Source organism: Lynx rufus, unplaced genomic scaffold (genome assembly GCF_022079265.1).
Source record: "Lynx rufus isolate CCGP_SWC_20201006 ecotype Redwood Valley unplaced genomic scaffold, mLynRuf1.p SCAF_12, whole genome shotgun sequence".
In the NCBI taxonomy this organism is placed as follows: domain Eukaryota; kingdom Metazoa; phylum Chordata; class Mammalia; order Carnivora; family Felidae; genus Lynx; species Lynx rufus.
In genome coordinates, this window is record NW_025814826.1 from 11,893,298 (window position 1) to 12,181,655 (window position 288,358).

At 41.4% G+C, this 288,358-nt stretch overlaps 4 protein-coding genes, 3 long non-coding RNA genes and 1 other non-coding gene across 14 annotated transcripts; 2 read left to right on the forward strand and 6 right to left on the reverse strand.

The window, feature by feature from the left end:
* The first annotated feature begins 22,723 nt into the window (after window positions 1-22,723).
* Window positions 22,724-51,425, forward strand: UBXN2B (UBX domain protein 2B). 2 transcript variants are annotated; one of them, XM_047073958.1, is made up of 8 exons: window positions 22,725-22,831; window positions 27,204-27,307; window positions 33,429-33,579; window positions 36,609-36,692; window positions 37,482-37,591; window positions 40,904-41,041; window positions 45,935-46,096; window positions 47,056-51,425. In XM_047073958.1, the coding sequence occupies exons 1-8, from the start codon at window positions 22,751-22,753 to the stop codon at window positions 47,216-47,218; spliced, it is 993 nt and encodes a 330-aa protein (XP_046929914.1). In that variant the 5' UTR covers window positions 22,725-22,750; the 3' UTR covers window positions 47,219-51,425. The 2 variants fall into 2 exon arrangements, with proteins under 2 accessions (XP_046929915.1, XP_046929914.1); XM_047073959.1 differs by lacking the exons at window positions 45,935-46,096; window positions 47,056-51,425 and adding an exon at window positions 42,904-43,591 and having other exon boundaries at window positions 22,724-22,831.
* A 28,997-nt stretch (window positions 51,426-80,422) lies between these two features.
* On the reverse strand, window positions 80,423-88,278 carry LOC124507401 (cytochrome P450 7A1). Its single transcript, XM_047073731.1, has 6 exons — window positions 88,199-88,278; window positions 86,179-86,419; window positions 84,706-85,283; window positions 83,085-83,215; window positions 81,552-81,727; window positions 80,423-80,722 (listed from the first exon to the last, which is right to left on the reverse strand). Exons 1-6 carry the CDS (start codon window positions 88,276-88,278, stop codon window positions 80,423-80,425), a joined length of 1,506 nt encoding a protein of 501 aa, XP_046929687.1.
* A 9,344-nt stretch (window positions 88,279-97,622) lies between these two features.
* On the reverse strand, window positions 97,623-119,951 carry LOC124507667 (uncharacterized). Its single transcript, XR_006961084.1, has 5 exons — window positions 119,518-119,951; window positions 108,655-111,540; window positions 108,494-108,555; window positions 108,097-108,202; window positions 97,623-98,063 (listed from the first exon to the last, which is right to left on the reverse strand). It is a non-coding gene; the product is annotated as an uncharacterized LOC124507667 (long non-coding RNA).
* A 3,582-nt stretch (window positions 119,952-123,533) lies between these two features.
* SDCBP (syndecan binding protein) lies at window positions 123,534-157,907 on the forward strand. Of its 5 annotated transcripts, none has more exons than XM_047073962.1 (9): window positions 123,535-123,609; window positions 138,337-138,402; window positions 144,181-144,259; window positions 145,470-145,579; window positions 151,308-151,469; window positions 153,829-154,004; window positions 154,733-154,904; window positions 155,637-155,728; window positions 156,738-157,907. In XM_047073962.1, the coding sequence occupies exons 2-9, from the start codon at window positions 138,352-138,354 to the stop codon at window positions 156,790-156,792; spliced, it is 897 nt and encodes a 298-aa protein (XP_046929918.1). In that variant the 5' UTR covers window positions 123,535-123,609; window positions 138,337-138,351; the 3' UTR covers window positions 156,793-157,907. The 5 variants fall into 5 exon arrangements, with proteins under 5 accessions (XP_046929920.1, XP_046929918.1, XP_046929919.1 ...); XM_047073963.1 differs by having other exon boundaries at window positions 151,311-151,469; XM_047073966.1 differs by lacking the exon at window positions 123,535-123,609 and adding an exon at window positions 137,293-137,307.
* LOC124507672 (uncharacterized) lies at window positions 134,112-135,375 on the reverse strand. Its single transcript, XR_006961086.1, has 2 exons — window positions 135,268-135,375; window positions 134,112-134,181 (listed from the first exon to the last, which is right to left on the reverse strand). It is a non-coding gene; the product is annotated as an uncharacterized LOC124507672 (long non-coding RNA).
* Window positions 136,705-142,648, reverse strand: LOC124507671 (uncharacterized). Its single transcript, XR_006961085.1, has 2 exons — window positions 142,256-142,648; window positions 136,705-137,288 (listed from the first exon to the last, which is right to left on the reverse strand). It is a non-coding gene; the product is annotated as an uncharacterized LOC124507671 (long non-coding RNA).
* On the reverse strand, window positions 157,672-221,278 carry NSMAF (neutral sphingomyelinase activation associated factor). Of its 2 annotated transcripts, XM_047073960.1 has the most exons (31): window positions 221,135-221,275; window positions 203,333-203,422; window positions 199,239-199,317; window positions 199,074-199,141; window positions 198,957-198,993; window positions 194,934-194,984; window positions 192,155-192,226; window positions 191,790-191,837; window positions 191,641-191,693; window positions 183,086-183,215; window positions 180,614-180,685; window positions 180,159-180,267; window positions 177,333-177,509; window positions 175,437-175,516; window positions 174,791-174,881; window positions 174,632-174,695; window positions 173,372-173,423; window positions 173,133-173,253; window positions 172,362-172,493; window positions 171,555-171,597; window positions 170,850-171,013; window positions 169,254-169,362; window positions 167,872-167,930; window positions 165,288-165,355; window positions 164,406-164,473; window positions 163,864-163,987; window positions 162,288-162,371; window positions 160,978-161,128; window positions 160,461-160,563; window positions 160,203-160,312; window positions 157,672-159,211 (listed from the first exon to the last, which is right to left on the reverse strand). In XM_047073960.1, exons 1-31 carry the CDS (start codon window positions 221,191-221,193, stop codon window positions 159,117-159,119), a joined length of 2,763 nt encoding a protein of 920 aa, XP_046929916.1. In that variant the 5' UTR covers window positions 221,194-221,275; the 3' UTR covers window positions 157,672-159,116. The 2 variants fall into 2 exon arrangements, with proteins under 2 accessions (XP_046929916.1, XP_046929917.1); XM_047073961.1 differs by lacking the exons at window positions 192,155-192,226; window positions 194,934-194,984 and adding an exon at window positions 178,958-178,984 and having other exon boundaries at window positions 221,135-221,278.
* On the reverse strand, window positions 197,262-197,401 carry LOC124507954 (U4 spliceosomal RNA). Its single transcript, XR_006961174.1, has one exon. It is a non-coding gene; the product is annotated as a U4 spliceosomal RNA (small nuclear RNA).
* Window positions 221,279-288,358: the final 67,080 nt, after the last annotated feature.

Here is a 288,358-nt window from a genome sequence, read left to right on the forward strand (position 1 = left end):
TAAGGGCACACAATTCTAAAAACAAAACAAGGCCAATGAGGAAAAAAAAAAAATAACTGGCAATGAAATGGCTAGAGTATTAGATGCAAATGTAACATCGTACATAATTTCTAAATGAGTTAAAGTGTAGAACACACACTAAAAACTACATATAAGTCAGTAAAAAAATTTAAAAACACGTTTGGTGGTTTTTTTTTAATTTTTAATGTTTACTTATTTTTGAGAGAGACAGAGCGTGAGCAGGGGAGGGAGAAAGAGAGGGAGACACAGAATCCGGAGCTGACTCCAGGCTCTGAGCTGTCAGCACAGAGCCTGACTCGGGGCTCAAACCCATGAACGGCGAGATCATGACCTGAGCGGAAGCTGGACGCCTAAACGGCTGAGCCACCGAGGTGCCCCTTAAAAACCCACTTGTAAAATGGCATGAATAAATGTCTTAAAAAGAAAGCAATGAAATTCCCAACTGACAGCAACATAACTCCTAAAATTTCATATTCTGACTTATAAAAACTGATCCAAATAACGTCCATGCTCACATTTCACTGGAGAGACGGAAAAAATGTAAAGCAAAAAAATTTCAGTTACCACTACACGTCTGTGAAACCAGCCGTAATAAGTACAAATGGTAGTCAACGTGAAGGACCAAAGCTGCAGGAAACGAAAGGTATTCCCAGTAAACTATCTGACACTGTCAAACAATATTTACAAAAATCTGTAACAACATGGAGTGTCTACCCACATAGCCATGGGAGAAGGTGGGGGGCAGGTGGGAGGCGGGTCCGAAGCGAAGTGGATCCCATGGTTCATTTCTGAAATTTACAACTGAAGAAATAGCAATTTACAGGTTGTTGTTGTTGTTGTTGTTGTTTAATAATATGGACCTAATTACCTTAAGAAACAGACAAGACAAGCTGTGGCCGGAATCGTGAGGAAACGGTGAGGCAGAAGACTGCTGTTTGTAATAAGCCTTGGGATATTAATCAGTGTTGTGATCATGCTTTGTTTTGAAATTTTTTTCTAGCATAATTAATTAATTGATTTGAGAACCGTGTGGGCATCATGCAAATTTTCCACTTCCTTATGTGCAAATTTGGCTGCAAGAAACACGAGCAATATTGCACCCAGCTGACCTGGTGGGAATACACAACACACACACACACACACACACACACACACACACACCCCTCAGATATCTACCAGCTGTCTCCATGCACCGTGTGTATGAACCACACCCCTCCACAGCCCCTATTATGCATCAGTATCACTCTTGAAGATGAATAGCGATAAGTGTGGCTGTTTCTTCCTAGTCACGCCAGCATTGACAATTTTAGCTATTTTTTTTTATTTTGCTCTTAACGAAAGTATTTTTAAAATGTTATGTCCATTCTGATCACTGTGTGTCAAGTCAATTTATGTCACTGACGACGTTTTTGTCATGCCCCTAACTCCATTTTTTGCCCCGCGGTCTTTGTTTGTTTGTTGTCGGGTTTGTTTGGCATGCGTAATTAATAGACTAGATTTTTTAGAGCAGTTTTAGGCTTACAGAAAAATTGAATGGGAAGCATAGAATTCCCCCAAACAGTTTCCTCTGTTACTAACATCTTGTACCAGTGTGGTACCTTTGTTACAAGTGAGGAGCCAATATTGATGAATTATTATTAACTAAAGCCCGCAGTTCAGTCTTTGTGTTGTACATTGTACGGGTTCTGACAGATGTGTAGCATGTATTACCGCATCTTACACAATAGTTTCACTGCTCTAAACATCCCCTGTGCTCCCCCTACTCACTCCCCCCACCCCACTAACACTTGGTAGCTGCTAATCTTTTTACTCCCCATAATCTTTTTACTGTCCTACGGGGAGTAAAATATCATGTAATTGGAACCGTACAGTATTTAGCTTTTTCAGACTGACTTCTGTCCCTTAGTAATAGGTATTTAAGATTCTACCACGTGTTTTTGTGAGTTGGTAGCTCATTTCATTTTATTGCTGAGTAATACTCCATTGTATGGATGTGCCATAGTTTATTTTCCCATTCATCTACCGAAAGGACATTTTGGTGACTTCCAAGTTTGGGCAATGACGAATAAAGCTGCTATAAATATTTGTGTGCAGGCTTTTGTGTGGACATAAGCTTTCAACTCATTTAAGGGCAATTAAGTTTTGTTTTATTTGTTTTAGAGAGAGAGAGAGAAAGCACCAGCTGGGGAAAGAGACAGAGGGACAGAGAGAGAGAGAGAGAATCACAATGAGGCTCCATGTCGAGCACGGAGCCCAATGTGGGGTTCGGTCCCCCAGGACTGCGAGATCATGACCTGAGCTGAAATCCCGAGTCCAACACTCAACCCACTGACTCAACCCACCCAGACGCTGGGAGGGGCAGTTAAGCTTTTTAACTCAAGGAACGCAATTGTACGGTAAAAGTAGGTTTAATTTTGCAAAAAAAAAAACAGCAACAACTATGAAACTGTCTTCCAAAGTGGCTGTAACATTTTGCATTCTCACCAGCAATACAGGAGAGCTCCGTTTACTCCAGATCCTTGCCATCACTGGATGTTGTCAACGTTTTGGATCCTGGGCATTGTAACAGGGTGTGTAGGTGTACCTCATTTTTTTTATTGCAACTCCTTAATGACTTGATATTGAGCATCTTTTCACATGCTTATTTTCCATTTGCGTATCTTCTTTGGTAAGGTGTCTTTTCAGACTTTCGCCCATTTTTTAACTGGGTCGTTTCTTTCCTCGCTGTTGAGTTTTAAGAATTCCTTGTGTATTTTGGATACCGCTTCTTTATCAAATATGTATTTTGCAAAGATTTTCTCAAAAACCTGGCTTGTCGTTTCCTTTTCTAAACAGTGTCTGTCACAGAGCAGAAGTTTTTAATTTCAGTGAAGTCCAGCTTGCCATTTTTTCTTTTGTGGGTCATGTTTTTTATTGCACAATTTTGCACAAGTCAACGATTTTTAGGAATTCATAGACTGTGATAGCCACTGACCACATTGAACCTTTTCAACCATTCATTTATTTGACCAGATAATTCCATTTTGATTAAAGTCCCTAAAACAATTGGTGCCGATGTACTGAGCAGCACAATTTACAGTGAAAAATAGGAAACCTACCGCCAAACAGAGGAGAATGGAGACATAATAATAGAGAATATTAACGTTATAAAATACACTGTTGAAGATTGTTAACACGTCAACATACTTGGCACACAAACAGAAGTTCATGGAAATGTTAAGTGCAGAAAGTGGCACAGAAAGTATTATTTATCCATTAATTTCAACTGAGAAAAAATACGACCTGACAAATAGAAATGAAAATCCAGAAACATGTTTTCGTTAGAATAAGTAGCACTAGTTGCTGTAAAACACATTCCAAAGTTTCGTAGTAAAAGTTGAATTTTTCATTCATGCAAAGCCTTATTTCAGGTTAAGTAACCGCTAAGGGACCCAGGATCCTTCTATCTGGGGCTGTACCCCACCCCCCACCCCCACCCCGGGCTGTGGCGCTCTTGGCCCTTCCTTCCTCTGCGTTTGGCTGGCGGATGAAAGAAGAATTTGGGGGATCACACAGCAGGTTTTCACGTCCAGGTTTAGAAGGCTGAACTTGACCTGCACACACCTGGCCACATCTACCTTGAAGACAGGCTGGGAGAAGTGACCTAGCTGTGTGCCCTAGACATGAAGGGATGCTTCTGTGCCTACATAACGCTGCACTTGACAAAATTAGACTGGTGTTCTTAGGTTTCTTTCCTTTTCAATTTTGCTGGACTCCGTAGTAATACATAAATATTCTTTATTGTCTTAATCTATTTAGTTCCAGAGTCCAGATTATGAGAGTTTAGACACCACTTATGCCACTTATCCAAGTCTATCAGGTTCCTGTGTTCAGATAGGAAGAGTTTTGATAGCTATGATTTACTCCTTCTTTCCTTAAAAAAAGAAAATTGAAATTTGCAGCCTCTCTGGATTCATCCCCTATCCTTCGTGTCAGACAATACCTCCTAAACCGACTTGGAGTATTGCTGGTCCTATTTAAAAATTTTACAGCAAGATGACATGCCTTGCCAAAGAACAAGGCCGAAAAATCATTTCTGTGATTCTTTATTCATTTCTGTGATTCTTTATTCCTAACCTAAATTTGTGTGTGTGTGTGTGTGTGTGTGTGTGTGTGTGTGTGTTATGGTCGTTGCTTTGTTTTTTAGAGAGAGAGAGAGAGAACACGAAGAGGAGAGAGGGGCAGAGGGGGAGAGAGGGAAGATTAAGCAGGCTCCACACTCAGCACGGAGCCCAACCCAGGGCTCGAGCCCACGACTCTGGGATCATGAGCTGAGCCGAAATCAAGAGGTGGACGCTCCACGGACTGAGCCACTCAAGCGCCCCTAAATTTGTTTGTTTGTCTGTTTTCTAAGAGAAAGCAAAATTCCTAAGATTTTCTTCCCTGCGTATTAACAACTAGCGTTTGGTTATGCATCGAGAACATTCATCAGGGTCAATTCTTGTAGAAATGTTTCATATTAACACAGATTGTTTATATAAGGGCCTGTAAACATGTATTTGAAGCGTAGAACATCTTTATATGATAATCCATTTCTAAAAATGTTTTTTTTTTCCTGTGGCAGCTCTTCCTGCCCATGGGTTCTCTCCCCGTGTTTTAATAAAGTGCTTTAGAAAAAAAAAAAAATCCGTTTCCATGATCACCTTAACATTGTTCTCCAGTCACCTTTTTTTCTTTTAAGATTTTATTTTTAAGTAACCTCTACACCCAATGTGGGGCTCAAACTTAGAACCCCAAGATCAAGAGTCACAGGCTTTATCCACTGAGCCAGCCAGGTGTCCTTCCAGGTACCTTTTAAATTTAACAAAAGTTTTGGGGCGCCTGGGTGGCGCAGTCGGTTAAGCGTCCGACTTCAGCCAGGTCACGATCTCGCGGTCCGTGAGTTCGAGCCCCGCGTCAGGCTCTGGGCTGATGGCTCGGAGCCTGGAGCCTGTTTCCGATTCTGTGTCTCCCTCTCTCTCTGCCCCTCCCCCGTTCATGCTCTGTCTCTCTCTGTCCCAAAAATAAATAAACGTTGAATAAATTTAACAAAAGTTTTGAAAAACGTTTGAAGGTTTTCTAAAGTAAGTTGATTGTTAGTATCCTTGTGGTTTTTCCAGATTTTTTACTATTAATTTGCCAATTTGTATAAAATGTCTCCTACAGGCTCTTAATATATATTTACACTTTATCTATGTTTACCTTAAATAATATTTGCATGTTTAATGTATTTAATTCTGTAATTATGAGTGTCTGACTTTATTTTTCCTACGAAGGTTTTATTATATTCTGTTAATATATATTATATGTTCCAAGATAAATCACTATCCATCTATGCAAGGCTTTGTTGCTAAGTTATTACATTTATTTTTTTATTTTATCTTCTAACTACATGCCATTAATGTAAGTGTGCAATTGATTTTTTGAAGACCACATTAAAATCTTGCCATTTTGTGAACTTCTAATTTTTTGGTTGATATCCTTGATTTTCTGTATGATTATACAATTAGTAGAGGTTGACTTCCTAACAAACTATCCAGGAAACTTATTTGAGACTTTCCTTTAACTAGCTTCTTATACAGTAGTTTTAAGGTTTCATTAAGATATACAAAGTTCAATCTGTGTGCACTCTTAGTTTTGTGATTAAGTAAACCTATTAAAACCAAAATATTTATAAAATTAACTGAATTAAGGAAACTGTGACAGATTGGAAATTATATCATCTGACCTAATTGGATTTGGAATTCTATTTCTATAGACGTTAAAAGAACAAATTACCAATCCATTGCTATCCTAAGTGAATAAGTGTAACGTAAAAAATTTTACAAATGCACTTTTTGTATAACAATAAGTATACTATAACACATTTTGTAAATGCATTTTTTTGTGAAAAATAAAATTTTACTACAATGGCAAAGGCTATTTCTGAAATGAATTCTGAGAATTACAGTCAGTTATCAGATCAGGAACTGTTTGGAGTGTTACAGTATCACCACCTACTGGAGAATTAGAATTGCAACATTTTCATTGTGGAAATCCTCATCAAATGGCAATATTTACTGAATTTAGACATCCCTAGATGCATAACATTTCTTAAGATGTTGGGGTCCTAACCCCTTACTTTACACACATGTAAAAATAGACACAGAAGGGTTAAACAGTTCAATGATTTGCCTAAAATCACTAATTATGCATAAGATGAGTATATATGCTAAATTGTAGATAAGACTATACGACATTTCTACTAGTCCTCAGTCCCATGATCTGTGGTCTCTATCCTGTGTCTTCTACTGCAACACTCATCATGCTCATTGTCAGTGACCTTTATGATAAAGGCGAAAAACACTCGTGTTTTCCTACCAAATTATTTAGCATAATTTCCCATTTTTCCTTTACTGCCTCAGAATAATGAAGAGCTAAGTGTTCACTGCATCCTTAGGTTTTCTCCTACAAATGAATGCTGATCAAATTATTTATATTAGCAGCCAGTTTCTCAATATCTCTCTTGCATTTTCCCACCCACAATCTAAAAAGGAAGACAGCACTTTACAACCCTCTGCCTACAAATTAAAAGGCTGCTGGAAACTGTATGAGAAAGCAGGCTCCCTCTCAAACTGGGAGAGAATAAATTAGTGTTAAAGTTTGTTAGTAATTTCACAGCACTGTATCTACCAGAAGCTTACCTAATGTCACTTTGACACAATTCTACTTCTGGGTATTCATTCTCCTGATAGTTTTTCCCAAATATTCATTTCAGTATTATTGGTGATAGCAAAAACAAAACAAATCTGGAAACAACCTAAATGTTATATAAAAAGATACTGATAAATTATGGAACATTGACACAGCCAATACTGTATGGAGTACTGTTCAGCTATTTTTTTTTAATCACATGGTTCTGTGCACACTTATAAGAAACAAAGCCTAACCTTTATGCTTAAAAAAAAAAAGAGCCAGTTTTTATTTTATTTATTTTTGAGAGAGACAGAGACAGAGACAGAGTGTGAGCAGGGGAAGGGCAGAGAGAGAGAGAGAGAGAGAGAGAGAGAGAGAATCTGATGCAAGCTCCAGGCTCTGAGCTGTCAGCACAGAGCCTCACGCAGGGCTCAAACTTACAAAACCACGAGATCATGACCTGAGCTGAAGTTGGATGCTTAACCGACTGAGCCACCCAGGAGCCCCTGTACTTGTTTTTTTTTTTCTTTTTTTTTTTCCCTTTTTTTTAATATTCAACACGTGAGATTGAGAGTTTATAGGAGTATAAGTATCCATGTGGGTTTAGTTCTTTGTTGACTAAACTTGAGTTTTCTGTATTTATTTTGTAGTGGATTCTTTATAAAAACTAGAGTGTATTGAATGTACCTACCTTTTAGGCTGTTAAAGAAACCCTAATCTTAATATTTAATTATCTGTAATTTAGCAAATGGGTTAAGGAGTTCTTCAGCTCTAAAAGAGAGTTATGACCTTACGCTGTCATTTAAAAAAATTTTTTTTAATGTTTATTTTTGAGAGGGGCAGAGAGAGAGAGACAGAGAGACAGAATCTGAAGCAGTCTCCAGGCTCCGAACCGTCAGCACAGAGCCCACTGCGGGACTTGAACTCACGAACCACAAGGTCATGAACTGAGCTAAGTCAGATGTTTAACCCACTGAGCCACCCAGGCACTCTTAGTCTAACTCTGGATGGCCACCTTTGATGAAAATCTTTATTTGCACAAGAATACAATTTGAAAAAATTGTAATTACTTTACAACCATGCAAAAACTTTAATATACCTGAGAGTCTTTGTCTTTTCAGTTAATGTCTTATCTTTTTCCTTCATCAATAAATGTAATGTTAAAACTTCTTTGGTGAGGTGACTGGATTTCCAAGTTAACCAAACGCTTTCCTACCAAGTATTTCTCAATCTAAATAATCTCTAATTTGCAAAAAGACATGGGCCTTGTTAGAGCAGTCATCCTCAAAGTGGTTTGGATGGCCCTAAAAGGGCACGTCTGCCCCCAAGTAGGCAGAATTAGACAATATCTGTGGTGCACAGGGTTGAATAATGTCCTCCACAAAATTCATGTCCATCCAGAACCTCGGAATATGACTTGATTTGAAACAGGGGCCTTTGCAGATGTGATCAAGGTCATGTTTAAGATAAGATCATCTTGGATCAGGGTGGGCCCAAAATCCAGTGGGACTTTTCTTAAAAGAGACAGAAAAGGAAAAGACCCAGGGATACTGAGAAGAATGTGATGTGAATATACAGGCAGGAGTTGAAGTGATGCATCCTCAAACCAAGGGAGGCCAAGGATTGAGGGCCACCAGCAGAAGCTGGGAGAGTGGAAGGGACTGGGTTCTCCCTCAGAGCCTCCAGAAGAAACCAACCCCGGTGACGCATTGACTTCAGACTGGTGGCCTCCGGAACTGGGAGAGAAGGTATTTGTGTTATTTTAAAGCCTAGTTTGTTTATGATGTCCAGTCAACTTTGCCATGGCATCCCCAGGATACTAGTATACATGGGACGCCTTCTCGAGGATGGGATGCCTGGGGTCGGGTGGGGAGTCCAGTAGAGCTCTCTTTCCAGGAGGTAAACCAAGATTTCAGTTTCAAGATAGAAAACCCATGAGGCTCAGCTGTGACTTTACTCAGCACTCCACAGCCTGGGCCAATCCACCTCCCCCATGCCCCCCATACAAACGCTTCAAGGAAACAACCTGTGAGGGCAACACTGAGAGAACAGCTCAGGAAAACAAGATCTTTATTTAATTCCCGTTACAGTGCAGTAAAATGTCGTAGAGAATGAAGAAAATGATCAGGCTTTTTCAGAGAAAGCAGCATCTGTTGGAGGGGCGCCTGGGTGGCTCAGTCGGTTAAGTGTCCGACTCTCGATTTCGGCTCAGGTCATGATCTCAAGGTTTGTGAGATCAAGCCCTGTGTCAGGTTCTAGGCCGAGTGGGGAGTCTGCTTGGGATTCTCTCTCCCCCTTGCTGTCTGTCCCTCCCCCGCTCACTCGTGCATTTTCTCTCTCTCTCTCAAAATAAATAAATAAAACCTTAAAAAACTGTCAGAATGTCAAGAAAATTTTAAGCACATAGGCAGTGAGTTTGATGAAAGGCCATATTTGAAAAACATCTTCGAAAATATCAACACATGTGAACCTCAGCCACCTGATACTAGGTCATGCCGTGGTCTCCAAAATGATTCTGGGAAAGAGAATCTTCTCAGACAAGGGTTAAATGAAGTCTTCCTCTGAGACCACCAAACTGAAGGACATTTGGTTAATGATCCTAAGTATCTTGGACATAGAATGTGGGCAGAGAGATATTCTCCAGGTTTTCAGTGTATTAATGGCTGGGGCTTAGTGTCAATCACCCTAATATCCATGCAGGCTTAGAACAGAGCAAGACATAGGCTGGTTCAAAAGAAATACAGTATTTATAATATAAAATATTTATGGGGCGCCCGGTGGCTCAGTTGGTTAGGCATCCAACTCTTGATTCCTGCTCAGGTCATGATCTCGTAGTTTGTGAGTTCAAGCCCCACCTCGGGCTCTGTGCTGATGACAGGTCCCGGTTGGGATTCTGCTTCTCCTTCTCTCTGCCCCTCCCCTGCTCATGTTTGCTCTCTCTCTCTCTCTCAAAATAAATAAACTTAAAAATATAAAAATATTTACACAGTATCACTGTTTTCACAGCATTTAAATCCGTGAAAAGAGTGCACAAATCAAATTTTACAAATATAATCATATCTAAACATTCTATAGAATGTTTTTATTTGTAAGAACCACAGAAAATACCCTTTTGGACACCGAAAGAAACCTCCTGTGGCAAAAATATTTATTTTGTTATTAATCTCTTTTGTTTATAAGGTACTTAAGTATCTTTAAAGTGAAGAGTCCTCAGAATTTGTTTTCTGACATGAATTTTTGTTTGTTTTTAGAGCTTTAGTGCAACATAATTGCCAAAAAAAATTGTGAGATATTTCAAGTGTATGTGATTTTGTATATATAGTATATATTTAAATATATTAAATATGATAATCATATTAATATGTGATAAAGTTAAATATGTAAATATTTAATACATTACATATTGCAATATATACTATTGTATATTTAAGTATATTAAATATGATGATCATATTAATATGTGATATATAGTTAAATATCATTTAACATTAAATGATATACATTTAAATATTGTATATATATACATATATAGTGAAAAGATTCCCCACAATCAAGTGAACCCACCCATCTCCTCCCATATTTACCTTTTTTGGGAACCAGGGGGACACTTGAGATCTATTCTCTTAGCAGATTTCAGTTATGCAATGTAGTACTATCAACCATAGTCACCATGCAATTCGTTAGCGCCTCAGACCTTATTCACCTTGCACCTCAAGGTTTGTACCCTTCCACAGCCTCTCCCTGCCATTTCCTTACCCCAACACTTGGCAACCACAATCTCCTCTCTGTTTTATAAGTTTGGCTTTTTATTTTTTTTAAGCTTCCATGTATAAATGGTACCATGCGGTGTGTGTGTGTCCTTCTCTGAATGATTTCACTTAGCACAATGGCAGGACATAACCCTTGAGTTCCTACATGTCGAAGAATGCAGGACGACCTACAGGGGTTCTCTGAGACGCATACTTAGCCATCGGGCTTCCTTCTCTAGGCGGGGACGGTACCTGGTGTTGTCTAGGAATTTAGGGTGAAATTTCCTTCATTGCATTTTTGTCATTCACATTGCCTGCCCTAATTCTGGTCCTTTCTGCAGATACTGGGTGTGTTTGTCTTGTCGTGGTGTGTTTGCGTTGGGGCCCAGGAAGAGGGGTGAAGGTCAGGTGCTGGGAAGGACCTGGGGTAGTGAAGAAGAAAACCACTGGATCTGTGCTCTCCACAAAAAGCTGAGGGCTTAAGGAATAGCTTGGTAAAATGTGCGATCAAATCAATCAATACAATTTGATTACACTAGACTCTTTAAATGGCTTTTTAAATGTTTTTATGTGAGTATAATTGACACAGTAGTTTCGAATGTACAACATTGGGATTCAACCTCTCTACATTATGCTGTGCTCAAAAGTGTAGCTCCCATCTGTCACCATATAACACCATGACAACATCATTGACTATATTCCCTAAGCTCTGCCTTTTATTCCCATGGCTTTATTCATGACATAACTGGAAGCCTGTATCTCCCACTCCCCTTCACCCGTTTTGCCTTTCCCCCCACCCCCTCTGACAACCACCAGTTTGTTCTTTGTATTTATGGATCTTATTCTACTTTTTATGTGGTTATTCATTTGGTTTGTTTTTTAAATTCCACATATGAGTGAAATCGCACGGTATTTGTGTTTCTCTGTCTGACTAAATTCACTTAGGATAATACCCTCTAGGTCCATCCCTGTTTTCACAGGTGTCAAGATCTCATCCTTTTTTATTGGCTGTATCATACATATCTATATATCTATATCTATCTATCTTATCCCCATATGTTGGCTGTTGTAAACAAAGCTGCAGTAAACATAGAGGTACATATAGCTTTTAGAATTAGTGTTTTCATTTCCTTTGGGTAAACACCCAGTAGTGGAATTATAAATATTGGGTCATATGACATTTCTACATTTAATTTTTTGAAGAACCTGCTAAATATTTTTTCAACTTTCTTTCCTAGGTTATTTGGCAAAGAATGGGAACAACCCCTGCAAATTTCACCTCACCAATTCAACTCTCCCTCTCCCTCCCATTCTCTCTCTGTTTCCTAAATTCAGCTTTACAGGGGCACCTGGGTGGCTCAGTACGTTAAACATTTGACTACAGCTCAGGTCATGATCTCGTGGTTTATGAGTTCGAGCCCCACGTCAGGCTCCAGGCAGGGGAGTCTGCTTTGGATTCTGTGTCTCCCTCTCTCTCTCTCTCTCTCTCTCTCTCTGCCCCTTCCCTGCTCTCTGTCTCTCTCTCAGAAAACGAATAAAACTTTAAAAAAATTTTTTTTAATAAATTCAGCTTTACGTTTCTATATAATAGCTATCAAAGTAATATACTTAATCCGCTTTTAATGTATATTTTATACATTTATACATTTATAACACCGTATGGTTGAGAACTTCAGTCAAGATTAGAAGGAATCTGAAGCTCAAGTTGGGAATCTCAAATTACAGACAAGTCTGTGGGCTGGTGCCCCCTCTGGTGGACAGTTTTTACATTGCACATGCTTTTTTTTTTTTTTTAAGGGCTTTTTTTTTCTTTTTTTAATGTTTATGTATTTGAAAGAGAGCGCACACAGGAGTGAAGCGGGAGAGTCAGAGAGAGAGGCAAAGAGAATCCCAAGCAGGCCCCGCGCTGTCAGCACAGCCCAAGTCAGGGCTTGACCTCACGAACCGGGCGATCATGACCTGAGCCGACACCAAGTGTCAGACACTCAACCCACTGAGCCCCCCAGGCACCCCTGTCGCTTGGCTTTGTGTAGGTCCTACAGCAGAAAATGGTGCAGAAGCTGATTCTATGTGCCGGGTGATTTGGGGTTCTGGAGGTGGCTGCCTGAGACACAGCTCAGAGTCCGAAGGGGCTGCTGAATGTTGGAGGCCAACCTTAATTACCACTATGGTCCTTTGTTGGGAAGGTGCGTAAGCCCATGATGCTGCAGTGTCTCTGACTCAACACGACCGGAGCGCTTGTAAGAGTCAGAACCAACGCAGTAGGTCGGTGTTTCCCAGCGCGGGAAATGGTGGCCTGCGTGTAGCTTCCTGACTGAGGCGCCGGTCCAGAGCCCGTGCAGGGTAACCTCCCACCCGATGTTGCTTTCCAAGACCCAGGAGCATGAGTACCTCCGCACCACTGTAGCCCACTGAAAGCACCACTGTGGCAGGTCGACGGCACGTGGGTGGCTGAAATGGCAGGGACTTGGTCAACAGGACTGAGCGTCGCCCTCTGGACAGGGCTGAGGCCTTGGGCCTGCCCCGGGTCTTCCGCGGCTCTAGCTGCGTCGTCCTGTTCTGTGTCGTCTTGTCGTCGTGGAACGGCCTCTTTTGCTGAATGCTACCTGGCTGGCTTCAACCGGGTGTTTAGTTCCTCTGTGAATGTACTCAATGGCTCTATTTTCAGTCACAGGCAGATAGAAATGCAATACTACAAGTTTGGTGGCCGCCTTTCTTCCATTGTTTTTACCCTTCCTCTGAATGGTCATTTTGCTCCGGCTAAATACTTCACTAACAAAGATGGTAACACATTACACAACTGAGAATGGGGAAGTTGGGGGGTGGGGGGGAATGCCTCTGAACAGCCAAAACAGATATTGCAAAGCCCATGTGTGAGATTGATGTAATGTTTGCATAATCCTGAAACCACTATCTGAGGACAATGCTAACATCTTTTACTGCTATAAGGGAAGATCTCAGTGCTTTTAGAGGTAAAAGAGAGCAGCTTTCTGGGAAATTTGCAGTGATGATTGTCCCGATTTACTAAGTATCTTTTCCATAGCTACATTTCCTAGTCAGCTATTGTTGGGGAAGGTCATCAAAAGGACATGACCTCTAGAAGATACTTGCAAATGATACACCCCATAAAGGGTTAGTATCTAGAATATGTAACGAACTGATACAGCTCCACACACACACACACACACACACACACACACACACACACACAAATAATCCAATTACAAAATGAGTAGAAGTCATGACCAGACATTTCTGTTTTCTTCCTAAAGTCGTGACCAGACATTTCTGTTTCTTCCTAAAGAAGACATCCCGATGACCAACGGACACTTGAAAAGATGCTCAACACCACTCATCATTGGGAAAATGCAAATCAAAACTACAGTCAGATATCACCTCACACCTGTCAGAATGGCTAAAATCAAAAACAGAAGAAAAAATAAGCGTTGGCAAAAATGTGGAGAAGTAGGAACATTTGTGCCCTGTTGGTGGGAATGCAAACTGGTATAGCCACTGTGCAAAACAGTATGGAGGTCCTCAAAAAATAAAATAAAATAAAATAAAATAAAATAAAATAAAATAAAATAAAAATAGAACTATCCTATGATCCAGCAATTGCACTACTGAGTATTTATGCAAATAATATGAAAACACTTATTCCAAGGGATACATGCACCCCTATGTATACAATAGCCAAGATATGGAAGCAACCTAAGTATCAATTGATAGATGAATGGATACTGAAGATATAAATATGTGTGTGTATACACATATATAACAGAATATTATTCAGCCATTAAAGAATGAAATCTTGCCATTTGCAATGACATGGATGGAGCTAGAGGGTATAAAGCTAAATGAAATAAGTCAGTCAGAGAAAGACAAATACCATATAATTTCACTCATATGTAAAATTCAAGAAACAAAACAAATGAGCAAAGGGGCAAAAAAAGAGAGAAACCAAAAAACAGACTCTTAACTACGTGGAACAAACAGATTGTTGCCAGAGGGGGAGGTAGATAGGAGGATGGGTAAAATAGGTGAAGGGGATTAAGAGTACACTTATCTTGATGAGCACAATATATATATATATTTTATATATTATATATGTGTGCAATATATATTATATTTATACAATTTTTGAATCACTATATTGTACACCTGAAATGGATAAAACACTCTATGTTAATTACACTGGAATAAAAAAAAAAAAAAGACATGATCACCAATTGACCCAAGAGCTAGACTGGGCACTTGGAAGTTCCTCACCTCTTCCCTGTGCTGGGAAACTGAATAGACTTGCCTCTCCTACTTCCAGAGGCTGCTCCCAGGTCATGGCCTTGAGACAGTGATGTGGTGTTGGCAACACCTGCATGGTATATATGACTGAAACCAGTTAAGGCCTCTTTATAAACTTTCAAGATTTGGATGGTGGGTGCTGGGATCCATTCATTCTGTTGCCCAGTACAAGCGCCATATGTAAGTTGCTTTTGCTTAGTGAAACCACCACCTACCATACCAACCTGGAGTGGCCTGTCTCTTTGTCTGGTCTCTCCCTGCCCTCTGCATATGGGGGCCAGTTTCACATTTCACCTGGGAAGTTCCTGGGAGGGTTATGAACCAACGGCTGTATAGTATCTTTGTCACAATTTTAGCATTAGATGAAAGAGACTATTCACTCTTAGGACCAGTGCTTCAGAACCAGTGCAGGAAAACTCTTTAATACTCCCCTGTTCGTAATTTATGAATCACACTGAAATAGTCAGTGCTATTCTCTGAGATTTCCACTTCTTCAAAGCACACCATAGGATTGTACTTCCCCAATTCCTTGAGTTGGGGATGGCCATATGATTTTCTTTGGCCAACCAAATATGCTTATTCGAAGAAATAATGGTCCTTTGGGAGCCTACACAATGCATATATTGGTGAGCTGAATGGTGTCCCATAATTCCCTCAAGCTAGCTTCACTCCTTTTCATTCTTTTTAATTTTTACTCCCCTGATTGGATGAATTCCACTGCCTTGTCTTGGAGTTCTTCACTCTTAAGAAAGAAGGAAATCCTGCCATTTGCAACAACACGGATGGACCTTGGGGGCACTATGATAAGTAAAATAAGCTGGATATTACATGCTACCACTTATATGTGGAATCTGAAAACAAAAGTCAATCTTACAGAAACAGAGAGTAGAAAACTGGCTGCCATAGGGAAAATAGGAAGTTAAAAGGTACAAACTTTCAGCTACAAGATAAATAAGGTCTGAGGATCTAATGTATAACACAGTGACCACTGATAACACTCTATAATTAAAATTTGCTAAGAAAATAGCACTTAAATGTTCGTGCCGTGTGTGTGTGTGTGTGTGTGTGTGTGTAAATGTGAGGTAATGGGGGTGTTAATTAAGTCAGTGAGGGGAATGTGTTCATAATGTATACATAAATCATTACAGTGCACACTTTAAATATCTTACAATTTAATTTGTCAGTTATACCTCAGTTTTCAAAAGAAAAAGAATTTGTATCATGTCAGTGGAAGTAAGGGTAGAAAAGAGAAGACATGCTCAAGAGATATTTTGGGGGGAAACTTAAAAGATTTGGTAAACAATAAATGGTGTGGGAAAAGCAAAAAGGAATTAAAATGACTCTGATTTGTAGCTTTTGCTAAATGGTGATGTAATAAACGCAAAACTAATAAAGAAGGTTTGTAGGAGAAAAAAAAGAGTTTTTGGTTTAAGACACGTGTTTTTGAGACATCCAAATGAAAATTACGGTTGAAAAGACGATTGGAGATGCGGGTCTGGAGTAGAGGAAAGAGCTAGGTATTACAAAAATAGATTTGGAAATCCTAAATGCAGTCAATCCTCTATTCACATTTCCATATTTGCAAATTCACCTACTCGATAAAATTTATTTGTGACCCCAAGTCAATATACATGGGGCTTTCGTGGTCATTGGCAGACATGAACACAGAAGCAAAATACTCGAATTACTCAAGGAGCGTGTTCCCAGCTGAGGGCAAAGCCGGCAATCCTCTGCCTTCTTGTTTCAGATCTTCGCTGTATGCAAATATCCTTTGCAAGGTCTATTTAGTGTCACATTTTTTTACATTTTTGTGCATTTGGTTGATGATTTTGTCATCGAAAAGGGCCCCAAGTGGAATGCGGTACTGCTATTCCGAAATCCAAGTTCATAAGTACAAGGCTGTAATGCACCTTGTAGGAAATGGAGGAAATGTATGTGTTAGATAATCTTCGTTCAGGCGTGAGTTATGGTGCTATTGGCTGTGAGTTCAGTGTTAATGAATCGACGATGTATATTAAATAAGATGTCTTTTAACAGGAACAGAAAACAAGGCTATATATCAATTGGTTGATGAAAATATAATCGGAAGCTTGGAGAACCCTAACCTTGTATTTCCTCTGGGAGCAATGGTTCAGTACTCACTAGTTCAATGTTCTTGGCAACGTTATAGGACATAACCACGGCAAATAATGAGGATTTTCTGTGTAGAATAGTCAGTACGAGACTGGGAGACATTGAATAGCGAAAGCATATACAGCAAGATAGTAAGAAGGCTAAAGACAGAATTCTAGGGAATACCAGTATTTAGAGGGTGGACGGAAAGCAAAATGTTAGGGGAAGCTCAAAAGGAAAGGTCAGGTAGGTAAGCAGAGAGTGCCAAGAAGTATCCTGAGGAAATTTCATTAAGGGAGCAATCCCCAATGTCAAGAGCTGAAAAAAAAAGCTCCCGGGAGACCCACAGATGGCATAAAGGAAAAGCATGTTTTTAGACCTAATAGACCTGAATTTATTTATTTTTAAAAGATGTTGATTTATTTACTTTGAGAGAGAGACAGTGTGTGTGCATACACATGAGGAAGGGACTAGAGAAAAAGGAAAAGAGAGAATCCCAAGCAGGCCTGGCACTATCAATGCAGAGCCCGACAATAGGGCTCGATCTCACGAACCCTGAGGCCAAGACTTGAGCTGAAACCAAGAGTCAGATGCTTAACTGACTGAGTCACCCGGGGGCCTATAATAGACCTAAATTTAAAACTTGGTTCTGCTACCTAATACCTGGGTGATACAAAAAAAAAAAAAAAATTCAGCTTATTTCCCTGGTCTTTAATTAATTCTGTAGAATGAAGACAAATCCTAACCCAGTAGATTGTTGTCGTTTACGTGAAATAATGAGCAACTAAAAAGTCTCCATATTCTGTAAACACCAAAAAAGTCAAGATTAACGTGTTTTAAAGGGTCGTATACTACAATGACCGCAGATCTTGCTACATTCCAGCAGAAGTAAATTACACAAGTGTGCGTTTCACTTAGGTTGGGAAGTTCGCAGCGAGATGCAGTTTATTAGTCCGTGATGGATAGGACTGCATTTTATTGTCTTTCCTATCCATATATGATGATCTCTGTTGATATTTCTTGTTATTTCTTGCAGAGTTGCAGCTCTGTCTCTGGAGAGAGTCAAATCTCGGTTTGAGTTATGGATCCCTACCTCCGTCATTCACTAACTCACTCATCCACTTATTAAAGATTGATATTATGTTCCAAGCTCTACATCAAGGCACTGGAGATAAAGAAATGGCCTGTAGCCTCCAGGATCTTACCATCTAATGGAAGGAAAAACGAAGTATAACAAGGTATAAAATTACGTTTCTAGTTTAAGCACCCCAAGGAACAAGACATATTGTATGTTGAAGCAAGTGTGAGACAGAATCTCCTGGATTTTATATCATAGAATAAATGTCGTGATTCTTGAACCCCCCTCAACCACTTTGAGAATATAAAATAAAAGATGGAGGGCAGTGAGGTATTTGTAATCATATCTCTTTGGAGAAGAATGGAAAGAAATACTATAGTTTTCATCACAAGCTAAAAGAGAGGGGAGTTCCAAGTGAACATGTGAATGTCAGCTGATATTTTTTTGAAGTTAACAAGATTTGAGTGAAACAACACAAACGTATGGAGGAACTCAATGACATGACATGAGCAACTTCTTTTGTGAATCCTCTAATAAGCTAATAATTTACAAATACTGGAATAAAAGGTCTTTTCTTTTTTCCTTTTTTTTTTTTTTTTTTTTTTTTTTTTTTGCTTTTCATACTATTAACAACTATAGACACAGCATACTTTTAAATCTTAGCTTCATTGCAGGGGCACCTGCGTGGCTTAGTCAGTTAAGCATCAGACTTCGGCACACGTCATGATCTCACAGTTTGTGGGTTCGAGCCCCACGTCGGGCTCTGCGCTGATAGCTCAGAACCTGGAGCCTGCTTCGAATTCTGTCTCCCCCTCTCGCTACCCCTTCCCCCGCTTGTGCTATCTCTCTCTCAAAAATAAATAAATAAATAAACATTTAAAAAATTAAAAAAACAAAGTCATACCCTTAACTGAGCCACCCAGGTGCCTCTCTCCACCACATTTTTAAATCTAGAGTGGACTGCGAACAAAACAATAAATCAAACCCTTCCTTACGGTATTTGCCAATTTCTGAGGTGTGATACTCCCATCATGGTAAATTTCAAGCCACCGCATGCTGTTGCTGAATGCATAGAGTTAGGAAGAGGGGTTCAGTAGCGTGCCGTTACATAGTATCTCCACCATATGGATACAAGAGATATAAATAGCCTCAACGGCTTAGATAATAATAAAATGTATTCAGATAATTAGGCAACAATGATTTTTGAGTATTCATCACGTTGGTTTTTAATATGACTTCATTGTAAGCTTATGTAATTTACTTTTTAATAATGGTTATGTTCTACAACTGCTTGCGAAATTCCTGAAAAGTTAACAACAGGCTCTCGCAAGCCAGCCTAAGCCACTTCTTACACACCATTGACTTTAAGTACATTGAAAACATAGACCTCACTGTCCTGGCTGCCACTCTCAAAACTACTACAATATGGATTTTCCTCTGTATGAAATTAGTAGTGACCTTTGGTACGCCAATCTCCTCTTCCTTTAATCCAGCAGACACTTTCTGGTCCTAATCTTGCTTGATTTTCCGTAGGGGATGACACTGTTGGGTCTCTTCCTCGAAACCACCCTGTCACTAGTTTTTCCAGTCTCTCGCCTTCATTCTACCTGACTATTCCTTAGGTTTACTTTGAACGCTCTCCTTTCTCCACTGCGTCCTTCGGTGTTGGTGTTTCCGTGTATTGTCAGTCCTCATAGCTTCTCGTGTTTCACATTGCCACGGGAAGCCTCACCTACTCTGCTCTCACTAGTCTGCAATCAACACCAAATCTGTCTGTCTCCACACCAACGTTCTCTCCTGGTCTCCTAGAGTCCACATGCACAGTTGCGATTGTTCCGTGATGTATTTTCACTGTATCGTTTCTCATGAATTTCAAATTCAAAATGTCCTTAACGGAATGGCTTCTTTCTGTCGAAGTTTGTGTCTCCCTTTCTACTCAGGAATTTGCGGGTAGCACCATTTCTCAAACCACCTGACCAAAACCTGGAATGTCATTCTTTATTCTTCCTTCCATGTATTTCCCACGTAAACTCCAGCATCATTGGGTCTGACCCTAATATCTCTACCAACTGTTGCTTCTTTCTGTACTCACTGCCACTGAGGAAACTTCTAATTTCCTAACAATGCTTCATCCTACACACTGATGCCTCTGTGATCTTTCGAATCACAAATCCTTTCGTGGCCCCCAGTTGCCTCAGATCGGTGGTTCTCAACCATGGTCGCAGAACAGAATTATCTGCAGAGATTTTTTCAACCAAGTTTATAAATGTATAATTTACATATAATAAGGCATGCCTATTTTAGGTATGCAGTTCAGTGTGTTTTTAACAAATGTATATACCTGCGTAATTACCACAGCAGTCAAAATATAAAACATTTCCATCATCTCAGAAAGTTCCCATATGCCCTTTTCCAGACAACCTTCCCAGGGCTTATCTTCCCCAAAGGGACAACCCTAAGCAACCACCAGCTTTCTGCCCGTAAAGATTAGTTTCGCCTGTTCTAGAATTTCATATACATTAAATCACACAATATTTACTCTTTCGCATCTGGCTTCTTTTACTCAAGATGTCTTTGAGATTCATCCATGGCGTGTGAGTCCATACTTTCTCCCTTTTTACTGTTGAGTAGCATTCCACTGTATGAACTTATCAAAATGTTACCCATTCAGTTGCTGATGGGCATTTGGATTATTTCCAGTTCGGAGCTATTATGAATGCAGCTTCCATGGACATTTGGGTACAAATATTGTTGTAAACATGTTTTCATTCCTCTTGGGTCAATCTTAGGAGTGGAAATGCTAAGCCTTATGATAACTGAATATTCAGCTTTAGAAGAAATGATCTTCCAAAGGGGCTGTGCCATTCTCCATTCCTACCAGCACTGTGTGAGAGTTCCAGGCAGAAAGCCAGAGAAACACAGCTCATCTTGCTTGTTTCCCTTCTCTGGGATATCACAGACCTGTACTGCCTGTTATTCAATATCTGAAAACAGTTATTTCATGTACTTTGTCAAGTTTTTTAATTGTTGGGAGTGAGAGTGTAAGGGTAGGGCTAACCTGTAGCCTTAAGAGATAACAGCTTTGTTTTAACACTATAGGTTAAGAGATAACAGCCTTATCCTATCAATCAAGGGATGGATTAGTGCTTGATTGGATTGGGGCAAGGGCCTGTTTGAACTGTTTCCACCTGGGAACTATGCCTTTGCTCTGTTCCCAGGTGATAATAAGACGATGTGGTCAGCTCTAAAAACTCGGTACCCCGGTTGTTTGAGACGACACTCCGGTCAAGAGTGTCGGTCCCGATTGATTGGTTTGCCTTGCCTCTCATTGCAGTAAACTTTGTTGTGACTGTCACTGGTACCCATAGCATTCTGTTTCAGGAGTCGTGTGGATGCAACAAGAGCAAGTCTAGTGCCAGCTGCAAAGTCATGGCCAGAAGCAAAGTCCACTTGGGAAGCAACTTAAAAAAATATGAGCTTGAGTCCCACCCCATATGAATTAAATTCGAGTTTCTGGGGTTAAATGGGGAGGGAAGGGGGTTCTGATGTGAGCTCTAATGCGCAGCAACACTTGAGAATCACTGGCCGAGAGGTAAGGTTCAATCTCTTCACTAAGACAAGATCTTTCAGAACCTGTCTGTGCTAAGCCTACATCTTCAGTCTAGATCTGTACCCCACCCAACCCATTTCTATCCTTTGTCATTTCCCCTAAGCTTCAACCATGTAGTACTTTATCAACATGAACATGGCGTCTCAAACCAATCCCATTCCTTGTGATCCCTTTTGGTCCGTGGTCGATTGGAAGTACTTATCCTTTAAGATTCGGCCAAAATGTCCTTGGCTCTATGGAACATAACCAAGAGCCAGGGATTTCTAGAGCAGATGTTGTATGAAAAAAAGAATACCGGAACCGCCAATACCGGATTTGGTACCTGGACTGCCATTTACAACAGGGTGAATCCAGCCATTATTTACCGTCTGGTCTCCTTGGGTACAACACGATAGTAACAGTACGTAACGAACAGAGAGACAGACGGGATTACACACCGAGCGCACCTAGCAGGGTGCACAGGGCAGGTACCAGCAAAATACTCTCCTTCACACCCCACATCCCACTCATACCATTCAATGCAAAGCTCTATTGCAAATCGCATTTTATTATCTGTTTACATCTCTCTTTTCCCCACTAGATTGTGAGTTTTAGAATGACTGGGGCCTACTATTTTCTACCTTTGCACCTCGGGGGCATAAAAGTGTCTGGAATAAGACACGAGGAGTTTAAACCCATCTCATTTGAATGAGGAGGGTTTCGCAGTCTCCAGCTCTGCGTGCAAAGAACTTTCACTGTGTTCTTCATCCTCAGCACCGATTCACGCACTGGGGGCGAGCGTACCACCCAGTCTTTGCTGGGGAAGATGGGCTAATTTGACCAAGACCAGAAAAGCAAGGTTGCGATTTTTAACAGACAATGCGTCCAGAGGACGTTTCCATTGTTGAGTTAACAGAACCTACACGTCTACGCCGCCCTGTAGGACGGCCTACACCACCACCAGGCGCGTGGCGGAGACAGCGCGCGGCTTACGTAGATACGTCCCTGCGGAAAAAAGTCTCCGAGCCTACTTCCTTTAAGGAAAAGAGGATTAAGGCCCGGGAGGGACGGCGCCGGAAAAGGGCGACGCGCGCCCCACGCTCCGGGGAGGTGGGGGCGCGCAGGCACCGCCCCTCCCGCGGTTGCCGGGCAACCGGCCCGGAAGTCGCGGAACGCGCGTCGGCGCAGGCGCCTGTGAGCAGGTGCAAGATGGCGGAAGGCGGTGGCGCCGATCCGGGGGAACAGGAGAGGTCTTCTGGGCCGCGGCCCCCGAGCGCGCGGGATCTGCAGGTGCGGCGAGCGGCCGAGGGCGGGGCGCGGCGGCGGGAGCTGCGCGGCGCGGTGCGTTTCGGAGGCCGCCCCTGGCCGCGGCCGAGCCCTCGCCAGACCCCGCCTGGGGACCGAATTGTAACTCCCGCGATGCAGGTCTCCCCAGGGCGGTGCAGCGGACAGTGGTGTTCGTGGAAACAGGTGCCCGAGCCCAACGCTCTGGTGCCCGCGCCTCTTTCCCCTCCGCCCGATTTGCAATTTAAGAAGCAACCGTACATTTAAAATGGCATTGTGTGTGGGGTGGCTCACTGGTTGGTGCCGCCTTCGGGAGACTTCTTGTAGAAGAAAGCTTTCCGGTGGCCGCGGGCAGTCAGCGGTCACTTTATAAGTAATGATACGTGCCGGCTTGATCTTTCTTGTCTCGGAGGCTGTTTTCTGTCTGGATTACTTGTGTATAGAAATGATTGCTTTTAATCAGGGAGCCTTTCCCTTTTAGAAGGGGAGCTAAGGTATTTCATCCTAAGGCTGTGCATCCTCGTTGTAGAAACTGTAGTGCGTGAAACATTGCACGTAAGAAACGGCGGCTTAAAACTTCATGATGACATTAGTTAGCTAAATAAGAATGGGGCAAATCTCGCTTTCTCAGATACTTAACCCTACTGTCCTCATTTAGGCTTTTTTCCCCCTGTCTCATAAGACCGTTGATACAAATTCAACAAGTAAACAGTCATAATAAGCTGTGTGATTAGAAGTAAATGACACGGAATCTGCATGCGTTGGTAGAGAAGTTCTGATGCAGTTACACCTTCAGTTCTGCTTCTTTGAGCAAGTATTGAACCACCTGCCATGCATCGTTCCGCTAAACCCCACAAAATGGAGAGACGAGTAGGACATCAAATCCACAGTTGGTACTGGCCACTCTTGAAGGGGATAGAAGGGAAAAAGGCATTTCTATCTATTTGTTGCAGAAATAATATATGAATATGTTGAACATAGCATTTTAAGGCGGAGTATGATTGAATGCCAAGTTAAGCAGGACATAAAGTGAAGAATTTGGAGAATGGACAGCTCAGTGTCAGGTTAGAAGACAAACTGAATGGGGAATAGTCCCAGTGCTCGTAAATTAAGAAGTAGAAAAGAAGAAGTAAATATTTGGTTCCTTTTTCTTAAAAGGAAGAGAATACTATACCTTTAACTGGTTAGTCCATTCTAATACTATTAAAGTGAAAACCCTGTAACTTAATATCCTGTCTCTAACTTCAATCCATTTCTTCTTTTCATGTGAAAAATGAGAAAAGTTTGGTTAATGATTGCCTGATACTTGTCAGATTTACAGACCTAAGGCAGGGGATTTGATATGATTAATGGTTACAGATGTTTTGGTGAATGTCACTAATTGGAGAATGCCGACCTCTTCACCATCAGTTAGAGGATAGGGATTTTTTGTTCTTATCTACTTTCTGGTAGGTTGGTAGGTGGATAACTAATATCTTATGAACGTGATTTGGATATTAAATACATTAAGTATTGATAATGTTTCCTTTAGAATTTAATAAGCATCTGAAGAACTTGCAAATAAACCTGAAAACAACCAAAGTGATGATGTACGAAGAAATAGAGTAGGTTTAAAAGAATGATGTTCTTCTCCCCAATGAGTTTCTTTAATATCAATTATTGTTTTATTGTCTCGTTATTGTTTAATCTAGCTCTGCTTTCTTAAGTGTACTTTTCAGCAGATACTTCTTTCTGGAAAGCTCGTTCTAAGAGTCACAATATTGTAGAGGAAAAGAGTAATGTATTACTAATTGGAACACGCAAAAGATACCCCTAAGTATGCATATGTTAGCTGCCAGGCAGTGTAGGGTTTGTTGGCATCTAAATCAGAAGAGATTTCCTCATTTAGCACAGGAGGAAACATGGACGGCTGTCCCCCAGAAAGCCTCCCGGCACTGTGAGCCTCTGACTTACAAACCGCAAAAATCTCCTTTGTATAACAAACCAAGAGCAGATCTTAGCTCCCTTCCTGTACCCCCAAAGTGGGAAACATTCAGTGGGAAGGCTTAGGATGGGATTGTTAGTGACAATACTAACCCTAAAAACCTCAGTGTTCGTAAGTTTCTGAACATTTTCAGAGACTTTTCTCTCTTCTGGTTCCCCTCAATCAATCCACACGCACATGGGTTTAACACTTGGTTAACATATTTAATTGTATGCTTCTGTCCCAGTTTTCCTCCAGAATCGTATCAAAAGAAAAAGGTTTTTGTTCTCAGTGCTGTGTTTCCCTATAGATTGGAGTTGGAAGTGATTAGAGATGACTTCAGTACTTACGAGAGTCAGGACAGGTTGGGGGAAATAGTGGAGTTCTGTAAGTGGGCAAACGAGTAAGAATGTCTGATCCTGTGTTACAGTTGCCACAAGTATCCTAATCCTGATGGCTATCAGTATTCCATATCATTGGTTCTCAATTTAGTGCGTGTCCGAATCATCTAGAAGGCTTGATACAGCACAGATTGCAGGCTCCTCCCCCCACCCCAAGAGTTTCTCACTCACTGGGTCAGGGTGGGGCTGGAGTACGTGCATTTTCAAAGCTTCCCCGGTAATGGTGATGTTGTTCTTCTGTATAAAAACCATACCTTCTGGGGCGCCTGGGTGGCGCAGTCGGTTAAGCATCCGACTTCAGCCAGGTCACGATCTCGCGGTCCGTGGGTTCGAGCCCTGCGTCGGGCTCTGGGCTGATGGCTCAGAGCCTGGAGCCTGTTTCCGATTCTGTGTCTCCCTCTCTCTCTGCCCGTCCCCCGTTCATGCTCTGCCTCTCTCTGTCCCAAAAATAAATAAACGTTGAAAAAAAAGAAAATTAAAAAAAAAAACAAAAACCATACCTTCTGGCAGTTGTCACTCTAAGACTGAGAATTCCAGGAGTTTTCATCTTTTGCTGTCTGCTTGATTAATCTCATTCTCAGTTAGTTTTCCTACAGGTTTCGCTTCATGCTCTTCACATTTTAAATTCTAGAGAAAAGATGATCAGTGCTTATGTGCTTGATTCCCTCTGTGCAATTGAAAAAGCTTCATAATCTCATTGTTTAGCCCGTGGAACTTTCCGTCCTGATGATTCACATGCTTCATTACTTCATAATGCACACATTCTCATCTCTTTATTTGACAGATATTTTGTTGTTGTTCTGTTGGTTCTGACCAGTACTTTAGTTTCTTTTGATCCGTTTAAGTAATCATTTCCTTTTCTGGTGTGGTGTCTTTTGCCATGTCAACTAATATAAATTAAATTTCTTTGTAACATTTACGAATGAACTTACACCACATGATGCTGCACGGACATCATGAATCCCAGCATTCATTCCCTCTAAATATCATTTTTGGTTACTTTTTTCCCAAGAGATTTTCCAGAGATGATCATGCCTATTTGGGGGACATTAAGGGAAATTTTTGAATTGTTCAAGTTGTCAGAAGTGGCAACAAAATAACTTAATGCTGAAATTTTATGAATAACTTTTTAAAATTCCAATTTCAAGAACTATGTTGGATTTTTCTTTCCACTTTGAAGGTACCCAGCCATGTATCTCTAACGCATTATTTAGTAATACTGCTTTCTAAAAGTTATATAAACCATATGTACAATTTATTATCTTATATTTTTAAAAGTTCATTTGCGTAAACTTGATGAAATTCAGATGTCTGTTAAAGTTTTAAATAGAATAATGTTGAAATTGTTTTATGTGCTTGGATTTTGAAAACTTAAACAGCTAAATGAAATAATTTTTATCAGAGCAGACTGACATGAGTGTAAAACATCTTCAAGTATTTTTTTTTTAATTATAGGAAAATTATACACCCAACTTTGAAAATATTATCAAATGCAGTTTTTGAAACAGGTGAATAGTTAATTGAAAACAATTAAGCAGTTATTGTAACTTTAATTTATTCTAGTATGTGTGGCATTTTGATTAGTTTTATCAAGTGAGAGATACTTTGGTTTTATTTTGGAAGGAGGTCATCTGAAGCAGCAGCCTTTATTTTTCATTAAAACTTTTACAACTCAGGGGCAGCTGGGTGGCTCACTCAGTTAAGCGACCCACTCTTGATTTCAGCTCAGGTCATGATCTCACGGTTCCCGGGATCAAGCCCCAAATGGGGCTCTGCGCTGACAGTGCAAAGCCTGCTTGGGATTCCCTCTTTCTCTCTCTTTTTCTGTCCCTCCCTTGATCGCGCGCTCTCTCTTTCTCTCTCTCTCTCTGTCTCTGTCTCTGTCTCAAAAATAAATAAAACTTAAAAAAAATTTATGACTCAATCACAAGTTAATATTCTACTCTTCATTTCTACTTGTCTGTAAGAGTTCATTCCTAGGGTTATACTTCATAACAAATCTGTTGTTTTATAGTTGGCCTTGGCGGAATTATATGAAGATGAAGTGAAATACAAATCTTCCAAATCTGATAGACCTAACGCTGCAGTCTTTAAAAGCCCACGAACACCACCTCAGAGGTAAGTTTTGTTTCGTTTTTGTCTTGTTTTGGTTTTAAACATTGCATGTCTTTTTAGTTCACCAATCCTCTTATTTTAAATGGCCTTGGGAATTTTTTCTAAAACTATAATTTCTAAAATACATATTATTTAGGTCGTATTCCTAGAACAATAATAGAAGGCTAAAACATACTTAGGGAAAAATTGTCTTAAAGTCCTGATACTTTGGTAGACATCATAAAGAAATACACACTGAATAGTATTTTTGTTGGACACTGTGGTCCTTTTTGAGTCATAGGACACACTGAGGATATGACAAAAGCTATACCCCATCTCCCCACAAAATAGCATTTACGCACAATTTTATTAATTGTTTTTAAGGATTTGTGTTTCTGAAAACCCACTCATGGAGTCCCTGTATGCCTTCTATCCTCCATTTAAGAACCTAGAACTTCAGGAACCTGTCTGTGCTTTCACGGATGATGACCCATCAAATAAGTGATCTCTTAGACAGTATTTGCTATTGTTAAACCCCTGAACTAGAAGGAGAACCACTAGATTTAAGAGATGAGAGCCAGGTACACTTCATTACCATGAGTTTTCCTGTTTCTAGCAATGTTTTCATTAATGTCTTTTTAATACTGCGAATTTCATCACTATGGAGAAACTTGGAATTTTTCCATTATATGTCATTCACAGAAGGTCTGTCATTTTACCAGAAATTTAAGACTTCACTAGAAATTATCCTTTCTTTTTTGTTTGTCACTACTCCACATCCTTTTTTCTGTAGGGGAGATAAAAATGATGTACCTTTTTTGGACATGAATGAGAAGAAAGAAAATTTGTCCCCAAACTTTTTATTTTATGAATTTTCAAACCCATAGGTAATCACAAGATTAGTACAATGAATATATGCTGTATGTGCTTTCCCTATATTCCCCGGTTGTTAACATGTTACAGCATTACATCTGTAAAAACACTCTGTTACTCAACTACTTGGAAGCAAATTGCAGCCATCATAACGTTTCATTAGGTACTTCAATAGACTATCCACTAAGAAGAGGCACAAACACCTTTATCACCTGGTAACGTATCACAGCTGAGAACATGAACAGTAATTTCCTGAAATCCTGTAATGTCTAGTCCATAAATATCTCTTCAAGCCTTTTTTGGATTTAGGATCTAACCAATGGCCATGACATCCACTTGATTGTGCTGGTTTTGAATCTGAATCCAGAGCATTCTTCTCCTCATCTGTTCGTTGTTTGCTCTTAGCTCAGCTGTATAATCCAAAATTCATTACATTGACATTCAAGGTCATTGTTTCTTCACCATTAGATTCTTGTTAAACATATTTGTCAAGGATACTAGTAAGTGATACTGTCTGCCCTGTATTGTATCACATCAGGAGCCATATGTAATCTCACATTTTCTCACTATTGGTGATATGTTCACTTGACAAAGGGGCAGATCACCACATCATTCCATTGTAAGATACAGTTCTTCTTTTGTACATCGGCAGCTTGGTATCTTGGCACCGTTTGAATATCCTGTCCTTTCATTTTTGACACGTATGTGTGTACGTACATATATATGTAAAATATATATAGAACATATTTTAACTTCTTGACTTACACATTCTCCAAGGTTTTGAAAATACTTAAAATATTTATGTACCAAAGTTTTATTCATTAACCGTTTGACCATTGTTTCGCCAATTTGAGCGTATTTTGAACAACTTAATTTGTTTATGATATAACAAAATAGTTGACTACTTATAATAAGGTTAGTGTATTAATGTTTTCCTTGCTATTCAAATATAATCATTAAGATTTTTTTTTTTTATTTTTTTAACACTTATTTTTGAGAGACAGAGCATGAGCAGGGGAGGGGCAGAGAGAGAGGGAGACACAGAATCTGAAGCAGGCTTCAGGCTCTGAGCTGTCAGCACAGAGCCCGACTCCGGGCTCGAACTCACAAACCAGGAGATCGTGACCTGAGCAGAAGTCGGATGCTTAACCGACTAAGCCACCCGGGCGCCCCAAGATTTTTTTTTTAATGTTTATTTATTTTTGAGAGAGCACAAGCAGGGTAGGGGCTGAGAGTGGGAGGCAGTGGTTCCAAACAGGCGCCAGGCTGGACAGCAGCGAGCCTGATGTGGGGCTCGAACTGTGAGATCATGACCTGAGCGGAAGTCAGATGCAAAACCAATTGAGCCGCCCAGGCACCTGAATCGTTAAGATATTTTAATGAATGGTTTTTTTCTCTTTTATTTTGTCCTGTCTGAAACAGTGTTGCCATTAATAGCTGCAATTTGGTAATGCCATTTTGAAGAACTTTGTGCCTCAGATTTGATCTCTGGAAATATTTACATACCCAAAAGGAGGAGCTGCCCTAAAAGATATTGACTGAGGCTTAAGCTGTGTTTAATCTGCTTAGAATACAATGAAGCAAGTTATTGGCGATCTTTTTTTTTTTTTTTAACTCAGTATGCTATTTCCTAATACTAAGTATATAATTCTTTTGATTCCATCCTCCACATTGACATATACTCAGTTTCATTGCATTTCTGCTGCTTTATTTGGTACAGAAGACCTGCTTATTTTCATGGTTCACTTTCTTGGGCAGTATTGCATATCAAATTATTTCTCTGCTCATTGTCATTTTTAAATCCAGTATATTTTCACTGTCTGGAACTCTGCACATAATGCGGTCTATGTTTGTAATTTAGGAGAGGAGGGATAGAATCTACAGAACTCGGAAGATAGCCTGACACCAGCTTTAACATATTCATCTGCAAAAGTTGACATCTAACAGAACCTAAAAACAATGTGCCTCCTTGCTCACACTGAACGACTATGAAATTGGAGTTATTCAAAAATTTGAGAACTTAAAAACAAAAAAGTTCTTTTGAGTCATCAGGCAGTAGTTTTATTTTGAGAATTAAATGAGATAAGTGTTTAAGATGACTAGCACAGTGTTGGAACCTAGCTGGACCTTAAAAGATTATTAGGATACAGGTACCACAAGAGACAAGGGACAGGGTTCCTAAACAAATGGGCACAGAGGAGAAAATGGTAAGTGTGATGAGAGGGATCCGAATAGAAGCCAGCGGAACTTTAGTAGACCAGCTGCAGATAAGGTTGGCTAGATAGAGTGCTGGCAGGGTGTGCTTCCTGGCCGTGTGACCTGTGCATTCACACAGAGCCCCATGCTGCGAAAGGCCCCGTGCTGGGGTTAGTGTTGTGCCGTTACTATATTGAAATTCCGAACAAATTTTGAGCAGAGAGACTCCTTTTCGTTTGGCACTGAGCCCCGCAAATTACATAGCCAGTCCTGGATAGAGCCACATTATGGGCAGACAGCCTTGAATGCCAAAGGGGCTTGTACTTGTGTAGAAGGCAATGGAAAACCAGCATATGTTTTTTAATGTCAATTTTATGCTAAAAACTGCAACACAGTGAGAAAAGCTTTGTTTCTAGAGATAGAATCAGTTCTAATTTTTTTTCCTCTCTGTTTTAATAAGGTTTTGCCAATGGACAAGTTTTTGAAACTCCCTAAGCTTTAGTTTTCTCTTTAAATCAGATGGGGCGCCTGGGTGGCGCAGTCGGTTAAGCGTCCGACTTCAGCCAGGTCACGATCTCACGGTCTGTGAGTTCGAGCCCCGCGTCAGGCTCTGGGCTGATGGCTCGGAGCCTGGAGCCTGTTTCCGATTCTGTGTCTCCCTCTCTCTCTGCCCCTCCCCTGTTCATGCTCTGTCTCTCTCTGTCCCAAAAATAAATAAATAAACGTTGAAAAAAAAAAAAATCAGAGATAATACCACTGTTACGAGGATTAAATGAGCACATAGTTACTCCTTGATAAGTGGTAGCTATTGTTATATATTTTAGAAAAATAGGACTGGGGATACAGTGTAAAATTAGTAGTAATGGGGAGAACAAGATAAGGAGAGAAATTAAGAAGAAAACAATGACGGTAATCTAAGAAATGTGGCAATAAAAATTTGGACTCAAGTGGCGTCGGTGGAATGGAGGAGAAAGAGTACAATCAGTGTGGGATACTTCCAAAGGATTTACTGTAGAAACATGGTAACGTGGGATATAGGGAGCAACTGAGTAGGAAAGAGACCTACAGGCTGTACAGGGAAAAAATGTGACTGTTCATGAGAAGATTTGTGTGGGGAATACAGGTTTAGTTTTGGAGACGTGAATTCGATTCAGTAGGTGCTTTTTTTTTTTTTTAATTTTTTTTTTTTCAACGTTTATTTATTTTTGGGACAGAGAGAGACAGAGCATGAATGGGGGAGGGGCAGAGAGAGAGGGAGACACAGAATCAGAAACAGGCTCCAGGCTCTGAGCCATCAGCCCAGAGCCTGACGCGGGGCTCGAACTCCCGGACCGTGAGATCGTGACCTGGTTGAAGTCGGACGCTTAACCGACTGCGCCACCCAGGCGCCCCTCAGTAGGTGCTTTTAAGTTCAGCCCTGGACCCCGTAAGTCACAGGAGGCTAAAAACATATTTGAGAATCGCCTGTAGAAGAGGTCGTTACCTAGGGAAGTGCACAAATGTTTTGATGATCAGAGGAGTTCACGTTTGAGGACAAGAGTCAAGGATATAGGTGTACTTAATTATGAAAGAGGAGAGACGGATGGATTGTGATCTAAATATAAAAGGAAATATAAATAGGGAAATAACATATAATAAGAAAAATAAAATAAGACTTCTAAGAAAGTGGAATATCTCCACGACCTTCAGGTAGGCAAAGGTTTCTTAAACTGGAAAGAAAATCATTAACCATAAAGGAACTAGTAAATCCTTTCCCATGTCAAATTTTTCCCGTAAGGTCTTTGTAACCAGGACTGAGATAAAAAGGAAATAAATACATAGTTGTGCTTTCCAGAATAGAGACATGGGAAGGAGCTACAACAGGAAATAGCTGCGACAGGCAGCTTTTCTTTTCGTTTTCCTTTCCTCCCTCCTCTTCCTTTCCTTGCGCACAGCTGCCTTAAGTCCTCTGCTACCCCACCTTGTACCACCACTCGCCTTAAGAGCCAGCTATGGTATTGTTCGGCCTTGCCTGGTCTACCCGGCCCTCGGAGGATAAGCTTGGCCCCTGAGGCTTCCATTGTCTGCTGCTCCGGGCAGACTCACCTCTGTGCTTGCCTAGTGCCCTAGCAGGATGGGGTCCAGCCCACCGCACCCCTGTCCTCAGCAATCATGAGCTGGTTCTGATGGTGCCCACCTGTTCTCCAGGTGGATTTTTCCTTCGCTTACAGTGAATTAAGAGCCATTCTGCCATTCTGTCTTTTCTGTCCCGTTTTCCATATACTAATTTTGCAGAAAGTCTTATAGAAAGGCTATTCTTAGCCTCCAGTATTGATGTAATTTCCCCTCTTTGTTTTGTGAGTCAGTTCAGGACAGATTTAGAACTGAACATATGAGCTTTGTTATCTTATTCTGGTTGTCTCCATGTTGATATTTCGCTGGTTATATTTTCTGATACTCTTGACTGAAAAAAAAAATCTTGAAAGATAAAATAGATAAAATCTTATGTAAAACATGATGTGAATTTTATGTTCCCTAGGACCATTGTGAAGTTGGAGTCAGACTAGAAATTAGTCACTATGTAACTAATACACTGGAAAAATTGTGGTCTACATTATGCACCTTTGATACAGGGAATTATAATTTTTGAATCCAGAAGTCTCTGAGGAATAAATTCCCTGTGTGGGAGTAGGTCCCTTCACTAAGTAGGTCCCTACTGAATGTGGATTCGTCAGGGGAAGAGACTTAATTCTGATTGTCAGCGCTGCTTTGCCCACCACACCAAGAGTGCCCACGTTGTGCGAGAGAGGCGTTTGCTAAGCACTTACAGAAAGGGGATGGGAGAATTGACAAGCCAGTTCTCGTGTGGGATGTGAATTTGACTGCCATACTCTCCACAAACCCCATCAGGAGAAAGTGTATGAACCATTTACTATTTCATTCCTTAATCCCATTTTTAAAATTAAGAATTTCCACAGAAGTCATAGAAATGGTTCTTCTTAAACAAAGGTCACGTCGTAAGACTCTGTAGCTTTTTACTTCAAAGGAGTTTATGTTTGTATTCTGAGTTTTTCTTCATGAACTTTAATGTCGAAAGGTTCTATTCAAGTGAACGTGAATACAGTGGATTACATATAGTTCAACCTTCAACTGGGAAGATTGTGAGTGAACTTTTCAAAGAGGCAAGAGAACACGGGGCTGTCCCTCTGAATGAAGCCACAAGAGCTTCAGGTGATAACAAATCTAAGGTAAGTGCTAAATTTAAAACTGAAATACACTGTTTATATATTTGATCTCGTCTATAGGTTTTTATCTTATTTGGAAGTATTGTTTTCTGACTACATGATTCTGTTTTAAACATTTGCTCTATTTTTTTTTTTTTTTAATTTTTTTTTTCAACGTTTATTTATTTTTGGGACAGAGAGAGACAGAGCATGAACGGGGGAGGGGCAGAGAGAGAGGGAGACACAGAATCGGAAACAGGCTCCAGGCTCTGAGCCATCAGCCCAGAGCCCGACGCGGGGCTCGAACTCACGGACCGCGAGATCGTGACCTGGCTGAAGTCGGACGCTTAACCGACTGCGCCACCCAGGCGCCCCATATTTTTATAAGATTATAATCCATTAATGATTGAAAGTCGCAGCAAGTTTTTACGTTTCTGTGAAACTTGCCTGTTTACCCTTCCTTAAAAAATAATTATAGATTCACATGAATATGCAAAAAGAACACAGAGAGGTTCTATGTGCCTTTCACCCAGTTTCCTCCAGTGCTTATATCTTACATAATTGTCGTACAGAATCAAAGCCAAGATCTGACGCTGGTACCATGTACATGTATAGTTCTGTGTCGTTTTCTCACATGTGTAGATTTGTGTAATTGTCAGCCCAGTCAAGGTACCGCTCTGTCATCACGAGGATCTCCCTCATGGCGGACCCCGCTGTGGTCACACCCTCTTCCCATCCCTAACCTCTTGCCACCTAACCCTGTTCTCCATCTCCGTAACGTCATAACGTTGAGAACGTTATACAAGTGGGATAATACAGTAATAGTATGTGACCTTTCGGGATTAGCTTTTCTTCACTCCGCTCCATGCCCTGGAGATCATCGGAGTTACTGAGTGTCTCAGTACCTTGTTCTCCTTAGTCCAGAGTAGCACTTCATGGTATCGATGTGCCACATTTGGTCGAACCTTTTGTTTACCGAGGGACGTTTGAGGTGTTTCCAGTTTGGGACGATTACAGATAAAGCTGCTGTGAGCAGTCGTGTCCACATTCTCGTGTGGATGTCAGTTTTCCTTTCTGTGGGATAAATGCCCAGGAGTCCAGCTGCTGGGTCATAAGGTAAGCGTATGTTTAGTTTCTTAGAAACTTCCGAACTCTTCACAGTGAATGGCAGAGCCAGTTTCTCCATTCTCGCCAGCATTTGGTATTGTCGCGATTTCAAATTTTAGCCATTGTGATAAGTGTGTGGTTATAACTCATTGTCGTTTTCATTGGCACTTTCCTAACGGCCAGTGATGTCAGTTTGCGTTTTCCTGATGGCTAGTGATGTGGAACATCTTTTCATGTGTTTATTTGCCATTATCTTTACTCCCCCCCACTGCAAAATAACTTTGGCCTCTTTTCAAATTGGATTGTTTGTTACTGTTGAGTTTTGAAAGTTCTTTAGAGATTTTAATAGGTATGAGTCCTTTGTCAAATATATGCATTGCAAATATACATATATGTTTATATATTTACGTGCATATGTGTATGTATTTACGTATATATTTATACTTATACGTACTTATATACATTTATAAATCTATATGCATATATATATCCATACGTGTGTGTATATGTATATGTGTGTATATATACGTATTTGAAGAAAGACTAAGAGAGCGCAAGCTGGGCAGGGGCAGAAGAGAGAGGGAAGATCCCAAGCAGGCTCCTTGCTGCCAGCACAGAGCCCCATGCGGTGCTCAAACTCATGACACCCTGGGATCATGTCCTGAACTGAAAGCGAGTTGGACACCTGACTGAGCCACCCAGGTGCCCCTGGATCACAGATATTTTCTTCCAGATGGTAGTCGGGTCTTTTCATCCTCTTATCAGGGCTTGTCACAGAACAGAAGTTTTTAGTTTTGACAAAATCCAATGTATCTTTTTCTTTTTATGGACTATTTAGTCTATAGAAAAGAAAGGAATGTGATCATTAAAAGCGTATTTATGATATGGAAAGTGATTAAAAGGAATGGTATTTTTACTTCATAAGCCTTCCTCCCTGAAAAATAGAAGACCTTGTGATCAGTGTAATAAAACAAAAAGTACAATCATAGTTGACTGCAACAGTTAAATAAAAGCAGCTTATAAAATAAATATGCAGCCTTTCTTCAGAGTAATTTATACCCATTTATAAAATTCTTCCTTGACTCTGTGAAACTGTTATTTATTTTGTGAAATACGATTTAAACATAATTTTTATGATAAGACATAAAATATTAATGGTGGCTTTTTAAAATCTGTTTATACTTGAAATTAGATATTTCAGTATGTAAATACATTAACAAAATTTTTTTTTAATGCTTATTATTTGAGAAAGAGATAGAGAGCAAGCAGGGGAGGGGCAGAGAGAGAGGGAGACACAGAATCCAAAACAGGCTCCAGGCTCTGAGCTGCCGGCACAGAGCCCGACACGGGGCTGAACCCACAGACAGTGAGATCATGACCTGAGCCGAAGTCGGCCGCCAACCGACTGAGCCACCCAGGCGCCCCTGTAAATGCATTTTTAAATTTACAATTGGTCTAAATTATTTCAACTCAAGTCACTAATGTTTTTAGGGAAGAAACATAGTATCTTACTTGAGTATACTTCTCTGTAACATAAGAGCTTCATTTATTTTTTTTTTTATTTTTTTTTTTTTTTAAATTTTTTTTTTCAACGTTTATTTATTTTTGGGACAGAGAGAGACAGAGCATGAACAGGGGAGGGGCAGAGAGAGAGGGAGACACAGAATCGGAAACAGGCTCCAGGCTCTGAGCCATCAGCCCAGAGCCTGACGCGGGGCTCGAACTCACAGACCGCGAGATCGTGACCTGGCTGAAGTCGGACGCTTAACCGACTGCGCCACCCAGGCGCCCCAAGAGCTTCATTTAAATAAAAATTTTTCCTCGAAAGTGTAAACCAGTTGGGCTAATTATAACTGATCTAGTTTTAAAATCTATATCATACATTATCATAACGTTTTTCACTATAAACCTTAGTGAATTTTTCGCTCATTTGCAGTGTATTTTAGTCATTTACAGGTGGAGGATATAGATTGGGCAATTCCTTTTGTAAGCGGTCTGAATACATCTATGGAGAAAACCAACTGCAAGATGTAGGTACAGTAGCCAAAATGAAAAATTGTAGACATTTGCCTCTAGTTACTGCTGTTTTAAATTTAAAAATTGATAATCTCTTTTCTGTTATTTTTTGAAACATGGATTTTAAAAGGATCAGTGTGTAAGCTTTTAGTCTCAAATTTTATATTTTGTATCTCCATTATGCCTTGTACTTAGATTGTAAATATTTTCTATACGTTGAAAGAACGTGTGATTCACTATCAAAATGAGCTTTACGTACATACGATAATGATTACTCTTAGTGGTAGACTGTCAGAATATAGAAATAGCTGAGTTGTAAACAGTCATTCTTTGTTTTTGCCTTTTAACATTTGGAGTTACAATTTCATTTAAACATGTATAGTTTAGCCTTGGAGGGTCATTGGAAATTCTCTCTTGCCCCTTGACATAACTGCTTAAGCCCTGTAGCAGACAGGAGTGTGGGTACAGATGAATGAGAAGGGTGGGTGTGGAGTGACAGCTGTGTGCTCTCAGTCCTTTCATTTTCTCAGTGACCCAGAATAATTGTACTTCAAGGCCAGGGTCTAGCTGTGGGACCTTTGGTATTTCAGCCATTGTTGATTTGTTAAGCTACATACAAATCTGCCTGGCAAACACATGCTTTCATTTATGTCTTTATTTTAACTGTGAATAAAAAATAATAACTCCCATGTTTTAAATAAAGTGGGTGGCTTAATATGTTGTGAAATATCACATTGGAAGCTTAAGATGGTTCAGTAAGATGGATTCTTATATGCCTTTGTCTTTTTTCCTATGCTCAAAAGGTTCAGATTTTGCTTAAACTGTGGAGCAATGGTTTCAGTTTAGATGATGGAGAACTGAGACCTTATCACGACCCACCAAATGCTCAATTTCTGGAGTCTGTTAAAAAAGGGTAAGATGTGTTGTGTTCTGTTTGTCACTTAGGGTGGGACTTTTTCACGATACTGGGATGTGTTATGTAAGTGGTTGCTGAGGGAAGGGTATCTTTAAATATCTAAAGGGTATATTGCTATCTGTAAGTCTCTGGTTCTTAACTTGCTGGGGAGGGACAGTAGACATTGGCCCCTTCCAAAATCTGATTAAGCTGTGGTCCCAGTTCCAGGAAGAAACCTCTTAATGTAGTAAGTCAGTGCATTGATTAGCATGTAGCTGTCCATGCACTAAGCCACTCTCCTGCTTACTATTAACAGGATGACTCTCATTGTATGTGTACCTGAAATTCAGCAACTTATATTAACATTTTTAAGGTGGCTTTACTGCTGGCAGAAGATTTCAAAAGGTTAGTTGGAGTAGTGGTTCGTGAAAGTAAGCCATCTATACGATGCTCTGACCCATCTAACGAACACCATAGCTCACCAGCCCTTCTTGCTAAAGGATGAGGCATCAAGTGATTTTGCTATGATTATGAAAGCTTTTCTGCATCAATGTGATCGTTCCTAAGTAGAAACGCAACTAAACAGAGAAGGTTGGTGAGTAAGTGGGAGATTTAAGTAGCAGGGAAGGGGCTGGAGTAGGAGCTTATGCTCCATCCAGGAACTGAAGCTGGGGCTTTTCCAAGCGATGTAAATACGTCCAAGGAGAGTGGCTGAAGTGGAGTAGAGGTGAAACTCATTGGCGTTGAGGGAGTCGAGAACCTCTATTTTTAGAACACTCATCAGCATGAATTTTGAATTTGAATTCTACAAAGATAATGTTTGGATACCAAAAAGTGCTGTAGGCGATATGCTGACGTCCTTGAGAAAGGTAGGAAGCTGTCCTAGAAGGCAGTATGTGGCGAGGGTAAATACGAGGAAATAATAGTTTAAGACAGTGCTGTGGACCGGGAGACCTGCAGTCACTGGGAAGAGCTGGGAGCAGCTGGTTAGGGAAAGTGAAGATCTGCTAAGGGAAAATCAACATTGCTATTGAAATTGATGCTTGTTTCAAGATGGTGGAAGACAAGACCATGCTGATGTTGGATGTACTATAATGTAGACCAAAACTCATTTATTCTTAAATGAAAATAATCCACAAACTTTATGGACTAATATTCAAGCCGTCGTGGTATCCTAAAAGGAGTTTTAATTTGAAGTAAAATTATGATCAAGAACAGTTTTTAAAAAGACTCCTTGAAAACAATGATTTGATGTGGGATAGTAGTTGGCAACTGTAGAATCACCTTCCTCTTTTTATGACAAATATTTTGTGCCACCACCTTCACTGTCCTCAGAGAAGAACTCACAGATGATATAATCTGCCCCTGCATATTATTTCCCCAAAAAATGATCTAAAATTTACTTTAAATGTATTGAAATAAAAGAAAGTAATTTATCATAAAATTGTACATATTTTAATTTATAATTGCTTCATCTGACCACACCAGAAGACAAAATAATAGTAGTCAGATAATTCGCACCTATGTGCAGTCTTACACCTCAAAGAAAATGTGACCGACATAAATGCGGAATGATGAGGTGTGTGAGTTTGGCAACATAATTACCATCAGTGGCGTTGAAGTCAGGGGCTTGGTAAAGCTCCAAGCAAACCAAAGTGCAGTCTTCTCTGTTTATATGATACACATATTCCTGAAATTTTCGAAGTACATTAATACAATGCTCCCCGCCCCCCAAAAAGTGTCTTGCTTTTTTCTAAGACAGACCCGAAGTCTGAAGTTCTAGACTCGGACGTTACCGACAGTGTTGTCATCCATGTGAGTCTCAGGCAGGGCATTCAGTGATTCTGTGGAACCCAAGACAAGACTTGATTCGGCAAACAGAACCCCTGTGGCAGACCAGCTCATACCTGGGTCCCAACCCTGAACGGCAGCACTCGTGAATCACTCGACAATCAAAGACACCTATCGATTTTTAAACTTCAGCTTCTTCCAGAGAGTTTAGAAGTAAATATCTATATTAACTCTTATGTCCTCATAGGAATTTGCTAGTGTTTATTTAGGGATAAATTGCCATCTTACAGTTTGGCTTTCTAAATGTTAGAAGCACTCCAGGATCACTGATGACAAAAAGTCCCTGTATTGAGAACCACTAAGGAATAATGTGATACAACTTTTTTACAAATTCTGATTCCGGTATCGTTATCATACGGTGTTACATGCATTTCAGGTGTACGATATAACGATCCAACAATTCCCACATCACCCAGTGCTCAGCACAAGTACAGTCCTTAGCCTCCTCACCTGTTTCACCCATACCCCACCAGCTCCCCTCTGATAACCATCCGTGTGTTCTCTGTAGCTAACCGTCTGTTTCTTGGTTTATCTCTCACTTTTCCTTTGGTTGTTTGTCTTGTTTCTTAAATTCTACATATGAGTGAAGTCATATGGTATTTGTCTTTGAGTATTTCACTTAGCGTAATACTCTGGCTTCTTCCACATCATCGCAAACGGCAAGACGTCATTCTTTTTTTTTTTTGGCTGACTAATATTCCATTGGGTATATACAGCACATCTTTATCCATTCATCAGTCAGTGGACACTTGGGCTACTTCCGTGTTTTGGCTACTGTAAATAATGCTGCTATAAATATAGGGGTGGGTGTATCCTTTAGAATTGGTGTTCTTATATTCTTTGCATAAATACCCAGTAGTGCAGTTGCTGGATCACAGGGTAGTTCTATTTTTAATGTTTTGAGGAGCCTCCATACTGTTTTCCAGAGCGGGCGCACCAGTTTGCATTCCCACCAGCAGTGCGAGAGGGTTCCCTTTTTGCCACATCCTGGCCAACACCTGTTGTTTCTTGTGTTTTTTTATTTTAGCCATTCTGACAGGTGTGAGGTGAAATACCTCATTGTGAAAGAATTGGAAGATGACACAAAGAAATGGGAAGACCTTCCAGGCTCATGGATTGAAAGAGCAAATACTGTTAAAATGCCTGTCCTACCCAAAGCAAACCATACATTTAACACAATCCCTGTTAAAATACCAACAGTATTTTTCACAGAACCAGAACAAGCAATCCTGAAATGTAAATGGAACCACAAAAGACCCCGAGTAGCCAAAGCAATTTTAAAATAGAAAAGCAAAGCTGGAGGCATCATAATGTGAGGCAGCTTGAAGAAGGAAAGATCTACAGGGACTAATCCATCATCGTGGGAATTTCTATATTATAACTGTTTCCCAGAGTAGCTCACAACTTGGTTATAATCATGTCAACGGTGTAGATTAGGTTTTTTTTAAGTGAACTAAAACCTTTTTCCCTTTTTAAAAGAGAGATTCCCCTGGAGCTTCAGCGGCTGGTTCACGGTGGCCACGTGAATTTGGATATGGAGGACCGTCGGGATCAAGAATACATAAAACCTAGACTGAGGTTCAAGGCTTTCAGTGGAGAAGGACAAAAACTTGGAAGGTAAAATCCTAAAATGAGAAAAATACTTGTCTTTGTCCAGCATGAGTTTTCTTCGAGAATAACAAAAGCAAAACAACCTAGCAAGTAAAAACTAAACCGTGAGCTGCGAAGGCCTTGCCGGTAGAATTACATATGCAAATCTAGTGATAATGTTGGTAGCTCATACCTAGATAGCAGTCACCACATCCCTGGCCCAGGAAACACCTTAAAATACATGAAGTCACTTAATCGTCACGACTCTTGGATATAGATCCTGTGATGACTTCATCTGCTGCCGCGGCAGTCTGCCCAAGGCGACGGGTCCGGGAAGTGGTTGCTCTGTGGGACTCAGACCCCACACTCTGGCTCGAGCTGGTGCTTTTGACCCTGTGCGGTCCTGCCTCTTTCTGATTACACGGGCGCACAAGGGGAGATTGTAAAGGGTTGTTGATCGGATGAGACAGTCGGCATCTTAGGTCTCAGCTGTGAGCTTGCCTGTCCGCCATAAGGCACTGCTAAGCTCTCGCAGCAGGAGCTGTGTGCTGAGGTTGGTTTGTGTTCAGCACATTTAAAGCCACCAAACCCTTTCTTCAAGTTAGGGAAACCCAGCACGGAGAACATTTCACACGACCTGAGCTTGGATTGCAGAAGGAAGGCATTGCTCTGGAGATGTTTCTAAAGAGCCCCCAGGACTTTGGTGAATACAGTTCAGAAACCAATGTGCGTGGCATCATGTGTGTGTGAGCGGACTCCTTTATGATAGCCGTGGCTTAAGAGAATTTTCAGAAATCTTGCGAACTCTGTTGGTAAAAGTCACCCTGTCTTTGTCCACGTATTACGAGTGACACGTAAAATAGTAACACGGGCCTTGTTTCCATCACAGCCTTTTCAGTGCGTCCTTTGTTCCTTTCCACGTGATTCCTTCCCATCCAGGTTCTCTTCCCTTGCCTCGTGCACACTGGTTCGCTATTCCCCTCGCGTTTCTCAAAATAGGGAAGAAGTCACGTCGGTTCTTTATGCTCATCTCTCATACCTCGAGTCCCCCTTTCTGTATCCTTTTCTCCTGACAGACACTGACTTCTGAGACAGGTAGGGAACACAGGGACATGTGTGGCCCTGGCTTCTCTTAGGACCCAAAGCCTTCAGTGCCCACTCACAGATCTGTTTGGAAATTTTCTCCCTTATCTCTCCTTACCACTAACACGGGTCAGCTTTCTCCTGACGGTTTTCTTCCTCTCTTTTGTTTTTATAGCTGTGACCTTCAGATGTAGCACTCCTCATTTCTTAATGTTTAGTCAGATTATGATTTTTAATTTAGAACACAGGTAAAATGCCCAGCCATCTCTCTGCTTTGTACATAGTCTTTCTTTTTTATTTAAATTTATGACCAAGAATTAATGTTACAGTGCACACCTTGGTTAGTAGAACAGTAAATCTAGAACTGAAAATGAAGAAAGTAGCATAAAGGGAAGATAGCTGAGACGAGCCAGTGATTACAATCGACAGTTTCAACTCATAAAAATAAGGATGTTATCTCATTGTTGTATCTTACAAAGACCGGTCTTTCTTCTCATAAGGCAATTAGCTAGAGAACATGACCCCCCCAAAGAAAGGAGGTAATGATGACAAAATATATGACAAAAAATACCTGACAAAATGACAAAGATAAGTGGTGATAATGCTGCGTTGTTAATCATTAGCCATATTGGTCAGGGTTTTCGAGTGTAGAAAACAGAATCCACTTACTAGCTTAAAAAGGGGCTTCTGACAGAACCCTGGATAGTTTATAGAATTTCTGGAAATAGCAAATCAAGCTTTCTTTCCTGGAAGAAACAAACGCAACAGAGAACTTTCTAGAGTGAAGACTTCTGTGTCCCCCTCAGCTGCTCAGTGCCCATGGAAGCTAGGGACCAGACACTGGAACATTCTGTCATGGCTGCTGTAGAAGAATCAAATGCCTCCAAGACCTTGGGGACCAGAAGAGCTGCAAAACCTTGGCCTCGTAGTGCTTACGTTCACCATGCAAGTGTGTATCTGTCGCTCGGCAGAAGGGTGGGATTATATAAAATTCTCACTGCAAGGGCATCTGAGAAATGTAGTCTTCAGAATTTTCAGCTTCTACTGTGTGGGAAACGACACTAGGAGGTTAACGTGGTGGTGTGAGCCTCTCGGATGCACATGAATCGAAATGTAGAGTAGTAGAGTACATGTTACGTTCTCAGAAAGTGAAGAACTACATAGGACATTTCAGAAGGCTTTACGTTAAGAAGTCTGTTAAAATATAAAAGTTCTCTAACAGTTCACCTTTACAGATTCAGAAAGCAACTTTCTAAAATGGCTCATTTCCTAAGAATTCCAGATGACGACTGAACAGAAATCACAAAACAGAGGCAAACAAAACAGAAATGGAAATAAGTCCATTGTTTTCCATAGCCGTCAGTCGAATTGCAGACAGAACGTTACACAAGATAGGGATGCCTGGGAGCCTCGGTCGGTGGAGCTACCGATTCTTGATTTCAGCTCAGGTCGGGATCGCACGGTTGTGAGTTCAAGCCCCGTGTCGGGCTCCGTGCTGACAGCACGGATCCTGCTTTGGATGCTCTCTCCCTCTTTCTCTCTTAAAATAAGTAAACTTAAAAATACATATAAGAACATTACACAGATGGAAGCTAACTTAATTTTTTACTGGGATATGATAAATACAGGAAAACCTAAATGCAATAAAAATATTACCTAGTTCCTTCGTGTAATATCGTAGGAGCAAGCAGATCATAGGTTTGAAGCTACAAATGTACAGTGGCAGAATAAACTGTTTTCCTGCATAAAAATTAGTGAGCTGGAGTAGAACCCAACAAGACCCAGGAAATCACAGAATCGTTTCTGATAAGCAGGGCTAGTAAGTGACCGTCGCTGTAGGTTTGTGAGCTTGTGTGTATGATGATGCAAATCATGATTTGAAGCAAATCTCTCTGCTTAACAACAGTGGCTGCCTGTTCTCATACTGTGCAGTGCAAAAGAACCCACCTGCCACTCACCTGTTCTGAGTTTTGACTTCATCTCGACCCCTGGACCCTAAGGGCTCTCTCCTCTAAAATCTAACAATCCTTCCCTTCCTGCCTTTTCTCCCTTTTCTTATCTCAGCAATTCTGCAGCCCCTTGCCTTGCTCTGCAGCCTGTGGATTTGTCTGCCCCTGTGCAGCCCAGTACTGTCGGGGATGTTTGCACCCCCATGCCAGGCGCCCCCATGCCGGACGGGCAAGCTGCCCTCTCCCACTCTCAGAGGGCTCACCCCAAATGTTTCCTGCCCTCGGCCGACTTTTTTTGCTTCCAGCTTCCCTGAGAAAACGGAGCCTGACCGGAATTAAGTTTCTTAATATATTCCTCTTAGCCTCCAAGTTTAGGAAATCCATGCTTACTGCCCTCTCTTAAGTTAGAAGATGCTTCTCCACCTGACCAAGAGACTCACTCTCCTTCCAGACAACCTCCGTCCTTCCCTCCAGTTTGCCTGGAGAGTTTGTTTTATCAATTAACTTCCCTCTTTCTCTTCATTTTCTTTTTAACGTAATACTTGAAACATGCAAACAGTGTATCAAAAATGTCATTCTATTTTGATCAGTTGAATGATAAGGAGAATGTTTTAATAAGTAATAAAGAGGTATAACTTTGAAGGCTAAATATTAAAGTTGCCACAACTTTTTAAAATGTGTTTTTATACCTTACTAACCAGCATACTCAGCTAACTATCTTTCGTGGCTTTGAAAATGCCTTTCAATCTCTGTGACTCTGTTTTTTTCCTATAAAGTGATATGGTTGGCCTAAACCTTCTTGTAAATCCATTCCTGTTCTCAAATGTTATTATTCCACATAAATTCATTTTGACATACACACATCTTATAAAGAAATGCATTGAACAGCTTTCCTTACCTAGTTTCCCCACCTGGTACTTTCTTTTTATATTTTGAGAAGAAGCTTATCTGGTCAGAATCTGTTTTAAAAAAAAATTCTTTTAACCTGTTTTATTTTTGAGAAACAGAGAGACAGAGTGAGAGAGGCAGGGGCGGGGGAGGGAGGCAAGGGGAGGAAGGGCAGAGAGAGAAGGAGACACAGAATCAGAAATAGGCTCCGGGCTCTGAGCTGTCAGCACAGTGCTGGACGCTGGGCTCGAACCCATGAACCGCGAGATCATGACCTGAGCCGAAGTCGGATGCCCAACCGAGTGAGCCACCCAGGCACCCCGGTGAGAATCTGTTTTTTTGGTTTTTATGTATGTATGTATGTATGTATGTATTATTTTTGAATGTTTTAATTTATTTTTGAGGGAGAGAGAGACAGAGTACAAGCTGTGGAGGGGCAGAGAGAGAGGGAGACACAGAACCCGAAGCAGGCTCCAGGCTCCGAGCTGTCAGCACGGAGCCCGACGTGTGTCTTGAACCCACGAAGAAGTGTGACATCATGACCTGAGTCGAAGTCGGACGCTTAACTGACTGAGCCACCCAAGCGCCCCCAGAATCTATTTTAAACAGAAAGCATGAAAGTACAGAAACAGCATCCCAAGCCGACTCTGTGCTGACACAGGGCTCGATCCCACAAGCCGTGAGATCATGACCTGAGCTGAAACCAAGAGTTGGACGCTCAACCACCTGAGCCACCCAGGCGCCCCACAGAGTTAAGCTGTTGAAAGAGATTGGATAAACCATAAATTAGAATCCTAGGATACACGATAATTTTAGTATAATGAAAGAAGTTGGAGGAATTATGGGAGACCCAAAGGAAGCCGTGTTCTTACTGGTCCAGATCCCAGGCAGGAAAACTTGAGAGTCAGCTGTGGACGTCAGTCATTATTCCACTGTCTTCACTGTTTCACGTCTTACGTATTCAGACTTGTGTTCTAATTCTTCAATTCTTCCTTCTCAGCCTTACACCTGAAATAGTCAGTACCCCTTCGTCTCCTGAAGAGGAGGATAAGTCCATACTTAACGCCGTTGTTCTCATTGATGATTCAGTGCCAACGACAAAAATTCAGATCAGATTAGCAGATGGGAGTCGTTTGATACAAAGATTCAATAGTACACACAGGTGAGCTCGATCGCAGTTTTACACGTGGTTCCTCATCCAAATAAAACTATGCGACGTGAGCAGAGGAATAGGAAATTCGTTAGATACACTTTTTAAGTATGTTTTTGACAGAAGGAAAATAAAAGGATCAGAGCTGTGTGAAAGGTCAGTGTTAGAACATCCTCTGTGAACTGCTCACAGACTAATGCAAATTCAGGTATCTCTCCAAAATAAAATTGTTAAAAGTTGCAGTTTTGCACTGTTGCTAAAACCATGTAAGTGGGATCAAATTTGGTTTAGTATAGTATATATAGTTAAACTTTATTTGGACTTTACTCATTTCAAAATTATAATTCTGATTGGAGTTAACTTCCTACTTAGCAGATTCTTCGTAATATACATTTGTGGTGTAGATAAAGTATAATTGTGCTATTGACAAGCACTGTCAATAAACTTTTCAATGTCATTTTAACATTCATTTGTACTTTTGTTGTACTCATAAGGTACCATTTTTATTTGTTCATTGATTCCCTCTAAGGGATATATTTATAATCTTAGTTGAGTTACCAGGGATATGTGAAAGTCATTTTTTAAAATGATCCTTATGACTTACACCTTTGGTAGTTATAAACTCACCTTGACCCAGGCCACTCAAAGTACCTTTTTCTGGGCCGTCTGCTGCTAAGATATTTTATACTCTGAAAGAAGTGTTAATAGCATTGTTGACATTTATTTTATGTATAAAAGACCTAAAGATTATCTCTGTTTACAGTTAAAGGAAGTATTAGCTACACTCAGAGTGAATGCTTATGTTTTATCTATAGTCCAAGATAAATCCATCCATTGAAATAATGTACGTTTTTAAAAGCTACAACACATTTAAATAAGGGTTAGGACTTATCATCGTCTAATTTTAGCTAAAAGCTTACATTAAAATAAAACTTTTAATATCACAAATCATTTTTATCTTATTTCTTCAGGATCCTGGATGTCCGGGACTTTATTATACAGTCCCGTCCTGAATTTGCAACTCTTGACTTTATTCTTGTGACTTCATTTCCAAACAAAGAGCTAACAGATGAAAGCCTGACACTACAAGAAGCAGATATTCTTAACACCGTGATACTCCAGCAGCTAAAATAACATTGCTCCTACCCATGCAATAGCATGTAGGAAAGATAATGTGCCATAATAATAAGGAAAATGCGTATAGCATTAAGAAAACAAACTATTTTTATTATTTATACAGATAAATTTTGGGTTTATTCTCATTCTGTCTTCCAGCCTTAGAATAGATGAATTTGGACGAGGAATAGATTTTGAGAGAAATATGTTTGAGGTTTTAGTTGCAGGGCTGGCTTATGTTGATAGCCTGTAAATGTCCAGGCAAACCAATTTGTTACATGCTCTGTATTAATGTAACAACATTTGTTTGCAGAGAAAATGAACAAAATCCCATTTTGATAAATGCGTTTGGTAAAATTTGCACTAAAGTTGCTGCATTGAGCAACAGCCATCAAGAAATCTTGTGATCAAATAGTTTGAAATTTTTTCTGTGTCATGTACTGAAAAGTATCTGTGTTCTGATTTTGAAATACGTTGATCGTATAATTATTCCTCCTATTAAGATTGTACGCATCCTTTTTACTGATTTAGCTATATTACTGTGTCAAAAAATACAGTTTGGCCTTGTATTTTACAGAACTTTGACCATCATAAACCAGAAGCAAAGACATAAAGGCCAGCAGTTCTTGAGAAGATCTGTTAAACAGCACTTTAGAGTAATTACAATCCCTCCCAGAGCCTGTCTTGATCGCATTCATTTATTATTATTATTCAACACATTTTTCTAGGGGACCCACTATATATACTGAACACTGTTCTAAGTGTTCAACCCAGAATGTATTCTACTCCAGGGCACAACGAGTGTACAAATTCAGAAATGTAAATTCCGTCAGCCAGACTGGATCTAAAGAACTACCAGCATAAATATTTGCATTTCTGCCAAAGCCAGCTACTTCCCGAATGAGGTAGGCTACATCAGGAATGATAGAAAAGCTTTTTCTTCTTCCCAGATACCATTTCATCTTTGGTCACCACTCCTGGTTCGTTTTCTGTGGCTGCTGTAACAAATGACTACAGACTTAGTGGCTTCAAATAGCACAGATTTATGATCTTGTAATTCTGTAGGTTGGATGTCCACCATGGGTCTCACTGGCTAAAATAAGGCATTGACAAGGCTGTGTTCCTTTTGAGAGGCTCTAAAGGAGAACCTTCTCCTTATGTTTATCAGCTTCTAGAGGCCACCTGCCTTCCTTGGCCTATGGCCCCCTTTTTACATCTTCAGAGCCAGGAATACTGCCTCTCTGACCCTTCTCTGTCGTTAATTACACCTCGTTAACAACAACCGGGAAGGGTTCTCTGCTTTTAAGGACTCATGTGATTGGATTGGGCCCACCAGATAATTCCGGATTATCTCCCCCCTTACAAGGTCTGTGGTAACCTTAGCCGCATCTTTAAAAAGTCCCTTTTCCCACACGAAGTGGCACACCACAGCTTCCCTCTGGAGGCTCCAGGGGCGAGTCTGTTCTCTGCCTCTCCCGAGGCTGCTGGCATCCCTCACTCTGGCTGCGTCCCGCCAATGCCTGCTTCTGTCCTTCGTCCTTTACTACCGACTTTATTTCTCCTCTTTTCCTCTTACAAGGACCCTTGTGACTACCTTTGGCTTACCTAGCATAACTACCAGAAAAGTCTCATCTCGAGTTGCTTAACTTAACCACATCTGCAAAAATCCTTTTCCCACGTAAGGTAACACATTTATGGGTACGGTGATGGGAACAGGGACGTTTTGGGGGCCGTCCTGACTACCACAGCCCACTCCTGCTTCAAGGATCCATATGCATCCCACAGAAGGTCACCCCATCCAAAGATGCTCGAAAGTGTCAGCCCATTCCAGCATCGACTTAGACTGCAAAGTCTTACCTGGGTCCCACCGGTTCAGAAGTCCCACGCCTCCTTTAAAATCCTCTAAATCAAGTGTGAGTGAGGGTCTGGGCATGATTCCTGGGACACAGTCCTCTCCACCTATGCACCTGTGAACCTAGAAAAACAGTTATCTGCTCCCAAATAGAATGGTGGGACAGGCAGACAATAGGGTTTATAGGCATCATTCCTGTTCAGGCAAATGAGAAAAAGAGCCACCCATGCCAAGCAATTTAGAAATGAGCCATGCGCACGCCATTAGGTCTCAAATTCCGGGTACAGCCTTCTGTGGCCCGCAGTACCATCTAGGCTCGTGGTGTCCTCCCAGAGCCATCTTTCCTTTCTTGTGAAAGGTGACACCTGAGCAGGTTTATCGGCTTGTTTCTCACCTGTGGAATTGTGGGAAGTCTGACCGTCTTTCACTTCGTACCATCTCCATCCATTCCAACGTAAGTGAGCAGTAGCTGCCCGTATAACATCCGAAGAAACTTGGGGATCTTGCGTGCGTGTTACAAGGGTTCGGTCCAGTAGACCAGAGGCCCCTGCACAGAGCATTCCTAGCTGATCGCGTCTCCCTTTGTGGCTTTTTCTGAGAAGGCCAAGAGGACCGATGGGTCACACCCTTAATCTCTTCAAAGAACCTATAGTGTGAAAAAAAATTCAGGCCTTCCTCCAGTATTCGAAAAAGGTTCCATAGCTGCACCCTCCTCTCTTTCCCCTGAGCCGGCTTTCCCGACAGGGAATCTCCTAAGGCCCTTTGTCATTTCGGTAGACTGAGAATCTGCAAGTCATTTTTGAGTCCTGTTTTCTTTAACAGGTATGTCCTCAATTTATCCGGCTCCTCTCACCTCTTACTGTAACTGGCGAGAAGAAAGCAGGCTGCATCTGGCCTACTCTGCTTGGAAATCTCTTCAACCAAACAAATGTCTTCGGTGTATCCCTTACAACCAATGCTTTCCACACAGCTGCTGACCCCATGTTGCTAAGCTTTTTGCCACTCTGGAACCAGAACCTTTTCCTTCGGTTTCCAATAGCACGTTCCTCATCTCCTAGGAGCCCTCATTGGCAGCACCTTTAATGCCCTTATTTCCTCTAACAGTCTGTTTATGACGGTTTACGTAATCTCCATGGCAGTTTAGGTGTTCTCTACCCTGCCCTTTACCTCCTTCGTGCCCTCATGAGCGTTAACATGCGTAGATCCGCTCGCTAACGGCACTCGGGGCCATCTTGCCTCTTTCTGTCATGCTCCTGAAAGTTCTTCCAGCCTCTATCCACTGCCCGATTGCAAAGCTCCGTCCTCATTTCTAGGTATTTGTTCCAGCGGCGCCCCATTTCCAGGTGTCTGGGAAAGCACTATGCCTACTCACTGCCACGTGACGTGAATGCGCCAATAGGAGACCTGGGATCCACCTGCCTCGGGTGCTCTGGTCGTTTTCAAGGAGGTGAACTGACCCGTGGCAGAGGGCTTCCCCCTGGCAGGGCTGGCGGAAGTTCCATGGATGGAAGTGTTATCTCACCTCCACAGAGAAGCTTGTTCTCAGTGTCACGATGCAGAGTGACGTCGTTCCTGAGTCTTCTCAGAGCAAAGGAAGCCATGCTCCTCTCCACCGACTGATGACCGCTTTGGAGAATCTGTGAACAGACGGCAGGCTAAAACGCTTACCAGGAATGAGCTATGGTGTCACAGGAGCAAAATCATCTTCCTTCGGAAGTCATCTGTTGGAACAAATGGACATTTTATATTAAAGGGCATTGCCATATTTTGGATTCACAAAACCCTGTAAAATTGTTTGAAATGTTACTCCTGTAGTTCCTTTTTACCGTGTAGGTCGCGTGCCTGTAGACGCACATACAAAAGCCACTGCCATCTATATATATGATAGTCTTCGACAATGTAGAAGTTAGGAGGGAGAATTGGGCATTCAGAACAACACTTTCACACGTACCACATGGCGTTTTGCTTCCTTAGAGTCATTTCCCCGAATTCCTTTTACTACTGGAGTCACTGTAACCTGTAGGATTTATCATCACCCCCCAAAAAGATGACATTACATCGAGCTGTTAGACAACCACGTGTGAGGGCAGTTGGTTTGCATGACATATGTAATCAAAGAGTTTAAGTGTCTGCTTTACCAATAAAGAATGTTTTCACTGAAAGTCATTGAAAATCCTTTTCAAAATCTCCTTGATTTGCAGGTTTATTTGAGTGACGTAGATTAAAGCATGAATAGCCTTGCCTGTGCTTTAATTTCCTGTAGTGTATCTTCTTGATTGACAGAGAAGAACTGAATTGTAGCTACGGTATCTCAATTTCCCGTTACCGTTTTTGTTTTTATTCCATCAAAATAAAGGTGCGAAATTTTCTGTATGATTTTGTATAAGTCTGTATAATTCTCTGTATAATTTTAAGTATCTTTTAACTCCAAGGAAGTAATTTATAAAAGGAGCCCCAGTGCACATGTGTAACTGTGTGTGTGTGTGTGCACGTGCACAAGCGTAGCACCCAAAAATTAACGGTTGGTGTAGATAGCAACATAATCATGGTTAAGGCAACGCCTTTTCCTGCTTTGACCTTCGTGATGGAAGATTGTTTAAAATGAGCACGTGTCGTTTTATGCTTTCACAGTTGCTTTTTGGTTCATATTTCCCGTCTGCAGAGTGCACCTTTCCACGTACCTTTTAGAACATTGTTAATTATACAGCGTGTCAGGCCGGAGTTTCCACGTTTAACATCTTTCCCGTTATGTTCATTTTTGTCTGTGTGGGAAAGGCTTGTTTCTTCTAATGTTAGCAGATTTTGTCACTTTTGTCCGAGGATTGGGAATGGTAAACATGTAATTTTTAGTGTCCCATCAGAATCTGTGTTGATTAAAAAGTAGCAACTACAAATACTGGAACTATTCGGAACATCAGTAGGCTTGAATGTGAATGCATGAACATAGTTGAATCCGAGTGGAGGTCTTGCTCCCAGCAGCCTGGACATTTTAGCCAGGTCTGGGCTTCTGAGCGTAGAAGGTAGTAGGGTAGAGTAGCACCTTATAGGAAGAAATGTTCATTCTCAGCGTGGATTTAACAGTCCCTGAGGTGAGGTGATCATTTTTATTAACATAGTAAAATTACATGCAAATAAATGGTTTAGATACACATATCATAAAATATAACATGAAGGCTGGGTCTTTTTTCCCCCTTGAAAACACACTGTAAATGTCCATAATGTTAGTAGATGTCACTGAAACGTTGTGTACATAGGTATTCTATGGCAATTCAAACTAATCTGACTTTATATTCTTTTTTTTTAATATTGATTTATTTATTTATTCATTTATTTTAAGAGAAAGAGTGAGCAGGATAGGGGCAAAGAGAGAATCCCAAGCAGGCTCCACACTGGCAGCACAGAGCCTGATGGGGGGCTTGAACCCACGAGCTGCGAGATCGTGACCTGAGCCGAAATCAAGAGTCGGATGCCTAACCGACTAAGCCAGTCAGGCGCCCCTGACTTCATATTCTTTAATTAAGCTTGTGTGTGATTCATTTGCAATAAGGCCTATAGATAATAAGTACTTGGGTTGAACATTGGTTGAGAGCTTAGGAAGAGCAGGGTCCCATATTCGATAGGCAGATGGCACTCATGGTCAACATCCCTCTCAGTTTGTCACCCTGACTTCAGTGTAAATGTGACTTCAGAGAGACCTTTCGTGAGGCCTCAGTCTAAAATCACGCCCTTGTCTCTGTCACACTACCCTGTTTACTGTGGCATTAGCAATACCTGATATTTTCTCGTTAATTTGTTTGGCTTTTACCAACATCTAACATGGAGACGGTCTTTCCTGTACCCTGTCCCCCCTTTCATGTGACGAAAGTAAAACTATTTAGCAACAGCTTGATGTCCTTTACCTAAGGGAAAACAATCCGTGGGTTGGGTGGGGGGTGGGGGGGTGGGGCCGGGAATACACAGCCTCACAAGCCCTGGAGCACTGACCCCAAGGGATTTGGGGCAAGAGCGAGCCTTGTAGATGGTACAAGAGGCAACTGAGAGACAAGCATGATTGGCTGGGGGGGGGGGGGGTGTTCCTTACAAGACTGGCAGGGCCTGTTTTCTAGAGAAAGGTAAGCTACCTAAAGCTGAGACAGAGGATTATGATTGGTGTGTGCTAGGTTTCCTTGACGGGCATTTCCCATAAGAGCAAGCTTGGGTTTAAATTTGTGATGCGGGCCAGACGCTGGGGGCATCCTACATTTTGTGAATCCCAATATATGAACTCACTTTATCGCCCCAGATAGCCCGTGCTATCCACTGCTGGGGACATCGCTTGGAGCTTAGAACAGTACCTTAAATGTAAAAGTCCTAAGTGGTTAATAAGTCACCAACCAGTGAATTAAGAATGGGACCCTCCGAATGTTGGAAGAATGTGTATATACATATTTTGAAACAGAGATTCAGAGGTGCTAACAGAACTGACACCGGTGACAGAAAACATTTGTCCAGATGTTTGGGTTTTAAAGGAAGAGGAACAAAGTATTGTACAAGTGGGAGACTTGATTCATTTCCAGGAGCGGTGCCACCTATAACTCTAAGTGGATGGCCCCGGCATTTCCCGTGGTAGAACTGGGATAAAGAGAGCTGAAGAATAACGCCCTCCCGAGAAGCCAACAGTAAGAGAAACACCCGACATTGTCTGGATAGCAGTGGTAGGTGCTGTAATTCTACAAGTTCAAGAATAAGGAAGAACTTTGTTCTGTAGGTGTGGTTGAGACCCTCAACTCCTTATGTTCTACTTGATTATTCAGAAAGATATGCTGCCCACCTATCGTGTAATCTAATTGGTTCTAGTCTGATTTCTCTTATGGATTCTATCCTTACATCAGAGTTAAAATACCACTAGCCTCTCAGTAGCTATTACTTAACTTGCTCCCTTTCACATAAAATGTTAGCCGTTGATGTTTTATGGTAGAATGTGATGCCTCGTCATCGTTTATCTGTTAACTTTAATACTGATACCTCAAAAATGCGGAAGTTGATTTTAATGAAATTTACCTGAAATTTATTTAATTGGGAGTGAGCCGCAGTTTATGTCAACTCTCATCAACTAAAAAGCTGCAGAAAGTCAGATGATACTAGAAACTTTGCTTGCACATCACTTGTGCCTTTGACATGAAATTAGTGTGAGGAACTGTTTGTTGACTTTGGCTTGACTCTCACTTTGGCCGAACTGATAAAATTCTCACTAGTCACTTTATATCGTTCTTGTTCTCTAAATTAACTCCCATTGCCCAATCTTCCACGCAAGCAAAGAAAGCAGAAATGACCTGGAGTTACGGATTTCCAAATAACCTTTATAAACAGACAAGGATATCAGCAAACAGGTGTGAGTTTCAATGTTCTTGAAATTATTTTTCAGAGAGAAAATAATGCTTAAAATTCTCTTAATTTGGGGGCACCCGGGTGGCTCAGTCGGTCAAGCACCCGACTTCAGCCTAGGTCATGATCTCACAATTCGTGAGTTCGAGCCCTGTGTTGGGCTCCGTGCTGACAGCTCGGAGCTTGGAGCCTGCCTCGGATTCTGTCTCCCTCTCTCTCCACCCTTCCCCTGCTCATGTTCTGTCTCTCAAAAATAAATAAATGTTAAAAATTCTCTTAATTTTGATATTCTTTAAATGTTTATTTTTGAGAGAGAGAGAGAGTGTGTGAGTGGGGGAGAGGCAGAGAAAGAGGAGAGTCCCAAATAGGCTCTGCATGGTCAGTGTGGAAGCCGATGTGGGGCTCGAACGCATAAACTGTGAGATCATGACCTGAGCCAAAACCAAGAGTCAGATGCTTGACTGACTGAGCCACCTATGCGCCCCAATTTTGATATTCTTTAATAGCACCCTTTAGGTCTTTATGTATGTTAAAACACCTAGTACTTATTTAATTTGCATAGATTTTTAACATACCGTAAATAAATACAAATATTAAGTATATTTGACACTCAAAATGGCACTGAAGCTCATAGCTGTAAATGATCAGGGGTTCCCTATGTGCAGCCCATGAAATAAATGACTTTTAACATAGAATTATGTCCCAAGGCATCCTAATCATTTTGTTTGAGATGTAATGAAAATTTCAAGAGAGGCTACATTCGATTCCAAGGCACACACATGACTCATTGAGTGTGTGGCATATGCTCATTAGATCTTGTCTCCTCAGACAAGGACCACTGGGTGATTCACAAACTGTATTTATCTTTTCTTTCTCTAAATATATTTTTTTAGTAAGAGGATCTACCGTAACCTATCAGTGAAAACAATTATAAAAACTGTTCGCAGTTTTAGAAGTTTTCAATTTTATGACTTAAGCTTTTCGTTTCATACCTGCAAAGAAGTCCCCTAAATCCACTTCTGGACGGTTCTCCAATGAAGGCTAAGACTTTTACTCAAATAATTGCATTTAGGTATATGTAAACATATTTTTGGTTATTTCCCTCATTATTCTTCCTGTTATAAACAATAGTTAGTGCCTACTTTGACTCATAGGGTCTACCAAAATATCTAAAAATCTTCATCCGATAGGTATGTGGGGGGCTGGGAGCGGTGGTGGTGATGTGTTTTCCAACCAACACACAAACGTTCGTTTCCATTCTCATTTCTCCTGCCTTTCTCTTGTCAGGTTGTCTCTTCTCTCTTTTCTCCATATGCTGTTAAACATTACTTCCCAAACTTGTTGACTGGCTGGGGGCTTCCCATGGAAGAATCAGTTCTTCACCCTCAAATGTGTAGGGAGAAGGGCCGCGTGTAGGGAAGACAGGGTGAGGCGAGCCTTCACGAGAGCCCTGGGAGACCAGCAGCATTCAATGTTACCCCCATTGTCCTTATGGGAGAAAAAGTGAAATGACTGGGGAAGAATCACGTTGTGAGCAGAGATGAAGTCAGCGACTCCTACCTCTTGGTGTGCTTTGGTTTCCAGTAGGGTCCGGCAACAAACGTTGTCCTCATTTCTGATTAATCATCTATAGTGAACGTACAGAGATATCAGGACACTCATTTTACAGACTGCTGATAAAAGGTTAAATAACATGCTAAAACATACTCAGCAAATATGGCAACTCTTAACTTTACCACCAAGGCCATCCTCAAATACAATCTTACTCCATGATGATTTGGTCACTTTGGTGCTCTGTAACTTCTTGTGTGGAGTATTCAAATATAGTTCAAGGTTTTGTTCTATTTTTCCTCAGTGTTTGCAGTTTCCCTAGCAATTTTATTACATCAAGAATAATGAGGCAGAAAAAAAAAAAAACAGTATTGGAAGGAATCAGGCACTAGTCCTCTAAGTCTTTTTTTTTTTTAATCGGAGCAGTGAATGTCGAATTCTTTTTACATTGATCTAGTGCATGAATCTGGTATTCTTGCTCAACTTTAAACCGGAATATCTTAAAAGCCAAAAAGTTAATAAGCCTAGGAATCTGAAAAATTCTTCGTACAGCCTTTGAAAAATCCTGTGTGCTAAAACATGGCGGTGGATGGAGACTGGCAGGTGGTTATCTTCAATGTAAGAAAAGAATTGAGTTTACCGTAACAGTTGTCACTGCCTGGCAGCAATTAACAATATCAGACATGCTCTTGTTGATTACCGGTTAACTTCTTTCACAAAATGACTCCAATCTTATAAAACAACCCGGGTGGAAAGTGGAAGGACGGCATTTTCGCCCATCAATGCCTGTGTCTGCAGGAGGAGCCAGGGGAGGTAGGGCAGTGAGTGAAGAATTTCTTTTTTCATATGTCATCATCCGGTAGTAAACATCGAAGGCCACCGGCCCCGCTCATCTTCACAAGGATCGAGGTGCTGCTGTTAACAAGACGGAATCCTGTTAGTGCCTTTGACAAGTTAGTGCTGGGACATCAGTATGTGCCAGTTCGGCTCCTGAGTATTGTCTCCAGCGACAGTGCGGAGGCCCTGGGATAGAATTTGCATCGTTGTCTCTCTCCCTTAGCTGTTTGAATCAAGTGTAGGGAGAGGATGGAACCTACTGGTTAAATAAGAGCTGGGAGTGACCCAGACCTCGACATCATTCGCCCCGCATTTTCTGACCTGTGCGATGCCTAAGGAATACGAGGCTGAACACAACGTGCGTTGTCAGAAATGTGACAGTAAATTGTGAAACTGTTGACAGTGTCGTGTACTAGTCCTTAGGGGTTTTTCGGTGTGGTGTCATTGCCCAGATGTTTATCACTTGGGCACATTGTCCACGGGCCATTCTCTCCGGAGAGCATCCAACTCTTATGCTCCAAATGTCTCAACTCCCTCACTAATGCACTTGCCAGGGGGCGCCAGTCGGCTGAGCGTCCGACTTCGGCTCAGGTCATGAGCTCACGGCTTGTGAGTTCAAGCCCCGAGTCGGGCTCCGTGCTGACGGCTCAGAGCCTGGAACCTGTTTTGGATTCTGTCTCCCTCTCTCTCTGCCCCTCCCCTGCTCACGCTCTGTTCTGTCTCTCAAAACTGAATAAACGTTAAAAAAAATTTTTTTTTTTAAATAATGCATTTTCCATTTTAAGGCACTGCTATAAAGGCTCTGTCCTTTTTTTTTTTTTTTTCCTTTTACCCATATCATATTCCGTGCTGTTTTCTTTGGCTAGATTCTGATTACTCAGATTCGATTCTTGCAGTGGCCGGTTCTTCCAAATTGTGTGTGCAAACCGTATGCTCGCCGGGCCCGCTAATAAAGACAAAATTGGCAGAGTTGGCAGGTGGAAACGGAGAAGACTGGCTTAAAAGCTGGGTGTCCTAAACTGCTCAACATGCCTCTCCCACCAGCTCTGCCAGTCCCTGGTCTTCTTCTGTCCGGAACAGGGACATTCGAACACGGTCCTCCAGCTCTTAATTCTGATTCTTTCCACAAAACTGAGCACTGACCAACATAACGTGCCTAAAGGTGGTTGTGATGGAGGTAAAAATGGCCAATGAGTTAATCCACAGAAAATACACCTTGTGTTGTTTATTCTCTTCCTTGTAGGTGGGTTTTCTGGCGCTGTTCTACTGGTAAAAGAATTTGAGGAATCTTGTCAAAAGCGTTTTTAGTATAGTAATACCTGTGGAATAGCTGGTAAATTATAGCATTAACGAATAGGTTAAAGACAGTTTTACAGGTTGGGGCGCCTGCATGGCTCAGTTGGTTAAGCGTCTGGCTCCTGACTGCAGCCCAGGTCCTGATCTCTCGGTTTGTGAGTTCAAGCCCCGTGTCCAGCTCCACACTGACAGTGCAGAGCCTGCTTGGGATTCTGTCTCTCTCTCCCGCCCCCCTCTCTCTCTCCCTTTCCCTCTGTTCATGTTCTCTCTCTCTCTCTCAAAAATAAACACTTTTTAAAAAGACAATTTTAGGGGCGCCTGGGTGGCGCAGTCGGTTAAGCGTCCGACTTCAGCCAGGTCACGATCTCGCGGTCCTGGAGTTCGAGCCCCGCGTCAGGCTCTGGGCTGATGGCTCGGAGCCTGGAGTCTGTTTCCGATTCTGTGTCTCCCTCTCTCTCTGCCCCTCCCCCGTTCATGCTCTGTCTCTTTCTGTCCCAAAAATAAATAAACGTTGAAAAAAAAATTAAAAAAAAAAATAAAAAGACAATTACAGGTCAATACAATTTTTCTCATTGTTTGAGAACTTTAAAAAAAATTGTTAGTGTCTAACTGTGCAGATCTAATCAACAAAACGTATGGTGTCTGTATAAAATACTATTCAGTCATCTTTTAAATGCAGAATATTTAATAATATGAAAAAATTCATGCTAAAAACAAAGTCATGTTAGAAAAGGTTTACCATAGGGGCAGCCGGGTGGCTCAGTCGGTCAGGCGTCCGACTTCGGCTCAGGTCATGGTCTCACGGTTTGTGGGTTCAAGCCCCGCGTCGGGCTCTGTGCTGACAGCTTGGAGCCTGCTTCAGATTCTGTGTCTCCTTCTCTCTCTGCCTCTCCCCTGCTCATGCTCTGTCTCTTTCTGTCTCAAAAATAAGTATTAAAAAAAAATTTTTTTAAAGAAAAAGTAAAGGTTTACCGTAGGATGACAGTTTACTTAGGGGGAACAAAGCAAACAAACAAGCTTCTTACCATTTCTAGCCCAAGTTTCAGTCTCTAATATTATTCCTCACCGAAAGTAACTAGAGTCCCTTCAAAAAAAATGGCTGATTTCAGCAGCCCCCTAATTCAGCGACCGCACTTAGCATCCCCGGTGGTGAAACAGCCAGGCACTGCACATCTCCCAGTGGGTTGCCTGTGGCATACGCGTAGAACTTGCCAGATAACTCTCTACTAGAACTGTTACTTGAATCTGTCAGCCTTAGATGAAAGTTGTACTTCATAGGAAATATATAGAAGAATAAGTTAAAGGTCAACCAGAAGTGATCAGACAAATCCAGAAGGTGAAACATTTTACAGGACAGATCTATGTCAGGAAAAGAGGAGACTCTTCTAGATTCAGGGAGGGATAAGGAGCACAACTGGATTAGTGTGCATTGAACTAGATCCTGATCCGGAGAGACAAACTCTAAATGATATTTTGAGGGCAACTTGTGAAATACGGTCGGGGAATATTGAAAATTATGATTGATCTTGTGAAGCGTGGTTAATATTTTCAGCTATGTAGAAAAAAGTGGTCAACGCATATTAAAGTATTCCAAAAATGTTAATGCTCATTAATGACAAAAATGTTGATGGTGGTGGAGTGTATAGGCTTTGGAGACAGGTCTGACTTTGACCCCTGACTTCATCGTTGACCAGCGGGTCAAGGCATGTTAACTCTAGGCCTTAGTTACCTCGTTATGCTATGCCTACCTTATAGGTAATGGGAATTGTACAAGATAATGTATAGTTTAACAACTATCTACGGCACTTTCCCATTAACCTCCTGATGGTTGACCTATTTTCTATTACAATTTTTTTTTCTAAATCTCTCTGTTCCTGTTTTAAGCTTTCAGTAGATTTCATCCTTATTTCCACTCAATATTCTTCTATTCTCTCTGTGCTGTGAGGACTCGGGGTGAAATTATCCATTGTTATCTCCGTGCCGCTGAGTACTCTGATTATACATAATCATTCACTTCTCTTAGATCTTTTTGTCACTAAAGAATTCAACAATCCCTGCTGCTGTGTCACTTGGTGACAGTTCATTTAGGACAATACCTTTTTTCTTACGGACTTCCTAATCTCCTTCAGCCCTCTATTTCCTAAAATAGTCCTGCCTGCTTTATTTTGGTTCCCAATTCTTTTTTTTTTTTTAATTTTAGTTAACATAGAGTGTAATATTGGTTTCAGGAATAGAATTCAGTGACTCACCACTTACATACAACGCCCAGCGCTCAACACAAGTGTCCTGCGTACTTTACTCGCGACCGTTCAATCGCTCTTTTTTCCTCTCCCTCTCTCTCCCTCTCTCACTCTCTCTCATTCTGTCTCTTTCTGTGTCATTAAAGAGAGCCAGATTTTCTCTCATATAAGGGAGAATAGTTTTTCTGCTTGACAGTGTCTACTTCTCGTGTCTTTCTATTTCCTTCGTCTTGCTCCTCAGTGGAGTCCGAACCCGCTTGGCTTGTGTAAATGCTTGAACTGCCTCGCTGTCTACTCTCCAAATCTCTCCCCAGTTTGGACTCTGACTTTTGTTGCCCTCAATTATCAGAAACAGCCATGATAAGGTCTTCCTTAACCTCTTTTTCTTCTTTTTTTTTTTTTAACGTTTCTTTATTTATTTTGAGAGAGAGTGAGCAGGGGAGGGGCAGAGAGAGAGGGAGGGAGAGAGAGAATCCCAAGCAGCGTCCACGTTGTTGACGCAGAGCCTGAGGCAAGGCTAGATCTCACAAACCATGAGATGATGACCTGAGCCGAAATCAAGAGTCCGATGAGCCACCCAGGCACCCCAACCTCTTTCTTAACTAAATCCAAAATCTTCGTGGTGATCTTTAACTTTCGGACTTTTCAGCCACTGGTAATTGTGATCAGTCTGTCTTAATTTACCTAGAACTGGCTTTCTTACTTTTCCAGTAATGTCTTTAACGCTCTCATTTGATTACAGCTACTTGTCATCCTCTCCCACCTGTCCCTCATTTGCACATGGTTTCCCTATTTTGATCATGCTTACTTTGCAGTCCCTGCAATTTCTGTGCAAAGAACAGAAACAGTGTGTTTTCTGCAGCAAATTCCCCCAAGAAAACAGACTGCTGAAGAACCAGTGTTAAGAGATTAAATGAAAATGATGATATGGCAAATGTCATTCATTCCTTTAAAATCTCGTACTTTTTCCTTTAGGGATCTGAATATATACGTCAATATATCGTTAGTCTCACTAATATATGGCAAAGTGAGTTGGTTAGATCACAAGCCACCAGAGATCCTCTCTGCCCCCAGTGTAGGGAAGTATGCTTTTCAGTCACTCTGGGGGGGGGGGTCCACGTTGCGTCCATGTGCCCTAAACATCATCCTGGGGTCAGGTCTCAGCGTAATCCCTCACTCTCCCACTGTTCATTAGTGTCCCTGGAAAAGCAACCCAGAGCTCTAATATCTTCTTCTGTAAAATCAAAAAGAAGCTTATAGTACCTCCTAAAGGCAAGATAAAGAAAAGTTCTGTAAAGATACTTGTGTATTTGTTAACCACCCCCTTCCAGAGAGGGAAAAGGTGAGCAGGAGAAACATGGAATTACTTCTACCCAGAGCGGCTATGCTTTCTCATCCTTCTAATTTCTACATGAGACCGGCTCTGACTTCCCTTCCACGTCCTGCGGAAGTCAAAAGCCCTCCCCAGCATTGCTCCACATTCGTCTTGTTTTCACGAGCATCTTTATTCTGAGCTCCTTGTTTCTAACGAATTAGTGCAATTTGTGAACCGCCATGCCACTGCCCCATCCCACCGCCCCGTTCCTATGCTGCACGACATTGATGCAGATGTCGAACCTGGCCATCACCCATCCTGTCCTCCCCCAAAAGCCCAGCAAAAACAAACCTCTGCCTACAGGGTCTTTCTTTGGGCAGCCAACTTTAATAAAAGTTGCAGAGGGAGCGGAAAGAAATATTACAGCAAGACAAACAACTTCAGTAGAACATTCCAGCCCTACCACTGTCTATTCCTGGGGATTTTTCTTTGGCCACCTTGTTCTGTGCTGCACCTCCAGGCTTATGCCACCGTGCCGACTTTATGCTCTCTGCTAGGAAGTTAATGCTCCCTAAAACTCCAAATTTTCTAAGTAAAGCCAATTGCCTCTTTTCTGTCTATAATCATAAACTTAGCCTCTTCACCAGACCAGTTGAGGTCCTCGGCAGAAAAGGGTGGAGATGTCTTCCTTAGTAACTGTATATGGCATTTTCACCATCCATTACATAATGGCTTGGTTCTTAGTGAAAATGTGGCTGTGGTATCACAGTTGTTTTGTGTTGTTTTGTTTTAAATGCCGTTGACCTAGAGTTTATAGGCCTGAGAATAAAGAACTACCTCAGAGTAAACATAAGAAGTACAACACACACAGGATCAAGGCTACATGCAAATACAGTTTGGTTTCAGCGTTCCCAAATAGCTGTAGGGGGGGCCAAAAAAAAAAAAAAAGACCTTGATAAATACTGTTCAAGGTCTATTCTTATCAGTAAATGGCCTTGATCTTGGCTATTGGGTCCAGAGTTGAACAGGCCATGTATATAACCTACTGGCTTATGTTGACATTGGAAGCTTTATAGCTCTTCAGTGACAAAATGCTTGCTATTTCCAAACTTTCTAATATACACACAAATACACACTGTTACCTCTACTGATATTTCTTTGTCCTAAGAGATATAGTTATCCGTTTACCTTTTTGTGCAAGCCAATTGTTTATAAACTTTGAAAAGTATGCTATTTCAAGGTGAACAGGACAGGGAGAGGGAAATAATATCAAATATTCAAATAACACATCTCAATAGAACCAACTTTGGGTCCTCCTGCTTTATTAGAGGGAGATTTTTAAAACACTTATAGCACCTAATGTGTGGCCAATATCAGATGAACCCAACGTGAACTGGAGGCTGGAGTGCGGGCTAAGTTCTTGCTTTCTTTCTTTGAACTTCCGTTAAGCAACCAACAAAAACAGCATGTCCCATGACATCAGTGCTTGGACCAATTTTTCAATTAAGTTTAGGTAGATCAGCACCATGGCAATGAGCTCACTGGGTTACATGTTTAAAGTTTTGTATTTCTCGAATGTTCACGTCTCATGTGGATTTCTGCAGAAGCAATATGGTTTATGGACACATCATGGCTTGGCAGGAGGAAGAAAATGACTATATAAATTGAAGTCTTGTCTTTATTCCACCACTTACCATCAATGGGACATTAGGCAAATCATTTCACCTCTCTAAAGTGTTCCACAACATAAGAAGTCATTATGTATCTGTCATCTATTGATTTAAGGCCTTCCTTGCTTTGCTGACCACTGTCTGTGAAATAGAGATCGTCCTTTTTAGTTTTAGTTTTTCTAAAATTTGTTTACATCTTAAGGAGTCTAGTACTTTTGAAATAACTTGACATTTGATGAAAAATAAAGTTACTCTGTTGATAGCTGTCATGATCTTTCAGTCATCCCCCAAAACTTTTCTCAACATTTGGTCATAATAATAATAACATGCTGACTTAGAAGTCTATTTGCATGTATTTCTCCCCAAATAGGAAATCAACATAGATCACCGTTTCTGAAGATTCTTTCAACCTTGGAATGGTTGGAAGATTTCTTGAGGATTGTGACCAGACCAGAAGAGAAAACAAATATAGAGGCAACATATTAGTCAGTTATAGCCTTAGTTAGGTATTATTTGAATTTTTCTTTGGATGATTTACCTTAGAACTGTTTGGGCACATCCAAGCTCAAAGATAGACTTAACCCGTTGTACGCATAAAGCAGGATTTCTATGAGGGTAACGCTACTTCTAGCCTGGCATTTTATAAGGCAGCATCACTTCTGGTCAAACCAGCCACAGCCCACCCAGACTCAAGGGCAGAGGGAATTGACCCCGCCTCTCAAAGAGAGGACTATCATCCTTAGTCTGCCACAAGTTCATTTTCCAGAAACATCACTCTCAAACATTTTTTCCTAAAATGACATTTCAAAAAGCTATGATGGATTCTAAGAGTAACATAGGCAGAATTTGATCTAAGATACAGAGACGTTCCTCCTTTATTTTGGAGTTAAGTGTACCCTAATGTAATGTAATGTGTGGTGATATAGCACAATGCAGGTGCGCTATTTGGGGGATCCATTTTCCTTGTTACGTGACTTCAGAAAATACCCACTCTGGGTTAAGATAAGTTATTTCATTACAGTTGTGGGTGGTTGGCTAGGGAGAGGAAATAATTCTTTCAAAAGGAATGAATATTTATGTTTATATCCAAAAGTCATAGTGAATGTGAACACTAATGTCCCAGGGTCTGGTAGTTGTACTCTATCTACTTTAATAACAACTAATGCTTATTCTTATTGTCAATCTCATGTAGCATCTGAGGACCAGCTACTAGCAGCTAATCAATCAGCCGCTTTTAAGTACACATCGTCTTGATGGTCAAGGCTTTGCCGATAAAATCAGCAGGCTACAAAACAACATCCGGAGTAAAACCGCTCCATCTGTTCAGAGCTACAGGTTATACACATTTAATTTGTCGGCTTTGGAATCTAGCCACTGACAGAGGTAATCATCATGCGAAGCGGCCCTGCTGATGGGACTGAGCCATGAACAGGTGTGCCGTGAATAGGTGACTGAGTGCACTGACAGTCAGCACTTGGCAAGCTGGCTGGGTGCTGGGACGGCTACAGTCCCCCGACCGATGACCTCCGGCTTCAAGCAGACCTTTCCAGTTACCCCCATGTGCCTGAGGTAGAATAATGTCTCTACGTGTACCACGTTGAAGGAAAAAAATGAAAAGCCCCCCACCCGAGGAATAGTTGTCATCAAATTTTTAACTACCCAGGTTGGAAGGTCATCTAGCCTAAAACCCAGACTAATTTATCGACAAATATCTTTGTTTGCTCACAATGGCAAGATTCTAGAACACTGATCTCACCGGCTGATTTTTTTGGAACTGCGGTAAAATACACATAACATGAAATTTACCATTGTAACCATGTTTACGTGCACAACTCAGGAGTGTTAAGTACACTGTTAGGCAACCAATCTCCAGAACTCTTTTCCTGTTATAAAATTATAATTCTACCCCCTTAAACAACAACTCCCTATGGCCCCCTCCCTCTAGCCCCTGGAAATCACCATTCTCTTTTCTGCCTCTAATCATTTGACTCCTCTAAGCACCTCGTGTAAGGGGTATTGTGCTGTGTATGTCTTCTGGTGACTGGCTCGTTTCACTTAGCGTAATGTCCTCAAGGTTCATGTGTGTGGTAGCGTGTGTTAGAATTTCCTTCCTTTTAAAAGCTGAATAACATTCCGTTGTGTGCAACTGCCACGTTTTGTTTAACCCACTGATATTTTACGCATGTTTTTATTATTGATACAGACTTACTTCTGCAGCCTGATCAGGGCATCTAGAAGCCATTGCATTGTGATTCATTTTCATTTATTATCCCTCTTAAACAAATGCATCTGCCATAGGTCAACCACAATATTTGGGGGGGGGGGTGTTGGGGGGGGTTGTTTCTGTTTTTGCCTTGGTAATGTGTAACGGATGTTACGTAATATAAATAGAGCAGAAATTATTAGAACTCTAGTCCAGGTCAAAGCACTTGACTGCCTATGACATTGAATGAAATACCTTTGATGGCTGGATTCATGACAGGATTGTGTTAGTGAGGACTCCTGGTTGCCAAGGCCTCGAGGGCATCTCGCAAAATCTAAAGAGAATCTAAGGAGTAGAAAGGGAAGGACTGGGGCGCCTGGGTGGCTCAGTCGGTTAAGCATCCGACTCTTGATTTTGACTCAGGTCATGATCTCAGGATCATGAGATCCAGCTCTGCATCTGGCTCCACACGCCTGCTTAAGATTCTCCCTCTCCTCTCTCTCCCTCTACCCCTACCAACCTTCCCCCCATCCCCATCCCCCCACCCTGTACTCTCTCTCTGAAGAAAGAAAGGAGGGAAGGAAGGAAAAGGAAGGAAGGAAGGAAGGAAGGAAGGAAGGAAGGAAGGAAGGGGAAGGAAGGAAGGAAAGGAAGGAAGGAAGGAAGGAAGGAAGGAAGGAAGGAAGGAAGGAAGGAAGGAAGGAAGGAAGGAAAAGAAAGAAAGGAAGGAAGGAAAAGGAAGGAAGGAAGGAAGGAAAAGAAAAAGAAAGAAAGAAAGAAAGAAAGAAAGAAAGAAAGAAAGAAAGAAAAAGGAAGGAAGGAAGGAAGGAAGGAAGGAAGGAGAAGGAAGGAAGGAAGGAAGGAAGGAAGGAAGGAAGGAAGGAAAAGAAAGAAAGAAGAAAGAAAGAAAGAAAGAAAGAAAGAAAGAAAGAAAGAAAAAGGAAGGAAGGAAGGAAGGAAGGAAGGAAGGAAGGAAGGAAGGAAGGAGAAGGAAGGAAGGAAGGAAGGAAGGAAGGAAGGAAGGAAGGAAGGAAAAGAAAGAAAGAAGAAAGAAGGAAGGAAGGAAGGAAGGAAGGAAGGAAGGAAGGAAGGAAGGAAGGAAAAGAGAATGACTTATTTGAGGTACAAGAACAGCTGGACCAGGAACTCAAATGACATCAAGACCTTCTCCCTTGTATCTACTTCTCTCTTGTCTGTCAGCCTCATTCTTCTCTCTCTACGCATCCTGGCCTTCTCCACCTGGCAGAAAATATAACAACTTCAGGACCTAACTGAACCGTTAACGGTTGACTGGCTTTAGCAACTGACTGGCTTTAGCAGCCTTCGAGGAGCCCAGATTCCCGACAGCCCACTTCAGACGTGACCATGAGGCCAGTGAACACCCTGCCAGAGGGAGGATCCCAGGGCCTGGAGAACACAGACAAGGGAACATGATCAAGGTCTACTTAAGGCGCTACACACCCACTTCCAGGCACAGAGTCCTTATGGTCCCTGCCCTGGCGAGATTCTGTCTTCGCAGAGAAGCAGTGACTGCTGTGTTTCCTCTTTTTCCAAGTGGTGGTTTTTGTTGCAGTCACCAAGCTTTGCTTTACCACATTCCCATCTAGAACGTGACACGAGCAGGGCCACTCCGTGGTCTCATCTTCTCAAGGTGTCTCTGATGATACAGCTCTGTGTGTCTGACTCCTTTGTCCCCACCTCTATCCCCTGTCCTCCTTCCCCACTTTTGCTCATGGAGGGCTGGGACAGTAGCAAGAGTGATGTTCCGCCCTGTCAACCCTTACCTGTTTTGTCAAACCCAGCTGGCCTGCCTCAGATCTTTCTTTCCTCAGAAAGAGTTCCTTCACCCTCTAATCAGTGACTAGTGAGTGGAGATATAGCTTGAGGTTTCCCAACATTCTTACCGTGTTAGTGCGGGTCTGTAGTGATTTGGCCCTGCTGGGACGTCCAACATTCATAGCCCACCCCAGCATACTCCCATCCCACAACCAACGGTTTGTTACTAAACACCTTCTGCCTTTCCCTTCTTGCCGATAGGAGCGGAAGGTCTTTGCACTGGGGCCTTCGGGGTACAGATCATTCTTGGCCATGAGTCACTTAGCTTCCGTAGATCTCAGTTCCCTCATCCGGAAAAAGAGCCAATAATGGTATAAACCTCTTAGGGTGATTGAGCCAATCCATGAGAGCCCCCAGTGCAGTGTCTATCTCATGATAAGCATGTAGTACATTTACTATTATTAGTAGTTTCAGTCCAAAATATTGGATGGAATTAGATACTTGGGATTTCAAGCTGATTTAATAAATCAAGAAGTCTGATATGTGAAAACCTCAACAGAATGCCTATGTCACTTCCCATCGGTAAATTTCTTCTTCTAGGTGATTTATTTACCCATTCCCCTGGATATACACATCAGTTGGGGGTGGAGTTGAAGGGTCGGAAAATCTTTGGAATTCTTATTCTGAAGTTGGAGGTTGGCCTCTGACTTCCCTTGATCCTACACTTTGCAGCCTGACAGGTGAATCATGAGAGTGTTTTCTTTGCTGGCAATTGCAAGGCTTTTAGGTCTGGTGGGGAGGCATAGCTGTACTCTGAGGTCAATAAGATTTGCAAAGATATGTTTACTTTGACTTTAGCTCTATTGGAATTCTGTAACCTTGGGCAGTTCTCAAATATATTTTTTCTGAAGGGCAAAGTCAAGAGGTTCTCCATCCCCTATCCTCTTCTTACGAGTAAAATAGAGATAGGGAGCCATCAGAAACAGAAGAAGGTAGGGGCGCCTGGGTGGCTCAGTCGGTTGAGCGTCTGGCTTCAGCTCAGGTCATGATCTCATGGTCCATGAGTTCGAGCCCCGTGTCGGGCTCTGTGCTGACAGCTCAGGGCCTGGGGTCTGCCTTGGATTCCGTGTCTCCCTCTCTCTCTGCTCCTCCCCTGCTCAGGCTCTGTCTCTGTCTCAAAAATAAATAAAAACATTAAAAAAATGTTTTTAAAAGAAAGAAACAGAAGAAGGCTGCTGGTCCTCAGGTTCTGAGAATTTGGACTTCCCTGATGAGATTTTTGGTTCTTCCCATCAACATCTCCCTCTCCACCCAAGGCCCTCTTGCCGCGAGATGGGAACTCTGGCAGTGCTCCACTCGGGCGGCCATTTTTACTTTTGCCATTTTATTTTTCCTTCGGTACCACCTCCCTGTGGGTAATGCACGTAACAAATATATCACCTCCTATGTAACCCAATACAGAAAGTTCTCATTTTTAGCCCCACAACATTTTGAAACCCAGAGTACCAAGCAATCCCTTGTAATAATCACCAAAGCTTCTGGAAGGCTTACTTAGTGCTAGGCGGTGTTTTAAGGACTCACTGACTACTCATAACAGCTCTGTGAGGTGGGTGCTTTATTATCCCCTTTTTAAATGTAAGGAAATTCAAGCACCGAGAGATCAAGATCATGAGGCTAGTAAGTGGAAAATCTGAGACATGACCGCAGGTATTATGATTCCAGAATCAGACTCCTAGCCACTGTGCTGTACAGCCCCAAAGACGGCCCCAGTGATCCCTGCCTTCTGGGATTCACGCCTTGTTTGGGAGCTAAAAACTTTGACTTGCTTCTAACAATTAGAAGACAGCAGAAGTGATGGGATATTACTTCTGAGGTCAGGTCATAAAAAGACTGTAGGGTCCATTTGGGGCCTCTTGCTATCTCTTGGGTGACACTCCGTGGGGGACGCCAGCGGCCATGGCATGAAGCAGCCCACGTAAGTAAACCCACACAAGTAAACTGGATACAAATTTCTCAGGTCTGCCAACAGCTACATGAGTGAGCCTGGCACCGGATTCCTCAGCCCCGATCCGGCCTTGAATGACTACAGTCTCAGGAAAGACCTTGAGCATCGGGCACCCAGCTAAGAGGTCTGGATGTCTGGCCCGTAGAAACCGTGAGTTGATATTTATTGTTGTTTTAAGCTACTAAATCGGGGGGTATTTTGCTCTACAGCAATAATACAACCGCTAAACGATACTGCTCGGTTTTTTGTTTGTTTTAAACCGTACGAGATATCACAACGAGTTTCTTAACAAAGCCTATAGTTAGCGAGGGCACTTGGCTGTTTGTGGTGCCTGTGTTGATTGCTTACTCCGAGCAAGTTCTTTTATGCATATCTAATGAGAATTATTTCTATAACAATTTCATGATTGATTTTGCGAAACTTATTGAAGACTTTCTGAAATTCTAAATGGGTCCACTGCATCCTGTTAATCTGATGCCTCCCTCAAAGAAATCCATTTGCCATGCCTACCTTCCTGGAATTATGTGGTCAACTTTTGGTTAATGAGACGTGATCATGTCATATGATGGAGGCTCCATGAGCTTGGGCAGTGTGAAGAATCATCCCTAGGTGGTGACCCAACTTACCTTCCCCATCTGGTGCTTTCAGTGTCTTTCTTACACCCTCTTCTGTCTTTCTTTTTTTTTTTCTTCATCTCTGTGTGAGTATGAGTGCATCTGTGTGTGTGTGCAGGAAATCTGCTTGTGATCTCCTCTGGCACAAGTGAACATATTCTGGCCAGAAGCTTTTCCCTAGATTCTTACAAAATTATGAAATTATTTTCATTCAGGTGCATTATGTTGTTTAAATATTTATCAGTGTCGCTTAGAAACGATGAGGAACTGCAATGTGGTCTTGTGCATCTAATTTGTACGTTTTATTAATAAATTTGAGCTCAGAACCTCTTTAACATATTTATCAATAGAGGCCAAGGATGTACGTAATCGGTGAGTCATTAGCCTTTGTTCCTTTGGTCTTATCCCCGTAATCATGAGAGGGTCCCTTCCTTTGAAGATTTACCATCACAGTTTGGGACATTCAGGAGGGTCCCCCCACCATCCTTAGCGTTTAGTAATCTGTGATATTTGTGTACAGGAGTGAGTCACTTACCTGGTGAATAGACACTTGAACAGCAGTGGTGCTTGGGGGTTTGGGTGGTCTTAAAAATACATCTCTGACTACCAAGGGGCTACTTTATGTTTTCTTTGTTTGTTTGTGTTGTTCTCTTGTTTCTCCGCAAAGTCCTTTGGTTTGGATCGTGTTTAGCTCGCCGTCTAGTCTGGAGATGTTTTATTATTTGCAAATACTTTTTCCTTGCTCTTTTTGAATATAAGTTGCAAAAGGTTACTTAAAGTGTGTGTGTGTGTGTGTGCGTGTGTGTGTGCGTGTGTGTGTGTGTTTACCGGCCGTTTTTGGGCAGGCCTGCAGTTTTTTGCATTCTTACCCATCAGCCTTGCCGCTGCCCTTAAGTGACTTTAGATTCAAAAGCTGATTTACCGAAGATACAGCGATGGTTACATCATTTCACCCAAAGTAACCAAGCTGAATACTTTGCAAACAACTGTTGACCCTAGATCTCCTGCCAAAATTTCAAACACCATGAGACAGCATTGGAAGACATCCAATGAGGGTTATTAGTTCGGAGCACTGAGGCCAGGGTTGCTCTGCAAGACTCATACAGTGCACAAGGGTTGATAACGGCCAAGCAATTTTGATGAATAAAGCAAAAGGCTTGTTTTGTAAGTGAGCAGTCAGATAGAAGAGGCGACCACTGTGTCCCTAATACAGGGCCAGCCTCCAAAGAGCATTTGTCTCCAGGCCTGACTGCAGGACCTTGGGAAGACAGCTTCACCCGTCTGCCACTTGACATCCTCTGATATAGGATGGGGTCTGTTTGTTCTGAAGTTAGAAGTTACACTTTAAATACCTGCCCCCGCCCCAAAGGTATCATGTTATTTTAAATCCACCCTTAGGGATATGTGCTGTTGGAATTTCATCTGTCTGGGCTCCTGAAACAATTGAACTCAACTCTGAACTCTTGGAGGGCAGGATTGGGTCTTTTCGTCTCTATGAATTACCAATGCTGGCACCATGTCTGGGCATTCAGCAACTCCTAACTCTTTCGTGAATAAAAGATGGGCACTGGGAGATGAGGAAGGGACCGCCAGAGAGTAAGGCTCACTTCATAATTGCACCTTGCCTTGTTCTCAGGTCTCAGGCTAAAATCATGTTGGGTGAGTCACGGGGGTCATTCTCGCTACAGAAATGCTATAGGCTCTGGGCAGTTCAGTATTTGTTATCTCTAGCTGTGAAAGGACCCACTGCCTGCAGGTAAATACAAGGTCCCAAATGAGGCTGAGATTTGCTCTGTGGCCCTATGAGTCTTACAATTACCTGCTTACCCAGAGGAAAATAGGAGTGAGAAGGGGCCCCCCTATGTGTAGATACTTATGCTGCCCTTCTTACTGTTGGGTTGCAGTAAACATACGGACAAGTTGACCATAACGCAACAAGAGTCATCATCAGACCGAATCAAGCTGTTACGTACGTTCTCAGAGGAGGGCTGAGCACTGAGTGGGGCAAAGGGCTGAGGAAGGGCTGTTGGTAGTGGTTCTTAGTGTCTCCTTCCTCATCACGAGCAATCAGCTGGTCATAGGGGTGCACGTCAGTCTCTTTCCCTAGAAAGCGATTGAGCAGACGCCGGACATTACTGGAATGTGCCCCTTGCGGGGGTCTCCCTTCTGCCCCACTCCCCACAAACAGCTGATCAAAGGATTCTGAGAGGAATTCTGGCAAATACAATTCCGTTCGCTTTACTGCATTTCCATCGCCTCTCATGGGTTGGCTCTGAGGGCAGCTGCCCAGCTGACCCACCCCTTTGTTTGATTCCGATTCCGAGGGGGGCTAGAGTGCAGCACAGAGGAGCAGGCTGAGAGCTGAGAAACAAAACCTCAGAACAGCCTTTTGTGAGGTTGCTCTAAATTTTTGGAGAACAAGGTATGTGGGGGGACTATTTGGAATGAGTTAGCACATGGGACTGGCTGGAATTTGAGATAAGAAGTCTTTATGAAAGCAAGGGTCGAGGGAGATGGGAAAGGAGGAAAGCATACAACAGTGAGGCAATTTCAGTTTTAGAAAAGCCTGGGACATGCCTGTTTTTTGGTGGCATACACATAATAAGCAGATTTATTTCTCACTGATGCAACACCCAGCGTGTGAGTCAGGTGGCCCTTGTCCATCACGTGCTGCCCTCCAACATGTTATCTGCGGTCACCACGGTGAGGGAAAAGAGAAGTGGCTGATCTCAAAGAGGGTTCCTAAAGGCCAGGTTGGGAGCAACCAACAGCACTGGTGAACTCATCCTGTTCGCCAGAACCCAGACATCTGGCCCCAAACTCACCACAAGAGAAGCCAGGACAGGTAGTATCCCATGTACCTAGCAAGAGAATGAGGAGATAGAATCTGAAGACCCATAAGATTGTCTCTTTAGCAACCCACCCTCTGAGCACCTCTAACAATCCCACTGTTCTTCTCATTCATGGAACACACTGACCCCGACCCAAGGGGAGCTCCTTAGAGGGACTGTCAGCCCCATTCCAGCTAAAAGTCTAGGGTCTCCAGCAGAAGGCCCATCAAAGTCAGAGATGCCTCCTCTTGATCTGGGCATCTATGAACTAAAAAGGCACACCTTGGACTGATGAACCAGGGTTGAGTAGGGGTCGAATAAGTGCAAGAAAACACTCCCCTTTAGAATAGGAAAGAGTGGGAGACATACAGCGGTCAGTGTTCTACAGCCATTCTGAAATTCCCAGGCCAGACACTGTGAAGGCCTTCTAACGTGAAGGGAAGCTCCTTGATTAGTGTTGGATCACACTGTCCGAGAGGGAATCCCTTGGCCAATGTTACCTGACTGCCACGTCTGACGTGGGTACTGGGAAGGATGCCTTCATTGGAGGCACAGCCATCTCAGCCAGCTTCCTGTTGAAGGAGTTTAAGATGGGTTAAAAGTCTTCATGGAGACTGTGTGTGATGGCATCGCTCTTTAGGAAAAAGTCAGATTCATGGGGATGAGAATTGAGGTGCCTTAGTCCCCCCACCAACACACACACACATGCACACCGGCTGGTTCAGGGGCCCCGTACCCCACTCCCTGTCCTCATGCAGAAGCAACTAGCCGACCACTGGCTTCTTCCCAATCACCACTCTGTGTGCCCTGCCCCGTTCACTTGTCACGTTGGTAACGCATAACTCCTCAACTCATTTCTTGATCTCTCTCACCTTCCCTACTGGTGTGGACTGAATTGTGTCCCCCCACCCCAAATTTGCATGTTGAAGCTCTACCCCACAATGTTTCAGAATGTGACTGTCTGGAGACAGTGAGTTTACGGAGATAATTAAGGTTAAATGAGGTCACATGGGTGGGCCCTAATCCCATATGGCTGGTTCCTTGGAAAGCTATGCCAAGACACCAGGGATGTACATGCAAAGAAGAAAGCCTGTGTGAGGACACAGTAAGAAGATGGTCACCTACAAGCCAGGGAAAGAGGCCTGCGGAGAAACCAAACCTGCCAACACCTTGATCTTGAGTTTCTGGCCTCCAGAACTTGGAAGCCACCCAGTCCGTGGTATTTTGTGATGGCGGCTCTAGGAAACGAATGCACTGACCTGTCCCATTTCCCCCAATTCTCCTTTACGTGCTCTTAGCCTTCTCCCTAACACCCCCCCCCCCCACCACTGCTGACACAGCTGAATGAGAAGTAAATCGAATGGATACGCTTTGAGGTAAAATTAGAAATAGCTTTCTGCCTCTTGTTATCCTCAGCTATAAAATCAGGGAGTATCCTTCCCTTAGAGACTATGATTCTAAACCGCCTCCTGTAAAATTACCTCCTTCGAAGTACCCGGATGACTCTTCGGGCTTCATATTTCATCTCCCATCCTCCTCTAAGACATATTTTCGAGGTAAATCAACCTGTTCCTTAACTGACTTAAAATATCCCTATTTCAACAGCGTCCCCCCCCCCCTTTTCTTTTGCATTGCAAAATTACTCAAAACAGAATGACCCGCGTGACGTCAGGGATTCAATTAGCTTTTGTTGGTTTCTCTGAGAATTGAAACCCCATTTATAACATAGTTTCGTCCATACAATATGTTCTGAGTCCCCGATATTCTATTCACAAGTGCATCTTCGGAAATTACTATAGGAGTTGGGACTGTCTAATAAACACAGTTGAATTGAAAGAAGTCACGTATCTTGACGCTATTTCTTTGACGATAAGCCTTCGTTATTATGAGACGAGCAGCGTGAGCTAATTCTAACATGAGCGGAAATCCGAAAGGTGGCTGGCCTTACAGCTCCGTAGGAAACTACACAGTGAACGAGTTACCTCACTGTGCCACAAGCGAAGGCCTGATGATGACCATTTCCGAAACTTCAGTTAATGACAAAGTAGGGTATAAACGTGAGGTTTTGCGTAAATGAACGCACCCTGAAGGGTTCTGTTGGCTCTCCGCCCAGTCTCTGCTGCATGTTCTGCCTCTGTCACCGCTGACCAGGCCACCTGTCTGCCTCGGGGACCCGTGGGCCGACTGCTCGGCCGGGCGCGGGGCTGAGACCCTGTCCACCTCGGCTTTCCCTTCGCAAATAGTGAACCCACCTCATCACGCCATCGGGTGCTGAGCCGTGTTCTCAATTCTGTGTGCAACTCTTTCCCAATAGTTTAATAGAGTGAGAAATCAATAGAAGGAAAAAGGTCTGCCAACAAAGCAGCCAAATAAAGCATTTGCAACTTGTGGAGCCTGGACTAAGGCAAAACAGGGGACCCCCACCCCCCCACCCCAGAGCACGGAGCGCCTCCACACGCATCATTCGTTTCCTTTGGAGCTGTGTTCAAACATCATCGGAACCCCTGCTGTAGGTAGAACCCCAGTCCGGAGCACTGGCGAGCAGCGGAGGGGAATAAAACGCAGTTAGCCTCCTGTGGAACCGGCTTGCCCTGGAATCACTCCAAAGAAGTGATGAAGTAAAGGAACTAAGGTCCATATTTCTGAGAAACTAACTGCTGAGTCTGCCTGATTGCCCTGTGTTCACGCCAAAACACCCCCAGGACACCTGCCCTCGCTTCTCAAGGACAGCCCTTGACCGACACACGTTACTTGGAGCACCGAAGGCTTCCCTAAATCCCTGGACCTACCTTCTCCCTGGCCATAGGCTCACCAACACACTCAAAGAAAAATTCTGAAGGAAAATAGTTTCCTGGATGTATTTCCCTACATGTATGTGTGTGTATATATATATACACATGGTTTTTTTTTAAGTTTATTTATTTTGAGAGAAACAAAGCTCAAGCGTGGGGGAGGGGCAGAGAGAGAGAATAGAGAGAGAGAGAGTCCCAAGCAGGCTCCACGCCATCAGCACAGAGCCCGATGCAGGGCTCCATCTCATGAACCCTGAGATCATGACCTGAGCTGAAATCAAGAGTCGGATGCTTCACCGCCTGAGCCACCCAGGGGTCTCTCTGTTTGTTTAAAAAAAAGACACAAACAAAAACAGGGGCGCCTGGTGGCTCAGTCGGTGAAGCGTCCGACTTCGGCTCAGGTCATGATCTCAGGGTTCATGGGTTCAAGCCCCGAGTGGGGTTCTGTGCGGACAGTTCAGAGCCTGGAGCCTGTTTCGGATTCTGTGTCTCCCTCTCTCTCTGCCCCTCCCCCACTCAGGCTCTGTCCGTCTGTCTCTCTCTCTCTCAATAATATAACAAATAAGCGTTAAAAAAAATTAAACAAAACCAAAAACAATTTCTGTTTCCCAGGGAGTTGAAGTGAATCTCTCTTTTTTTCCTGCCAGAAAAGTAAAACACGATTACGTATTGATGGAACACGTATTGATGGACAGTGGGGAAGAGAATCCATACCTCACTTCCCTCCTGGTTCCCTCATCCCTTTTTCCTCCCAGAAGGTTCGGAGGAACCAGAGACAAAAACGCCAAATTGGAAACTTAAAAGGAAGATAACTACAAATGAAAACCCTAGCGAAAATCACTCGTCAAGCCATCTTTCTTGGTAAAAGCAGACGTGGCGAAGTGTGAACGTGGCCGATCTGGATGAGAGTGGAGGGCGTTTTCACTGTGTTCTTCTCAGCGTTTGAAGTTTTGCAAAACAGCACGTCAGGGAGATCGTCCTTTCTCCTGTAAGCTCTCCCTTGTGTCAAAGCCTGTCTCACACAAACTCTGAACATTCTCGAAATTATCGTTCATTTAGTCCCTGATAAATTGGCTCTAGAACTCCCGACGGGCCCATCTACATTCTGATTAACTTAACAGCAGATTTGGGGTCACTTGTGCTGACTGGGAAGTGGTTTTTAGCAAATGGGGTTAAGGATACCAGACACTGTTGGTGTATTGCTTTTTTTCAAATAAAGGCTGGAATTCTATAAAAATATCGCAGTAATAAAGTTTATGAATACTTGTAATTTTTCTATTTTTTTTCATGTATATCTTTTTTTTTTTTTTAATTTTTTTGTCAACGTTTATTTATTTTTGGGACAGAGAGAGACAGAGCATGAACGGGGGAGGGGCAGAGAGAGAGGGAGACACAGAATCGGAAACAGGCTCCAGGCTCTGAGCCATCAGCCCAGAGCCTGACGCGGGGCTCGAACTCACGGACCGCGAGATCGTGACCTGGCTGAAGTCGGACGCTTAACCGACTGCGCCACCCAGGCGCCCCTTTCATGTATATCTTTATAGATAAAGAAATGGACTTGGTGGCGTCTATGAAAAAAAAAAAACTAATGCCTCTGGTTTGGAGAGCAAGGTCCTTAATGTTAAATATATACCGACTCATTCAACGACTACCGTTGTCTGCTGGAGATTTCTAGATTCGGGCCTGTCCTGGACCTTGCTGTGCAACCTTTTTAGCAAAATCGCTTCTCTCTGAACAGATACCAGTTTCTAACTAAAAGGAGAGCTTAGACTAGAAGAATCTGAATAATCTGTGATGCTCTGCGAAACATTAATGCCTTGGGTGCCTTGGGTGTCCAAGCCTCTGAATTGGGATCAGTCGAGGTGATGTAGAGAAGGGGCTGGTGAGTATGACATTGGCATTCGGTTATCTATCAATGAGATGGAGGCTGGAGCCTGAAACCCAGCCGCCCCAAAAATGTCTAACACTGATCCTGAGAGGGACAGACGGAGACTCCACAAAGAACAAGTCCGAGCTATCGGTGAGGCAGAGGACTGCCTTCCCCGTGAAAGGGACCACAGTTGAACGTAGCGACATTGTATGTGATTACACAGCAGCTCCTCGCACACGCGTGGTTGGAGTCCCACCGCCAGCATCCTGGCAACCCTGGACCAGCTGAGCGTGGCCAGACGAGGCTCCCCCACGGTCGAGATTTTAGGATAGAAATGACATTACGGATTCTGTTAACTGTGGCCTACCTTCGACGACCTGAGTTCAGAGACACAGCCTGTCACTTTGACTTGCCACGAGGTGAAAAAAGTTGGCTCTCGAGAGGGAACAGCCTGGATTCCAATACGCTGCCACTGGCCAGCGCTGTAACCTTGGGTCCGTGACTTGACCTTTCTGGAGTTCCCTCTCTCTCCTCTCTCACACAGGGATAAAAGTAACGAGCACCTCCAAGGACTCTTAGGAGGATCAAATGAGATAAGTGAAGCAAGTGAAGTGAGTGTTCAAGCTTGGACCCCGACTGCATCACCCTGAATACATGTAGCCGTTAATAGGCTTTTAGGCTTTACAACCTAATAAATCTTTGAAGCTTTATAACCGTATGTTCTATGTGCCAACTACTCAGCCCCGCAGCGGCATTATAAGAGGAGCCGAGACACGAACACAAATGGATTTGCTTGTGTCCCTGAGTAAGACCTCACTTACGGACGCGGAGATCTGAAGTTCGTGTAATTTTCAGACGTCACGAAATAGTATTTCGACTTTCTTGCACCTGTTGAAAGCTGTACGCATCATTCTTAGCTTTCAACCTATGCAAAAACAGGTGGAGAGGTACCTTTGGCCCACAGTTGTATCCACGGCCAGACCTGACTCTACGAGAATCAAGACGTGGAAAGATGTATAGACACGTTTGTCAAGCTGTAAAATATATCAGGGAGCCACAATTTAGAAATTTAGCGTAAAACAGCTTGCCATAGGGGTGCCTGGGTGGCTTAGTCGGTTAAGTGTCTGACCCTTGATTTCAGCTCAAGTCCCAATATCAGGGTTCGTGGGTTCAAGCCCTGCATCGGGCCCTGTGCCGACAGCTCAGAGCCTGGAGCCTGCTTGGGATTCTGTGTCTCCCTCTCTCTGCCCCTCCCCTCCTCACGCTCTGTCTCTCTCTCTCTCTCTCAAAATAAGTAAATAAACATTATAAGTAAACAATAAGTAAATAGATAAAACAATTTGCTATAAAAACAGAATTTTGTCCATGTTGAACCATATAGAAATGAGTTTAATTTCCTTAATATGTAAAAAAACCCGCACAAGAGATAATTCCACAGTAATATTAAATAGCAAGATTAAAAATCTTCAATGACTTGTATGAAGTATGGAGGAGATTTTTGAGTGAAGGAATATTTTGTTTTTTCTAAGAGATGAATAATAAGCAAAATTGTCACAGCCTGTCACTAGGTGAATGTTTGAAGCATTCGGAATATTGAAGAATTTAACATACACACACGTTCACACGTTTATTTCTGAAAGGTGAATCATTTCAAAATTTTCAAATGTAACAGATTTTCTTAGAATTTGTAGTACAAGAAAAAAGTAAATTATATTTACATATATATACATACAGAAATATCAATAAAAATAGTACAGCTGATAACTCCAATGTTTCAAATAGTTTACCAAAGCACTGTTGTATACAGGAGTTAAACACTACCATATAGCCCACAATTACTTTTCCTTCAGCTACAAGTCACTTAAAGATAAAACGTATTTAAATAAAACCCAATGTCGAGCTATAGTTAACGAACTCTTTGCATGTTTTATATCCAAAGTTGTTTTAAGCAGTCATTTTCATGCAGTTTTTATTTTAAAAGATATCACATGAGAGCTACATTCTCTTCATTGATGGATGTTTAGTAATACCAGAAAAAACTGCCTTCTCTGAAAACAATCTTCTCATTCACATGAAATCTGATGAAGACATAGATAAAATAGTTGAAACCTGATGTAGACATTAGAGTTTCCAGCAAAAGTACATTCAACCCTAGAGAATATTGAAACCATCTCTAATGTGTTTAGGATCTCAAGGTCATCATTTTAAAAGCCCTGAATACTATAGGGAACACTGAAAAAAAAAAACATTTTGTTTTGATTAAGAAGCACGATAAAACCATTTGAAATATCTTTATAATATGCATCTACATTTGACTGTGGTGGGAGCATGTCAGGTGTGGGCTTGGTTGTACAAGCAGCACATTTACCATGTGTTAAGATATTTGCTTACTTCTGGGTGTGCCTACCCCCTCCTTTTCCTTTAAAAGGGCTAATAATGCTCTAAACTTCCTGTATCCTTTAGAATGACATGAATCTGTCACAGGTGCTGGACAATGAAAGGGTTATACTCTAAAAAAAAAAACCAAACAAAACAAAACAACCAGATATCCCATATCTACTCAAAACATCATGTTGTTTCACTAAAACGTGAATCTGTACCTTCTACATAATTGTTGGGTGGTTTTTATAAAAATGAAATCATTTCCTTAGGAAAAAAAAATAAAACCATTTGCCAATTGGAATATCTTCATTCTGGGGGTGGGGGAGAGGAAAGACTTTTTTTTTTTTTTTTTTTAAATAACGAACTTCAGTCCCTGGCTGTATGAACATTCACTGACTTATTCAAATGAAAACAAAGTATTGTGCTTCTAGAAGCTAGTTTTTTTCGCTAGCACAGTCTGAGATAGCATCTGGGAACTGTCACCAAAATGTTAAGATTTACAAGCACGTTGACCTGTGAATCAGTGCCACCACGGCCAAATGTGACTGTCCAGAGGGACTGATACGTGATGGTGTGATGCAGGCCAGTCACGTGATTTCTCGTCCTCTTTTGCCAACCGTATGTTCACAAATGTTTGAATTTATACTTAAACTCGATATCATTTAGTGGCGGCAAAACGCCCAAGCCTGCGCGGGACTGGTCCAGAGGGGGACATTTAACATGACTGTCCACAAGCTCTAGTTCAAAATAGGAAAGCATCAGAATCAAAAACTGTTTGATTTCCTGCACAGCAAATAGTCTTCCCGGACATATGGTCGCTCCTGACCCAAAGGGCATGTAGTAATACTTCAACTTGATTCCGTTGCTGTAGAAGGTGGTCTTCGTCTTCCCATTTTCATCAAGATATCGATCGTATTTAAAAGTCTGCAATAAAAATACAAAGAAAATAAATCTATCAGCTAGTTTTTTTTTTAATTTTTTTTTCAACGTTTATTTATTTTTTTGGGGACAGAGAGAGACAGAGCATGAACGGGGGAGGGGCAGAGAGAGAGGGAGACACAGAATCGGAAACAGGCTCCAGGCTCTGAGCCATCAGCCCAGAGCCTGATGCGGGGCTCGAACCCACGGACCGTGAGATCGTGACCTGGCTGAAGTCGGACGCTTAACCGACTGCGCCACCCAGGCGCCCCTCTATCAGCTACTTTTAAAGGAATCTGTCTCTTGCTTGACCTGGAGGCTCCAACGAGTCATTCTCGTTTTTAATCCAATCTGTGGGTAATTTAGCAAATTCCCCACCTTGACTCAGAAAGTAATAGGGAATAGGAGTTTAACAAGAACCGACGGGAACAGAAAAAGCTTTATAATACCTTCCATCCTGCCTGGGTGACTAGTTCCTCTATTAGCAGGACAAGAAGGACAAGTTCAGATTAGAAACTAGAAGAGCCAATATATATATCAGCTTCTAATTTCCTGGATTCGGGAGCAGTACTTAAGGAAAAAGGAAGCCAGCAACTCTCTTATCATGACTGCAAACAAAATCAGGCAAAGATGATGTGATGACAAATACCAGGAATTTTAAAATTCAGGCCAGCCTCCAGGTTTTCCAACATATATGAATACTGGACATAATTCAGGAGGCAATGCCCATCTATGGTTTCAATGGTTAAATCAATTCTGCAGTGATAAATTTCCTCTTTATTTCCATCTGGGTAGGCCTCCCCTGGGTATCGAACTGGGATTAACAGTCACTTACCAAAGGGTCTGGGTAGATTTCTGGATCTAAATGCATCAACTGCGGATAAAGAGCTATGATGTCATCTTTGCGGATGTTATAGGAACCGTCCTGGAGGTGCAAAGTGAAATCCTCTTTAGCCGTCCGGATGTTCAGGGAGGCACTGGAAAGCCTCAGAGACTCCTTGATGATACTATCTAAATATTGTTAAAGGAAGCAAGAAGGAGAAGGAGGGAAAGAAGGATGAATGGAAGAACAAGTCATGTATTCAAAGGCCTCATAATATGGAGTCTGAAATACTGATAGCAACCTCTTACACAAAGTTGAACAAACTCGGGACAGCCGGCCAGATAAAACCTTCCCAAACTTTATTCTGTTGCCTCTGTGCTATAACCAGTGATTCACTTGTGTCTGAATGTGCTTTTTAATCTGATAATCTGAGTTTGAAATAATCGTTTGATCAAGATATAATCTTCTTGGACACCAATGGGAACTAGACTTCCATAATTTTATAGCTAAAATCATCTTATTTCTATCTGACACTAGACATCCAATACAACAGAAAAATCAGTGAATCACTTTCATGTGAATCAGTCAAAGTTAATTACTTTTGAGATTGAATATACTGCTAACCTTTTTATATGGAAACATTTTCCTGGATGTTTAACGCAGCTACCGTTGAGTGTTTCCAAGAACCCATTTTCATCACTACACTCTGACGTTGTATGATGTAAAGGGGCAGAAGGAACCACCCCGAAAGTAGCTAAAATATGAAGATCTCATGCGAAGGTCTAGCCTGATCCTCTAGCCTCTGTCCTTTTAACTCTCGTGTTTTAGGTGCTCATCACATGATTGTATATAAAATCATAGCGTGTTAGCAGCTTTATTTTACAAATGAGAAAAGCAAGGCCCCCCAAAATGAAGCGACATGTCTGGGGGTCATCCATGGTGGGCACAACCCAACATAGGATCTATGCTTCTTGCCTCATGGTCACCTCCACTAAGGCCTGCTGCCCCTAATTGCATACACTGGTTTCTTTCCTCAAGAGAAAAGGAACAAAAACAAGAAGAAAACTCTTTATCACTACACACATAGAATACTTTCGTATTTCTGTAAAACACGGAGAAGCAAAGATAAGAAAAGTAAAACAACCTTCAATCCCATCAGTCCACCCATGCAGCTAATTGTGGTTTCTTGATGGTACTTTTTCCTCTTTGTTCCATGAAAATGAATAATATGCTCCCAGTAATCGTGACATGAGTGGTAAGAGTCGGGCAGGGCAGAGACACAGTTGAGAATGTAGGGTCAGGAGTCCCACATAAACACTGTCTCTGGGTCCACCATTCTATCCCAGCTCAGAACTTAACCTTTAAATATCAATTTCCTCTCTGGTTATATAGAAACTAGTCCCCAGTCATAGGATTGCTGTGAGGCTCAAACAGGACAACACACATGAAATACTTAGCTTCATGCTTACAAAGTAAGTACGTAATGCAAGTTGACGATTACCGTTTGTGGCGCACAGTCAATGAAATGTAACATAGTAAACGTACCGAGCACTGGTGTCTCATTCAGTTGCCTTTGATTCAGACAAATAGGACGGCCTTCAAAGTTGATTTTTTGGCCAGCATTCTCTAGGGTCCTTTTCACTTCTTCAGTGGCTGCTTTCAGTGCCTCGGGGCTCCTATCAAATGTTGAGAAAAGAAAAGATGTGCAGAAAATAAATGGTGTCTATACCAAAGGAGCTGCCAACAAATAGGAGTTTTCCCCTTCTTTTAAGGAGGCGGCCAAGACGCCAGAGAAGGTGGGGAAGGGGCATTCGCAGTTACTTGTTACTCCGTTTTGCACTTGTGTTTAAGTCCTTGGATATTCGCAAGAATCGTTGCCTTACAAGGCCTTGCGACATAGAAGTAAAACTTGGGGCATACTTCTATAAATAAATGATTCTAATAAGGAGTACCTGGCCAAATCAGTCACACACATAGCAATGGAGGAGGAAAATTGCCTCTAAGATAACAATTATAGAGTGCAAATGGAAATCTGAATTTACTCTTAAAAATCCATACCGCGATTTCAGGTAGAACAATAGCTCTTCCATGCATATTATAAGTTATTGTTCTAGCGTGTTGACTTGTAAAATGAATGGCACTTCATTTCAGTGCATGGACATTTAGTAGATGCCATGGGAAGGGATCTATAGAACACGATTGCAGTAAATTGAGTCTCATAAGTATATGTGTGGCTATCATAAAATGGCTACTATTACCTTGATGATATTACGTTGATGTTGTAACCTTACGGTAAATATATAAATTTATTCTGGTTAGAGCTTTCTCAAGTAAAAACTTTGGAAGCCATTTAACATCTGAGGCAGATTTGTAATGGGGTTTTATATCTGAACTTGTTTCTAGATATTTTTTATATTAAAGGCATAGCATAGTCAACCATCAGTGGAAATTTGGCTTTCCCAATGGTACAGAATAGTAGTTTTGTATCCGTGTGACACGAAACACTCAACTTAACTGGGATAATTCAGTAAACAATTTGAATGGCAAATTGCTAAAAACACTTGGGAAGAAAATCACGTTATGTAAAGTGTATATTACACACAGTGTTTTCGTTACATACATTTAAAAGGCAAAATCTAGCTAAATCCCATCAATAACGATTAATAATAATATGACTGATCCACAGCTATCATAGTTGGTGAGATAAACTCTAAGAAGTCATAAGGGAGCGAAAAAAACCAAACTATTGATGCACAAATGAATAAGGCATAGGTACTGCCCTCTTACTGTCCAGAAGTCAGAAGCGCTTAAATATATTTTTGTGATTATGAAGACAGAATTCATCAACTTAAGTAGGCGTCATGAGGAACAGCTTGAGGTTGAAAGCCAGGGCTCTGGGCCCAGGCGGCCTGAACTGACCCTACATAGTGTGTTCTTTTCCCCTAGGAAGGTCTCCGCTTCTACAAGATGCCAGTTACCAGTCACATTTGCTTATGTTTTTATGTGGATTGAATGAGCTGATACCTGTTAAGCACTTATAACGTAAATGTCACACTCTTGATTGACAGCATGACAAAGTACGATGACTCTTTTTTTTTTAAGTGAAAATAGTAGATTTTCTTCGCTCTATTCAAATAAAGAAACCAACGGATACGTGGCTCGTTACCTAATCATTTGAAATAAGCTCCAGAAAGTCGCCGGAATGGTGTTTGCTTGTGATGCCCAGAGGACAGCGAGGTGTGTCTTGGCCTTCTCCATGTCATCTAAGGTGTAAAGCATATCATTCAGAAACCTGACCAGTTCTGAGATGTGGTCTCTCTTTCCGAGGTTCTCGTGTCGCAAGCCCTCTGCCAGTTTTTCCCGAGCATGGTGAGCGGTCTTGAACACATGAATGGGGAGGCCTGCTACCAGAGCCGGAAAGATTTTGTCAAACTGCTTGAAGTGGTCAAGGTTATTTAGAATAAGTGCTTTTTGTGCATCTTGCCCTGTAAGATCTTTGCCAAAGAGGGTTAAATACCCAGCTTCAAACATCACTCGGTAGCAGAAGGAATACATCCCTTCTGTCACCCAGGCAGGCGTGTTTGATTTAGCTACCAGTGGACGTCTCATGACAAGTTGGAGGTTCTCCATCATGGCTTCTGTGAGGGAATTCAAGGCATCGCCCTGCAGGGTTTTGATGAAAGTTTTGTTTATGTTTTCAGTGGTATTTCCGTCACTTGGGTCAATGCTTCTGTGCCCAAATACCTGACGATAGATGAAATGTGTGAGAAAAGAGATTAAACCTGATGCAGTGCTAGAAAGTGGCTGAAAAACAGATGAGATGCTTTTATAATCTTCTACTTGTTAAAAAAAAAAAAAAAGGGAAGGAGGGAAATTGGCCTTTCCACATACAGAGAACTTTTCAAATACATGGCTTCCTGAAAAGCCAAGTTGAAATTCCAGTTCTTCGGTGGAATATCCCTCAACCCACACAAGTTGCCTATTTCTTACTTTTCTTATGCTACTGCATCTATTGGAAGGTTAATTTGGTACTAATCTATATTTGTCTTAGTCATCAGTTCTCTTCTATATTTTTTGTAGATGTACTTTACCAGACTTTAATCTGCTTAGAGCAGAGACTGTGTCTAATACTTCCTTGCAGAGACTCACTAAATATTGGCTAACTCCTTTCTCTATTAAGGAGCCTCTTAGATTATAGCTAAGCGATACCAAAATATCTGATCAGTTGCTTAACAAAAGTGAACAACCCGGTGTGGCATAGAGTGTGGCAAAACAGTTGTTCAGGGGTCAGTTCCCACCACATGTGCTCTGGGAGTCATGTAGACATCGTTGACAAGAGTGAGTTTGTACCTGTCTTACTGATACAGTGCCATGTGGCTCAGCAAAATATTCCATTTTTCTCTCAGTCTAGGTAGTTAAGAAATGACAAATCTATGCCTATTTTGACTTTGGAAATGACTAGTACCAAGAGGTTATATCTAATTGGATCTATTGTATTTCTAAGAATCTCCGTGTAAGGGTAACCCTCTTCGCCACCTCTATTTTTTAAGTCTAAGTGCATCAAAATGCTAAGTAAACTGACATGTTCAGAAGTAGAAGACAAATAAGCAGAATGCTATACACACGGGAAACGGGTTACCTTTGCAGAAGTAGTGAAGTGGAACTTTTTCCAATCCAAGTATTTTCCATGGCACAACACTTTCTGGTATGACAAGGGATTCGTGAGAAAGTGGACATAGTTTCCCATCAATCGGCAGGTGAAAACAGGACCATGTTTCTTTTGAATTGCTCTCAGGAACTCAAGAGGATTCGCCCCAAATTGCAGAGCACATCCCAGGTACGGAATCAACCCATTCTCCAGAGGTGGTTCACCCATCTGTCTGTCAGACACAAATACATGATAGATATGAGAAATTACACATTGTTTTTTTATTTACACCTGGTTTTTAAACTTTTACTACTGACTGTCAGCTTCAAAGCTCTCTACAGTTCTAGATAGTTTTTTTGTCCCTGGGGCCCTCATCTTTTACTAAAATAATGTGTTGTATTAACTTAGTAACATGAAAATGATTGCTATATACATCCATCCATCCATCCATCCATGCATTCCACAAAACTTATTGTCTACTAAATGATAGTCATTTTTCCCAGTGATGAGGATAAAAGAATCAACAAGGCCAACAAGATTCTTGCTCTCAGTACAGATGAAACTACCTACATTCTAGTGTTTATATTTTTTCTAAGCATCATTGGCCTGAGTATCTCAGAATGTTTTCTTTTATTGTTACCCTTAAAGATATAGAATACTGAATTGCAGAGAAGATGGCAAAATTGAAGTGCTCAGAATCTTCATAACTTAAAGATATCATTTTATAGTGATATTTGACAATAAGAATCTCGTTTAAAAAATAGGTTATTATAAGATGAAATTATGTAAGTGTTGACAGGATCATCAATTGTGATTCAACACTCATGCTATTTTTTTGCATCTTTTTTCAAGTATAGTTGACACACAGTCTTTTTTTTTTTTTTAATAGAGTGTAAGTGAGGGAGGGGCAGAGGGAGAGAGAGAAAGAATCCCAAGCAGGCCCCGTGCCCAGCACAGAGCCCAATGCAGGCCTCAATCTCACAACCATAAAATCATGACCTGAGCTGAAACCAAGAGTCAGATGCTTCACCAGCTGAGCCACCCAGGTGGCCCAACACAGTCTTTCATGCTATTTTAAATGTTTTTATTAAATAATATCAACATTAATTTTCCAACATAAACTCCTATCCCTCCTGACAGAATTACTTAGCATAAAATAATTATTTTCATTGTAGTTCAAAGATAAGTAAGGTTCACTAAAACTAGAAATTATCAGGCCTGAATTAAAATACCTTAAAGCACACACACCAAAAAACTTGTAAAAGACGGACAACACATAGCAATCTACATAGCCGAAGACATGTTTCGGGTAATTCCGTCTTTTGGAGACTGATATAACAGAATACTTACATACCCCTCCCCCAAATACTCTTTGAGCCAATCAGAAGGTAAAGAAATATGGCTATGTATGTGACTCTATTGGTACTTCTTATATGCTTGAACCAATTATAAACGACACACAAATAAAAGTGATAGTATATATATGTAGCAGTTTCCCAATGTCGCATGGTTGATTATCATTAATGAGAAGAAAGTGACAGAATAATCAATGCAGGCTCTGTGCTCTTGTCCAAACCTAGGCTGAGTCTATACGATGCCCAAGAACTAACAGAGCGTCTTTTTAATCCTCATGTTAGAAAGAAACCCTTCCCACTGCAGACCCCACTTACCATTTGTATCCTTACTAATCCAGACTTCATCTTTACAGACACACATAAACATGCAAAGAGACCTTATAAAGTTTGGCGGGTATGTTTAACAAGTTTGTACATTTTGGCATGACCATGGATATGTCAAAACTAAAAGGGAAACGCTGTCATTCTATCTTTTGTTAGATATAAGGTCTCACTTTAAAAATTTTAATTAATTTAAAATTTTTAAGTTTTTTAATTAAAGAAGAAAATGCTAATGAGTATAAGTGCAGAACACCAAATTTATTATATAACCATGAAGGTAAAAGACTATTAAATGAATGAACTAAAATGCAATTTAAAGATAAAACCTTCCTTACCTTCTCCTCATTCCAAGAATAAGCCACAAACAACAGCACACTGCTACCACAATCCCCCAGATCAAAGATACGGTCATCATTTTACAAATCTAGTGCAAACTCTAATCCGACTCTCTGATTAGAAAGGTAAGGATGTCACCGAACAGAGACTCTAGCTAGACTTTTATATAAGGTAGGATCCTACACTTGAGTGACCAAAGCAAACAATTAACCATTTGTTCATCTTATTAGAAAAAAAAAAAAAAACAACTGGCCTTGAACTAAGTCCACAGGTATCAGAAGAGTTTCCAAAACAATCAGAGACCTGGAATACTTGATAAGTTGAAGGTCTCTCAAACATACACTGACTTAACATTCAGACCTGGCAACAACAGCTAATATTGCGAGTTTAGTATGCTTATAAAGAGAACAAAACATAAACGTGTTCAGGATATCAAATAGCAATGTAAAATGTAATAATTTAAAGAAAAATAAACATACATTATCATCAAGCTAATGAGTAGATCTTGTTACCTTTTGAAGAAGAAATCAATTTAAATGATTTGCAAGAGATAATCGTGGTCAAGTTCAAAGGAAAGAGAACTGGGTGAAATGTTTCTGCTGCTTCACGTTTCAGCGCTTTCACAAAATCATAAATATTTTGCTATATATAGTAACACATTACTTACCTAACATTCTCAAGCAGGTGTCCCACATAAGTCCACCTGCCACTTCAACAGTTTATTTTAAGCACCAAAATTTTATCAACCATTTTTGCTCATTGAAAATACATTGTTACTTTTTCTAGTTGTTAAAGTAATGCAATTTCATTTCAAATAATTTAAGACTAACTGAAACCTATCTTGATAGAAAGTGAAAGTCAATTTATAACTAACCTTCCCTACTACTCCCCACTCAGAGCCAACAACCATTAACTTGTGTGGTATGTATCCTTCTAAATTTTATTTCAACACACATATATATTACTTGAGCACCTACTCTGTGCCAAGAATTCTTCAAAAGTATTCTGGTTATAGGTGTTAACAAGATGGACAGGTTTCCTAATCTAATGGAGACTCTCTTTCAGTAGAGAGACAGCAATTAAAATATAAGTGTTATGAATAAAATAAAACACGGTGTAGAGAGTATCGGGGATGAGAGCAACTTTAGACATGGTGTTCAGGGAAGGGCTGTCCGAGGAGGTGACATTTAAGATCTGAATGACAAGAAGTGATTAGTCAAGTGAGAATCAGAAGGAAGAGACTTTTAATTTTTTTTAATTTTTTTAATGTTTATTTTTGAGAGACAGAGAGAGACAGAGTACGAGTGGGGGAGGGGCAGAGTGAGAGGAAGACACAGAATTCCAAGCAGGCTCCAGGCTCCGAGCTGTCAGCACAGAGCCCGATGCGGGGCTCAAACCCACGAACTGTAAGATCATGACCTGAGCCAAAGTTGATGCTTAACCAACTGAGCCACCCGGGCGCACCACAAGGAAAAGAATTTCAGGAAGAGGGAACACCACATGAAAGGTCCTGAGTCAAGGATGAACTTGGTATGTCTAAGAACCAGAAACAAACAGAGGCAATAAGAGGAAACGTGGTTAAGATACAAAGAGCTTGACGTAGACACGAGCTAGTTCGTATACAGCGATGCTTTAGAGTAGAGAGAGACGGATTTTGGAGGGCAACGGGTCAAAATACAATCTTTAGTTCTGTAGATTGCTATGTGTTGCCAAGTTGACAACTGAACTTGAAAGAGTCTGCAGCTAGGAAGAAAAACCAAGTTGGGAATAGAAACCTCAAGCCTTCAGCATTTGGGTGGTACTTAAAGCCAAAAGACCTTACAAGATCACCAAGGGAGACCATAAAGGCCAGGAAAAGAACAGAGCCCAACATCAGGCCACAAAACACTCCACTTACTGAGGTCAAAGAGCAGGCGAAGAGAAGGGTAAGGAAGAACCAGGAAGAAAATCGAGAGAATGTGGTGTCACAGGAAGCAAAAGGAGAATGCATTTGAAGAGAGATCAGTGATTAACTATCACATACTACCTGGAGGTTGAAAAAAATGACCAACACTGGATTTGACAACATGGAAATGGTTGGTGAATCACATATAAACACACAGGGATGGGTTGTATGGAATGTCACGGCAGGCTATCACAGAGAAAACACCAACCTAATATCTGAACAATTAAGCCCTTTAGAATTGCCCCTCAAACAAATGAAAACAAGCAAAATACCTAAAGGAGAGGGGGCATGGGACCTCTTACTATCATCTTGCAACTTCCTGTCGATCTATGGTTATGTCAAAATTAAAGATTTTCAAATGGTGAAGGGGAAATACATTCACAACCCCAGGCAAACTTTCTGAAGTTTTGTCCTCCCTACCACCTCTTATAATCCTACCAACTCCTTTCAAATACAGCCTGGTTAGTATTTATCTCCGTTTTCCTTACCCTGATCTATTCTTTTTACTCCTTTACTTGCTATCCCTCTTCTCTACAACAACAGCCCCAGAAACAGACACACACACACACACACACACACACACACAGTTTCCTTCAGTTGGCTGAGGGAAAGCAATGGCTTGAATACAAATATTCATATTTTTTCATGTTATATCCGGCTTATGTGTTCCTTCTGAGGATATCACTTCCTGCTGCTGTCATATGTCCACAAATAACCTCCATCACACCCCTAACATCCTGCTTCTAATCCAATGAGTGGGAATTAGATGCTTGTTACAGTTGTCAAAACAATCCGTAAACTTCATGGAAATCCCTACAAGCTCTCCTGATGCCTAAGGGTGTAAAAATTTCATGCATGAATTTTAGGACATCTCAGTGTGTTCAGCATGGTGCTCAGAGCATCAGGCATTAAGTAAATGCTAGCTGAGTTGGAAAGCCCGTTGCTTGCTTTTTGATTCTCTGCTATGTTTCAAAATGTGAAACTTCTCTTTGTCGTCTTTGCCTCCCTGCTCTCTCTGGTTCCACACTCACACACTCATGCTCGTTCACACACACACACACACATACACACACACACACTCATACACACCACACTGAGCCCCTACTACTCGTGTCAGGCACTACATCAACACTGGGGACACAGTGCTTTGTTAGGCAGCTGTGAGCCCTGACCCTGTGGGGCTTCTGCTGCAGTGGGGGGACGACTAAGTGCCCTGATGCCCAAAGAAGGATACTCTAGTTGCCAGAAGGCCAGGCGTGATAAACCGAGTTTCTCTAAACTCTCTAATCCCTCCATTGCCTGTCAATTTCCTCTTTCTTTGTAGATAGTAGCAGAGAGCGTATGCTGCTGTGCAGAGGAAAAACCTTGTTCTGAGCCTCAAAGAATATAAGGCCTGAGTCGATACCCCATGGCCACGAACAGACGTATACAAAACAAGGAAACTCAGACGAGAGGAACAGCTATCAACTTATGTCAGCTAATGACACGTGTCAGTAGTTTCTATTAAGAAATGCAGAGCCTAAATGCCCATCAACTGTTGAGTGGATAAGGAAATTGTGGTTTATATACACAATGGAATACTACGTGGCAATGAGAAAGAATGAAATCTGGCCTTTTGTAGCAACGTGGATGGAACTGGAGAGTGTTATGCCAAGTGAAATAAGTCATACAGAGAAAGACAGACACCATATGTTTTCACTCTTATGTGGCTCCTGAGAAACTTACCAGAAGGCCATGGGGGAGGAGGGGGGGAAAGAGGTTAGAGAGCGAGGGAGCCAAAACATAAGACTCTTAAAAACTGAGAACAAACAGGGTTGATGGGAGGGGTGGGAGGGTGGGGGTGCGGTGGGTGATGGGTATTGAGGAGGACACCTGTTGGGATGGGCACTGGGTGTCGTATGGAAACCAATTTCACAATAAATTTCATATTAAAAAAAAAAGAAATGCAGGAAACATGGTTTATGAAGAACTTGCACATCAGTATGATTGCTTTAAATAAAATGAACTGTGAATGTGGCCAGACAATTGAGGCGAACAAGTGGTTTTCCAGAATTTACAAGTCAGACTAGCTCTCTATGGTGGAATATAGATTGCCTGAATTAATGCAATGCTTTGCATTTTTTCAAAAGCATCTCATTTCCCCCAGATCAAGACTGCACATCAGGTTCCTAATTCAGGGCAAGTCAGTGGGAGAGGAAAGTGGAATGAGCTGCTGAAATTCCATTATGAGTAATTAGGGCTCTTAAAGAAGTATTTAGGAAATGTGTCGATTCGCATTTGAGCCACATCATCCGTTTTTTTTTTTGTTTTTTTTCCAGAAAATAAAAAACCCCATTCTGTTATGGCAGATAGAGCGTGTCTGATTCTCAAACATAGTTTTGAATCTTAAACACAAGGTTCTGTGGTTGTAAATGCCTGGTATATCCAAATGTGTCCATTGGACAAATACAATTTCACAAGACTAGAGAATAAGAAGGGGTTGGTAAGTTCTGTTTCAGAGAATCACAATCATTTTTACACTTGTTTTGAAGTTTTCACTTTTTAAAAGCTTCCGCCGTATCTTTTCTCCTTGAATGGAATAATTAACTCAGGTGGGCAGGGTAGGTATTTTAGCTATTTTAAAGATGAGGAAATAGAGGCGTGAAGGTTCAGTGGCTGAATGTCACATGTCTTGAAACAGGTCAAATAGCTCAAAGCCGGCCTTAAATCTGGGTCTGTGTCTAGACTGCCACTGACTAAGTATATACCTGTGAACAAGGCGCTATCCTCTCCAAGGCTTTGCTTTCTTCTCTGTAAAATGGGAATGATTATACTGCATGACTCCTAATATAGATGTCAAGGTGAAGTCAGGCAACGTGTGTAAAATGTTTGGCCTGGGGTTTGGCACAACCTGTGCTCCAAATGTTTGTTGTCCTGGCAAATCCAGGCCACAACCCTCGATTTTTGTGTTGAAGCTCAGCATTCCTCCCTTACGGCTCAGAACCTCACAAGAAGTTCAGTGCAACCAAAGGGCACCTGACCACGCGTTTAGGAAAGCGTTTCCATGCCACCTACATACTCAGACATGAAGATGATTCATCAAAACATGTGTTGAACACTGAGTACGTAGAAGGCGCTGTTAAGTAACGAGGGCGAGATGGACAGATTCCTTAGCAAACACTTGTTTCGTGCATGCATTCATATTAATTTAGCACCTACTTTGTGCAAGGCACTTTTTAGGTGCGAGGGGATGGAGGTAGCTAAGACAGGCAAAGTCTCTGGCTTCGAGGGGACACTGCCAATCAGAGGAGCACAAATCCACTGTTTGATTTCTGATAAAGAAACATTGCGTCCATTACCAGAAAAGGTCAGGCAGCGCATTGGCGTTTTGTGCCAAGACCTTCACGGGCTTGCCTGATTTGGTCCGCACGGTAGCACCATGAGATGGACGCTGCTGTCTCCATTTGTAGATGACTCGACTCTGTGAAGCTCTGGCCCCAAGCCTTTTTTGATGGGTCTCACCTTAATCAGAACTTTCTGGAACTCAGTCCAGGAAGCTCAACTGGACAGTGCAAGAAGAGAAGCAATGGTTCACTGGACCCATTGGGCCCAACCAACCTTGCCAGGAGGTTAAGAGAGCTCAGGAAGAGGGAGAAAGGGGAGCGCAGCCAGAGGAGAGGCAGTCAGCTGAGCCCTCTTCCATTTTTTTTCCATTTTTCACTTGTTTCGAACAGTGCTACTGTGAACGCTCACATTCGAGTTTTTGTGTGACCATATGTTTGAAATTTCCTGGGTATATAATGAAGAGTGGATTTTCTGGGTCAGATGGTAACTTCATCTTTAACTTTATGACTGGCTTCCAAATGGCTGTATTATTTTCCATTCCCACCAGGAATGTATGAGAATTCCAATTTTTCCATGTGCTTGTCAACACTTATTATTGTCTTTTTTTTTATTATAGCCATGCCATTAAGTATGAAGTAATATCTCATGGTTTTGATTTGCATTTCTCTAGTAACTAATGATGTTGTGCATCTTTTTATGTGATTATTTGCCCTTGCAAATCTTTGCTCATTTTTTAAGTAGGTTATTTGTCTTTTTATCGTTCAGTTGTTAGGATTCCTCCCATATCCTGGATACTTTACCTTTAGCAGATACGATTTTTCAATATTTCTTCCCATCCTGTGGGTTGTCTTTTCATTCTCTTGGTAAGGTCTTTGGATGCACAAACGTTTTTAATTTTGATGAAGTCCAATTTATCTATTTATGTATTGGTTACTTATACTTTTGGTGTTGTATCTAAGAAACATGGCCTAATTTAAGGTCATGAAAACATAACACCTATGTTTTCTCCTAAGGGTTTTATAGTTCTAACTCTTCTATTTGGAGTTTTGATCCATTTTGTGTTAATTTTTGTATATGATATGAGGTAGGGAGTCCAACTTTACTCTTTTGCACATCGATATCCAATTGTCCCAGCACAGTTTGTGGAAAAGAATGTTCATTCCCATGGAAATCTCTCGGCACCCTTGTTGAAAACCCTTTGACCATACATGGAAGGGTTTATTTCTGGACTCTCAACTCTATATTCCATTGATCTATATGTCTATCCTGGTGCCAGAACCTCAGAGTTTTTATTGTTTTAGGCTTGTAATAAGTTTTGAAGTTGGGAAGAATGAATTCTCCCACTTTGTTCTTTTTCAAGATTGTTTTGGATATTCTGGATCTCTTACATGTCCATATAAGTTTTAGAATCAGGTTGCAAATTTCTGCAAAAAAAAAGTAGCTACAATTTTGATAAGGGTTGTATTCACCCTGTAGATCAATTTGGAGAGTATTGTCATCTTAACAATATTAAGTCTTTTGATCCATGAACATAGGATGACTTCCCATTTATTTAGGTCTTTAATTTCTTTCAATGATGTGTTACAGTTTTCATTATACAAATCTTGCACTTTCTTGTTGTTGTTAAATTTATTCTTGTTATTTTATTCTTACTGGTGCTATTGTATAGGAGGTTGTTCTCTTAATTTAATTTGCAGATTGTATATTGCTAATGTATGGAAATAAACTAATTTTCAGATGTTGATTTTGCATTCTACAGCTTTGCTAAACTTGTTTATTAGCCCTAAGAAATTTTTTATGGCTTCTTTAGGATTTTCAATATAGAATATCATGTCTTCTGAAAATAGAGGTAGTTTTCCTTTCATATATGTATGTCTTTTATTTCTTTTTCTTGCCCAACTGCCCTGGATATAACTTCCAATACAGTTTGAATGGAAGTGACAAGAGCAGATGTCCTTGTCTTGTTCCTTACCTTTGGGGAAAAGTTTTTAGCCTTTCATCATTAGGTATGATGTTAGCTGTGGTTTTGTGTAGATACTTTTTATTGTGTTGAGGCAGTGTCATATTTCTCAGGGGTTTTTTAGTGATTTTATCATGAAAGGGTGTTGGATTTTTGTTAAGTACTTTTTTCTGCATCTATTGAGATGACCGTGTTATTTTTGTCTTTATTGCATTAATATGGTGTATTTCATTGATTAATTTTTGTATGTTGAACCATCCTTGCATTCCTAGGATAAATCACATTTGTTAATGGCGTATATGCTTTTTATATGTTGCTGTATTCAGTTTGCTAGTACTTTGTTAAGGATTTTTGCATCCATATTTTTAAAAAATACTGGTGTGTAGATTATTTTACCTGTGATATCTTTATCTGACGTCAGTACCAGATAACACTGGATTCATAGGATGAATTGGGAAGTGATACCTCCTCATTTAATTTTTGGAGAATTTGTGAAGAGTTGGTATTATTTCTTCTTTAAATGTGTGGTAAAACTCACCAGTGAAGCTGTCTGATTCTGGTATTTTCCTTGTAGGAATTTAAAAAAAAATTAGTTTCTTTTCTTATTATAGGTCTATTCAGATTTTTTATTCCTTCTTGAGTTAGCTTTGATAATCTGTGTCTCTCTGGAATACCTCCATTTTACCAGGGTTATCTAATTTGTTTGTACATAGTTGTTCTTAGCATTCCCTTATTTTTCCCCTCTTTTTATTTCTATAATGTTAGTAGAAATGTCCCCTCATTTAATCTTCATTTTAGTAATTTGAGTCTTGTTTCCCTCTTTTTTTGGTTAGGCTAACTAAAAGTTTGTCAATTTCCTTTGTCTTTTCAAAGAACCAACTTTTGGTTCTATTAATTATACCTATTGTTTTTCCACCCTATTTCATTTATTTCTGCTCTGATTTTTATCATCTCCTTCCTGTTGATTGCTTTATGCTTATCTTGCTCTTACTTTTCTAACTTCATAAGGTGGAAATTTAGGTTATTAATTTGAGGTCTTTCTTTTTTAAAAATATAGGCAGTTATACGTTTCTAAGAAACTGCTTTCGGTGCATTAATTTTTGGCATGTTATGTATTTAATTTCATTTGTCTCAAAGTATTTTCTACTTTTCTTTGTGTTTTCTTCTTTGATCCATCGGTTATTTAGAAGTGTGTGACTTAATTTCCACGCATTTGCAAAGTCCCCAAATTTCTTTCTGTTATTGAATTCTAATTTCATTCCATCATGATTAGATGCATGAGTTCAATCTTTTATATTTGTTAAGACTTATTCTATGGACAAATCATATCTGTCCAATATACCATGTGTACTTTTTGTATTCTGCTGAAGATTTTGTATTCTGCTGTTGTTGTGTGGGATGTTCTGTATACATCTATTGACTCTAGTTTGTTTATAATGTTGTTCAAGTATTTTAGATCCCTTTTGGTCTCTTACCATTCTGTTTATTAGTGGAAGTTAAGTATTGAAGCCTCTGTTACTATTGAATTACCTATTACTCCCTTAAATTCTGTCAGTGTTGCTTCATGTATTTTACAACTCTATTGTTAGGTGCATATATGTTTATAATTGTTATAATTTCTTGATGAATTGACCCCTTTCTTATTCTAGAATGTCTCTAACAATAATTTGCTCTTACATTTGCTTGATTTTTCTCCCATTAGTGTGCAATTTTAGAAAATATTAAATATGTTCCAACCACAAAGTAGTGCGAAAATCATTTAAATTTTGGTTGTTTTAGAGTTCATTGTTTTTTCCTTAGTGTACAAATACATTTGTGCTAGAAATCTGGCTCAGTGCCATGTTTAAAGAAGTTAATGCTCAATATCGCTCTCTAGTGGACAACCATATACACTGACACTTCCTCTGTAGTGAAGGAAACCAGAAGAAGCACTCGTAACTCTCGCTGATGGAACCATGGACTACAGTCCTAGAAAGCTGTATAAATCCAACCCATAGAAACAGAGCCCAGTCTCCCACCTCACATTCTGGAGCCAGCAAAACCTGGACGTGGGGAAGCCTCCATTTTTTATTATAAGCCAACACCCTGGGATATACAAAAGCAGTAAGACCACTAGGGGCAGTGTAACCAAAACAACATGAATTTGCTCCTTTGGTGAATCACAGAAGCTATACCAGGTGAGTTGTCACACAAAGGAAACTTTATTTGCAGCAAATCAGGAGATCGCAAGGAATAACTTCCAAAGCCCTGACTCTTCAAGCAAGGGTGATTGGGTTTCTTTTGTTTAGGGTTAAGATGAATGTTTAGATGAGGAAGTCTTGTCATCATATGCAGAGGTGGGCATAAGGTCATGCATGGGCCTGAAAGGAACATGCCTACACATACATGTTATGTAAATGAGGCTACTGTTCCCTCCTTGAATGGAGATCTTAGTATTATACTGAGGCAAAGGTGATTGTTGGTCATTCCAGAGGTTACTCCATGGCCCCTCTGTGCAGGTGCAAGTCAGGGGTTTAGTTCAAACTGGTCTGGGTCATCTGGTCCAACTGGAGGTCTTGTCACATCATTCACTATTGCCTGCAGGGTGGTTTTGCTGTCCATTAGCCTGAGTTAAGAGATAAGCTGGAGAGAAGAGCTTAAGAAAAAAAAAAGTATGACAAAGGTCAGTGAGTACAAACAGGTGGGCAGGAAAGATCAGGTCTTGGGGTCTAGCTGGTGATAGGAGGACCCTGGGGAGGTTCCAAACCCAGAGATACTAGGATAAGTCCATTTAAGTTTTCCTGTTTTCATAGCAAACAAAGAAGAGAAACCCAGCAGCCGGTCAGATAGCTGGTCACAGCTTCTGCTTGACTTATACTGAGCAAATGTTTTGGCAGGGTGTGGTTGCAGGTCTGTATGTAATGTTTTTCCTCCTCTGATTGCCTTCAAGATCTCCTTAATTTGGTACTTAGGAGTCTGACAATGATTTTTTTTTCTTTAAAAAAATGTTTTTAACGTTTATTCATTTTTGAGAGAGAGAGACAGAGTGCGAGTGGGGGAGGGGCAGAGAGAGAGGGAGGCACAGAATCCGAAGCGGGCTCCAGGCTCCGAGCTGTCGGCATGGAGCCTGATGTGGGGCTCGAACCCACGAGCTGTGAGATCATGACCTGAGCCGAAGTCGGACGCTTAGCTGACTGAGCCACCCAGGTGCCCCTCACATTTTTTTTTTCTTTAATATATCTTTGGCTTATGTTCTTTCATTGACTTTGGAAAATTCTTGGCTATTATCTTTTCAAATATCCTTTACACTTCCTCTCACTCTCTTCTTCTGCGACTCCAATTACAAGTGTGTTAGCTCCTTATCCCACAACTTATCCCCCTTCCTTCCCTCCTCCTCCCCTTCACCTTCTCTTACTCCTCACCCTCCTCCTCCTCCTTCTTCTACTCCCTCTTTGTGTTTCAGTTTGTATGATTCCAGTCGACTTATTTCCAACTACGCTGATTGTTTCCTCTGAAGTTTCCAGGCTGTTAGTAAGCTTATTGAAGAAATTCTTCATCTCTGATCCCATTTTTTAAAATTTTATTTCTAGCATTTCCTTTGGACTGTTTGATAGTTTTTGTCTTTCTAATGCAATCAGTACCCCATCAGTTAATGCCCATTGTCCATTTTTCCATTAGATCTTTTAACATTTTAATCGTGGTTCTTTCAAATTCCCTGTCAATTCTAACATCTTGATCATCTCTGAGTCTGGACCCATTGAATGCCTTATTCCTTGAAGATGGATTGACTTTTCTTACTTTTTGTAGAAGCTATCTGTGATTGTATTTAAATTCATCCATGTTAGCTAACAGGAAATAAAAACTCACTGTGAGAGAAGGGAGAATCTGTACTGGGGACCCTCGTCTAATTGGAGGTTTCTGGGCAAGAGCTGAGTCTGGAAGAATATGTGACGGAGGTAGAAAGGGCCTCTGAAACCAGGCCTCCGCATAAGGCAGCCAGGCTTTGGCAAAAATAGCTAAGTGTGTGAATATCAACATTTTAAAAGCCACAGAATAAAATATCGAGTCTAAGACACACCCTGCAGCCTGCACAGAGATTCAGACAAGTAACAACATCACACACGGCAGGGATACCTCTGGCTGTACGGAACAAAGTTTGCTCGTTTGTTTGTTTTTTAACTAATGGGTTTCAATTTTTAAGACAAGTTTAGGGTTACCAAAGAAATGAGCAGAAAGTAAAGAGTTCACATATACCCCCTCCCAGTTTCCCCTATTATTATCTTGCATCGGTGTATATTTGTTGTAACTGATGAACCAATGTTGATGCATTATTATTAACTAAAGTCCTTGGTTTACATTGGGATTCACCCCATGTGTTTCTTTTTTTTTTTTTTTTTTAATTTTTTTTTTTTTCAACGTTTATTTATTTTTGGGACAGAGAGAGACAGAGCATGAACGGGGGAGGGGCAGAGAGAGAGGGAGACACAGAATCGGAAACAGGCTCCAGGCTCTGAGCCATCAGCACAGAGCCCGACGCGGGGCTCGAACTCACGGACCGCGAGATCGTGACCTGGCTGAAGTCGGACGCTTAACCGACTGCGCCACCCAGGCGCCCCATCACCCCCATGTGTTTCATAGTTCTATGAGGTTTGATGAATGCCTAGTGTCATATATCCGCCATTAGGACATCATATTCTTAGTTTCATGGCTCCACCTGTTCGTGACTTCTTTCCTGACAAACCCCTGGCAACCACGGATCTTTTTAGTGCCTCTACGGTTTTGCCCTTTCCAGAATGTCATAGAGTTGGAAGTATATAGTGTGCGGCCTTTTAAAATTGGCTTCTTTCACTTACAACACATGTTTAAGATTCCTCTGTGTCTTTGCATGGCCTGATAGCTCATTTCTCCTTACTGTTGGAAGATATTCCATTGTATGGATGTTGTGATGGTTAATGTTTACATGTCAATTTGACGGGGCCGTGGAGGGGGGCTGGAGGAGGCAGGCAGATATTAGGTTAAATATTATTCTGGGTATGTCTGTGAGGGTGTTCCTGGATGAGATTAACATTTGAATCAACAGACTGAATAAGGCAGATGGCCTTCCCCAGTGTGGGCAGGCTCCATCCAACCCACTGAATGCCAGAATAGAACAAAAAGCTGAGCAACAGAGAATTCGCTCTCTTTGCCTGAAGGTCTTCACGCTGGGACATCAGTCTTCTCTTGCCTTAGGACCCAGACTGGAACTTACATCATCAACTCTCCTCCTTCTTAGGCCTTTGGACTGCAGATCTGTGGACTTTTTGTCCCAAATATACATTTAAGAGAGGAACAAAACAGCCCAGAGAGAGAGCCAGACTAACTTACACTCCTCCATATGGAACAACCTAGAAACCAAATGTTTACAAGGCCAGGCGAAAGCAGGGCAAATGACAAGAAGCGCCCCCCCCCCCCATCATTTGGGACTTGTAAAACTCTACACCAGGGACATGTTCTACTTTTATTTCCAGATACATAATCAAGGTTTCTTCCAATGGTCTGCCTTAGTGCCTAGAATACAGAATTGGTAGACCCGGAGGAACTTGAGATGTATATGGAGATGGGGTGGGTGGTGTTGCAGAATGAAACAGGGTGGAACGTGAACCCTGTTTTACTCTTGTTATCATTTGCCTACCGAATTCCCAGGCAAGTGTAGCCTGCAGAAACACAGATTATGCGTAGAAATGTCGAGAACCATGAAGAAACATTTCAGACCCGTTATCACACCACCCAAACCTGACTATTCTTACCTCGAAATTTACCTGCCATCATTAATTTACTCAATTTGTCGGACATGTTATTTATCGGAAAGTACTGAACATTGCTAAGGTATTTTCTCCTCCTGTGTGTGTGTGTGTTTAATAAATGGTAAAGGGAGTTTTCAATCCCAGTTTAAAATTCTCGTGCAACTTTAAGCTAAAAAGCCAAAAGTCTAGGGTGAATCTATATTTATAAAGTCATAAGTGGCTGAGAATTGGAGTTATATAAAACATTTATACTTCTTTTCTTTCCCAGTGGTAAGGAGTGGAAGTGGAGGGCCAGAAGGCAAAAGACACACAGGCAAAAGCAGTCAGCTGACTAAACCTTCAGGTTTTAGTTAGATTCTTTTTTTTAAAGTTTATTTATTTATTTACTTTGGGGGGGGGCGCAGAAAGAGAGAATCCCAAGGGGAGAGAGAGAATTTGTCAGCACAGAGACCAATGCAGGGCTCGAACCCATGAACTGTCAGATCACAACCTGAGCCGAAACCAAGAGTCGGATGTTCAACCAAGTGAGCCACCCATGTGCCCCTTAGTTAGATGCTTAAAGGAGAAGACTTTAAGTAGATTAGATAAAATATCCTTCCAAGTATTTGCCAGTGCTTTATAACACGTTACCTTCTACCCCAGCTTGACCCATTCATTGCTGGTGGGAATGCAAAACGGGCCGGACACTTTGGAAGCCCATTTGGCAATTTATTACAAAACGTCATCTGCCATATAGTCCCATAATGGTGCTCCCAGGTGTTTTCCTAAATGAGCTGAAAACTTATGTCCACACAGAAACTTGTATGCAAATGTCTATAGCAGCTTTGTTCATAATTGCCCCAAATTGGAAACAACCAAGATGTCCTTCAATAAGTGAATGAATAAATAAACTGCGGTACAGAGAAACAGAACTAATAGAAAGTTACATATACATAACTTTTATTTTAATGTAGTCAACTTGTCAGCCTTTCAAAAAACATTTTTGTGCTATTTGCATGTTGGTCAAATGAATCTATCCTATCCCAACATCATAAAGGTGTAGCTACAGATATAGATAATATATCCTTTATATTTTCTTTTAAAAGTTTGAATATTTGGGGCAATAATTTTTGTCTGCTTTAGTTACTACTATATTCAAACGCCTGGAACAGTGTTGGCACAAAAAAAAGGCGGGCACTATTTGTTAAAAGAGTGGAACGAGAGGGGTACCTGGGTGGCTCAGTCGGTCGATCAACTGACTTTAGCTCAGGTCATGATCTCACGGTTTGGGAGTTCGAGCCCCGCATCGGGCTCTCTGCTGACAGTCTAGAATCCACTTCAGATCCTCTGTCCCCCTCTCTCTCTGCCCCTTCCTGGCTCATGCTTACTCTCCAAAATGAATTAACATTTCTATGTATATAACAAAAAGAGCGGAAGGAGAGGAAATGTTCAGGGGAAAACAAAGTAAAAATGGAAAAGCAGAATCGTGAGGGGGAACTGCGACGTCTTTGATTTGTGAGACATAGAGCAGGGCACGAGGCATACTTTTCAGCACTTCTGATTGATTGGAAATCAATGGGTGCCCATGTCGGGCACGATAAATCCTTGTGTTTGGCCATTATCCAACACAAAGTGCAAGAAGATAGCTACTGTCTGACTCAGCCACGACGTCAAATCAGGAAATAATGACACACAAAGGCGGCACTGTCACGCACGGTGGCTTCACCAGCTGCTTAGAGATCACCATTGACGAGTTCCAAACTGGTTACTAAGTTGACAATGTGTCTACCCTGTTGGGAGGTTTGTTTAACGAATAATTTTATGGCATCTTTCTATTGTGTTTGCTTTTCATGTAGCATGAGACAGCACGGTTTTACTTTGGTTTTAAAATGGTGAAGAAGGGCGCCTGGGTGGCGCAGTCGGTTAAGCGTCCGACTTCAGCCAGGTCACGATCTCGCGGTCCGGGAGTTCGAGCCCCGCGTCGGGCTCTGGGCTGATGGCTCAGAGCCTGGAGCCTGTTTCCGATTCTGTGTCTCCCTCTCTCTCTGCCCCTCCCCCGTTCATGCTCTGTCTCTCTCTGTCCCAAAAATAAATAAACGTTGAAAAAAAAAAATTTTAAATGGTGAAGATAATCTAAGTTTTAAGCTGGTGGGCCCGGTGATGTTACTTCTGGCTCTCATAAATTTTAATCCAAACATAAATTCTCCTCTTCAGGTATTCTATTTTCCTTCAGCTGCTGAGGAGACACTTTCCATAGCCCTGACAGCTATGGCCTTCAAAGCAGCATTGGCAATGACATTAATTAGTTTCGTTAGATCAACATTCATTGTTCTTTGAATCAATCAATGTAAGAACTGCCTAGTATTTTCTAAAAAAAATTTTTTTTAACGTTTATTTATTTTTGAGACAGAGAGAGACAGAGCATGAACGGGGGAGGGGCAGAGGGAGGGAGACACAGAATCTGAAACAGGTTCCAGGCTCTGAGCCATCAGCCCAGAGCCCGACGCAGGGCTCGAACTCACGGGCCGCGAGATCGTGACCTGAGCTGAAGTCGGACGCTTAACCGACTGAGCCACCCAGGCGCCCCAGAACTGCCTAGTATTTTCCTGGTACTAGTGGTACGATGTGGTCCCATCATCCTTAGGCTAAGAACCAAGGCAGATATCTTTCAGAAGCTGCAATGACAGAAACCTGGGTTCCCAAACTGAGCCAGTAAAATCTCCTGTAGGATTAGCACCATAGAGAGGGAGGATGTGAATCACTGGATAAGTTAGACGTTGACATCTGGTCAGAAGAAACATAGAGAACTTCTGTGGATGTGAAACTTCTGGGCAAAACTTACATCTTGATATACCACGGGACTCTGATATCACGCCCAAGAACTGAGGCACGGTTTTCATCTCTTATTATCTTACTTTTATCAATTCTGCCTCCTCTGTGACATACACATTTAGCATACCATGACTCATTATAAAACATGACTTCCCAATTTATCGGAACATGTTGCCTCATGTTACTGGTTGTCTGTATCTGGTCCACAATGTCTTTTGGTTGGGCACAAGTGTCACGGCAGATAAGCCGTATTAGCTAAATAGTGACGGTTCCGACACGTGCACCGTGAGTTGTCCAAGCTGCAAACCTGACCCCAAGTTCCCCCAGTCCCTCCCCCACCCCACTGCCCCACCCCCATCCCTTCCATCCTCTCTACCTGGATCCCAGGCCCCGTCCTGCCCCGCATCCAGTCCTACAGCCAGATCAGAGTTTATGGTTTCCTGTGCTTTCTAAGTCCAGGTTGCATGCTTCTCTTGGTCACGGAGCTTTTAACGACTGGAGGCAGTGAAATCTTCCCGCGTGGTATTCCTATCACACCACACAAATGTGAAGTTAAAAAAGAATTTCTTTACAAATTCTATCACTGGGAGTAGTATCGGTGAGGGCTTAGTGAATATTTTGCCTTGTGGATGGAAATATTTAACCTATACTCAAATATTGTTGGCTGTATTCTGGTATACTTTCTCACTCTGTCCACAGGGCAGTCATCTAGGTATGGTTTTATTTTTTTTTTAATGAAAAAAAATTTTTTTTTGAGAGAGAGACAGCATGAGCAGGGGAGAAGGGAAGAGAAAGAGAATCTTTTTTTTTTTTTTGACGTTCATTTATTTTTGACAGAGAGAGAGACAGAGAGAGCATGAGTGGGAGAGGGGCAGAGAGAGAGGGAGGCACAGAATCTGAAGCAGGCTCCAGGCTCCGAGCTGTCAGCACAGAGCCCGACGCAGGGCTCGAACTCACGGACCGTGAGATCATGACCTGAGCCAAAGTCAGACACTCAACCGACTGAGCCACCCAGGCGCCCCGCGGGCACGCGAGAGAATCTTAAGCAGGTTCCACACTCAGTGCAGAGCCCAACACGGGGGCTCGATCCCACAGCCCTGGGATCATGACCTGAGCTGAAATCAAGAATCAGAGGCTCAACTGACTGAGCCACCCAGGCGCCCCTAGACATCGTTTTAAAGTCAAACGTGTAGACACCGATTATCATTATTATTTATTTCAATACCTTGATTACGCTCATCGGTTCCTTCAAAAGAGAGCTTGATCACTTCTCCATAGTTTGGTTTGTTCCTATATAGCTCAGCCTCTTCCCACAGATCCCTCCCAGACATATTACGGGGCATTTTTCATCATTGAGGTCCTTGGCTAGGTCTCTGAATGGGGCCCACTCTACAAGGGGCCGCCGGTGCACATTCGGTCTTCCCTACGTGTAAGGATTTGTCACATGTTGTGACTCGTGCCACTTATCGGTACAGGGAAACGGCTCTTTTTCTGGATACTAGAGGTGCATAGAACTCCAGCTCTGAAGGGTAGCTGTGTCAAGAGCGACAGGATTGGGGAAAATGTACTGGAAAAGGAGAATGAAATTAAAGGGTCAACTTAAGGGGCGCCTGGGTGGCTCAGTCGGTTGAGCGTCCGACTTCAGCTCAGGTCATGATGATCTCCGGGTTCATGAGTTCGAGCCCCGCGTCGGGCTCTGTGATGACAGCTCAGAGCCTGGAGCCTGTTTCATATTCTGTGTCTCCCTCTCTCTCTGCCCCTCCCCCGCTCATGCTCTGTCTCTCTGTCTCAAAAATAAATAAAATATTAAAAAAAATTTTTTTTAATAAAGAAAATAAATAAAGGGTCAACTTAAAAACTTGGTGGATCTAGGTTATGTTGTATTTACCACATATCCTTCTGTCAGCCCTACTCAACTCACTAAGCTTGGTGGCTTAGTTCTTAGTTCATTTGGACACAGTTAATTTTCCTTTTTTACCTAAATCTTTTGTAGCATTAATAAAGCTGTGGGGGGCACCTGGGTGACTCAGTCGGTTAAGTGTCCGACTTTGGTTCAGGCCACGGTCTCACCATTTGTGGGTTCAAGCCCCGCGTCGGGCTCTGTGCTGTCAGCCTGGAGCCTGTTTACGAGTCTTTCTCTCTCTGTCTCTTTCTCTCTCTCTCTCTCAAAATAAATAAATAAACTTTAAAATAAACTTAAAAATAAATAAATAAATAAGTAAATAAGGTTGCAAATTCTTCTTCTGGTTTGTTCAGTAAATTGCTATCACATTGTTTCCCCAGTTTATGTAAACAAGGATTTATAAAGACTAAGCAAACAAGTAAACTTTGATTCTATTTAAAAAAATTTTTTTAATGTTTATGTTTTTTTTTGAGACAGAGAGAGCGAGCGAGCACGAGTGGGGGAGGGGCAGAGAGAGAGGGAGACCCAGAATCCGAGGCAGGCTCCAGGCTCTGGGCTGTCAGCACAGAGCCCCACGCGGGGCTTGAACTCACGAACCGCGAGGTCCATGACCTGACCCGAAGTCACATGCTTAACCGACTGAGTCATCCAGGCGCCCCAAGTAAAGTTTGATTCTAATCTGAATAATAAATGATTAAAATAAAGTCTATTAATTCTGTTAAAAATGGTTAGTAACCATCAATATTTGGTATGTGTTTTGTTTGTTTTAACAAACAAATTTAATTGATATAGGAAAATAATACCCTCAGATAATTAATTTAGAACTCTTGTTTCTATTTTTTCTTTGCTCCTGAGTAATTTAAAAGACTGATTATAAATTTCCAAATGGAAAGAATGCATTTTGTTTTGATTTTTTATTATTTTGTGAATTTCCACATTTTCTGCATTATGGTCCAAGAATGTGGTCTTATGTGAATTCTGATCTGGGGACTCTAAATTCTTCAGTGTGGCCTAATGTATCATAGTTTTGGTAAGTATTCCATGTGGATTTCAGTATAGGGCTCTCTATAGTGAATTGGCAAACAAAACTAAGGGTCTGAACAAACAAAACAAAACCAACTGAGCCACCCATGTAAAATGGGTTAATTACATGAAAGTTACATGAAAATTTTTACATGTTAATGTAAATTGTTAATTACATGAAATTTTTTAAATTTTTACTGTTCTCAGTTTGATATTTTTATTTCTCCGTTATACTTAACTTTCCTACTCTGGTTGGGGATTTCTCATTTTCTCCTTGTCATTCTGTCGAGTTTGTTTGCTATACATTTGAAGGCATATTGATAGGTACATTAGTGGTTCATCAATAAGGGATGCCTTCTCACTAATAAAGATTTTTGCCATATAGTCCAGTTATTTTCATTTTTATAGTTATACTTTTCTTTATATTAGTGTTTGCCTTCTATATCTTTCCCATTCTTTTGGTTCGCTTTTTTTTTTTTTTTTTTTAATTTCAGAGGGAGAGAGAGCATGACTGGGTAGAGGGACAGAGGGGACGAGGGAGAGAGAGAATCTCAAGCAGGCTGCATGCTCAGTATGGAGCCCAATGTGTGGCTTGATCCCACGACCCTGGGATCATGACCTGAGCCAAATTCAAGGGTCGGACACTCAACTGACTGAGCCATCTAGGCACCCCTTTTTGGTCCCTTTTTATTTTTAATGTATGATTTTTGAATACCGAAGAGTTAGAATTTGTTTTTACCCCACTATGAGAGCTTCTGCCTTTTCTTTCTTTTCAAAGTAGGATCTACACCCAACGTAGGGCTCAAACTTACAACCTGAGGTCAAGGGTCACATGCTGCTCCCACTGAGCCAGCCAGGCATCTCTGCGAGCTTCTGCCTTTTAATTGGATGAAATTATTGTATGTCTACTTTGTTTCTCATATCTTCCCATCCTAGTTTTTGTTTGCCAATTATCACTCTTTCCTATTCCTCATCCCCTTCCTACCTTTGTTGGACTGAGGAATTTTTTCTCTGCATATTTAATTTTCATTCTCTTTTATGGCATATATATAGACAGATATCTGTATCTATATAGATGGATAGATACAGATATCTATCTTCCTAGCACCTAACATGTACATGATGTATTAATAGAATAGCGCTTATACTCACATGTTTAATGCACTTACTTAATTTGTAGTCTTCTAGTAACATCTAGAGATATTCAGTGTCTTTTTATGTTCTCAAACGTGATTTGAGCATGGTTTGACTTCCCTCCTTCCGTTCCAGAATCTTCTACGTGCAGATAATGAGCAAGGTAAGTTCCAGTTTGTTGTGTTAAAGTTTTTTGGCTCTTTTCACATTTTACACCAACAATTAGACTTTATATGCTTTGCTAGTATTACCACTATTTTTCACATCCCACGTACATATCCCTCACTTTTCAAGTCGCTGTTTAATTTCCTAGAATATATCCCCAAACAATTCTTCTAGGAAGAATGAGTGGCTATGCCCCTTAGCCTGCTTATCCATGAGGGCTCCTCAGTTTTTCCAGGAACCACTTAGCTGAAGCAATGTCTGGCTTACCTGCTCCAGTTTCCACACTGAGGATTCTATCTGTGAGGAGGCCGCAATCGCCCTTTGTCCACCTGCGAAGAAGGAGAAGAAGAAGTGTGCCTGCTCTGTACCCAGATGCCCATGGATAATTCTAAATATTCCAAGAACTCTCTCTTGCTTCTCGTACTTACTTATTTGGCCTTGGAGTTGCTGTAAAATGTCCACACCCTCAAACTGAAGTTTTTCTGCATATCTTCCGGGCTACAGTTTTCTTGGGTAAAGGAACATGGCGCTTTAGCACTTCTGTCCATCACTTGGCTGCTTCTGAGTGTCCCAGGGGAAGAGTCTGTTTCTGTTTAACTAGGACCTCCCTCGCTGCACTCACAACAGCAGAGCGGTCTGCCGGTTGAGTCAGATGCGGCTCTGGTGAGCTGTGTCCAAAGCCCAGAAGCTAAACGGTGTCATGTTTTCATAGTGGCCATATGTACAGGGTGGTACAGTAGACTCAGTGATGACTTTCCAAGGATGTCCATGGAGTAAGTCCCAGAATTGGCCAAAGTGTTAACGTACATGGTAAAAGGAACTTTGCGGTTGTGACGAAGGATCACGTTAAGTTGGAAAGAACGTCCTGTACAGTATTAACCAGGTGGGCCCAATGTAATCATGAGACTGGGGAAAGGGTTGCAGTCAGAAAGGCAGATGTGGCCACAGAAGCTAAGCTCAGAGAGATGAACTTTGAAGATGGAGGAAGGGACTCGAGCCAAAGAATGCAGGCAGCTTCTAGAAAAGCAGGGAAATGAATTCTCCACTACAGCCTCCAGAAGGAACACAACTCTGCCAACACCTTGAGTTTAGCCCCTAAAACCCCATGTCCACCTTCTGACCTCCAGAACTGTAAGGTAATATATTGGTGCTGTCTTAAGGCACTACGTTTGTTACGCTTTGTTATAGCAGCAATAGGAAACTAATGCAGTGGCATCTTTCTCCAGCAATAATGACTCTTTGGGTGTGGCTTCTCTATTCCCCATGCTCCCTTCAAGGTAGGGTGGTCCAAGCCAAAGCTCTTCAGAGAAACCTGTTTCCTCTTCCTTGCCCTAGAGTCAGGAGAACGGACAGGTGCCAGTTACCTTACAAATGGGAATCCGTGGAGGTTTGCGCTTCAGGGGAACAATGCTATCGGGTTGTGTTGGCTACTATAAAGGCAAAACAACCCAGGAAAGTCATTGGGACTGGTGAAAGATGAAATCAGGGATGTGGGAGGAAGAAGCAAGTAAAAGAAAGGGCCTCTGCCCTGATGAACCACGCCGGAGAGCTGGGTAGAAGGCATAGTCTCACTGGCTAGATTCTCTACCCCGGCTGTGAGACCACAGGGTAAAGAAATCTCCAGATTATTTCCTGAAAGTTCTTCACCCCAGCTATTACATCTAGAAGCAACCTGCTCTTGCAGATATGTGTCAATGCTTCATAAGCACAAGTTGACCTCTGGATACTGGCTCAAGGCCAGTCCCCGGACCCGACCTCCCAGACCCAGACATGCCATCCCTTCACTTCTCTCTCTAAGAGAGAGAGAGAGGGACAGCGAGACGGAGACTCATCGGCAGAGCTGGCTCACCCTCTACCTTTACAGTAACTCTATTTCAGGGGCCTCATTCCCCATATCTAGTCCGGTTGATCTGGGAGATCCCCATAACTTCAAATCTTACAGAACAAGAATTAGAACACAGCTTCCTTTCCTCGGAAAAGTCTCTGAACTCTTTAACTGCTTCTTGCCCCTCCCCACACAAGAGAAATGTGCTTCCAGGTGATTTTCCTGTCCCTGGGGTCGACTGTGAAGCAAGTAGCAATTATAAAGAGAGCAAGTTAACCAAACGTAATTTTTGACTGTGTACCCTTCCATGGTTGGGCATGAATCCTTACTCTGACTTTCCATGAATTCTTCTGACGAACTTTGCCCCTCATGCTGTCGTGTATCTTTAATGGTAGAAATCAAGTGACACAGTTCCTGGCATATTAAAAATGCCCAGTACACATGAATTACTTTGAAGTTATACTGTAGCAGAGAATACTGATTGCTTCACAATATCCATTCTCCCTTCTTTAATAATAAAACCCTAGGAAGTGTGTTTGGCTATAAGAGGGTATCTCTTAGACCCTTAGCAATTAGATATGGCCAGTGAGATGTAACTAAGTATTCTCTGAGGCTCAGCTCCATAAAAGGAGGGGACCTGTGCCTTTTGACAGGTCTACTCTTCCTTTTTCCTGTGTTTGGAGTATGAACATGGTGACTGGAGCAGAGCAGGACTCTTGCGTCATTTACTTCTAGATTATTTTTATGTGAGAAAAATTAACGGCTCTATTGTTTAAGCCACTTTATTTTGGGTTTCTGTGTGCAGCTAAATATAATCCTGACCAAATCAAGCATATTTTTCCTTGCCTGTAGAGAACAGAAGAAAAGAAACATGGAGAGAGGACAGAGGAAATGGCAGGGGGTGGGGGCGGTGGGCCGAAAGGAAAACAAAACAGTGTTAAGATTCTAGGGGTGGTGTATTCCCTGAAGTCTTTCAAAGAACAAAAGGTACATATGTGTGCTGCTGTCACACGTGTGTTGGCGACACGAATTAGCTCATACGCAACTGGTAAGCAGGGAAATGGTATCAGTGAAACAATGGTGAGGTCACTTTGGTTCATAAACCATTTTTCCTGCATGTGATTTCCAAGAAATCAGGAGCAAACTTTCTCCACAATGAAAGCAAGCCTTAGCAATACATGAACGCCCTAAGAAAGAAATCCCACAAGGTATCTTCCTTTCGTGAAAGCAAGGGCTGGGGTGGTGATTCCAAGAACTGCTACACATCTCCCAACATTAAACTTTTTGATGAAGTTGTGAAGACAGATAAGGAAGTTGAAACAATATTTCCTTCTATATTAAAAAAAAAAAAAGATGAAGCCTCCTGAATCAGATGTTTCATTTTGATAATCTGGTCTCTTGCAGGCAAATGACCTTATGTTTCCAGGAAGAAAGTGCAAGCCACCAAGTTCAAACGCTACCCAGGGCAAGCTGCTAGTGGAGACTGAGCCTTAAAAAAAAAAAAAAAAAAAAAAAAGATGTTTGCTGTTTTCTTAGCGCTCCTGTTATAAAGTTGCATGGCATGGTCTGCCCCTAACCCTATTTATCCCATATGCCTGTTATTTTTAGCACATGTTTTTGCAGAATGCAAAGCTTTAAATGAATGCATACATGATTTTATACATATAAAAAAATTAGATGTTAAGAAAACAATAAGAATAGGTCTAGAGCAAACTATAACTGATAAAGTATTCCTCTTCCACATCTTAGCACCAATCCTTTAGCCCAGCTTGGCTTTCCAACCCGCTTCCTTATATAATTTCATTTCTCTTATCATCTAGAATAAAATCTTGAAAAACGCCGAACCTTAAACATTTTACCCTCCATGCTCCTTTTCTCAGGAGGCTACTAGAGGAAATACTCTTGCAGATTGCGAGCATGAATGGAGGCATGCAAGAGTGAGGGGCTCAGGGCAAGAAAGCAGTGGGGTAAGGTCTAAGGCGATGGTGACTGATGGTCCCGGAAAACCTCTGGGGCTAACACAAGACAAATGGCTCAGATGGGCTTCCTGGGAAATGCAAAGGAGGGGATCCGCTTGTACCTATGGAAAAGTAACATCTAAAGGTATTTTGCAGCTCTACTGGGGACACCAGGAAGAGACTCAAGAAACAAGAGACAGGACGGCACTTGCACCTCCCACTATACAGTGTGGGTCACGCATCCTACACTGGCCATTAGGACGGAAGAATAACAACATGGTAATATCCTGTTACATTTCAAGAGTTCCAGTAACAGCCTTGTGCTTTTAATAGGAGATTTACTTGCCCTGAGCCCATGGGATATTTTGTGCTTTTGTTCCTGTGGCCTAGCTCAGAGGGTTTCCCTCCGTCCTAAAACCCTGGTCAGGAAGCATCATCTCTGCACATTTTCCAGAGGTATAAAATTCTGATCGTTTAGTTGCTCTTTTTGAGTGTGCTTATCTAGACCTTTGGCTTCAAATGACAACAGTACACCTGTTTCTCTCAATTTCCTAAGCCCAGCCCCGATCTTGCTCCTGAAAGATTCCTTGCGAATCTTATACGCCTCTTTGACGGATACTAGGTTTATTGTGATATAGGCCTCCCTTGCAAAAGGTGGGCCTTCATTAGGTCAATCACTGAAGAAGAGGCTGATCCTTGGAGAGGAAACAACCTCTTAAAATATATACAGGTGAATGCCTATTCTTTTCAAACTATTCCAAAAAAAAATAGAAGAGGAAGGAAAACTTCCAAATGTATTCTCTGAGGCTAGTAGTACCCTGATACCCAAAACAGATAAAGACACCACAAAAAAGGAGAAATACAGGCCAGTATCTCTCATGAATATAGATGCAAAAATTCTCAACAAAACAGCAAACTGAATCCGACAAGACATTAAAAAAAAAAATCATACACCATGATCCGGTGGGATTTATACCCCGGATGCAAGGGTGGTTCCATATTTGCAAAGCAATCAACGTGATCTATCACATCAAGAAAAAGGAAAAATACCGTGTGATCATTTCAATAGATGCAGAAAAAGCATCTGACAAAGTACAACATCCATTCATGATAAAAACCCTCTGCAAAGTAGGTCTAGAGGGAATATACTTCAATATAATAAAGGCCTTATATTAGAAACCCACAGCCAACATCGTGCTCAATGGTGAAAAACTGAGAGCTTTTCCCCTAAGGTCAGGAACAAGACAAGGATGCCCACTCTCACCACTTTTTTTCAACATAGTACTAGAAGTCCTAGCCACAGCAATTAGACAACATTAAGAAACAACAGGCATCCAAACTGGTAAGGAAGCAGTAAAATTCTGTTTACAGATGACGTGATAGTATATATATAAAACCCTAAAGACTCCACCACAAAATGACTAGAACACATAAGTGAATTCAGTAAAGTTGCAGGATACAAAATTATCATACAGAAATATGTTGCATTCCTATATGCTAATAATAAAGCAGCAGAAGGTGAAAGCGAGAAAATAATCCCATTTACAATTACACCGGAAACAATAAAATATCTAGTAGTAAACTTAACCAAAGACGTGAAAGACACCTGTACTCTAAAAACGACAAAACACTGATGAAAGAAATTTAAGATGACACAAAGAATAGAAAGACATTCTATGCTCATGGATTAGAAAAACAAACACTGCTAAAATGGCCATACCACCCAAAACAGTCTACAGATTTAATGCCATCCCTATCAAAATGCCAACAGCATTTCCCACAGAGCTGGAACAAACAATCCTAAAATTTGTCTGGAGCCACAGAAGACCTTGAATAGCCAAAGCAGTCTTGAAAATGAAAAACCAAACTGGAGCTATCACAGTTCCAGACTTCAAGTTACATTACAAAAATTGGTAATAATTAAAATCGTATGACACCAAGCATAAAAATAGACACAGAGATCAACAGACTGGAAGGGAAAGCCCAGAAATAAGCCCACAATTATATGCTCACTTAATCTTTGGCAAAGGAGGAATGAATATACAAAGGGGAAAAGTCTCTTCGACAAATGGTGTTGGGAAAACTGGACAGCTACACACAAAAGAATGAAAGGGGACCACTTTTTTTCACCATACACAAAAATAAAGTGAAAATGGATGAAAGATCTAAATGTGAGGCCTGAAACCATAAAAATCCTAGAAGAAAGCACATGAAGTAATAGCTCTGACATTGGCCACAGAACATTTTTCTTTTCTTTTTTTAAAAAAAATTTTAAAAATGTTTATTTATTTACTTTTTAAAAATTTTTTAATGTTTTTATTTATTTTTGAGACAGAGACACAGCATGAGCAGGGGAGGGGCAGAGAGAGAGGGAGACACAGAATCGGAAGCAGGCTCCGGACACAGGACTGGGAACTCACAGACCATGAGATCATGACCTGAGCCAAAGTCGGATGCTTAACCAACTGAGCCACCAAGGTGGCCCTATGGGACATTTTTCTTAGGCAAGGGAAATGAAAGCAAAAATAAACTATTGGGACTACCTCAAAATAAAAAGTTTCTGATAGCAAAAAACAAAACAAAAACAAAAACAAAAAAACAAAGAACAAAAAAACAAAAGGCAACCTATTGAATGGGAGAAGATATTTGTACATGGCTTCTCCAGTAAAGGGTTAATATCCAAAATACATGAAGAACTTAATACAGCTCGAACCCAAAAAACAGATAATCCAATTAAAAAATGGGCAGAAGACATGAACAGACATTTCTCCAGGAGACATCCAGATGCCCCACAGACATGTGAAAAGATGTTCAACATCACTCATCATCAGGGAAATGCGAATCAAAGCGAGAATGAGATACCACCTCACACCTGTCAGGCTAAAATCAAAATCATAAGAAATCACAAGTGTTGGTGAAGATACGGAGAAAAAGGAACCCTCTTGCGCTGTTGGTGGGAATGCAAACTAGTGCAGCCACTGAAGAAAACACTGTGGAGGTTCCTCAAAAAGTTAAAAATTGAACTCCCGTATGATCCAGTAGCTACACTACTGGGTATTTACCCCCCCCCCCAAAATACAAAAACACTAATTCAAAGGGATCCATGCACCTCTACGTTTATAGCAGCATTATTGACAATAGCCCAAATCGGGAAGCAGCTCAAGTACCCATTGACTGAGGAATTGACAAAGATGTGGTGTATATACCTATACTATAAATATTATTAAAAAATGAAATCTTGCCATTTGCAACACCATGGATAGAGTTGGAGAGTGTAATGCTAAGTAAAATAAGTCAGACTGAGAAAGACAAATAGCCTGTAATTTCACTCATATTTGGGATTTAAGAAACAAGACAGAAGAACTGAGGTAAACGAGAGAGAGAGAGAGAGACCAAGAAGCAGACTCTTTACTAGAGAGAACAAACCGATGGTCACCAGAGGGGAGACGGGTGAGGAGATGGATGAAGTAATGGATGAGGATTAAAGAATACGCTTATCATGATGAAAAAACAATTAAAAATACACATGCAAGTGAGATCATGAATTCCTCCTTCTGGCCTTGTTTTGTTTCTTTTCATTGCACAATCTGCCGCTTAACTTGCGGTTTTGAGTTACTTCCCTGTGCAATCTTTTGGAATGCATTTTCCGTGACAACAAGGAATCCAAACTTATGTTAAAAATCTAACGGTTGGAGTGGTTAAGAATGCAAATAATACAGCCAGGTGACAAAGTGTTCAAGGGATGTCTTCTGAGCCTGGCGACATGAGCAGGCAAAACATTTTTTAAAAACCTGTCTCAACTTACATTTTGGTCCGGCAGCTGAAACATCCCATTGACAGTGATGATTACAGAACTCTTAAATTCTGACTTGTTAAAATGGGAACAACAATGGGAACAACGAGGATCCGAGGAACCAAAAAATACGGTAACTCTAGACGTGTAGAAAAATTGCCGTTCCCCGGGCGCAGCGCCAGGCCTCAAAGACCACTTCCAGCATAGACCCAGCCTTCAGGAAGTTTCTATAAGATGAAGTAATGATGACATAGAAGAAACGATAGGGAAGAAAAGCAAAGACAAGGCCATTTCTGATGACGCGCAAAATTACATAGGAAGGGCTATCGAAAGAGCTGAAGGATGAGGGAGCCATCCAAAGGTCAAGTTACTACAACTGCCTCATTATCCACACCGCGAGAGACTGAATGATTGAAACTGTAGTAATTTTCCATATGAGTACAGTTCAGAAATGATGCATTTTCCTGGCTGTGTAAATGCAATTGCTACGGCTCATTCTGAACATCTGGAACGTTTTTGGCCATGCGAAACTTGGAACAGAGCATTTGGCATCCTTGTGAAGGGTGTGTGCTTTCACCGTTTAGGGAGGAATCCCAGAGAGAATGCCACAGTTAAAAGCAAATACAATTTGTAATATACCGAAAGAGTACTGGCCTGTGAGATAGAGGAATACCCAGCTGATAAATGATGGAGCCCAGGGTAACCTAAATGTCAATGTGGCACATCTCCTGCGAGATGCGGATGCATTCAGAGACTTTAATGATTTTACTTGCTTAATAGAACCCAGACGCTCCTAACTATTCCAGGTATTATTTTTTTTTTAATTTTTTTTTCAACGTTTTATTTATTTTTGGGACAGAAAGAGACAGAGCATGAACGGGGGAGGGGCAGAGAGAGAGGGAGACACAGAATCGGAAACAGGCTCCAGGCTCTGAGCCATCAGCCCAGAGCCTGACGCGGGGCTCGAACTCCCGGACCGCGAGATCGTGACCTGGCTGAAGTCGGACGCCTAACCGACTGCGCCACCCAGGCGCCCATATTCCAGGTATTATTAAACATTAAATTGAACTTGAGTGGACACAACATATTATGGTGTTCTTTCAATAATCGTTTCAGACACTGGTGTAGAAAGAGCTGTGTCCTTTTATCAACATGGCTATTTCGCATGCGCTACGGTAAATTCTTGTATATTGCTGACCATCTCTTCATATTTTCTGTTAGAAGAATTCTGTATCCAGTGCACTACAGTGTATTTATATTTCTTGCCTGAAGTGTTATTCATCAGGGTCAGTGAAAGAATATAGAAAATAGAACCTTGAAACAAAGCAAATGACCCAATTGACAGTCGAAACTCTTTTTTTTAAGACCCACTTCACGTTAGCTTTGCTTTAAAATTTTTCAGTAGCCCCCTAGAATATTTCTATTTTGTGGAGGAGAGGGCTTTCTAAATGAGATGAAATGTATTTTAATTTCTTAGGGAAGCGGAATTCAACACACACCTTTGAAATGAGAGTCACGTGCCATGATGTAAGTTAATTCAACTATATTTACGAGTTATGTTTAAGTTATTGGTATGTCATCCAACCATACTTTTATTACCTGTGAAAGGTGTGGCTCCTGACTGTGATGGAATATTTATTTGTTTATTTATTGGGGGGGGGGCAGGGAGAGACTCTTAAGCAGGTTCCACGCCCGGTGCAGAGCCCCAAGCAGGACTAGATCTCACAACTGTGAGATCCTGATCTGAGCTGAAATCAAGAGTTGGTGGCTTAATCAACTGAGCCACCTAGGCACCCCTGTGATGGAATTTTCAGTGCAGACGACCAGTTCAACATGACGAAATCACCTATGATGAAGGAATTTTAAACACAGCTTTGTAAAAGAAGGCAAGAACACCAATCCAAAGGAATACATGTGCCCCTATGTTTATAGCAGCATTATTTACCATTGCTAAGATATGGAAGCAAACCCAGTGTCCGTCAATTGATGGATGGATAAAGCAGATGTGGCATATATTCACAATGGAATATTATTCAGCCATAAAAAGAATGAAATCTTGCCATTTGCAATGACACAGATGGAGCTAGAGGGTGTGATGCTTAGTGACATAAGTCGGTCAGCGAAAGACAAATACTATATGATTTCACTCATCCGTGGAGTTTAAGAAACAAAACAAGACGAATAAGCAAAGGGGGGGAAACATCACTGTATGTTAACTAACTGGAATTACAATTAAAACTTAAAAGTAGCTTTGTAAAAATTGTAAATACCTGGGAAAAATGGTAATTTAACAACAGAGACGATTATGATTTACACATCAGTGTTCTATTGTAAAATAACCAGTCACACTACATCCAAACTTAAGAAGTAATATTTACTAAGAAATAATTATTCACTCTTCACAAGTGTCTTTACACTTATTTCAATGTTCTTTTGAAATAGGGAGCACCCCTTGCATATTTAAGAAGTGACTGAATTGACAAAATATTATTCACATATTTGTTTTCCAGGAAGATATTCTCTTTTAAGTGAGCTTCTCTAGAATGTACGTAAATTTGTTCCAGAAAAGTCAGCTGAGGAGTGTTTTAAGTGGTGGTTTCACTGTTCAATAAAACATTGTTCATAACCTTGTTGATGCAAAACCCTGAGGAAGGAAATGTGTTCCGGAATGAAGGTTAACATTATAAAGAGTTTAGGGCAGTCTGGTTAGTCATGTGGCTGAGATTTTAAAAAGGAAGAGAAAGTTACATAATTCAATAGAGCAAGTGACCTATAAGTGATTGACTGTTTTTTGTCTTTATGGTAAAATGAAATCTTTAGAAATAGCAATAATGCTAATTAGGATAGTACTATTCATTATTAGTATTTCAAGGACCTGAAAAAGACAAAGTTCTCAGTTCTGGAGATTGAATAAAAATGTATCATAGTCATTCTTATCTTTACTGCTACCCATAAGCAACATTATAAACCAGGAAGAGATCCAAGGTGCAATTTTTAAATAATAGTACTATACTTTAGGCATTGCGTGGAATATAAAGAGATTTTAATATATAGTAATATCTCTAAAAATTTTTTTTTAATGTTTATTTATTTTTGAGAGAGACAGAGACAGAATGCAAGTGGGTTAGGGGCAGAGAAGGAGACACAGAATCAGAGGCAGGCTCCAGGCTCTGAGCTGTCAGCACAGAGCTGGACGCGGGGCTTGAACTCACGTGCCATGAGATCACGACCTGAGCCAAAGTCAGACGCTCAACCGACTGAGCCACCCAGGCGCCCCAATATATAGTAATATCTTTGGTTAGGCATATCCTACCATGGTCATTGTTAGAGCATATTTGTATTTGTGGATCTGTTTTTGTATCGGACCAAAGAAAGTAACATGTTCTGGAAAATAACATTAGCGTCTGTGGCTACCCCATGATCATGGTTTGGGCCTAAACTAATAAATAATATGTTGATCTTACTATGCCTACATAAATATTATTCAAAGATGAGTCATGTAAAGCGATATGATTACATTTCTTTTCTTGGTCAGTTTGCCTCATTTTTTCCCACTGGTTTGTACTCTAATTTCTTATTAATTCATCTCCCCTTTCCCAGAAGCAGGAACCTCTTGCTATGTTCACATACATTACTTTTCTTGGAGACATGCCGCCTAGAGCCCTCTATCATCCAGTTTCAAATGGGATCGCTCCTTTCTGGGCCTCTTACATACCTGTCATCCCAGGGTCTCCCTTCAACAACATCCTTCACCAATGTTTGCCTCTTACTGATGCTGAAGCCTCTGTGTTGTGGGAAACTTCTCACCTCCTTTGACTTGCGGTCTTCTTATTGTGCAGCAAGTGCACATTTAATTTGCCACTTACTTCCTGTCAAAGAGAGCATGAGAGAGAAACTTTGTGATCGATTTTTTGTAGTATGTAGAAAAAGTCTTTCGTTCTATCACACTTGAATGATCTTGATCGGTTCAGTATACAGTTGTCGGTTAGAAATCACTTTCCCTTAGAATTTTGAAGGCATGGCTCCATTGTTCCGTAGCTCCAAGACTTTCTGGTGGGAAGTCCAATCCATTCAGATTCTCGGTCGGGAGCTTAGGACATGTTTCTTCTACCTGGGAACCTATGCACGAACTCAGTCTCCAGTGTTGTCTCCTCCATAAACGCTGGGAACCAAGGCTGAAAGTACCAACTCTCTAATCACAAGCTTGGTCTTTCTGGCAACCAGCCTCCATCACGAAGCTATCTAGGGCTCCTTTCACATCCGGCCATTAGCTACCTCATTAGCATAACTAAGACGCACGTTATCACTCGTGAAACTTGCAGGGTTTCTGAAGCTCTGGTCCAGGAACTGGAGACAAAGACTAAACATATAAACACCACATCCGGTCCTATGGCCTTTGACCAATGCATAATGTCATTGTCTACCATTATGGTATCATGCAAAAGAGCTTCACCACCTATGTTTCACCCACCCATCCTTCCTGTTATTCCTCAGACTTCGGGCAGCTATTTTTTACTGCCTCTATGATTTTACTTTTCCCATAATGTCGTATGGTTAGAATCATACAGTATGTAGCCTTTTGAGACTGGCTGCTTTCACACAGCAATATGAAGTTAAGGTGCCCCCCATGTGTTTGCATGACTTAATAGCTCACTTCTTTTTATCGCTGAATAATCTCCCATTGTATGGGTGTATCACAGTTCATTTATCCATTTAACTTATTGACTGATACCACGTTTGCGTCCGGTTTGGGGCAATTATGAATAAAGCAGCTCCAACTATTCACGTGCAGGGTTTTGCATGGGCATAAATTTTCCACTCATTTGAGCAAACATCCATAAGTGTGGTAACTGGTTCGTGCGGCAAGACTATCTTGATCTGTGTAAGAATATCCAAATGATCTTCCAAAGTAGATCAACCATTTGGCTATCCTCTCGCAATGAATAGGCATTCTTTTTGCTCCCCGTCCTCACTGGCATTTGGTGTTGTAATTTGGATTTTAGCCTTTCTAATAGGCGTATAGTGTTATCTCATTGTTGCTTTAATTTGCATTTCCCTAAGGTCATATGCTGTTGAGTCTCATCAAAGACTTCCTTGCCATTTACATATCTTATCTGATGAAGTGTCTGTTTCAGATCTTTTGCCCAGTTTAAAAAAAAAATTTTTTTTTTAACATTTATTATTGAGAGACAGAGAGACACAGAGCGTGAGCAGGGGAGGGGCAGAGAGCGGGGGAGACACAGAATCCGAAGCAGGCTCCAGGCTCCGAGCTGTCAGCACAGAGCCCAACTCGGGGCTTGAACCCACGAACCCGTGAGATCATGACCTGAGCCAAAGCCGGTTGCCCAACCAACTGAGCCACCCAGGCACCCCAGATCTTTTGCCCAGTTTTAAATTAGGTTGTTTTCCTATTGTTGAGGTTTCGGTGTTCTTTGACTGTTTTCGATACAATCCCTTCATCAGATATGTATTTTGCAAATATTTTCTTGTAGTTTGTAGCTTGTCTTTTCATTTTGTAAACAGTGTCTTTCACAGAAGTTTTACATTTTAATGAAGTCTAACTTGTCAATTTTCTATTTCATGGATTGTGTTTTGGTGTTGTGTCTAAAAACTTACGACCAAACCTAAGGTCACCTAGTTTTTCTCCTATGTTATTTTTCAGAAGTTTAAAGTTGCATGTTTTAAATTTAGGTGTATGATCCATTTCAAATTAAGTTCTGCAAAAGGTGTAAGGTCTATGTCTAGACTTTCTTTTGGGGGGGGCAGGTGGAAATTCAGTTGTTCCAGCACCATTAAAAACAATTTTTTTTAATGTTTATTTACTTTTGAGAGAGAGAAGACAGAAACAGAGCACAGGTGTGGGAGGGGCAGAAAGAGAGGGAGACATAGAATTTGAAGCAGGCTCCAGGCTCTGAGCTGTTGTCCCAGAGTCCTACATAGGGCTTGAACCCACTAACTGCAAGATCATGACGTGAGCAGAAGTAGGTTGCTTAACCGACTGAGGCACCCAGGCGCCCCTTCCAGCCCCGTTGCTGAAAAGACTATCCAGTTAGCACCTTTGGCAAAGATCCATTGAATGTATTTGTGTGAGTCTATTTCTGGGCTTTGTATTCTGTTCCACTGATCTATTTTTCTAGTCTTTTGATAATGCCACACTGTCTCGATTACTGTAGCTTTACGTACGTTTTGATATCAGGCACTGTCAGGCCTGTGACTTTGTTCCTCTTCTTTGATATTACTGGTCCTCCTGGGACTTTTGCCTTTCCATAAAAACTTTCGGATTAGCTTGTTGACGTCCATAAAATAACTTGCTGGGATTTTGAGATCATATCAAATTTATCGAGTTAGGAAACACTGAAATCTTGACAATATTCAATCTTCCCATTCATAAACATGGAATATTTTTCTATCTATTTGGATCTTCTTTGATTTCTTTCATCAGAATTTCATAGTTCTCCTCATATAGATTTTGTACACATTATGTTAGATTATACCTAAGTATTTCATTTTTTGGTGCTAATATAAGTGATACTGTGTCTAAGTTCAAATTCCAATTGTTCCTTGCTGGAAAATATAACAATAGGCTTTTGTATATATTAACCTTTTATCCTGCAATTTTGTTATAATTGTTTAAATTTTAGGGGGTTTTCTTGGTTAATTTTTTAAAAACTTTCTACATAATCATGTCACGTTTATGATTAAAAAGCAGGTATATTTTTTTCCTTACCAATCTATTCTCATTATTTTTAAACGTCTGTTGCATTCACTAGACCATAAACTCTCCGAGGGCAAGTTTCATCCCATTTACTCGTCATCCCTTTTATGCTCAGATTTTTTATTAGTTTTACCACAGATTATTGTGGCACTAAATAACTTAGCTAGAGATAAAATGCTTCTAAGTTAATGCTATGTGGCCAAGTACTCGATGTTACTCTACGGTAATACGGTAGGTAAACTTAGGTGATTTAGTGCCTCAGTTTCTTTGTATGCTAACAGGGATGTTGTACCTTATAGACTGATGTAAGGACCAAAGACTATATACATCAAGTTCTTAGGACAGTGCCTGGAACATAGCCCTCAAGAAATATGGTTGTTGTTGTTGTTTTAGTTTTTGCATCCAGATACTGGTTATTACTTTTACGCAATACCACACACAACCTTGAACGGCCAACGAACTTTCGCTAGGATGGCCGAAGAGTTTATTACAGCCGAAGAAAGCAGCTGTCACAAAGAGGGCAGGCGCTGGGAAGGGTTCATGGAAGCAATGTTTCTAAGCCTGTGAGTGGCGAGGTAAAGCGAGAGGGAAGAGATGAGTAGGAGTAAAGCGGTAGAAGTCCAAGGCTGGCGAGGAAATCTCCAGACGATGGGCTCTTCAGGACTCCCTCTGTATTGGAGGCAATGGGAACCAAATGACCCTAAGCACGGACGAACGCAGCGGAGGGCAGGTGGCACCCGGCCCTGCCGCACTACCCGTCGAGGGGGGTGGTGGAGAAGGTGGGAAGCGTAAGCCGGGGCAGCGGGTGGGCACTAAGAGCTCCCCATCCCCGGCTGGAGCGGGAGCCGGAGCAGCCCCCGTCGCGCCCCCGACACCCCGCCCCCGCCGCAGCCCCGTTACCATAGGGACTGGATCACCTGACCCGGAGCCGCGCGCTTGCGCGGGCGGAAGGCGGGGGCGGCACCGTGACGCGCCTCGCGGGCGGTTCTCGGGCGCGCGCCGCTCTTCTCTCTTCGGGTCTCGGAAGTCGGTGCCAGTTACCGAGGAGGCGGCGGCGGCGGCGGCGGCGGCGAGCGAGTCCTTGTGGCCTAGGTGAGCAGCCTCGGTGGGGAGGGAGGGGAGCTCGAGCCGCGTCCCGGGCGCGGAGACTGGGGGCGGAGGCGAGGGGGCCCCGGGTCACCTAGCGGAGAGCGTCTGGGTCACAGCGGTTTGCGGGAGTCGGCGGCGACGCCCTCTCCTCAGTGGTCGCCGCGCCCCTCCTTCCGCCCCGCGGGGCCCGGGGCGAAAGTTTGCGCGGGCGGCGCGCTCTGCCTGCCCGCGAGCCTGTCGGTTTCGTGGTTCCGCCTGGGACCGGGGCGAGGGGATCGGGGTCGGTGGGGGGCTGGCGGCGGCGGGCGTAGGGACAAGCCCCGAGGCCCGGCCCGCGGCGACGCCGTCAGCCGCCGCCTCAGCTCGGACTCCTGGTTCTGGTCCCTCTCGATCGTTTTTGTTCGTCTTGGCCGAGATCCCTCGGGACCGGAGTGGGAAGAGCCTGTGCGCCGCTTTCCTTGGACTGCACTTAGCCACCTTCCTGGGTGGCTTCATCGGAACGCCCTGGATTTAGAAGGAGGAAGGAGGTGTTTGTTGAGTGGGTCAAGCCTTGACTTTCTGGAAGGGGGTGGGGAGAGGTTATTCGCTGCGCGTATTTCTGGAGAAGTTGGAGGAAAGGGAGAAACGTTCCAGCAGGGTGTGTTCAGGGGGAAATATCCCCCCCGAGATGTAAATGACTCATAGTTTTCATTTCAGGATTTCCTTGTAATAATGGGAAAGTGAAGGCATGTATGGAGGTGGAAAGTTTTCCTTTGCGCTGCAGTGGAGTTAATCGTGGGGTCTTCCGGTGTGCCAGTTTTCGAAAGGAATTTCTAGGTTATCTAGGCTGTGTGTGCTATCTGCACACGCATTTACTGTGATTTTTTTTTTTTTTCTTTAAGTACACTACGTTGGTTTACCAAAGTCTCAGCATCTACTTGTTTGCGGGGCAGCTGGGTGGGTTAATCGGTTAATCCTGGGACTCTTGATTTCCGCTCAGGTCTTGAGCTTAGTTGGTGGGATCGAGCCCCTCATCCGGCTCTGTGCTGACCGCGGGGAGCCTGCTGGGGATTCTTTCTCTCCCTCTCTCTGCCCCTCCCCCGCTTGTGCACTCCTTGCGCTTTGTCTCTTTTTCTAAATTAAGCGTAAAACATTTCTGTTTTAAAACTCTGCTTGTTTGAGAGAGAAAACAATTGATTAAAAAGGAAAATTACATTGAAAACAGCTGCAGCCGTTCGCTGTATCTCCAGTGTATGTAAGGGATTAGTTTAAATTCAGATTTTCCAGTCTTTAGCTTTACTATTGAGGGCAAAAGGTAAAGAAATTTTTTTTTCATGTGTTCTGGTCCCAGTTTAGTTGTATACGTTTTTGTCCGTTAATTAGTGTGTAAATATTATGGGTCAAGTGGGTTGTGCCACAGAATGAAACTAAGGATGTGGAACATGTGTTAAAATGTTCAGGGAATAGTCCATTAAAATCCAAATTTAACTTTGACAGCATTAGTTTTTAGTTATTTTGAGCATTAAAAGGATATAAAAGTCATGACCAGAAGAGGATGAATTTACAAATAGTTGGCAGTTGAACGCACTCTTTAATAAAGCCATTCCTTTAATTAAACATGACTCAACAAGTTTTTTTTTTCCTCTTTTTGCCAGATTTAGATACTTGTTTTAGGCAGTAAATACCAAGATTTTCTTAAAAAAAAAAAAAAAAGATTCCCCTGAACCACTTTATTTATTTATTTTTCAAGTTTACTTATTTTGAGAGAGAGGCATGGCGAGTGGCAGGGGAGAATCCCACGCAGACCCCACACTGCCAGCGCAGAGCCCACTTCGGGGCTTGAAACCACAAAGCCATGAAGTCATTGGGACGCCTGGGTGGCTCAGTCGGCTAAGCGTCCGACTTCGGCTCAGGTCACGATCTCGCGGTCCGTGAGTTCGAGCCCCGCGTCCGGCTCTGGGCTGATGGCTCGGAGCCTGGAGCCTGTTTCGGATTCTGTGTCTCCCTCTCTCTCTGCCCGGCCTCCGTTCATGCTCTGTCTCAAAAATAAATAAACGTTAAAAAAACAAACAAACAAAACAAAAAAAAAAAAAACATGACCTGAGCTGAAACCAAGAGTCATGAACCTTAACCAGCTGAGCCAGGCAGGTGCCCCTTTTCTGGAGTTTTTGATTATAGCCATTCTGGTAGGTGCTAGGTGATATTGTAGTTTTGATTGCATTTCCCTGTTGAGAGTGATGTTGAGTATCTTTTCATGTGTCTGTTGGCCATCTGGAAGTCTTGGTTGGAGAAATGTCTGTTCATGTCTTCTGTCCATTTTTTTAAATCTGATTATTCTTTGGGCTTTGAGTTGTATAAGTTCTTTATGTATTTTGGATACCAGTTTTTTATCAGATCGGTCATTTGCAAATATCTTTTTTCATTCAGTAGGTTGCCTTTTAGTTGTGTTGATTGTTTCTTGTGCTTTGCAAAAAACTCTTTATTTTGATGTCGTCCCAATAGTTAATTTTTGCTTTCAGCTTTGCCTCAGGAGATATATCTAGAAAAATGTTGCTACAGCCCACGTGAGAAACCATTGCTGCTTGGGCTCTCTTCTAGGATTTTTATGGTTTCAGGTCTCACATTCAGGTCTTTAATCCATTTTGAGTTTATTTTTGTGAGTATGGTGTAAGAAAATGATCCAGTTTCATTTTGTGTCTGATCAGTTTTTCTTCAGTACTTGTTTTTTTGTGTTTTTTTTTTGTTTTTGTTTTTATAGTAGCCATCCTAATGGGTGTGAGGTGATATCTCGTAGTTTAGATTTGCATTTTTGTAATGATTAATGATGTTGAGCATCTTTTTACGTGTCTGTGGCCATTCTTCTATCTTATTTAGAGAAATGTCTATTCAAGTCCTTTACCAGTTTTGTTGGTTTTGTTTTCTTGTGGAGTTTTATTAGTTCTCTAAATATTCTCAGTATTAATCCCTTACTGGACATATGATTTACAAATATTTTCTCCCATTTTATGTGTTGCCTTTTTGCTCTGCTGATGGCATCTTTTGAAGTACAAAATTTTAAAAGTTAATGAAGTCTAAAGTGTGTATTTTCTTTTTGTTACCTGTGCCTTGGTATGATGTCCAAAAAATCACTGGCAAATCCAAATTCATGAATCTTTAGTCCTGTGTTTTCTTCCAAGAGTTTTTTGTTGTTGTAGATCTTGAATTTAGGTCCTTTATCCATTTTGTTAATTTTTGAAATGGGGTTGTTAGGTAAGGATTCACATTTATGCTGTAGCACATGGGTACCTAATTTTCTGAGCACCATTTGTTGAAAAGACTTTTATTCATTGAATGATCTTGGCACTCTTGTCAAAAATCATTTGACCATAGGGGCGCCTGGGTGGCGCAGTCGGTTAAGCGTCCGACTTCAGCCAGGTCACGATCTCGCGGTCCGTGAGTTCGAGCCCCGCGTCGGGCTCTGGGCTCTGGGCTGATGGCTCGGAGCCTGGAGCCTGTTTCCGATTCTGTGTCTCCCTCTCTCTCTGCCCCTCCCCCGTTCATGCTCTGTCTCTCTCTGTCCCAAAAATAAAAATAAACGTTGAAAAAAAAAAATCATTTGACCATATATACGTGTGAAGGTTTATTTCTAGGCTTTCTGTTCTTTTCCAATGATCTCTGTGCTATTATGCTGATACCCTACTGTTTTGATTACTGTAGCCTTATAATAAGTTTTGAAATCAGCAAGTGTGAGTCTTCCACTTTTGTTCTTTTTCAAGATTGTTTTGGATATTTGAGTCCCTTGAAATTCCATATGAATTTTAGGATGAGTTTTTCTATTCTTGAAAAATATTCATTGTGATTTTGATAGGGATTGCATTGAATCTTGAGATCACTTTGGATGATATTGACATTTTAACCATATTAAGTCTACCAATCCATGAACATATGGTACCTAAGTATTTTATTCTTCTTGATGTTATTGTAAGACAGTAGCAATTTTAAGATTGTTCATTTTTCATGTATAGAGATGTAGCTAATTTTTGTGCATTGACTGTATCTTGTGCTGAATTTATTAGTTCTAACAGCTTTTTTTGTGTGTGGAATCTTTAGAGGTTTTTAAACCCTAAACATATACATCATATAATATGCACAGATCATTTTACTTCTTTTTCAATTTGGATGCCTTTTATTTCTTATTTTTGCCTAATTGCTCTCACTAGAACTTCCAGTACTGTGTTGAATAGAAATGGAAAAAGCAGGTTTCCTTGCCTTGTTCCTGATCTTAGAGGAAAAATATTTAGTCTTTCACCACTTGAGTATGATGTTCAGTGTGGGATTTTCATGTATGGCTTTTAATAATGGATGTAGTTTTTTTCTATTTGGTGAGTGTTTTTATCATGAAAGCATGCCGGATTTTATCAAATGTTTTTTCTGCATCAGTTGAGATGATCATGTGGTTTTTGTCTCCTTTATTTTATTGGTGTGACCTATTACATTGATTAGTTTTTGTATGTTGAACCGTCCTTGTAGTCCAGGAATAAATCCTAATTGTTAAAAGGTGTATAATCCTTTAATGTTCTGTTGAATTCCATTTGCTTGTATTTTGAGAATTTTTGCATCAGTGTTCATAAAGGATGTTGGTCTGTAATTTTCTTTTTTGGAGTGACTGTCTGGCTTTGGTGTCAGGTTAATGCTGTCCTCAGAGAATGAGTTAGGAAGTATTACCTTCTCTTCAGCTTTTTCACCAATTTTGAGAAGGACTGGTATTCTTTTTTAAATGTTCAGAACTCACCAGTGAAGTTTCACGGTTAGGGCTTTTATTTGTTGGGAGATTTTAGATTACTGATTTAGTCTTCTCACCTGGTATAGGTATATTCAAATTTTGAATTCATTTGTGATTTAATTTTGGTAGGCTTTATGTTTCTCGGAATTTGTCCATTTTATTTAGGTTATCTGATACTTTGATGTACAGACATTCAGACTACTCTCTTATAATTTATTTCTGCAGAATAATTGTTAATATTCCCATTTTCTGATTTTAGTATTTTGAGTTTTCTCTATTTTTTAGTCCATCTAGCAAAAGATTTGTCAGTTTTGTTGATTTTCTTCAAAGAACCAACTTTTGGTTTCATTGATTTTTTTTTTTCTTCTCTCTCATTTTTTCAGTTCTCTGGTTCACTTATTTCTAACCTTTATGATGTCCTTATTTTTGCTAGTTTTGGGTTTAGTTTATGCTTCTTTTTTTAGTTCTTTAAGTTCCCTCTCCTTGTAACACATATGTTAGCATATTTTGTACAGTGCTCTAAAGCATAATTTGTTTTCCCAGTTAATGATATTTTAGACCTCTTTCAATGTTCGTATATATAGAACTTCCTCCTTTGAAGTCTTTTGCTGTTGCAGTTGGTGCTTCGATGAATAAGCTTTTACATATGTCACTCTTTACATGCGAATATTTTTGTAGGCTGAAGATCTAAACTGGCATTGCACTATGTTTATAATTCTGGTAGATACTGCAAACTTCTGTATGGAAATTGTACTAGTTTACACTTCCACTAATAATGTATGAGTGTTTCTCACAACCTTACTATCAGAGTGTTGCCAAACTTTGGATTTTTGCCAATCCAGCAAGTCAGAAATGTAATCTTATGGGTAAGAAGACAGTATCCTACATAACAGTAGACTTTATATGGCCACGTTTCACAGTTGTTTATGAGAATCTCCTTGGATAATTATTAAAGAGTTCCTAAGTCCTTCCATGGTCTGTGTCAGCCTGGGAAGCTCTTTTTAACTAGTGCCCAGGTAATTCTGATCTGATGATTAACCAAGTTTGAGACCCATCACCCTAGACCTGTTTAGGACTTTATCAGAGTGAGTGCATTGACGCCATTTATGAGCCATATAGAATGCTTATTAATCCTTAGTGTACTGTAATACATGGTTATCACCATTTACCATCTAAGCCCAATGGACACTTCTTTTATTTTTTATATTTTAATTCACCTTATGAAACATTTGTAGAAGTAAAAAGTAAAGGGACAGCGAAGCACAGTTTTACTGAAAACACAATTTTAATAATGACTGGACACAAGAAACCCACATTTTATTCTAAATTTTCCTGGATTTGGGGTGCCTGGGTGGCTCAGTCAGTTAAGTGTCCGACTTCAACTCAGGTCATGATCTCGCGGTTCATGAGTTCAAGCCCCATGTCAGGCTCTGTGCGGCCAGCACAGAGCCTGGAGCCTGCTTGGGATTGTGTGTCTCCCTCTCTCTCTGCCCCTCCCCCACTGACACTGTCTCTCTCTCTCTCCCAAAAATAAACAAACATTAAAAAAAAAAAAAGCCTGAGAATATGTGTAGCAGACAATAAATAACACAGAGAGCAGGGAAAAAAAATTAAAAAAAAGAAATAAGTAACATTTCCTGGACTTGAAAGCGTATGTGGCTGAAATGGGCAACATCTTTTTGTGTACAACTAATTGCTCATCAATTGTAATAAAGGAAATTAGCATGTGTCTATCTTATAAATATTGTTTCCATTTGAATATGTCTCTAATAATTTCTAGCTTGTCATTACTTCATGATATTTGTTGTCAAAACAATACTGATTCTAGATCTCAAATATATCTCTAATAGATTCTGTCTTTACCATCTGGTAATTTTTGTATTTGCATTGTCAAAATGCAGTACTTTTGCAAATATTAATGTCTTTTTGAGGGGAACACTATCTTTGTTCTATATTTGCACAGAATTTTCACTTATACTTTATATTATAAACTCCAATTAGGGTAATTAATGTGCTGAGTTTTAAACAATTTCTCTACATTAGTTTCCTTCCAATCATCTTTGTTTAAACACCAGCCTTCATTTGGCCATTTAAAAGCCATTACAAGTAAATTTTGATTTCACAGATATAAGAGTAAAAAGATGATAATATTTTAGTAAAACTAACTGAGTGAAAAGTTATATTTCTTTATTTGAGATATATATTTACCTACTGATTCTTAAATTTGAAGAATTTCTGTTAGGGTATTGTCATCTGAAAACCCAGTCTGATTTGCTTATATAATCAATTTCCTCATTATCATAAGAGCCTAGAGTACAGCTACTTGTCACTTTGCATTATCTTCTGATTTGTCTAATAAATAACTTCCTCCTTCAGTTTCCTTCTTTCTTCCATCATGGGTGAAAAATGAAAAATTCCAAGTGTTCAAGGAATGCTTGTTTAGAAAATAAGCTACAAATGTGGTGTCTAAAGAGTATATGTATTCTTGAAAGAGGATGAAATACTCTGGCCAGTACAAACTGAAGGATGAAAGAATGTGATTAATTTACTATTGCATCATTCTAGGTGATCTTATTTTTTGTTAATTTGGTTTTTTAGCATAGTTGGGGATAACTGATGAATTCTGATGAAATAATTCCTAGATTGATGAAACAGGTATTTCAAAGACAGAGGAAAATAAGTTCACTAAGATCTCATAATAGATCTTAGTTTTATAAAAAAAAAAAAAATCCAGTTGAGCCCTTATTAAATTTATAAGATAGAGTGATTTTACTACATTTAAACATTTTTCGGGGCGCCTGGGTGGCGCAGTCGGTTAAGTGTCCGACTTCAGCCAGGTCACGATCTCGCGGTCCGTGAGTTCGAGCCCCGCGTCGGGCTCTGGGCTGATGGCTCAGAGCCTGGAGCCTGTTTCCGATTCTGTGTCTCCCTCTCTCTCTGCCCCTCCCCCGTTCATGCTCTGTCTCTCTCTGTCCCAAAAATAAAATAAACATTGAAAAAAAAAAATTTAAACATTTTTCTTCCTCTTTGTTCTTTGGATGATCTGTATGAAAGAATAAAAGTCGCTAAACAGAACTCCTAAAAAAAAAAAAAAAAAAAAGGAACTCATTGGACCCTGATGGGTACACAGTGTTGAGGGCAGATTTCTGAACCTGACTCCAGACTTGACTGTTTCATTTTCTGGGCTAGGACTCTAGATTACGGTACTATAGTAGTCTCCCTTTATCTGCATGGTCAGATGTGGTCTGGAAGCAGATGATTCTTCTCTGATGTATTATCAGAAGGTCAGTAGTAGCCTAACGTTAGGTCACAATGCCTATGTCATTCACCTCACCTCATCCGTTTTATCACCTAACATCATAAGAAGGGTGACTATAGTACAAAAGGATATTTAGAGAGCGAGAACACATTCGTATAACTTTTGCAGTATGTTTTTATAATTGTTTTATTATTGTTAATTTCTTAGTATGCTTACAACTTTGTCATAGATACATATGTGTAGGAAAAAGCATAGTGTATTTAGGTTCAGTGTTATAACTAGTCCATATATCCAGTAGGGGTCTTGGAATGTATCCCTTGCAGATAAGGGGGTTATGAGTGTACTTTAGGTTCCTTTACTGATGTGCATTTGTTGTTTCTTATGCTAATTAAAAATGTTTTGTACCATATTTTATTTTACAGTAATTGTAAGCTAATTAGGCTACTTCTATGTTTAAATAAGAGAATAGTTTGATATGCTGACTTCCTGTGAAAATAACTTATGGGACTAGAACATTCAAGCCCTTTGCTGTTGAAGAGTTCCAGGAATATAGCTTGTGGTGGCAGATATTTAAGAAACAAATGGGTTCTAAAAATTTTTGCCTTACAGGAAAGATACTTTGTTGATGTCATACGTTAAATTGAGACCCTGGAAAGCAAATTAAGTTGGTGGCAGAGCTGAGACTAAGACTTGGCTCCCCCGCCCCCCACTATATTTTTTAATTTTTAAAAACTTTTATTAAAGTTCAGAGGAGACCTATATCATTGTTAGTTTCAGGTGTGCAACAGAATGATTTTATATTTGTATATAATGTGAAATGATCACAGTAAGTCTGGTTAACATCATCACCACACATGGTTTTTTTCCCTTGTGGTGAGAACTTTTAAGATTCATTCTCTTAGCACTTTCAGATATACAGTACAGCATTATTAACTGCAGTCATCATCCTGTACATTATATCATCAGGATTTATTTTATAAGTGAAAGTTTGTGCCTTTTGACTCTCTTCATTCACTTTGCTCATCCCTTACCTTCCCCCACTACTGGCAACTACCAGTCTGTTCTCTGTATCAACAAGTTTGTTTTTGTTTTGGTTGTTGTTTAGATTCCACATATAATAAAGACCAGATGGTTATTGTCTTTGACTTTTTTCACGTAGCATAATGCGCGCGTAAGGTGTGTCCATGTTGTTGCAAATAGCAAGATACCCTATTTTTTTATGGCTGCAGCATATTCCATTGTGTGTGTTTGTGTGTCTTATATTTTCTTTGTCCATTCCTTTACTCATGAATAACAAGATTTCCTTCTTTGTCATGGCTGAAAATATTCCATTGTGTATATATACCACATTTTCTTTACCCATTCATCCATTTATGGACTCTTATGTAGCTTCTGTGTCTTGATTATTTTAAATAGTGTTGCTTTGAACGTCGAGGTGCAGATATCTTTTTACGTTGGTGTTTGTGTTCAGATGTATACTCAAAGGTGGAATTGCTTGGTAATTCAGTTTTTAATTTTTTGAGAAACCTCCGTGCTGTTTCCCACAGTGGTTGCACCAATTTATGTTTGCACCATTGATGCACAAGGGTTCCTTCTCCGGATCTTCACCAACACTTATTTCTTGTCATTTTGATTACAGTCGTTCTGACAGGTAGAGGTGATAGCTCATTGTAGTTTCGATTTGCAGTTCCCTGATGGTTAATGATGTTGAGCACCTTTTCATATACTTGTTGGCCGTTTGTATGTCATCTTTGGGAAAATGTTTGTTCAGATCCTCTGCCCGTTTTTTTAAATGAGATTTATGTGTGTGTGCGTTCGCACGCTTAAGTTGTATGAATTCTTTATTTTGGACATTAACTCCTTTTCAAATATATGACATGAAAGTGTTTTCTCCCATTTTGTGGGTTGCCTTTTCGATTGTTGATTGTTACCTTTGCTCTGCAGAAGTTTTTAGTTTTAGTCCCATTTATTTAGTTTTCTATTGCTGCCTTTGCTTTTGGTGTTACGTTAAAAAAATCATCATCAAGATGAATGTCAAGGAGCTTAACATCTATATTTTTTTTCTAGAGGTTTTCTAGATGTTCTGAAATATCACATATGGCATTTGAGTTATGGAGGCCTTAGGCCACCCAGATAGAAAGACTCCAGGGAAGTTACCCTGACACTGCCCTGAGGAAATGGAGAGTCAAATGGGAAACTGGATACTGAGGCAGAGTAGTTGGGTAATTTTTATTTTTAGATATTCTAAAGAAACCCTGGCACTATTTCAAGCCCTGAGAAACCTCTTAGTAGAAACGAATTTGGGGGTTATTTTCTAAGGCCTGGGATGCAGAGGCCTTTCATTATGCATGGAGAAAGTTGAGAGTCCATGAGGTTGCATAGAGTGGGCCAAACCTGGTGTAGGGGTAAATGGAGAACACCAGTTCTTTCCAGGCATTAGACCAGTGAAAGAAAGCTGTTACGGTCAGGAATGTTGTACTGAACTGGTGGAGTAGAGTGGATGGCAGGATGTTTTGCCTACTAATCTCAGGGTGAGTAGGATATACACCAGTTGATTCTCAGCTGTAGGGGAGGCCTGGAAACAAAATTGTATAGTCAGTCCGATGATAGTCTGTGAGGGGCGTTTTAAGAGAAAGTGAAATGAGAATTCACATACTGATGTAATAGAATTATTTTCACAATCCCCTTAAAGCTCATCATTAGTCATTCTGAAATTCCAGCCATACTTGAAAGGATTTTTCAAAGATAGCTTTGTAGTTCTTCAGAAAGAACTACTTATTGTTGACACTTAAGATTAGACCAAAGATTAACTCATACAAGTTGATAGAGCCTTTCAGAAAAATAATACAAGAATTTATTATTATCCTGGAAGAGCTTTAAACAGGGTTGTGTTCAAATATGTAGACTTGGAGGCGAAGAAAATTGAACTTTTCAATAAATGTTCGAAAGATATTTACTGCTATTGACAGTATCAGTAAAAATATAATAAACATTTGACTTGGTTTAGGACAAGACATCATGCTAGATAAATAAGAAATTAAAGGCCTTGACCTCAAGAACAGAGATAAACGTAAACTAGCTATATAACGTAAGGCAGAATGACGCTGGTGACTTGAGAGAAATGGTGTCAGACTGAGGTCATCAGTGATGTCCCCACAAAAGTGGCTCTTGACTGGGATTTTGATGGAGGAGTCCTGGAAGGACATTCTGGGAAGAGGAAGCAGCTTTTGCAAAGATACGGAGACACAGAAGCGCTAGACCTGGCTGGGAAATAGCAAGTAGTTTGCGGCTAGAATGTTGTAATGCTTAAAGGAAATGATGTGAAATCAGGCCACAACAATAGTTTGTGAAGGAAAATCATTAAGGAATCCTTTGTATTTTAGAAGAGTGGTGAGAGTTAATTAAGGTCAACATACTTAGAGCAAACCTGAAACTAAATTTTTAAAAAAGCATCGGTTGGGGTGATATTTGATGTTTAAAAAATGTCTGAAAAGCCATTTATTTTTTCGGGGATTGAATTTGAGTGTTTGTATGAGTGTGAAGTCACTTCTGGGGAATGAGCAGCCTTAGAGTTGTTCAGACAACTTCAGTTAATATTTATTTGAGGGAAAGCTTCTATGAGGAAAATCTCTGAGAAAATTCACTGAGTTTTGAAACTTACCACTGATCCAATTCATTTTTCCTGAGGAAGAGGGGATCTTGTGGGTGGCCAGTGGCAAAACTAGAAGTAGAAACCAAAAATAGAAATAGTACTAGATTCAAAGTCAACATTTGTTCCAGTGAATTTCAAATGATGTTATGAGGTTGATAAAATGGTTGGAAAGGTAAATAAAATGTGTTTAAGGGGGAAGCTGTTAGAGAAATGATTTTTTGAGACACAGAAAAGGTACTCCCATTTCCCCCGCCCCCCGGATTAATAGAATTAAGTCATTTTTTAAAATTGTGCTTTCACATAAATTTGTATTTTATTCATAAACCTAAGCCCTATTTTCCCCTTAAAAACTATCAGGCCATTTTTATTTGGCATTTTATTGGAGGCCCTATCCCAGGAGAATTAGGCAAAAAAAAAAAGAGAGAGAGAGGAAAGAAAGTAATAAAGTAGTCAAAGGATTTGAATTGGCATTTTCCCTAAGATATACAAATGGCCAATAACCAAATGAAAAGATGCGGAACATCATTAGTCATAGGGAAATACAAGTCAAAACTGCATGGGGTGCAGCTTCATGTATGCTAGGGTGTCTGTAGTCAAAAAGACAATAGTAAGTATTGGCGAAGATACGGAGAAATTGGGACCCTCTGCTAGTTGTTACTGGTGGGAATGTCAAGTGATGCACTTTGGTAAAAAGCAAAAGATTTATGCGATCTGAAAAGCCAGAGTATGATGATGCAGTCACTTTGGAAACCAGTTCGACAGTTCCTCAAAAAGTTAAACATCAAGTTACCACGTGACTCAGCAGTTCTACTCTTACCTGTGTGACAAGAGAATTAAACATACATGTTTACGCAAAAATTTGGATGTGAATGTTCATTAGCATCATTAGCAGCATTATTCACAATAGTCAAAAAGTGTAAAAACCCAAAATGTCATCGAGTGATGAATGGATACCCCAAATGCAGTGTCTCTCTACAATGGAATATTATGTAGTCATAAAAAGGAGTGAAGTGTTGGTCCATGCTACAGCATGGAGGAACTTGGAAAGCATTATACTAAGTGCAAAAGAAAGAAATACAAGAGTCAACATGTTTTGTGATTCTAAATTAAATATCCAGAATAGGCAAATCAAGAAGCAAAAAGTAGATTCTTAATTGTCTAGAGCTGGAGGGAGGGGAGAATAGATAGGCGTGTCATTTCTTTTTGAGGTGCTGGAAATATTCTAATATTAGATGGTAGGGAGGGTTGCACAACTGTAGACATATTAAAACTGTAGAATTGCATCTTTTAAAAGTGAATTTTATGGTATGTGAGGGATATGAATTTTTTAAAAAGTACGGTGGTTCGGCGTCCAGTCAAGAAATGGAAGAGATACAGCAATTTAAACGGTGAAAGTTGAATGGACGGAATTATTAACTATAACATGATTAAAGGGACAAGAATTGGTTAGCCAGAAGTAAAGACAACTTTAATGAATACAGGAAGAGCAGATTTAGTAGGTACCTACTACCCCCAGGGCTGAGCTGGAGCGCCCCCAGAGGCTGCCCTCTTCCTGCGTCTGAGACCCGGGCCTTGGGGAGTGCGGGCCTTGCTCAGTGGAGGGTGAAGTCGGCGACTCAAAAGCAACCCTCCCGGCCGTTCTCCCTCTGGGGTGCTGGTGGAGGCCAGGATGGTGCTGTCTCTGGGGACTTGCTGCACACGAGGCGGTGTTAGGGACAGCTACTCGTGGGGAGGTGCCTCGCGGGTGGCAGCAAGCGGGAAGCTGCTCGGCGCGGTGCCGGGTCCGAGGCGCTTCTGTGCGCTGTGGGCCTCGGATGCTAAAGAAGCCGCTCCCTGGCGGGAGCAAGGTGCTAGAGAAGCAGGTACTGCGAGGGCCTGGCCAGAGTGGTGTCCTGGACCCTGGAGGCGAAAACCCTCTCTCCTCCAGCGGGTCTCCAGCTCCCTGCACTGACGGAGCTTAACCTGGTGCTGCTGGTCACAGAGCAGTGTTCAAGGGGCCCGTCTCCATATCGCAGAGCCTAGAGGAATGCCTGGATTTGGAGAGGGGAGGTAGGTAATAAATTGATAGCTAGTTCCAGAATCTCTGTCATGCCTACCCTATGCCAGTTTGGGATATGTTCTGTTTGGTTGGCTTTAAAGAAGGTACCAGATATCTATTTCAAAATAGCCAAACAAAATTTTAAAGTACATATCCTTGTAATACTTCTAAAGAACTTTGTTTTAAATTACTAGAAAAAACAACTCATGGTCACTAAAAAACATTGAACAGTATAGAAATGTCTAAAATGTAAAAATTTCTTTGGGCTCCTTAGTGGCTCAGTCGGTTAAGCATCCGAGTTGAGCTCAGGTCATGATCTCATGATTCATGAGTTCAAGCCCCGTATCGGGCTCTGTGCTGACAGCTCAGAGCCTGGAGCCTGCTTCGGATTCTGTGTCTCCCTCTCTCTCTGACCCTCCCCTGGTCATGTTCTGTCTTGCAAATAAATAAACATTAAAAAAATTTTTTTTAATGTAAAAATTTCTCTTATTCCTTAGTCCCTTAATATCTGCATCATTCGTGTGTCCTGAAGATAAAACTATTGTTAATAATTGCTGTCTATTGTTTCTTCTAACTACGTGTGTGTGTGTGTGTGTGTGTGTGTGTGTGTGTGTGTGTGTTTCCTAGTGATAGAGATTCTATAGATACTGCATAGGAACTCTTTTAGGGTTTTCTTAGGATATGATCATTGCACATCTGCCAAGTGCGTGTGCACACTAGGTAAGTCACATAACTGTACTCTTTGATTTTCTAAACTTTTGAAGTGGACTTTTCCTTGAAGGGAAATTTAAAATCTTCAGTGGATACAGTTTGGTAGTAGTAGTAAGGGAAGGAGAAATAGTTTGCTAACCAGTAATCAGTTTTTAGTGTAGGCTAGATGTTCATATTTTTCCATGTGTCTTACAGTTCAGATGTTTCTTACTGTGTTAAAAATTTACACATGTTCACATGTATTGCTTGTTTATATGTGCTGGCTATGCATATTATTTAAATTTCAATGAAGTTTGAATTACAGAAATTTATTTTTGTTTTTTCTTTAGAAAAATCCTGCAAAAATGTCTCTGTACCCATCTCTTGAAGACCTGAAGGTAGACAAAGTTATTCAGGTATGTTTAAGTTGTTTGTGTACTTAAAAAATATATATGTAATGTCATAATGTTCTAGTTATAGGTGAAGTGAAGGAAGAAACTTAAATAGCAGGTGCATTCATTTTTACAGTTCAACTTTTTTCAGTTTATTAATTGCAGACTAAAAAGTTACAGAAAAGCTACCAATTCTTTTTTATTTCACTGTGAGTTAATGGGCATGGGGTATTATTTCTTTAAAACTGGACTTAAAGCTCTTTAAAGATAGGTTGATTTTAAGACCAAAATTTAAATACTATATATATATTTAAGTTGGTAAAATACACTTCAACTCCTTAGGCGGTTCATAGTTTTGTTTAAAATTAGTACATTGTTCTCTTGGATCTTCAGGTATGACTGATTTTTAAAATGAGTCTTTGCCTTTTCTTCGAAGTTAAAAATTACAGAAATGGTGAATGCTTTTAGAAGTAGCGTAAAAGCACAATGAAAGTGAAGGGTTTTATTTCCTTTTAGGTATAAATGGCAGACATTTCACGTGTTTGTCCTCTAAATGTATTTCATTAAGTCAAATGTTGTTTGTAGTACTTCATGTTAGTATTAGTTTTGAAGACAGATGCTTCTGGGGCAGGCACCTGGGTGGCCCAGTCAGTTAAGCAAGCATCCAGCTCTGGATTTTGGCTCAGGTCATGATCTCACATGGACATGTGGTCTCTGGACATGAGGTCCAGCCCTACTCTGGGCTGACAGTGTAGAGCCTGCTTGGGATTTTCTCTCCCTCTCTTTCTTTTTCCCCCCTCCCTGTGTATGCTCTTCCTCTCTCTCTAGATACATAAATAAACTTAAAAGAAAATTTAGTTTTTTTGAATGAAGACTGAGTCTTCTGCTTAAGAAAGTTGGAAATAGGGGTCAATTCTTGCTGTTTTTGTGAGTTTTTATTCTTTTTAACTGGGATAATTTGTAGTATTTAATGAACCTATCCTTTTTTCCAGTTTACATTAAACTAGATCTTATAAATAAGCTCATTTTTTTTAGCTCTTGTTTATTCTTTGAATTTGATATGGTAAATGAAATTCCGTGATTTCCTTCATTAGTCCTAAAACCTTTTTAAAATGATAAATGTGATGAGATTCTTTCTGAGTTGTTAATTACTTCAAAGCTTCTTATCCTGAAGATCCTTGTTTACTCCAAGTAAGATTTACTTCTTAGTAATTATTTAACAGACATAAAAAGTTTATTATAGGGGCACCTGGGTCTCAGTCCATTGAGTGTCCGACTTCCTCAGGTTGTGATCTTGCAGTTCGTGAGTTCAAGCCCCACATTGGGCTGTGTGCTCTCAGCTCAGAGCCTGGAGCCTGCTTTGGATTCTGTGTCTCCCTTTCTCTCTCTGTCTCTCTCTCTCTGCCCCACCCCTGCTCATGCTCTGTCTCTCTCTCAAAAATTGGGGCGCCTGGGTGGCTCAGTTGGTTGAGCGTCCGACTTCGGCTCAGGTCACAATCTCACGGTCTGTGGGTTCGAGCCCTGCGTCGGGCTCTGGGCCGATGGCTCAGAGCCTGGAGCCTGCTTTGGATTCTGTGTCTCCCTTTCTCTCTCTCTCTCTCTCTCTCTGCCCCACCCCTGCTCATGCTCTGTCTCTCTCTCAAAAATTGGGGTGCCTGGGTGGCTCAGAGCCTGGAGCCTGCTTCCGATTCTGTGTCTCCCTCTCTCTCTGCCCCTCCCCCATTCGTGCTCTGTCTCTCTCAGTCTCAAAAATAAATAAACATTAAAAAAAATTAAAAAGCTTATTCTAAGCCTGCAAGAAGTCTTAAGCAACCTCAAGTATGTAAGTTTTTTTGGGCAAAATGTTGGCCTTTCTAGGGTGAAACACTCCCAGCAATAACAGTAGCAGTTGTATGGCTGAAATTATTACCTCATAGCAATGATTGGGTAAATATGGGTGGACATCATGAGTATTTATTTTCCATTATAAATCCACTGAGGATATTAAAATACGGTTGGTAAAAGTGTCTGAAATCTGTTCAGCTGCTAAAGGCTTTGATGCTTCAATTTTAAGAGGTTTGTTCAGTCATGTAATGCTCTATCCCTTCTCTCTTCAGTATTTTGTCAGCATTTTTCTTATATAGTTTTATTTCTGCAAAATTCATCTGAACAAGCATACGTTGTTTTTAAAAAGCTTGTGTCTGAAATATTTAGCCTTCACGAATAACAAGCCATTAATAAGACATCAATAAGGATTTGCAGATGGATCTGAAGGAATGACTAATCTGTTTTCATCGTTTTCTGTTAGTTTTTATAGAATTGAACTCTAACCAGAGTTGCCTTTGAACAGAAGTTTTTGATTTTTGAAAAACAGAAAAAGGAAAGTTGATATTTATAAATGTTTGATTGGAAAATAAAGAGGGCTACGAACACATCACACTGACCTCTTTAAGGAGAAGCAAATTATATGGGTATTTCCATTAGAAGACCTTTTAATGTTCTGAGCAGGAAGCTAGCTGCTTAGAAATACAACCATGAGTTAAGGAGGGGGAAGCTTGGCTTTTTATTCTTTCTGTATTTAAAAATAGTCCTGCCTTAGTCACTGTAGTCCTGGGCTGGTCTTTCTTGTTTCATTTTCTAAGATAGAGATAGGTTTATTTTTGTGCTTGAGATGCCCCTGCAGAAGCAGCGTTTATTTTCTAATCTTCTGACCTTCTACACCACGGCAAAGCTAAATTGCAGCAGCGAACTGGCAGTTCATATTGTGTAAACTATTTTACAAAGCCATTAGGCTGTTGCTCTTAGCATCATACAATCCCTGAATCTCTATCCATTATGAGGTTGACGCGAGTATCTCCACGTGCATGCCCTGGAAGGGACTCCTTGGGGATCCCATTCCTTTTTTTCTTTTTTTCTTTTTTTTTAGTAGTTTGAGATTTCCAGTAAGTTTGAAATAGTTTGCTACATTTTAATGGTGTATAGTCTTTAAGTCCTTGATGTACCTTCTTTCTTGTGTTTTATCTTTATATGATAATTAAATATGTACCTATTAGCAGAGAGCTTTCTCTATATAGTCTCACTTCAGTATTTCTTGGATAAGACCAGAAGCAATGAGTACAAGAATAGAAAAATATACCCAACGTAAAAAGGAACAATTTTTTAAAGATTAAAAAAACAATTTTTGAAAGTTTATTTGAGAGTCGGGGAGGGGCAGAGAGAGGGAGAGAGGATCCCAGGCAAGCTCCACACTCAGCATGGAGCCTGAAACAGGCTCATGAGAGCATGAGAAAGAATAATTTTTAAAAAATAGGGGTGCCTGGGTGGCTCGGTCAGTTATGTGTCTGACTTTGGGATCAGGTCATGATCTCCTGGCTAGTGAGTTCGAGCCCCATGTCAGGCTCTGTGCTGACAGCTCAAGAGCCCGGAGCCGGCTTCGGATTCTGTGTCTCCCTCTCTCTCTCTGCCCTTCCCCCATGCATGCTCTGTCTCTCTCTCTCTCTCCTTCAAAAATAAATAAACATTAAATTTTTTTTTAAATTATTACGTTCTATTTTTAGAACAGTTTTAGGTTCACAGCAAAATAGAATGGAAGGTTACAGAGGGTTAACCTGTAATTAACCACCCCTCCCTTCAACACATGCATAGAGCACATCCTCCCCCACTATCAGTATCCTCATTTGATTGGTATGTTTGTCGTAAGTGATTAGCGTACACGGACACATTACCACTCAAAGTCCATAGTTTGTTTACATTAGGGTTCACTCTTGGTGTTGTTTTGACAAATGTGTAATGACATAGCCACCATGGTATTGTACAGAATCTAGTGTTATACAGAATTCTGTGTTGCAAAATATGGCCCTAAAAATTCTTACCTATTCCTCTCTTCCTCCCCACTTACCCTGGCAGCTGCTGATCTTTTTACTGCCTCCATAGTTTGCCTTCTCCAAAATTCGTATAGTTGAAATCATACTGTTTTCAGACTTCTCAGGTTGGTTTCTTTCACTTAGTAGTATGCATTTAAGTTTCCTCTATGCCTTTTCATGGCTTGATAGTTCATTTCCTTCGAGTGCCGAACAGCATTTTTTTTTCCTTAGAGGTTATCCAAGAAGTAATCCACTGGCTGCTAGCTCATTTTAGCTGATAGCTGCTGAAAGAACTTTGAAAATTCAACATACACTGAGTTTGTGGACTATTCTATAAAATTATAGAGATTTTCATTGCATTTTATTTCAGTTTAGAATGTGACAAATTGTAAAACAATCAATACTAAAGTATGCAATAACAAGCATATCAGAATATTTACAACCCAAATGAATGAAGTGCCCTCCAATGCCTTTATAGGCTGTGCTTATTTAAATTAAGCTTCCATCACTCCAAGCCTCTTTGGGACTACTCTTGGCACTAATTTCAGGAATGGGTATAACACTTCTTAATTTTTTAACGTTTATTTTAGAGAGCATGAGCGGGAGAGGATCAGAGAGAGCGAGACACAGAATCGGAAGCAGGCTCCAGGCTCTGTCTGAGCTGTCAGCACAGACATTTACACTTTTCATTACTCTTTAACTCACTACTCTACGAATACTTGTAGAAGAAAAAAAGCTCAACCAGATTCATATAAAAAGTCACGTATCAGAAAAACACCTAAAAATTTAAATACTTTTAAGTTGCTAATATTTTGCCGTTTTAGCATATCCCACTGAAATCATCTTCGTTTTATCAGCTGTAAGCAGAGGGATACACTGTACTAAATACAAAATTATTACAGAGTAAGCAAAGTGCATACTTTATCATGGGTGTAAAAGAATAATGATTAAAATAACGTATAACTTTTAAACAATATTTGTCAAAGTCATTTCGCAATGCACGTATTTGTCAACATGCTACTCTTACTGAAATACGCCAGGAACTCCTCTCAGGCTGCCTCACGACGCATGTCACATTAAGTATTCCAAGATGAAATCCTTTTTCTGATACGGATCTGATTTTCTGAAATCACCATGTATCATTTAGAGACAATATTGTAAAGTTGTATGGCCCACCTCTCTTTTTTTTAAATTTATGTATTTATTTTAACGTACATCCAAGTTAGTTAACATATAGTGCAACGATGATTTCAGAAGAAGAATCCAGTGATTCGTCTCTACGTATAACACCCAGGGCTCATCCCAACAAGTGCCCTCCTCGATGCCCCTTGCTCATTTAGCCCATCCCCCCACCCAAAACCCCTCCCAGCAACCTTGTTTGTTCTCTGTATCTTAAGAGTCTCTTATGTTTTGTCACGCTCCCTGTTTTTATATTATTTTTGCTTCCCTTCCCTCATGTTCATCTGTTTTGTATCCTAAATTCCAAATATGAGTGAAGTCATATTTGTCTTTCTCTAATTTCACTTAGCATAATACACTTTAACTCTGGTTCCATCCACATTGTTGCAAATGGCAAGATTTCATTCTTTTTGGCTGGATTAAATAAATATGTGGATTAAATTGGAAATATGTGTATTAAATATGTGGATTAAATAATGCAGTTTAGGGGCACCTGGGTTAAGCGTCCAGCTTCAGCTCAAGTTATAATCTCATGGCTCGAGTGTTCGAGCCCCACATATGGTATATGGTAAATGTTAAAATATTCAGAATATAAAGTGTATTTTAGATTTGCAGATTTTCTTTGAAAAATACATTGCTGAAGGATTTGAAATTAAACTTTATTGAATAAGACTTAAAATGTTTTAGTTTTTTTGGAAGTACTAAATTTAACTTATAAATTAGGGAAGAATTTTAAGTAAGTGTATATGTAGCATTGTAAGAATCTTCTTTTCTTTTTCAGGCTCAAACTGCCTTTTCTGCCAACCCTGCCAACCCAGCAATTTTGTCTGAGGCTTCAGCTCCCATTTCTCAAGATGGAAGTAGGTTTATATTTTGGGTTCATTCTTCTTGAACAGAAATATGTTTAAGCTTTCTTTTACTGAAATAGGGAATCCAAAAAAATTTTTTTAACCTGTAGCATAATATGTGGTTCAAGTTCCAGTAATAGTAGGAAAAAAATGTTTACTTCAAAATAGAATCCTTTAATCAAAAGAATGAACTATGACTATGAAGATAGGTCTTATAATTTAATCAAACTTAAGTGGATTACGTTAAATCTCAGCCCCATAAAGCCCTCATTTATGACTGCTTCATTATGAAAAAACAGTATATGTGCACTGTGTGTCCCATGCTACTGCTCTTGAACTTTGTGAACTGTCCTCCACCTTTGTGAGGTGAGGGTGGGGTTTGAAATTTCCAACCACCTCCGTTTGGGAGAGTGTCCCAAATTCTGGAACCTCTACTAGGTCTCCGTATATACTTCTCTTTGATTCCTTTTCCGTGTTTGTTTAGAGAGGTTTAGACCAGAGCCCCTAATTAGTATGACTTAAAATAAAAAAGGAGTATTAAATAGATTTTTGTAGCCAGTCATCTTATAACTACTTATAACATTGTTTCTTCTAGAAAATTCATTTTAAGTCACAAGTCATGTAAAAAGGAACTTAGGGAAATAGCACCTAACTTTGCTACTAAGTTAAATACTGCTGATATTTAAATGTATTGTTTCTAAGATTTCGTAGGAATGTGGTTAATGTTTTTTAAATGCTCTGACACTAAATACGTTTTTAAGCTTTGATTTATTTTTTTTATTTTAGTTCAGAAGAATCATTTCAAAGCTGTGTTTATTAAATGAGTTGTAAAGTAGCTGGCTTGACAGTAAACATTTTAGTCAGTTCTGAGGTGGAGATCAGTGCTATGCTTATGAAATTGAGAAATAGGTTTATTTCAAGAAAAAAAGGTGAGATAATTTATTTGGAAAAATTATTTGTACTCTTCACTGTTTAGAAATCTGAGGTTATTTCAGTTCAAATGTCTTTATACTTTATGACTTTCACCTTAAACTTTTTCTGTATTTCCCATTTCTAATTGTCATTACAGAGACAAGGAGACGATTTTCCAAATTGCTAATTTAAATTCATTCTAGATTTTCTAAATTAAATGTAGTTTTTAAACACAACTAGAAGCCCATAATAACAGTTTTCATTTTAAACATTCCTGTGCTTTTTTTCTTTATGCGTTCATTTATGTTAGATCTCTATCCTAAACTGTATCCGGAGCTCTCTCAGTACATGGGGCTGAGTTTAAATGAAGAAGAAGTCCGTGCAAATATGGCCTTGGTCCCTGGAGCATCAGTTCAGGGGGTACGTATAGTGTAATTAATTTTGAATTGTATGAAATCCTATTTTAGACATAGATAAAATGTCTTATGGCCAACTCACAGATCTGTAACTTCTCTAATTTTAGATTGCCTTCTGGATCTCACTTCGTAAATGATCTGCTTTCATCCTTTTACCCCTTTTCTAGTTTCTTAGGAGTGAAAGATTCAGACGCCGCTGACTAGTCCGTTCTCCTTCGTCTTCTGCATTTAGTCAGTTACGAAGACCCGGTGATTTTGTCTTCACTGTGATTTTGATATTCCCTTTAGTCATTCCAGTGCTGCTATAACCCTACTCAGGCTACTTCTAACCTCTTCAATTTCCTCGAGTGACTGCTTATATCAAACAGTACTAAGCTGCTGCTGGATTCATCTTTCTGAAGTACAGGTCTGTCGTATCTCTTTGGTCACGATCTTCTAGCACTCCGAAGTCTAAAGCTCCCTGTACTAAGACCCCAGATTCTAGGCTTAAATCTGATGCATCTCACAGCCTCTTATTAAGGTCTTTGCTGTAAGGCCATAGCCCTTTATAGCACTTATTATAATTAAATCACAAAGACAGGGTCCACGTCTGTCTTGTTGCCATAAGTCCAGTACTTAATACGGGACCTGGCATTTATCTGTTTACCAAATATTTATTGAAAACTTGCCTGGATCAGTCAGAGCCCATTTGGTAGACAGCAGAAGAAATTAGAAAAGTTGAAGACTTGAAAACGCGGACGTGGAACAGAGATGTAATTGCAGGAAGTAGCTGCTGCTTCCAGCACTGGGGTGGCACAGGGAAGGGTTCGGAGTTTGCAGAGCCTGCAAGCTTGGGGGGAAGGGCCCCTTGGAGCTGGGCCTCAGACCTTGCAGGAGAGGACACTGCCGTTAGCATTAGCACCGGGACCTCGGAGAGGGTGTGGCGAGGCCGGTTCTGGGAGTGGCAGTAAAAGCTGGAGAACGGAATCAGCTCCTGCCACCAAGATGAAGGGTGAGGCCCAGGCCGTGCTGACAGGAACAGGACACAAAGAGGAGGGGACAAGGCACTTGTCCTCCTCTAGCCTTCCAGCCTCCCGTGGCGGATGCTGACGAGGAGCCCCTGACCCGGGAATACGCACGTAATCTGCATGTGTAAGCCCCAGGGTCGCCAAGTAGAGTCTAGAAGGGTGGCTTAAGAGCTGGCACTGCCTCCTCCTCTGACTACTCAGTATCTGCACACACGTCTCCAAGGATTTTAATTTCCTAGGACAGCAGTTACTTCGCAGGTGCCTTCTAAAAGATGTAATTCTTGGTAAAACTGAGGTTCAGTCCACTTCCTGTTAAGGGAGGCCCTCATGGTAAGTGTTTTAGGCTTTGCTGGGCACACAGGGTTCCTGTCGCATGTTCTTGTGGTTTTCTTTGTTTGCTTACAACCTTTAGAAACAGAAAAGTCATTCTTAATCCAGGGGTGTGTAAGCCGAGTCAGTTACCACTGATGTCACGGCGTTACTCTTGCCCTTTCCCCAGAATGGGACAATGCCGGTTATCATAGCCATGTCTGGGCAGCGGCCTTTGGTACCAGTGACTGTGCAATATCAATTACTCCTTACTACTCATGTTCCCAGCTGAATCTTTGTAACCTAAAGACAAAGGTATCAAGTTCACTGCTATAAAAAATTCAGGTATTTTGGGTAAAGGAAGTAGGGGGAAACAAAAAGATTAATTGCTGTATTTACAGAAGGTGTACGTACAGGTACAATCACACAAGGTAGTCATGGCTACTGTGATTATTTTGGTGACTGATCATGATGCTGTAGTCGGTATTATGACTCCCTTTGACTGCTACACATTCTTTACCCCCTCTGCCTTGAGCTGGTCTTTTCTTAATACCTACTGGGGTGACCTAAACCATTTTTGAAGTGTCTGATTCTCTGGGGTTCCTTTTTTTTTTTTTTTTTTTTTAAGTGTTTATTTTGAGAGAGTGCAAGCAGGGGAGGGGAAGAGAGAGAGAGGGAGAGCGAGAATCCCAAGCAGGGTCCGTGCTGTCAGCACAGACTGGACACTGGACTCGATCCCACGAACTGTGAGATCATGACCTGAGCCGAAACCAAGAGTCAGATGCTTAACCAACTGAGCCACCCAAGTGCCCTGAATCCCTGGGATTCTTAAGCATCTTGCTTTCTCTTTTGCTTTATTTTGTTGCTGGAGATTTCTACTAACCTTTTCCATGTAGTGAATTTTTCATTTCACATATTGTATTTTTCTTCTCTAGATGGTCCAGCTGGTTTTGAGTCCTTGAGTGTACTGACCATAATCATAGTAGCTATTTTAAAATCCCAGTGTGCTAATTTTATGATTTATTATTTCCGAGTTTCTCTTAACTGCCCTTTCCCCTAATCGTGGGTTACATTTTCCTCCTTGTTCACATGCCACCTGTGTTTTTAAAATCAGAACTGAATATTGTGAACTTCACGTTTTAGGTGCTGAATCGTGTTGTGCTTCTAAAAAGAGTGTCGGCACTTACTCTGGCAAGCGGTTAAGTTAGTTACATGTGCATCAGCTTGGTCATTCAGACGCTTGATTTTACACATTGTTAGGGTAGGTCTGAGGCAGCCTTTATTTATTTTTAATTTTTATTTTTTAATGTTTATTTTTGAGAGAGACAGAGAATGCGAGTGGGTTGGAGCAGAGAGAGAGGGAGGCACAGAGTACAAAGCAGGCTCCAGGCTCCGAGCTGTCAGCACAGAGCCCGACGTGGGGCTCATGAGCTGTGAGATCACGACCTGAGCCGAAGCCGGACGCTCAACCAACTGAGCCACCCGGCTCCCCAGGGGCAGCCTTTATTTTATTGTAGGGTTGTTGTAGCCCCATTACTCAACATGTGTGTCCCCTCAGGTTCTCTGCTGAAGGTCCTGGGTATTTAATGAGCACACCACACTTGCTGGTAGGACCCTGGATGTCTCCCAGTCGTGTGGGATCTGCGGGAAGCCTCAGCTTACAGCTCCCTGCATGTTCTTTGCCTGGCCTTTGGAGCCTTATTTCATAGGTACTGGGATTAGCATTCAGCAGAGGGTTCAAGGAGACCCCTGTACAGCTTTCTGGAGCTTTTTCTCTGTGTAGCTCCCTCCTTTTTGGAACTCAGCCCTATAAATTCTAGCAGTCTTTCTAGCTGCTTCTGCCTTCCTGGTTTTTGTCTTTTCAACTAACAAGAGCACAGTGCGCTTGGGACTTGTACTTCTGTGTTCCAGTCCAGATAGTGGTCTGGGCAGAAAGCCAGGCGATGACAGGGCTCACCTCATGTGTTTCCCATCTTTCAGGGATTACTGTCCTACACTACCTAGTGTCCACTGTCCAAAAATTGTTGCCTCCTGTCTTTCCAGTTTTCTGGTTATTTATCGCAGGAGGGCAATTCTGGCTCCATCGTGACTACAAGCTGAAGTGTATTTTTCTATTAATTTTACTGTTGGACATGGAAGACCTAAGAGGCATCTCAAAGAACTTTCTGGATTCCAAACATAGTCTAGAACCCATTATCAAGCAGCAACCCAGTTTCACTTGGTAACCAGAATTAATCACACTAGCCAATTTAGTAACCTCCTCTTGCCTTTGTTCAGTGGCATATGAAGTCCAAAACAATGGTTAGGTGATGTTCTTCTGATTCAGAGGAGACAGTGTTGTGTTCCCAGGTGGAGGCATGCCTCCTTCGTAAATAAGACCTTCACACTGTAGAGCTCGGTATGGGGCTACGGGGGGCGGGATGCAAAACTTTTGTGTGTGTTTAGATATAACAGTGAGAGGAACTATTCCCACAGCCACACCTTGGTTTCCAGATCTTTTATTCTGGCCTTGGAAAAAACTGCATCATGTATTTGGTTGCACATTCCAAGCATATATTCTAGAAGCTAGAACCCTTTTCAGGGTGCTGTCTTCCACTGGCACCTTAAACGAGGGGAGATGAGAGCCAGTAGCTTAAGAACCCACATGTTCCATGCACTGTGCTAGGTGTGATAGATCTAATAGTGAACCACAGCAGTGTCCCGCCCGCCACACACACCAGTGAAACTCGCATTGTAGGCAAATAAGCCAGCGCTTATGACGTGAACCAAATGAATAAAGTGCCAGGGCTATATGTCAATATCGTGAGCATATGTGTTCTCTCTGAGGGGTTGACATACGATGAGTAAAGAACTGAAGGAAATGAGGGAGTAAGGCATGTGAATATCTGGTAAGAGAACACCGAGAACTTGAAGGCTTTCGGGCAGAAATGAACTTGGTGGACTTGACAAGACTTGTGTGATGGCCAGAGGAAGCAAGGGCAGGACATGGTGGTAGCAGATGGCATTGGAGGGGTAGTGAGGGCCGGGTGGTCTGTGGCCTTGTAGACCGTGCTAAGGGATTGGGATCTGAGTTGTGGGAGTGGTGTAATCTGATTTCCTTGTTTCCTTTTTTTTTTTTTTTTTTTTTAAATTTATGTTTTTGCTCTGTGGACAGTCAGGAAGACGGTCTAGAAGGTCATTGTAGTAGCCCTCTCCGGAAATGGTTGCTTGCTTAGAATGGGGGTAGGGCGCAGAGATGATGTGGTGTTGGTCATAGTAAGTAAGAACACCTAGTAGGTCAAGTACTTAAAAATACTTGCTGGAAAAAATAAAGGTATTTCAAAAGTAAAAGCCCCTCCAAAGCCCCCTTGCCCCTTTGTTCTGTATTCCAGCCAAACTAAATAATTCATTGGCTTCAATTTTTCCGTTTCTATCCCATTACCTGATTTTCCTGTGTCTCTTATAGCTGTAATCATCTCTTGTTTTGAACCTGTATAATCTCATAAGTAATATTTTCTGGCATTGTGTTCTGATTTCTAGCATAATTTTATGTGTGCATTACTCCCGTTAAGACTTTCAGCTTTAGGCATACGCGGTCATAATTACCACACATTCTGAACCAAAAATTTGCAATCTGTGATTACGTAGTTGAGGTTCCTTTTTCCCTGTTATTGTTGCTCTGAGCTCATAGTTCTTAGGTAGGTCAGAGGTTCTTTTGACAGATTCCAATTAAGAAGGCTTGGTAAGCTCTTCCCACATTATCTTTTTGGTTGAAGAAAGGGTCCGCTTAAACTAGAAAACCAGTTTTGGTCAAGAAAACTTGAGAAAACTGAGAAACTGGAAACATGGTACCTGCCATGAATGCCAAGTATAGCTCTTCTCGGTCAGTCTGCTTTGTGCGTACAGTTGGTTAGTCCATAAATGTTCACTGTGGAGGAGGAGAATGATCCTGTCTCGTGTGCCAGCATTTCTGGAACATGCAGTTTTAATCCTTACAATGGCACTGTGAGGTAAGAAGGTTCTCCCTTTTATAGAAACTCTGAAAGGGTCAGTAGATGGCTACACATCAGACCATATACAGAAGAACCCTCTGGAAAATGTGTGTTTTCAAGAGTATGATGTGGCCTTTAAGCTCAAGGATAATACGTTTGAGTGCAGACAAGCCAGAGTGTACATGAAGCAGATATCAGTGAATTCAGAAGGCGACAGAGAAAGCCATTGAATCTTTTGGGGGTGATACATGTGGTAATAAATTTCCTTTAGGATTAGTAAATAAAAGCTGGGGACATTTTTGTGTAAATCCATTTATTTGAAGGAAACAGTACGCAAATTACTTTGTGGGAAACCACAACTGAGTATATTCAAGTTACTTGTCATTTTAGGTATTTTCATGAAGAATGTTTCTAAGTATTGACATGTCGTGTATGTTTTTGTCAGCAGCTGGTAGCACGACCTTCCAGTATGAACTATATGGTGGCTCCTGTAACTGGTAATGACGTTGGAATTCGTAGAGCAGAAATTAAGCAAGGGATTCGTGAGGTCATTTTGTGTAAGGATCAAGATGGAAAGATTGGGCTCAGGCTTAAATCAATAGATAATGTAAGTATTTTTAATTATATTTCAGTTTGTCAAAATAGCTTATGGGATATTAAGTGATCACTATTAGCATAATTTACAGTGCAAATGTTTAAAAAAAATTTTTTTTAATGTTTATTTTTGTGAGAGAGCGAGCATGAGCAGGGGAGGAGCAGAGAGAGAGGGAGACACAGAATCTGAAACAGGCTCCAGGCTCCGAGCCGTCAGCACAGAGCACGACGCGGGGCTCGAACTGATGAATTGCGAGATCATGACCTGAGCCAAAGTCGGACACTTAACTGGCTGAGCCACCCAGGCGCCCCTACAGTGCAGATGTTTTAATTAATTGTATTGCATCTATAATCAAGATTATTTTAAGTCCACTAACTTAAATTTTTCCACTTGGAGATGCTCTGTTCTGCAGAGGCAGAGCTGATACTTCATTACCTTAAGTGAATTATTTTTTGAGTCTCCTTTCTGGAATAAAGTTCATCGGTCTATGTAGAACATAGTTTATACAGATAAAATTATGAGCTTCAAATAGGGCATCATATGTACATGTTAAGAAAGACTGACCAGTGAGAGTTGGTGGTCTTGTGTGTATCTTCCAATAATGATCATTTAACTTGTGAAGTGAGTTTGCAGTCTTGTTATTTCCGTCCTTCAGTGTGAATTTAATAGGTCATTTTTTGAGCAAAAGTGATTTTCTAATTAGGGCAGTCATTATTTTACTTTGTAATTACTTCTTACCGCACCATACTGAAGAAATTAAATGGGGTGGTTACTCTCTGAGGAGGCGTTTAGGATCGTTAAAGACATGCTGAGTCTTTACCCCGATTTGTGGTTTCAGGCATTACCTCGGATTCCTTATCAGTCTGAAGTCTTATTAGCTTAGTGTGTCCCACCTTTTCACATAGAAAATGCTAAAGGTAATGAGTGTTGCACACTGTGGTCAATGGCTGAGGCTGATCCTGGCAGGAAGCCCCAACCCTGCCTGCCTAGCCGGAGGGCTCAGGGCATCAGCAGCTCGCACACCTGTAATTTACGCAGGACACGTCACCACGCTTCCTCGGAAGCCCTGACTTCGCTGCCTTTCCTTCCTTTTCAGTAGTGTATGCAGCCCCTTCTGCCGGCATTTGCTCTGTGCTCCTTCCTCTGCCCTAAAAGACAAGATACTCTTCATAGGCCCCTATCTCCATCGCACTTATCCCTGCAGTGGATTTCGCCGTTTGGCCAAAACTCCTTGCTCTGACCATTTCATAGGGGGCCACCCAGTTTTCGGTACTGTCCTAAAGTAAGCTGTAAGATACGGGACAGGAATTCTGTCCGACCCAGCCTAAGAGTATAGAGAGGGTCTAGCTTTGTAGATGCTTTCATATTTTGCCAAGTTTACTCTTCTTCATTTCTGAGACAGAGCGAGAGCATGAGTGAGGGAGGGGCAGAGAGAGAGGGAGACACAGAATCTGAAGCAGGCTCCAGGCTCTGAACTTATCAGCACAGAGCCCGACGCGGCGCTTGAACTTGTAAACCACAAGATCATGACCTGAGCCAAAGTTGGATGCTTAACTGGCTGAGCCACCCAGACGCCCCAAACTTGTATTTTTTTTTATATTCAACATCTGAGATTGAGAGTTTATAAGAGTATAAGTATCCATGTGGGTTTAATTCTCTGTTGACTAAACTTGAGTTTTCTGTATTTATTTCATAGTGGGTTCTTCATAAAAATTGGAGTGGTATTGAATGTACCTTTTAGGCTATTACATAAACCTTAATCTTATTTAATTAACCTTATTTACTTCTCTGTAATTTAGCAAATGGGTTGAGGAGTCCTTCAACTCTAAAGAAGAGTTATGACCGTACACTGTCATTTAAAACAAAATTTTTTTTTAATGTTTATTTTTGAGAGGGGCAGAGAGAGAGGGAGACACAGAATCCGAAGCAGACTCCAGGCTCTGAGCTGTCAGCACAGAGCCCGGTGTGGGCTTGAACCCATGAACCGCGAGATCATGAGCTGAACTGAAGTCATGCTCAACTGACTGAGCCACCCACCCAGGCGCTTGTAGAAACCCTACTTTGTTTTCCTTAGACTTTTTATTCCAAGATGAAGGGGATGATTGAGGTTGGTCAGGTGGGTCATGATTTGAGGTAGAAATTACTAGTGTGATTTTACGTTTTTGCCCTAATTCCTGGGGTCATTGCCTCCATAAAATTTTCAGTTTCTTTTTTGGGAGTAATGACGCATACATATTCATGAAGTTTTTCTTTTTTTTTTTTTTTAACTAGGGTAGATTCATAACCTGAACAGTTGGTTCTTAATTTTCCAGTGTTTTTAAACCATATCGTAACAGTGGCAAATGACTAAAGTTATTTCCTTATTCTCTAGGGTATATTTGTTCAGCTGGTCCAGGCAAATTCTCCAGCCTCTTTGGTTGGTCTGAGATTTGGGGACCAGGTACTCCAGATCAACGGGGAAAACTGTGCAGGTTGGAGCTCTGATAAGGCACATAAGGTGCTGAAACAGGCTTTTGGAGAGAAGATTACTATGACTGTTCGTGACCGGTAAGTTGACTAGACCGTTGAAATGGAAATTCAAGACTAGTTTTCCATTCTCTTGGGCTTTGAGAGTCTGTGAATATGATTGACTGCGTTGCAGAAGAATATTAGATGTTATCGATTAGCCTTACAGTCTTGCAGTTGTTTGGTGCCGATTTTTCTTAAAAATTTTTAGAGCATTCTGGTTTCGTATGCATCCTCTAGAAGTTACCTTCCTGTCTCTTTCTCTAGATCGTAGTAAATGAACATTGGAAGGGCAAGCAGTATGGCATCTCTGGCCTCACTTTCCAGTTTACTGTTTAGACATCCAGCGTAGGAGGGACACAGTGCCCGGGTCCCTGCAGAACTCCCAAGTTGGGGTGGGAGTTCTAAAAAACCAAATCTGGCCTTCAGGGGGGTTATGAAGCTCTAGTTGCCAAGGTAGAAAGGTGGCATTTTTATATTTAGCAGTTTATAAACCAAACATTTGGCACGGAAATAAGGCCTCTATTTTCCTGCCCCTTAGCAAGTGTTAAGGGTCGACCTATGTCACATTGGTACAGTTAGCTTTTGGGTTTTTATTCTTCTCAGTTAAACTTCGGTTTTATCTAATTTTGTTCCTAATTTCTCACACGGTAGGTGTTTAGTAAACATTCTGCAGATGGAACATCTTCTCTACTTTAAGGAGAATTTTGAAGAGTAACTTGGGCCAATAGAAAGAATTAAATTTTTCACTTAACCCATTATGTCTGCAGGCCCTTTGAACGGACGATTACCATGCATAAGGACAGTACCGGACATGTTGGGTTTATCTTTAAAAATGGAAAGATAACATCCATAGTGAAAGACAGTTCTGCAGCCAGAAATGGTCTTCTCACAGAGCACAACATCTGTGAAGTCAACGGGCAGAATGTCATTGGGCTGAAGGTGAGAACAGAACTTGGGTCTCGTGCTACCTTTCCCATTTGTTTCAGTGGCATTTGCATGTAGACTTGCAAAATAAATAGGAACTTGGGGAGATGTGGGACCTAGGACTCTGGCTGTGCTCTCAGGCCAAAGGAATTACCTGGACTGTTCTCTGGAATTGTCGTTCCTATAGCAGAGGGCTTGACTACTATGATCTCTGCAGTCCCTTGAACTAGAATTCTGTGGAGATGTGGGCATTGAGGATTTTGAGGACATTCTGAATGAGTGATTGCTCAGCTTTTTCCAACCCAGGAATGGTAGGAAGTGAGTAATGGTTTCTGTTTAGATTAGTACCACATTTTCCCCCTCCACAGATTCCTAAATAAGGCTATGTTAGGGTCGAAAGGTTTTCATTAAGACCTGCTTGTTTCATGAACTTGGTTAAGAACGCACTGTTAACTGAGAGGACACGGGAAGTCTTGTACATGAAGAAAATTATTTCATCTTAAGTAATGAAAAAGATGATTCTTTGGCTACAATACTTAGTTTACTTAGCAGTTTTGTTACCACCTATAAAATTGCCATTCTATAGAATTAAACTTGGTGAAACTAGAAAAAATACCAAATATCAAGGGTCAGATTTTAGAATCATTAGCAAAACGTATGTGGACATACATATTTACCAAGAATAGCATAATTTCATACTTCTTAAATAAAGCCTTAGAATTAATTTTCATTGCGTGTTTTTAACAGGACTCTCAAATTGCAGACATACTGTCAACATCTGAGTCTGTAGTTACTATTACGATCATGCCTGCTTTTATCTTTGAACATATTATCAAACGGTAAGTAGACCGTACTTCAACTTGGTGCTTACGGTCCTGTGAGGTAAAAGAAAGTCCTTGTGCCTATGAATTTCTCCATCTATGGTTCTTTTACCTAAGGGATGACGTGTTGATCTCCAAATTTGAAGTTAATTATTTAAATCAGGGGAATTGGTAAGGATGACCACTCACAACTTCCCAAGTATTGAATAAAATTCACCATCCGCTTCTGAAATTTTGACCTTTTCTGGTAGAAAAGAGGGACGTGAGCAGAAGTGGGCAGGCTTTCACTTCAGCTTCAGCAAAACAGACTAGAGTTGCACTCTGCCCGCAGTTCCTCTGCTCAGTAGAAATCTCGTGGGGTTCACGATGGGAGAATTCCTGCCTGTGGGATGTTAGGAGTACCAGTGCCTATTCTGAAAACATCTCAGGAGGCAGGTCAGGCGTGTGGTGCCACCATGGTCCTCAGGAAGGGAGGCTGGAAAACTGACTTGGGGGAAGAGAAGAGGGACAGCCAGTGTCACCTTCCCTAGAACCTTTGAAATCCTGGCTTCTGTCAGCTGTTTTTACCAAGCCAGCTTGGATCCTTTTTTCAGATTCTGTCTTGCCTGTAGAGATAGGATTTAAAAGAGTAAAAACATAATACCTTAGTAAAGTTTGTGTTTATGGATAGAAGGAAAAGGAAGCTGGAGTCGAGACTAGTCAGAGTTCTCTTAAACCAGCGATAGGGTCTCCCTTCCCCTTTCCCTCCCAGTTCATAGCAGTGTTGTCATTTTCCTTGTTTTAGTCACCGGTATTAATATTCAAGCACTTACTTGTATCTGATCTAACTTTTCCCAGCCTTTCACGATGGGTATTTTGTGAACTAGATTACCTGAGACTCTTAGAACTCATGAAAAAGACCTTCCCTCTCCCCACAATTCCACTTGATCCCAAGTGCTAAGCTTGAGTGCGAGTTTTCTTGGATCAGCATAATAGCTTTTTTGAACCAAGAAACCCAAACCTCAGTATTTAATAAACTCTCTCGTAGGATGGCCCCAAGCATTATGAAAAGCCTGATGGATCACACCATTCCTGAAGTTTAAACGTCATGGCACAATGGAAACTTCACTGAACTTCTCCAGTTTACTTCTTGGGCAACTTAACTTTATATTATGCACATGAAGCTTTCTAGGAGCCAGAGAGCATATGCTGCATGAAGACCTTTTTATCTTACATTATGGCTGGGAATCTTAACTGTTTTGATCGGATATCTCCTCCCACTTCAAGATCGTTGTAGCCTTATCCTGGTTTTACAGATGTGAAACTTTGGACAGATTTACTGATTTTCATAGAGTAGTTTCTCTACTGGAAACCCGATGCTTTTACAAGCCATTATGATTAGAATGACTGATACAGGCTTAGCTCTGTGTTAGAAGGAATCACCTTTATCCTGTATATCAAGTAGTGCCGCTCACGTTACTTTAGTTCTGTGGTATAATTGCCTTTTTAATGTGTTACCATAGTACGTGTAGAATGATTGCTTTTGATGGTTTTTTAGTTCTGCGTGCGTGCGTGAGTCAAACACCCATTAACAACACTGGTTTCATTCCGTGTAAGCATTATACAGTGTAGGTTGCAAGAGACTGTGTTGATCGTCATTAAATTGTAACTACCTTTACTCTATATGCTTGAACTGTCGCCTTAACTGTGTTAAGCATCTAGAATAAAAGCCAAAATAGAACTATTGCTGCCTTTCTAAAACCCAGAATGCAGTTCTGTATTAAACTGAAATGTACACTAGCCCAGAACGGTTAATGGTACATACTGAGCTACCGCATAGCTGCTTAGTTGCATTGGAGATTTTCTAGTCGTCGTGTAATGGAAATTTCTTTCTTCAAAAGTTACTGACCTTCCTTCCTAGAAATGAATCAGTATGTATTAACTGTAAAAATTCTTATACCAAATAGGATAAACTTTGACTCTCTTTTTTCATTTGTAGATTAAGTGGAATAGTATCTAATTTTGTCATTTACTCTAACATTATGTAACCTAGCTACTTCGGGATGGCCTTAGGATGTCTTCCAGGTAATTTGTTCCATTTTCTGACCCCTCCCTACAAACCAAGTGGCATATGACACATTACCCTCATTTTTTTGTTTTGGTTTATGCCTATTCCATTTTAATTAAATATGTATAAATAAAGTTAACTTTTAGCCTATTTATTGCATCATTTGGAAACTGTCCGTGGATTTCACCAAACTTGCGCATGACTTAGAAAACAGGCCCGTGGGGTTGTCTCCCGGAGCAGCTGACGTCCATGGGCCCTGAGAAGAGCCCTCTGTGCTGACAGAGGAGGAGGAGCGTCTGTCAGGAGAAGTGCTTCCGCCTCCGAACCTCAGAGGGCCGGTGTGCACATCCAGGCAGAGCAACAGGAAGCCACTGAGGCTCCTTGCAAACCTGAGACTGAGTCATGTTTAATGACACTTGTTACCCTGGTCAAGTTCTCCCCCCATGTGATACGGCCTATAAGACCTAACAATGTTTTTAAATATCATAGAAGAGTTTTAACATAAAGGCAAATCAGTACTGTTTAACATCTTACCTTGAGATTTAGAAAAGCAAACCAAACAACATTTCCCCGTTTACTTTACCTTGTTTTGTTCTCTGGATTTGGACTATCTGAAGACAGTTTCAAAAATATAAGAAGGACATTCTCATCACTAAGTATGGTTTTCTAGAAGGACCAATACTTGAAGTTCGTAAAGGGCACTAGCCTTGGTAATAAATCACTTAAGAAAATGAAAACAGCTTTCATTACAGAAAAATATTTTTAATGTAGAAAAGATGAGCATTTAATAGCTATAATGAAATAAACCGTCCTGTACACAGTAAACTTACTGTTACAAGAATTGCTGATCCTTCCCCAGGTTCTTAGAATCTGAGAACAGTAGGTTATACAAAGTAAACCACTCCATGAAAACACATACCCAAGGACCCAATGGGCAGCAATTTCGTAGGTAAGGAAGACAAAACAGCGTGACTCAGAAGTAGCAGAGAATACTGCACGTTTTCTTGGAAAATTCTGAGCTGCTCAGCGTTTTTTTGGAAGTTTTCCCAACTCCGTTTTGTATCTCTTAGCTACTTTTCTTTGCCACTCAAACCTGCCGTCTGACCATCAGCACCCCGGGACGAACACCTGCCTTACAGATGTAATGTTTTCTCCCTACCACCACCACGTTTTGTCCGCCTTAGAGGATGGCGACCAATGGCTTTCAACGAAGTCACCATGATTTTGGAAGTTTAAAACCACAAATACCTCGTGTGGTAAAACTTCGAATACCATCATTGCACATTCACCAGTTGATTTCATAGTTTGGTTTAAAAATACATTAGAGTTCGACTTAACATTCAAGAGAGGAAAAGGCACTTAATACTGCAATTTCCAGAACATAATTTGTCTGTCTTCCCCTCCTGTGATGATACTGCTACACTGTTCATTCATCCACATACATGTCACAGCACCTAAGGGAAAGAGACCGTGTGGTTAGGTGGCAAGTTGACCAGGGGGCCCCGAGATCCGCTGTTAAGTACTCTCATCCTATAATCGATGTGTCAATGAAAAATAACTGCTTGGCACAAGGAACATGTGAGGAATGAGAAACCGCTCACGTGTAAAGCTGAAATAACGGAGGATTAGGGGTAACACCAGAATGCAAGTATATACACCTACGATAACAGGAGGCAGACGAGAGGAAGAGGTAAGGAATTGGTGTAAGGCTGCGAAGTCCATTTACTGGACAGAGTCAAAGGTTATTTAAAGCCGGTAAACTGAGAATGACCTACACAGGTCACTTTAGAACGTGAAGAAATAACAATGTCACCAAAGGAAAGAGGGAAGAGGATGTCGGGGAGAAGTTCCTGGTCACAGTGGAAAAGTAGATACTTATAACCTTAGAAACTAGAAGAATTAAAGACCATAAATCTTCGAGATGAGGAGGCAACTGTGCAAATAGAAGCACATACAGTGAGTCTCCAGGGGATACTGGGTGGGAATAAAAGGGCAGAATACTTCATACACGTACAACACATCCATCATCTCAACAGTGAGTGCACCCACACCCAGGACGCAAACTGGAAGAAAGTCCTCAAAGGAGAACAGGGACGAAGGGGGTCAGTGGTGGGAGGAAGATCGTTTTTACTGAAATTAATTACTTTTGTGCTGTTTTGGGGTTTTTAAAAAACTGTGTGTGTGCTTAAAAAAGTTGCAGCTTTTACGATGGTTTTTAATTCTCCAAGTGGGAGTTAATGCAAAAACTTCCTTTTTGGAGTCAGTCAACATAAATCTCAGTCCCGAAGGGTCACTTGGCCAACGAAGATGCTCGTGGGGAATGTTTACGACGTGGAGGGCAGTGGGGTGTTTTCTGCCTGGGAAAGGTAGGTTTCCTGATGGGAAAAGCAGGTTGGAGTTCAGCCTTTTAGGAAGAAAGATCAAGTCAACTGCATAACCGCTTACCTGCGTGGCCCTGTATTCTCTCACTGAGCTTTCCTCCGAGGAGGTCCCAAACAAGCAGTTCACCAGACTGACTTCCAGACAAAACAGAATTTCCATCCCAGATGAAGCACCTGCAACAATGATTTAGAAATAGTCATTTGGTCATTTATCATGAAGGAAGGGCCCTATCCACGCCGGCCAAAGCAAGCCCAAATGTCACGATCACGAGCTTGTCCGTAAACGTCTTCGCCCACTAGTAACGCGAGCAAGAGAACGTACCTCTGGGGCTCGTCTGAAGTCATAGAGGAGATGAGCATTCCCGTCTGCACATCTATGACGTTTAGACAGCCATCTGCACCTGTGCTGAGGACGTGGCGACTGTCTGTAACGCGAGAGACAATTACAGCTTCAGAAGTGTGTTCTAGATTGTTCTGACGTTTCATCTCTGGCATAGTGTTCGCTTGCATTTTCCCTGAGCTATTTGTACTTAACCAAGGACTCTCCTCTCCTGGAAATGTTTGTTTCTAAGACACTGGGCCGATGACCCTTTGGGGTGAGTCCACCTGCGCACTATAAATCAGTTCCTCTGCTGAGCTGGCGAATTAAGAGCAGCGTCCGCCGTAGCTCTCCTGGAGGTACAAATGGCCCAAGTAGCCCGTATTCTGCCACGAAGCAGCCTTGGATACAGGCGAAACTACTTCTATCGGCAGCCTGTTTTTCTTTTTACATTCTTATGATTTCAAGATAATAATTCTGATTCCCCCAGTATCCTCTGTATTAAAAAGGATAAAACTACCTGGGCTAAAAGCAGCATCACGTATGGTCCCCGAATGGCACGGGATCTGGTGCAGTATGGTGGCCGTGGTGAGGTCCCAGATACTCACTGTGCCTTCTCTGGTGCCTGAGACCAACATCGTACCTGCAGCATTTAGGCTAATTGTCTCTACCTGAGGAAGGAAACACATAACGTAATCCATTTAGAATTACGGTCATCGCGGTTTCCCTAGGCTGACTCGACTATGCACGTGATGAAGGTTAAGCTCTAACGGACAGTGTGCTGATGTGGCTAATGCAGACGTGTTTCAACGTTGCCTACGCAGTTACTGAAAAATGAAATTCTTCATATGCTAGTGAACAAAATGAAATATTGCCAACGTAAATGGAATGCAGTTTTAAAAGAGCCTAAAATTGGGGTGCCCGGGTGGCTCAGTCCAGTGGCCGACTTCAGCTCAGGTCATGATCTTGTGGTTCGAGAGTTTGAGCCCCGTGTCGGGCTCTGTGCTGACAGCTCAGGGCCTGGAGCCTGCTTCGGAATCTGTGACTCCCTCTCTCTCTGTCCCTTTCCCACTCACACTCTCTGTCTCAAAAAGTGTTAAAAGAAATTCTTTTTAATAGCCTAAAATCGACAGTTTCTGAATAACTCTGTGAATTACAAATTGTAACGAGGTACCAAACTGAGGCACAGGTGATCCATGTTATTTGAGGGATTTCGGAGAAATGGGGATCTCTCGGGTTATATTTGCGTGCGTGCCTGGAATCACATACTCTGTAAATATTTCTGAACCTTAGCTCGTCTGTCGACCACGCAAATCGGGTTTCAGGTCACCATCTCAGAGAAAAGACAGTACCGTGAGCTCCAGTGGGAGGAGCAGCTGTGTGACCCACTGGTTGTGGAACGAGCGAGGGGAACCAAGTGCGAGCTCTGGTTCTGCCCCAGGTCATGTGCGCCCGGGCCACCCAACACCAGGTTTACGTTCTTGGCTGTTGGAAGGTGTCACGCTAGATAGTCCCTTCTACTAATGTGCTGGAAAACATGAGAGACGACGGGGCATACTTTCTTGCCCCAAATAGTTCGAGGGGATCTAAATAGTCATTGTCACGCTCAGAAATTGGATTGGACAGTAGCTGATTCTCAGAGAAACAGCAAATTGGAGAAAAAAAGGCAAAGCAGAGTTGGAAACCCAGAGTCGAGTCAAAGAAAAGAACGGAGAGCCCGTGCTCTCCTCCCACGAGCGAAATAAAATGAAGCAAAAAAATGAAAACACAGGTAAGACCAAGAACAGCCCACCCTCCCTCGGGCTCAGGCGTGTCGTTGCTGGTACTCACACTGACGTCGTGTTCCAGCTCGGCCAGCATGTCAAACCGGTGTCTTTTGGGGCATGTCGTTTCTGCAGGAACCCCGGACCACACCTAGGGTAGAACGTATCACGGGAGGGATTTGCAAACATTCAGAGCGAAAGCATTTCTAACACAGCCAAGAAAAGTGCCCTTGACCAACCAACTCCCATTTAACCTATTTGCCAACAAAACACAGCTGTGACTAAGTGCTTCTGGCTCCCTCCCTGCACTGCCCACGCTTCTGTTCCTGCCACAGGCGCTTGCCTGGTGTCGACTGCACCTGTGTCTGTTTCTGTCCTTTGCACCTGCTGTCGTCGTCGTGGTCTTCGTGTGAACTACGGAAACCTGACTGCAGAAGCGCTGTGGCATCCGGTGATGTTTCGAGAAGACCCAAAAAGGCAAGTCACCGGAAAAAACTGCCAAAATGCGGCGCGGGCAAGAAAATTTGTCTATAAGAATGGGGGGAAATCCTGAAAAACTCCAGAAGGAATTCTACTAGTTTTAGGTTCCTGCTTGCTTTTTACGTAAATGCAAATTGGAAACTGAGGATGGTGAACGCTGGTGTGGTCTCTGCAAGACAGTTGGGCAGGATTCCAAAGCGAAGGCCAAGGATGCCCCACATTGACAGAATGGTGAAGGCGTGTGCGTTTGTATGTTCTAACTTTGAGTCGAATGCATTCTCTTTTCATGATTCCCCACTTCAGCTTGATGTTTTTTGATTAACTGCTAGTTCAAACTGTGAGATAAGAGGACTCCTACTGCATACAGTTGGCCCTTGAACAATGCAGGGGTTAGGGCTCTGACCACCCCTCCCCACCCCCCCCCCCCAGCGCCATGCACTTGAAAATCTACTTATAACTTTGACTCTCCCCAAACTTAACTACTGTACTGATTGCCTACTGTTGACCGGAAGTCTTAACTGACAACATAAACAGCTGACTAACCTAGTCTGCATCTTATATGTATTATAGACTGTAATCTTACAATAAGCTACAGAACATAAAATGGTAAGAAAATCATAAAATAGATTTACAGTAGTGTATGAATTTACCAACAAAAATCCACGTATGAGTGAACCTGAACAGTTCAAACCTGTGTGATTCAGGGGTCCAACTGTTCCACCTCATTTAACCCCCTGGTTGAGCGCACAGTACAAAAGTCATGAAGACTTCCTATTAAGAGGCGCACACATTAAACAAACACAGGCAGGGGCGCCTGGGTGGCTCAGTCCATCCAGCTTCCAACTTTGGCGCAGGTCATGACCTCACAGTTCGTGAGTTCGAGCCCCGCGTTGGGCTCTCCGCTAGCAGTGCAGAGCCCTCTTTGGATCCTCAGTCTCCCCTCTCTCTACCCGTCCCCTGCTCATGCTTGCTCTCTCTCTCCCTCAAACATAAATATTAAAAAAAAAAAACCCAAAAAAACAGGCATTAACATTCAGGATCTTCATGTATCACTTATACACTTTGTGAAAAATAGTGAAGTGACTGAACACATGAACAGACAGCAGAATGGTTTATAATACTTGTATTATCCTAACATTTTAAGCTAGAAATTCTATGCAGACCTTCACTGTGGAGTCCCACGATGCGGAATACAGCCGGTTGTCATGCCAACAGATCTTACTAACGGCATCGTCGTGTCCCATTAACGTGTCCTGGCGTCTTCCAAATGCTATAGAATAAAAATAGCTAACAGACAAGATAATGAGAACTATTAAAAAGCATTCCAGCTTAATTTTAAGACCCTTACACACATATTCAAGGAATATATCGTTTTAGTTCTCTACTTAGACCTACCAGAATTACAAATTTACTTGTTCTCCTGTTATCAGGCCAAAATACTCAAAATCTGAATTTAAAGCTAGAAATCTCCAGGTCTGGCTCATCTGTGTTTTCACCTCCATTTAACACACAGAGGAAAACAGAGTCCAGTTGGAGAACTTATTAGATTCAAATACAGAGTCAAAGCCATCAGCACTACCCTTCTGTAGTATGTGACAATAGCGCAGTGTCTCCCCAGCGGAAGACCTGGCCCTTCCTGCCTTTCGTCCGCAAAGACAGCGGGGCCACGCGAGGGATTACACGAGCAGCCCGCGCAGATACATACACATTGTTGTCCCACGAAGAACTGATGACCGTGGCGTCTCCTGGCAAAAGCAAACAAGATGATAAAGCCTGAAATACAAATGGTTTGACATTAATGGTTTACGATAATCAGCAGATCCCGAACATGGTGAAACTATCTTGGGAGCCCTCCCCTGCCAAATTAATGCTCACGTTCTGCTTATTTTGGCCTTCCTCATATTCAGGGAGTTTTTTTTTTTTTTTTCAACCGGCCAATTCCAGAGGCTTAGTTTCCTCCCAAACGTAAGAAAGGAGGTCAAAGTGTGTGCAGTGCGCACGGGTCTAGCCTGAGGATTTTCAGGGGCTCTGGATGGCTCTCGTGGCCCTGGGCTAGAGAAACTCCTAACACAGGTGAATCGTGGGGTGGGCAGAGGTGGGGGCTTTATTTATCCTCAAGAATCCTCTCTGGATCATACACTTCCCATGCGTAGGGAGGACTTCAAAAATTCTTTAGGGAATTTCAAAACCTTTCGGATGGTTTACATGAATAATAAAGTGTGTCTTTTTCGGAAGAACTGGTTTTCTAGTATTAGGTGTCCTATCAACTCGGAAACACAAGTTATTTATAAACTACAGTAACAGATAGTTCCAGAAAAGCACAGATTTATTAAGTAGAGAATTCTACTGAGTAGTACTTCAAGTTTTCTAGGCTACAAATGAAAACACGGTATTATGAGAAAGAGGTACCCTGAAAAAAGTTGAAATTGAACTTAGAACTAATCTAACTCAGGCATTCTGTGCACACCTACACAGGAATAAACCCAATTGTCTGGGGGAGAAATGAAATGCCATTATACGTGTGTTGAAAACAAATTGCTACGTGAATTTCCGTGGTGACGCTGACTTAAAAGTAAAATGAACTCACCATATTTGAAAATGATATACTTCTTTGTAGCATTTTGGAGTCCTTAGAGAACATCTTCAGGGTGGAGTCTAATTTAATAACGAGAAGGCAGACACGTGAGAAAGATTTCCTGACCCTTACAGAGGACAGCGAACAGCCAGAGGCCAGCAGGCAGAGGCACACTCTTACGGAGAGCTGGGTGGCAGGTGGGGGGCTGATCTGCGGCCCATCCGGGCAACAGCACTGGCGACCTGTAACCCCCGGACGAGGAAACTAACATACCAGTAGGGGCCCAGCACACTGCTGACATTTCAGCATGACTGAACACAGAGCTGGCCCGGTCACTGACAGGAGTTAAAAGTCGAAGAGAAGTAAAACAGCAACTTTGAATTAATGAAAACAAAAATCTTGCCAATACCTGTTTTTATTTTTTCTTTTTAAACAGCCCAGTTAGAGTGTGATACCCTTGAATTAGCGTTTATGGAAGAACCACTCGACTTTCTAAAGGATAATAAAGTAGGGATTATAATGTCTTTGCCTAACAAACAAAGGTGTAGCAAAACAATTTCTTTAAGAACCAAGATTCACAAAACTTAAAATGAGCTCCAAACGCCCCATATTTGAAACACGTAACAACTCATTTCCTAATCTGTAAACATGTAACGCGATAAATAAAAGGCCCAAATGAGTTTTAGGCAATTTCTTCTGTACAGTAAAAGGTAACCTCTCAACCTAATTTTTGCAACATCAACACACACGAGCCCTGAGACTTTGTAAAACTGAAAATTCTCCAGGATTAGCTTGGAAACAAAGCCAGAAGAGTGAGCACATTACCTGAACTTCACCCTGTGGGGCATAATTACTTCTGAGACTTTCCAACAGTGCTTCTGATTCTAAAGAATGCCCCTCCTATTGAGCATTTTTGAGTATTCACCCCAGGGTCTACGAAAGCTCACTAATTTGGGGCATCCTATAGAAAGCCATAAGCCAGCCTGGGGGATAAGGATGCTGTTCTCAAAACCAAAGGTTCCCTGCGTGTGCTGGGGGTGATCCTGTCAAAGGCGGCTGTAAGAGCCAGGCTCACAGGTGATGGGTCCCCGCCGAATGCTCACGTCACTAAACGCATCTACCACGTACAGGAGGAAGAAAGGTCACTTTGGGGTGGTGATCTCGATATGTATAAATCAGTAATACAAGTTTTATCAACAGAAGAAAGAAACCAGAAAAAAACCAATGCTTCTGACTTAAAAGAAACCTCTTTCTCCTTTATTTGTCAAATTTGCAAAGAAGCGACACAATGCTTAATAAAAGCCTCAGAGTTGCAAAGCCTTGACACTCCTAAGACTCAGGGTTTTACAAGGTCATACAAGTACAATGGACTAAAGGATTTAACAAACCATGTCAGACAAATCCGGCTAAGAACACAGGCTCTGATTGAAGCATTTTGTCTTGTGTTATAATGCTGGCACATTCAGCGGGCAGGATCCTGGCAAAACACGGATGGCTTCCTTCTACCGGAGCAACACCTCCATGACCCCAACAGGGCCCGGTGCGTGTCCTGCATGTTCACTCCCTTTGGTCTACAGTACGATCACTTTATGTTTTTAAATTTATTTTTATTCTATTTTAGAGTGAGCACGTGAGTAGGGGAGAGGGAGAGAGGAAGAGAGAGAGAGAGAGAGAGAGAGAGAGAGAGAGAGAGAGAGAGACTATTAAGTAGGCTCCATGCTCAGTGTGGAGGCCAACTTGGGGCTCCAGCCCACGACCCCGGGGTCATGACCTGAACCAAAGTCAAGAGGCGGACACTCAACCGACTGGGCCACCCGCGCGCCCCTACAGTAGAATCGTTTTCTATACTTTGTGGAAAATTCTGTTTCATGAAACCTGAGACTGTACTGGGAAGGGAAAGGAACGACGTGCTACAGGCAGTAAACCACAACTGCAGAACCAGAGCGTAGCAACTCTCGTTTATCTGGAGGTGTCTGGTTAGCACCATTGCTGACCTCCAGCGACAGAAAATAGGATTTCCTCTGAAAAACGCTAAAGAAGAAGTACCCTCAAAAAACAGCCAGCTACTAACTCTGTCCGAGCAAGTTGTAAAACACAAGCAGGACAGCGAAGACATAATTTGATAACGCATAAGAACATTAACAGTGTATGAACTGGGTTTCCAGCTGAAATCGACATCAAACACCCTGAAATATATACCAGGGGCAAGAACGAAAACCCTAGCGGCAAGTGCGCCCCTTCACGCTCCGCGCCCTGGGACGCCCTCTGCTGGACACTGCGGCACCCCGCCCGGCCCCCGGGCTCAGGACCTCAGCCAGCCCCGAGGCAGAAAGGGCCCCACCGAGCAAGCAGATGGGAAACTAGCGCTTTCTGTCCCTTAAGTTACGGGAAACCTTGTCAGCAACAGAAAGGCACTTGCGTGATTGTTTCTGGCAAACTACGAGGAAGCTGCGTGCTAAACGCCACAGCTGCTCAAAATTCACGTTTTGGGGAGGCAGCGCACTCAAGTACAAGCCCCTGACCGAGAGTTAACAGACTTCCGCAGCTTGGACGCTTTGCGCTTCCGGGCGAACCACCTTTCGGGCAGGAGACATACCTTGCGACGTGGTGAAGACGGACGAGCCGTTGCCAGACACTGCGATTCCAGTAACCGCCCTGTGTAAAAACAGACTTTGATAAATCACCATCGACCGTGTGCCAGACGCGAGTCTCTTCCGAGTCTCCGATTTCATCTCACCAAGCTCCTGGGATTCCCCTCGTCACATCTGTCTGCTGGATCCGTCCCACCCGTGACACCCGCCACTGCCAGATCATCGCCGGCGAGCCTCTCATTTCGTCTGGGCGATGCCCGTGGCTAGAAATCATCCCCACTCCCGGCTTCCCTGGCTGCCACATTCTAAGTCGCACACCGTCCTGACAGCTGGAAAAGTGGGATGCTTCTCCTTCCGTTCCACTCTCCTGGACCATCTCCCAACATTACCGAACCCCTCTCTTCTTCACACTCGCTCGCTCGCTCGCTTCGTGGCGGAGTCGAATTTACCTAGCATCTGTTCACCGATGACACCCTTGTCTGGTTCCGCCATTTCCTCCTAAAGGACCCTTTGCCTATTCACTGCCTTGGATGATAAGGCCCCTTTCTGTGCATCACGTGGAGAAGTTGAGACAAGGGAAAGCCTCTGTTGTAATGAGGAAGGCAGGACGCTTTCTTTTCAGGAGGCTGTGCTCTGATAGGAAGCCACTGGTCTCAAGTAGGTGGCACATTCAGTTCCACCCATGACCAGTGGTGTATGTGGCATCAGCACGTGGGAGGGGACGTCTGTGTGCATGGGACAGGACAACGGGCCTCACCCCTGAGCTGGCGTTTTCTTATCTGTGACAGGATGGCTGAGGGGACGTCAGTGCTTCTCAAGCCTTTCCAGCACAGTGCGTGAATGACCTGACTGCAGAAGTCTGAACGCCCGAAACCCCTCTGGGTCTGACAGCAGGCCCATATTTTTTGAAAGGATAGGTGTTATTTTGAAAACTCCTGTCGAACTTAGCACTTTAATCTCTTTCTCTCTCTCAATACACACACTTGTTGTAATTTTTTTTACAAAGACACATTCTCCCCTACAATATCAGTAAAATTCAACACCCGGGGAGGATACACTGTGCTTCTGCCATGGCTCCGCACCATCAAAGCCGAGAGGGGCCGTGCGCCCCAGCGTGAGAGGCACAAATCTACCTGCTGACTGCAGACCCCATCCTGTGCTCTAGAAAGACCAGGGCATGGGATGCTGACATAAATTCATTTTGTGCCAAACTCTGTTTCCCTTGCCACACTGACCTCAGATGGCTGATCACTACAGACATTTCGGGGGATAAAAACCGATCAAGACAGCACTGAAAGAGAATTTCCACCCTCTTGACTCCACGTAAAACCTGGGGCCCCAAGCCAAGACCCCGACCTCTGCCATGATGGCACAGAGACACTCTTACTCTTTGTGGATTTTATATCGCTCGTGTAACTGCAGTTTGGTGATGTTATTCCAGGCCAGTGTTTTGCTTTCTTCGGTCAGGTCCTCAAAAGACTCTTCACCTGGAGAGACTACAATGAATTGTTGCTGAGTCAACTCAATTACTAACGTGCAACCCAGGCAACAAATACCAGAATCACCATATTTTCTATTAAAATCAAACGACCAAGGAAACAAAATGCCCCACTGAAATAGAACTGCTTTGAAATGTACCTGCTAGGCAGCTCCATGTTGGTCAAGGGAAAATGATAAAATGTATAATCTAAGTAAGATAAAAATCCTGTGGGGAAAGACTAAAAAGTACCTATGCGGTAACTGAAGTCATTTTAGACTCTTATCAGCGTCTGCAAAGTTTTCACTCGCCCCTAGCTTAGGAACCTCAGGAAACACAGACTGAGTAACTACTTCCTTGTCAGTAATCTTGCAAAAACCCGTTTCCGAAAAACGCTGCGGTGTCCTTTTGGTTTTGAGGGGGAGAAAGAGCAGTGATACGATCAGAGCTACAAGTGCCCCCGGACGGGACCAGCGAGGCCATCCCTCCTGTTTTATGAGCGGCTGGCACAATTACCCTTTCAAATCATCACAAGACAGTGGTATGAGCCTGCTGACTAACCAGGGCACAGGTTTAAGAGGCATCACAAGACAGTCCTATGGTCTCTATGACTTAACCCCGCGGGACATGACCTCTCAGAGAACTCCCAACCAGCCCTGGCTCAAGGGCCCCTGCGAGCCACGCCTCCACGCCGGAGGGAGCACTCAGCTGTGTGCGCACAAGCCCGAAGCTGTGTGTGTGCCCGGAACAGACGCACAAGCGCAGAGGAGGAGAAATCATGTGACTGTGCTCCCCATGTTCCACGTCCTGTCAGACTCCTTCTGGGAGCCGGTGGGTTTGAGGCTGTCCTACGTGCCATGTACAACATGGATAACGGGATAAAGGGGAGTATTCTTTCCTCCTTTTCCAAACACTAGATGTGAGAACAGGCAGGGTCGAGTTCAGTTTGAGCACGTAGCACATGCCTGGCACACAAGAGAGACTCCGGAAATGTCTGTCAAATGACTGAACAAGGAAAAAGAATTCAGTAAAGAAAATAAAGCACCTGGAACTCAAGACCTGTGTGTGGGGAAGGAGGAGGAGAACTCGGGCTGGAGGAAGTCATTTCTGGGACAGAGCCGGGAGGAGCCGGGTGAAGCGGCAGGGCCAGGACGCGTCCACGCGGACGTGTGAGCGGCTAAGGACCGAACGGCAGCGTGGAAAACCACAGAGAAGAAAGAGAAGCAGAATGCTAACAGAGTACTGCCAAGTCTCATGCGACGTAACACTACCAGAAAATAAAAGTAACCTGGTTTTCTCTGAAGTCAGTAGTCAAACACAAAACAGCGACAAAACCAGGCTTGTTGGAGTCGTTTCTCAGCTGAACTGCAGTAAGGTGGCCAAACACACCCACCTCCAGGGAACGCGACGGCTCCCGCTTCAGCTACGCTTCAGAATCTTCCGGAACATCTTCTTCAGAAAAGAGCAACACATGGTGCTCACGTTTATTCCCTTTACAAAACGTACCTGGAGAATCCACTAGGGGAGCATTATGACCGCAGGTCTGGGAGAAACTTTTACACTTTGGGGTGATCCGTCGAGGATGGGGCGTCACAAAGAGCTGTTTTGGCGTCTGCCCAAATTCCAAGATTTGGGTTAGCATGGCCACTTTCTCATCAGGGTCCTCGATGCTTTAGGACAGAACACAAATAATGCAGTGAACCTCGAGGTTCCAGTTAGTTTCTTGAAAGCACAAACGTCAAAAGATGCGGGTCAACATGAGAGGTTAACCCTCACATAGCTGCTGTTGAGCAACAGCTATGTGCCGGGACTGCTGAAGCCTCATTACAGGTTGTTCGATCATTTTCCGAGGCTCCGGAATGTACCTAGTGGTGAATGCAAGATACTATTCATTGTGAAATTTCCGTACCTTAGTATTATTCACAGAGCTGCAGCAATCATTTAAAGCAGTACTTGTTTTTTTATTTTAGAGACAGAGTGCAAGTGGGGGAGAAGGGGAAGGGGGGGTAAGAGAGAAAGAGAGAGAGATTGAGAACCTTAAGCAGGCTCCATGCTGAGCACAGAGCCCAACACAGGGCTTCCTTCCACGATCCTGGGATCATGACCTGAGCCGAAATCAAGTCAGGCGCTCAATCGACTGAGCCACCCGGGTGCCCCGATAAAGAGGTATTTTGTAACTTAAGTAGAAACTCCTTACAGACATACAAATACCTGTTCAAGTCTACACCTCCTTCGTAGGTCAGCGGATGAAATACTGAAAAAGGAGATGAAAAACACTATTGAAAGAGGTCCTGTTTAGATAATATACATGCTGTACAGAGTTCTGTTTTTTCTTTTAAACTCAACAGCTTTAAATTTTTATTCAAAGAAATTGACGGTCACTTTGCAAAAATGACTAATAATATCCAACGGCAATAAATATCAATTTGGGCTATTATCTCTCACAGAGCAGAAATCTCATCGGCAGCTCAGACAGTCTGTTATCTCCGGGTGTTTCCCCACCAGCACTTCAAGCCCCCACCCCCACCCCCCGCCCCGGGGCAGCACAAATCACCCCGCACTGCCCCAAACTTTCGGCTCAGCCACCCTCATGAGCGACACCGGAAACCTGGAGGCGGTAAGAACCAGGCTGAGGAGGAGGTGGAATTCTGCCCGCGTCTGTCTTTCTGCTCAATTAATAAGACACTCTGGGGCCCTTCATAGGAACGGAGAGTGCTCTCCTAGTCTATCCTGACTGAGTTTTACTTGAGATTATTGGGTGGGATGGAGAGTACATGCTAAAACTGGAAGACTGTAGAAAACACTTCTCGGGATCATGGTAAAGTTGATGTTCTTAAGGCAAAAGTCCTTCCCCCTCTGTGGCTCAGTCTCTGATCCCAGAGGCGGGTGTCAGATGCTTCTGCCGCACCAATGCCTCAGTTTTTCTTTCTTCCTCTTCTTTTTTTATTTTATTTTTTATTTTGGGTTTGCTTTCGCTTTTATCAAAGGCTATAGGAACTTTCCGAGACTATCACGTACCATTATGGGCCCCAACAGCATCGGTGCCTTTTTGCTTGTAGCCAAATATTAGATCGATCCACTCATGAAGGTGTTCTGACACGTAACCGCTTTCCAACGCCTCTTTGCTCTTCTGGAGAAAGTCCTCGGGACCTATTAGATTAGACTTGATGAAAACATCAGTCTTCATTTGTTTTCTCCCATTTCTTGTCTGCCCGTATGCAGATAAAGCTTCTAGGAGAGGCAAGAGGTACATATTTCTTAATGAGGTTTCCCCCCCCCCGCCCCCATCACATAAAATATAAATTTTGGTGGGAAGCGGGGGGTGGCAAAAGTCACGTTCACAACATTTAGGTCTTTCAAATACATATCAATGTTTTTGCATCTTAGACTCACAGACCATTTCTGATTTGGAATAGGACTGCTATTGCCTCATTTACATAGAAAATTACACCGTCATTTAAAACCACCCAGGCTGGGGCGCCTGGGTGGCTCAGTCGGTTGAGCGTCCGACTTCAGCTCAGGTCACGATCTCGCGGTCCGCGAGTTCGAGCCCCGCGTCGGGCTCTGGGCTGATGGCTCAGAGCCTGGAGCCTGCTTCCGATTCTGTGTCTCCCTCTCTCTCTCTGCCCCTCCCCCATTCATGCTGTGTCTCTCTCTGTCTCAAAAATAAATGTTAAAAAAAAAAAAATTTTTTTTTAAAACCACCCAGGCAACTATACATAATAATACTAAAATGGCACTGCCGGGTGAGGAACTGTTGTAATTCAGTACTTGCATGGTGGTACTCACTCCGTGCCCAGGGCGGAAGTTCAACGTCATCCACCATCTGCCCTCCTTGTCTCTTGCCCAGATCCAACTTCAGACTATTAACTAAAAAGCTGACATCATCGCCATAGAATTCTGGAATCAACTGAAAGTGTCAGGGGAAGAAAAAGAAAAAAAAAAAAGGAAAGGAAGAGCAACGAATATTTTTTCAAGCAGTTGGAAACCACAAGCCCAGTGAATCATTAGCTTTAATAACCACTTACCTCTTTAAAGTCTGTGGCACCATCCAAACAGTTTTTCCAAGTTTCTGCAATACTAAATACAAAAAAAAAAAAAAAAAAAAAAAAAAAAAATCAACTGATCTGAACGCTCAGGTGAGTGAAACAGCAACCGCATCGGGGTCTATGCAGCTAGGTGTTGGTCTACACTTTACCTGCAGTGACTCACTTCTCTAACTCACAATTCTCAACATTTGTATGAGGATCCCCTTTTACAGAAGAGACACCTCCCTGAGCTCATGCAGAGAGGGACACGGGGGAAGGACACAGACCCAGATGGGGTGTCTCCAAGTCCTTGCCGGGAGCCTCCGCACACACAGCGGCCGGTGCTTAGATACGGAAAACCTAGCACAGCCGTTGTAATAGCTCGTTTCAAAAAGGAATTATAAATAAACAAGCGTACAGTTTAAAAAATGATCGGAGAGGCACAGATGAAAAGATTAACAATGAATATTATCTTAGCATGGTGGGAGGCCAAGTGAACTTAATTTTCTTCTTCATATTTTCTGATTTTTTTGCAAGGAAATATTACCTTTACAATAAAAAAGTTAAATGCTCAAAGGGAATTATATTCAATAGTATTATTTGGAATAACAAAATGTCAGAAATTGTCTAGATGTCCAACAATAGAAAAACTGCTAAAATACTTAAATTATGGCACACATCAGGATATGATATGGGAATTTAAAAAAATCAGTTTTGAAGAACATGTAATAATATGGAAATATGGAAAACTTCAATATCTAATACGAGGCTGCAACAGGCAGGACAAAAGCTGTATTTAAAAGAAGTTCTTGGGGCGCCTGGGTGGCTCAGTCGGTTAAGCGTCCGACTTCGGCTCAGGTCATGATCTCGCGGTTTGTGAGTTCGAGCCCCGCGTCGGGCTCTGTGCTGACAGCTCAGAGCCTGGAGACTGTCTCAGATTCTGTGTCTCCCTCTCTCTGACCCTCCCCCATTCATGCTCTCTCTCTGTCTCAAAAATAAATAAACGTTAAAAAAAAAAAATAAAAATAAATAAATAAATAAAAGAAGTTCTTACAGTTACACACACACACACACACACACACACACACACACACACACACACGTGCACCCACGACTAGAAAAAGCCTGAATGGAAAAGATATACCAATCAGTGATTCTTTACATCTCTTGACATTTTGGTATCCAGTTTTTGGAAGCAAACACATTGCATGTTTGTAACTAGAGGGTTTAAAACACGGTAAGGGAAGCATTAGGCCAAACCTGTTGAACATTCTGTCTGCATTATCAAACCTTCCGTTCTGCAGGCACAGCATGTACTCTGGTGCTAGAGGGGAGATCAGAGTAAAGTGAGACCACCGAGTCACCGAAGACGCCACGTGAAATCGCACCGCATTTGGGAGCGAGGGTAAAGAACCTTACCGATCCTAACAAGGTAAAACAGCACGTAGCCCGGAGAAGAGTAGTGACTGCCGTACATGAACTTTGGCTCTGGCATTTCCTGGTAGCGGCTCTACAACACACGGAAGAAGATCCTGCTAAGTGCCGGCCATGAAAGTAACAACTGACCCAAGTAGTAAAAGCCTCAGCTCGTGGCATGGACACATTATATCCCCTAATTTCTCTCTTGAATAGGAATAGAAGGAAGGGGGAAAAAAAAGGAATAGAAAATAAAACTGCACACACACACACAGTGTTCCTGTGATAAGTATTTTGCTTTTCTTGGCTCAGTGGGAACAATGCTGGGCTGGATTGAATAGAATGGATTTTATGCATCTCTTGAGCAATTTACCAGAGCACCTTCATGAAAATAAATCAGTCAACTAGTGATCAGTAAACTCCTACTTCCTGAATTGTAGGCCAAAGATGCAAATGGCGGGTGAGCAGCGAAACCCATGGGGGAAGGCAGCGGGCAGAGAGGATAGTAAGAAGAAATATGATGTAGATCCTCTGGTCACTCGGCATAGTCCTCATCTAAGTCTTGGAGAAATGAGTTTCCGTTACTATAGACACAGAGGCCATGGCTCGTGGAGTTGTTTAGAAGCCGGGTATCCCCGAACCCACATACCAGAAGTCTTTCCAGCCGTTCCTTGTTTAGAGCCCCTACTGGCCTGCTGAGATCCCGGAACGTTCCCGGATTGGACAAATCTGTAAAAATAAATACATTTTTAGGGGCGCCTGAGTGGCGCAGTCGGTTAAGCGTCCGACTTCAGCCAGGTCACGATCTCGCGGTCCGGGAGTTCGAGCCCCGCGTCAGGCTCTGGGCTGATGGCTCGGAGCCTGGAGCCTGTTTCCGATTCTGTGTCTCCCTCTCTCTCTGCCCCTCCCCCGTTCATGCTCTGTCTCTCTCTGTCCCAAAAATAAACGTTGAAAAAAAATTAAAAAAAAAAAAAACATTTTTAAAAATGAATTATTTTGGGGTGCCTGGGTGGCTCAGTCGGTTAAGCGTCCGACTTCAGCTCAGGTCATGATCTCACAGTCTGTGAGTTCGAGCCCCGCATCAAGCTCTGTGCTGACAGCTCAGAGCCTGGAACGTGTTTCGGATTCTGTGTCTCCCTCTCTCTCTGACCCTCCCCCATTCATGCTCTCTCTCTGTCTCAAAAATAAATAAATGTTAAAAAAATTAAAAAAAAATGAATTATTTAAAATAAAGCAAACAAGCTTATACTTAAGAATCTCACTTCCCACACAACAGATACACATGCACACATTTATTTCCACAAATAGTTTTTGAAAAACTTGAGACAGACCCATTAGAATTCTAGTGTTTCTGATAGTTACTTATGCAGCTGTAACGGTTGCAGCCTGAGCTTTAAGTTAGCAACAGTCACGCAAGAGTAGCATCTCTAGAGGCGCCTGGGTGGCTCAGTCGGTCAAGTGTCCGACTTCAGCTCAGGTCATTCTCTCCCGGTTCATGAGTTTGAGTCCCATATTGGACTCTGTGCTGACAGCTGGAGCCTGGAGCCTGCTTAGGATTCCCCTGCCTCTCCCCCTGCGCGCCAACGAATGTGACTTAAAAAACATTAAAAAAAAAAAAAAAGAGTAGCATCTCTAATTGAAAATGCCCTGAATATTGATTTAAAAAAAAAAAAAAAGAACTACAAACTAAAAAAAAAAAAAAAACAAACACCTATATTCCAAGGAAAACAACAAAAATAAACACATTTTAAAAGCTAGTATTCTACAAGATTTATGGTTTAAGTTTGAATTATAGTCAACCTTATTTTTCTTATTTTTCTATTATAGCACAATTTGAGAATTGGGGACTGAATATTAGCAGAGAAATAAATTCTCATTCTTAGAAAATCTGTTATTTCCTTCAAGTGTGAGGGTTCAATCAGTCAACTGTCAGAAAGAATTTACTGCCCACAGTACGTTATTTAGAAATACTAGAAAATAAAATTATAACAGAACCACATTTTTGTTAGAAGTAATTTGAGAGATAAATACACAAAGTTAAAATGGTTGCCACTCATTTATGTAATTATTGATGGTTTTTATTTCCTTCTTTAAATATCTCAGTATTTTCTACATGTTCTGGAATGAATAATTATTACTTTTGGCAATCTCATTTTTGAGCGTGAATTTTAAAAGTCTATGACAAACTGGAACAAATTTTCAAAGTGAAAAACGTAAGTACTTCTAACGTGGTAATCAGAGGTAATGCTGGTAACTGGCTTCAAATGGTCTGCCTACTTTCTGGGCAGGTCTTTCCGGAAGTATGGCGGGAGGGCGGGGCTTTTGTGAGGGCTAAAAAAAATTGAGATAGTGGAGAAAACACCTATGAAACCCATATATAATTTATGGAACACTTATCCAGTGTCTCAGAATGGACATTAGCAACCTTCACTAAAAAAAACAACAACAAAAAATCAAGATGAGTGCTAACGTGCTTACATATCACAACACGATTCTCAGTGAGAATTCACTCTTCCCTCTACAAACTCGGCGCGGCGGCAATTACCCAGTTCTGCGCTGCAGTAATCGTTTATTATCCACGGAAACACCGGGTACTGAGAGAGGTCGTTGCAGCTGCGGTCGGCCAGGTTGTTGAGGTGCAGGAGGTACTGGTAGTTGGAGAGGTGCCCGCGCTGCCACTGCAGGGTGTAGCTTTCGGCCGTGCGCTCCGCGACGTGGTGCTCTGAGGAGGACGGGCCCGCGGTCACCACCGAGCCGGGCGAGCGCTGGCTACGTGCTACTGAGCGTGTAAAAGCTAGGTGCTTTCAACGGAGGCCCTTCAACGCGTTTTTGAAAAACACATTTTAAGAAAACGAGGGGCGCCCGGGTGGCTCCGTGGGTTGGGCGTCCGACCTCGGCTCAGGTCATGATCTCACGGTTCGCGGGTTCGAGCCCCGCGTCGGGCTCTGTGCTGACGGCTCGGAGCCTGGGGCCTGCTTCGGATTCTGTGCCTCCCTCTCTCTAAGCCCCTCCCCCGCTCACGCTCCCTGTCTCTCAAAAATAAACGAACATAGGGGCGCCTGGGTGGTTCAGTGGGTTAAGCGGCCGACTTCGGCTCAGGTCATGATCTTGCAGTCTGTGAGTTTGAGCCCCGCGTCGGGCTCTGGGCTGACAGCTCAGAGCCTGGAGCCTGTTTCGCATTCTGTGTCTCCCTCTCTCTGACCCTCCCCGTTCATGCTCTGTCTCTCTCTGTTTCAAAAATAAATAAACGTTAAAAAAAAATAATAATAAAAAAAATAAATGAACATTAAAAAAAAATTAAAAAAAAAGAAAGAAAACGAAAAGGAGGCTATGGCTGGTTTTCACCAAACAGCCGTTGTGTTAATTGTGAATATCTCCAAGATCCAGGAGGGAATATTATCACATATATGGTATAAAACATACTTAGGTATTAGATATATGAAAGAAAACAAATATGAAGGTATGGAGCAAATATGTAAATTACATGGTAATGCATAATACTTACTATATTATACATAGTCTGCCACATATACAAAGTGCTTGAGTTTTAATGCCCTAAAGAAGCCATGGCTGTTCGTAATAGCTTATTTCCTCCATTTTTTATGCACTCAAAACAAAAATAATCTTTCAGTCTTCTTTTAGATTAGGAAGAGGTGTACGACAGCTGGTTTGCTAATGCCTGTGCATTATGTATGCGGGTGAGGAGCAAGGCTGAAGGAGAAAAAGGTCTCTGGCAGGAAAACCTAATTTCTCAAATGAGAAGAGCCAGAAGGGCCACCCCCTCCGCCGCCCAGAACACCTCAGGAAATGTGGAATCAGTATGTGGCACCAAGGATAGCTTTCCTCTCAGAGAGCACAAAGTGACTGACTGCTCTCTTTTATTGAGAAAATTCTGCCGTCGACCTGTTGCTGGCCGCACCAAGCCACTTATCTAACTCATCTGCTGGTTCAATATTTATGATTTACTTTTACCACGTTGCTTCTCCGACCAGCTAAGAGGAAAGGGGTTAAAAAAATCAAAATGCTGCTTCTTCTCATTTCCCACACTCAGAACACCTCAGAGAAAGTCTGACCAACCTGAGGAATAATACCAGAGAGAATAAGGAAGATTTACAGAAGACAGGTTTTTAGGTCATGGCAAGTTCCTTGACTTGAGATTTTAGGACTCACCATGAAAGTTGAGTTTTTTGTTGTAATCTTGTTATATAGTTAGAGAAATAAAATGAAAAAAAAAATTAATCAGGAGGCAAGAAATAACAGTCAACTCATATCAGAGCTATACTTAGACATTAAATCACGTAAGAGCTTAATGTGAGAAGAAAAAAAATGAACTCTAAACCTACTAGAAAATAAAATATATTTCTTATTGAAAATAAACGATTCTTCTTTGAGGGAAAATTCCATTTCCAAGGGAGTAAAAGCAGCACACAAAATGAAGATGGCATTCATAAAAGCCCAACATCTATTTTTGAAAATCAACCCATTGTAGTTTTTACGGTTTACAGACAACTCTGTAAACAAGAATAACTCAATTGAACCATATACAACTTCATATCGTTTATGCCTAAAAATATAGGTGTTCTTTCTAACAAAGGTGGGAAAATTCACATTTTTATGGAAGACTGAGGAAATATTAATTAAAAGCAAATCAAGTCGGCTAAGCATCCGACTTCGGCTCAGGTCATGATTTCATGGTTTGTGGGTTTGAGTTCTACATCAGGCTCTGTAGGGACAGCTCGGAGCCTGGAGCCTGCTTCAGATTCTGTGTCTCCTTCTCTCTCTCTCTACCCCTTCCCGCGCACGCTCTGTGTCTGTCTCTCAATAATAAATAAACGTTAAAAAAATTTTTTTTTTAAATAAAATTAAAAAAGCAAATCAAGTCCCATAGTATTGTACTGAGTACAAAAGGCTCATGTGCACCTTTGGTGCTGTTCTTCAGCTCTGCGATTAAGACCACAGCTAACGCTCACAGACACATGACTGGGTAACTCACGGCCTCATATTAAGAAACCGAGTCTTGGTTTTCATAAACGAATATAAGACATGAATGAACATAGAAACAATTAGATGGATTCTTTATAATTCATTCAACGTGGGAGTTGTTAAAATGTAAAAAACATTTAAGTGTATTTATCAAGAGTTTTTAAAATACGCAATTGGCATGAGCTATTACCAAGTTTCACTTGTATCTCCCTTGGTTTTCAGAAGGCCATTTTGCCAGCCACAGTCCCTGAGGAGGAGAACCAAGTAGACCCGGAAAGGGGATTCTACATATAGCAAGCTTCTTACTTCCTACCCCAGGCACTTAGGAGTTGAACTAGAAGATGAACAGAATAGAAAGAATAGATACAATGAAGGGTGAGCACCAAACCTAGATATGTGGCAATATAAAAATAGAGGTCATCTCTGTCTTGAGGTTCATAGAACTTCAGGTAGATGTCAGAACAGAGGTCATCTTCGGTGCAAAACACTTCCAAGCCCTATAAATTCAGAAAGAAAACAGTAAAGTAAATAGCGTTGTATTTATCCTGCAATCTCAAAACAAGCTATGTAAGTACAAAAGCCTTTCAATTAAACATTTCTATTTTTTATCTGTGGGTCTCATTTATTTATAATCTCCACATATAAATTTGATTTAGTGACGTGTGTGTGTGTGTGTGTGTGTGCGCACACAGCTCATCTGAAAGAAAGACTCAGAGTCAATGTGCTTATGACAACATACCTGCACTTTTCAATCACGCCCTGGGTGTGTACAAGTGGAGAAACCACTGGCTAAACTGAAGACATGACAGTCCTCCACCCAGAAGGGACACCACACGAACTCACCAAAGGCATGAGGCCATGTCTCCTCTTGTAAATGCGGCGGACATCCTGGAGTGTTATCTGCACCACGGGTTTCTTTAAAAGTAGAAAGGCAGCTTCAGACATCAACACTCTGACACAATTAGAAGCTGTCCTTTAGTATCAGAAAGGTGAAAAAAAGGGCCAAACCTTGCTTTTCCAAAGCGTTACATGTGAACAACTGGAAAGGGAGATTTTATGGGGCGCCTGGGGGGCTCAGTCAGTTGAGCATCTTGGTTTCAGCTCAGGTCATTGTCTCACAGTTCGTGGGATGGAGCCCCACTTCGGGCTCTGTTGCCGACAGTGTGGAGCCGGCTTGGGGTTCTCTCTCACCTTCTCTCTCTGCCCATCTCCCACACAGGCACACAGACGCACTCTCCACTTCTGGTTTTACATGCTGCTCTGCCCTTTTTCTTTTCCTTTTTTTTTGTTTTTATTTGTTTTTAAAATGTTGATTTAATTTTGAAGGAGAGACAGAGCACGAGCAGGGCAGAGACAGAGAGAGTGGGAGGCACAGAATCCGAAGCAGGCTCCAGGCTCCGAGCTGTCAGCACAGAGCTGGATGTGGGGCTCGAACTCACGAGCTGTGAGATTGTGACCTGAGCCGAAGTCGGATGTCCGACCAACTGAGCCACCCAGGTGCCCCTGGTCTGCCCTTTTTCACGAACTTTGTGACCTTGGACAAGTTCTGTTACCTTCACTCAGTACCCAAAATATGACAAATGTGCCAATGTATCGCTCAGGATACTGCCAGACTGCTGCTGAGTGACAAGGAATATTAACGTCCTGGTACAGGTAACTTCTCAGGAATTTTGCTTTTTATAGATCAATGGTTTGCTTACAACTGACACAGTACATCTTTTTTTATTTCTGTAATCATCTTTATTTCTGTAAAAACTACATTGTGTTAAGGCTCATAAACAACTACACTATTAAGCAGGTCCTCTAAAAGTTTTGTTCTTTATGAGGAAGAATATTTTCTTGCTTCTCTAAAGGCTTAAAACACTAGTAAGGGGAGAGCAAGGTTAGAAAAGCCACTGAGGGGTCCCTGGGTGGCTCAGTCAGTTAAGCCTCCAACCCTGGGTTCCGTTCTGGGTTTCAGCTCAGGTCATGGTCTCACAGGTCATGGGACTGAGCCCCACATGCTGAGCTCCACTGGAGCCCCACTGAGCTCCATGCTGACAGGGCAGAGCCTGCTTGGGATTCTCTCTCTTCTTGTCTCTGTGCCCCTCCCCCACTCTCTCTCCCTCTTCCTCCCCCTCCCTCTCAAAATCAATAAATAAACTTAAAAAAAAAAAAAAAAGCCACGGAGATCGGCTAAAAGGTGACACATCCGTGCTTTTCCCGAATGAGAGGGAAGAGGAGCCCGCAGAGGCCAGGATGCGCAACTGTGGAAACTGCCTGACGACTGGTCAAGGATCCTAGCCCAGAGATTTGGGAGGGGATGTGTGCTCATACTGTGGATTCTCAAGCTATGGCACATACTCAGGTATTTTCCTACAAGTTTTGGACCCAAGCCACAGTAACGGTAGCGGCCAAGCCAAGTATTACACCAGGAGAGAACGCCCATCAGCAAGGCGTAGGGTCTACCGCAGGGCTCGGTGAGGGTGCCCCGCCACCTGGTGGACAAAATTGCCATAGCACCACTTTTCACACAAAAGTATTAGATGTTTTAGTGACATAGTGACCGAGTGACCAGCCTGGAGAATTTCCAGGATGCAGCATCCTACGACAGAAAACACGTTCTTTAAGCTGAAAGTCGCACCAAATGGTCCGACTGCCTTATCATGGTGTATTAGGATTTCTGTTCTTCTAATGAACCAGGCCAAAAAGGGGTGAGATCCAGAGAAAGCTACAAATCTTTACAAACTTTTAGTGTGAAAATCTGAGTTCAAGTTCACTTTCTGGCCCAGTAAGCCTAAAGCCATTGTGAAAGAGGAGCCTGTTTCCAGAGCAGAAGCACTACAGCTGCCCCATTCCAGCATCCGCACACACACCCCGCACTAGCCGGCAGAGGGCCACTTCATTCGCTCCTTTGCGTATGGAGACCTACTGAGTTTGTTCCTAATTAAAGAAAAACAAAATATACCGCATATACAAACGCATAAACAGAGGTACAGAAAACATCCATTTCCCCAAGTGCTTCCGAGTAGAAAGCTGTAACAAACCTCCACTGGCTCTTCACCAAAAGTGGGAGGGGCAGGGTTTCTTTTCACTGCACTGAGAACAAGTGATCCCCAAATTACGGAAAAGACATCAGAAGAGCTCAGATCTGGATGAGCAGGCCTCGAGATGACACAGGGAGGCCTGTTAAACACGCAGCTGCTGGAGGGGAGGGGGCGGATTCTGATCCTCGCCAGGACAGGGGAACACTGTAACCGCGAGGTCAGGCTCACAGGGAGGATGAGTAGTCTGGTGCTAACCCAGCTGTCCCGCTGACCCTGTGTCCTTCCTCACCGGGTGGCCGTTGAGAGGCTGGAAGTACAGGTTTGTGTCCGTGATGCACACGTGTCCAGGGTTCGTCACCAGCGGGGTCACCATTTCTGCCTGGCATTCCATGTGCAGCTTTTCAGAAACGCTCTGGAATCTGACAATACAGTTTGCAGCAAAAGCAAGAAAAATCAGAAATCAATCGAATTTCTAGGTTTAACTTTCTCTAAGGGAGCTATATAGCCTGACTATGCACGAGGTGTCTAAACACGACATTTAATACAAGAACAACAGTAATCTAAATTGGTCACTTAAATAAAACTGGCATTCTTTACACAAAACCCTGACATTCTTTTAAATGGCATAATGAAAACTTAAAAAAAAACAACAGATGAACTTATGTATCACAGAAAACAGACAAGTAAATTATACTAAATAATCCCTTATACCTCAACTCTTCTTCCTCCCAACATAAACTGGCCTTGAAACCGTTATTTTTAAGTTTATTTATTTTGTGAGAGAGAGCGCGCACGGCAGAGGGACAGTGAGAGAGGGACAGAGAATCCCGAGCAGACTCAGTGCTCTCAGCAAAGAGCCTGACACAGGGCTCGATCCCACAACCATGAGATCATAACTAGAACCAAAACAGTCAGGTGCTCAACTGACTGAACCACCCAGGTGCCCTGAAACTATTCTTACATTAACGTATTTTGCTGTTTGGGGGCCACTAAGCCCTATTTTTATAGTCCCATAAGTCTTCTGGGACTTCACATTCTACTTAGGAGAAATGGCATTTACTTCACATTCTACTTTAGGAGGCTATGAGTATATAATTACAATCACTTGCATGTCAGTTCCAAGGTAGTTCTTTTGTGGATTTACTGCAGAAAAACCAGTCGCACATGATTTTTCCACTACCTCCTCCTAAATCGTTCAGTCAAAAAAGCCCATTTTTTTTTTTTAACTAATTAAAACAAAATAGAGGGGAAACAACCATGTCATCGATATTTTAAAGCAATTCCTTTGTAAAAGTAACTGGGATAAAAATAAATCTTCCCTGGGGCATCTTGGTGGCTCAGACGGTTAAGCATCTGACTTCAGCTTCAGGTCATCATCTCCTGATTCGTGGGTTTGAGCCCCGTGCAGGGCTCCGTGCTGATGGCGGGGAGCCTGCTTCGGATCCCCCGTCTCCCTCTCTCTCTGCCCCTCCCCTGCACATGTGCACACATGGGCTCTCTGTCTCTCTCTCAAAAATACATAAATATTAAAAAAAAAAAATCTCCCCTGCAAGTAACAATGGGACAAAAGCCCGCGGGACAGACTTGAGGTTCCTTGAGAAGTCAAGGGGACCTCAGAGCTCTCACCCTCACCACAAAAACCAGCTGGAGGGCTACACAAGCCTTTCACAAAGCCATCAGAAAGCTTAGATGCAAAGAAACCTAAAAGAAGAGAGAAACAGCTGGGTGGTGGGAAGAGGAATGACCTGTGTTAGAAGGGGAAGGGCTGCGGGATGGAGAGAGGTCTGCAGGGAAGCAGAAGGCAGAGTCAGGACTGAGAGTGGAGGGGCAAAGATGCTGCCAACCGGGGGGAAAGCAGAGGGAGGTCGCCCCCGGCTCCCAAAGCAGGTGGTTCAGCTCCACGGCATAAAGAAGGCTCTAGGGATCCTCTGAGGGCTCGGATCCCAAGCCCTGCTGGAAGGAAGTCTCAATCGCCCGCAGCAGAGACGGGGAATGGAACGAGGGCTGCAATGAAGCCCTGACCCCCCTCGATCAGGGGTCACATGGTCAGCACCCTGTCAGAGCCTCAGCACAGGTGGCCGGACAGAAGAAGGGGGCGCACAACTACTTTTGGAGGTAAATAGTATTTAGTTCAGTCTCCACGGTTCTTTTTAAAACCCAACACTCAGCATACGATAACAAGTTACAAGAAACACAAAGAATCCAGAAAATATGACCCATGCTCCTGAGAGAAAAGATTCAATGGAAGATGACTCAAGGTTGGATCCACCAGAGGGAGACTTCAAGATCATAAACACGCTAAATATCTAGAAGATGAAGAACATATGTGAAGAGAAAGGGAATTTCACCGGAGGAATCAAAACTAGGAGAAAGAACCAAGAGGAAACGCTAGGAATGAAAAATCTGGATAGGAGAAATGAAGAATTAATTAAACAAGCTGAACAGACCGGACATAGCAGGGAAGAAGTCAGGTCAGGCTGAAAATGGGTGAATAAAAAGTGGCCTGAAACAAAATGTCAGAACAGAGGGTCTGACAGCTGAGGGAATATACAAAACACACTGACATAGGCATAACTCCAGTTCCAGGGGAAGAGACTGACTATGGGGCAGAAGAAATACTGAGGGAGAGAATGCGGAAGAACCGACGAGAGACACGGGTTCTAGACTCATGTTACCCCAAAACCTTGAGGTCCCCAGGCAGGATGAGCACAGAGAAAACTACACCTTACATGCAGGCAACAGGACGACACATGACGTGACTTCACAGCAAACAGGGGACACCAACATACAAAAGAACACAAATCTTTAAAATAGTGAAAAGAAAACCAACCCAGAATTCCATATCCAACAAAAATGCCCTTCAGAAATGAAGGGGAAATAAAGATATATTCAGAGAGACCTACTCTGAAAGAAATCACTGAACAGGCCTGCACTACAAGAAATGTGACAGAAAGTTCTTCAACCTGAGGAGAAAGGAGACTAGATTAAACACACTGGAGTTGCAGAATGAGTACATGTTTAAATATCTGAGTATATGGAACAAGATGTATTTTTCTGTATATTTAGTTTATATACACACATGTACGTAGCTAAATTCTTTTAAAAATCAAATGATTTTTTTTTTTTTTTTGAAGCAAAAATAAGAACACCGTGGTTATGGGCTTCATGCTAGATGTAGAAATTTAATATAAGACCATAAGATCAGGTCTTATGGGCAGGAGAGGCCATATGGAAATACACTGCTGTAAAGCTCTTACATTGTTGGAGAGTAGTGTAATATTATTGAAGATACACTATGGTCCCAGGTGTCTACTGTAATCTCTAGAGCAACCACTAAAAATGATACAAAGTGGCACAGCTTAAAAAGTCAAGACAGTAGACAAAATGGACTACTTAGAAATATTAGATTTACCCCAAAGAAGGCAAGAATGGAGAGTCAGAAAAGCCAAGAACAAATGGAATGCTAACAAATACTGAGATAGTGGATTTAAAAGCAACTATATTAATAACACATAATTACAAATGAGTTAAGCATCCCAATTAAAAAGGGAGGGTGTCAGACTACATGAAAAGCAAGACTCAACTACATAAAGTGTGTGTTGTTTGGTAACAGAATGAAGACACAGACAGGTTACAAGTAGAGGGACAGAAAAGGAAATACCATGCCATCATACCATATGAGGAACTGGTACGGCCAGATTAGGAGAGGACAAAGCAGACTTCAAGACAAATGGATAAAGAGGGATACTTCATAATGATGAAGGGTTCAGGGCATCAAGAAGACATTACATCTAGGGCGCCTGGCTGGCTCAGTCGGTTGAACATCTGACTCTTCAGTTCGGCTCAGGTCATGATCTCATGGTTCGTGAGACGGAGCCCTGTGTCGGGCTCTGGGCTGATAGTGCAGAGCCTGCTTGGGATCCTCCCTCCCTCTCTCCCTTCCCCCCACCCCCTTTCACCCTCTCCCACTCATCACATTCTTTCTCTGTCAAAATAAACATTTGGAAAAAAGAAGACATTACACATCAAAATGTACAACCTAACAATATAGCTTCCTAATATACAAGCCATGAGCTGACAGAAATGGGAGGGGAATAATCCCACAATCATTACTGGCAATTTTAACACCCTTCTCGCGGTAACTGATAAAACAAATCAACAAAAACTTGATAGAGTATAGATGATCAAAACAACCATCAGCCAGGTGGAACCAAATGGCATTTACTCAACACTATATTCAACAACTGCCCAGCACACCTTCCTTTCAGGGACATATGTAACTTTCACCAAACAGCCCATATGCTGGGCTGAAAGCAAATCTCAACAGTACCAAAAGACTGGAGTCATATGGAATGTATTCTCTGAACCAAGATGGTATTTAACTAAACGTCAGTAACAATAATAACAAAATCCCCAAATAGGCTGAAGTTAAATAACACACTTCTAAATAACCCATGGGTCGCAGAAGAGATGGCACAGGAAATTACAAAATATTTTTGCAGTAATGTGTGGGCTGCAGGTGAAGCAGTGCTTAGAGGTCAATTTACATGTAAGTACAAAAAGAAGGTCAATTTACACGTAAGTACATGTAAGTACAAAAAGATTTGATTTTTGTAAGAAGCTAGGAAAAGAACAGTTAAACCCAAAGGAAGCTGAAGGAAGGAAATCAGAAGAGGGGAAATCCATTTTATATAAAATAGAAAAGTAGAGAAAAATCAATAAAGTCAAAAGTTGGTTCTTCGAAAGTTTAATAAAATTGACAAAGCCCTGGAAAAGCTGGCAAAGAAAGAAAAGAGAAAACACACAGCTTCAATGTAAGGAATGAAAGAGGGACGACCATCACGACAGATCTTACTGACATTAAAAGGACAATAACAATTTCACACCAATAAATGTGCCATGAAGTGGACAAATTTTTTGAAAAACACAGCGTAACCAAAACAGGCACAGGAAGAAACAGACAACATACACAGTCTCATGTCTAGTAAATAAATGAGTAAGAGCCCTCAGGCCTATATGGCTTTACCAATGAATTCTGTTAAAAACTTAAGAAAGAAATACGACCTGACAAGCAGTCTTTCAGAAAACTGGATGACGGAACATTGCCAAACTCATCTGATGAGGCCAACAGAACCCTGATAGCAAATCCCGACAGATACGTTAAAGATTTATGGAGCAACATCCCTCATGAACACGGAGGCAAAAATCCTTTACAAAATACTAGCAAAACAAACCTAGTAATATCAAGTAATAGAAAAAGGAGAATACATTATGATCAAGTTGGATTTATCCCATGAATAAGGTTGGTTGAACATTGAAAAAAAGAATCAATCAATGTAATTCACAACATTGACAGAATAAAGTGGAAAAAAAATGATCATTTCAAGAAGTGCAGAAGAAAAAATTAACAAAACTCTAAACCTATTATTGAAAATGCTCTCCGCAAACCAGGAATAAAATGGAGCTTCCTCATTCTGATGAAGGGCATCTATAAAAAACCTAGAGCTAGCCTCATTCTTCAGCGGTGAAACAAACCCTTTTCCAGTAAGATCAAGGACAGGGCAAGTATGTGCTCCCATCACATCCATTAATTAAACAGCACAATGAGGCAAAACGCAGAAATAAAAGCCATGAGGATTTCTGTGAAACTGTCATTATTCACAGATGAAACGATTATGTATACAGAAAACTACACAATTAACAGAAACCCACCAGGACTAATGAGTAAACCTGGAAATGTCACAGGATACAAGGTGGATGTAAAAATCAAAGCAGGCTGGGGCGCCTGGGTGGCGCAGTCGGTTAAGCGTCCGACTTCAGCCAGGTCACGATCTCGCGGTCCGTGAGTTCGAGCCCCGCGTCGGGCTCTGGGCTGATGGCTCAGAGCCTGGAGCCTGTTTCCGATTCTGTGTCTCCCTCTCTCTCTGCCCCTCCCCCATTCATGCTCTGTCTCTCTCTCTGTCCCAAAAATAAATAAACGTTGAAAAAAAAAATTAAAAAAAAAAAAAAAAAAATCAAAGCAGGCAACAACAACAACAACAACAAAACACTGTATTTCTACATACCAGTAACAAATAATTGGAAGAAAACATTTAAGTAGCAACAAAAGATATCACAAATCTAGGAATCTGTCCAACCAAATATGGCCACACCGACAGACTAACCATATAACAACAGGAGAAAGCCGGTGAGTTGTAGAACTCTGTGTGCTATCTTTACACCTTTCCTTTATACCCCAAATTAGTCCAAAATAAAAGACTTTCAAGGGGATTTTTGGGGTACATATGGGGGCAACTTGAATATGACACTATAAATTACATGATGCTATAGAATGATTGCCACTTGAGTACTGTAACAAAATGGAGGGGTGCCAGAGAAGATCCTTGTAAAAGACACAGGTTGAGATAGTTATGGGTAAAGTGTCATGTCTTGCAGTGTAATTTCTAGTGATTCTAAAAAAGAATATTTTATATGTAACACATTTACGTACAACTACACACGACTTATAATGTATATACACATATATGTAAGTATAAAGGAAATATAAATATCAGACATACACCCACACATACACACACACATATATATACACACACATACACTTGTACACACACAAACACAGAACGTGCAAGAACTGAAGCAAATCTGACAAAATGTTAACAAATGAACCCTTGGTGACTCATAGGGTATCTCTGTTCATTATGTTATTCTTCGGACTTGTGAGGATTTGAAAATTTTCAGAATGAACAGTAGAGAAAAATAAATGTAGTTATCTTTTATTTCTTCAATAAGAAAGTATTTCCTTGGAACTATGATGGTCAAAGTTTACCTTTCTTTGAGAGGAAGTATACCACACGGGAATATCGCATTTTATACAGTAAAAGTTTCTTCTCTAAATTCTTCAGCTTAACATTTTGGAGTCTGGATTAAATTAAAACCTCCACAGTGAGCCATTTTTAAAATTAATGCGATGCTGAAGCCCAGGACTGAAAAAATCGCTACTCAGAATTATGCATTCTAAGTAGGTCAAGAGAAGCTAATTCTTCTTATTCCTTTTCCTTCCTAAAAAGGAAGCTATTCTTCCCCTGGCAATCCATTTACCTAAAATATCCTGCAAGTATTAAAACAGAAAGAAAAATTAATGCTTTGTAGGTGAAACAGAAAGAGAAGCAAACAAACATAAACAGAGAAACATTATTGGCCAGATGGCTTTCCTGGCAAGTGCTTCAACACTCTAAAATGTAGTGTAAGGTCACAAATCTCACAAAGATAGCAATAAAACAGAATATTACAAACTAATCTCATTTATAAACATAAGCCTGGAGCAAAAGCCTGGCATATGATAATCCATAAATGAGTCTATTCAACCAATACTTTCTACGTTGTCTTAAGCTGGAGTCATTACAAATGCAGGAATCTGAAATAAGAATCTAAAATAAAAATGGTATTTAGTGAACAGGGACTGTAATAATTTATGACAAGATTTTGTACATATTAAAGAATTTACATATAAAGTTAATGGCACTGATCACGAAGTTTAGCCACAAACTGAATACACAAAAATCCACTGCATTCCATGTATCAACAATGAACAGGGAAGGACTTTTTAGGACATCATTTACAACACTGTCAGAAATACGAAGTCCCTGGAATAAATCTAACACAAGTGGGTAAAGACCTTTACAGAGAAAATCATAAGGAAGACGTTAAAGAAGGCCTAAATAAATGAGTGATTCATTGCAATCCCAATCAGAATCCCAGCGGGCTTTCTTTTATGGAACTTGACAAGCTGTTCTTAAATGCATATAGAAGTGCAGGACAAGGCCAAGAATAGCGAAGACATAAACTGAAAAGGAAAATAAAGTGTGAGGCCCTGAACCTGTAAATATCAAGAGTTATTATACAGTTACAATGATTGATACAGTGGTATTAGAGAGGAAATGCAGATCTACTTAATAGAAGGCAAGAAACCAGTAAGAACACAGGTCCGTACAAAAAGCATAATTATTTGCAGGAAATATGTTGTATAGTTAGAAAAGCTGAGAAAATCAATGAAAAAAATCACTGGACTAGTAGGAATATAGTTTCCCAGTCCCCACAGGACACCTTGTAAGGTACCTATCACAGCTTGAAGGGTCGGATAAGACTTTCCAAAACAACTGGAAACAAGTGACTTCAGCCAAGCTGAAATCAGAAGAATAAGTAAGAGTCAGCCAGATGCAAAAGAGGAAGGAGGCTGAATGCTCTCAGTACAGGGAACATGCAGGAAGGCTCAGAGGGAAGAGACCATTCGATTCAGGATCTGCATAGATGCAAAGAGCTGGAGCACAGAATTCCACAGGACACCAGCGACCACACGTACTGCACACACAAGGGCTAGAACCTAAGCCACGTAAGGTTCAGACTTTACCCTGAAGGCAGCTGGAAATCCTGAAGAGTTCTAAACAGACGTGCGATATAATCAAGTTCCTTAGAAAAAGCACATTTTCAAGGCATGCTCGGTAGGGAAGAGAGAATAGGAAAAGGGAAGACTGGAGTCAGGTGGACAAGCTCACAGCCGCTACGGTGTTCTGAGTGAAGACAGTGGGGGCCTGAACTCCGGCAACAGCAGGGTGAAAAGACGGAAGTTGACGGCCTAGAAAGATCTTAGTGAGCATCAGTCCACAGGCCTGTCTGGCTGACCCAAGTCAGGATGGAGAAGGGGAGGCAGGGACATTCCCGACAACACGCAGGTCTGGGGGCCCGGACGGTGACATCGGCGGTCTGGGACAGGCCAAAGGAGGCACACGGATCAAAGACATCTGCTGCTTTTAGAATCTGGGAACGAAATCATTAAAAACTTACCTGTTCTTGTCAAATGATGTCCTAGCCAAACGCGACTGCAAAATAGCGGTTATCTATTAAAACAGAACCATTAAAAAATAAGGATTTAGGAGTGAAACCTCAATACAATTTAATTCACGAAAAAGACACCGATCTCTAGAAACTCTTACCATAGCAGTTTGGTCCCCAAGTTTGTCAAGGCAGGACGCTCTGTGAAGCTACAATATACAAATGTACAAGAATTTATTTTTTTTTCTCCGAAACGATACAAAGATATTTCCTTAGAAGCAATGAAAACCAGCAATCATTCTGTTCCTCGGTAACAGGTAAGATCACTTCTGATACATCTGTGACTTCTTCCTAACATACAGTTTTCAAATGCAACATATTCAAGTAAATCTGCTTCATATTTAGAAAAGAAATTATGGTTTTAGAGAGATGTATAAATAAGATTTTTTTTTCTTTTTTTAAGTTTCTGCCTAAGTGTGCTTTGAATTCTCTGCCCAGGGAATGCCTGAGGAAGGCGCTGGCTTACCTGAAGCAACGTTTCCACGACATCTTCCACTTTCCCTGAAACATCCAATTCAAAAACATACTCCATTGTGCCCTAAGAAGAAGGGAAACAAATCAAATCAAGGGAAGAGAAGAAGCCCAACCATACTACTTTAGGAACATTTGCAATGCTGTCTGCCGGCTCCTCCCCCTGGAATGAGAGCTAGGGGTGGGGGAGGGGGCAGGAGCAGACCCTGCCAGACATTACTGCTACATTTATTATTTCTTCCCTTCTGCCAACTTTGGACTCAGTTGGCTGTTTTCTCTCATTTCTCGAGGTGTGTAGTTAGGTTTTTAAATCTGAGATGTTTCCTTCCCTTACTGTAGGTACGTATCACTAGAAACCTCCCCCTCAGTACAGCTTTTGCCGCATCCTGTAAGTTTAGGCATGTTCCGTTTTCGATTTTGTCTCGAGGTGTTTTTTAATTGCCCCATTTCTTCTTTGACCCACTGGTCGTTGCTGGTAACGCCTGTGAACTTGCCTTCTGCTATGTATTTCTAGTTTTAGTCCACCACAGTCAGAAAAGATGCCTGGTATGACTTCAATCTTCTTAAATTCGTTTTGTGACCTGACATGTGCTATGTCCTAGGGAATGTTCCTTGTGCTCCTGAGAAGAATGTGTATTCTGCTGCTGTTGGGTGGAGTGTTCTCTGTATGTCTCTTAGGTTCATCTGGTCTATACTGTTGTTCAGATCCTCTGTTTCCTAACTGACCTTCTGTCTGGATGTTCTACCCATTATTGAAAGTGGGGCATCGAGGGGCACCCGGTTAAGCATCAGTCAGTTAAGCATCCAACTCTTGATTTTGGCTCAGGTCATGATCTCACAGTTCATGAGATCGAGCCCTGCGTCAGGCTCTACACTGACAGCACAGAGCCTGCCTGCTTGGGATTCATTCTCTCTCTCTCTCTCTCTCTTTCTCTCTCTCTGCCCCTCCTCGACTGTGTGCTCTTTCTCAAAATAAAGAAACATTAAAAAAAAAAAAAAAGGAAGTGGGGCATTGAGATCTTCTATTTTTATTGTGTTGCTATCAATTTGTCCCTTCAATTCTGTCAATGTTTGCTTCAAACATTTAGGTGCTCAGAGGGCAGGTGAATATCTCCTGTGATGGTTAATGTGATTTGTCACATTCTCTCCTCTTAGCCCTGAGGGAGCGTCTGCTGGGCTGCACTGTCCTCCGTCTGCTGCACCACAGGTCCCTGGAGCGGCAGCCTGATGCCCAGCTTCTCCTTGTGGTCGGTGGCCCCAGGCATCTAGAGCATGCTGGGTCCTGTCACCGCTCCAGCACAGGCAACACTGAAGCCAGTCCCTCGGGCAACCACCCCAACAGTCAGAACACGGTCCCAAACACACGGTTGGACACACGGTTGGACACACGGTTGGACACGGTCCTGTCTTCTCCTGGGAGGAGCTGCGAGTTCCCTCCCGTCACGCGGTATGGTATTGGGGGCGGGACTATATTGAAAGGATGTTACAAACATCCCTATTGGCTTCAGTGGGGCTGTTTCCATGCTAACCTGGGGTGCAGGGCCTCTTAACTGGTTTCCAGGTTTGTCACAAAAGGCACTGGTGGTCCATGTATTGTTGACTGAATCAGGGTCTCCATGAGAGGAACGAGGGCTTCCTATTCCGCCATCTCTCATGGTCACCACCAATGTCACTATCCCTCTTTTTCAATCTGAAAATCACACCCAGTTTACGCTGAAGCAACAGAGCTTCTCTGCTTCGGAAACCTCCCTCATCTCCTGTTACATAACTTCTCAATGGACCAAGAACAGCTTTGTGGATATCAGGAGAGCGATGGGAGGGAGAGTCCCCCAGGCAGTGGGTCTCAACCTGGGGGTGGGGGGGGGGATTCCTACTACCCCAGTGCATTGAGGTCCTACTCAACACCAGGGGGAACAGTGAGTAGGGTGTCTATACCTGCAGTGTGAGGGATGCCCCCACACCATTAAGAACCATCCTTCCCCAAATGCCAACAGCACCAGTGGAGAGCAATTAAATCTCATATCTACAGTTTCTGGCTGGTAAATGCCAGTGTTTCTTGTGTATAAACCTCAAAGCCACAGCATGTAGTCTGCGAGTTCCCCAAGTGCTGAGACACTGCAGGCTGGCCTATGACAGACAGAGGTTTAGCCTGTGGGGCTCTTTGCTCTGAGAGGGTGGCTTTTCCTCATTCACGGCAGTGTCCGTGTGCAGAGCACCAGCCTGAATGCAGGTCCCGTAAAAACCCTCTTTTGGTAAGAGTTACCCCTTTACTATATATTAAGCTGAAGCCAAAGAATGAAGTGATGTACAGAACGGTTAAATGTGATGCCTATGCTTCCTTGACAAGGCCTGGAAAACCAGAAATGTATGCAAGTATACTCATATCTCTCTCAATTAAGACAATTTATAAATTATTATTCAGCTCTCAAGGGCATTTTATATTCTATAAATATTTCTTAAACATTTTAAAAAAAACAGTTAGCAAATGACCTTATAAATGACACACATTCTGATTTCAATGGCTAATCTAATAATTTAAGCTTTATTTCTCCCCCCTATTAGACACATTTATTTTTTAAGTCAAAAAGTTTATTGAAATCTCTTGGACTAAAGTCTATGGCTCCCTTGGGTAATTCTGTTATAACTGCTGGTAACAAGCTTTAAATACTCTTTATTATTCTTCTATTCGATTAAAGATGTTAATAAAATCACAAAATCTTACTGCTTAAAATCACTATATAAAGTGCCGGGAATAAATGAAAAGCTTTACTTACCCTTTCTATTTTATACGGCGCAACAATATTGTGTTCTTTAATGAAATATACCTGAGAAGGACAAATCAATTACATGTGAGATAATTAAAAATTCTCAGTAATAAGTTACCATAAATTAAGATCTTATGCATCAAATTTGAATCAGTGTGAACATAATCTCTATTTCCAAAAGCACTTGCATTGTTCTTAGTATGGCTTTAAAGTTGTAGTGTTAGGATAACAAATTTTAAAAAGGGATTCATCAAGGCAGCAAGGTAGCAACCATTACCGGGTAAGATCCCTGAGATGTTTAATGAATGTCATGACCTGTACCCAGTAACCAAGCAGACAGAGGAAGGAAGCTAATCGAAGTGCCAATTTTCTAAGAAACGGGTAAAACAAAGTCACTGTGGTATGAGATATGCTTATTAACATAAACTTCTCTTCTCTGTAGGTGATCTGGGCAATCCAGATCCTGCTTGGCATGCCATGACATCCTGCTTGGCATGCCATGATGATTTTTTCTTTCCTCTCTTGAAGGCATAGTGCTTCCTGTGGGAAACCCTGACTTAAAATGCCATAGTGTGTTTGTCTTACACGCATTGGTCACCTGCCTACACTGTATGTTAGTAACCATGTCCAAGAAGCAATGCCACCCGCCAGGGCCGTCAACATGGAGCCCTACCCGTCTCCCTGCCTTCCCTCCTGCCATGATGATGGGTCTGCCCGGGGCCTCAGAAGCGGTCACTCTACTAGGCCACAAAATGTAGACCTCCCTCCACCTGCCAGCTGTTCAGAAACTCTGCTCCTATGGTGATAACGCTTGCTGTACTTTCTCACATTTGAAACAAACAAGAGATAAGAACCCTCCCTTGGGTCTTATATCCTCATTTTACTGTTTCTGTTCCTTTTTGTGGCAAAACTCTTTGCAAGAGCTGACGGTACTTTCTCTTGGGCCCTGGGTGCGTTTTTAGCCACACCACACATTACAGGGGTGAATCCACTCCTGAGGTCATAAAAGGTGCACCAGATCTCTAGGTCACCAAACTCAAGGATCTGTTCTGAGCATTTCCTGGGTTCTGTTTCTCGGAGCTCAGGATGGCTCTTCCTGAAGCAGCTGTCCAGCTGGCTTCCAGCCACCGGCTCCCAGCCCTCCCTGGCCTCGCCCGCTGCCCCTTCTGTCTTCCTTCAGACCCTCTCTCTTCCCAACCTCCCGCGGCAGACTTGCTGGGTTTTGTCCTCAGGCCCCTCTGTGTACACCCGGCCCCCAGAAACCACATCCAGGCCCCGGGCTTCACCCAGCTTATGTCTGTCGCCTCAGCCTTCTCCCTGAAACCCAGACCAATGCTCCTGAGGCCCGCCAGACTTTCCCTCTCGGAGGTCACCTTCTCAACAGGGCCTGCTCTTCCCTGGGCTCCTTGGCAGCAATGGAGGGCCTTGCTATCCACCTTGTTGGGGGTCATTCCTGACTGTTCTCCTTTGTACCTTGCAACGAACCCATCAGTACACCTGTTAGGTTTTTCTTCAGCATGTATCCAGACACTGGCCACCTCTCACCCTTCCATTGCTACCATCCTGGACGAAAACCTCCAGGTTCTCAATACCCCTCAAGGCTCTCCTTGCTTCCGCTCATGCCCCCTACAGCACATTCCCTACCCAGCCTCCAAGAGATTTACCAACACACACAACTCAGCTGTCAGGGGTTATTTATTCTCTTTTGTGCTTTATGTGGACTGCTTATTACCCCACAGGGCCTCCGTGACACAGAGCCCACCACCGCTCCACCTCCCTTCCCCACTGCCCTTCATCCCTCGCCCCAGGCACGTTCACCCTCACTGAGCCTGCCACCTGCCAGGACCTTTGCCTCTCAGGCCCCCACCACTCGGGGTGCTGCCTGGCTCATTCCCTCAGCCCTTCTGAGTGGTGTGCCTTCCCATGTGCCTTTGCGGCCAGGCACCGCTGACCATTCTCTCTAAAGCAGCTCCTGCTTTCCTCATCATTCTCGATCCTTCGTCCTGTTTGCATTTTCTTCCATACAGAAGATGTCTGCTTATTGTCTGTTGCCCCCATCAAACAGTAAAGTCCATGGGGAGAGGGGCTTTGGATACTTTATTCTTCCCTATGCCTTCAAAGCCGTGAATATATATACTGAATATATAAATGCATGAATAAAAACTATTATTTGCACAAACACCTACTCTCTAAAGCCTAAAGAACCATAACATATTTCTGAAACAAGTGTGACCTCTTAATCAAAAGCCACAAAAGTTGAGCTGCTTTTAATTGTATACTTAAGTTGATTTTGAGTTAGTCTGACACGAGACCTCTGCTACTAAGTCTGTAAATGACTAAAATGGATCATTTGTATAATGGAAACCACGCTTCCAATTGAGAAAGTACCTCTTCCTTTCAAGAAGTGGACTTTCAATTAGCAATAATCGCACCTCGGATAAACCTCATTGGCTACGATACTGCCACTGCGCAAAGCTCAAGAAGTGGACTTTCTAGAACAAAGCTATGATGTAGGATGATACTACAGAAATAATGAGAGCACAGGTGCAGGCCAGAATTATGGTGTTCCCCCCACCCCACCTCCAAAGTAATAGATGGCTTTAACTGTTTTCATTTATACCAGGTAAAACAACAGGAAGTCAAAGATAGGCTGGTTTCAAATGTTTTCTTCCTGGAAACTAACCGAATTATGGAAGGCAGACCTAGAAAATCACCTCATCTGTTTATCTCCCTGCTTTCACAAAACACTTTCCAATACACATTAAAAAGTGTTCCATGGGGCCTCCTGGATGGCTCAGTCGGCTAAGCGTCTAAGTCTTGATCTTGGCTCAGGTTATGATCTCACAGTTCGTGAGTTTGAGCCCCATGTCTGTGCCCAGCACAGAGCCTGCTTGGGATTCTCTCTCTCCCTCTCTCTCTGCCCCTCCCTTGCTCGCTCTCTCTCTCAAAATAAATGAATAAACTTAAAAAAAAAAAAAAAGTGTTCCATGAACAGAAGGGGTAGGTGATCCAAAAAAAACCCACCGGAGCAGCCTCTGCTCCAATCATCTCCCTTCTACGCTTACTTGACCGTGGAATGATTTCCCTTTGAGAAAATCCACTTCATGGAACTAGGCCTCTGCAGATAGTTGGGGCAACATGATCTCTAACCCTCTCATTTTAAAGATAAAAAAGGTAAAATCCAGAGCAAAAAGCAAGTGGGAGAGGCCCTTGACTCCTTTCTTATTTATAAGTTAAAAAAAAAAAAATCTATGAACGAACTAAGTATATGATGGGAGAAAAACCGTATTTTAATTTTCTTTGTGTTGCCAGCAGTAAGCACGGCACTGGGTACATCATTGTACACGGAATACATCTGGAATGAGTAAGAGGTCATGACCCCAAGCCTCATCACTGTACAAGCCGGCACATCCTGAGCTGGTGGCCTGCTGTCACCATGAGCCAAGCCGAGATCCTACTCAGTGCTGTGCTGCTGGCCCCCACCGACTAAGTGGCCAGGAGGCCTGGGGGGAGGGGGGGATGAGGGGGGGCCGCGGTGGTTTCATCTCAACCCACAGACACCATCATGATCCTCAGGACGAAACCACAAGCCTGCGGGCATCACACAACTTTATAAACATTAAGGATCTCATTAGTGATCACAGCTTTAAAAATATATATTTCTCGGGGCCCCTGGGTGGCTCAGCCAGTTACGTGTCTGACTTCGGCTCAGGTCACGATCTCATGGTTCGTAGGTTCGAGCCCTGCATCAGGCTCTGGGCTGACAGCTCAGAGCCTGGAGCCTGCTTCAGATTCTGTGTCTCCCTCTCTCTCTGCCCCTCCCCTGCTTGTTCTCTCTCTCTCTCTCAAAAATAAATAAAAATTTTTAAAAATATTTCTCAATGGTTCAATATTAAAAGCATTTAAAGATCTATTCCAGCAGTCTTCGTTTGAGATTTCTACCAATAATTTCACTGTGCTAAAAAAACCCAAAATGGCGTGTGCGTGTTTTTACTCAGGTTAAGAAAAAAATATTCACTACGTGCTTCTTACCTGACTGAAAAGGAGTGAAATCGCCCCAGATTTTGCCCTACAATGCAGATAAAAGTCATTAAATATACAGAATTTTTTGGCAGAAGTAAAATTAAATAGTTACTGACAAAGACATACTTTGTAAAGTGTCTACTGGATCCATTTTCTTCATGTTTTCCTATTTTTATACAATCTCTCAAAGGAATCTGGATAAAATTGAGGGAGAAATATTATAAAAATAAGCAAAGGTAAGATATACACAAAGAGTAGGAATGTCTCTGTTCACATTTAAAATGCATTTACCTTAATGATGGGCTGGGATATTGCATCTGGTTCAAAAATAACTGATTTTGAACATATTTTTAAGGAGCCTCTGATTTTCCTAGGGATCAAAATACAAAGGATTATTGCTCATGAACATAACAGAAGTCACCAAAGAACTATAATACATTTTAACTAGAAAGTACATAGCCAAACCATTAACTAAAAGAACAACAATGCAATTTAAGAGAAGTGGCAGGCCAGATTTTGAACCCAGGGCCATAGTTTGCCATCCTGATCCCATTACTCATTAGGAACTGAAATTTTTATCATTCTTTCTGTGTTTATTATCTAGAATTCATTAATAGAGAACAACCTGATAGTATTTATCTGTGATCTGCTTACCCTAAAAGTACAAGTTGTACAGAGAAAGCAGAAAAACTGCTTGATTCTTTACCTTTATTTATCAATTTCCAGAAAAATGAGCTGGGGTCCCAGCATCACCGGGATGGATGGATATATATCTCATGAACTCATGGATTTTAACGGTTCTGATATGTTTCAATCACTGAGTCATTATTCTTTTCCACTGTCCAGTTTGCCCCATTTGTTGCCCAATTCTTCAAGTTGGCCCTTGTGTCTTTTCAATTCAATGCACAGTAGTTTCTGATGCTTGCCTTCCCGTCCCAACAGGACAGACATTCCAGGCTCATCTCGCACCCCTCCTGCCCCACACTTAGACTCAGCCATTTCTCCAAAGGGCCCTCATTCCTTTCAGTGGGAAGTGGTATTCAGAGAGCACAATCTCGGTGCTCAGCGCGACAGGGTTGTTTCTAGGCCTTTTCTGAGGGGAGAGCTAGAAAATGCTTTCTTTTAAAAGAAAAGTGTATGAATCCACATAAGTGTTTCCAATTCAAAAGTAAGATCAGGCTTTTAACCTAACTCCTTTACTACTGGATTTGTATCTCTTTCATACTCAAAGTTTCTGTCACAGCATCAACATACTACTCATTTGCTTCATATAAATCTATGTGCGTGTGTGAATAACAAACAGTTTCAAAATAATAATACCAAAAGTACTAACAACAATATTACTACTAAAACATTTGCCACCTTTTTTGCAATTCTTTTTCTACTCAGGCTACATCTCACCAGAGACACAAATTACTGTAGTTACCCCTCAACTTATATATAGTTAAGTTCATTTGCTTCATTTTCTTTTTCATTTTTAGGACTTGCTGTTTCTTCTGAAATTCAATTCTATATTAAAATATGTGTAGGGGGCGCCTGGGTGGCTCAGTCGGTTGAGTGTCCGACTTCAGCTCAGGTCATGATCTCACAGTCCGTGAGTTCGAGCCCCACGTCGGGCTCTGTGAGGACAGCTCAGAGCCTGGAGCCTGCTTCGGATTCTGTGTCTCCCTCGCTCTCTGCCCCTCCCCCACTCACGCTCTGTCTCTCTTTGTCTCTCAAAAAATGAATAAATGTTGGGGCGCCTGGGTGGCGCAGTCGGTTAAGCGTCCGACTTCAGCCAGGTCACGATCTCACGGTCCGTGAGTTCGAGCCCCGCGTCAGGCTCTGGGCTGATGGCTCGGAGCCTGGAGCCTGTTTCTGATTCTGTGTCTCCCTCTCTCTCTGCCCCTCCCCCGTTCATGCTCTGTCTCTCTCTGTCCCAAAAATAAATAAACGTTGAAAAAAAAATTAAAAAAAAAAAAAATGAATAAATGTTAAAAAAAATTTAAATATATGCAAAATATTTCTATAGTTCCAAAAGCAAAGGATATAAAATAAGGGACACTCAGAGAAGTCTAGTCATCATTTTGTATTATTCCCCCATCACTCCTTCTTCTGTGTAGATAATCATTTTCATTACCTTTTAGTTTATGCTTTTTAAAATGTGTAATTTAAAAAATTTTTAATTTTTAAAAAATATATCCAAAAAATTATTTCCTTCCATTCTTATGTGAAAGATAGCATACAGTACCTAGTATTCTGCCCTCACTTTTTGCACTGAATGCATGCCGGAGACAACTCCACAGCACTACGCACAACTTCTTCACTCACTGGACTCTTTCCAGTATTTTGCTATTACAAGTAACGTTATGGTAAATAACCCTGTTCATGGGTCCATTTATATATTTCCCACGGTACCCCTGAGACAGTTTCCTAGAAGCAACCTTGCTAGATCAACAGGTTAATGCACATGCCATGTTGCTAGATATCACCGAATTCACTTCCGTGGATTATACTAATGTACTCTAATGGTAACTTAAAGTGTAGAAAAATAGGTTTCAGTTTGCTAGCTTACATGTGTGTTTTAATAAGAAACAAATGTACAGTAAAACCTTGGGTTGTAACTTGTTCTGCAAGCGTTCTTCCAGACGAGCAAACATTTCTAATGAATTTTAACTTGACAAACGAGCAACGTCTTGCGATATGAATAGTACGTGACGCCGAACGTCACATGATCACCACTGACCCAATGGGTCTTGTCTCTCTCTGCCTCTCTTTCTCTCTCTCTACGGGATCATGGGTGATCGTCTCCCCACGGATGCTCGGTCTCAGGCCATGGTGTTTGGCAGAAGCCAGTGATTTTTCAGAATGTTGGAAGATGCCCGCAACGGGCACTAGGGTATTTTTTTGTCACTTCACAGCATAGTCCTTTGCTTTTCCAGGAGAGTCAGCTTAGGGACGCTTTGCTTCATTCTAGGTCAGGCTGCCCGCAGATAGAGACCCTCTCCTCTGCAGCCTTATTGTCGGTTACATTAAATACAGTACACGGCAGGAATTTATTAATACTGTACTGTAGTCAACATCCGTTAGTGATAGTGAAAGTTGTCCTACACAATAACCCTCCTCTCTCTTGTCTCCCTCACACCAGTCACAAAGGTTTTCAAGGGTAAGTGCAGGTTAATACATTTTTCTTTAGATTTTGTATTTTCTTTATTATTTTATATAATATTACAGTATTGTAATCATTTTTATAGGAATATTTTTGGGTTGTGGAATGAATCATCTCAGTTTCTGTTATTTCTCATGGGGAAATGTGCTTTAATGTACAAATGCTTTGGATTACAAGTATGTTTCCAGAACGAATTATGCTCACAAATCAAGGTTTTACCGTACTTAATTTTAAGCAAGACATTGTTATGATATAGGGCAGAGGAGTATTGGGAGGAAAAACAAAGGTATGAAATTAAGGAAAAGAATATGAGCAAAATTCCAGAAGTAAGAAAACAAGGTCCTACTTTCAAGGAATAGTAATTATCTAATTTGAATGCTAAAGAAACAGACATTCAATGCACAGTAGTTTCTGATGCCTGCCTTCCTCCCCAATAGGACAGACTCTCCAGGGTCAACTTGTACCCTTCCTGCCCCAGACTTAGACTTAGCCACTTCTCCCAAACAAAAAGCTAAGTAATTTTCACTTTAGGTTGTATTCAAACAAATACCACACGGCTTTGATGGTCCTTTCAAAATACAACCTGAAGAACAATAAAAATTAAAGAGTTTAACTAGTATCAAAGCATGTTCAAGTTGTGGCCTGTATTGTTAAGGGACATCTCTCAAAGGAAACCATAAGCAAAAACAACTTTGCTGCAACAACTCTGATTTTATGCATTCCAAGTTGGTATTTTAAACAAAAAATTTCATTATACATTTTTGTACACAGCTTTCAGAAGGTATGGCCAAAGAAACGGAATCTGTTTTTATAGCAATAAGCTGTAACTATTACAATATACAGAAAACTGATTTCACTTCTACTTCAGATCAAATTATTCATTTTGAAAGTACTGATTTTTATGCCACTCTGGTGTTTTATGATCATTACCTTATAACACCATAACCCAAATAATTGAGAGTATAAGTACAAAAGTGACACATGAAAAAAAAAAAAGATGGAATAATGAAGCCGAGTCCTATCCAGCTGGTTTAAGAACCCATATTAGAGGAATTCATACACACTACTTCTTAGCTTTAGAAAAATCTGAAGTATGACAGCAACTTATAAGGCCTCCTTTCTCATTATGTTCCCAGTACAAAAGGGGGGAGAATCTGCAAGATCATACATTTAATTTTTAAAATATCAGGCAAGGAAAAGGTCTGTGACTCTGTAAAGATCCAAAAATCTTCCTTACCTTTCGTGGTGACCACCCTTGTTCTGAATATGATTAGCTGTATGTTGTTCAAAGTAGTATTCCTCCAAGTTAAGTAGGAGCAAGGAAAATCTAAATTTGGAAAAACCAGAGCAAACAAAACAAAACCTCATGTTTATTATTTTTTTAAGTATAAGAAAGCAGAATATTTAAAGCATCTGTTCTCAAAGTGTTTTTCCATTCATTAAATCAACAAATACTTATTAAGTGTAGATCCTATACCAGAAACCCTTCTCTAGTCACTGGGAGAAAGCAACAGACAGACCTACCTGGCCAAGCCAAAAATAACACAAATAAAATTATTTACAAGTGGATTTTTTAACTCCTTTAGGAGAACCCCCAAATTTTATTTTATATTAAATTTTTTTTAAATGTTTATTTACTTCTGACAGAGAGAGAGAGAGAGAGAACAAGAGCAGGGGAGGGGAAGAGAGAGAGGGAGACACAGAATCCGAAGCAGGCTCCAGGCTCTGAGCTGTTGGCACAGAGCCCGATGCGGGGCTCGAACCCGCAGACCGCGAGACCATGACCTGAGCCAAAGTCGGACGCTCAACCGACTGAGCCACCCAGGTGCCTGAGAACCCCCCAATTTTTTGAAATAAAACTTATTCTTGCCTGAACAAAACCTGGGGCTTTTCCATCTATGGAGTTTTTTCATCCTTTGTTTCCTCTGACCGACCACCGGATGTCCCCACCTCCCCTTCAGACTGCACCCCGCCTCCCGTTCTAGTGTTCCACCTTCTGGTTAGTTGGGTTTATCTTATGACTTCCACAAGATTATATGATTCTGAGAGTCAGATCTTTAGATACAGTCCAATGCTTTGGTGTTGAGTAAGTAAGTAAACTGAACAGAAGAGGACTGAAATGTAGTTCTTTTAAAAGTTTTAAGTGCTTTAAAAGTATGAATTCAGTTGTATGGCCACAGAAATAAACACATGGCAAATAACTGAAAATAAGTGTTTCGTCTGTTCTGTGGTGACATCGGGCAACACTGGCGGCATTCTACAGGGTCAGGAAAAGCTCTCACAGGCAGTGTGGGACTGGAGGTCTGGTGGTTGGAGGAAGGTATCTCTGATATACATAGCAGATCAAGCATGTGTGTGTATCTCTACTCCACTAAAATGTGAATGAAAATATTTTTTAAATTGTAAGACCTCAGACCAAAGAAAACTGAAGAGTCACAAAGACAAGAGCAACAAATACGTAAGAAATGGAAAGCAGATGGGAGGAATCGGCAGTGATCGGAAACCAGAACGGCAGATGCCTCCAGTAGAAGGTACCAATCAGTAGAAACCCAACTCAAGTCACAGGACTTCCAAAAAGTCCTGAAATTGCAGGAATCAGGTACCAAGAAGGTAAGGAGGAAGCATGGGGGGCATGGCCCGAAGTCTGAATGGTCAGTAGCCCAGATTCCTCCCCTGATGCCTATCCTACTTCGCTCTGGCACAGGTTTTTCTAGACAAAAACTGAGTAAGAGGCTCCAAAGCAGACACCAAGCACAGTGGAGAGCAAGGCTACGTACAGCATGAAAAGAGAGTGATTAAGGAAAAAGTAGGAACACATAACCACTCCAAGCAACAGTTTGGCAGATTATTTTTAGAAAAAAACCAACTAGCTTTAGAGAAAAGACCTATGGATAGGAGTACTTGAAGGAGCCGGGTCTCTACAATATCATCCCTTACTGGAGCCCACCAGAAAGGGCCTGTCCACAGTGACACAGAATTACATGCTTCATGCTTAAATACGAACGGATAACTCAAGATCACCAGGCTCTAACATGAAGGAACTAGAGCAAAACAAGCAGAAGAACACGATGTGAAGTTCTAGACATAATACAGAGAACAGGAGCTCAAAAACCTATAATATACTTACAAAAAAGCCATTACATCCAGACAACAAGACATTGCTCATTACAACGAAAACCTGAACCAAAAGAAAAATAACTCATAAATTAAAAATAATGACAGCAGGAACCAGCTTCACCATCCTCATAGGTAACTCTTTATTAGCCTATTCTATGTCTTTAAGTCCATGAACAAGAATTAATCATTGGCTAAAATGCCAGAGCTCAAAGGCAAATGCTCACTATTAATTATTCTGAAGTTGAATACAATCACAAGAGTTAGGATTGCTAGAACAGTCCTTTGATGCTTCAGATAATTTCCACGAAGGTTTAAATCAGAGACATACTTCCTAGTTACCTTGGCCCTTGTTTTTAGCTTGTGTCTTAATGACCTAAAAACCTTTGCTTGGGCTAGAGCTATATAATCCTTCCTTCCCCTTCTTGGTCCCCACTCCTCCTCTTAAGAGAAAAGGTAAAATAAGATAAGTATCTTTAGTAAGACAATGGCACACTTTTATTGCTATGAAGCACAAAGAACCTTCATAGACAATCGGCTCTTCCATATAATTATTCAAATATAACCCTATCCTTTGCCACAACATGGATGGATCTAGAGGGTATTAAATTACATGAAATAAATCAGAGAAAGACAAATCCCATATGATTTCACTCATATGTGGTATTTAAGAAACACAACAAATGAATACAGGATAAAGAGAGAAAGAAAAAAATAGACTCTTAAATACAGAGAACTGGTGACTGCCAGAGGGGAGGGGGTGGGGGGTGGCTGAAATAGGAAAAGGGATTTAAGAATACACCTGTGATGAGCACCGAGTAACGTACAGGCTTGTGGAATAATTATATTATACACTAAGTTTTTTAAAAAGGAAAAATAAACATATATACATATATAATCCTATCCTTAATATTGTTAAAACATCCATACTACCCAAAGTGATCTGCAGAAATCATTGCCAAATCCAGTGTCATGAAGCTTCCCCCCCCAAGTCTTCTAGGAGTTTTGTACTTTCAGGTCTTGCATTTTAGGCCTTCGATCCATTTCGAGTTAATTTTTGTATGCGATTTTAAAGTAAGGGCCCAACTTCATTCTTTTGCATGTGGAAATCCAGTTTTCCCAGCACCATTTGTTGAAAAGATTGTCCTTTTCTTTCTTTAAAAACTTTTTAAATATTTATTTATTATTTTGAGAGAGAGACAGAGTGTGAGCGAGGGAGGGGCAGAGTGAGAGGGAGACACAGAACCCAAAGCAGGCTCCAGGCTCTGAGCTGTCAGCACAGAGCCCGACGCAGGGCTCGAACTCCCAGACTCCAAGATCGTGACCTGAGCTAAAGTTGGATGCTCAACTGATTGAGCCACCCAGGTGCCCCATGAAAAGACTGTCTTTTTTTTATTGTGTGGCCTTGGAACACTTTTAAAGATCATTTGACATTGATTTGGCAATGATTTCTTGGACAGGACACCAAAAGCACCGGCAACAAAAGCAAAAATAAATGAATGTGACCACCTGAAACTTAAAAACTCCTGTGCAGCAAAGAAAATAATCAACAGAATGAGAAGACAACCTAAAGAACTGGAAAGAATATTTGCAAACCATGTATCTGGTAAGGAGTTACTACTCAGAATATATAAAGAACTCCTACAGCTCAACAACAAAACTTAACCCAATTTAAGAATGAGCAAAGGACTTTAATAGACACTTCTCCAAAGAAGATATACAAATGGCTGAAAAGCATATGAAAAGATATCCAATATCAGTAATCATCAGGAAAATGAAAACCAAAACCATAAATGAGGGATCGCCTTGCACACTATTCAGAAGAAGAAGAAGAAGAAGAAGAAGAAGAAGAAGAAGAAGAAGAAAACAAACGTTGGCAAGGATGTGAAGAAATGGGGACCCTTGCCCACTGCTGGCAGGAATGTAAAATGGGGCAGCTGCATGGAAAACAGGGTAGAGGTTCTCTCAAAAATTAAAAATAGAACTACCACACAATCCACAGTCCCACTTCTGGGTATTTATCCAAAAGAATGGAAAAGGGGACCTCAAGTTATCAAGTGAGCATAACCAGGCTCACTGCAGCGCTGTTTACAACCTAAATGTCCATCAATGATGAATGGATAGTGCTCGCTTCGGCAGCACATATACTAAAATTGGAATGATGAATGGATAAAGAAAATGGGATATATGCATACAATGGAATATTATTCAGCTTTCAAAAAGAAGGAAGTCCTGTCTTATGCTACAACATGGATGAACCATTATGCTAGTGAAATAAGCCAGTCACAAAAAAGCAAATACTACAAAATTCCACTCATGTGAAGTATCTGAAGTAGACAAACTCTCACCAAGAAAAAACAGAATGGCCGTTGCTAGGAGCTGGCGGTAAAGGGAAAAGTAGAACAGCTTTTCAGGGAGTTGCTTTTCAGTGGGTATAGAGCTCCCGGTTTGCAAGACGGAAAAGTTCTAGAGATCTGCTGCACAACAATGTGAACATACTTAACACTACTGTACTATACACTTGAAAATGGTTATGACAGTAAAACTATGCTATGTGTTTTTTACCACAATTAAAAAAAATAGTATCAACCATTATAGAACTGGAGTCATCACTTGCTAAGTAACTTGTATCCTGCTTAATTTACCAATATTCATACTTTGTAAGAAACGTAAAACACATGGTAAAGGGACAGAACCAAATTATTTAAAGTTAAAGGATAAAGGGATTTTTCTGAGTTTATTTTTCTCTCTACTGAAGGGTTTAGTTATGCCTGCTTTAAAATTTTTGTAGGTAAAAATGGTTCCAATAAGGTTTCGCGGTATTTTGAACAATGACTTTTAAACCACATCCCCTAGAGGAAAAGGTTCTGTGAAATCGCTTATGTAACTTTAAATGATTTCTTTACGAGGCTCTTGGCCCTGCCCCTGGGATTCCTCAGTTTAAACTGTCTTACAGAGGTGTGGTGGGCTCTTCAGATTCTCCTGATAAATTCACTCACTCAGCAACTTAACTTTCTTGAAAAAGATGCTGTCCCATCCTCACGTCACCTAAATTTTAAAGGATACCATTCAACACTTAACCAATAGCATAAAATAAGCTCACCCTAGGCAGCCCTGACGGCAACCTTGTGTTCATGCCCACTCAGCCCCTACCCAACACTCCACTGATGAACAGCATGCATGATGGATCCAGAAGATTGTTCTAGTCGATTGGTTCTCTCGGTTGGAGCTGTACAACAGGCTTCACTGTGTTGAGGAGAATTATGTTATACGCTCAATGGGAGAAAAGGCCCCGAGGCCTCAGTGATGCGTGCACGGGCACAGGAAGGGGCACGAGAGTCCTGTATCTGCCATGTCTACTCTGGATACCCTGACACCATGCTTGGATTAAGCTAGATTCCAGTGCCCCTACCAGTTACAGAGTTGGTTTAACTAAACTGGGCATTTTGGGTCAGCTTCCTAAAATGGCTCCGAAAACGAGGATGTTAAGAAAAACGCTCAACAAATGAGGCGAGAACACAGTCCTTGACTCACCATTAGAAACGTTTCCCCAATAAGACATTTGACGGTCTGAATACAGTCACTCACACACATATTATCCCACCTGTCATACTAACATTAATTTCTCCCTTCTTGATTCTGTTAAAAGACATCACAAGAACAAACCTTATTCTCTGACGAAGTTCAGATGAACTAATCTACTGTGTGTTCCTGACCGACCAGTCAGAATGCTGTCAAAAGAGACGCGCAAGATGTGACTTTACAGTGGATTCATGCTAGAGACCGGTGGCAACGACTTCCTCTTCTAGTGGTTTATAAACAATCCATCTGATCTAGAAGTCGCACTAAGTCTGCTTATGCACGTATGCTCTTTCTGCACCTTTCAAAGTTCCTAGATCACGGAAACGATCCTGTGGTCCCAAACGCCAACCCTCCCAGCAGCTTACAGCAGAGGAGGGCACACGTTTTCACCCGTCTTACGTAGGCTTATTCTGTTACTCTCAGTCTGAAGGTTCGTGTCATGACAGAGTACAAAATAAGAACCACTTTCTCTGTTATAAATCAATTTTACAGTAGCGGCCTGGGCCCTATGCAGCAGCCTGGTTATTTAAATTCAACATCAGGAAACTTAAAAAAATTTTTTTTTAATCTATAGCAGTTTTTAAAGCCACCACTCATTCCCATTTGGGGCTTTAACTTTCTTTTTGCTAATTGTGCAGGTCTGTGACATCCTCTTAAACTGTCCCTGGTTGTTGCCCTTCCTGCTTCACACCATATATATATATATATATATATATATATATATACACACTATTTTATATATATTTATATATATTATATATATATATACACACTATTTTATATATATTATATATATATAGATCTATAGATACATATATTATATATATATAAAAGCTCAGAGGAGCCTGGGTGGCTCAGTCGATTAAGCATCTGACTTCACCTCAGGTCATGAGCTCGCAGTTCGAGCCCCGCATCAGGCCCTGTGCTGACAGCTCAGAGCCTGGAGCCTGCTTGGGATTCTGTTTCTCCCTCTCTCTCTCCCCTGCCCCGGCTTGTGCAGTGTCTCTCTCTCAAAAATAAACATTTTTTTTTTAAAAAATTATAAGCTCAGAGGAACACTACCTGTACAACCATCCTATGTTTAGTTGTTTGATTTTCTGTAACTCTTTACCAAAGACCATTTGGCCTGAATGTTCTGAATTTTATTTTTGACAGTTTCACAGCTTTCTGGATCAATATCCATTCCAGAACAGTCCAGTAAAAATGCCTATCTTTTTTTTCTTCATTGAAACTTTCAGTATCTGTCTTCTAAAAGTCTAGATTCTATGTATGACAGAATCCTTCTTGATCCTGACCCTGGGCTTCAATAACAAATAACTTGCTATGGACTGCTTTTCCTGAAGGTTTCCAGCACTGCTACTTAATTAATTTCTCTTTAATATTCAGAATTTCACAGTTTTCAAGCTCTCTGTCTTAAGATAAATCAACATTTCAACAAGGAAACTCAAGAAACAATAACTGTATCTCACTAAGCATCAACTAAGTAAGGTCTCTTGTCATTTTCTGGGTGCTATTTCCTGTTTTCAATCTACATGAGGTACACATCCGCCATTTTTTCCCACTCACTCAGGTGCCTTATAACAAGTGAATGCAATGATCTCCGCTCCTCTTTCCAGTAAGTTCCCTGGGTGTTTCCCCTCTGGTCATGGATTCCCCTGCAGTTGTACTTCTTGACATTCGGGTGCACTGCCTCACTTCCTGACAGGTCTTTCCTTTTGTATAGCTCTGCAGCTTTTCAGCACTAGTTTCCAATCTGGAGTCCTGTCCTGCCAAGCTTCAGCATCATCGAAGACACACCATTAATCATCTTCTGTAATAAAATTTGACTCATTTTATCATTCATGGTCCACACGATTGCACAGAGACATCTGTGTGACTAAATGTTATTTCTAGGTCTTGAACCCATTGTTTTCTCATGTAAATTACTGCCCCTTCTTCCTTGGAGTAGCATTTCATCTCCTACCTGCTGTCCTCCAGTGTAACCAGTATCACCATTTCATTGCCCTTGTGATCCTTTCCCTTGGGAGTAAGTTTAAAACTCTAGCCCTTGGCCAGACTCTAGGAAATTACATTCTCCTCTGACTTTGTGAGATGCAGTTACTTCCTGGACAAGATGGTTCAGATATCGAAATCCCTTTCATTGACCATCCGTAAAGCCAGTCACTTCTGCTCTCAAGTCTCAACTATCTTCGAGAACAAATGGCAAAACTATCACCTACGCTCTCGAAGACTTTCAATTTCCTCATCAAGGGAGGATGCTCCATGAGCACTCCCTAAACTGTCGAGAAGCATAGTTCAAAGAAACCAAAAAAAAAAAAAAAGAAAAGAAAAGAAAAAGAGGAATCCTTAATTACTGTTCTCTAGAACAGTGCTTCTCCAACGTGAATGTGTGTGCGATCATCCGGGATCACGTTAAAGTGCAGGTTCAGATGCGAGAGATCTGGGGCACAGCCTGAGACTGCGCGTTTCCCAAGGAGCTCTGAGGCAGTGCTGATGCCACCAGCCCGTGGATTACCCCGAGGACAACAGATGCTAACCAACAGCCACGTACACCAGGCTTCGATCGTTCCTCAGTCATTCTACATTTCTGAGATACCATAAAAATAAGTAGACCTCATTTTAAAACAGAAGCAGGATGCTGTGGTGCCACAGGAGATGGGCTTGGATAGGACAGTATCTTTTCTAGCCCTAGTTCAGCCGTGACTTGGCCATTAGACTTTTAGTCAAATCACTTTACTATAAAATTGAGGGGAGGGAGACAAATTAGATTACCTCAAGCCTCTTCTTAACCAGTGGGTTTATAGATTTACTAAATAAACCCGGGCTTACACAAATCAGCAGGAATCCCATTTCAGACATTATGGCAGATTACACGTCCAGAGAAACAATCTCAGTACAGAGCCTCTAAAATTGCTGGATCAATTACTGAAATCTCTTTTCAAATGCTTGGCTGAAGTGATGGGAAAGTGAGGAAAAGCTTCAGAAGAGAGAAGTTAGCAGGCATTGGAGCAGTCTTTTCCCCTGGGTGTTTGCCCAACTCTGAGTATTAGAGAGTCTGCACTTATATGCCCTGTGTCCTGAGGGGACAGTGGGAAGGGGGACAGGGGTAGAGAAAGCTAGAATCCCTAAAGTTAATACCCTTGAAGGATGGAAATAAAAACCACCTCCCACCCTTCCCCAGAGGGAGATGGTAGGACCCAGGCTCTGGCTGGGCTGGGGACAAAGTCAGTCTTCCTTGAGAATGTGAAACCACCAGCCTGTCTTGATACACATCTGGGGCTAGAATTCACACTACTTATTTAGCCCAATAAAACTCCAGACAAACCAGTGTGGTCTCTCCTGGCACCCCAGGCAGAAATGAACGCAAATACTTTCTAGAAAACTCCACCTTAAATCCAGGTCTGCAAGAACTCCCAAGAAGAAGCTTCCAAGGAACAAGAAGACACAATCAAAAAATCATAAAATAAGGAACAAAATTACTGAATGAGGCTCAATACAAGCAACAGACTATTCAATCAAACCTGTATAAGCTACAGATAGCTTATTTCCTACATCTAAGCACTCCAATAGAGAAGTTTAAAGAAACAGAAGGACATCAAAAGTATAACAAAGAAACAGACTTTTATCAAAACTGATCAGGCAGTTATAAATGACCCCCCCCAAAACTAGAAATTTAAAAATCATTGAAATTAGAACAAACTAATGATATAGACAGCAAATTAGGCAACTAGAGAAACAAATGTAAATTGTCAGATAGATTTAAAGAGTCCACAAGGCAGCACAGAAAAATACATATTAAAGAGACTTTATGAGAAATAAAAGTAATATCCTAAGAGCTGAAGGCCTGGCTCCAAATTTTCTAAAACTGTTTCAGCTTTTGAAATACCAATCAGGACAGGTGAATAAAAAGAAATTTTTATACAGACAAACAGCAAAGCACTACAAAGAGGAGATCTTAAAAGCAGCCAGAGAAAAGACAGAGAACAATCAATGTTACAAAGAACAATCAGACTTAAATGATAGGGGGTTGTGGGGTGCCTGGGTGGCCCAGTCGGTTAAGCGACCGACTTCGGCTCAGGTTATGATCTCACAGTTCCTGAGTTCGAGCCCCGCGTTGGGCTCTGTGCTGACAGCTTGGAGCCTAGAGCTTGCTTCAGATTCTGTGTCTCCCCCCTCTCTCTACCCCTCCCTCACTCACAGTCCGTCTCTCTCTCTCTCTCTCTCTCAAAAATAAACAAACATTAAAAATTGTTTTTAAAAAAATGATAGGGGTTTGTGGCAGGCTGGTCTCCTCTAGAATAGAAAGTAGCCTCCTGCAAAGCTCCACACAAACCCACTATGCTTCTATGTCAAAGGCAAACAGTCCAGACAAACGCAAGGCTTGGACCCCAGTGCTTTATTTATGCCAGGGAAAGTGCTGGTGGTTCCTTAACCATGGGCACAAATACAACAAATCCTGTCCCTATCCTGCCATATCATATGGGCTCAAGTGCAAGGCTTAACAGCCCCAGTCAGGTCAGAGAAGGGGCGAGGCCAACTCATAGCCACAAACGCTGAGCTGGATGGTGAGTCAAGTCTCCATCACAACACAGCTCTACTGTTTCCTGGCTCCTGGTCATTCCATGGGGTCCAGGTTTCTCCTGGAGTCTGAAGCCTGATCTTACCAGGTAGCTAAGAGCTGTACCTTGGGGCAAGGCACACCTTTTCTCTTAGTTTGGGAGCTGAGATCCCCTCCACCGAAAAATGCTTCAGCAAGTCGGGTGCATATTCCCTGGATATCTCCCTTCGTTTGCGCAATCTTCAAAATGCTGAGAAAATTACAGTTGACCCCCAAACAACATGGGTTTGAACTGTGCTGACCCACTTACCTGTGGATTTTTTTCAATACATATACCACAGTATTGTAGATGTATTTTGTCTTCCTTATAATTTTCTTAATGACATTTCTTCTCTAGTTTACGTTATTGTAAGGATACAGTATGTAATACATATGATACACAAAATACGTGTTAATCAATTGTTTGTTATTGGTGAAGCTTCCAGTCAAAAGTAGGCTATCTAATAGTTAAGTTTTGGGAGAGTCAAAAATTTTGTCATAGACTTTTGATTGCGCAGGGGGTTGGTGTCCCAAACCCCCTTTTGTTCAAGGGCCAAAAGTATACATCTAGCAAAACTGATTTCCAAAACAAGAACATAAGCACATGTTCAGACAGACAAGAAGAGTTTAGTACCATTAGGGGAACTTCTAAAGGATATTCTTCAGGAAAAAGAAAATAATTCTACATGGAAGATATGATAGGCAAGAAGGAATGCTGAACTAAGACAATGGTAAACATGCATGTAAAACTATATAAACATAAACTAGACAATTGTAAAATCTAATTTATAGGTTTAAAATACAGACTGAGGGGCGCCTGGGTGGCGCAGTCGGTTAGGCGTCCGACTTCAGCCAGGTCACGATCTCGCGGTCCGTGAGTTCGAGCCCCGCGTTGGGCTCTGGGCTGATGGCTCAGAGCCTGGAGCCTGTTTCCGATTCTGTGTCTCCCTCTCTCTCTGCCCCTCCCCCGTTCATGCTCTGTCTCTCTCTGTCCCAAAAATAAATAAATGTTGAAAAAAAAAAATTTAAAATACAGACTGAAAATACTAGACAATAAGAGACTATAATTTGGATGGGACAGAAGTATTCCAAGGTCCTTATATTGTTAGGAAGGTGGTGGGGAGGGGGTGGGATGGTAAGAGAATGATTAGCTTCAGATCTTAAGCTAAATATAAATGTTAAAATTTCAAGGTAAGCTCTAGAAAAACAGAAACAGAATATATAAGTTACCATATTCTTCAGGAAAGATGAAAGAGAACAGAGTCTTAATCCAAATGAAGGAAAAATAAGAAAAAATTAAAGAACAAAATAAAAAAATAAAAATAAATCCAAATATATCTGTACAATAATAAATATAAATGGACTAAATTAATCTTTCAAGACAAAAATTATTAAAAATTGAATTATTAAAGAATCCAACTATAAAGCTATTTGTAAAAAATACGTCTAAAACCTAAGGACACAGAAAAGTTGAAAGTAAAAAAAAGAAAAATTCCATATAATGCAAATAACCCAAAAAAAACTGATAGAGTTATATTAATATCAAACAAAACAGAAAAAAAAAAAACATTCCTAGAAGAAGTCATCATATATTGACTAAAGATTCAATTTTGTAAGATAGCAATTTTAAACTTACATACTTAATAACAACCCCTGAAAATATAAGCAAAAATTGATGGAAATATTAGTCAAAGTTTACATCATGAAGCATCTCTCGGTAACTGGTAAGTCAATCAAAAAAAATTCATTAAGGAAAAAGAAGATCTAAACACAATTAACAAGATTAACATAACAGATATACAGATATTATACCAATATTAATGTACATCTATTTTCAACCTCACATCAGTTTGTGAAGAACGACTATAATCTAAGTCATAATAATTTCAAAGCATTAGTATTATACAGACCTTACTCACTAAACACAAATTAAAAATAAAAAACAAAATAATTTTCAAAATCTTTTGAGTTATAAATGTTAAATCACAATTTTACATGTCTGATGGGTAAAAGATGAAATCACAATGGTATATAGGAAAATAAAACAAGCAATGAATTCATTAAATGGCCATACCCATTTTATATCACATTAAAAAAAATTTCCTGGGGGGGCACCTGGGTGGCTCAGTCGGTTGGGCGTCCGACTTCGGCTCAGGTCATGATCTCACGATCTGTGAGTTCGAGCCCCGCGTCAGGCTCTGTGCTGACAGCTCAGAGCCTGGAGCCTGCTTCAGATTCTGTGTCTCCCTCTCTCTCTGCCCCTCCTCTGCTCACACTCTGTTCTCTCAAAATTAAATAAACATTAAAACAAAATTAAAAAAGATTTTCTTGGGGTGCCTAGCAAGCTAGGTGAGTTTGAGCGTCCAACTTTGGCTAAGGTAATGATCTCATGGTTCATGAGTTCAAGCCCTGCATCGGGTTCACTGCTGTTAGTGCAGAGCCAGCTTTGGATCCTCTGTCCCCCCCCCCCCTGCCTCTCTCTCTCTCTCTCTCAAAAATAAATAAACATTAAAAAATTTTTTTTTTCCTTAATGAAAATCATAGAGCAAATCCACTCAAAATGTATGAGCATTCTCTTGTGTCTTCTTAAACGGTAGCCATTTTGGAGGAAATTAATGTCAGATAGCAATGAGGGCATAAGGTGAAGGGCTAGTAATGTAGTTTGGGTAAAGCCAATGTAAATTCTAAATTACTCAAAATATTTACAGCATTTATTTTTTATCCCACTGTTTGTTTGCTTTTATGTGAGAAAAACACACCCTATTTCTGAGTCACAGGCAGATTTCCTTCAACCCTTCAGCATTCTAACTGCTGATTCTGCAGTTAAGTCTCCAAATTCAACACCGGGCACATCCCAATTGAGATACTGAAAGAATGGGATGCTCAGTCTCGGAAATGAAAGAATAAACAGGAGTACAGCAAGTCACTTGGCCCTCTCAACCAGCATCATTAGTATAATAAATACAGAATCAACTGATAACACTTGAAGTAAAAGATATTTAATATCAGCCAAGAAATTTGGTTATCAGCCAAACCAAGAGAATTAAACACACATGGAATGTTTGAGGCAAAGATGAATTCGAAGAAGTGTCTGTAAAAGTATTAATGAAACATGTGTGCCCAATATAGAATTCACGATCACTAACGTTTTATCCTAGAATGACAGCCTGTAAGCTACAGCTAAGTAATTTGCTGTACAACCTTAGAGAAAAATTTGACTCCCCAATAGAGTATACCTTAGGTTATCTAAATTTCTGTATCACCCCAGAAAAAATAGCTATTCTTCCATCATACCACTCTAGATGTGAAGATAAAAATGTTTAACAGTTAGCCTACTCCTAAATCTTAAAATATAAAAATCTTAAATGCAGCAGTTTGTAAAATATCCTTATCTGCTAACCCACTGTACGCGTAATTTCCAACAACTCCAAAGAAAGACACGAGTTGCCTTTTAAAAATGTTTTCCACTGATCTTCATTAAGACCTAAACAGCACATTTTTTAATTAACATTTTTAATGTTTATTTTATTTATTTTAAGTTTATTTATTTTTGAGAGAGAGACAGAGAGAGTGAGCAGGGACAGGCAGAGAAAGAAGAGGAGAGAGAGAATCCCAAGCAGACTCCACACTGTAACTAACGGAGTCCGATGTGGGGCTCAAACTCACAAACCTACGAGATCATGACCTGAACTAAAACGAATAGTCAAACACTTAACCAACTGAGCCACCCAGCCTCCCATTAATGTTTATTTATTTTTGAGAGAGAGACAGAGCGCAAGCAGGGGAGGGGCAGAGACAGAAGGAGACACAGAATCTGAAACAGGCTCCAGGCTCCGAGCTGTCAGCACAGAGCCTGATGCTGGGCTCAAACCCACCAGCCGTGAGATCATGACCTGAGCTGAAGTCGGATGCTTAATCGACTAAGCCAGCCAGGCACCCCGACAACACATTTTTAAAAACCAGTAAAATCAATATAGTTCCTGGCATCTAAATCTTAACCAGGATACTAATGTACTTTTAATGACCAAGTATCTCTTCATTTTCTGATACACTACCGAAAATTCCCAAAGCATTCTTTACAAACATGACTAATAAATGGTACTACTGTACAGCTGGTCAAGCCAGAAACCTGAGTGTAGGACTGCCAGGCTGAGCAAACAAAAACACAGGATACCTAGTTAAATCTGAATTTCAGACAAATTACAAAAAAAGTAATATAAGTATGTAGCAAATATTGCATGGGACATACTTGCACTAAAAGATTTTTCATTATTCATCTGAAATTCATTTAACTGGGCATCCTGTATGTTACTTGACAACTCTAGCTGGGATTCTTTCTCCGTTGCCTCCTACATGAAATCTACCACACCAAGACCTGTCAATTCCACCTCCTAAGAACATCTCCTAAGTGTAAAATCCATACACTTTTCTCCATTTCTTCTGCCTCCGCTTTGGTCTCAGCCACCAAGAATCTCCCAACCGGTCTCTGCTTCTATCTTTGTAGAAATATCACTTACTCTAAATGCAGTAGCATCAATTTAATACTAAAAGAAATAAATGCTAACTTCAGGTTTCTCCTTTTCTGAGGTTACTACTGGGTAGTGGTAGAAATCTAAAATCTCTAAAGCAGCATGAGAGGTGAGGCCTTTTATTAAGGGTCACCTCCGAAGGAGTCCCAAGGAAAGAAACAGTTCTCTTGGGTATGCTTGAGCAAATGGCCTATATCAATCACTGTGCTAATTGGTGTTTATTGCCACAAAGGGATGAGCTAGGAAAAATCTGTGCAGAAATAAAATTTGCTTTTTAAAGTTTATTTATTTTGAGAGAGAGCGAGCAGGGGTAGGGCAGATAGAGAGGGAGAGAAAGAATCCCAAGCAGGCTCTGCATCGTTGGCACACAGCCCAACACAGGGCTGGATCTCACGAACCCTGAGATCATGACCTGAGCCTAAACTAAGAGTCGGATGCTCAACCGACCGAGCCACCCAGGCACCCCGGAAATGAAGTTGCTTTAAAATAAATCGCCTTGTCTTTCAGAGTGAATTCTAAGATTTATAGAGACTGCGTGGTTCTAGCCTACATCTGCTTGTGAGACAGATTCCTTTCATTCAACTGGTACTCTACGGACACCTTCGGGGTTAAAGTCCACTCATCAGCCCAAGGTTGCAAAGTCGGAAAGCAGAGTATTAAAAAACGTGGGCAGTCAGCAAGTAAGATCCAAATAACTCTAAGATATATGGCGCCAACGTCTTCAGATTCCTGATACGGCAAGTGCAGACTTTAAGATTTGTGCGACATTGTAGAGCTGTATAAACTAAGCAAATTAAGCAAAAATTACAGCTATTGAATGAACTGACAAATCTAAAGAAAACAGGTTTTCCTCTTATGAAAGAGGCCACAGAACTGTTACAAATAACTCTTTGATCAGAGAACATGATGGCAATTCAAGTGTTTCTAAGTTCTTACAATGCAAATTCGGACATCCATCTATTTAATACAGAATACCCCCAATTCTTAACGGTGTTGGTACAGAACAAAGAAACTCTACTCAAGCTCCTTCCAAATGAAACAAGCATTATAAATGAAGTCAGAAAAGCCTCTACAAGTATGAGTTACTTTATTTAGGGTCCAGTCATTATTTAAAAAACAAGCGTTTCTGGGGATGCCTGCGTGGCTCAATCGGTTAAGCATCCGAATTTGGCTCAGGTCATAATCTCATGGTTTGTGAGTTCGAGCCCCACATTGGGTTCTGTGCTGACAGCTCAGAGCCCGCATCCTGCTTCGGATTCTGTGTCTCCCTCTCTCTCTGCCCCTCACCCGCTCACACTCTGTCTCTCTCTCTCCCTCTCTCAAAAATAAACAAACATTAAAAAAAAAAAAAAAGCGTTTCTGTGGATAAAAGGCTAATCACAAAACCAGAAACATTCTTGAAAGCCATATCCGAGATATGTTTTTTTGATACATCTTATCTTCTTCTCTACAGTGGGGAATGAAATTTCAACCTACGGATATCCTGGCCAGGCCAACATTATAGATTAGAAAAGGATATGAATGTTTGGACAAAACGGATCAAATCAACACCTATAAAACAGGTGTGGATGTTGCAAGATCACGCAAACCTTAAAGTCTCCACCTGTATTTCCATGTATAATCTGCTTTGTTGGCGTCCACTGTAGAGGCCAAGGGCAGGCTGTCCCAAAACGTGCCCCTGCGGCATATTTTACATAAAAGTTACTTAAGAAATAGCCAATGCAGGGACACTCAGACCCTCCTCCCGCCTGAAATAAGGAACAGAATCTTCCAAATGAGAAATACCCTCCCTACTAAGAAACAAAAAGACATCTTTATCACCACAGATAGGGCCTTTAAAGCCAAGAAAGCTGTAGAAACAAACCTTATTCCCCCCCCCCCCCCATCTACTACCTCAGCCTAAATTCTGCCTTGAATTCCCTACTAATTAAAGCTCCCAAACACCTGTTTTCTTTATCCTGTCAATTCCTCACAAATGTATTGTCTCTTTGAACGTAAAAGAACTGCCTGCCTTGGTCATTTCTTTAGGTCTCTATTTTAGTATTGGGCCTCTGCGGACAAGTCATAAAACTTTGCTTTTCTCCTGTTCATTTGTCGTATGCAAACTGAATTTAGCCCAGCTAGAAGACCTTCAAAGGTAAAGGAAAATTCTTGTTTCCTTCCACCGCCGATCACACAACAACGTGACAGGCTAGCAGAACTCCTAGATAACTTATTCTCACGATCAAAATAACAACTGTAAAATAATTCGTTCCCAGTTCCTTTTGACACCTGAGACCACAGACCCGAAATTCAGCAAGCTATTTCGCTCACCAGTAATTTACTTAGGGCAGAAGTGACCTTTTTAGAAATGACTTCCCTTGGAGGCGGAGAATCAGACACTAAACGGGTGCTGCTGCTCAGAGATCATTTGATTGAGCTCGCGGGACCCCAAATCCCTACCGGGATCTGGGGATAATGACTGCTGTGCCTCACCTCGCGTCTGAATGCAAAGCCTTCCAATGCACTTGTATGTAATGAGACCCATTGCTCGGTATACAACACGTTTGTGGGGTGGTCCTTGGCTTTTCGCAGAATAAGGCCTTTCTTGCGGCCCACCTCGCGGCCCGGCAGGGCAGGGAGCCGGGCAGGCCCTTGCCTTGGCCTTCCGTCTGAAGAAGTCGACAAAAAAAGGCGCAATACAGCGTGGTACCCAGGTCCGTCCCGGCGCAGGCGGGGTGGTCGCCGAACGCGGAGGGCAGCCCTGGCGGAACGCCCCTGCGGCGCCCACGCAGTGCCCGGACCCGGCGCCGGTGACCCGGGGGGGACAGGGGGAGGCCGCCGGCCCGCGCACCGCCAGCCGCACCCCTCCGGAGAACGCCATGGCTCGCGTCCCGGGCCGGGGCCCGCGAGGGAGTCCGCGCCGGGACCCTCGCGGCCTCTTCCGGGTGAGCCGCGTGGCCCCACCTGCGCCCGGCTCGCTACCGGACCGGGACGCGACCCCGGCCCCGACCCGGCTCCCGGGCTCCGGCCGCGGCCCCCGCCCGAGCGCCCGGCATGCTCCGGGCCCCGGCCTTTGTGCCGGGTCCCCACACCGGGTCCGACCTCTCGGGGCCCGGCCGGAAACCCGGCTCCCGCCCCCCGAGCGGGCCCCCCCCCCCCCGGCCCCCCTCCCCCGGCCTCCGACCCCGGCTCCGGCCCTCCCCGCCTCCGCCCGCAGGCCGGGGCCGGCGCTCACCTCTCCTTGGAGTAGAGCTGCAGCTGCTGCTCCCGCCGCTTCTTCCGGATAAACGCCATGGAGGGAGGGCAGGGCGCCGGCGCGCGGGGACGCACGGCTCGGGCGCCGCTGCAGTCCGCGAGGAGTCCGGGACGCGCCTGGGAGGCGGGCCCCGCGAGCCGGCCCGCGAGGTCCCGGCCGGGAGGGGAGTGCGGCTGGGGGGCCTGGCTTCGCGCGCGGCGGCGCCGCTGGGCGCCCCACCGCCCGACGCTGCGCCCCAGGGCCCGCGGCGTCCGGGCCGCGCTCAGCGGAGCATGTTCGCGTGGGGACTCCCGCGGCGCCGTGACTCAGGCCGGAGGAGGGGCGCGCGCTGACCCGAGGCGCCCGACACCCTGGCCGCCGGGTACGGGGGAAGGACCGGGGCCAGCCTGCGGTCTGTGCTTACGCGCCGAACGTTCCCCGCTCTGTCACCCGCTGCACAGCCCCGTTTTGAATGTTGCACGCGTGAAAACGGAAGCTTGCCCGTGGACTGCCCCCACGTTGCTGGCCACCGAGACTCCAAATAACACCGTTTGGGGCTCTCGATCTCTTGGTAGTTGAAATGCTTGGTCGCATGACTTCTCTTTCTCTCTTTTTCTAACGGCTTTGTTGATCTAGAACTCACACAGCAAGCAGTTCACCCATTTAAAGTGTACCATTCGGTGATTTTTACCACGGTCGCAGATATGCAGAACTCCCCCCCGCCCCAATACCCTTCGGTTATCACCCCCACGTCCTCGAAGCCCAGGATAAGCAAGCACTGATCAACTTTTCTGTGTCTATGAACTTGCCTATCCCCAACATTTCATATAAATGCAATCGTACGTTATGTAGCCTTTTATGTCTGGCTTCTTTCATTTAGCATGAATGTTTTTCAGATTCATTCATGTATCTGTACTTTATTCTTTTTTTATTGCTGGAGAGATAGATCCTAGCGTACGGACGTACCCCATTTTGTTAATCCATTCATCATTTGGCAGTTACGAATAATGCTTCTAAGAACATTCTTGTACAAGTTTTTGCACGGACGGATGTTTTCATTTCTACTGACTACATGCCTAGGAGTGGAATTGCTGGGTCGTGGAACTCTACGTTTAAACACTTGAGAAACTGCCAAACTGTTTTCTAAAATGGCTGCACCATTTTACGTTTCCACCAGCAGGGTATAAGGGTTCTAATTTCTTCACATTCTTGCTGGCACTTGTTATTATCTGACTTCTTGATTATAGCTATATCCTAGTGGGAGTGAGTAGTATCTCACTGTGTTTACGACTCCTTCATATATCCTGAGCATGACTCTGTGACTGTAAAGGATTTCTAGAATAACAAACTTCTAAACTGTATATATGCTAACACGTATGTATTATCTTACAGATCTGCTTCTGCAGAGTTAGATTTTTAAAAGCTTCAGGGTAAATGAGTATTTCAGCTCGCTAGGATGTGGCAGGACATCTCTGAAGGAAAGATGGAGAACCAGGAATAAAAGCCAGGGCTGGATCTTACTGAACTTGATCCCAGCAGCATTGGAAAAATGATATGCATAAAGGGGGCACTCATTACAAGCGTTTGGGAAGGAGTGAGGGTGTGCGGATACCCTGTAACTTGCACTGAGTCCCCTCCGTGTGACCAAGTACTACACAGAACCTGTAACTGTACAAACGTGTCAGAGGCGTTAGCCCCAGTATACCTCTAGGAAACTGTGATTTAGTCGGGTGGCCAAGACAAATACAGGAGTAGATCCACGATGAAACAGGATGATATAACTGCAAAGAGGCACAACGTGATAGCTTTCTATATGAGAAGTACACAATACATATTAAGAGTTATAGGTATGGGGCGCCTGGGTGGCGCAGTTGGTTAAGCGTCCGACTGACTTCAGCCATGTCACCATCTCGCGGTCCGTGAGTTCGAGCCCCGCGTCGGGCTCTGGGCTGATGGCTCGGAGCCTGGAGCCTGTTTCCGATTCTGTGTCTCCCTCTCTCTCTGCCCCTCCCCCGTTCATGCTCTGTCTCTCTCTGTCCCAAAAATAAATAAACGTTGAAAAAAAAAAAAAAGAGTTATAGGTATTATGAGGTACCACTTTTGACTGGAAAAAGGCAAGAAAACAGCATGCACGTTTTCTTCTTTTAAACGTTAAAGGATGGGGCATCTGGATGGCTCAGTCTGTTAAGCGCCAACTTAAGCTCAGGTCATGCTCTCCTGGTTTGTGGGTTCAAGCCCCGCCTCGGGCTTTGCGGTGACAGCTCAGAACCTAGAGCCTGCTTCAGATGCTGTGTCTGCCTCTCTCTGCCCCTCCTCAGCCTGTGCTCTCTCTCTCTCTCCTAAGTAAATAAATAAAGAAAAATAAATACGCATTAAACATTAAAGGATAATGTGATTCTGGTAGGCAGAGTGACAAGCAATTTCTCCTTGACCGAACTTTAGCCAGGCCTCTTTGAACTTCTTTGTCAATTAGGCCTCAACCGTGCCCCATAAAGACTACAGACTCTCAGCACAAATGATTTTCTCCACACCCTCACCCACGTTAAAAGACCTAAACCAACACTAGCATTGTTTCTAACAGCTCAAGACCTCACACCCGGGATGACCCTAGCCTCCTCTAACGTCCCCGTCTGAGAAAGCTCAAGGCTGCCGATAGAATTTCATGTTTGTTCTAGCCAACACCTGACATGAACCCCTGACTGCTGTTTCTTAGAGCATTTACTAAAAAGAGGTTCCAATTCTGAATTCTCTCTCTGAACCTCTGAGATGGACAAACATGTACCTCCTACAACTCAGGAATGCCTTTCTCAAGGACTTGAAAGCCATTCCTTTGAAATGTAATCATCAGGAAGGATCAGGCTTCTGTCTCCCAGTCTGGGAAGATAATTGCCAGGTAGCAGATACAGATACTGCCTTTACACTGATTAACCCTTTGTAATTCTTCGCTTCCCCAGCTTTATCTTTGACAAGAGGACGGGAAGAAACTCACTCAAAAGGATTTTCTAGAACGAGGGCTCAGAAGATGGATGCTTCTGCCGTCACAGAGTGTATGTTGGTGGAGAATTGAGAGAACTGGGGCGGCAATTTCCTCAGCCCCCTTCCACCTCCAGATCCTTCTGGCATCTGCTCCTGCGCTTTCCTTACTGCTGTTTTGAGGTATATTTGCTCCTTTGAAAGACCAACTTCTTCCTTCTCAGCAACTTCGCTTTCATAATTGTGCTTTGTCTCTAGTCCCTTTCTCTCCCTTGCTTTGGCTATTTCTCCCTCCCTTTTGAATCATGCCCACCCAAATAGAAATACAGTTTTCAAAACACGGTCCTTTTGTTTCCTCTAGCTCCCCATTCTTAGCAGAACTTCTGGAGACATCTGTCCCTATGTGCTGCCTGCATTTTCTCTCCTTGGACTCCCTTCGATCTGTTCCAACAGGACTTCTGTTTCCATCATTCGACTGAAATATCAAGTCACCATGTTCCTTGGTCACCTTTCTACCTTCAACTTGCCTGAACTCTTGGTGTTGCAGGGTGTTTTACCTCAATACCTGGGATTTGTGGTCTCGCTGCTTCGAAGAGTGAAGAGGTGGACACAAAATGAGCAGCAGGAAAAAGTTTATTACAGTATAAATTTAGAAAGTAAGAATAGTATGAAAGCTCCCTTTACAGGGAGGGAGCATTCTAAAGTGAATGCCCATGGACTACAGGCAAGTGTCCTTTTTTTTTTTTTAACCTTTTTATTTATTTTTGAGAGAGAGAGAGAGAGACAGAGTGTGAGTGGGGGAGGGGCAGAGAGAGAGGGAGACAGAGATTCCGAAGCAGGCTCCAGGTTCCGAGCTGTCAGCACAGAGCCCGACGTGGGGCTCGAACTCACAACCCGTGAGAGCATGACCTGAGCCAAAGTCAGACATTTAACCAACTGAGCCACCCAGGAGCCCCAAGTGTCCTTGTTTCATAAGTTCTAGTCAGCCTCCATATTCCCCCTTGTTCCTTCTCAGGTTTTACCCTTATTGGCTAGGTCACTCTAAATGCCTAGTCATTCCCTCTTGATTGGCTCGCTTCCATTGAATGAGGGGTGGTCTATGACCATACTGTTCCTTGTGGGTCATACATTTCATGGTCTTTTGGCAAATTCCTGAGGGGAACCTGAGGGGGAGTTGGTGGTATCTCTCACATTCTTAAGAGGAAACTTACCCCCGAGGGAGTTTGCTGTGGTCAAACTCTCCCAGCATTGTTCCAAAATATGTTTTTTCCCCACCCAGGGGCCTTGGGACCTAACCTTTCCGTCTCCGCCTGTTCTAGCCTATCTTTTCCCTATCTGTTAGCAGAACTCCACACACTTGAACGTCGCGTTCGACACAGCTCCTTATTGGAGTGCTTCCCTCCGTGAGTTCCGAGGCCCCACAGTTGCCTTGCTTTTCTCTTATGTTGGACCTTACTCTTCCTCAGTCTCCCTGGCAGGGTTCTCCCCTGCCTAACTTCATACCATTGATTCTCTGCACTCACCATACAGGTCGCTCGACCCCGTGCTGTGATTGGGTGGGGTGGAGGAAGGAGGATCAGAGATATAGTCTTAGGTTTAGGTGTGGGTGAATTTAATTGAATAGCAAATTTCCAAGGTTCTACCCTGCAGAGACTTACCAGGGAAGACAAGAGGGCAAATTTCAGGACATACAACAAAGTAAAAGATTTCACTGGGGGATGACAGAGATTGCTTTGGCCCCCAGGCAATGGAGTTTTGGACAGAACGTCGGACTTCCAATGAGGCTGAGTAAAGCCTTAAGATAGTCTTATGTTTTTACTTGTTTTTTAAATTTTTTCAGAGAGAGAGCTCAAGAGGGAAAGGAGCAAAGGGAGAGAGAGAAAGAATCTTAGGCAGGCTCCACATTCAGCGTAAAGCCCAGCATGTGGTTCAATCCCAAGACCCTGAGATCATGACCTGAGCTGAAATCAACCGACTGAACCACCCAGGGGGCCCCAGCTCGAAGCCAATCTTACTTTGATCTTGAGTTGCTTACAAAACTAGTTTGAAGTAATGCTGTCGACCTCAAATCAAGATGCTTGCACACCCCAGAAAACATGATGAAGCTCTGGAAGAGATCTCATCTCTTTACCCCCGCCCCCATTAGCATCCTCATAAACTCAGAGCTTTATTCTCTTGAAACAATTTTCATTCAGAGCTATTTTGCAAGGCCAAAACACATCTTTGAGCTCTCGGAAGTGTTTTTATTTTCATTGCACAGAATAAGCCCTAAAAACTTCAAAGAGCTTTGTACTCATCAGTTTAAAAAAAAAAACAACAAAACTTGTGTTTGGAGGGGCGCCTGGGTGGCTCAGTCGGCTGCGTGTCTGACATCAGCTCAGGTCATGGTCTCACAGCTCATGAGTTCTAGCCCCGCGTGGGGCTCTGCGCGGACAGTTCAGAGCCTGGAACCTGCTTCGGATTCTGTGTCTCCCTCCCTCCCTGCCCTTTCCCCACTTGCGCTCTCACTCTCTCTCAAAAATAAATAAATAAATAAATAAATAAATAAATAAACCTTAAAAAAAAATTGTGTTTGGTCACAGATGAGGATGTGTAAATTTATGTACCTCCCACTTGCAAGGTGACCATCATCAGAGTAAGCAAGAACACTGTCTTCATCCTGTCCATAAAATGAATATCTTTCACTAATGCATATTTCTGACAAATGTCTGCTTATTTTTTAAAATCTTATGAATGGAAGATTACGTACAGCTGTGTACCATTTTCTTAACATAGCAGCAAGGTTTTCAAAAATAATAAGGTGGAAGAACTGATGTTCTAGACCCTGACGACTGTGTGGCTGCCTGATATATCAATAAATAATTCTTGAAAAACTTTTTAGAAATCTTATGAAGTTGTCCATATTTAGCTCTTCTTAAGTAGAAGTGGTAGCCTTTTTTTGTTTTTGTTTTTTACCTAGACAATATGGTCAGTCATCATTCTCTTTTTTTTTTTTTTTAGTTTTTTTTTCAATGTTTATTTATTTTTGGGACAGAGAGAGACAGAGCATGAACGGGGGAGGGGCAGAGAGAGAGGGAGACACAGAATCGGAAACAGGCTCCAGGCTCCGAGCCATCAGTCCAGAGCCTGACGCGGGGCTCGAACTCCCGGACCGCGAGATCGTGACCTGGCTGAAGTCGGACGCTTAACCGACTGCGCCACCCAGGCGACCCCATCATTCTCTTCTATATGTTATGTCTTGCTTCCATTATGCCTTTAAGCTTCCTGTTCTCTGCCTCAGTGCCATTGTATCTTTCACCCAACATTTCTCCCTGTCAACATCCTACCTACTTAAGTTGCCACTCAAGACTTTAAGGCCTTCCCTGATGCACCCAGGGAATTCATCTCACGTTCATTCACTTAAGACATGTTTATTTCACACCAAGATATGTCAGACATCGTAATGGGCACTGGATAGTGACTTTACAAAGCTCACAGTCAAATGAGGATTTTAACAGTGATCCCAGTCTACCTTATATTACTGGGATCTTTCTCTCCATTTAGGTTGAAAACTCACTGGAAACAGGAACAGCAGCTTGTTGGTCTTTATATCACATTACTACTCACCACAGTGTCTTGTATTTCGTGGTTGCCCGGTAGTTTTTTTGTCACCACTGTGTCTGTTATGATTTGTTGCATTATAAGTAACAGAAAACTCAGTCAACAGTTGAAGCTCATTTTCCCACTATCGGCTATGTTTGAAAAGCTCAGGAGTATGATGTGACTTTTCTCTTAGGCTTACATCCATATGGTCCACAAGATCACCGCTTGGTTACCACGATCATACTTGGCTTCTGAACAGAAATAAGGAGGGGAGCGCCTGGGTGGCTCAGTCGGCTGAACGTCCGACTTCGGCTCAGGTCATGATCTCGCAGTTTGTGAGTTCGAGCCACGCGTTGGGCTCTGTGCTGACAGCTCAGAGCCTGGAGCCTGCTTCGGATTCGGTATCTTCCTCTCTCTCAAAAATAAATGAACATTAAAAAAAAATTAGAAATAAGAAGGAAAGATAGAACCTTTCTTCTCCCTTTGACCAGGCAACCAAAAGCATTCCCAGAAACATACTCCATTCACTTATATCTCATCAGCCAGAACTGTTATATAGGCAAGCCTATGGCAGCAATGGAGGCTAAGAAAAGTACTTGAATCTGGTAGGCAGGATTGTGGAAAGTAGCCAGGAAGAAGGGGATGGGGAATGGTTCTTGAGTCACCCAACCAGCAGTATGTACCCCGTTACTAAAATAAATAATAGTCAAGGACTTTACCTTGATAGTTCTTCTTAAGGAAGATCACTCTTGGACACTATTACTGTCTTCTCTATTTTTTCTTCAACAAATATATACTGACTGCTGTGTGCCAGGCAATGCTCTAGGTGCTGGAGACACCGTTGTAAAGAAAATACAGTACTTGCCCTCATGGAACGTGCATCCTACTGAGATTGAAAGGAAGGAATATCAATACAGGTAGGGATAAATGCCATGAAGACAAATAGAACAGAGCAAGGGCTAGAGTGTGAAGGTGGTAGGTACCGCTTTCAGTAAGGGGGTCATGGAACCCCACTCTGCTGATTGACATTTGAGCTAGTAAATGAATGAATTTAGATATGAATGTGAAGATCCCAGGAAGGGCATTCCAGACGGAGGCGACAGTAAACAGAGCAGCACTGAGACCTGAGCTGAAGTAGCTAAGCACAGGAAGGGAGGTGGGGCTAAGGCAGCTGAGGCCAGAGACATGGAGCTAGGGAAGGCACTAGACTATTCCTTATTATGTTATTACCATTATTGTCATCGTTGACGATGTGTGACAGAAGCCACCTGGGGGGTTAAGAGCAGGGGAGTCACCTGATATGATTTAAATATTCAAATTTGATAATGGTGTAACTAGCCTGATAGAAGCTCAGAACGTACACAAACAGCTTTGAAAGTTAGGTAGGAACAGTTACTGCTCCCCTCTCCCTTTCACTTCTTGCTTAACAAAGAATTTTCAGCATAGATACCTGGAAATCAGAGGTACAGTGGACTTCAAGGATTATTGAGCTAGTGGCTCAACATTTTCATCAAAGACACAGTTTCTTTCCATCTGTGTTAGGCCTGTAGCACCATTAGCTGATTGTAAGTTTGGCCCCTCTCCCCACGGGACTGACAGATCGTTTAGGTTTTCTCCTTCAGGGTGAGAGACCACATCTAGCCCAGCATCCTAGCAAGAATCCAGAGATCCACCTTGATCAGATTTCTAGGTCTCACAACTACTTTGAATCAAAGACTTTGGAAAAATGGACTGTTCAATGGGATTTAGACCAGGGCCATCTCTAAAATTAAAGGTAAGAGTGAGTTTCCCCCAAAGCACATGGCTACGTGAAGAAGGGGAGAAAAAACAAGTGAAAAGTATGTGAGAAGGACCAGGTCATGGGACGGCAATGAGATGCTAGCTCTGCCCCTCATGATAGACACTACCTAACCCTTTGAATGTTTTCACTTTGGCAATATGGGTGGGAACCTCTTCTTTTTCCTTTCATGCCTACTCAGGCTTTTGAGTTAGTGTTGAGGTTAGTGGAGCAATACAACCTTACCTTTTTTTTCAGGCAATTCTTCTTTTTTTTAATTTTTTAATTTTTAAAAATTTACATCCAAATTAGTTAGCATATAGTGAAACAATGGTTTCAGGAGTAGATTCCTTAGTGCCCCTTCCCCATTTAGCCCATCCCCCCTCCCACAACCCCTACAGCAACCTCAGTTTGTTCTCCATATTTATGAGTGTCTTCTGTTTTGTCCCCCTCCCTGTTTTTATATTATTTTTGTTTCCCTTCCCTAATGTTCATCTGTTTTGTCTCTTAAAGTCCTCATATGAGTAAAGTCATATGATTTTTGTCTTTCTCTGACTAATTTCACTTAGCATAATACCCTCCAGTTCCATCCACTTAGTTGCAAATGGCAAGATTTCATTCTTTTTGATTGCTGAGTAATACTCCACTGTATATATAAACCACATCTTCTTTATCCATTCATCCATCGATGGACATTTGGGCTCTTTCCATCCTTTGGGCTATTGGTGATAGTGCTGCTATAAACATGGGGGTGCACGTGTCCCTTCGAAACAGCACACCTGTATCCCATGGATAAATGCCTAGTAGTGCAATGGCTGGGTTGTAGGGTAGTTCTATTTTTAGTTTTTTCAGGAACTTCCATACTGTTTTCCAGAGTGGCTGCACCAGCTTGCATTGCCACCAACAATGCAAAAGAGATCCTCTTTCTCCGCATCCTCACCAACATCTGTTGTTGCCTGAGTTGTTCATGTTAGCCATTCTGACAGGTGTGAGGTGGTATCTCATTGTGGTTTTGATTTGTATTTCCCTGATGATGAGTGAAGTTGAGCATTTTTTCATGTGTCGGTTGGCCATCTGGATGTCTTCCTTGGAGAAGTGTCTATTCATGTCTTTTGCCCATTTCTTCACTGGATCATTTGTTTTTTGGGTGTTGAGTTTGATAAATTCCTTATAAATTTTGGATACTAACCCTTTATCTGATATGTCATTTGCAAATATCTTCTCCCATTCTATCGGTTGCCTTTTAGTTTTGCTGATTGTTTCCTTTGCTCTGCAGAAGCTTTTTATTTTGATGAGGTTCCAGTAGTTCATTTTTACTTTTGTTTCCCTTGCCTCCAGAGACGTGTTGAGTAAGAAGCTGCTGCGGGCAAGATCAAAGAGGTTTTTGCCTGCTTTCTCCTCAAGGATTTTGATGGCTTCCTGTCTTACATTGAGGTCTTTCATCCATTTTGAGTTTATTTTTGTGTATGGTGTAAGAAAGTGGTCCAGGTTCATTCTTCTGCCGGTCGCTGTCCAGCTGACCGTATGTCGCGGTCCAGACATTCTTCTGCATGTCTTATTCCACTGGATATTCTTTCCTGCTTTGTCAAAGATTATTTGGCCATATGTTTGTGAGTTCATTTCTGGGTTCTCTATTCTGTTCCATTGATCTGAGTGTCTGTTCTCGTGCCATTCAGGCAATTCTTCTAAGCTAGATTTAAAAAATTGTTTAAATGGTTCTCCCTGTACAGTTAATATTGTTTCTGAAATTCAGATTTTTATGGCCAGTTGGATTTTGCCTCAGTCTCAGTGCGCCTCAGGAAATGCATATGCCCACATTGCATTAATTTTCTTCTCCTCAGGGAATGTATTTGTCAGAGGGCACCTGTTATCTGTCATCTGCATAGAGTATCTTCCCTGCATAAGTAAGTGAGTACTTTATAAACCCAGGAACTTTTTACAGGAACATTGCCCGTGAGAGATTAGTATGAATTAGATTAGAAGGTAAGTAGCAATTGATAAATGAAACGGTGACTTTAAGATATACATCATACACCTCAGAATACAGAAATGTCAACTTTATTAATAAACAAGGAAATAAAAAGTAAAACAGGGGCTCCTGGGTGGCTCAGTCAGTTGGGCGTCTGACCCTTGAATTTGGCTCAGGTCATGATTTCATGGTTCGGGGGATGGAACCCCGAGCCTGCTTGGTATTTTCGTTTTCCCTCTCTCTCTGCCCCTACCCGGCTCACACACGCTTGATTTCTCTCTTTCTCTCTCTCTCTCTCTCTCTCTCAAAATTAACAACAACAACAACAAAAAAAGTAAAACAAAATGAAATGTCATTTTCATATATCAAATTAGCAAATAATCTGTTCTATTAATGGTAGCGTTGGGTAAATCCTTAAACATGACTGATAGAACTAAAATTTGGTACCTGTTTCAATGTGTGCTGGTACAGATTTAACGACTAGCAAGCTGGGAGAAAACAGACTGATTTCCAGTGCTTACCAATAGCTGTGGTATAAATGCTCCTGTCATGGCCAATTTCAAGCTACCAACAGGAAGTCATTGAAGACAGAGTTGCGAAGAGATGGGCACAAGTGAACCAGTCTTTCTGGAAGGCAATTTAAACAGGTGGCAAGACCACTGATTTCATGTCTAGGAATTTATTCCTCAGGAGCTATTCGGCTGCACAAAGAAACACTTTATCTCTTGATCCAAAAGTACTCGGGGTGTAAGGACTCAGGGTTAAGACAGAACAAATGATTGGGGTGCCTGGGTGGCTCAGTCGGTTAAGCATCCGGCTTTGGCTCAGGTCATGATCTCACAGTTCCGGAGTTCAAGCCCCACGTGGGGCTCTGTGCTGACAGCTCAGAGGCTGGAGCCTGTTGCGGATTCTGTGTCTCCCTCTCTCTCTCTGTTCCAACTCCCACTCGCATTGTCTGTCTCTCTCAAAAATAAATAAAGATTAAAAAAAAATTAAAAACGAACAAATGATTAAGAGTTTGGGGAGAAAGGGAGGGATGAGAGATGGGATCAGATTCGGAATGCGTGTCTGGCATCAGTGGCTTGAAAAGTTTGGGCTTCTAATAATAACAGAAGTAAAGAGATGAGAAACGGGAGACTGGGTAGAAAAAGGATTCAGCCTGTTGTCCTGAATACACGGCTCATTGACTTCTGGCTAGTGCTCACGTCTGCATCTCCCCAGGCTTCAGAAGCCCGGGAGGGAAGCCTCTACTGGGAGCAGCAGCATACTTACTCACACACCCAAACATTTGCAAAGTTGTTTTGGACTCAGTAACTTCCTTATCCTCCAACTTCTCATTAATGATTCAAGTAAAATTTCACTTCCTCCTACAGCCATCCCCCAATCTCCATTTTGACCTAGCCACACCCAAGGTAAAACACAAGAGATACTGAATCCCCAGCATCCTCATGGTTTCCTGTTCATAGTGTAATTTTAGATCAAAGTATAATGTAAATATTTGTTCACATGCCTGTTTACTCTAGTAACATCTCTTCACGGGCAGAGATCATGTTACTCACTTCTGATTCCTAGCAATTAGTAGAATGTCTGTCCATGCATATCTCATCAATGAAAGTTGATGGAAGAAGGAGAGATTCAGGGGCACTTGGGTGGCTCGGCTGGTTAAGCCTCTGACTCTTGATCTCCACTCAAGTCTTGATCTCAAGGTCATGAGTTTAAGCCCCATGTTGGGCTCCTTGCTGGGTGTGAACCTACTTCAAAAATTTTTTTAAGTTGAAAAAAAAGAAGAAAGAGAGATTCAGCTACTTTAGTCTATTATCTGCTTTGTGCTGTCATATTTCCTCATATTTCCTGTACTTATCTCGTTCAAGTTTCAGAGTGCCCCTTATAGTAGTATTTTGAACTTAGCTAACAAATCTCTCTTACCTTGATCACATGGTTTAGATTTGTGTGCTGTGTGTCTTTCTAGTCTAAATCCTGGCAAATTAAAGAGTCCACACTTTGTGGCTCATCTTTTTTTTTTTTTTCTTAATTTTTCTAACTTTATTTATTTATTTTGAGAAGGAGAGAGCATGAGTGGGGGGGGTGGGGGAGAGGGAAAGAGAGAATCCCCAAGCAAGGTCCTCAACGTCAATGAAAAGCCTGATGCTGGGGCTTGATCCCATGAACAATGGAATCATGACCTGAGCTGAAATCAAGAGTTGGATGCTCAACCAACTCTTGTGCCCTGTGGCTCATTCTTTCAATGTAGTTTCTCTTTTCCATGGTTTCAATGTCTTCAGTTGCCCTTCTTTGTACAATTAGGTACAGACTTCCTTTGCATTGTTTAAAATGTGAGTACTTGCTTTAATTCTTAGTCTCTTCACTGGGGCTTAAAATCAACTCGGAAAGGTGACTGAAAACAGGCCCCGTTGTCCCTGTGAAAGAGATACAAAATATCACTCTCCACATGGCCTTGACATTCAAGAGATTTTAATTACAAAATGGACCAGGTTTTTTTTTTTTTTTTGATCACCCAGGATTGTGTTGCTTGCCACATTTAATATAATCATTTATTTAAAAGGTATTGACAAATGACAGGTGTAAAATGCAGAGAAAGGATGCACTCTCTGTTTCTAGATACATAAACAGTGTGGAAATTAGAAGAGAAGCCTTAAATAGCCAGAGAACAAACCAAAACATACCAGCCTACTTTTGCACAGATTTATGAATAAGATATCCGGTGAAGAGTATGACATGCAGCCTATTACTTTTTAAACAATATAAATTGCTTTTGGAAATAACAAAGCCTCCTCAGATGCTGCCAATAATCGCCAAAGGCACAATAATAGCCCCCCAAAAGTGTCCACATCTTCATTCTCAAAACCTGTGAACATTTACCCTCCACAGAATTGCACTAAAAAGAGATTTTAAAGTTGTAATTAAATGAAGGAGCCTGAGATTGCAAGATTATCCAAGATCATCCTGGATGCCCTGGGTGTGCCCAATGTAATCACACGGCCCTTTCCTAGTGTGTTCAGGGGGAGACGTGCCTATGGAAGACAAATTAGACAGATGGCAGTGTGAGGACTCAGGTCACCCTTGCTAGCTTTGGAGACAGAGGAAGGAGGCCATGAGCCAAGGAATGTAGGTGGCCCCTATACATCGGAAAAGGCAAAGAAGTGGATTTTCCCCTAGAGCCTCCAGAAAGGAACACCACCTTCCCGACACTTTGATTTTAGCTCAGTGAGCCCCTACACAATGGTAAGGCAATAAACTGTGCTGTTTTAAGCCATTAACTTTATTGTAATTTCATATAGCAGCCAGAGGAAAATAATATATGACATTTTTGGAAAAGTAATGGACGTGCTTTCCAGAAGGAAAAAAAAAGAAAAGAAAAGAAAACCAGGCTAATCATAGTATCTAATTTAGATGGAAATAAGGGAAATAACTTTATAGCATGAATTGCCTTTGATTATTATTTTTCTAGATAGGTCTAATGACTACTTAAGACAAAATAGAGAAAAACAGATGTATCATACACACTAAAATGTTTACAGCATTATCTTTGTGGGATTGTAGATACTTTATTTATTCATTCATTCATTCATTTATCTATTTTCCTGTCTATTTCTTTATTTGCTTAAGTTTTAATTCTTCTATAGTAAATATACATCACTTTGTATATTAACAAAATATTTGCCAAAAAAACTGGAAGTGGGCAGAAAAAGAAATGATTTGCCTACAGAAACATCTGGTTCAACATACCAGGTCCTATGTACCAGAAATCATGACCCATGAGTAAGTTTTTCAATCAGTAAGAAATTCTCTAAGTACTCTGCAACACACACACACACACACACACACACACACACACACACACTCATCTTTGAAGCAAAACTTTGAATTTTTAAAAACCTTCATATAAAACCACGAGCTTGGTAGTTTCCTAATGGTCAAAATAATGTTCTTGATGAAATAAGTGGGGATATTAGCAAGTGTGACTTTTTTGACATTGTAATAATGAAATCTGTCAACATTTGGAAGTTATACAATCACATATATACAAGATCCATTCAGATTGGGAGATAGAATGATGGGCTTTCATGGAAGGAAGAGCTCACTTCAGTTAACTATGGTTTTGGTTTCCACGTTCAACCACTCTTTAAAAAGCTGCCACTTGTTGAGTTTCAGTGTAGTACTAAAGAAGGATATTCGATTATACAAGAAGGTTATTAAAGAGACTTCCCTTTTCTAACTACACACCCCTGTGGGATTGAATTTTCTTCATGTACTTCAACCAAATAATACATCACGATGAATTAAAGGCACAAGCAGCTGATGAGAATCCAGTTTTCCTCTGTGAAGACAGACATTAAAGGAATAGCCAAAATATAAAACAAAACCATTCTTCAGATTAACTTTATTTTAAAAACATGTTTTTGTTTTTGTTTTTGGTGAATACGTTATCTATATCCACAGGTAATGGGTTTATCATTGTCATTTTAAAATATTTTTTAAACTCCTTACTACAAATTTCGAATATGGTAGATATCAACAATCACCCACATACACAAAAGTTCCCTGTAATTTTTAAAACTGCAGTGTGTTTGGCAGACCGAAAAGTTTGAAAATCGTTAAATAAACAAAACCATCAGGAAGCTCTAGAATCTAGAAGTTTCTGGCAGAGATATCGCAAAATTTGTTAGCCAGAGGTGTCTTATTTGTTTGATACACTTGTCATTTCAGGAAGGGTTAAAAGTATCACAGATCTAAGACCAATTCCAGTTACCCACATGACTGCTAAGATTTCTGGTTGGTGTTATAAACTGAATTGTAAATGAATTACATTAACATAGAAGAGATTTTCTTATCCTATTGGTAATAAAAAATGCCAAGTATGAAAGACATTTTAGTCTTTTGCTATCAGAGAAAAAGGTGATTTATTAAAAAGAAGAAAAACCTGAATAGGAATTGACATAAGAAGGTAAGACTTTGGGAACCATTTAACAGAAAATAGCCACTAAGAAACTTGGTGATTAGGCACTTGGGTGGCTCAGTCGGTGAAATGTCCGACTTCGGCTCAGGTCCTGATCTCGCGGTTTGTGGGTTCAAGCTCCATATCAGGTTCCGTGCTGACAGCTCAGAGCCTGGAGCCTGCTTTATATACTGTGTCTCCATCTCTCTCTGCCTCTCCTGCACTCATGCTCTGTCTCTCTGTCTCTCTCTGTCAAACATAAATAAACAAACAAAATCTTAAAAAAAAAAAAAAGAAAGAAAGAAACTTGGTGATAAAGAGGATTATAGATTATGGAAAGACTGGAATTCCTAACAAGATTGAAGGGATATTTGACACAAGAAGAGTAATTACACGTCAGTTAAAATAAAAATCTCAGGTTTAAGCAACATCCTTTATTCCTGTAGTTTTTATAAAGCACACTGTCAATGTAAATAACCAGAGCAAACCTATTTCCTATCCACGTAATTTCTCAGCTGCATGTCGTAGACCAACTAGATCATGGTCATGGCCATAGTGACAAATAACAGCTTTCAAACTGGCCATCTGTAATGTGGAGAGTTCACATATGGAGAACTGGGCATTTACTTCACATAATTTAATTTTCCCTCTCTACCCAGCAGGGACAACGTTTCAGATATTTTCAGGAGTCATGATCATGTTCCCCCGATTATGATTCTAGAGGTACAGTGTTTCAGTGCCAGTTAATCGAGCCAATGACTCCCTCAACACTCAGGCTCCACCAGCTACACACAGGAGCTACATGGCCTGTAACATAGCACTGGCCCGGAAGGGCTATTGAAGTATCCCATCGCTACACACTGTTCTGCCACGATGATAAGGGTTCGATGGTGATCCAGATGGATGATGATGGCCGGAACTTACTGATGCTGCTGGACCCCTGGCCATTTATTTTCCTACTCATTCACTTACGTGCTGTCACAGCACATCCAGAGTCTCATAAGTTAGTAGTCTAGAAAACATACAAAAGCTTTTTAAAAATTGGATTAAGGGGACGCCTGGGTGGTGCAGTCGGTTAAACATCGGACTCTTGATTTCAGCTTAGGTCATGATCTCACGGTTTGTGAGTTCAAGCCCCACGTTGGGATCTTTGCTGACAGTGTGGGGCCTGCTTGAGATTCTCTCTCTACCTCTCTCTCTGCCCCTCCCCTGTTTGCACTGTCTCTCAAAATAAATAACTAAACATTTAAAAATAAATAAATAAAATTGGATTAAGGGTCTGTTTCCCCCAAGTGAGAGGCTATAGATGAAAAATAATATGGTTTAATAATGATCACACTGTAACAATGGTTAGAGTGTTGAGTTAAAGTTAGTTTTAGGCCCCAAGTTCAGGAGATGTTTGTAGTTTTTTGGCAGCCAGCATCCCCTGCCTCTTTCCCATAGACGACTACTGATTTCCTTTTGAGGGTTATCTTATCTCTTGTTGTTTTTAATCTGGTGGAATTTTTTCTGAGTCAAATGTTCTTTCCTCACCAAGCTAAGGCTGGGCACATAACCTGAGTCCGATGCACCTTCTGTGAAGTTTAAATCCTGAGCGGAGTACAGAGATTGAGGATGACTGAATTGATGTATATTAGCGGCACTAACTCGGAAAATCTGTCCTTGCTGCCCCTTCATTCCTGCCGCTCTTGTTGGCTAGTCCCTGGAGCTACCTGGCCTCCTGCCCATAAAAACTCTGCTTCTCTAGGCTGCCCATTGATTTTCACTACTCCTGATACCTTTCCAGAAAACTTTCTTTTTTGTGTAAGCAACCAGAGCCTAAACATCCAGTTTTGGGCTTGCAACCAAAGAACCCCAAGGTAAACAAGTGTCCATACATGTGTTACCACGTTTAACCCTGTAATTTAAACACGCATTTGTAATTTCATGCTACCTGAAGAGCCCCAGCCTTAGCCGTGTGCAAGAGAGCGTGGCGTAAATACCCCAGACCTCCGTCCATTCAAACAAGTATCCATGAGCACAAGGGACTTCATCAAGAATTATTCTAGTTTATTTAATCTGCATCACACATTGTTCTAAACCCTAAAGCTAGGTATTGGAAATACAGAGATAAGAAAGAAATGGTGGCATATCTTCAAAGAACTTATAATCTAGCAGAGTAAATAGACACATACACAATTAAATAGAACCAGCATAATAAATCCTTCAATAGAGGTGTGGACAAGAGACTGTGGGGGCCCAGAAACAGCAGCAACTTCCTTCTGCCAACTAGTTCCAGAAGGAGTTAGGCTTTAAAATAGATTGGATTTCTCAAGCTCAAGAGGAAGGTATCTCAGTCAAGGGGAACAGAGAGGGAGACTAAAAAAAAACAAAAAACAAAAAACAAAAAAAACCAAACCAGATAATGCAATGGGGTGCCTGAGTGGCTCAGTGGGTTAAGCATCTGACTCTTGGTTTCTGCTCAGGTCATGATCTCACAGTTTGTGAGCTGGAGCCCTGCATCAGGCTCTGCACTGAGAGTATGGAGCCTGCTGGGGATTGTCTCTCTCCCTCTCGTTGCCCCTCCCCAGCTTGTGCTCTCTCTCAAAAAATCAATAAGTAAACATTAAGAAAAAGACCATGCAAGATCGTGGCATGTCTGGGCAACAGCGAGAAGCTCGGAGGGGTTAGCAGGAGGATGGGAGTGTAAAGGGCAGAGCAGGAGGCAGGGGGAGCATATGGGCAAGGATGCAGGAGTGATGACGCATTTAGGTTTGGAGAAAATGGCGGTGGGGAGCCTGGACACAGTTTGGATTGGAGAAGAGAGTCGAGAGAATGATCAATCCTATATTCTACAAAGATAACTTAGGGGAAATAAAGACTAGCTAGAAAGGAGACAGAATCACTACAGCATGTATGGGAGTGGATGGCAATGCCACTAAATAAGATAAAAACATAGGATGATGTTCAAGTTTGGGGGAAGGAGGTCTTACTACCACAACAAGCTTCTGAGCTACGTGCAATGCAGGGAGAGGAAAGGAGAGAATGGGGGTGACCTGATTCCTTTGGGTGGCAGCTAGGAGACAGCTCTGAGACGGCCTCAGGGACTCCCTGGTCCCTCTCCAATGTGGTCTTTGGCAGTGGGGCCACGTGCCTAGGACAGTGCCCAGAATGAAGTAGGCTCAGAGCCAATATTTGTTGAATGAATGAGTTGGCCATGTCTTGAATCCTTCCTACTTTCCCTCTTTCTTTAGGCCAGCTGCAGAGAATTCTAAGTCATGTTGCCACAGGAGACAGACTGTCTCTGATTCTTAGGTTGGTATATCCAGGTTCCTGGACTTGAAATTTTAAGAGAGTTAAATTTGAGTGAGTAGTTGAAAATCATGGAATTGTCTGCATTTTGCTTCCATTATGGCTTTTTGTTTGTTTGTTTTTTGTTTTTAAAGCAGGCTCTGTGCCCAGCACGGAGCCCAATGCAGGGCCTGAGTTCACAACCCCAAGATTAAGACCTGAGCTGAGATCGAGAGTTAGAGGCTCAACTGACTGAGCCACCCAGGCGCCCTCCCTTATGGTGTTTAACTGATACTCATTAACATAGCAACTGGTGCAGAATGGGAGTGGATACTCAGGTGGGCCCTATGTGGCTCCCACCTCATCTATGTGAGCTATTTGGGTTAAAAAAAAAAAATGTGGAGGACATGTTCTGCCTACAGACTGGATGGTGGGCTCTGGGAACCAGAGTAAAACACTGTTTTGTGGCAATTGTGTTTCCAACAGCTTGATGTTTATTTCTTTATTCATAAATACTTTTTTTTCATAAAAAATGGACAGATAGATATGTTTCTTCCTGATGCTCCTCCAGTTTACCACTGTGAAAATGAAACCATCAAAAGAATACAGTATGAGGGGGGCACCTGGGTGGCTCAGTCGGTTGAGCGACCGACTTCAGCTCAGGTCATGATCTTGCAGTTTGTGAGTTCGAGCCCCGTGTCAGGCTCTGAGCACAGAGCCTGGAGCCTGCCTCGGATTCTGTACCTCCCTCTCTCTCTGCCCAGCCCATGCTCATGCTCTGTCTCTCAATAATAAATTAACGTTAAGGAAAAAAAAAAAAAAAACTTAAAAAAAATACAGTATGAGGAACATGTTTTTTCTTTTTCTTAATGTTTATTTATTTTTGACAGAGAGAGCGAGCGCGCATGAGCCAGGGAGAGGCAGAAAGAGAGGTAGACACAGAATGTGAAGCAGACTCCAGTCCCGGAGCTGTCAGCAGAGAACCGGACGTGGGACTCGAACTCACAAACCCTGAGATCGTGACCTGAGCCAAAGTTGGACGCTTAACCAGCTGAGCTACCCAGGTGCCCCAGTCCTAGGAACATGTTTTTATGTTTTCATCAACAGAATTCATCATTGAACCGACACTAAAAATGGCATTCTTTGAATGATATAATTTCCAGAACATTTTATCATTAGTGACTAAAAAGTCACAGTATCCCTGTATTACTGGTGATATTTTATCCCCCCCTCCATTCATCTCAACTGCCTGTTCTCACTAGTAAATGATATATGTGGATAAATATATTGAATGAGGATATTTCAAATGTTAGAGTTTTGCAGGGATTATCATTTTATTGTTTTTTGCAGGAATTATTTTTGAATAAATGAAAGTAGATATAGCTTGACATTTGTAGTTGAGAAGATCAAAAGTCTATATACAGTGGACTGAGTCCTGAACAGCTTTATTCACCTTAAAGTCACTTATTGATTGACTCAGGTATAGTTAGTGAGCTCACACCTAGGCAAGGCCTTTCCCGGGACTCTGGGGATAGACCGATGAGCAAGATAGATGAAGTTCCAATTGGCAGGGAGCTTACATTCGAGCAGGAGAGACAGAGATGAAACAAGCAATTATAGAATGAATTATTTCATTACAATTGTGGTCACTGCTAAAAAGATTAATCACAGAGCCCCTGTGAGCTCATGTGGCCCCACTGAAATTGCGTGCGGGACAAATGACATACAAGGGCGGTGGCTGGAGGCATGGAGAAAGCCTTTCTTCAGGAAGCACTGTTGGAGTGTTGATCTGAAAGATTAGTTGTCCAGTGTGGTGAGGAAAGTGCCTGGGGCAGGCAGGAGCCTGGCAAAATGAAGTGAAAGAATCTAGGGTTGCTCTCTGAGGTGCTTAGACATGTGGCAAAAATTCGTAACAGCCTCCAGTGTAGACTCTTAGCTTATCTCCAGTTGAGTTTGTGTATACAGTCGTAGTACATGCGAATGTGTATTTATTAAATAAACATTTAAACACAGACCATGGCTTTTGATTCCTTGTCTTATCATTTGGAAGGGGTGCTTCTTTTCTGTTGGGGTCGTCGACAGTTCTACTTGGTTCAGGCCCTTCTCACCTCAGAAAGGCTCTGCTGGAGAAATGATGGGAGTGAGGTCACAAGGGATTTCGTTGGCTTTGCAAAGGATTTGGGGGTCATCTCTCCAGGGCAGTGAAAGCCTTACAAGGGCTTCCATCCATGTGTGAGACATGTCATGTCCATGTTTGCACATTAATCATCTCTTTCCACTTCGTCCCTGCCTGGTGAGGAAGGTGTTTCTTCTTTTTTTACAAAAAAAATTTGTTTTTAATGTTTATTTATCTTCGAGAGAGAGAGAAAGACACACACAGAGTGCGAGTGGGGGAGGGGCAGAAACAGAGGGAGACACAGAATCGGAAGCAGTCTCCAGGCTCTGAGCTGTCAGCACAGAGCCCAATGCAGGGCTTGAACCCACGAACCATGAGCTTGTGACCTGAGCTGAAATCAGACGCTCAACCAGCCGAGCCACCCAGGCGCCCCAAGGAAGGTACTTCTGGTCTTATTTTTACAAATGGGGAAACCAAGGCTAAGAGGCTACATAATTTCCCCAGGTCACACTGCTAGGAAATAGTGAAGCTGGCATTTTATTACAGGCCCAACCCCAAAACTCAGGCCATCCCCACTGCTTCATAGCCAGCCCACTGCCCTGTGGAGATTTAAGAAGGGTGGGCAATGTCAGGAAGAAGGTGAGGCTTATGGACTGAATTTCATCCCCCCTCAAACATCTATGTTGAAATTCTAATCCTCAGTACTTCAGAATGTGACCATATGTGGAGAAAGGGTCTGCCCAGAGGTAATTTAATTAAAATGAGGTCATCAGGGTGGGCTTTCATCCAATCGGACGGGAGTCCTCCCAAGGAGAGGACTTTTGGGCACAGACATGTACGTGCACAGACACAGGGAGAAGATGGCCATCTATGAGCATAGAAGATGGGACTTAGAAGAAACCAAGTCTGCTGACACCTTGACCTTGGAATTACAGCATCCAGAATTGTGAGAAGAAATTTCTTTTTTTTTTTATTTAAAAAAAATTTTTTTTTAATGTTTATTTATTTTTGAGACAGAGAGAGACAGCATGAACGGGGGAGGGTCAGGGAGAGAGGGAGACACAGAATCTGAAACAGGCTCCAGGCTCTGAGCCATCAGCACAGAGCCTGACGCGGGGCTTGAACTCACGAACCGTGAGATCATGACCTGAGCTGAAGTCGACGCTTAACCGACTGAGCCACCCAGGCGCCCCAAGAAATTTCTGTTAGTTAAACCTCCCGGTCCCTGGTGCTTTGTTATGACAGCCCTAGCGAGCCAAAGAGGGAGTTATTACTATCTTTGTGCTTCTTTGCTGTTACTTTGTAATTGATACTATTCTCTTTTTGCAGGTGGTCTTGGCAGATCTCCTCCACTGGCTACAGACCGTGCTTTGCACACCTGGCCTTCTCCCCATAATTAAAAATCATCATCAAGTTAACGGTCGAAGCATTACCCTCCCACCATATGATGATCTATAGTAAAAGATTATGTTGTTTAAGCTAAATCCTGCCAATTATCAATATTAGCCATCCAAGTTGAGATAAAGGCTTAACACTGTTAAACATGTATGAATGTCGAAACATAAGAAAGCTTAAGGATCTTAAAGGTGAGCTGTGAGTCTTAGGAATTTCAGGTACTAGGGATTTATCAGAAGAGAGATGTCTGATGAAGGGAAACGTTTGTCATCTTTTGAAACATCCTTCAAACCTCATGCATAAGGCTGACTGCACTGAAAGGGGTATCTTGGCAGATGGAGAGGTTGAGAAGTCCTGTGTAAATTTACTCTCATTTACAATCTCATGGTTTGTTTGGTTTCACTAATTGAATCAATATTTCTTGTGTATTTTTTTCTTGTCTCTAAAAAAAAGGAAACCCACAAAAATACAGTACCAACCTAATGCCTTTAGGCACTTGTATTCTGTCTTCTGAAGACTTTTTAGTGTTATAATTCCCTCAGCCACTTTGTAATCCTTTATTAAGTTTTAATGTGGCTTAAACTCTCCATCTGTAGACAATATATTATTTCCCCCTCTGCCAGCAGGTCTAAAATTTCCCAGTAGTCTGTTTTAGAGCTCCTTCTGGTGGCTTAAAGCTATTATGACATATCTGCCTCTATTCAATCTCACGGTGCTTGCTAAGACCTAGCCATCAAAACAAAATCATAGACGTTATGTTTGTCGTAGAATGCAACAGAACGATGCTCAGCTTTCCACATTAAGAACAATTCTTCAACTCGTGGCCATCAGAAAAAGGACAGAAGAGTTTCTGGGAGGCAGGTTACCCCTATTCTAGCAAATGGCTGTTCTTTCTCCTGTAACCAAAACATTCTAAAGGATGCATTTCATATTTCCATTGTTCGCTGAATTTGGCTACATTTTTGGTATGCAGTGATGGTGGAGAAAGGGCTTCAGTCTCCTCTTATGTTTTTGCTCGTATTAATATCATTTTGAGAATAAGTATATTAGAGGAGGGCAATGTGATTAATCATTAGCTCCTTTGAGATTTTTTGTTGGTACTTCAACATGGAATGTTAGTAGAAGGAGCTCAATGACTTGTGTTCACAATAGCTCATGTGCCTTATGATTTAAATGTCTGTGTCTTTCTTTTAATTTATTTGCCTTTCATTGTGGCAAAACCACATAATACACATAATATAAAATGTAACGTCTTAACCATTTTAATGTGTGCTGTTTTGGTGCCTTTCTGCACCTTTTTCTGTCTGTTCTATCATATCCTTCTCTGTCATATCATATGAGTTGCAAAGTAAGTATACTTAAGTAGTGACATTTAAATGAAATAAAACATATAAGGATTATAATGATAAATTGGTTTATGTTTTGATATAACCAGAAAACCATGTGAAAAACAAACAAAAGCAAAAAACAAAACAAAACAAAACAAGCCTAGATGTATATCCACATAAGTGTTTTTCAAAGTCACAATATTGGGAAGTTAAATACTTATTAGAAAAATTTTACCTAAAATTGTGGTATTTACTTTGGAGAACACAGAATGTTAGTTATAGTCTCACTGTTAAAAAGTAATCTGTCTTCAGAAGTGGGTTTGATTTTTGGAGACTGACAGAGGAGAGATGGTTACTAGATAATGAAGCTGGGTAATGTACACGTGGGTCAAAAATAAAACTCGGCTATTAATTAATCAGATGTCTTTTCCTCCATTAGTTGCAAATGGATTTTCCAGGCAATTCCAAGAGAGGATATTTGAAAATATCTTGGGAAATAGCAGCATTTTTGGAATAAAAGAGGGAAATGTGTGCAAGCTATTTAGAGCTTACAACGCATTTTAACTTATATTTTCTCATCTGACCATAACAAACCTGAAAAGTAGGTGAAAGAGATATTATTAATATTAATTATTCTATTTATTACCAACATGCTGATGAGAAAACGGACACTTGAGGAAGTAAAGTGTTTCGTTCAAGGTGCTGTACAAATCCCAAGGTGTGTCTTTTCAGCTGTACCACAGCCTTTCAGGGACTGGCTGTTCATGGTACATTCTATAGCTTACGGTATTTTTGTTTTATTAAAAAAAATAAGATCCCTCTTATCATAAACCTGTAAATCTCATAACATTCAAAACACTGTTGGATGGGAAGAAAGGCTGAAAGAATATTTCTCCCAAATTGTTAACAAATGGTAACATAATTTTATTCCCTTCTGGAAACAATAAACATGTATGTGTTGATAATCAGAAAAAGGTGTCATTTGTTAAATCAATTTTAAAAGAACTAATGGCTGAGTTCACAACTGTAGTTTTTCTTCCTTTTTATTAAGATTTTATTTATTTAGAGAGGAATTTAAGGTTCACAATGAAATTAAGGGGAAGGTATATAGATTTCCCACATACCCCCTGCCCCGCACACGCATAGCCTCCCCGTTATCAGCATCCCCCACCGCAAAGGCATGTTTGCTATAATTGATGATCCTGCATTGACACATCATAATCACCCGAGGTCCATAGTTTACATTACGGTTCACTCTTGGTGGTGTACATTCTATGGGTTTGGACAAATATATAATGACGTGTATCCACCATTATGGTATGATACAGAGTATTTTTACTGCCCCCCAAATCCACTGAGCTTTAACTATTCATCTCCCAACTCCCCCAGAGAAACCACAGCTTTTTACTGTCTCCATAGTTTTTCCTTTTTCAGAATGTCGTATCAGTTGGAATCATACAGTACATAGCCTTTTCAGATTGGCTTCTTTCACTTAGTTCCTCTATGTCTCTTCATGACCTGAAAAGCTCATTTCTTCTTAGCACTGAGTAGGATTCCATCGTCTGGATATAGCACAGTTAACATATCCATTCACCTACTGAGGGACATCTTGTGTTGCTTCCAAGTTTTGGCAATTATGAATAGAGGCTGCTGTAAACAATAGTGTGCAGGTTTTTATGTGTACATGAGTTTTCATCTCCTTCGAGTAAATACCAAGAAACATGACAGCTGAATCACGTGGTCAGAGTATGTCTAGTTTCACACGAAACAGCCAAACTGTCTTCCAAAATGGCTACACCATTTTGCATTCCCAGCAGCAATGACTGTGAGCTCCAGCCCCCCCCACCCCCAACAGTGTTTGGTGTAGTCAGGGTTCTGGATTTTATTTAATTTGCATTTCCCTGAACTTACGGTTTCTCTAAAGACATTTTTAGAATATTAGAATTGAGATTTTGATTGAAGAGCAATAAAGGTTTTGTTTTTTTGTTTTTTGTTTTTAGCTGTGGATAAGTTCTTGAAAAGGTATATAGGAAGAAATTATTCTAAACTCCTTACTAAATAAGAACATATATGGTGGAGTTGGACTTTTTTCGTGATTTTTGATCTAGTTTTAAAAAATTCTTTTACATTCTTTTTTTTTTTAATGTTTATTTATTTATGTTTGAGAGAGAGAGAGAGAGAGAGAAGGGGAGGGGCAGAGAGCAAGGGAGAGAGAATCCCAAGCAGGCTCCACACGGTCAGCATGGAGCCCGACACAAGGCTCAGTCTCACAAACCATGAGATCATGACCTGAGCTAAAAGCAAGAGCTGGACTGAGCCACCCAGGTGCCCCAAAACTCTTTGAAATTCTAAGGAAGACTATCAACTCTTTCACCAGGAAAATGAATACAATCTGAAAATTTTGCCTGTAGTTTCAGAGAATTTGTGAGTACCTAAACACCATCCATAGACCATATACTACCTACTTTTTTTCTGAGACTTTTTCCAACTATAGAAGTTTATTTTCTTAATGTATTCAATTATATCAACATCTTAATAGGCAGAGTTAAGTTAACACGGCTTCTATAAGAATAGAGAAAATATATCTGTATCAGCATAAAGAGAAGATTATTTTTTTTCATCTCTTCATAAGTAATTTCTTGAATGTGTTAGGATCTTCTTAAGAACCTTTATTCAATCTGTACGCTAGATTTCCTCCTTGCCCCCTCCCTTCCTTTTCTTTCTTTCCAGAAAGGACTTAAGGCAGTTTATGGACATGCACTAAGTAAAACAAGGCAAATGGAAAGTTAATAAATTGAGTAAATTTGGGCAAAGAGGGACTCAAGGTAGGAACAATAGTTGAAATCATGTTTATCCCTTCTTTGAGGACCTAGAAGTGGACCACCCATTAGAATCTGAGACAGCAGAGAAGGAAATGTGCGTATTAGCTGAATCATTGATCATAAGATAAGAGCTCTCTTTCCCAAGGCTCTTCCTTTGCTTTGCGATTATTCTCTTTCATGGCACAGTGTTCGGTTGTTTTGGGTGGCTGTATTATCTCAATTCTACTGGAATATACTAAAAACCTTTCTTTCTTTTTTTTTTTTTAATCTTTTTGTTTCCTCTTTCTTCAAGTAGACTTTTATGTTGCTGGGTTTTCTCCTATTCCTACTGATCCATGGTTGACATTCTTAACTAGGAAGAATAATGGTGGAAGAAGTGGTGGATGGTGGACGAAGAAGGCTTAGGGATCCCCAAATGCCAAAATGGGATCAAGTATTTACTCTAGACAGCCACCCCACACTAGAAGCTTTAAAACTCTCCAAGGACATTTATATCTTTAGCAAATAGTCCTCCGGTTCCCCCCCCCCCCCCACCAAGTTAAGTGCTAGATTTCCTGAATAATTTGAGTTGTTAGGCTTGGGGCACAGAGGCTATATCGTTGTATCCACCAACCTTTAATTCATTATTGTTTAGCCCCGTTTTTTACTCCTGACTTCTCTCAGAGCTTCTGATGCAGAGCCCAGAGAATTATCCATTTTCCCAAAAGTGGGTTGGTGCTTATCTCTCTTAGAGTACCCTGGGAGAATATTCCTGATGGTTGTTCCCCTGGCCGTGTTTCATCTGACAATACACTCTGACCACTTTATGTGGCCCACCAGTTCATTGAAACCTCTCATATGCTGTTAATAACTCCTCATGCCTGTTGATATTATAGAACTTTCTTTTTCTCTATTTCCCTAATTTTATTTCATTGGGTTTTAAGAGGAATAAAAGGAATTTTCTTTTCATAAGTGTTCAATGGCAGTTTCAGATTTTGCTCTATTAGGGATTCAATTGTGTCCCCCCAAAATTCATAGTTTAAAACTCTAGTCCTCCATGATACTGTATGTAGAGATATAGCCTTTAAGAAAGTAGTAATCACAGTTGAATAAGGTCATCAGGGTGGGACCCTAATCCAATTGAACGGGCATTTATAGGGGGAAGAGATACTAGGAATGCCCACGCATAGAGAAAAGACCGTGTGAGGATACGGTGAGAAGTTGACCATCTGCAAGGCAAAGAAAGAGGCCTCAGAAGAAATGAAACCTGACAACACCTTGATCTTAGGCTTCCTGCCTCCAGAAGAGTGACCAATAAATTTCTGTTTAAGAAATGTTGTTATGGAAGCTTGAGCTGACTAATATGTGCTCTAAGAAAAGTACCCATAGTACAGAGAGTCTATATTACCAGGTAAGTGTTGGGTTTCCTATTTCAGCCGACGCATTCCTGTGAAAGTGAGGGGTCTAGGGAGGATGGATGCTTTATGGAAGAGAAGGCTATTATATTTCTACACAGCAGTGGACTGAGGCAATTCCTAAAGCTGGCTTCAGATATTTCTTAGAAATAGTTTGGGCTGTACGTGAATATGTGTGTGTGTGTGCATGTGTGTGTATGCATGTATGTGCAGGTGCGCATAAGTGTTTGTATGTACTAGCAATGGGAAGGCTTTTTTAAGTTTTTAATTAAACTCCAGTTAGTTAACATGCAGTGTAATATCAGTTTCAGTGTACGAAACAGTGATTCATCACTTCCCTACAATACCTGGTGCTCACCCAAACAAGTGCCCTCCTTAATCCTCCCTGTAACCCTCTGGTTACCATCAGTTTGTTCCCTTTAGTTAAGAGTCGGTGTCTTGGTTTGCCTCTCTCTTTTTTCCCCTTTGCTCCTTTGTCTTGTTTTTAAACTCCACATATGAGTGAAATCATGTGGTATTTGTCTTTCTCTGGCTGACTTATTTCACTTAACGTACTCTAGCTCCATCCATGTCATTGCAACATAGCAAGATTTCATTCTTTTTATGGTTGAGTAATATTCCATCCCATATATATATCACATCTTCTTTATCCATTCATCAGTCGATGGACACGGGCTGTTTCCATAATTTGGCTATTGGAGATAATGTTGCTATAAACATTGGGGAGCATGTGTCCCTTTCAATTAGTATCTATGTATTCTTTGGGTTAATATCTGGTAGCGCAACTGCTGGATCATATGGTAGTTCTATTTTTAATGTCTTGAGGAAACTCCATATTCTTTTCCAGAGTGGCTACATCAGTTTTCATTTAATGAAAATGTTTTTATAAAGATTATGCTAAAGGCAGAACCCATAATGGAGAAAAGTGATCAACATAACCACATAAAAAGGTAAAAGTTCCTGAAAGAAAAAAAAAAACTGTCTCAAACAAGCTTAAGAGGTGAAAAAGTAGGAAAAACACCTGGACAACACATTTAAGACATCTGATCTCAATGTTATTAAAATGGAAAAGGTAAATATAATAGAAAACAAAAGAACAAGCAACTGACAAAGAAAAAATACAAATGTCCAAGAGTATTTTTATAAAGTATACCTGGGTTTACTAAACCTATACCCCAAATAACACCACCTGGAATGGCATGATTATAATGCTACTTGTCTAAGAATGATTCCACACTAGCTATTTGTATTTATAAAGCAGCCATTGTCTATGGTACACTTTCAGCTAATCACAGCTAGAAACAGAATGGGTCATGTCCTCAGCCATGAACTTTGGCATACCATGTTGAACTCTAAACTAGTAACTGCTAGGGACACCTGGGTGGCTCAGTTGGTTAAGCATCTGACTTCGGCTCAGGTCACGATCTCACTGTTGGTGGGTTTGAGCCCTGCATCGGGCTCTGTGCTGATGGCTCAGAGCCTGGAGCCTGCTTCGGATTCAATGTCTCCTTCTCTCTCTGCCCCTCCCCCACTTGAGCTCTGTCTCTCTCCATCTCTCAAAAATGAATAAACATTAAAAAAATAAATAAATAAACTAGTGAGTGCTATGCCAAATTAAATATATCCTGCTAAATGTGATATTTATTGCTGGCTCTGTTTGAGTTGCGTCTGAAAATAATTTTCACCTGTAATGGCTGAAAAAATGTTGAACTATGCAAAGAATCCAAGATGGTGCATCACTCTGAATATTAAAATGCAAATCACACAGCAGTTGCTTAAAGTATCTTTTAGGAAACCGTTGAGGATATAGAATGTGTAACAGTCAACTTTTAAGATGGGTGTATTAGAGTCCTGTGGCTGTTATAAAAAAAAAAAAAAAGTACTACAAACTCAGTGACTTAAAACAACAGAAATACATTTGTCCACCGTACTGGAGGCCAGAAGTCTAAAATACGTCACCGAGCCAAAACCAAGTTGGCGGCAGGGCTACGCTTCCTTTGCAGGTGCCGTGGAAGAATCCATTCCTTGCCTCTTCCGGCTTCCGGTGGTTCTCAGAACCCCAGTGGCCACATCTCCAAGTCCCTCTCTGCTCCCCATTTACATAACCTTCTCTGTGAGTCTGTGAAAAAGCCCTCTGCCACTCTTACAAGGACACTTGGAATGGCAGGCAGTAATGTCATTCACCTGGAACGTGCAGAATTATTTCCCCATCTCAGGATCCTCAGCTTATTCACATCTGCAGGGACTTTGCCATACAAGGTAACGATCACAAATTGCAGGAATTAGGACTTGATAACTTTTGGTTGTGGTGGGGGTTAAGATTCTGACACCAATTACAATGTGGGGGGGGGCGTGGTGTGTGTGTGTGTGTGTGTGTGTGTGTGTGTGTGTGTGTGTGTCTGTTTTCCATGCCATCAAGCAATTCTGGAACACCAGCTAGGTGTCCTACAATTCAACTCAATTCTGACATCATCTGCCAGGAGACGGGGTCAGATCCCACAGGTGAAGGGTTCAGTCCTACAGACTGTCCCCACGTCCCACTTCAGATGCTAAGTCCAGTTTGTCCCCTGTGCTTCTGACTGGCTGTGGATCAGAGGTTCCAACCACCACCCCCTTGTGTTCAATTAATTTGCTAGAACAGCTCACAGAACTCAGAGAAACACTTTACTTCCTGGATTATTGGGTCATTATGAAAAGATAGTAACTCAGGAAGAGTCAGATGGATGAGTTGCGTAGGGCAAGGTGTGAAGAAAGGGGCACAGGGCCTCCATGCTCTCTGAGTGGTCTACTCTCCAAATCTCCATGCATTTACTAACCTGGAAGGTTTTGTCACAGCTGTCTGCTACTGGGGTAAGTCCTGAGCTAGCATGATTGAGAGGTAGGGGTTTCTTTCTTTGTCCATCCTCCATCATGGAATGTAGGCTTTACCTTTTGTGCAGCAAACTCTGAAGTCTGGGACGCTGATCATCTTTACCTCAGTTCATGAGATGATGGTTGCAAATCAGGAAAAGCAAACCGAAAGGATATCTGTCAGCCCCACTCCTCCCGTGCCCTAGTGTTCGGCTTCTGTAGAGAATGTGTCTCTCAGGGAGAAGCTGGCCATTGTCCCCACCCTCAGCTCCAGAACCCTGACTTAGAGATTTTATCTGGCATGGAGAAGCAAGCTGCAAAACAAAGAGCTTCTGGGGCACCTGGGTGGCTCTGTCGTTAGGCATCTGACTTTGGCTCAGGTCATGATCTCAGAGATCCTGAGTTTGAGCTCTGATTTGGGTGCGCTTGAGCCCTGCATCAGATGAGCTCAAGCCCCACATGGGGGGAGCTCATGCCCTGCATAGGGTGAGCTCAAAGCCCTGCTTCGGGCGAACACAGACCCACTTCCGGTAAAACAGGAGCCCCACTTTGGGTGAGCCCTGCCTCTCTCTATCTCTCTCTCCCCACCTCTATCTATTTATCTCTGCCCCTTGTGGGATTCTCTCTCTCTGCCCCTCGTTCACTTGTGCCCTCTCTCTCAAACAAACAAACAAAAAAAACCCAATAAAAACACAAATAGCTTCTAATCTTTTCCCAAAGAAACCAACTCCTTTTGCAATAGAGTCTGGAGGAAGTCAAGCCTAGGGGTGACCTTAAAAATCACAGAGGTTGTGATGAAAGACAATTGGAGGAGACTCAATATACAAATGAAACTGTAGGCTGGCTAGTTGGAAGCAGAGAATCAGGGAAGAAGACAGCTGGCAGAAAATCTTGCATTACGGACTGAATGTTTGTGTTCTCCTAAAATTCATATGTTGAAGCCCTAACTACCAGTGTTAGCAGCTTAGGCCTCGGGGAAGTAATTAGGTTTAGTGGAGGTCATGAGAACGGAGCCCTAATGAGGGGCTGAGTGCCCTCGTAAGAGGAAACACCGGGGTGTTTGCCTCCTCTTCCTCTCTCTGCCATATTAGGACATAGTAAGAAAGCAGCTTTCTACAAACCAGGGCCCTCACCAGGAGGTGAATCTGCCTATGCCATGATCTTGGACTTCTCAGCCTCCAGAACTGTGAGAAATATTGTTTTAGCACCCCAGTTTGTGGGGTTTTTTTTTTCTTTTCATTACAGCCTGATTCCACTAACACTCCTCCTGAAGTCAGAGCAAATATCAGACAGAGGCTTCAGAAACTATTCTGAGAAGCCATAATTTGATTGGATTTGTTTTCAAAACAGTTTATGACCCAGGGCATTGCTGGAAACAATTGAGCCATCAGCTGACAGTTGGTGGAGATGGGCATTTGGATGTGGTAAAGGAGAGAGAAGAAAAGAGCCCTAGGACTCATGCACCATGACTGCCGACCTTGCAGGGTGACTGTGGATATATTCAAGCCTGTGCCTCCCTGAGGAGAAACAACAGAAACTTATACTGTATGAGGGGAAAAGGGACTTCTCTAAAATCATCCAGACAGTCATTACGCAAATGAACAAGCAAATAACAACAACAGATCTGGTGTGGGGGGTGGCTAGTACCCACAGATGCTATGACATGTTATCTAAAATATCCAATTTGCCACAAAAAATTATGAAGTGTAAAAGGAAACAGAAAAGCATGACCCATATACTGGGGAAAAAGGCACTGACAGAAACCTTCTGTGAGAGTAACTGGATGTTGGATGTAGCAGGAAGATTTCAAAATAGCCCTTATAAACATGTTCATAAAATCAAAGGACATCATGATTAAAAAAACAAAGGAAGAAGATATGGGATGTCTGGGTGGCTCAGTCGGTTAAGTGTCTGACTCTTGATTTTGGCTCAGGTCATGATCCCAGCATTGTGGGATCAAGCCCCATGTTGGGTTCTGTGCTGACATCATGGAGCCTGCTTGGGATTCTCTCTTTCTCTCTCTTTTTCTAACCCCCCCCCTCCCGATTCCTGTGCTCTTTATCTCTCTCTCTAAAAAGAAAAAGAGAAGAAGAAGTAAAGGAAGGTATGATGACAATATCACATCAAATAGAGAATAGCAATAAGGAAATGGAAAAAAAAGAGCTGCATGGAAATTATGAAGTTGAAAAATAAAATAACTGAAATAAAAAATTCTCTAGAAGCCATATGCTTCATCAATTGTGCTTTTTATTATTTACCCAAATGAGTTGAAAACTTATATCCACACACACCTGCACACAAATGTTTTTCATTCATAATTATTCATAATTCTACTCGCAGTTCTAAACTTGGGAGTAACCAAGATGCCCTTCAGTAGGGGAATGTTCAGGCAAACCGTGATAGCCCCATATCATGGGATTATTCAGCAATAAAAAGAAATTAGCTGTCCAGTCATATAAAGACATAGAAGACCTTGAATGCATATGGCTAAGTGAAAGAAGTCAATGTGATATTCTATATGGTATTCTACAAAGAGAAAACCCTAGAGATAGTAAAAGATGAGTGGTTGTTAAGGTGCTAGCAGGACAAACGAAGGGGCAAAGAGGTGGATCAAGGGGAATCTGTGGTAGTGAAATTATTCTATATGATACTGTAATGGTAGATTCATGACATTATACGTTTGTCAAATACATGGAAGTGTATGGCACAAAGAATGAACTTTAATGTACACTATGACCTTTGGTTAATGGCAATGTGTCTGAATTGACTCATTAGTGACAACAAATATACCACAATAACTCAACATGTTATAACAGAAGAGACCGTGGGGGAGAAAGCATACTTGGGAACTCACTGGACTGTTCAACTTTTTTGTAGACCTAAAAATGTTCCTCAAATAAGCTTATTAATTAAAAAGTGTTCACTAGAGGGACTCCCCAGTACTTTGGAAGTGGCAGAAAAAAGAATACATGAACTTGAAGAGAGATCGATAACAGATTATTTAATCTGAAGAGTAGAGTGAATAAGGAATGAAAAAAAAAGAAGAGACCCCAGAGAAAGGTGAGACAGAATAAACAGCACCAATTCATACAAAATTGGAGAGGAGAGGAGGGTGGGGAAGAAGCAGAACAATATTCAAAGAAATGGCTGAAAACTTCCCAAATTTAATTAAAAATCAGGAACTTGCATATTCAGGAAGCTCAAGAAACTCCAAGTAGGATAATGAAGAGTGATCTATTAAGAGGGGCGCCTGGGTGGCTCAGTCAGTTAAGTGTCCAACTCTTCATTTCACCTCAGGTCATGATCCCAGGGGCGTGCGATCCAGCCCCACGTGGGGCTCTGCACTGAGCGTAGAGCCTGCTTGAGATTTTCTCTCTCTCCCTCTGCCCTGCTCCTGCTCTTCTCGTGCTCTCTCTCTCAAAATTAACAAAATAAAGTGATTTACTAAGAGACATGATATAGTAAAAATTCTGAAAGACAAGGTAAAAATCTTAAAATCAGCAGGAGAAAAATCAACGACTCATTATTTACAAGGGACCCCAATAAGACTAACAGTTGACTTCTCAGCAGAAATGGGGTAACATATTCAAAGTGCTGAAAGACGAAAATAGCTATCAACCTAGAATCTTATATTCAGCAAAATCATCTTCCAAATGTGAGATAAAGGTGAAAGTGAAATAAAATCTAACCACTAAAGAAAACATGAGAGATTTGTTGCTAGTGGACTTTACTTACAAAGAGTATTAGAAGTAGTTCTTCAAGCTGGAAGCAAGTGACTCCAGATGGTAATTTGAATCCACATCTCCCCGCCTCCCCCATCCCAGATAAAGAGTGCTAGTAAAGACAATTATGTTATTATAAAGATAGTATAAATGCACAGTTTCCTCCTTTTTCTTTTTAACTGATTTAAAACGCAATTACAGGGGCACCTGGGTGGCTCAGTTGCTTAAGTGTCTGAATTCAGCTCAGGTCATGATCTCACATTTCGTGAGTTCAAGCCCCGCGTAGGGCTCTGTGCTGACAGCTCAGAGCCTGGAGCCTGCTTCAAATTCTGTGTCTCCCTCTCTCTCTCTCTGCCCCTCCCCTGCTCGCACTCTCTCTCTGTCTCTCTCAAAAATAAATAAAAATTTATTTTATTTTATTTTTTGATCATTATTTATTTTTTCAGTATATGAAATTTATTGTCAGATTGGTTCCCATACAACACCCAGTGCTCATCCCAAAAGGTGCCCTCCTCAATACTCATCACCCACCATCCCCTCCCTCCCACCCCCCATCAACCCGCAGCTTGTTCTCAGTTTTTAAGAGTCTCTTATGCTTTGGCTCTCTCCCACTCAAAAATTTTAAAAAGTAAATAAATAGAATGTAACTACAAAAAATAATATGTATATAATATATTGCTGGGCCTTTAACATACATAAATGCAACATAATATATTTGTCAATAATAGCACAAAGGAGATATGTGGGAGCAAAGCTGTGTGGGGCTAAGGAAATGACTACAGATGATAAAATAATTAACAATGTATCATTGGGTTGAAACATTAGTAAGTGTAATGTGTATTACTGGAATTAAGCCTACATACTTTTAAAACTGATACTGATACAGTAAACTGTAGACTCTGGGGCAATTACTGAAACAAATTAAACAGACAGAAAAAAAAACTCTAAAAAATATAGTGCAAAAAATCAGTAATGATATTAAAGTGTTATGTTTGAAACATTAGTAAGTGTAATGTGTATTACTGGAATTAAGCCTACATAATTTTAAAGCTGATACTGATACAGTAAACTGTAGACTCTGGGGCAATCACTGAAACAAATTAAACAGACAGAAAAAAAAACTCTAAAAAATATAGTGCAAAAAATCAGTAATGATATTAAAGTGTTATGTTAGAAAATACTCACTTAATGTAAAAGAAAGCAATAAAGGAAATATAAAGGAACAAAAAGGCATGAGACATATAGAAAAGAAAGTAAAATGGCAGATATAAATTCAACTATGTTAATAGAAAGATTAAATATGTGAAGGGATTAAATAATTCAATCAAAAACCAGTGACTGTCAGGCCGGATAAAAAGCATGAACCAGCTATAAGTTGTCTGTAGGAGCCATGTTTTAGATTAAAGATGAAAATAGATAGAAAATAAAAGGATGGAAAGGTAATAAAAGTTTCAATCTATTAGAAGATACAATACCAAACTTGTGTTACTTAATAATAGAACACCAAATTAGTAAAAAAGAACAGAAATGAAAACAGATATAGATAGTTCAAGAATAATAGTTGGAGACATCAATACCCCACTTTCAATAGTGGATAGAACAATTAGACAACCAAAAAAGAAATAGAAGACTTGAACATATTATAAACCAACAATACCTAACAGACATCTGTAGAATCCCCACACCCAGTAATCATAGAATATGCGGTCTTCTCAAATGCATGACAGTATCCGTCATTAGGGAAATGCAAATCAAACACAGAAAGATATACCAACTCACACCCATTAGGATATCGAGAATAAAAAAATCAAGGGGCGCCTGGGTGGCTCAGTCGGTTGAGCCTCTGACTTCGGCTCAGGTCATGATCTCACAGTTCATGAGTTTGAGCCCCGCGTCGGGCTCTGTGCTGACAGCTCAGATTCTGTGTCTCTCTCTGCCCCTACCCTGCTCTCTCTCTCAAAAATAAATAAACTAAAAAAAAATAAAAAAAATCAAATAGCAGCAAGTGATGACAAGGAGGTGGACAAATCAGAACCCCCACATGTTGCTGGTAGAAATAAAAAAATGGTGCAGCCACTTTAGAAAACAGTCTGACAGTTCCTTAAATAAACATATAGTTACCATATGACTCTGAAATTCTACTTCTACTCCTAGGTATTTACTCAACAGAATTGAAAGCACGTCCACACTGAAACTTGCACAAAACTATTTATGGTAGCATTATTTATAATAGTCCAAAGTGGAAACAACCCAAATGTCCATCAAGTGATGAATGGAAAAACAAAATGTGGTAGATCCATACAGTGGAATGTTATTTGGCCATAAAAAGGAATAAGGTACTGAGAGATGCTACAACATGAATAAACTAAAACTGAACAAAGTCTCTAGCAAAAGGTGACATAGTGTACGATTCCGTTCAAGTGAAATGTCCAGAACAGGGAAATCTGTAGAGATACCAAGTAGATTAGTAGTTGTCTGGGGCTGCTGGGGGGTGGGGGACAGAGGGGAGCCTAGGGACCTGGGGGTATGCTAGCTAAAGCTTACAGGGTTTCTCTTCTGGGTGATGAAAATGTCCTAAAATTGACCATAGTTATGGTTGCACATATTTGTGAATATGCTAAAAACTTTTGAATTGTACACTTTTAAGTTGATTATGTGGTATATTAACTATATCTCAATAAAGCCATTTTAAAAAGAATAGATTTTAGGGGCTCCTGGGTGGCTCAGTCGGTTAAGTGTCTGACTTTTGATTTCTGCCCAGGTTGTGATTTTGTGCTTATTAAGATCAAGCCCCTCATCAGATTCTATGCTGAGTGTGGAGGCTGCTTAGGATTCTCTCTCTCCGTCTCTGCTCCTCTCCCACATGTGTGCTCTCTCTCTCTCTCTCCCTCGCTCTCTGCTCCTCTCCCACATGTGTGTGCTCTCTCTCTCTCTCTCTCCCTCGCTCTCTGCTCCTCCCCCACATGTGCATGCCCTCTCTCTCTCACAATAAATAAATAAACAAAAAAAAAATAAACAGAATAGACTTTGTAGATAAGTATTTATTGACACTGGGTGATGTTTAAAGGCAGAATAGAAAACAATATGCATGATCTTAGTTTTTAAAAAATACGTTTATATACACAGAAAAATTTATGGAAGAATTAAGTGTTAAATGGTTATCCTCATTGTTGGGATTATGAATATTTTAATTTTACTCTTTCTATTGGTGCTATCTACATACAGTGACTATGTCTATGCATCTCTGCCAACTTTGTGATGGGAAAAATCCTTCAAAATTATTTGATGTCTGCTTTAACACAAACAAAATTACAGAGAATGTTCTGGCCAAACTATCTTGAAAAATTCTCAAAGAAAAATTTTAAGCAAGCATCTACCCTTTTATAAAGAAAAGTCTCAGCAAAAGACTCATAGAATCTGTACCTTTGAACAATATAACCTAGATTACCCTTCAAGATTAACTGCCTGGGTAGGGTGCCTGGGTGTCTCAGTTGCTTGATTGTCTGTCTGACTTCGGGTCAGGTCATGATCTCATGGTTCATGAGTTCAAGCCCCATGTTGGGCTCTGTGCTGACAGATCAGAGCCTAGAGCCTAGAGCCTGCTTCAGATTCTGTGTCTCCCTCTCTCTCTTCCCTTGCCCTGCTCATGCTTTGTTTCTCTCTCTCTCTCTCAAAAATATATAAACATTAAACAAATTGAAAAAAAAAGATTAATTATGTGGGTAATGTATATCCTGGTAAATGGCAGGGCTTTACCCAATGGGATACTAGGTTTCTAGCCCATTAAATGTAAAATAATATCTATGAAAAGCACAACATTGACTGAAACAGTTATCTTAAGACTTTCTTTTTAATAGCAATTAGTTTTTTTAAAAAGTCAGACTAGGACAATAAGACCTCTCTATCTGTGTTTGGACACATCTTTGTTCTTTTTCTTTTCTTTTCCTTTCTTTTCCTTTCTTTTCTTTTCTTTTCTTTTCTTTTCTTTTCTTTTCTTTTCAATGTTTATTTATTTTTGAGAGAGAGAGAGAGACAGAGCATGAGCAGGGGAGGGGCAGAGAGAGAGGGAGACACAGAATCCAAAGCAGGTTCCAGGCTCTAAGCTGTCAGCACAGAGCCCGACGTGGGGCTCAAACTCAGGAACTGTGAGCCAAAGCAGGTCACTTAACCGACTGAGCCACCTAGGCGCCCAAGGACACATCTTTTTTTCTAATTGAAAGTGTGAGGTATGGGAATGAAAGCTGGTGCAGCCACTCTGGAAAACAGTATGGAGGTTCCCCAAAAAACTAAAAATAGAACTACCCTACGACCCAGCCATTGCACTACTAGGCATTTATCCAAGGGATGCAGGTGTGCTGTTTCGAAGGGACACGTGCACTCCCATGTTTAGAGCAGCACTATCAACAATAGCCAAAGTATGGAAAGAGCCCAAATGTCCATCGATGGATGATGGATAAAGAAGATGTGGTGTATATATACAATGGAGTATTACTCGGCAATCGAAAAGAATGAAATCTTGCCATTTGCAACGACGTGGATGGAACTGGAGGGTATTATGCTAAGTGGCATTAGTCAGAGAAAGACAAATATCATATGACTTCACTCATATGAGGACTTTAAGAGACAAAACAGATGAACATAAGGGAAGGGAAACAAAAATAATTTAAAAACAGGGAGGGGGACAAAGCAGAAGAGGCTCATAAATATGGAGAACAGAGGGTTACTGGAGGGGTTTGGGGAGGAGGGATGGGCTAAATGGGTAAGGGGCATAAACGAATCTACTCCTGAAATCATTGTTGCACTATACGCTAACTAATTTGGATGTAAATTACCAAAAAAAAAAATAATAATAACAATAAATTAAATTAAATTAAATTAAAAAAAAAAGAAAGTGTGAGGTAGAAGAATGGAGGGACCCAGGAATCATCTAGTTCATTCAAAAATATCATTACATCTTTTAAAAAATATTGAAATGAGAAAATAAAATACTGTGCATTTTTATACTATAAACAGAAATATAAGATATCTGTGGTAAGGATGTGGGAGAAATATAGGTATTTATACAATAGATTTTTTTTACAAATCTCTCAAACATCAATTTCATCAATAGGCAGATGCATTATTACTAGAGTAAGAATATGGTTGCCTAAAATTACCACCCACCCAACTTTTTTCCCCCTCTCTGTGTTGCAGTTCCAAACAGAAAAATACTTAGAGCCTGTAAGCCTGCAACTAGAAGTGCTTTTTTTTTCTTTATCATATCAGTGTAACAGTTCTTCCTTTTACTCTCAAGTGCCTCAGTTCCTATGATAATTTATCTTAAATAAATAATAAGGGCATTTTAGCGTCACAGTTTGAAGTACAGTATTTTCATGGATTTCAACTTATTTTGCACATTTCTCTGTAAGCATATTAAACGTGAACTTTTCAAATGGAGAGAAATGCATATAAGCCTAATGGGAGCAAGAATCAGGAAGTAATTCAGTTACAACATTATAGTTAGCATTGATTAAACACTTAACTATGTACCAAGCACTCCTAGGCACTTCACGTGCACTATCTCTTTTAATCCACACAGCAAGCTAAGAGTCTGTGCATCCTGTTTAACATGACCACACATTCAGCACGTGAAGCTTGAACCAGGCGTGTCCCTCTCTAATATCTAGGATTTTTCTATAATACTCCCACGAGAATGAGACGATACCTTTCTGATAGTCTTGTAGCCCTGATTAATTTATGTGTATAGCCTTTGCATTAATGTTGGACTTTTGGTTAAGAATTTGGGCTCTAGGGTGCCTGGTTGGCTCAGTTGTTAAGCATCTGGCTTCGGTTCAGGTCATGATCTCACGGTTTGTGAGTTCAAGTCCCATATCGGGTGAGCTCGAGCCCCACTTTGGGTGAACACGAGCCCTGCTTTGGGTTAACCCTGCTTCTCTCTCTCTCTCTTCCCCTGTCTCTGTCCCTCCTGGGATTCTCTCTCTCTGCCCCATACTCACTTGTGCCCTCTCTCTCTCTCAAAAAAAAAAAAAAAAAGAATTTGGGCTTTAGGGTCAGATCTGGGTTCTGGGTTCATGCTACTTACTCTGTGTACAGTCTTGGGAAGTCGACTAAGTGTAGCCAAGTTTCCTTATCTGGGAGAGGGGTAGAATAATATTAACGTCATAGAATTGTTGTGAAGAGTAAATGTAATTTCTATGTATAAATTCTTGGCACTGCTAAGTAATTGTTAGTTCTTACCATGGTAATGAGAAAATTGTCCTGTTGAATTCGTCTAATAAGATCCCACCCCGTTGGTCATGCTGCAAGAAATGACCCTTGCAAGAAATTCTTCCCTTGTAAGAAATTCCTATTGTAAGCCATGTTTGGAATTGGAATGTTCTGGTCAGGGAATGAGGCCTTATACGTTGACTTTGAACTAGGGTAAATCACTTTTGCTTGTTTGGGGTAGACTCTGGAGCCTCTATGTCATTGATGTCATTCTTGCATGGCGTAGAAACAATGGCTTCTTCCTTAATGTGGCAAGTTGTGTTCTAACCAAGGAGACACATCTCCATTATCTTGGGGACCCAAAGTACCCGGGGTCTTCTGCCTACAGGTTCCCAGAGCAGCCACATCCAGTGGGTCACAGAAAATTACACTCTGGCTTGTAGTTTCCTTCTCTTATCATCAGGACTTTAGTAAAAACTGACCACATATTTCAGTCTGGTCTCAGCTCTGCTGTGGGAGATGAAGGGAAGGGTCTGTGTTCGCGCTTTTGCTGGAGTGAAAGCAAGTGCCGTGGTTTAATAGTCTAAATTGTTACATGTATAATACTCTTTTCTACATGTATTAGTACTTTATTGAAACTGGTAGTCAAATGTGTTAGGTTGGTTTTCAACTCAAAATTTGTTCACGATACTGGCATAGATAACACTGAAATGAATCTATGAATTTGTTTCATTCTGTCATTCAGTCATTCACATAGATAGATAGATAGATAGATAGATAATTAATTATAAACCAAGGATTGTTCTAAGTGTTGGGGATACAAATTTTTTTAATGTTTATTTATTTTTGAGAGAGAGAGACAGAGAGAGAGAGACAGAGAGCAGGGGAGGGGCAGAGAGAAAGGGAGACACAGAATCTAAAGCAGGCTGCAGGCTCTGAGCTGTCAGCACAGAGCCCGACATGGGGCTTGGACTCATGAACTGTGAGATCATGACCTGAGCCGAAGTCAGATGCTTAACCAATTGAGCCACCCAAGGGTCCCTAAGCATTGGGGACATAAAGCTGATCCTTATTTCATGGAAGACAGATACGTAGCAGGGAAGATGGATACCCAAATAAATTACACCACATTGTGTATATGGTAAAACACAACAAGAAAAAAATGGAGACACTAGCAGAAATAATTCTCTGGGATAAATACAGATCTACAAACAATAAGATATCTTCAAATAGCAATGGACTAGATATTGGACATACCCCAAAAGTCAAATGTCCAATGTCCAATGTTACAACCCTTGAAGAAGATACTAATATTATTCCCATTTGACTTGTGGAGAACTGAGGTATAGAGAAAGGTTTTTCCATACTATCTCTGTGAGCAGAAATTGGGGGGCAAAAGTTTGAGTAGAAGCAGAATTTGCCTATCTCAAGTTATCCCCCCCAAACATATTTAGCCATCTCAGTGAGAAAGAGAGTAATTACAATGCAGAAACACACCTAACCAAGGGTTTGAGGCAAACATATTCAATAATGATACATTACTGTGGAATTTTGGAAACAAAATATTAAACACAAATCATTAATAAAAAGGTTATAATAAATTACGAACATTTACTCATCAAGACACCTGAGAAAGGGTGAGAAGGCAAGAGACAAAGTAGAAGATATTTACAACATACATAAATGACGAAGATCATATCCAGGTTATATAAAGCAATCCAAAAACCAATATGAAAAAGACAATGCATCAAAAAATAGTCAAAGTCTTTAACAAGCTGTTTAAAAAGGAGAAATTGCAATGGCCATGAGGCATATAAAAATATTCTTGACCACACTGATAATCAGGGAAATGCCAACTTAAACCAAAATGTAATAGCATTACTACCCAGCAGACTGTTTAAAAGAAATGAAAAAGAGAACTAATAATAACAATTTTGGGCAGGGTCTGGACCACCAGGAGTTCTCATACTGCTGGTGGAAGTGTACATTTATACAACTGCTTTAATAAAACTTCCTGGCATAACCTAGTAAAATTGAAGATGTGCATTCCCCAAGACTGAGCAATGCTACTCTTATGTTTATATCCTCTAGATACATCTTCAGAACTGCATGTAAGAGGCACCAAAACACAGATGAACACATTCGTAGCTGCATGACTTATAAAATCCTCGACGAGGCCCCCAGATATTCACCTACAGCAGAATGGATTAATAATTCATACAATGGAATATAATATAGCAACAAGAATGGACTCATTAAACACCTTTCAAAGTAGATGAATCTTAAAAATCTATGGTCAAGAGGATGGTTAAGTGGAAAAAGCCAGTCACCTAGATACACACACGCATACCCCACGAACTCTGTGATTCTATTTAGGCAAAACCAAAATATTTTATTTAAAGACACTTTGAAGCTAAATTATAAACAGGAATGAAGGAGCAACCAGGATTCTTCTGAGGTCCTGAGAAGTCTCCATTTTATAACTTAGGTATTTGTTACCTAACTACTTTATAATAATCTGTTAAATTGTACATTTATGCAAAAAAGAAAGAATATGATAGTCATTCAGCCATTTTGGGGGGCGAATCACAATTTCCTGGTGTCACAAAAATATTTAATAAGCAATGCAGTGTGCTTAAATGCTGAATTTTTACAATCCTGAATATTTAGGCTTTTCTGAACTTTGATAGTCATATATTTTTTATCATAAGTGTTGCAGACAGAAAGATTCTTAACAAAATTTGTTGACAATGACAATCTGTTTTATCAAATTTTGCAGAAAATGTGGGCCAATTTCTTTTATTGTAACCATATGTAATGTGAAACTAAAAGTCAAGATTTTCTTTAATTTACTCCATTTTCAGTAAATGCCTTCAGGCATAAGAGGGGGCTGAAGTGTCTGCAAGTGAGATTGTAATAAAATCCTCCAGGAAGGACACTTCTTCCACTGGTCCACTTGATGGCACTGAACTAACATAGAATGAAGGCTAATCCTCCATAGATGTTTGATGCATTAATGTGTTTTCATAATCTTAGACCCTGTGAATTCTAAAGGTCTTTTTTGGCTTAGAGTTGTGGATATATCCTGTAGGGGAAAAAAAAATGGTTTAAAAAGTCCTAAAGAATTAAAGCCGGTTTTCAGAATTAAAGAAAGAAGTGTTAAAACTCTCAAGGACACACACGTAGAGCTTTTCACGTCCTCTTGTCTCTTGCTTCTTCCAAATGATGAACCTGAGGGAAATAGATAACTTGGGTTCCAAGATTTTAGAAGATCAAGGTCGACAGATACATATGCCCTGCAAGATTTTAAACCAAATTCTTTGGTGGGGGGGGAATGAAACGGGGAATATTTTGCCGATGTGTCGGGCCGGTGACCTGGGCTGGGTTGCTTAAACAACAAACATTTATTTCTCACGGTTCTGGAGGCCGGGGCTCTGAGATCAACATGCTGGCAGATCCAGTGTGTGGTAACAACATGCCTCCTGACTGCAGATGAGGGTGTCCTCACAGGGCAGAGAGGGGCAGGGGGAGCAGGGTCCCCTGTCTTTTCTTACAAGGGCACTAATCCCATTCACGAGGGCTCCCACCCTCATGACCTATTTCCTTCCAAAAGACCCTGCTTCTTAATACCACATTGGGGATTAGGATTTCAGCATATGAATTTGGGGGGAGGGACACAAATATTCAGTCCATATGCCATGTTTCACGCCCTGAATAGCAGATCCAGGAAGGGGAAGAGCCTTTGTGCGCTGGCAGTGAGGACGCAGTTAACTAGGTCTGGGTTCTGCAGTTTAAGGAGAGATGTTGTTTTCCTTCATGGAGGAATATCTTTGCTTAGATCTTACAGCAGAATAAGGGCTTTTTGGTTTTGTTTGCTTGTTTGTTTTTGCTCTGGCTCCTCATCTGTAAGCAATGGGAAGTGATTCTTGGCCAGTGAAGAGAATTGGTCCACAGAAGAATTGGGAGAAGCTACCATTCCTTTTGGGTGCATTTGCTGAAAATGGAGTAAATTAGGTAGACTTGACTTCTAGCTTCACATCACCTCTGGCTACAAAGAAGGAAACTGTCCTATGCATTCTCTGAGTGAAGTAGTTTTGCTCTAATTGTATCAGGATTTGGAATTATAAAACCATAGGCAAACCTGTTGGTGCTACACGGAGTACCAAAAATGGTCATCAAGGAAACTGCGAGGGTGTCTCTTTTTAGATTAACCTCAACAGACGCTTGCAATTTCGTCTAAATTCTTTTTTTAAATCTTTTTTTTTTTTAAGTTCATTTATTTATTTTGAGAAAGAGAGAAAGAACACGAGCAGGAGAGGGCAGCGCGAGAGAAAGAGAATCCCCAGCAGGCTCTGCGCTGTCAGCAGAGAACCCAGTGCAGGGCTTGATCTCATGAACCATGAGATCATGACCCGAGCTGAGATCAAGAGTCAGAGGCTCAACTGACTGAGCCACCAGGGCACCCCTTTCATCTAAATTCTTAAACTAAATTGTGCCAGGGTTTCCCCTTCTGTGTGAGGATTCCAGGGTGCTGTTTGCCTATCAATGGCCTCTGCAGGTGGGTCAGTGCTGTTTCCAGGGGTGGGGACAGAAAGCTACCTGAGAGCAGGGACTGTGCTTTTTCATCTCTGTTTCTTACAACAGAAAACCCAATGACTGAGAGAGGGACACTCACTAAACATGAGTAAGATGAATTGTCATTCTGTTCAATCTAAGACCTGATCTATTTCCTTCCTTTCTGTAAGGGCTTGGCTGTGTAGCACGTCTATATATGAATTAAGGTCACCATACTTAAAAGGAGAAAAACTGGATAGAAAATGAAATGTATCTTGTGCATGGTTTTAAGCCTTAAGGTTGTACTTTTAAAAATAAAGCACCACACACTGTGCTTTCCTTACCGCTTCCTTCCTCTGGCTGCAGAAAAACACTGTTTTGTCCACAATACTTCAGATAATGCTTACTTCCCTCCAGAACTGAAAAGGTTTAAGTGCACACTCCTTCAGCATTATTTGACAATATGAAACCATTTTCGTTGTCTATTAAGTTTTAAGATGTTAACCGTGAGAAACAAAAAATAGATGTATTACTAGGTATTAACAATAAGCAGACGCATGTTTTGGACTTTTAAAAAGAGCAAAAATGAAGAAAATCCACAGAGGCTGAAACACGCACACATAAAAACTGATCTTTCTCTATAACTTCGGACTCATCTCATCTTTATGTTTCTTGAATCATCAGCCATTCGTCAAAATGCCAAAAAGCAATATTATATATAGGAGGGATATTAATTTTAACCTTAATTCGGCCAAGAAGAGCCATGTGAGCCAAATCTGTATTTCAGGCAGCCCACACAGATTTTCTGAAATATTAGAACAATAGGAAAACATCACAGTATGTATTTCCTAAAATCGAACAAAATACAGTTTAAAAGCTATAAATCAAAAATCTCCCATCTTTAATGACAGTCTCTCTTAATATAGGAAAAAAAAAAAAAAGCCTTCACAGGCAGTATCAAATACTGCAATCATATGCTTTTATGAATATCTAAAATCTAAAATAATTTTATTATATAAGAAAAGAGAGGAATTGCTAAGGTTTGATGGTTCACAGGGATCTTTTCTGGCTGGGTCAAAAAATGTTTTCATATTTTGACTCTAAGTATTGTTTCTTTCTCTCCACTTAAAAAAAAACAAAACAAAAAATACACAGAGGAGAAGAGGTATGTGTTGACTGAGCTTATAACAAGTATTCGAATTTCGGGGTGAAAATTGAAACATGGAAAAAGCTCTAAACGCTGGATTTAGTCAGACAAAATTCTCCTAACTTGGATGTGTGTCCTCCATGCCTTAGCATAGTGCCTGGAACATAGTAGGTGCACAATGAACACTTATTGAAAGGGGGGACCACTGAACACTGTGGATTCTACTTTCTTTTGAGTCCTTCCATTTACTTCCACACCAATGGCCCCATCTTCGTTCTGGCCCTCATCACCTCTGGTCTGTTTTCTCTATGAGCCTACTAAATTGTCTCTGTGGTTACAGTCACGTTTTCTCTTATTCATTCTCCACAAGACAACCTTGATTTTTTTCTAGAGTGAAACTAGATCATAATAATAGCTAACGTCTGTCAGTCCCTAGTGTGTACTGAGTACTTTACATCCATCATATGAGTAAATTCTTGCAGTCACAGTAATAAGAAGGCATTATTGTTCCTGATTCTAGAGATGAGTATAACAAGGCACAAAGACGTGAAGCTGGCGGACCAAGTTCAGCTTGGCTATTGGCATCTACCTTTAAGTGATATTATGCCACCTGATGTGTTAGGATGACTAATGATCTCAGTTTTCCTGGAACTTAGTTGAGCACCGGAAGTCTGGTGTCATAAGAAACCCTTCCTCTGAGACAGCTGGTCACCCTACATACAGTATAAGAACCTTACAATAGTCTACTTTGCTCCCTTCCCTCCCAATTTTTGTGCTATTTTATTTTTCTTTTACTTTACTTTTACTTTATGTTTTACTTTTCCATATGGGCATAAACTCCATACTATATTGCTAATATTTTTGTTTAAGCAGTCAATTATTCTTAAAAAGAGATTTAAATAATGGAAAAATCTTATATATTTTCTATGTTCATCAATCCTTTGTGTAGATCCAGATTTCCATCTGGTATTCTTTTTGTTCTGCCTAAAGGATTTCCTTTAATATTTTTTATAGTGTGAGTCTGCTGGTAATGATTATTTCAGCTTTCGTATATCTGAAATGTCTTTATTTCATCTTTGAGAGAAAATGAAATGGAAAGAAATACAATTATAGAGTTACAGTTTTTTTTTCTTTTAGTATTCTAAAACATTGGCTCTATAGAATTCTTGTTTGCATCATTTCTTTTGGTTTTCTCCAGTTTTACTGACCTATAACATTGTATTAGTGCAAACTATACAATGTGATGATTTCATATATGTATATATTGCAGAATGATGACCACAGTAAGTTTAGTTAACATTAATCACCTCACATAGCTACACTATTTATTTATTTTGATGAGAATTTTTAAAATCTATTTTATCTTAGCATTTTCTTTCTTTTTCCTTTTTAATTTTTTTAATGTTTATTTTTTGAAAGAGCACGAGTGGGGAAGGGTAGAGAGAGAGGGAGACAGAGAATCTGAAGCAGGCTCCCGTGCTGTCAGTGCAGAGCCCAATGTGGTGCTTGAACCCATGAACTGTGAGATCACAACCTGAGCCAGAGTCGGTGCTCAACCAACTGAGCCACCTAGGTACCCTACTTTCTTATCATCTTTATCATTTTTTTTTTAATGTATGTTTATTTTTTGAGGGTGGGGGGAGGACAGAGAGAGGGAGACACAGAATTCAAAGCAGGATCCAGGCTCTAAGCTGTCAACACAAAGTTTGACGCAGGGCTCAAACTCACAAACCGCGAGATAATGACCTGAGTTGAAGTCGGATGCTTAACTGACTGAGTCACCCAGGGTCCCCGTTCCTTGCCTTATATCTTTCAAATATGCAGCACGGTATATTAACTGAAGTCACCATTCTTTACATTATATCCACAAAAGTTATTTATCTTATGTCTTTCTAGTTTTGTACCTTTAGACCAGCTTCACCCATCCACTACTCCCTGACCTCTAGCAAATATGAGTTCTTCTTTTTTTTAATTCCACATATAAGTGAGATCATATAGTATTTGTCTTATTTTTTTAGTTAGCATTATGCCTTTGAGGTCCATCCATGGCATTGTAAATGGCAGGATTTCCTCCTTTTTCAAAGCTGAATAATATTTATTTATCCGTTCATCCATTGGACACTCAAGTTGCTTCCACATCTTGGCTATTGTAAATAATGCTGCAGCGAACACAGTGGTGCAGATATCTTTTTGAGACAGTGTTTTCATTTTCTTCAGATACATACCCAGAAGTGGGATTACCGGATCACATGGTAGTTTTATATTAAGTTTTTTGGCAGTAACTCCATATTATTTTCCATACTTGTTACACCAATTAACACTCCAACTAGCAGTGCATACGAGTTCCCTTTTCTCCATCTTCTCCCATGCTTGCGATTTTTTGTCTTTTTGATAGTAGCCATTATAACAGGTGGAGATGATATACTTCATTGTGGCTTTGATTTGCATCTCTCTAATGATATTGAGGGCCTCTTCCTGTAGCTGTTGGCCATTTGTAAGTCTTCTTTGGAAAATGTTTATTCAAGTCTTCTACTCATTTTGCTATTGGATTCTTTTTTTTTTTAATTGAGTTGTATGAGTTTGTTATATATTTTTGATGTTAATCTTTTATCATGTATATGACTTGCAAATAGTTTCTCCTATCCTGTAGGTTGTCTTTTCATTTTGTCGCTGTTTTTTGTTTTGTTTTTGGGTTTTTTGTGTGCGTGTGTTTTTTGTTTTGTTTTGTTTTGTTTTGTTTTGTTTTGTTTTGTTTTTGCTGTCCAGAAGCTTTTTAGTTTGAGATAGTCCCATTTGCTTATTTGCTTATTTTTATTTTTGGTGGCTTTGCTTTTAATGTCAAGTCCAAAAAAATCATTGCCAGGACCAGTGTCTAGGAGATTACCCTCTATGTTTTCTTCCAGGAGTTCTATGGTTTCAGATCTTATGTCCAAGTCTTTAATATATTTTGAGTTGATTTTTGTTTATTTTTTTAAAAGTTTATTTATTTGAGAGAGAGAGAGAGAGAGAGAGAGAGAGATTTAGTCCCAAGCAGACATCTTGCTGTCAGCGTACAGCCTGACATGAGGCTTGATCTCATGAACGATAAGACCTGAGCCAAATTCCAGAGTCTGGCACTTAATCGACTGAGTCACACAGGTGCCCCTTGAGTTGATTTTTGTGTATGATGTAAGATAGGGGTTCAGTTTCATTCTTTTGCATGTAGCTGTCTAGTTTCTCCAACACTGCTTATGGAAAAGATTCTCCCTCCTCCATTGTATATTGGCTCCTTTGTTGTAAATTAACTGAACATATAGGCCTGGAGTTATTTCTGGTCTCTTTATTCGATCCCATTGATCTAAGTGTCTTTTATGGCAGTAACAGTATAATGAAAACAATACCAGTTTTAATTATTGTAGCTTTGTAATATAGTTTGAAATCAGAGTGTGATGCCTCCAGTTTTATTCTTTTTCTCAAGATTGCTTTGGCTGTTTGCGGTCTTTCATGGTTCCATACAAATTTTAGGATTGTTTGTTCTATTTCTGTGAAAAGAAAATGTCATTGGAATTTTGATAGGGATTGCATTGAATTTGTAGGTAATTTTTGATTAGATGGATGACATTCAAATTTTACTTTCTTCGGTTCTGGTTTTCTTCAGTTCTTACAAATGTTCTTGATATGTTTGCTTGTTTGTTTGTTTCTGGGACACAATTCAGTTACATGGAGACACTTTGATCCTTTCCAGTCTTGAATTTAATGTGTCAGGTGGGATTAGAGCTATGCCCAGTCTAGTGATAATTTTCCCCACTACTCAGGCAAGACTCTTCTGGGTACTTTACTCCAAGTCCCATGAATTACAAAGTTTTCCTGTCTGACTGGTGGGAACAGGCACTATTCTTGGCCTACTATAAATGCTGGACACCATACCTCTGATCTTTTGGATGGTTCTTTCCCCAGCCCCTGATAGTTTCCTTTTTTGCATGTTCTGATCTGAGCTCAGCTGAATATGTAAGTGGGACCCTCTTTAGATCGCTCTTTGTGCAGCCTTCTCTTCTCCAGTATTGTTCTGTGAACACTGGCTGCCTCAGTCTCCCCAGACCTTCAGCTTTATCCCCTCAATCCAGCAAGTTCTCTGAGTCCTACCCAGATCCTCCCAGGGAGCACTACTGCCTGGAAACTCTCTCAAGGAGTATCCTGGGACAATGGTAGGATGACCTAATTTTTTTTTTTTTTCCTCGAGGATGCTAATGTCTTATGAGCCATTATTTCACACATATATTTCTTTATTGGCTGTTTCTGGTAGAGAGTAAGTCTGGTCCCTGCTCCTACATTTTAGCTCTAAGTGTGAGTCCCAAATGTGTTGAATAAATGATCATAAAATGTTCTACTTTCATGTTCCACATATTAGCACATAAATTTAGTGTGACTGTTCACATGTTTCTGAACTTAATCTAAAATTGTTTTAATTTAGTCAGGCCACGAAACTAATGTTTTTGCGTATGTAGACATGCTATAACTGAAAGAACTAAAAACGAAATGATTCACTGCAAAGATTAGCTACTTAACAGGATCAGGATAAGCAAAATCATTCTCGGTTTGTTTATTTATGTCCATTTTACCAGTTGCTTCACTGGCATTTTGAAATAGCTAGATTTAATTGTGCAAAAAACATTTTAGACCATGTAAGTGTGATCTAGCTACATGATAAAATAATAACTCTCTGAATGGCTAATATCCATTCACAGGGATAGAATTTTATGACCTATGTAATTCAACTTATTTGAGTTCAACTGACATTTACTGGATACAGTCTATGTGCCAGACACTGAGCTAACTCTAGAGATACCGATGAATAATAAAGAGCCTCTGCCTTAGAGGAGCTCACAGGGAGGCAGAACTGATAAGTGAGTTGATAATGTGATAAGTGCTACAATTACACTAATTGTGGGTTTCGATGAGAGCCCTGAAGTGGAGCCAACTCACACAGCTCCAGAGGATGTAATGGTTGTTGTTGAGAAGGTGTAGCTGATGCAATGGGTTGCCTGCTCCCCTCTCCTTCTTCCTTGCTGGAAGAGTCCTGATTTCGTGATGCTTATTTGCTCTCTCTCTCCCTGGTGGGCCCAGGAAGTGAATGCTCACGAGCCTACGTCAATCATTGTCAAATATCATGCTTCTATGCTTACTTTCAATGTGGGTTTAGGTGAGAGCATGTGACACAACCCTGGAAAAAGGGAGGCACAAAGGTACTTCTGCAGATGGGACTCGAAACAGGCTTTTCTCTTGATAGGAGGAGACATGCCCCAGGAGAAACTTCTCTCCTGGCTTTGATCACAATTATGTGACAATGTAATGTCCGAGGGGTGACATCCATGTTGTGATGAAAGAACAGCCTGAGAGTGAGCTCCTACAGGCTAAGGAGAGAAGAACAGAGATAGGAAAGTTGGGTCTTTGTGGATAGCATAGTGTTGCTGAATTACAAGTCTGGATTCTTCTATCTTTATCATTTTTTTCTTTTTGTTATATGAGATACCGCATCCTTATTATTGAAGCCACTTACAGTTATTCCATCACATGGAGTTAAAAGTATCGAATAAAAAGTGAAGCTTGAGTAATGTCTTAAAGGACCAAGGATATTCATCCCTGGGAGTTAGCTGGAGGCAGAAGAGTAAGAGAAGGCCACCCGAGGCAGATGGAAGGGCTTCTGCAAAATCTTAGAAGCACAAAGCGACATGGAGTACTTGAGAAAGCGTAGGCAGTTCTGTACTGGATGGTTGTGTTAATTCAGATTTTCCCACTTGGGTAGACTATCTTTCGCACATAGTAAGTATCCAATTACTATTTATTGCCTGATTGCTTTTACAAGCAATTATTTATTTTATTATTTTTTAAAAGTTTATTTATTTTGAGAGAGATAGAGAGGTAGAGAGAGCATGTGCACGAGCAGGGGAAGGACAGAGAAAGAGGAGAGAGAGAGAATCTCAAGCAGGCTCCACAGTGTCAGTGCAGAGCCCCATGAGGGGCTCGATCTCACAAACTGTGAGATCATGACCTGAGCGGAGATCAAGAATTGGGTGCTTAATGAGAAAGAATGAAATCTGGCTACTTGCAGCAACGTGGATAGATCTGGAGGGTATTATGCTAAGTGAAATAAGTCAGGCAGAGAAAGACAGATACCATATGTTTTCACTCATGTGGGTCCTGAGAAATTTAACAGAAGACCATGGGGGAGGAGAAGCGGAAAAAAAGTTACAGAGAAGGAGGGAGGCCAACCATAAGAGACTCTTAAATACTGAGAACAAACTGAGGGTTGATGGGGGGTGGGGGAGAGGGGACAGTGGGTGATGGGCATTGAGGAGGGCATCTGTTGGGATGAGCACTGGGTGTTGTGTGGAAACCCATCTGACAATAAATTATATTAAAAAAAAAGAATTGGGTGCTTAATCAACTGAGTCACCCAAGTGCCCCCAAGCAATTAAAAAATTGTATTAAATTCAGCCAAGAATGTTTACTGATGTGCCAATTATTTTTTCAAGGCAAACATGGTAGAATCTGACTCTCATTTGTGCTAATACCCATCCCAACTCCCTTCTAGAATGCTCAAAACTACACTTTCCAGACTCACTTGAGAAGGTTATGATTTCTTTCCAACAACTACATACGATCACTCAAGACTTTGACTTAAAAAGGCATCCTGGCGGGGAGAGAAGCAGAACACGAGGCATTCGTGCTACAGGTGTGAATGTGGCAGAGGTGATGTGTGCACAGGTCTGGCCACTCCAGCATCTCCCAGCATGTGGGAGAGACAGTAGTCATCTTGGAGGCTCACAACAATGGTGTTGTAGTGGGAATTATTCCCGGAAGCTTAGCTGGACTCTGTTTCTTCAGCCCTCCCCTAAATGTTATGTCATTTGTATTCTTTATTCGATTCTGTTTGTATGAGCTAGCTGAAGTGGGTTCCATGTCTGCATTTAGGAACCCTGGCTAATAGGACATGTGAGACAGAGCTCTGGAGCTCAAAGATCTCAGGTACCGGTAGAACATATCAGAATCATGTTGCTCTGGGATTACAGGATTATGATTTGTATTGCAATTAATACTTTCTACAGAACTTTTAAAGGGCTTTTAAAAGGGCTCCTGTGACATTTATAGGACTTTTATTATGTGTTCTCTTGACAGATGAGGAAATTGAGGCTCCTGGGAAGTTCAGTGAGATGGAAATAAAAGTTAGTGATCGTTGGGACTAGAATTCAGGTCTTATAACCCCTGATCTAGTGCCTTTTCCTCTAAGTGGCCATTTGGAGAATGGGCTATTCTACAGGGAACTCTACTGGAAATACACTTTTGCATTACGGAAAAATTGTCATACGGTCAGGCTTTCCTAATGGAAATGCTGGATCTGCTGACACAAAGGTGAAAAACTCTATGGCCCGTTAATCACCCTTCGAACCTTTGAATCTTGTCTCCTTTGAAGAGCATATATAATGGGAACCCATGAGCTAAATGAGAAGTATGTCAAGTGGCACCATCACTTCCTCCACTACCTAGAGATCATTATGTGGCTCCGTAAGTGTGATGGAAACGCTTCTATTGACAAAGAAAAATGAAAACTTGCTCTAAAAGTTCAAACAAATTCTCAATATAGGTTTGATGAGGATGTACAAAAGTTGTGGCAATGAAGTTTCTAATTGCATGCTATCCTAACGCAGATTTTCATGGGAAACATGGCTCAATTTTTCATACTTTGCTTTGCTTCTTCAACAAAGAGGTAGTAAGTGTTTTCCCCACAATAGCTATAATAAATGTTGACAATAGGAAAAAGATGTGAGCTGTGTGAAAAAAGAATACACAGGCCTGCACAGTCTGAATTCAGCAGACCAATCTGGTGCTTTGCCAACTAACCACACTTACCTATTCTGACAGTAGGAATTGTGGAAAGATGTCTTGACTGAGCCTTTTCTACTAAAAGGCAGATTAGGAAGACTGGCAGTTGACTTTCCCCTTGTCCTCTATGCTATCAGCTTTTCTACTTCTGCCATTTCTTCTTTTTTTCCCTCCCTTTCCATGTATCAGATTCATGAATGATGAATAAAGTAAGACTCTTGCTCAAGGCAGGTTAGGAATACTGCTGACACTCTAATAGTCACATATATATGAAAATATGAGAAGTCAAAGCAATATCATTACGGGTGCATAAATTAACTGCATGTCTCCGTGTCTTCTGACCTTTGCTACGGGCAACGTTTTTCGTGTGGTGGATTGTGAAATAATAGCTAGCATATATTGAGACTCACCCTAGTTCAGACGCTGTACTAAACATGCATTTTCTCATTAAATTTTCACAATAGCTTCTGTGATGGTTACTATCATTATTACTGTTATTTTATATATGAATAATCTATGAATTCAAGGATTTAGTAACTTGACTGAGATCATAAAATTAGATAGGGGGCTCCAGAGTTGTGGAGTCTCCATATCTGTGTTCTTTGACACAAAATTATACTTACTATGCTAACCTTACTCGCAAATTGGTTCCAAATGAATTCAGTAAAATTGCAGGATACAAAATCAACACACCAAAATCAGTTACATTTCTATACACTAATAAGAAACTATCTGAAACGGAGAGAAAGTAATCCTGTTTATAATGGCATCAAAAACAATAAAATACTTTGGAAAAAATTCAACCAAGGAGGTGAAATACCTGTACACTATAAGACACCAGTGAAAGAAATTGAAGGAGACACAAATACATGGAAAGATGTCCTGTGTTCTTGATTGGAGAAGGTAATATTGCGAAAATGCTCGTATTACCCAAAGTGATTCATTGCAATTCCTATCAAAATTCCAATGGCATTTTTCACAGAAATAGAACAAACAATCCTAAAATTTGTATGGAACCACAAAAGACCCTGAGTAACCAAAGCAGTCTTCAGAAAAAGAACAAAGCCAGAGGTATCACACTTCTGGTTTCAGACTATATCGCAAAGCTGTAATAATCAAAACGGTATGGTACTGTACAAAAAACAGGTGCATAGACCAGTGGAACACATTAGAGAGCCCAGAAATATACCTATGTATATATAGTCAACTAATTTTTAAGAAGGACCTCAAGAATACACAATGGAGAAAGGATAGTCTCTTCAATAAGGGGTGTTGGTAAAAGTGGATAACCAGGAATAAACAAGATCCCTATCTCATAGCTTAACTTTAAGTGGATTAATGGCAAATGTAAGACCTAAAACCATGAAACTCCTTGAAGAAAAAATAGGGAAAAATCTCTTTAACATTGGATTTGGCAGTTATTTCCTGGATAATGTATCAAAAACACAGGCAAAAAAGTTAAAATAACCAAGCAGCTACATCAAACTATAGAGCTTCTGCACAGCAAAGGTAACAATCAATAAATTGAAAAGACAACCTACTGAATGGGGAAAAAGGTTTGCAAACCATATATCCGATAAGGGGTTAATATCTAAAATATATAAAGAACTCCCACAAATCTTTGTAGCAAAAAAGTAAACTAATTCATTTTAAAAATGAGTAAAGGACCTGAATAAACATTTTTCCAAAGAAGGCATACAAATGACCAAAGGTACATGAAAAAGTGCTGAACACCACTAATCATCAGAGAAATACATATCAAATCACATCACAATGAGATATCACCTTATGGCTTAGGATGGCTATTTTGTCAAAAAGACAAGGCATAGAAAATGTTGGCAAGAGAGTGGGGAAAGTGTTGGTGGGAAGGTAAATTGGTATAGCCATCATGGAAAACAGTATGGTAGTTCCTCAAAAAATTAAAGATGTAATTACCATGTGATCCGACAATCCCAATCTGAGGTATATACCTGAAGGAAAGGAGATCAGTATCTTGAAGTGATATCTGCACCCTCATTGAAGCATTATTCACAACATCCAAGATATAGAAACAACCTAAATGCCCTTTGATGGATGAATAGATTTAAAAAATGTGATATACACATGCACACAATGGAGTATTATTTAGCCTTAAGAAAGAAAGAAAATCTCCTTCTTTCTTAACAGCATCCAGCAACATGGATGGAACTTGAGGGCATTATGCTGAACTGAAATAAGTCAGACAAAGAAAGACAAATATTGGATGGTATCACTTATACGTGGAATTAAAAAAAAAAGCCAGTTTTATAGAAACAGGGAATGGAATGGTGATTGCTAGGGGATGGGGGGGAGGGATGTAGCTGGAGATGTAGGTCAAAGGTTATACATTTTCAGTCATAAAAATAAATTCTGAGAATGTAATGTACAGCTTGATGACTATCATTAATAACATGGCATTATATACTAGAAAGTTGCTGAGGGCAGATACTAAGTGTCCTCCCCTTTGCCCACCACCCCCAACAATGACCTATGTGAAGTGATGGATGTGTTAATTATCTTGGTCTTGGTAATCATTCCACAATGTATACATATATCAAATCATCGTGTTGTACAGCTTTGTCGAGTATTCCTCAATAAAGTTGGGGGAGAAAAATCCAAAAAGCCAAATTGGCTCCAGTTAACTTCTTATTAATCAATGATAACTGTCATTCTGGGGAGGAGTAAATCACACAACAGCTGTCAATGTGATTTGAAAATTATAAAGCATGCACTCATTTATCGGTTTCTCAAATATTATTTACTGAATGCCTGTGCCATAGATTCACAGAAGGAAAGACATAGCTCCCGTAGGTAAGGAATTAGTTAGCTTGAGGAGGAAATGGGTGTGTGACTCAACAGTTATGATGAGAGCGGTGCTATGGGAATTGTGTATTAGGAATAATGGGAGATTACAAATGCTCGTAGAAGACAGGAAAGACTTCATAGAGATGACAACCCCTGAGCAAGATTTGAAAGAAAATAGAATGCTCTCAGGGTACAAGACAAGAGAAAGCTTGGCTTATGTTTGGGGAACCACAATTACTTTAGCGCTACAGGAAGTCAGACAGTAGTTGGGCAGGGGTCTGGGGTGAAATGAGGCTGGATAGGTATGTAAGGGCCAGATCACAAAAGACCTTGCAAGGGATACAAAAGAGTTGTTTTTTTTTTAACAATTTTTAAAAATGTTTACTCATTTTTGAGAGAGAGAGAGAGCAGGGAAGGGGTCAGAGAGAGGTGGGGAGAGAGGATCCCAAGCGGGTGGCACTCAAACTCAGGAATCATGAGATCATGACCTGAGCCAAAGTTAGATGCCCAATTGACTGGGCCACCCAGGTACCCCTACAACTTTTTTTTTTTATTAACATGCATATAACACACGATTTACCATCTTAACTATTTTTAAGTGCATACTTCAGGAGTATTAAGGGTATTCATAATGTTGTGCAACCATCACCACTATCCATGTCCAAAACTTTTCATCTTGCAAAACTGAAACTCTGTACCCGTCAAACACTAACTCCCCATCCCCATTCTCCCTTCCTCCAACCCCTGACAACCACTGTTCTACTCTTAGTCTCTAATGATTTAGACTACATTCAATGCTTCATGTAAGTGGAATCATAAGTATTTGTCCCTTTTGTGACTGGCTTACTTCATTTAGCATAATGTCCTCAAGTTTCATCCAGGTTGTAGCCTGTGTAGGAATTTCCTTTCTTTTTAAGGCTGAGTAATATTCCATTGTGTGTATATAGAACATTTTGCTTATCCACTGATCCATCAATCAACACTTGGGGTGCTTTCATGTCCCCTTGCGAATAATGCTGCTATGAACATGGGTGTACGAATACATTTTCAAGATCCTTCTTTCAATCCTTTTGGGTACATACCCAGAAGCGGAATTGCTGGATCATTTGGTAATTCTATTTTTAGTTTTTTGAGGTAATCGCCATGTTGTTTTTCCCGGTGGTTGCACCATTTCATATTACCATCAACAGTGCACAAGGGTGAGGAGTATACATTTTCATCTCCTCTGTGAAGGGGTCACATAGAACACTGTGACTAGAATAGAATTTTGGTCATGTTTAGATGCTGTCAGGGACTGGTACTGGAGGGTGCAGTGGAAGAAGATTAGAGATGGAGAGGAATGCTGGGCACATCTAGACTTGGGAAGGGCAGTGAGGGTGGGGAGAATATGACTTTTTTCAGTGCCATTTAGGCTGTAATTTCCAGGACTGGGTGTCTCATTGATGAGTAAAAGAGAGTGGGAGGAATCTAGAATGATTCTAACTCCAAAAGGTTCTAACTCCAATGAGTGGTTCAATGGTGTCCTCAACAAAGAGAGGCAAAGTAGGATGGGGAGAAGGCAAGGGGGCTGGTGAGTTCAGATTTAAGAATGTTGGGCATGAAGATCCAAATGGATATCCAGGAAGAAATACCTGGCTCACAGGTAGCCCTAAGATACCATTCACTCACCATCTCTAATGACCTCTCTACTTACGTATATTCTGAATGAGCTGCTCTTTGAGGGCAGACTGTCTCGTTAAATGTTGTAAATGTCAAACCTATGGAAGCATCCAACAAACAGTAGATGATCAATATTTATTTGTTGAATAAATATATAACCCTGAACATAAGAACATGGTCTAAGGTGAATATGAACCTTTGAAAGTTAGTAAGCAAGTGGCAAACGAAACGTTTTGTCTCAGGTTCACAGCAGAAGCAAATGGACTTCACTGAACATAATTTAATCATTCACGAAGGTGTCAGCATGGTTAGGGAAGCCGAACTGAACACACTCCTAGGCCTGGAGGGGCAGAGGGAGGAAATAGTTTAACCAGAGCTATAAAGGCTGGAGTGGTGGAGGAGGAGTGGTCTGGCAAGAGATGTAGTTACAAAGGTAATGACCCTGCCAGCCTAGAGCACCAAAACAGAGAGAGAGGAGGGGGAGAAATGTCCCAGCCTCTCTTTTCTCTTGTCCTCTGATCTCCTGCTGATGCCACCGATTGATGGAATCCATTGGAGTGCAAGGAAGCGTCAGTGATACAGTCCAGAGGAGTCACTTTCTTTGTGAATCATGCAGTGTAGGAAGAAGCATGCCACTGTAGAGGCTACTTGTCCATGGTGAGATTTTGCTTAGCTCCCAAAGAAGATAATGGTTGGTTTAGTTTCCGAACACTTATTTTGGATCATTAGCCCTAGATTTCCATAAGCAGCCAGCTTCTGCAAATACACTTCCATTTTGGAGCTGTCTCCTTTTGAGCACGGAAAACATTCTTTCTGTGGTACAGATGTCTCGTTCACATCTTCGTATCTTTGACCTCGTCAGATAGGAGCCAAGACAAAGACACCCTGTTAAACGTTTGACCTCCTGAGAGATAAGTACCACATTCCTCCTTCCAGACGAATTTCTTTTTTAGAACTAACTCTCCCTCCTAGGGGTAGATTCTGATTTTATTTTATTTTTTTTTTTTTTTTTATTTTTTTTTTTTAACGTTTATTTATTTTTGGGACAGAGAGAGACAGAGCATGAACGGGGGAGGGGCAGAGAGAGAAGGAGACACAGAATCGGAAACAGGCTCCAGGCTCTGAGCCATCAGCCCAGAGCCTGACGCGGGGCTCGAACTCACAGACCGCGAGATCGTGACCTAGCTGAAGTCGGACGCTTAACCGACTGCGCCACCCAGGCGCCCCTAGATTCTGATTTTAAACACTCTCCCCCTGTGCTAGACACACCCTGAGCCAAACAGCCAAGGCTTCCCCTGGACTTGGCCAGGGCAAGGTGTAGGGTCAGACCCCGTTCTGTTCACTAAACCTGTCTGCTCAGGAATGGTAGAAAACCCATCTCTGCTACTTTTTCTGTCCCCTCATCTTTTCCAATTTCCCCCCCTCTAGGTGGTAAGTAACAAGAATTGGAAATCAGGACAGCAGAGCATGTTCACCTTTTGGCTAATTATTGAGTTGATGTCAGTACCCAGATTGGCTTTTCATATCTTGGGGATAATAAATGTTTGTCACTGTCCTCCTCTTACACAGCAATGGAACAACCTCAGGAAGAAGGCTTCTCCTGTTATTGTGCTCCTCTCCCCTCCTAAATTGTTCACCGTTTCAGACATTTCCCTGAGAACAATAACAGAGCCACTCTGTAATAAGGCAATTCTTAGGAGGGTTATTATACCAGATTAGACAGCCACCTCTCACTCTGTTTAATTTTGTAGTTATTCACCACTGAAGAGAAATTTCCCGATCCTCTTTCATATTGATTAAGCATAGCATAATTAAGGGAGAATAAAAGATAGCTGACTTATCCAATTTATATGTTTAATTTTATCTAACCTACACATTCACAGTGGTAAGATAAAACAGAAGGTGAAAGTATATATACTTTTGTTATGTATATGTATATACACAGCAAAAAAATTATACTTTTTTTGAGTATAATTTCCCAGTCTTGAGGCTTAACTCATTCTTTCCTCAAGAGCCCATCTAACAAAGTTGGATAGGCGATGGAATTCAATCACAGTGAGTGAGTTTAGAGTGTCTCTCTACCCTCTCTCCATACTGGGTTTAGATACTGTTTGATTGACTGCCTGTCCTATAGAAGGAAGATGCTATTAGATTTCACTCCTCTGAAGATACGCTCTTTCTTTATCACAAATTCCAAGGTTCACTTTTTACTATGACTTCTGGAGCAATGGTAGGATGTCACTTTCAACTCTGATGGCTTCTCTGCGTGAGTATAATATAACAAAGAGCATAGAACAGGTTCACCCTGTGCCCTTAGTTTATCATGGACAACAAAATTATATAGCAGTGGGAGAAGAATTCATTGAGCTCTTGCCTAAAAATCCTTTTGGGCCAAAAAAAAAAAAAAAGAAAAAAAAAAAAAAAAGAAGAGCTGCTAGTATGTTACCTTTTATTTCTTGGTTATACTTGGCCTTTTTCAGATGGCTATGACTTTGCTATGCTGGCCCAGCTGGCCTCAGGGATATTGTGAGTAGCAGTGAATACTTTTGTGTGTGTTTTCTCTCCCATATGCCCAGTGGTGGTGGTATATATATATATATATATATATATATATATGGAGCATTTTGATGTACCTTTAAAATAATCCATTCTTTCCATAATGGGAAAAGACAGAAAAACAGGGAACAGTATTACATTCAGCCCTAAGGCATTTTTTTTAAAGTTTATTTATTTAGGGGCGCCTGGGTGGCGCAGTCGGTTAAGCGTCCGACTTCAGCCAGGTCACGATCTCGCGGTCCGTGAGTTCGAGCCCCGCGTCGGGCTCTGGGCTGATGGCTCAGAGCCTGGAGCCTGCTTCCGATTCTGTGTCTCCCTCTCTCTCTGACCCTCCCCCGTTCATGCTGTCTCTCCCTGTCTCAAAAATAAATAAACGTTAAAAAAAATAAAAAATAAAAAAATAAATTAAAAAAAAGTTTATTTATTTATTTTTGAGAGAGAGAGCACAAGTGAGACAGGGCAGAGACAGAAGGAGTGAGAGAATCCCCAGCAGTCTGTGCACTGGCCGTGCAGAGCCCAAAGCCAGGCTCAAACTCATGAACTGGGAGATCATGACCTGAGCCGAAGTTGGGCGCTTAACTGATTGAGCCATTCAGGCACCCCAGCCCTAAGGCATTTTTAAAGTCAGTTTTATAAGCAGGGAATTAGTTCCATGGAAAAGAACTATCTTTCATCAGAAGACTTTTTAGGAAATATATCTAATTGATTCTCCTCCCGGAAGTTGGAAATCTAGAGCAAAAGGCAGCTAACATCAGTCAGAACCTTGGGGTTGATAAACCGCACCTCAGTCATGTTTCTGATGCTCTAGTGTGTTTGCAGGGTGTGAATGTGCCCATCTACACAGCTCCTGAGATCAACCATTTCCAGGGTAATTGTAGCATGGTTGTTTATATCAACACATAATTCACCAATTCCAATTACCAAAATAATTGGGCCACAATATGGTCAGCCCAGATAATTTTAGCACTCATATCAAATTGACCTTTAACTAGTGATTTGAGGACTCTGTGATCAGCTTCTATGGCAACAAAGGAAAATACAACTGAACTGTGATGGATTCGGTTGAGCTTTATAAGCAGTGTGGTGAAGTGCTTTTAAAAATACCCATTTGCAGAAAGGCACAAATGTTGGCAGTTGTCCATATTAGTCCTGCTCAAGTGCAGAGAATTACATAGTTTCCTTCAAAACCATTAGGACTGTGATCTCTTTCTTAATTAAAATAAACCCTCACTCCAGTCATATTCTCTTTAGCAGTTTTTCTTTGTGTTTTTTTTCAGTCAATTAAGTCAGGTTTTTAACATCTACATTTCCCACAAATACTCTCTAATGAGTTTCATTTTTATTCTGCTTTTCCAAATCCAGATAGAAAAGGCCTTTGTGCCGTTAGTATCCTTTTCAAAAAATGTACTTTGGTTCACTTTGAATGGCCATACATTTCCCCCTCTCCCCCCACGTTTGGGTGGAATCCTTCTGCATTTGGATTGTGACCAAATAGAATCAGTGTGTAAAGAAAAAAAGAAAAAGAAAATAAGAATCGGCGTGTGAATAAACTTGCCATAGCTGTTCAAAATGTCACTTCCACCATCACTGCCATTATACCCCTTACCATGCAGTATATGAGAGTGAAAGATTCCTAAGTAAATGGAACGCATTTTTCACACATATGAGCATACGCACGACCTAGATTTTGTATGCTTTTGAAAAACCTAATACTATCAGAATGATTTCATATTAACGTTCCTCTTTTCTGCAAAATTATCTAGAGCTAATCTTACCCACGAGGCATGCATAATATTGCAATCCTTCTCATGTATAATATTGTTTGGTTATATTTTAATTGTGTTATATATTTTTTGGAGGACGAGGAGGGAGGGTGGGTATAGGAAATTTTATTTTTAGATGATAACATTTGTTCAGGGTTTTATTTTTCTATTTCTATTTCTATACTTTTCATATGAAGTATAACATTGTGAGAACCACATTCCCTGATTCTGTTCCAGCACTGATAATATTTCATCTGAGATATAGGACAGCTTTTTCTGTCTCTTGGGGACGATGTGAACCATGAATAATAAACTACTTAGTGGTTCTGGAAAGATCAGGGCTTCTTTCCAGTTCTGCTGTACCACACAGGTTCTCTCCCGTGTGGCGAGGTGAAATAGGGTGAAGAATGAAAAGTTTTAAAGCAGTGACATGGAAAATCCTCAGCATTCTCTTCTTGAGTATCCCACAAGCTCAACATCTCTCAGCAATTTAGCATCTGTCAGCATTCTGACAACCAAGAACACATTTGAATATGGACCTTTGATATTTTAATAATCCTGTCATCGGATTCTTAACTCACCCCCTCCCCAAATAAGCCAACCATCGTCCACGAATGCACCAACCGTGATGCTGATCTACATGGATTTGAGGGGCTCCTGGGCGGCTCCGCCGGACGAACAGTTGAACATCCAAGCTCAGGTCATGATCTCAGGGCCGTCCAAGCCTTATATCGGGCTCCATGCTGGATGACGAGCTTGCTTAAGATTCTCTCTCTCTCCCTACGCCCCTCCCCAGCTTGTGCTTTCTTTCTCTCTCTCTCAAAAAAACAAGCAGACAAAATAAATGGATTTTATATTTTCTGTCATCATATTAATGTTGTTTTATTAAACATTTTTTTAATGTTTATTTTATTTTTTGAGAGAGAGAGACAGATCACAAGCAGGGGAGGGGCAGAGAGAGGGAGACACAGAATGCAAAGCAGGCTCCAGGCTCTGAGCTGTCAGCACAGAGCCCGACACGGGGCTCGAACCCACGAACCATGAGATCATGACCTGAGCTGAAGTTGGATGCTTACCCAACTGAGCCACCAAGGCGCCCCTTAATATTGTTTTAATAAATGCACAAACCTGTAGCACAAAACCCCACAAGCATAAAGAAAAGGATCTATTTCTTAATGAGGTCAAATCACAAAACTTCCTGTTCATAATCATAGATTGCTAGAGTGCCATGTGTTTGGGCTACCTCTGATCTGGGCCAACGCAGGCAAAGTGGGCTTGAGCCGTCCTACCCTCAGTTCTCACCTGCAAGGTAGCCTGGCCTTGGGAACAGGAAGGGCTCTACTGAGAATTGTCTCAAAGCACAACAATACATCTATTTTGAGTGGGTGCATTTTCTCAATGCATAAATTATCTTTTGATTGCAATTATGTAACCCTCCAGGCAACAAAAGTGATGATGACTTCACTGGCGTTGACTGGTGTCAGTACCCACAGGAAGGGAGTCACTCCTTGGAGGGGGGCAGGAATCAGAGCACTGCTGTGTTCTGAAGTCAGAGCTCATAGCAGCCTTTTGAAGCCTCTCGTGGGGCACCCAAGCCCAAGGGCCAGTGGCGAGGGGTGGGGCAATCCTATGCTTGGTGAAATCACTGATTTTTTACAGGACAAGCCAGGCCAACTTAGTAAAGCTATTTGAGTATATCAGCAGCGGTTTCCAGAAAGTATTGTTACCACAGATGTTACTGCAAGATAATCAAAAGAACACATCTAATTTGGGGATGTAGAGTACTTATTTCTGTTGCTGATTCTATCATTTGAAGCTTTCAAAGCTGAAGCCTTTCATGATTAAGCACATATTATTCTCCTGGAAGATATTTCTTTTTTGGCAGATAAGATAATGGAACAGATCCACTGTTTGTCAAGAGGAGTTACTATGTCATTAAAAAGCCTTTAACACAATGTTTTTCTCTTTTCCATGCTGGTTGAAAAGATTTGAATGCAAAAGCACAGATATAACAATAACAGTACAAAACCTAAATTGTCCATGGAAAAGCTTAAACCAACTTAAAATTTTCCATTTGCCAAATGCTCTTCAGGCAATTTAAATGTAATTCAAAACAGGCACTCAGTAGCCACAGATGTGTGTTGCCTCAAAATGTTCTTTGTCTTGGTTGCATACATTCAATTTCTTTCTAAAAATTGTCTCTATTACCGCAGGAGGAAAAAAAATACATCCAAACTCAATTACAAAATTTATATGATTAAAATCTTTTTCTTCTTATTGGTCCTGAAAAGTATTATCATTTACCTCAAAAAATCCTTTGTTATGCTGTTCTTTAAAACTAGGAACAATGCCAGGAGGTCCTTTTGCAGTATAATAGGGGGGTCACTCAATATTTGGGGTTCTGAATTCAAGAAAATGATCTCAAACACCTCTAACCCTGGGCACAGATACAGAGGGACTTCTATTCTTGCTGATTGGTACAGTGAGGCCGTCCTAGCGTTTTGTGTCCTCTAGAGGACCAAAAGCGCACCCCAAATACCTTTCAGAAGACACTGCTCAGTACTGTTAGGTACCACCCCAGGATGTCCACTTTCTCAAACCTTGACATGCTTTCATGAATTTACAGTTTAGAAGATACTTGAACAGAGGAAGTTATAAAGGACTTCTGGGGACCTTTTGGAGGTGAATAAAGTTTCTGATTGTCACAGACCAAAATAGGTCACTGTGAGACCTTTATCTGCCATCTTTGATCTGGGTCGACACAGGCACTACCCTTTAGAGCACTCATTAATGTGAATTTTCCCAAGAAAAGTGGACTGGGATGTGAGGTGCTCTCCCACCCAGAGAATGGTCTAGAAAGGGAACTCACTCTTTGGGAAGGATTCTCTTTTGCAGCTTCTGGGTCCTCAGTGGAGTAAAGGGCTCCTGGAGTTTCTGAGCCAACTCATTCTATGGTCTTACACCCAGACTGGGTCACGTTTGACATTCCAGACTTTGACGCACTCTGGTGGCATGGAACGCTGGCTTTTTCGTGTAACTGGTGTCTGTAGCTTGTCTCAGCCTCAGTTCCTCATACGCGGTAGAAGATCAATAGTACCCATCTCACAGGGCTTTGAGAATCAAAACGAGATTTTTGAAAAAAGTTTTACTTATGTATTTTGAGAGAGAGAGAGAGAAAGCATGAGCAGGGGAGGGGCAGAGAAAGAGAGGCAGGGCCGAGAATCTCAAGCAGGCTCTACACTGCCAGCACAGAGCCCGACTCGGGACTCGAACCTGCGAACCGTGAGATCATGACCTGAACCGAAGTCTGTCGCTTAACCTGCTGAGCCAGTCAGGAGCCCCTTAAAATGAGACATTTGCATGTAAATGCTCCGCGCAATGCCTGCCATACAGTAAGAGCTCAATAAATGTGGCAAGAAGTAACAGCGGCAACATTGATAGTAGTGTCAATTCTAAAATATGGAAGGGAATGCCTGCCATTTGGGGAGTCTGGCTATGGAAAATGTGTAGCAAAATACCCATGAAATGCACAAGTATACTGCTTCATCTCTCCCAACTTGCATGCAAACCCACTATGATTCGGTCTGATTCATCAAGGCCAATGCCAGGCAAAAATCATCAAGTCCACCCTAGAGCTGCTACTGCTCTTTTGGGGTCTCACACTGAGTGATGGAAAGTTAGCTGATAAGGCAGTAAGGTTGCAATCCATTCTCTTCCAACGGGACCTCTTTATAATCTTTGCTTAAACATGCTAATGGCAGACCCGGAAAATAAGCTAAAGGGTTTCGAGGATGCGATGGCAGACCCGGAAAACAAGCGAAAGGGTTTCGAGGACGCAATGGCAGACCCGGAAAATAAGCTAAAGGGTTTCGAGGACGTAATGGCAAACCCGGAAAATAAGCTAAAGGGTTTCGAGGATGTAATGGCAAACCCGGAAAATAAGCTAAAGGGTTGAGGACGCAATGGCAGACCCGGAAAACAAGCGAAAGGGTTTCGAGGATGTAATGGCAGACCCGGAAAATAAGCTAAAGGGTTGAGGACGCAATGGCAGACCCGGAAAACAAGCGAAAGGGTTTCGAGGATGTAATGGCAGACCCGGAAAACAAGCAAAAGGGTTTCGAGGATGTAATGGCAGACCTGGAAAACAAGTGAAAGGGTTTCGAGGATGTATTATCCGTATAAGAGTGCCGGTGGTAAATAGACCTGGAATCTATGGCTGTTTGGGGCATGGCCCCTGGACTCCCTCACAGAAGCTACATAATGCTGAGTATGAGATGGAAAAACTTCACACCTGAGAGGACTGCCTTCTGTGTTAGTGATGTGGACACATGCATAACTTAGAGATCTTTTATGTTAATGTGGCCAGAGCATGCCCACTATGGCAGGGAAAACCCCAGAGAGCCACAGGAGGTTGGCAGGCCTCTCCCTTCTTTGACCTGTACCTTTGAAATTATTAGTAAAGCTTGATGCCTGGTGAGATCGCCAATCAATGCGCATCTT

Excerpts from the sequence above, each read along its gene's own strand:
- SDCBP (XM_047073962.1), top strand. The coding sequence starts at position 138,352 with ATGTCTCTGTACCCATCTCTTGAAGACCTGAAGGTAGACAAAGTTATT. Across the intron at positions 151,470-153,828 it reads GGCTTAAATCAATAGATAAT|GGTATATTTGTTCAGCTGGT; the intron begins GTAAGTATTTTT and ends CTTATTCTCTAG. Across the intron at positions 154,905-155,636 it reads AGAATGTCATTGGGCTGAAG|GACTCTCAAATTGCAGACAT; the intron begins GTGAGAACAGAA and ends TGTTTTTAACAG.
- UBXN2B (XM_047073958.1), top strand. The coding sequence starts at position 22,751 with ATGGCGGAAGGCGGTGGCGCCGATCCGGGGGAACAGGAGAGGTCTTCT. Across the intron at positions 22,832-27,203 it reads CGAGCGCGCGGGATCTGCAG|TTGGCCTTGGCGGAATTATA; the intron begins GTGCGGCGAGCG and ends GTTGTTTTATAG. Across the intron at positions 33,580-36,608 it reads CAGGTGATAACAAATCTAAG|TCATTTACAGGTGGAGGATA; the intron begins GTAAGTGCTAAA and ends AGTGTATTTTAG.
- LOC124507401 (XM_047073731.1), bottom strand. The coding sequence starts at position 88,278 with ATGATGACCGTATCTTTGATCTGGGGGATTGTGGTAGCAGTGTGCTGT. Across the intron at positions 86,420-88,198 it reads ATTCTTGGAATGAGGAGAAG|ACAGATGGGTGAACCACCTC; the intron begins GTAAGGAAGGTT and ends TGTGTCTGACAG. Across the intron at positions 83,216-84,705 it reads AGCTTATTTCAAATGATTAG|GAGCCCCGAGGCACTGAAAG; the intron begins GTAACGAGCCAC and ends AACATTTGATAG.
- NSMAF (XM_047073960.1), bottom strand. The coding sequence starts at position 221,193 with ATGGCGTTTATCCGGAAGAAGCGGCGGGAGCAGCAGCTGCAGCTCTAC. Across the intron at positions 203,423-221,134 it reads CAGCTCTACTCCAAGGAGAG|ATTTTCCTTGCTCCTACTTA; the intron begins GTGAGCGCCGGC and ends TTCCAAATTTAG. Across the intron at positions 163,988-164,405 it reads TCTTCGTGGGACAACAATGT|CTATTTTTATTCTATAGCAT; the intron begins GTATGTATCTGC and ends CTTGTCTGTTAG.